At 34.6% G+C, this 280,000-nt stretch overlaps 9 protein-coding genes across 11 annotated transcripts; 7 read left to right on the top strand and 2 right to left on the bottom strand.

Annotated features, from left to right (window-relative positions):
- Nucleotides 1-24,165: 24,165 nt before the first annotated feature.
- LOC144438764 (PAN2-PAN3 deadenylation complex subunit pan3-like) lies at nucleotides 24,166-43,347 on the bottom strand. The gene is made up of 15 exons (XM_078127924.1): nucleotides 43,119-43,347; nucleotides 36,505-36,617; nucleotides 35,833-35,872; nucleotides 35,290-35,363; nucleotides 34,623-34,806; nucleotides 33,863-34,125; nucleotides 32,750-32,912; nucleotides 30,719-30,877; nucleotides 29,808-29,924; nucleotides 29,050-29,163; nucleotides 28,517-28,761; nucleotides 27,956-28,095; nucleotides 27,036-27,230; nucleotides 26,458-26,596; nucleotides 24,166-25,258 (listed from the first exon to the last, which is right to left on the bottom strand). The coding sequence occupies exons 1-15, from the start codon at nucleotides 43,303-43,305 to the stop codon at nucleotides 25,076-25,078; spliced, it is 2,316 nt and encodes a 771-aa protein (XP_077984050.1). The 5' UTR covers nucleotides 43,306-43,347; the 3' UTR covers nucleotides 24,166-25,075.
- A 418-nt stretch (nucleotides 43,348-43,765) lies between these two features.
- On the top strand, nucleotides 43,766-53,982 carry LOC144439202 (uncharacterized). Its single transcript, XM_078128473.1, has 10 exons — nucleotides 43,766-43,894; nucleotides 45,677-46,224; nucleotides 46,650-46,729; nucleotides 47,261-47,339; nucleotides 48,804-48,853; nucleotides 49,838-50,058; nucleotides 50,458-50,593; nucleotides 51,292-51,388; nucleotides 52,265-52,372; nucleotides 53,733-53,982. Exons 1-10 carry the CDS (start codon nucleotides 43,814-43,816, stop codon nucleotides 53,980-53,982), a joined length of 1,650 nt encoding a protein of 549 aa, XP_077984599.1. The 5' UTR covers nucleotides 43,766-43,813.
- Nucleotides 53,983-58,820: 4,838 nt separating this feature from the next.
- LOC144439201 (uncharacterized) lies at nucleotides 58,821-90,643 on the top strand. The gene is made up of 14 exons (XM_078128472.1): nucleotides 58,821-59,057; nucleotides 65,332-65,451; nucleotides 67,150-67,254; nucleotides 68,077-68,223; nucleotides 70,976-71,079; nucleotides 72,120-72,429; nucleotides 74,085-74,149; nucleotides 74,569-74,738; nucleotides 75,688-75,766; nucleotides 76,744-76,860; nucleotides 77,964-78,107; nucleotides 79,166-81,756; nucleotides 84,687-84,776; nucleotides 87,869-90,643. Exons 1-14 carry the CDS (start codon nucleotides 58,893-58,895, stop codon nucleotides 87,922-87,924), a joined length of 4,263 nt encoding a protein of 1,420 aa, XP_077984598.1. The 5' UTR covers nucleotides 58,821-58,892; the 3' UTR covers nucleotides 87,925-90,643.
- A 1,700-nt stretch (nucleotides 90,644-92,343) lies between these two features.
- Nucleotides 92,344-156,828, top strand: LOC144439491 (putative phospholipid-transporting ATPase IA). Of its 3 annotated transcripts, XM_078128787.1 has the most exons (37): nucleotides 92,344-92,526; nucleotides 103,738-103,867; nucleotides 105,950-106,049; nucleotides 113,173-113,271; nucleotides 114,836-114,881; nucleotides 115,200-115,240; nucleotides 115,779-115,852; nucleotides 116,568-116,771; nucleotides 117,217-117,328; nucleotides 117,779-117,835; nucleotides 119,083-119,185; nucleotides 120,461-120,588; nucleotides 121,028-121,194; nucleotides 121,910-121,976; nucleotides 122,441-122,555; nucleotides 123,436-123,518; nucleotides 123,627-123,676; nucleotides 124,071-124,140; nucleotides 124,368-124,452; nucleotides 124,730-124,782; nucleotides 125,325-125,459; nucleotides 125,802-125,892; nucleotides 127,303-127,457; nucleotides 128,633-128,715; nucleotides 129,629-129,734; nucleotides 130,013-130,201; nucleotides 131,940-132,014; nucleotides 134,873-134,995; nucleotides 136,802-136,942; nucleotides 139,915-139,971; nucleotides 141,615-141,722; nucleotides 143,212-143,300; nucleotides 145,144-145,245; nucleotides 148,874-148,959; nucleotides 149,874-149,900; nucleotides 152,141-152,184; nucleotides 152,765-156,828. In XM_078128787.1, the coding sequence occupies exons 1-37, from the start codon at nucleotides 92,472-92,474 to the stop codon at nucleotides 152,816-152,818; spliced, it is 3,504 nt and encodes a 1,167-aa protein (XP_077984913.1). In that variant the 5' UTR covers nucleotides 92,344-92,471; the 3' UTR covers nucleotides 152,819-156,828. The 3 variants fall into 3 exon arrangements, 1 of the variants encoding a protein (XP_077984913.1); XR_013481105.1 differs by lacking the exons at nucleotides 149,874-149,900; nucleotides 152,765-156,828 and adding an exon at nucleotides 146,191-146,307; XR_013481104.1 differs by lacking the exons at nucleotides 149,874-149,900; nucleotides 152,765-156,828 and adding an exon at nucleotides 146,191-146,327 and having other exon boundaries at nucleotides 152,141-152,165.
- Nucleotides 156,829-161,373: 4,545 nt separating this feature from the next.
- On the top strand, nucleotides 161,374-167,929 carry LOC144438466 (uncharacterized). The gene is made up of 4 exons (XM_078127496.1): nucleotides 161,374-161,613; nucleotides 162,609-163,159; nucleotides 164,696-164,927; nucleotides 165,250-167,929. The coding sequence occupies exons 2-4, from the start codon at nucleotides 162,820-162,822 to the stop codon at nucleotides 166,796-166,798; spliced, it is 2,121 nt and encodes a 706-aa protein (XP_077983622.1). The 5' UTR covers nucleotides 161,374-161,613; nucleotides 162,609-162,819; the 3' UTR covers nucleotides 166,799-167,929.
- A 132-nt stretch (nucleotides 167,930-168,061) lies between these two features.
- Nucleotides 168,062-172,122, bottom strand: LOC144438467 (uncharacterized). The gene is made up of 4 exons (XM_078127497.1): nucleotides 171,984-172,122; nucleotides 169,883-171,143; nucleotides 169,355-169,601; nucleotides 168,062-168,902 (listed from the first exon to the last, which is right to left on the bottom strand). The coding sequence occupies exons 2-4, from the start codon at nucleotides 171,131-171,133 to the stop codon at nucleotides 168,523-168,525; spliced, it is 1,878 nt and encodes a 625-aa protein (XP_077983623.1). The 5' UTR covers nucleotides 171,134-171,143; nucleotides 171,984-172,122; the 3' UTR covers nucleotides 168,062-168,522.
- A 262-nt stretch (nucleotides 172,123-172,384) lies between these two features.
- LOC144438465 (cGMP-dependent 3',5'-cyclic phosphodiesterase-like) lies at nucleotides 172,385-238,826 on the top strand. The gene is given in 31 exon segments (XM_078127495.1): nucleotides 172,385-172,481; nucleotides 192,177-192,304; nucleotides 194,543-194,646; nucleotides 198,316-198,425; nucleotides 198,739-198,794; nucleotides 200,923-200,982; nucleotides 201,990-202,124; nucleotides 202,749-202,823; nucleotides 207,514-207,552; nucleotides 209,109-209,174; nucleotides 211,301-211,431; nucleotides 213,789-213,900; nucleotides 214,513-214,552; nucleotides 216,768-216,831; nucleotides 217,765-217,840; nucleotides 218,962-219,022; nucleotides 219,733-219,849; nucleotides 221,877-221,918; nucleotides 222,958-223,031; nucleotides 223,457-223,534; nucleotides 225,677-225,799; nucleotides 227,482-227,675; nucleotides 228,209-228,296; nucleotides 229,078-229,125; nucleotides 231,197-231,271; nucleotides 234,890-234,989; nucleotides 236,466-236,578; nucleotides 237,642-237,653; nucleotides 237,655-237,680; nucleotides 237,985-238,091; nucleotides 238,690-238,826. Coding segments are annotated over 30 exon segments (2,478 nt in total). The 3' UTR covers nucleotides 238,019-238,091; nucleotides 238,690-238,826.
- Nucleotides 238,827-247,998: 9,172 nt separating this feature from the next.
- On the top strand, nucleotides 247,999-253,733 carry LOC144439124 (G2/mitotic-specific cyclin-A-like). The gene is made up of 8 exons (XM_078128390.1): nucleotides 247,999-248,238; nucleotides 248,353-248,623; nucleotides 249,303-249,448; nucleotides 250,313-250,536; nucleotides 251,438-251,642; nucleotides 252,258-252,371; nucleotides 252,927-253,060; nucleotides 253,682-253,733. Exons 1-8 carry the CDS (start codon nucleotides 248,056-248,058, stop codon nucleotides 253,731-253,733), a joined length of 1,329 nt encoding a protein of 442 aa, XP_077984516.1. The 5' UTR covers nucleotides 247,999-248,055.
- A 4,533-nt stretch (nucleotides 253,734-258,266) lies between these two features.
- LOC144438849 (polypeptide N-acetylgalactosaminyltransferase 10-like) lies at nucleotides 258,267-276,263 on the top strand. The gene is made up of 13 exons (XM_078128038.1): nucleotides 258,267-258,397; nucleotides 262,951-263,127; nucleotides 264,403-264,553; nucleotides 267,169-267,313; nucleotides 267,816-267,982; nucleotides 268,561-268,746; nucleotides 269,635-269,824; nucleotides 270,951-271,068; nucleotides 271,767-271,877; nucleotides 273,307-273,528; nucleotides 274,152-274,265; nucleotides 274,990-275,133; nucleotides 276,090-276,263. Exons 2-13 carry the CDS (start codon nucleotides 263,002-263,004, stop codon nucleotides 276,261-276,263), a joined length of 1,848 nt encoding a protein of 615 aa, XP_077984164.1. The 5' UTR covers nucleotides 258,267-258,397; nucleotides 262,951-263,001.
- Nucleotides 276,264-280,000: the final 3,737 nt, after the last annotated feature.

Genomic DNA, 280,000 nt, shown 5'->3' with positions numbered 1-280,000 from the left:
TAGGTAAAGTGTCCTCGAATCAAACTTTTAGTGTAGGCGTCTTCGAGGTGCAATAATATGTCACAAAGGGATCGTTGTTTGAGGGCAAATAAACCTAAATTCCTTGCTGAAACCTGCAAAATATATCAATTGTGTCTCTTTAAACAGCGCAGATTTACTGAAGAAAGAAATTATCCCCATGGGGTTAACACAGTGATCATGAACTGCTAGTCGAAGAATGCATGAGTTACATTTACAGAGAGTGTGGAGAATTCCCTAATACCTCGTAAGAATAGTACATGCCACCTGCTAAATGACCAATTTATAGAATACGTTACTCTGTCTTGCAGTGCTTTGCCAGACGAAAACAGAACGTTGCACCCTGTGTCTAAGTCTGTGATGTGAATATCATTAAAGGGACCCACTCTGTAACTTTATTGTGTGTTTTAATGGTTACATTTTATTCCACATTGTAATATGCCTTTAATATAAATATGGCATGATGACAAATATTTTGGTTACCAAAGAAAGTTCGAAACTGTCATAGTCTTGATTACTGGGCGTCTTTGTCATATTTAGCCAACCCATTATGCTGTCGTTGCTCGGATTTGCTTGTAAGTGAGTTTAGTTTGTATTACATGTATGACCATTCTGTAAATTTGCATTTGAATTATTCGGAGTTAGGACCTCAGTACAGTTGCATAACTTGCATACTATGTCACTTTAATGACAGGTACACTGCGTTTTTTTAAAGTCCAAAGTAAACCCGACACAGCACGTTACAGGTTACTGTTCACTGCCCATGTTTGATACAACCACGCAGAAACCAATAAGAAAATGTGCATGCTACACTTTAAGTTTGCTAGCAACATTTAGTCTGAATGAAATATATCATTTAAACGTACTGCTACTATATGCAGACAGGCAGGCGCCAATGTTTTGTTGTTGTCTTCATGGTGACATGTTAGTTCCTCTAGTCTACATTCATTTTGACAAAATGTAGCAAGAAATTGTATTTATTCTGTCTTGCTATCTTAATGTGTAGCATTTGCAGTCCCTTATTGCATTTCTGCATGGCTATGTCAAACATAAAGAGGGAACAGCAACCTGCATTCCATTATAATGCATTCAGCTAATAAACCTATATCTTCTGTAAACCACACAAATCTAAAAAGTACACATGACATATACTTTTAATTATATATTTTCTACATATCAAAAATTATACGTTTAATATCAGACTACTTCACAGAAAGCCGACGTCAGTATCTTGTACCTTTATCTGAAATGATTATCTAAAACGTGTTATACTTGGCATGGTGGTTCATTAAAAACTAACTAGCAGTTTCTATTTTTTAATAATCGGTAAGCTTATCGTTACTACATGTTATTGAATTGCATCGTATTTTGTAGTATCAGACACTGTGTTTATTAAGGTTTAGTTCATAATGGATTGTGCACATGTTAAAATTGGGGAACATTCTCGATCTAGTATTAGTTTTATTAACTTTAATCGATCAGTAATATGTCGATAAGTACCATGCTACATATTATTATGATGAGTGTGGTGTAGTGTGGTGTGGTGTGGTGTGAGGTGTGGTGCGGTATGGTATGGTGCGGGGTAGGATGGGGTGGGATGGAGTGGTGTGATGTGATGTGATGGGATGGGATGTGATGTGATGTGGTGTGGTGTGGTGTGGTGTGGTGTGGTGTGGTGTGGTGTGGTGTGGTGTGACGCGGTGTGGTGTAATGGGAGGGGATGGGATGGGGTGGAATATGATGCATGTTGGTGATGTGAGGTGAAATGAAATATGTATGGCGTGATGTGGTGCGATGTGATGTAGTGTGGTGTGAAGTGATGTGATGGGGTGTGATGTGATGTGATGGGTTGGATTGGGATGGGATTAGACGAGGTGTGAGGATGTGAAATGAAGTATGAGTGGCATGGTGCGGTGTGATGTAGTGTGGTGTGAAGTGATGTGATATGATGTGATATGATGGGGTGGGAGGAAGGGTGGGCTGGGTTGGGTTGGGTTGGGATGGGATGGGATGGGATGTGGGAATGTGAGGTGAAATGACATAATATGGCGAAGTGCGATGCGATGTGGTGTGGTGTGGTGTGGTGTAGTGCAGTGTAGTGTGGTGTGATGCGAGGGATGTGTGAGGTGAGGTTAAATGAAGTACGGTAATGGCGTTGTGGGTGGGATGCGATGCTATGTAATGTGAAGTGGTGCGCTGTAATGTGATGTGATATGATGTGATGCAATGAATATAATGTGATGTGATGCAATGCGATGTGATACGTATTAGTCTTTGCAACAATTTAAACATGGCCGCTGGTGGTTGCAGAATGGCCATAACATATAAGAAAAAACCACAGTCATCCCAACAAATTAAATATTTATCTCTACACATTGTTGTTTGTGTTTGAAATCAAGAATACATTTGATATTATTGAATGCATGTATGATGTACAGATAAGGTTTATAGATTGATATTGCGAGATCATTATCAGTCAAAATGGACAGCTATTCCATTAGTAGCAAGTCATGACGGCTGGTGTTTGCTTACATCGTATATGCTGATTCTATGATAAAATACAGTTTGTTGAAAGATAAAATTATTCATCTCATCTGTTTCCCCAAATATTTGTGTGCTCTCTACATTAAGAGGATAAGTGACTACTCCATATACTATTAGTCAATGTTCAAGTGTTATATTAGGCATATTGTTTAGAAGGCTATAAAAGTACGCATGCGTATAATTGATTAATTGCTACATTCCATAGTTGATACAGAAATGTGACCGACTGCTCTCAAATTATGATTCATTATACCTATATCCCTCCCACCGTACAACATAAAATTCCAAAGTTACTCGAACTCAAAAGGAAAGCAAGTATGAAAGTGGCCATATGGAGGAGAATTGGTATTTATTTTGGATTTTTTAATTTATAAAACAATGTTATCATGGCTTCCTACTTGAAAAATCAATGTGAAACAACTTTGACCAAGTATGTGTTTACGTAACACTATACATTGCAAAGAGCTATATTAAAAGAAATATGTGTAAAAAATTTGTTATTGTACGTACAATAACAAACATTTTACACATACAAGGACTTGGTATACGCCGTTTCACATTGATTTCTCAAGTAGGAAACCACGTTAAACTTATTTTATAAATTAAAATTCCAAAATAAAATTCCAATCCTCATCCACTTTAAGAGAAACATTTACTATATTGGACCCGCGAAAAAAAAGTGGGTTTGCTTGAATGAAGTGAGCCAGGCAGGCAAGATTTCGCAAACAAAAAAGACAAACTTTATTAGATAAAAACAACAATAGTATACAAAAACACACCAGTCAGTGGGTGTCTTTGATGTAGGTTCACTGAATGCCTTTATCAGTTTGTCTATATCTGTGGAAGTTATAATGTAACAGTAACAATCATAATCAATGTTATAACGTGCAGTGCGTTCTATCAACAAATAGAATCGTGGGATCCAATCTCATGTGGCGTTTATGCTATAGATTAGTTACTTGCACTTGTATGGCGCTTGAATCTTGTCTCTTTCCTGCTTACCACAAGCAAACAAGCAAACGGCAGACGTGTGGGTTTTTTTCGCGGGTTGTATATTCTGATTTTTTTCTAAATTAAATCAAACCTCAGACCACCAAACAACCAATCAATCAATCAATCAATCAATCAAGTCCGCAGTCGCCTGATCTACTGTACCCCTTTGTCAGAAAGAAAAAGCATAACAACTCGTACACAAATAGAAAAAAAAAGTTGCTAAAAATCAGGCTTGCTGTTTACCATACATGTAACGGAGACAAACACTCGTGAACGACCTTCGACAGTATATTATTATACCGTCTCAGACATACAACACTCCAATAGTTATCATGATCAAACAAAGTATTTCTGCACTTTCTATCCTTTTCATTGCAGCCAGAGGTCGATTAAGCGTAAATGAAATCACGGCGAACATTTATCTACACCCTAATTGAAGTTTGGGGACCATTATACACGTTATTAACTCAATCAGTGCCAGACATCATAATGGATAAATGCAAATTAGTCAGATCGTCATTGATATATGCAATTAAAGTTGTTACAAGATACATTTAACCAAATTATGGAGAAGTTAAGTTATCATGTTCAACAGAATATATTACATATTAGTAGTCTGTGGGTTAAACAGTCCTAATACTTGGCAACACAAGCTATTTTCTAATTATTTCTTGGTGACTGTTTACCATATATGGTACGCGTATGTTGTCATATATGGTACGCGTATGTTGTCATGGTATTTGTTAAATCCATCCATGCATGCATGCTACATACATACATACATACATACATACATACATACATACATACATACATACATACATACATACATACATACATACATACATACATTTACAGTTTTGTTCTGTATTGTTCAGGTTGATGTGGACACTATCGGTGGACAGGGTTAGTGGATGGATGAGTACACATAAAGATAGAGATGCACTGGATTGATTGATTGATTGATTGATTGATTGATTGATTGATTGATTGATTGATTGATTGATTGATAATATTATGATATAACGGAATTATGAATACATTGTAGAGACAGTCGGTTGGAGTGGCATGTACAGACAGACAGCCAGACAGTCAGCTGGCGGGCGGGCAAGTGCGCAGCCATCCATCCATCCATCCATCCATCCATACACGCACGCACGCATGCATGCCGGCAGGCGGGCGGGCAGACAGACAGACAGACAGACAGACAGACAAAACACATATGTTTACATGTATATGGCAATAGGTAATCGAGGAATGCACTTAATGAATTAGTTGATCGATTACTCCCATAAATCAATGCTACTCGTCTATTTATCTATCCATTTATCAATTGCTACATTTAATTCAATGTTTTTTGTTCCGTTTCCTCCTAAGTAATGTGATAAAACGTACACATTGTATTCGTCTGACAGCCAATGCAAATATACCGGTCTTCAAATAGTTAATAGTTCCAAGTTGATAGTTTGTCTCATGCATTACAACTATAAATTATATTTAAATTAGTATGTGCCACGGAAATAAAAATCTGAAGCTTTTACTTTTACTTTTTTCAAGAATACTCAAACCAATTCACAGCTAAAATCAAGAGAAATAGATCGGTGGCCACTGACAGGTACGAATAGTTGAAATCGAGGTCAAAATGATGTCAGAACTGGGTCACATGACCTCCGAATACTGTATTAACTTTTTGGCAAAAGGAAAGACTATTAATTTACTTACAAACATGGCGGTCAAATTTATTTTATTTTTTAATTCAAAATGACCAGAAACAAGCTTTCATATTTGAAACTTTAGATAGAACTTTGTCAGAGAAATTTGTAAGACCTGACAAAAACAATTGTGTAGTTCAGATTGCGCTCAATTTTAGAATAGGTGGGGTAGGTAGATTTTTTATTTCATTTATATATATATATATATATATATATATATATATATATATATATATATATATATATATATATATATATATATATATATATATATATATATATATATATTTATATGTGAGTGTCTAGTTCGGGTAGTTATGTTTTAAGTTGTTTTCCATATCAAATTCATATGGTATGTGTTATTGGTTTCTTCTCATCAGATGTACAACCACTGCAGATTGGAACAGTGTTTTATGTTGTCTTTTTAAGTTGATGTCCGTTTCCGCATTCACTATTTCTTGCGAGACTAGACAATTTTCTCGATTTTATTATTTTTTCTCAAATACGTAAATATTTACTACGTGAATAGTTTAGAGTCAGCGTGAAAAACTAGGTTGGGTCGGGTAACCGGAACCATACAACTTTTTTTATTAGGCCTAATGCTATGTATTTCATAGCTATGTTCGAAGTTTTTCCAATGAATATTCAGTACAGATTACAGACAGATCTAACTAAAATTTCCTATGCATTAATGCAACTCAGTCTAGTAAAGGATATTGTATAGGTCTACAGTTCTGGATTTGGGATAACCCGGTGATTTCAAAATATCTTTTATGCCGTTGCTTCTATCTTTCCAGGTCTTCGTTTTTATGATGTGATTGATAAAACGACAGCTGATTCCTCAAAACTATAATTTGCCTGCAATATCTGTCGCTGGCTGTTAAAGACAACATTGATATTTGATAAGGTGTTATATATATCTATTCTTAGGAAAGTCATATATATTTTACTGCCTGAGTCGTAATAATAAAATATTGATATGTATTCATCCGGTGAAGGAGTCAAGCTACTATGTAAGATGAAACGACTGAATGAATTATGGACACATCTGAAGGGTTTGACTTTTCTATCAGTCTTGTTACATTACTTCTTTTCAAAATGTCAAAAGACGAAGAAAAACGTTTTGACATACTTTTGTGAAGATTTCATTCATGGTAGGTATATGATATTGTCATGTGTTTCCATGGAAACGAGTTTTTTCTCAAAAAAAACCTGCCTCATTATGAATAGACACGTTTGTCATATTTTGTTGATTTTTGAAATTTAGTTTAATTTAATTTAATTTAATTCAATTTAATTTAATTTAATTTAATTATTTTTTTATTGTAGCGGGAAATGTGTCGCGGATAGAATCTGTTAAAATGTTTACTGTTCCTTTGTTCAAGAAAATCTCCAGCCAATTATCAGTTAAACTCAAGTTTCCACAAGGGTAACACTTTTAGAGTTTTCTCCTATACACATTACTTGTGGAATTCAAAACTCAAAATTAATTGGATCTTTACCGAAATATCATGTCCATAGACAGATGGACGGACAGACAAACATACAGACAGACAGACAATCCAATATGGACGCCGAATATTGTGTGAATTCTGTGAGAAAATAAACGATTGACAATGCCTTGAAAACAAGCCAGTGAACACCCCAAGTTTCTTCAATTATTTGAAAAGGACCAAGAAAAGTCACCCATAGGAGAGATTGCAGGAACTTTGATTTTCAATCATTCCCCGAGGTGCAATCTACCTTCATTTGAAAACTAATTCGATATGTATATATATATATAAGTTGAAAAGAAACAATTGCATAGAATATGTATCCGAGTGGTAAATTGCTACCAGACTGGTTTCCACAATATGATACATTTGATGAATGGATATTATTACGTGGGAATCGTGCTCTTTGTATAAGGATTGGGATTGGATTGATCAAACTAACAATATGTCGTCATTGAGTATAATATTAATTTATCAGTCTCAATTCCATCCACGTTAAATTGACAGGTAATTTGTATCTAGATATATTACCACACGATGAAGAATATTTGTAAAAAACTGAAATTTTCAACAACAACAAAATCCTTAAGAATTGTAAGCTTTATTATTCAGTTTAATTGATATTACAGGACCATATTTTACTTCCATATTCCTTTCTCACAATGTTCAATGAAGTTTTCATCATGGAATACAAACCTCCTTGATGTGTTTAGATGAAAAACGTGCACGATCTTTTCTCTCCTATTTTGGATATTTCGCCACTTCAGGTTTTATGTTATGTTCCTATCTGCTACTTTCACACTACAAATCGTCGTAGACAAGCGCTTACTAACATTGCTACATGTTATTGTCTGGTTAAGCTAAAACAAATCGTCGTCTGCCTCTACAAACTCAGACTAACATTGCTACATGTTATTGTCTGGTTCGACAAGTATCCTACTAGCAATTTTACAAGTGATCATCTGCCCAGACAAAAATCTTATCAACATTGCTACATCTTATCATTTGGAATGACAAAATTTTAAGTACAATTGTTACATTTTAGTCCATTAACATGTCTGAAAGGGTATACATTGTTACAATTTATATGATTTGGCGACGATATACTAAGGTAATGGTATATCATGCAAAACAAATGTAGCAATGTTGGTGAGATTTTTGTCACTCCAGACAATGAAAAGAAGTAGTGCTAGATTTTTTATCGAGTCAGACGATAAAATGTAATAATGTTAGTAAGATTTTTGTTTAGCCAGACAATGTTTTCTTTCAAGGTAACTGGATTCTATTGTAAGCATAAGAAGTTGGAAGGTCGCCATCAATAACCATTCCAGAAATCGACAAATGTACATACCCGAATCCAATTTGACAGGAAACTTCTACATTTATCATTGTTTGTTTCTAATAAAACGATACATTTGCACGTCTCGCTTCAAATTCCCATTAAAAGTGGCATACGCTTGGTTGATACATTTTTGGGGTTAATTTTCACTGCATAATGAAGGACTCGCAGTATTCTACTTACTGAAGCACACGTCACCATACTTTGTAGAACACAAAGCTGGCATTTAGGTTTAATACATAGACAATTCGATGACGTCACTGAATCTGTATATATATATACTAATGTGTTGAGAGAAAACCCCTGTCATACCATGAACTATACAAACAACGTCAGAGGCATCGAAAGCACATACCGATTGTGTTAACTATGTGGGGGGAAATAACAAATTGTCAATTTTCTGAACACGAACTGCGAGAAATTCTTTCATTATTTCAAAAAGGATTAGGAAAAATTTCCATATGACTAAGTATTGAGTTTGGTTTATAGGGAAATTGGCGATTCGAGGCATACTCTTGGTCATGTGGTTGCTGTAGATGTTTGACTTTGCGTTGTAAATTGTGTACACAATGACTCTGGGCATACATGTGTTCGATTCAATAATGTTACAAAGCTAAACCCTCGTCACGCAAGAACTAAATTTTGTCACATGTAGAAATTAATGTATTACTTTACTCTGTATCAACAATTCAATAAAATGATATATAGTTCATTGACTACAATAAATTTCATATAATTTGTTTACTTACAAACTGATCGCTTCAATTTTAAAATTGAAGATTTTTATTTTATTTTATTTATTTTTTTCATGTGTAAGTGTCTAGTTCAGGTTTTCCATTGTTTTCCAAATGTCTCTGTGTTGTTTATTTCTTCCTATCAGATGTACAGTCATTACAGATTGGAAAAAAGAGTTTTATATTGTCTTCTTAAGTTGATGTCAGTTTCCGCACCCATTATTTCTTGCGAGACTTCACGATTTTCGCGATTTTATTACTATTTTTCTCGAATACGTAAAGAAAAAAGTTTAGGGTCGGCGTGAAAAACTAGGTGGGGTCGGGTAACCGGAACCAAACAACTTGTTTTCATTTGGCCTTATCTTACTCTATCTGGCATAATAACATAATTCTCTCAACTCTCAAAATACTACTGTCGATTGGCGACTCTCCGCTAAATTACCACACGATATATTTTCACCTGAACACGACCGTAGTGCTGATTAGCTGTGAGAATGTTTCGGTTTGTGAGAATCGATATTAACGAATAGATTCACTACACGTCATTATCGACGTATTCGATTCTTGAATAGTCTAATATCGGATAATAAAGTAAAACCAATGTGTTGAGTAGTGTAAACGTGTGTTTTATCAAGAGAAGTGTACAATTGGCAGCAAATGGAATGTTTATTTAACGATAACAAATGTCTACCTTCAATAAGTACCCATACAGCTGGAGGCTTATTTGAAGAACGTGGAATATGAACAGAAAATGCTCTTTCGTATACATGCACGAAACGGTTTCATTTTGAATTGCGATGTGTGCATGCATATATGCAGATGTTCACGTAAGCAGAAGACATTATCTTTCGTTCCTACACGCACAAAACTCGACAAGAAACAGACTACACTGCATGGGTATGCCAGTAATCTTTACTGCTAATGGAAAGTCATTTGGAATCGAAACGTTGCACACATGTACAGTCTCACTTGTATGTTTTTTTATCAACACTTTATGGGAAGGAGTAAACTTAAAACTATTACATGCTACCATAGCAGGAAGCATAGTTATGTAGCTATATAGTTCAATAGATCATGTAGTGAGCAGAAATGCAAGTATCTTCATAAATTGAAAATTTAGTGGTATAACTTTGAACACAGACGACTAGAAGAACTTCCGGTTGGGACGTATCTTTGGCCCAAATATCACATTACTTTATCGTTGCTAGTCTGTTCTTCTTAGTGGTCTGAGGTTTGAAGCACAGGTTTGTCCAATTAACATGATTTTCTGAGTTTAAAAAGTAGGGATTTATCATTTCAATTTGCAACAGCTGGTTAAACGGAAAGCAAACTTTCAGCACGGACCCGGACTCTTGAAACCGGTTGCTCCTGTGACGAAATTGCTCAAAGCTAACAGTAACAGTATTGGATTTCATTTGCCAATGTGACAAATATTAGCACATCAACCCATGTCGTGCTCTCAATAGTTATAGTGTTTGTTGATGGAGAGATGTTGATATAAATCAAAATTACGACCAATTCCTGTGAGTATAAATCTCTGGATGAGTATGAAATGAAACGTATTCGTAGTTCGTGACCTCTTTTGGGGTCATGGCCTCATTCCCAATATAAGATGGCTGTCGTCAAAATATGTGGAAGTCTTTGATATTTTATTACACTGTGAAATTAACCTCTGTCCTAGTTCAAGTACTTCCATTAATGATCACTAATCTGAAAGAATTAAAGTGAATGTATTCGAAAAGGTTATCACACACACAAAAAATGAAATTACAAGTCAGTCTTTTCATGGGAAAACTTTTATTTTATTTCGTAACTCTGCGTATTACGGCTAAAGAGGTAAGTTGCGACGTAGGTGGCGCTAATCTCAAATACAAATAATAGTGATAACGATAATGATCCAGGGCTTATAATATGTGATGCTACATAATGATTTTTTTTAAAGTCTGTTTCAAACTCCAACTAAAGATACATGAAGGGATTGAATTCCAAATTTTAGTACCTGTCCAGTAATCTTGTGCAGAAATGACCAAAACTATTTTTGTATTTTGGAGAGATACAGCATATTTTGCCGCATCGTGTAATAATTTTGGGGAAATTTTTTTATGAAGAGTTGCGGAATTCTATTATGTATCATTGTGTACAAAAAATTCTTATTTGGTAATCACGCTGTTTGTAAATATCAAAAAATACGAAGGCGGTAAAATAAGGGATCGAAATGGATGTTATCGGCTACTGAATGTAAGGCTGGAACATCGAAGTCATGCTCGATGGAGAGGATTGTTATGGTATATTCCTCAGGCTGTAGACTTTGTTTCAAGTGGCCATATTGATGAGGATTATGGTATTTATTTTTTATTTTGGATTATATAAAACAATTTTGATTGAAAACTCGATGTGAAACAATATTGACTGAGTCCTGTGTTAACTTTGTAACTCAATAAATTGCAACAGATTGTGTTTACAAACGTGTGAAATCTCTTTACACAGTTTTAAGCTTTTTGCAACATTGAATTACAAACACAGACTTGGACTACGTTGTTTCACATTGATTTTTCAAGTAGGAAGCCATGATAAAATTGTTTTGTGAATCCAAAATCCAAAATTAATACCCAATCCTCATCAATATGGCCACTTTAATATACAAATTGTTCATTGAATTTCGTATATTTACAATTTACGACCGATCGTACTTTCAACTTTTATATCACTAATAACTATGCCATGGTTACATATTATTAATATTCAATATGTAATCTTTATTTAAATCATATTGAAAATTTCTGAAGGGTGAGAGGGTTAATATAGTTATAAAATTAACAAATCCAGTTTAGGTACTCAAGATTTACAATACTAATAACATGAAATCAGAATTAGTCTGGTGTGTGAACAATCTATCTCTCTCTTCGCCTCGTGTAATACAACTCTTATAGCTAAAATGATGTAGAGCTTCACCCATGTGACATTACGTTTTTAACACAAAGCTAGACATATTTCAACTCTAGACTAACAATAACAGAGATGCAATAAACACAGCAGGATCCTTTACCCAATCACATTGAACAGCGATAAGCATTGCTATATTCTTTAACAATACAGTAAAAACAAACTTCTGATATTGCACATGGACTTGATGATTTTACGTAATGGCTGCAATTGTTTATTTTCTAACTGATGACCAACATTTCAACTTGACTACTTCTACATCCATCCCACTGTGTACGGCACCTATGTACCTATTTATTAATTGTTTCTTTTGCATTAGAAGTTGTCTAAGGGTGTGTAATAAAAATCACATTGTGCATGAGTAAAACACCAAGTCTACATCATTTAGCTGTTACAGTAGATAATTGCCCTTTTAAATATTTGTTGTCCTGGTAACGCAACTGTCACAGTACTTTGAACAGGTTTAAAATCAGTTTGTTTAGGAAATGTCAGCTTGGGAGAGTTCGCGTTGGGAAAGTTAAGGCCATTTTAGGAAAGGTCACGGTTGGAAAGGTTAGTAAACGTTCTCCTACCGACAACAAAGTATTTTGCAAAAAAAACTACCAAAACAGTTAAACTGCAATTTCGATAAATTGTAAATATATAACAGTCGTCAAAATGTTACAGATGTCTCAAATGATCTCAGCAAAAATTATATGCAGACATGAATTCAAATTTATATTTATGTCGCTGGAAGTATTGCGTTGTATTTATAGACCAATAAAAACTTTTGAAATATTTACAACCGTGTATAGTATGTTGTGAGGGCCGTTTCCGTCGTCGTGCGCGTAACGATGTGAAATATTGAAGAGATGTGGTTTTAATGTAGGAAAAAACCTTGACAAATGCCTACCTACCTACCTCAATACAAATTGATGTAAATGAATGATTAAATTGTCCATGATGTGTGCCAATATAATTCTATATGGTATCGTTCTAGAATATTCACTTCTAATAAATTTAAAGTGTAGCTTAAAATTACCAAAGCGTGTCTTGTTTGTAAACCATGAATGTTTAAGTTTGTTTGGTTATTGCGAACGTACACATTTGTAATTTACCACGTGCTCCAGAGAATAATGAGCTGTCGCAGTTGTTTTTTACCCATCATGCTCTGCGCCCCTTCCCGCCTCCTCTGGCACTGTGACTGTCACGTGCCACTGAATCGTGAATATATGCGTGGTGTGTTGTTAAAACTACACAAGCTGTAATGGGAGTATTATTTTTTCGAACAATCAACCAAAAATAAAGTCGATGAAATTGTTAAATATTCATAATTAGCCATTGAACAGGTTGATTAGAGGTCGATTTTATCGGTTTAGTTGTACAGAAACATATTGCAATTGTGATCGTGTTGGGGGCGCTGATTTTGGGTGCGGACCCAAAAACCAATTTGATTGGATCTGTATGTTGTATCATATTATGTGTAGAGATACGTACGTTTACCCTCAAGTGATTCAATACTGTTCAGGGTGTACGATGTTACAACTAAGTCATAATATCCAATATCAAAACAGGTTAACGTTGTTGTTTTTAAATTCTAACTTTAAACTATCATCGTCAAACTGATAGGATCTGAACACTCTGTTGTCACGACTGCACGAAGCGCAGGGGCGTGTAATATTTTATAGATTGTTGTTTTCCAGGTCTACAGGTTAAATATAACAACCTTTTTGACTATATATTCCTACCTGTAAGGGGACTTATATTTCTTCGTAGTATAGAGATTGATACATTTGTAGCTGCAGGATTGGTACGACATTTTCCTAAGAAAACGGCATTCTAAGCAATAACACGTACCCCTGTGGCACGAAGAAAATCCTCGGTATATTTGTGTACGAATTAACGTATTTTGTTATAAGCTATTAATTAAGCCAACTTACCCAGCTAACACGGAGAGTGCATTCTCGCAAACCAGAGCTGTTATTTCTTCCGTGACACTGCGAAACAACAACCGTGACGTAGACGGTGCCGTAAAAGAGAGCGTAATTTACGGCGTTGGGTGAGTGGTTTTTGTCTCTCGTGAAAGCAAAATGGCGACAAACCTACGGATGTGATTCAGCTAAATTAAGAATAGTTTTCCAAGCCAGACATGGAAACCACACTGCTTTTTCGACTATAATCGGTGTTGCACACGTTTTCGAAATTTAAAATCCGTTATGTTAACGTAAAGATTAATATTAAGTGCCTGCTGGTGGTGTAACGAAGTATCATTCACATTCCACGACTGCCCTTCAGTAGACAGATACATGTAACATGTTCGGTTGCTATTTGAATTTTTTCCAACTACATGTATGTTGTTAATTGCCAAATGGTCACATATTGTTTTATTACCCTCAGCCTGGACAGTCATAATTGATTACATATGTTACAATATAGGTCCACTAACCAGAAACGGAAAGTCGACAACAATCCTAATATAACTCCATCAATTGCATTGTTTAACCCGACAAAAAGAATCACCAAAAATGGCTAAGTTTCTTCGCGTGACATACCTACATACTAGAAGCTGTGCTAGGTGTAACTTCACTCAGACAACCAACAATACGTACATACACTCAAAAATACTTAAATACCAATAATTAGATATTGTACATGTTAGTTAGAGATCAATTTTATCGACAGGTAAACACAGTAATAGGTTGAAATCGTGATAGCATTCGGGTGTTGCTTTTTTGGTGCAAACCCCCCAAAATGAATTTGATTGGATTTTTTGTAACATACTACACAACTACATGATTTAATACTGTTCAGGGTCATCACATCTAACAAAACAGTTTCAAAAATGTTCCTATTACAGTTAATGAAGCGTTAGTGTGATCCATGTCCTTTGGTATGTACATATTACTTGTAGCAATGTTTATTGTTAGTAAAATGAGTTTTATTAAGGCAGGCGATAAAATATAGCAATTTTGGTCGTAGTTTTAGCCAGACGATAAAATGTACAAGTGTTGCTAATACGTGTATTATACCTGACGATAAAATGTAGCAATTTTGGTCGTAATTTTATTAAGGCAGATGGTAAAATGTAACAATATTGCTAATAGTGTTATTATCATGCCAGACGATAAAATGTAGCAATGTTGGTAATAGTTTTATTAAGGCAGACGGTAAAATGTTACAATGTTGCTAATAGTTTTATTAAGGCAGACGATAAAATGTTACAATGTTGCTAATAGTTTCATTATCATGCCAGACGATAAAATTTAGCAATGTTGGTGATAGTTTATTAAAGCAGACGACAAAATATAGCAATGTTAGTAAGATTTGTATTGAGCCAGACGAAGTTATGCTACTGTAACGGGTGATGGCGATAGGGTGCCCAACAATGTACTTCTACATCGACGTGCTTTGCAGAGGTTATAGTTTGTGTATTGAACACCACATAACTACACATACCAACTCTAATAGTAAGGTTGACATAGTTTTTTTCAGTTTTTTGTTTATTTTTCGGAAACTTTCTATACAACGGTTCTCTTCTTGTATTCACAGCCGTCCAATTCCCCCCCCCCCCCCGTGTGAAAAAAAGTGGTCCCGTCTCAATAGCACATGCTGACCAAATCAAAATTTCAAAATAATCTTTTGTACTAATACTAATCTCACTTTCAGACGGTACAAATATTAAGTGTATTTTGTAAGGCAATATGATGGTATGTATTACATCAAAAATCAATCCCTACTTTATTCAGCCTATATCATAAAAGTAAACACACGTTTCGACATTTTGAAAACATGTACAGTGATTGATCGAAATAGTTATAGAAATCCCTGACAATGATGAGTGATTGTTTTGTACATGTTCACCAGTCAGCTTTTGTAGGATAGCAATGCCTGCGTTCATTTCAATATAATCGTTTGCTTTTAAACGTCACATGGCCATTTTTCATGATCAGTTTACACCTTGAAATTGACAATATGAAAATAATAACTTCTTTTTTTTTAAATTTCTTTGAAGCAGAGTACAATATTCATGGCTAGTTGATGTATTCACGCTATGAAGCATGAAGATATACATTACTTTGTCAGTCTGAATCTCTGCATCCCATCCGAAATCCGAAAAAATTGAATATTTGGATATTCTACTTGACATAAAACAAGAACAAGAAAACAACATTAAATTTGTTAAAATGCATTCTGCCAAAGAGATGCCGTCTAACAGACTGTGAACTTATTTCAACGGGATAAGAATCGAGCAATTGCTTTTTGGGGGCGCGTAAAATTAAATTGTGCAGAGACTGGAAATTGACCGCAATTCTTTTTTTTAAAGGAGATGTGATGTAGCATCATCCCGAAATCCATTTGACTGTCGGTGTCGAAGGTTTTATAATTCCAAGCACTTCTAAATTGATAGGGAAATGGGATCTTACACACGATTTACTCATCTCATTTTACCAAACAGATTACATCGTCTGCTGAATCACTGCACTTCGTGCAATCATTAATTTCTGTTTTTTTTCCTATCCTTTATTAATGCCTTTGGGATTTTCGAATTTCAGTTGAGATGCTTTCAGCAAAGAACACTCTTTTTAATACATCACACTAGCACACAATGATACTCAGCGAGCTTATCCAATACCGACTTGTCTGAGGAGTGAATCGACGAGTATTCTGCGAACCTCTCTGTAACATCTACTCATCCAGGGTACTCATAGTAACGCATATTTCTGACGTCACTGAGTGGTTACTAGTACAGCTGTCGCCATGAAATAGTGAGACACCAAGATAGACTCGGTCTCATTCGCACCGCTGAGGGCTCCATTTTTTCGAGCCTTCAGAGGTACGGACAGGAGTCGGGGGGGGGGGGGGTATACCCCTCTTTTAGATCACCATTCACCAGGAAGTAAAAGCTCTAATTCGCTATTCACCATTATCTCTAGATATCAATTCACGTTCTCCAAATATTATTCACCATTCACCAGTAAATCTTGTGTAAATTCACCAATATCAATCATACAATTTTGTAATAGTTTGACGAGCCTTAGAAAGATTACTTACAGTGTATGGGGTTTGGAATGTAGCCCAGAGACGTGTACACATGAGTAAGGGACTGGTCAGTTTCTCCGGCCTGGGGGGTTGGGGTGTTTTTGGATTTTTCTAATGGGCCAACAAGAAGTCACTGACCCCCCCACCCCTATTAAACCAAAAAGGGCTGACGCTTATTTGTAAACCATAATGGCACCCCCCCCCCCCCCCATATCATATTCACATGCCGGGTATTTCATTGTCACTCAGAGTGGATAGTCTAGAATTCTAAACTGGTACAGTGTATTACGTATTAAAGACTTCATTTACACTTCTCGAGTATTCAATACGTAATACACTGTACCAGTTTAGAATTCTAGACTAGCCCGTGTCTGTCTGCGTATTTAATGATGTTTCGTAGTTAGAGAATATCTTAAAACATAATGGCACCCCCCCCTATCATATTCACATGCCGGGTATTTCATTGTCACTCAGAGTGGATAGTCTAGAATTCTAAACGGGTACAGTGTATTACGTATTAAAAACTTCATTTACACTTCTCGAGTATTCAATACGTAATACACTGTACCAGTTTAGAATTCTAGACTAGCCCGTGTCTGTCTGCGTATTTAATGATGTTTCGTAATTAGAGAATATCTTAATGCATGCTTCAAATTTCATATGTCTTACTAGTGGTGCATTTATTGATGATCAAGTATTTATCACCATGAGTCGACAGACCAGAATTTTGTGTTTCAAACACCACCTGAATGCATAACATTGTGTATGGTGGGATCCTTGAAGAAGTTGGTATCTGAAAACAGTTGTCACCCAGATTGTCTGCTCTATAAATACAACCTTTGCAGCAGTTGTTTAGAAATACCTCTGATCAGAATGTTATTTTAGAACTGGTGGAAGATTAAAACTGGCTTTGAAGGTGCCGAAAAGTTTTCTCCTTATCAAATATTGACATACATTGATACAAAACAATAACAGCGGATCCCATGTTCTTATCAGTTTGTTTACGTCTGTGTAAGTTAGTCATATTGTTGTACACTTTGACTAACTTTCACAGACGTAAACAAACTGATAAAAGAATGTGCTATTGTTTTCTGTATCAATGTATGTCAGTTTGATAGTGTGATAATAAGAAGAAGACTTGTCGGCACCTTCAAAGCCAGTTTTAATTACCCACCACGGTAAAAACAATGTTCTAACGTTTCTCTACATAACTGCTGCAAGGGTTGTAAGTCCCATGCGTCCCATCTTCTATTCTTGACATACAAAAACAATCTACTGACACCACTCGTTATTTTACACACATATTTTATTAAAATATTGCAAAGGAGTACAATGTTTACAGAAAAAACTTGTATTCTGTACAAAATATCTTGATTTTACATGTATAGTAACTTTTCATGCTCACATATTTCCATTTTATAGTTTTTTCCCAATTTTTGGTAGAATTCACTGAACAACGAGACAAGGATGTAAATACTGTAAAAGTTTCGAACTAAAAAAAAATGTTTGTACTTATCATGAAACATGAAAAAAAAAATATTGTCATCCTCTTTCATGCTAATATGCTGCAAATTTGATAACCATGCAAGAAGAGACTAATTCCAAACTTTCAACAAAAAATTTGGCAAAATAAAGTGATGCTCTTTACGCTTACAAATTTTGAAAGTGTTTATGACTAATTCATACCTATGTTGGTTAAAAAGGAGGTATTCATGACGTCATCATTTCCAGACTTGCCCTAAAGAGGGAGCTGTTCTGGCCATACAAGGAATTATTTATGTTATGCATCACCTTAGCATGAAAGATATATAACGCATACTATTACATACAACATAACGCAAATTCATTGGCTGACAATGTGATTCAATAAAGCAGTTGCTAATAAAGTGTACAAAAATGTCTTTCCCAAATATACTAGCACATCATCATTTTTTTTCAAATGCCTTTCAAACCTTTAAAAAATAATAATATACATTTACAAGGAACTTAGCGTAGAACGATGGTAAAACAATAAAACTACATAAAAAATAAATAAAATAGACTGTTTCTTTCAGAGTAAAGCCTCTTCTATTTTCTCATCATAACTTCAAGGTCTTAGATTATATATTTCATTTGGCGTTTTGAGGGTTTTTTTTCTTTGACATCCACGCACTGTTGCTGCTCATCACATTAAAGTGACCCATTTGGGAACTTCATCCCACACAACTCTAAATCTCTCGATGAGTAATAGATGTTTGATTTCAGAACTGACTGGAAAATAATGAGCTAGTCTTGTTCACATAGCAATGAATGATCTATGGGGGCGGGGGCGCAGTAAGAGAGTGATGGCATGGCACTACAAAATGACAACGTTTTGTGTTACAGAAGTGGCAGTATGATCAGGTATTGAAAACTCTGCGTGTCTAATGCAGAGAAAGTCAAGTAACACAATTTTTTTTTTTTTTTACAAAATGCCATCTCTCTTACGAACTGCTTGACTTCCTGTTCACCGCACCCATCCCCATTGCTGAGAATTGTATCTGAATGATTTCACGAAGGAACATATATTCAACAAATTCATAGTTCTTCCCTTCATCGCTTTTTTTCTACTACAAAACTATAGACAGTTCACACTGAGATAGGCTTATCACAATCAGCTGCTGGCATGACTAATCCTCATCTGTTCACAGATATACTGTTCATATCATTCGATGTCATATGTGGACAATTGAAGCTTACTGATTGATTGAACAACCACCCTAACTCTTAATATACCAAGCACACGCCAAGATGTACCAACAGAAAATATGTCATTTACACCCTGGCCGTTCTACATCATGACAACTGTTACACTTTACATAGTTGGTACTGTGTTTCTCACAATATCAAAGATATTCAGAATTGCCATTATTTTCACTTTGTTTTTTAAAAGTAAGCTTGCACATATACAGATACATTATTCTCCAATAGTTCTCTTCATTCAGCCAGAAAATACTTGTGACCTAAAGGTTTTGTAACTATCCGTCTTTGACTTGTGGTGACAAGGCCCCTTATGTCACTTGTATTTTCCTTAGCTGAACAAAGAGAAATAGAGGTGGAATACCATTTACATTCTTTGGCTTCACTTTCAAAAAGGGTTAGGTTGACAAAATATGGCATTTGCAATGCTGTTATTTCATTCGTTTTGTTCTTTTTGATGAATGCAGGTGGTTGGTATTCACTAGTCGTCAGTTTTCCACATCATCCTGGAAAATGATGTCATTAACATTGAAACTTTCTCAAGTAACATACTACAGTTGCTTCAGTAGCTATATAACATCAGCTTTTGTAGGGTACCATCATGGTGAGTAAACCGTGAAGTTCTTAACCTTCATTTTGATCATGTGTCAAAACGAAATGGCACTTTTTGGTCACTTTTTTTTGTACTCTAATATGTGAGAGCCTGCTTACATTGCGGTTTGTGAATTTGCTTCACTGTCTCAGTAACTGCTTGTAATCAGCAAACAATTAATTTAGCCACGCCTCCAATGGCAGTTATCAGTATGTCCATATGTAGATATTTACATACTGTTGGCTATATGTAAATTCTGTTGATTTTGTGTTCATCTCAACAAGGGCACATTTCCATATGGAATCAATTTGAATAATTATAGGCTGACATATGTTATCACTCCCCATTGAGACCAATCAGTTTGAGTGTATTATTTTCAAAACACAGTAATTGTTTGTCATTGCTAGTAATTCAAGCGGTTTGTGAGACAGCCATGCACAATCGCAGATCACGATATAAAGAGGCTAAAATATGTGATAATGTTCTCTGATAGTGTAGGATACGTTGTAGGAGTTTACAATTCAGTTTTTACAAAAGTAAATACAAGATTTGGATCACAGCTTCAAAATAACTATAAGATTTGATAACATTACACCCACATATCCTACTCAAAAGTAGAGACAATCAGAGAAAACCCTTCAACTCAATTCTCTGTCGTCAATATGACAGTGGCAACTGAGGTTTCGGCTTACTTTAGGTAGACACAAACCAAAGCTACTCTTGCAACATTATGATATATGCTATTGGCGCTGGTTTAATCATACTCACAGTAGGGTGGCATTTCATTTTCTAATGACTCCCCTGGATCTTGCCGTGTACATTTTGGGGATTTCCAATGTTTACACTATCATATCGGCACAACAAAGGCACCGTTATCACCCACTTGTGTATTCTACCACATGAACGACACTTTCAGTTTGTGTCTATCATAGTAAGTTGAAACTTCAACTGCCGTTGTAGTAAAACAACTTTTTTTTAAAAGCAGAAATGGACAATTCTAAAAACATCACCGATGGCATTGTAGCGCCAACTGTACAGTTTATGTGATCATTTTTAAAAAAGTTTTAATCTACATGTCACATGTTTTTGACATTTGACATTTCACCATAGCCCTACTTTCAGTCATGCTAAAAAAATGGGAAGCCTTTCTATAATATGATATTGATGATGTTCTGGATACCATGGTTTAACATTGGGAGGATCTGAGTACTGCTTAAACGAGCCATCAAAATGGGGAAATTATAGTATATCTGTAGTGAGCTTAGTTTACAGGCTAACCGAGGCTTCAAATCATTTCTCACATCTAACCCAATGAGGTCCCGAGATGAAATTTCAAATTCGTACGAAGCCGCTCACAGTCATTAACATTGTGTGTTTCTTAAATCAATCACAGAATTCTGACCAATAATAAGTTAATGTTTAAAGTGAGCAGTTACATAATGTCCAAATATGGTATATTTGTCAGGATGATTTACATAATGTCCAAATATGGTATACTTGTCAGGATGATTTACATAATGTCCAAATATGGTATATTTGTCAGGATGATTTACATAATGTCCAAATATGGTATATTTGTCAGGATGATTTACATAATGTCCAAATATGATATACTTGTCAGAATGATTTACATAATGTCCAAATATGGTATATTTGTCAGCTCAGGATGCTACTTATACACTGTTTACATAATTCTAACTTGTTGGAGGTTTAATCACTTGTGTGAACAATTTTCGGTTTATCATTTCCTCATTGATCTAGATGGGGGGTTAAGACAGATTCTGAGATCTGCAGCCACGGTTAGTCTGTAGACTACAGTGAGCTAGTTAAAGATGGAACTGCTACTATCATAATACTTCGAGTCTCAGAATAACGAAAAGCTGGTGAATAAATATCTCCTCACCAGCTACACTTCGTAAGATGATAACTAGACAGCTTTGAAAATCTCATCCTTAAATTTCAGTATTTGGTAAATCTTGAAACAATTCTTGAAACTTTGCATCAATGAATACGCATGCTGATATGTATGGTTGCTATGGTGATATTCAAAACAGTTTTAAAAGCTAAAATAAACTTTCATACCCTGTCACATATTTTGAATAGCAGTTACGATAATTCAAAGTTGATATCAAAACCTTGGTTTGTTCTAAGTCTAGTCTGAATTCTATCAGCTACTCTGTATGTACCAGTTCATATTTCAGAATAATCATAAAATGCTTCAGTATTTCAATTTTTAATTTCTCATTTTTCCGCTAAAAAAGGATGAATTTTTTCCCCAAATGAGAAAGAACTGTAGTCGTTGAGTACAAAAGTGTAAGTAAAATGACAGGATGGACATTTTGTTGTCATAGAAACTTTAAATTTGGACGTTATTTTGTAAACTAAACTTTCAAACACTTGAGACTTTATGTCGGATTAAATAAAAGTTATTTACTTATTTTGAAACCTCGGTGACGAATGTGGTCAACCTTCAGTTTCTAGACAAGTAAAAGTAGCAGTTCCATCTAATAAAAAAACCTAATCGCTTTCATTCCAATTTTTTCTACTGGCATAAAATAAATTTTTTTTAAATACTTGATTTAATACTCGGTACTATTTTGCTGGCATAAAATAATTACGGTAGTAGTATGGGGTAGACTGGCACAGTCTGATGTGCTAAGTAGATAAAACCAAGGGGGCATTGAATTTGAATAAAACAATTTTTTCTGCCATTTCAGTGCATTTTAAACATATCTGATTCAAAATTATAATATTTCGATTTCAACTCATACACACAAATTAATGTTTCATTTATAACTCATGAAAAGGAAAAAATTACTCTCTAAACTTTGGCAGCAGGGAAGTACTCTTTCTAAACATTCATTTCCATGGCAACACCCACTCTAAATACTTTTGTTTTTTATCTCCTATAGTTTCTTCAAGTCATAAAAGGATCTGAGCTGAAGACGTGTTCTTCAAAAATTGTATCGATGAGAGTGTGATTGATAAAAATCCTCTCAATTTAGGTGGGTCTTTGAAATCAATAAACAAACTGGAAGATGTTCTCTGAAAATAGTCATTTACGGCACAGTTGTGGTGCACTGCGTCGTCACATCAGTAACCTTGTCACTTAACCTCTGACCTTATAACCCTTCACCTCTGACCTAACAATCCTTACGGTCAAGAAATCAAATGTGTACAAAACTGATGTCCAACGTGGCTGTTCATTTACATCATATATGCTGTCACCTCTATCGTTCCTACTCTGTGGACCCATCCCATTAAGGAATATATTCGGATCATACCAATATGGTATATACGACAGGGGTGTTTGCAAAAGTCTCCTGACAATCATGGCAAACACTATACTCTGTTTTAGCTCCTATGAAATACTCATGAAAAGTCCTTTACAAATATGGATTATATTTTTCGATTTTTCCTTCAAGAAGCATATCCCAACTTTTTACACAGTATACACAGAATATCTGGAAATATCGGAGAGAGAAAAAAAGTGAAGCCCTACCCTTTCGGAAATTCCATGCTTCTCTTTACATATATAAAAACCTCAAGACATCTGTAATTTTTATAAATGGTCAGCTGACGGGTGTGCACAGATATTATTCCTTCGTACATCATTTTTAGATATTCTGAATAAATCTGGAAGAAATATCACACTAGTCCTCTAGAATGTGCAAGTCTGTGTTCAAATATACAAAGATCATGTTGTCAGCTCACTCATCGGAGTGTTTCCTTTAGAAAATATACTTTTGAGAATGAAAAGGCTGGTAATACAATGTACATCAATTATTTTAGCACTTGTAACAACGTGGTATATTCAAAAAAGAGTTCATTGAAAATGTAGAAGTGCCAATTGCGGCTGATTGAATCTATCTATTACTTTCCCCACTGATGTCAAAATTATCTGTAAAAATTACTTTTTGTTGTAAAATTTCTAAAGTCGCTGCAGTTTTAACACCGTAGAAATGACAACTGCAAACAGTTTTTGAATAATGTGGAATCCCAGTGTGTGTGTGTGTGTGTGTATGTGTATGTGTGTGTGTGTGTGTGTGTGTGTGTGCATGCGCACGTGCATGCATGTGTGTGTGTGTGCGCCCAGGGTATGTGCATGTTGTTTTGTGTGCATGTGTACAAGTAAACATGCATATTAGTATTGTGTGTGTGTGTATGTGTGTACGTCTATGTGTGTGCATAAGTCTTGTGATCTGTATGTGTGCATGTGTGCAAGTACACATGCACACATGCATATTAGTATTGTGTGTATGTGTGTGCACATGCACATGCATGTGTATGCACATGCCTGAATGTCTACATCTGTACACACATGCACGTGTGCGTAGATGCACATTTGTGTGCACGTGTGAAAGCATAGAATTGTACAGGTGGGGATAAAAGTCAGACCCAAGTTAACACTGGAAAACTGGAAAATGTGTGTCATGATAACTACAGTGGGTAGGTATAACTGCTGATGGACCGGTGGTCATGTTTAAGGCTAAGGTCCAAACTTCAAATATCCACGGGCAATATTCAAGAAAAAAAATAGCAATGGAGTTTCATATCTCTGTATCCTACTTCCTTGGTCTGTACATGCAATATACAAAAATTGAGAATTCTTAGACAATGTATATAAAAACGAGCCAGTAAAAACCTCATAAGCGGTATCAGATTCACTTCGGCTGGCAGTTTTAGGTGCTACTTTAACATTACAATAGACATCAATATTCCAACTTAAATCTAAAAATAGTATGATTTAAATAACTTTTTTCAAAAAACTTGGGGAGTCTTAAGTCTCTTTTTTTTCTCTCTGAATGAATGAATGAATGAATGAATGAATGAATGAAAGAATAAAATTTATATAACATTAAAGTGATATCATCATTAACGGTAGCATCTCCAAAAAAAGGGGCCGAGTACAATGGAACTGTAAATTGCTGATACAGGATTCTAACATTGGAAGCATTCTGATCATAATGTTACGTTGGTGGCGGTGGTAGGACCTGATGATGGTGGTGTTGGTGGTGGGCAGTTGTCTCACTAGATTGTATTTCAGCAAACGTTGCGTCAAAGCACATTTTCAAATCAGCGTATGAAACAACAAGGATGTTCTGTTCATCTCGTGACATCAAACAGACTTTTTCTGGAATGCCAGCATCAAGCTGTTGAGATTTGAAAAAAAAAAAGAGTTAAACTTGGTGATCCAATTTTCACACTTCTTATAGGTAAACTGACATCAACATTACACAGTGCGTATGTCAACCCATACAGTTCTGGTGTTGTGTATGTATGAAAAAAAAGAAGAAGTTAAACTTGGTGATCCAATTTTCACACTTCTTATATGTAAACTGACATCAACATTACACAGTGCGTATATCAACCCATACAGTTCTGGTATTGTATATTGCAGTCCTGATATGAATGTTTGCACCTGTGGATCGAGATTCACCCTACGTGAGTGAGGAGGGCAGACATCCACCCTACCCTATCTAAAGGTGAAAACGTCCATATTGAGACTGTAATATCTTCAGTATATACCGAGTGCATGTGTGTCTGTAAGATATAACATGTAGTGCCCTATGCCTATCAGCCAGCACACATTATGGTGAACACTGATTAGGGCTGAACAACACGATGCATCTTGCAGTCTGAGTACGAGAATGTCTGTATAGTGGGAAATATTTATAGATTTGTCTATCGTATGTTTTTAACGCTGTTACAAAGGATCGCACAATGTTGCACAAGCTCAATATATGAACTTCATTTGAACTTTGTTCATTTAGGACAAAACCCCCTCCCTCCTCCCACTAAAAGAACATTCATAAATGCGACATCAACACGTTAATACATGATTTAAACTATGATCAAACTTGTAGTGGTCATACCACTACGATTGATGCAATATAAAAACATTATAGTAAATAATTATATTAAAATACTACTGGAAACCCAGCACTGTTTATCACATTAATTAGTAGTAACTTATCAGCATCTCAGTAGTAAATACAGAACCTGTTATCATTGAAGGCGTGAAAGTTTTCAAAATTTGGTTAAAAGTATGAAAGTGAAGTTCAGCAATTGCATTGACACTAGACCCCCTCCACTAAACGAATAAATTTCATTTATTGAGCTTGTAAGACATCGTGCAATCGTCCCGCAGACTATCAGAAGTTGAGCGCATCTTGTAAAGTTTGTATGTAATTCTGACAAGGTGCTACTTTTTTTCCCCATTAATACTGACAGTGGGCAATATGTGTCACCCACCCTGCAAGTATACCAACTGTTCTTATCTGAAACAATTGCAAGAATGTATATATGTGTGTATTGAGGCATTGTAATACCAGTTACTTGTTACTCTTACCTTATTCAAACACTGGACAATGTGAGCCATGTCAACCCATGCAGCACCAGTATCAGTAACTTGGTGGAAGACGTAGTCACGAAATAACTTCAATAAATAACGATCACCAGTTTCTGCCCACGCTGGATCCATTGCAAATCTGAAAACATACATTAATTCACATATTCAACATTTTAAAGTTACATCTTAAATCTTATCAAAACTAACAGAGCACTAAATCTAGGAAAAACTGTTGTCAGGGTAAAAGCTATAAAAAAAAATTTGGTCAAGAACAAAGGAATGACCCTATGCAATTCTTATGACTTCACTGATAAGATAACACTAACGCAATGAACCTAAGATTGAAACTCTGCCCTTTAAATTTTCACCCAAGTTCAGATTTGGATTAAATTTCAGATGAGAAAAACAGTTGTATGGCTGAGCTGTGGACAAAGTTGGTCCAGAACAAAAGAATGATCCTATGTAATCCTGATGGCCCTCACTGATAAGATAACGCTAATGTGAGAACCTGGGACTGAAACCTTGGCCATTAAATAGTTAAACTGCATGCAGTTCCTAGGTATTGAAAATAGACTTACTCTGGTCTTTCACATATTGTATTTAACTTAGCAAGCAGCCTGAAAAGGCGACCATTCTGAACTTCTTTGGCAAGTTCTTCTTCAATGATGTCACTTCTCATTTGAGCTCCGTCCAATTGGGAATAAAAGCGGGCGCCAATCATTGGCATTATGTCGTTCACATTTCGTAAGCGATTCTGATTTGTCAATAAATACCTACACACATAATGACAGTGAGAGAGAGAAAAAAGACAACATAGTTCAGTATTCATACGCAAGTTCTCTTCTTCCACTTTTGATTTTGACAGGTCCTTCTTCAACGATGTCAGAAGTGGAAGAAACTGTACGATTGAATCATAGTGTTTTCATGATGAAATAATTAGTGTGATAATTCAGTATCTGACCAACAATTGCATTTTTAAATGATACATTTATTTGTTGGCAACCATTCATATAAACAAACATTCCTATCCTCATCTCCTTAAATCATCATTGTCCTAGTTTCACTTACAGTGGTGTAGACTCTGAATTTTAATATAATGTGTCACCTCACTGCTATGTATTTCTTGTTTTACTCCAGAAATGAAGACTCAGATTTGAAATTATATTTGAAATACACTTGAATTTAACATGTTACATTGAGGGTATGGTTGACTTAAATAACAGACAATCTTGTGAGAGACATGTTCATAAATTACTACATTACTTTCACCTTTCAACCTTATGAGGGCGCTGTTCATAAAAAAAACATCCACCTTGTGAGGGTGCTGTTCATAAAAGGACCTTGAAAATGCACTAAAATCATCCTAACATAGTACAGGAATGGAACAGAATACCAGTACCCTCACATGAGTAGCAGATTTGTTAGAACTGGCTTTTGTGGAGTTAAGTACAGAGCCCTCAACATTGATGTAAGGTAACATGATGACGTGACTACTTACAGAATAAGATTCTTCAAATCTTCAGAATAGTTCATAGCCACCAACTCCATTGAGGCTTGGATATTCTCCCTCTGTATTCCCAACACAGAATGACAGGCTAGAGCCAATACCACTTTCCCCAAAGAAACTAAATCTTCTTGCTGTAAAGTCACGGAAAAAATTATAGATACAATTAAAGTTGTTATATTGTTCTGAATGGCAGTTCGTATTTTTTAACTTACATTTAGCTACACTCAAAAGTATTTTATTCTACTGACTGAAATAGTGTCACTCACGAATGAAAGGAGCTTGACATTGAAAATAACAAATTCCCCTTAAACTCAAAATTCATTTTGTTATCACAACGTACCAATAACAATCAAAGTAATGTAAATATACTATTTGGGTGTTTAGCAACATGAGGAAAACACTATGTCTTTGAGCTAAGCTTCAAAAAGAACAAATGATACTAAACGTAACAGCCAAAAAGAAATTGCCACGTGTACACTACATCGGATTTTAATCAGATTGGACTAGACACTGAAACCAGCTGGATATAGAAATGAGGTATTGCAAGCTTACCTGATAGTGTGGCATCATGGCTAATGGATTGGATTGTTGATTATCAAAAGTTAAAACATCAAAGATACCGACACAATTGACACGTAAACGTGATTTACTACTTAGTAATATCTTGGTAGGGTCCATAACTCGACAGGCCAACCCTGCAGCATGGATGGCCCTCAGGGCTGAACTAAGCTGGACTATGTAGGTCCAGATCACACTCTCAGGAAGCAGTCCGCCATGCTGTCTGAGGCTCTTCATACCTGGAAAATGATGGGACCACAACATATATAAATTCCATATATCAAGTCACTAGGTAATGAAAAATTTGACGAGAAACATGTTGTAAAGTACTAGTAGTAGGCAAGATACAAAGTGTCATGATGATCTCAGTATGACCATGGCATGCTAACCTCAATTGACTCGTAGTGACAAGGCTTCAGAGGTCATTCGTATTTTCCCTGGCTTCAGAATGAAAAGTTTTTGAGAATACATTATCTAGTCATTCTGGATAAAAAGAATGTAAAGGAAAGGATCGACTTTACACGTACCTTGTTTATATTTTCCCTTGATATGGTGATCTTTGCCCATCATGTTGGCATTACTGAAATGCTTTGCCATCAGGGTTTCTGACCCTGCATGAAAATCATGGGCAAACACTAACGCTGTAAGAACAAAGGAAAACAACACATATCACACATGGCCTACAGAGGGCACTGTTCACTCAGGGAATTTGTTTTTTTCTGAAAGCACCCAGCTTGATGTTATCTGTGCAATAATTTGCAGTGGTACATTTCAATCCAGAAAAAAAGCTATCAGCTGTAACACGGCATCTGAAAATTCATGACATCCCACAAGGTACCCACTGAAACTTACCATTTTCAAACAAATAAGTCAGAGGTTATGCTTTGAGCTTGATTGACCACCATATGTTTTTAAATCTAGTTCTTGCAACTTTGAGTGCATATCTATATTAGCTTATCACAAGTTGATGAAATCTCCTAATTGCTGTCTTAGAAATTAATCAAAACATTTACCAAGACTTTACAATTTGGAGGTGTAAATTTCAGAGATGAAGTAAAGACAAAGAATCAGAAGTATGGAAATATATTATAGAATCTATAGGACGGTAAAATATAGTTACTTTAGAACGATAAGTTAGAAATGAATGTGACATTTCAAACAGTCTAAGACCTTGATCACGCAATGATTTCATTATTCAGTGTTAACGTCTTCAAAAATCAGAAGTATGCAAGTATATCTACACTCAAAAGACACAAGAAAGACTAACAAAATTAATTATACTCACAGAGATCTCCAAATGCTTTGGTTGTGAAAACCTCTCGTAATGATACAATGTTGGAATGTTGCAGTTTCTTCCACATATCAACCAATGCCATACAGCTTGTGTTGACAAGACGGAAACCTGCACAGAATAGAAATCAGGTGACCTGTGTGACCCCATCTCTGTGACCTGTCTGACCCCAACTTTGTGACCCCCTTATCTGCAAACCTTACGACCCCTATTTTCTGTCATCAAATTGAAAACATAAAGCACTAATTGTCTCTAATTCATTCAGCAAATTTGAAAGGCTAACCTGTGACATCATAGTCACGGATAACTGACTTGGGGCATTCATTTGTCGTTTTTTTTCCCTTCATTTGCAAATACAGATAACATTTGCTAAGTTAAATAAGGATACAATATATACAGTAAATATTCACACGTGTACAAGAAAAACATTTTTATATTCATACAAACTGAAAGCATATTCTTTGAATATGATCTGGTTCTATGTATCAATACTGTTCATTAGCTATTCTATTGAAGTTATATAAGTCCTATCATTTAATGGCGTGTAAAAACCCTCATCATCTAAGACAACTTGCAATGTATATTTTACAAGGCATTCAGATTGCGAGACATCTTTTCAACTCCATAAGATATGTGTTTATTTATTTATTCGTGGTACGTTTTCCTTCCTTGTACGTATGCAACCATTATGCTTTTTGTCATGCTTTTTTTTGCTTGTACATGTATTCTAGGCTGATGGCCTCTGAATGCAAACTAAAACTCTTCAACTTCAACTACTATTACAGTTATCACTTTCATGCATTTGGACATAACACTATGCTGGCAAACCACACATACTCTTTTAGCACACTCTACTACCATATTACTGTTACTGAAATAAGCCATACACATTAAATTTAACCTACCATGTATTCTTCTGAGACAGTACATCTTGGCATCTTTACTGTTGATAGCTTTGTAACACGACGTCACATAGCCAAAGGTACTGGATTTTTCTAGTGGACTGACTGGGATCTGTTCTAATGGACACAGGCTGTGATAATTATCAACGTCGGATGGCAAATCTGGAATATGGAAAAACAGAATATATGTAACATATGTACCTGTGAGTATTTGCACTGGTGTGTGTGCATACTAGCACGCAGTATTTGCACTACACTGCTATACCAGGAACATTATTTGCATACCTGTAGTCAAATTCGGTGAAAATGAATGTGTATTTGTTCCCTGTACACAAAACACTTATGGAAAATTACTGCTTCTGATAATATGTAATAATATAGGAGAACGCCATTCCATATTAGTGCCAGTGCCAGTGTCAGGGATATATACACTCATGCTTAGTGTTTTCTGCTTCACTTTTACTTGCTATATATACTGCAGAGAACACTGCAAGCCCTCATGCAAATATGCTACACCTGCACTCAAAACATCTATATAATACAATGGTTTTCAGGGGCAGTGAGTAGGTAAAATCTACCATCGATCCCCTAGGTAGTTTACAAAGGTTTATAGGAACTTGCCCACCAAAATTATTGTACAATGTATTGAAACCTATGTATAATACTATGTGTGTTCATCATGGAAGCACTAAGACTCATACACAAGTTCTCTTCTTCCACTTTTGATTGAGAAACAGACAGGGAATAAAACATGGATAAAAGAAGACTATTGAAGGCCATGTACATCAAAGTCAACAATCCATCACTTAATGCCAATGTAGGAAAATATGACATTTCACCAATCTACAGTGACATCATCACAGAAGGTGGACAGTTAGATGTACATAAACTGACAAGTACTTTCACACCTAAATTTGCATATATTGAAGCTAACATTTTCACACCTCTCTGGTTACTCAACACCTCCAGTAAATTTGGATCATTCTGTCAGATCCAGTTAGACAGTCAAGAAGGACAAGTGATTTGATTGAAACATGTCTGTTTCTCAATCAAAAGTGGAAGAAGAGAAATTGTGTATGAAACCTATGTATGTTTTATCAGATTTCCTCCCTCTGTTACAATGTTAGGTCAATATCTAGCAGTCACTCAATCTATGTCACAACAATTTTATTCCATTTCTTGGACATCATTGATCGATCATTTTCACCATAGAAGAAACACAGCTGTTTATTCAAAGACTGAACGCCATCAATGACAGAGGGTGAATCAAGGGTACAGTCAAGTGACAACCATCCCTTGTGCAAAGCCCTCATGGTACATGTATTTATTGTATGGAACTGACAACAGGTCTATTGAGACTCAATAATGTTATAAAATAACAAAGGAAATGGTCACACATCACTAACACTACAAATGAACATCACCTACTGACAAATATCAAAAATAGCTTTGTGTTCAACATAATTGTGTAAGCAGTGTAATTACTAAGGGCAGTACAGAAGGTCAAATCTACCAGTGTTCCCCTTTCATTCCCCACCAGTGTTTTTGTTGGGGCAGTATTTAAAGCAGGTATAATCTACATGAGTTTTCTTGCCATTTTACCAGGGTTCCCTTTTGATAAGGGTGGTAAGCAGGTAAATCTACCTGAGTTTCCCTGTCATTTTACCAGGGTTCCCTTTTGTTAAGGGTGCTAAGCAGGTAAAATCTACCTGAGTTTCCGTCATTTTACCAGGGTTTTCTACCAGTGTTTATGTTTTAGGATGGTATTAAGCAAGTGAAATCTACAGCACTGGCATTCCCCTGTCATTGTAATGGAGTTCCCCTCTCCCTCAAAATTTTGCTACAGTGTATTGAAAAATATGCCAGTATATACCATATTTTCCCTTTTCTGTTACCATGGTTCCCCAACCTTAGCAAAAACACTAGAAAAACATGTCACGTTGGATCATATCATCTGTTATTGGTAAATTGTACTGAGAAGCAAAGCATAAATTGAATGATGAATATTGAAAAAAAAAAACAAGTTTGTCATACCTGGAGACTGAGCTGGATCCACTTGTGCCATGGCTTGTAAATGACGTTGAATGAGATCTAACCTCAATTCGTCACTTAGAAAGAATGACGGAGCGTTAGCTTTCGGAGTCATGTAGCTGATGGCTGCTGGTTCTCCTGGGTACATATGGAAGGCTGGATATGCCTGTCATACAAGAATAATGATAAATAATAAATACTATATAGGAGAAACACAGGACCTATGAAAGCCAGGGTGGCATACTCTAGTTGCAATGTTCTCTGTAGCTGTACTTGAAATGAAAACACCCTAACATGAATATCAATACCGGAGTACCACTCTAGCATTCATGCATCATGAGGTTATTTTAATATTATATATTTTTTACCCCAAACAACATGTTGTGTAGAAATACAACTGTATGTTCAAGTGATTGATTTTTGCTCTGGCATCATGACAATATGTTACATAAATATAGTGCGATGCGATGGATCATTTCCATAGAGCTGATTGTATCTCCTTGTTTATATATAGAATGTAGTTGTCTACTTTATTCTTGAAAACAATAACATAAACTTTAGTCATTTATTCAATTCAAATAAGACATATATTACACAAACACAAGACATTTATTTTTCACAACTTTCAAAACCTAAATAACGTGAAATGTGCCTTGGAAATAAAACTGTTTAAAATTTTCCTGTTATTTTGGTCAAGAAAAGTCCAACTCGTTCTCAGTTGATTTCAAGAAAACAAAACAGGGGTCGCAAAACAAATATTTGAAATTGAGGTCAAAATTTTATCAAAATTAAAAATTTTTAGAATTCAATATGGCTGCAGAATACAGTGGTACCTCTATGGGAAATAACACATAGTCGAATTTATTGAAAACAAGATGGCGGACCCCAAATTTCTTTTATTATTTCAAAAGGACCAGAAGCAAGCTACCATATGGCAAAGTTTGGATGGGTTTTATGAACTCTGAATAAAGTTTGTCCATGACCCACATCCTACCTTAATACATTTATGATATATCATTCACACTAAAATCTCCCTTACAAATGTTGTACATATTTAGTTTATAGAGAAACTATTTTGCTAAATTTGTAGAAATAAATACATCAAATATGACTTACGCCAGTGGATTGGGCAGCTTGCATTTGCTCTTGTGTATAGAAGTAAGTAGTTCCACCTATGTTCTCCTGTATGTGGCTTGGACCTGGCATTTGTTGAGTTGGGTCAACTTGTTCTGGGTTGTCCTGTGATGGCAAGCTGGCTGGGTTGATATCTAAGGCTGGCGGTAGCGGTGAACGAGTTCTGTGACGGAGTATTGGTGACCCCGTCGGTGTGATCTTTGGCGAATGGAGCGGGGAGTGACCAGATGAGAGGGAGTTGGACCCTACTATTAAAGTAAAACATGACAATGGCAAAAATCAACTATCAGCAAGCTAACACAGACACAAACTACTACTATTTAGTGTGACATTTGATATAAGGTAGCAATGGACATTGATGTAATTACACTTAGAGGATGGTGGCATCTCTGATAGCCAATTTTCTCAACGAGTCAACCCCATTCAGTGTTTACACCATTTTGATTACAGGGGGATTATATCCACACGACTAAGGCATCGCTATCACCTACTAGTATTTGTTAGAAGTTGCAAAGCAAGGCCGATACGTCACTTCCACCTCAGTTCAGACTGATGCCAAACTCCATAATGGTAAATGAAAGTGATTGAAACCAATGTATTTTATCTCATTTAACATCCAAGTTTTTATCAAACATTGTGAATTCACAATGTATTCATTCCCTTTAAACTGTAACTCAATTTGTATTTATAGACTATGAGTGGACATTGTAGGTGGGTACAACAATGAGAGAGAAGCACTTACCGGCAGTGAGATGATTTGAAGACAGTGGCGAGAACAGAGAATTGTTGTTACTGCCTGTAAAACTATTACCACTAGGTATCTTGGATCTTGGAATAAATTCACTTACACCTGGTATAAACTCCCCACTTCCACCAACATTTTTGGCACCTGGTACAAACTCTACTGCTCCTGGATTGGGTGCCTGCTGTGGAAAAGAAAACAGTAAATTTCAAAAGGTATCCTACATAACTTTGGGGTTTAAATCAACCACCAATTGACAACCCACAATTTTGTGACGGTTTGGGAACCATAGGAACAACAGGTGGGTGGGTGTTTGGGTGGGGTGTCTGGTAATTTATGAATGTCCATACCTTACAACACTATAATTTGATTCCAGTAAAAAACTAAGGAAATCAGAATACTGGGAAAATGATTGTTGACTTTCTTGAAAACAAGATGGTGAATACTAAATTTCTCTTTATTACTTCAAAAGGTTCATGAACAAGGTTTCTAATGACAAGAGTCTGGAGAGATTGAAGAACTTTGATATTTCACGGAAGGTGATCCCTGAGGTACATCCTACCTGAACACTGTGACTTGAGATCTGTAAGTACAGCATGTGTGTGTGTGCAACAGGGTAATACAGCAGTTTAATTGCTAAGATATAATACAATAAACATATACTTACCCTTTTATCATTCATACCAGACAATGCTAACGTAGACATGTCATCTGCTAACAGAGCATCAGAATGGGAGTTACCTTCAGACACAGAGAACAAAACTAATGATAAACCTATGAACATACTTTACAGCATCAATGTCAAAAGTCACACAACCATCTGTCAAGAATTCTCATTACATACATTTTATACACACTAACTGTTTGTGTACTTTCAAACTTACAGCATTACCTACCAGTCAATCTAGTCCCGAACATTAGGTGACATCGTTTTTAATCAAGGAACAATTTGATGGCATCTACAACTAATTCAAATTATATCACCACCTTTCATAACTCATATATTGGCAACACTATTTCAATACATAAGGAAAATAAGATTTATAAAGAAATAAAATAAAAATAAAATACAATGATAACTTTATAAATCACTATTGGGTTTAGTAATTTAAAACTATCTGCATAATGCTGAATACATAGTCCAACCATATTTGTAAATTATGCAAGTTTTGAAATGACCTTTGACCTCTATCTTTATCAAATAACATACCTTGAAGTGGAGGAAACGCATTGACATCTTTCCCAATGGGCTGTATGAAAATAGAAAAAAAAAATTATTAGAACAGCCAGATATTGTGTCATGGACACATTTGGTGTCCATGTTGGAGAGTGCAGTGTGTCCTGGAATCTAAAAAGAAGGAGTACCGGGTAGTTGGACCACACTTTTTTTTTTTTTACAGAATTAGTTGATTTCACCACACAACAGACAATATTGTACACGGAAATACATTTATTTCAGATAAGCGTTTCACTTGAGATCAGCATTTCACTTGAAAACAGTGCTTCACTTGAAAACAGTGTTGCAAAAGCTACACAAAAGAGGGGCATTGTTAAAAGACACACAGCCATTATCCAAAGTACAGAGTACAAAGTATATTGTGACAGTTATTCCTTTTGATCATCTTATCTTGTTGTATCACAGATTCAAAGCTTGTTGTTATTTTGAGTTAGTGCTCACAACTTTCACCTGGAATAATGCTTTCAATATCTTATGCTAAAGAAGCATTAACCAAAAGACTGGTGCAAATTCTTACTGTTTTTTTTTTTAAATCTACAACAAATGTACCAGCTGTGACAGGTGACATCAATAGCATCATCACGAAACAAATCATATACATACTGTGAAAACACTACAAATGAAATATGCTATTATAGGACATACCATATTCCCAAGCAGGTCTTGTTGAAATGGAAAGTTAATATTATGTTCTCCAACACCAACATGATTGAACGGAGACGGGAAGAACTGGTCCGACATTCTCCCGTGATTACTTACTGTTGGAAGAAGAAAAAAAAAACACTCACATTTTAATCTAAGATTCATCAGAAATAGAACTCAAGTGAAAAAAGACAAAAAACATTAGCAAAGAAAGACAAGATATCTCCTAAAATTCTCACATTCTAAATGGTTCATTTGCATCGTAACATTTCTTATAATGCTATATTTTCCCTTCAATTGACTTAACAGTAACCCTTATGATGTGATGGTTTTGGATAGGATAGTATATTGGAAATGGAAGTTAACAACTGACACTGTATCTGGTACATGGCTACAGGTACATGTATCGAGGTCAAACTGAGATCAACACAAAAAAACAAAGCGTGGATTGCTTTCTTTCCAGCATATAATGTACATGTATATCATGTATCCATACCATGGTAACATACAGGATGAAATTTGGTAAAGCTTGTAGTTTCCAATTATCAAAAGTTCACTATTTTGATGGATACCACTGACAAGGTGACTACATGTAGAAGCCTAGAATTCATGCGTGCTGGGATATTTCTCTTGCTTTTCTTGCTTTAATGATGCTACATGTATGACCAGAAAACGAGTACAAATTCTTATTGGATTTCAAAGTCTCCCAACTGTGAAATGACATCGATAGCATCACCATTTGATCAGAACCAATGCAGAAGGCTGCGCTGTATGATGTAAACGTAATAATTACCATATTCAACGTTGCTGCAGGGAATCTTACTCTAATTTAAGGTTTGACCATATGACCATTACAGCAAAATGCCAGGCATGGCAGGGGAAAAGCGAGAGAAAAATACCCACATAACTTGGCCAAATCTGGGGTGTCCTCTAGCAATCCTTATATGTGAAATGATAGGAACTTTGGTAACTGGAATATGGCGTATATTGGATTTTATTTTTACTATAGACATTCCAGTTGTTTGTGACAAGTGCAATCAACTATTCTTTCATTTTACATTACTCCTCCAATAAAGTTAAGCCATCATAAATTATTTGTAATAAACATACAAGGTGACCAATTCAGATGTAAAGTTAGATTTAAAAGTAGATTTATGGAATCGTTTTTCTTTCTTGGCAAGTAATAATATTCTTATTAACACAGTGATCTACAAAACATAGGTATCTCTAAATCACCTAATGGTAACTTTAGCTAAGATCAAGACATTTGGTTATATAGGCATCAATCTCTTTCACATAAATTTATGACTCTTGTGTTTAGTTTTTCCCACTTTGGGAGGGTGAGGCCTAAATCTTCAATATTTCTCACTCAAGATTTGACTTTGATTTTAGTATTTTAGTATTGTAAATTTCACTTTGGTCTGACAAGTTTAACTGGAATGACCTAAAAAAACAAAAATAAATGTTTGACTGTGTGCTTCATGGATTTACTAGTGGATCAGAATTTAGCTGTTCTGTTCTATTATATTATGTGCAAGCTACTTCACTGTAAACGTGTACAGAAAACGCTTGAATCTTCTCATGCATGTTACAACACTTCACATACAACAGTTTGTTTACAAACTCTTGGCCACTATTCAATTTCTATGAAATGGACAGGTCATGTGACTAAAACTGCTGACCTTCTGTTATCAGCTGGTTGTTGACCTCAGCATGACAACAACAGATTACTTCTTATGTATGTATTTTCTGTACCTGGGAACAAGGTTCACATCTTTTGTTTACTACTGACTACAGTAGTCAGCCATTGAGGTTTACATGTAACAGCTTTGTAAAAACAAAAATATAACAGAGACATATGGAAATGACAAATTGTTTGGTTGGTTGGGAATCCTCAAATGGGAGGTTGGGGGAAAACAACAGATTGCTTGGACTTTGAACTCTAACATTGAAGGTTGGAGAAAACTGATTGCTTGGATTTTGAATCCAGAATTGGGAGTTAGGGAAAACAACTGATTACTTGGACTTTGAATCCAGAATTTGGAGTTCAGGAAAACAACTGATTGCTTGGACTTTGAACTCCGGAATTGGGAGTTCGGGAAAACAACTGATTGCTTGGATTTTGAACTCTGGAATTGGGAGTAAGGGAAACAACTGATTGCTGGGACTTTGAACTCTGGAATTGGGAGTAAGGGAAACAACTGATTGCTGGGACTTTGAACTCCAGAATTGGGAGTTAGGGAAAACAACTGATTGCTGGGACTTTGAACTCTGGAATTGGGAGTAAGGGAAAAAACTGATTGCTGGGACTTTGAACTCTGGAATTGGGAGTAAGGGAAAAAACTGATTGCTGGGACTTTGAACTCTGGAATTGGGAGTTAAGGAAAACAACTGATTGCTTGGATTTTGAACTCCAGAATTGGGGGTTTGGGAAACATTATTTAACATACATGTACCGGTAGTACAAAGCATAAGATACATTGTATATACCATGTATGCTATGATTGGTAGAGTAGAAGCCAAAACTTTTAGCTACCAAAATCCTGTTTTTCCCAAATTGTATTTTTTGTGTACAAACAAATATCCACTGATGGATTGACTAGAACTGGGAAAACACATCATCACTCAACACTACGATACTTTTTAGTATTAATTCTGTTGTCTGAAAAATAAACCATAACAAGAATTACAAACCAGCACTTCAAATTTGTATACTGAACAACCTAAATGAGACAGAATTTATCTTTGTGTGTTATAGCAATAATAATAATAATATACATTATCATATATATATATATAATATATAACTTTATTGCCATTTGCATAAATGTATTGGAAATTGCCTTTCCACATGCACTCATAAAATGAGGTGACTAAAATTGAAAACTACAGAATGTTACACATTGTAATTCTCCACATTTTATTTATTAAAACCAAACTGTTGGAACATTTTTTGGTAACAAAATCCCATACATCTTACATCTTACATATAATAAATAAAACACATGATAATGATGATGATGAATCGATGATTAATTTGAATTTGATATTCAAGCAAAGAGTAGTAAATTTGACATGAAACACTGATGAGGCTTCTAAACTGTGACTGTCACCTCAAGTGACAACTTACAAGTACTAAATGCCCTTTATATAAATAATGCTACAAGGACTCAAGTCACCTAGAGTAAATGATGGACATTCTGATTACAACTGAAAACCAAGTCATGCATAAAGGCATCAGGATTTTTTTTGCCAAGGTCTCTGAGAATAGAGATAGGTTAATCTGATAAAAAAACCTGAATAGTGCCATATATTATACTATACTCTTATTTTAGGTGGCTGCCAAACTAAATGCTGGGGAATTCATGTAGATGTTACAGAACATACACAAGTCATTAACGTCGAATGACATGCATTTGGTGTATATACATGTATTAGTCTAGAATGGTGGCTAGAACAAGATAAAACATTTCACAAGTACATTCTTCATTCTCAAGAGCCAGAGTGTATATTTCCAAACTAACAGAGTGAAAATCATTTTATAAAAAAAAATACCATTTTGAGGGAGCATACATGTACACATACATGTACACAGCATTGCCATCAAAATGACAATTAGTTTACAATGATTGATTCCGTCACAGGAATCCTGTTTGTTTGATAAATTTTAATTTCTATTCAACATAGTGTAATTTTCTCTCTACCACTACTGTACATGTACCAGGGCAAGGGGGTAGAAAACTATATGTTGAACAAAACAGGTTTAATACCTGTTACTGTATTAGAACAAGATAGAATCTATGAACGATAGACTTTATTATAATTTGCATCCTCACATTTTGAACTCAGACAATATCACAATAGACAATGCCAATTTTTTGAGTCATCTAAATAGCTATGTCACTTACTCATTTAGAAATACTTGAACACAATGACATGTATATTAGTATTCAATTTTTATGACATATTTTACCTTCTATCAAACACACTCGGAATTATTGATCCATGAAATAAGAGAATTATCTCACACTGCCATGTAGTAATTCCAACCTGTTGAATATACTCATTTTTAATCAGATTTGAAATTCACCTTATATGAGTAGATAATACCCATTGTCGTGATTCAATACATTTCCGGTCACGAAATCCCTTTTTTCAATATCACTTATTCAACTTTTTGAATTAAAATATTGCATTATTGTAATCTGTATTCTTGCAATGTGATGTTACATGTCTCTGGTATTATTATGAATGAATTAATGAATGAAATTTAGTTCAGTTCACCGGATAACAAAAATAAGCTAAATATACAGCTGTTATCTGATGTGGACGATGCAACTACAATGTAGTTCAGCAGAACAGAGTCTTGTCAATGACCTGCACCACATTATCATGGACAAATGCATAACACAAAACTGTCATGACGTAAAACAGCGATATAAATCCATTTTTTTTGGTTCAGCAGTCACATGTTCAACTTGGCTTACATGTGGTATAACAGTGTACAAGTTCACTGGTACTATGCAATATACATGTAACTGTCAAGGTCAAATTAAGTGACACATGGAAGATATTCATGGCAAACCACACTATGATGGGTGACAAGTAATGAGAGTACATTTTAACTGGACAAGTGACTAATTGCCAAACGATTAGCAAGTCAGTCTGTGTGCATGTGAAGATGGACAGAGGTTACAAGAGAACCAGTCATGGTGAACTTAGAGGTTATTGTTTATTAATCTAAAGACTTCCTAAAAATCTGCATCCATTCAACATAGACCGTCCACGTCGAGGGTCTATGACCACATTATGTGACCTAGACATCAACAGTGTGAGGACTCTTACATGTAGCTCTGCGAAGGGTGATTCCTGAAACATCACCTTTTCACATTGTTACTTCTTCGGATCAAAGATATTGCTTTACTACACATTTACAGATTCCCAAATTATTGATATGTTCAAAATAAAGGAAGAAACCATCCCTGGCCGATGGTCCGTGAGCGTCAAGCTGTCATATAGATGTAGCTATCAACAAGGAGTGTTCACCAGAAGACTGTACATAACATATATATTTAACATGACTGACTGACTGTTTGAGCGGTTGAGATTGTTGTTTTACTCACTGGATAAGAGCACTTTAAGTTTTATTGCTGAACACAGACTGATTATGATTGAAGAGAGAGTTTTGTTTACGTTCATTCATGTTTTTAGATTCTGCTCAATAGCAATCACTCTGTGTTCAGCTGTAAAAGTGTTGTTGTTATCTATTACAACAAACTACACATCAACTCTATGTACATGTTACATATAGTCAAATGCTGCCTGTAATTCTGAATACGTTCTACGTGTACTGAGTAAACACTGTGAACATCCAGCATTTCTCTTGATTAAGTGAATGACTGGCAACATAGTAGACATTTCACTGCAATAATTCTTCAATGTCATTTAGTGTATTTATAAAAGGCATGTCATAATTTGCCAGTGAGATGCGTCCGAGTGATAATTTACAAACGGAATTCATCAGGAAGCACAATGGAGCAATTTGTCACAGAAAATCAGAAATGCTAGATTTTCTATGAAGCACAGGAGAGTGTTAGTGTTACAAGGCTAACCACTTTATGTGTATGTGTATGTGCATGTAACAAATGAAGCATACAAATGTATTTGCCACATGTGACAAATTACTTCATCCATTTATCACTCCATTGTATGTACATGTGTAACCATGTCTATTTGGAGCAACACATCTCTCTTTTAGCGATACATATTGTATTTTGAAAACAAAATTTCACTTCCCCTTCAATACAGTTACACCTTCCATATTTACAGTCGAGTCAATATTTTGTGGACACATCAGACATATTTGCGATTCATTTTAATTGAAGCCATAAAATTTCAGATGATCAAAAAATGTTCAGTAAGGATGATTATGTATGAAAAGATTAATATCAACAGAAAGGATTTCTATTAAAATGTTGATAACAAGGCTCATGATATGGGTCAGTAGGTTCCATGTTAATATATAGGTCACCCCTGGCTGACTGACAAGGTCAACCACAGTATGGAGTGAATTCTGAGTTACAGGTCACATTAAATTACGAACTGAATAGTCAATCGTTAAGAAAACAAAATTTAAATCATAATGATCACGATATAATTATAAAATGTTTAAAAATACATGCGTGTCAGTCCCTAAAACGCTTCGCCAGACAACCCGTTTGACGACGCACATCATGACCAGTGTATATACTCGTATTTTGGAAGATCTCAAACCCAAGCATTTTCAGTCACATCCAAAAATGATTTTAAATAGATGGATCATATTAGTCAATCAAATAATTTGATTCATTCGAATCACTAATCATATAAATTGTTTATTGTCTGTTTTGTCGAAGGTTAGTTCTTGGATTACTTGGTGATGGCGGTGTTTTTAAATCTTATCTTCATGTACGTCTCGTTATAGTAAGTCTTTTCCCCAACAGGCTGTTCGCGTAGCCTGCGTGAGATTCAAAAACAAACTACATTTTGACAACCGACATCCGGTCTTGATCTAGGCACCTAATCTTATAAAATAATTTTACATTATTAATAATTCATTCCACAGTTCGAATACTTACAATTCCTTGGCGACCTGTCGGGAATCCCTCCTTTCATGGGATTTTTACCAGGTGGAATGGCAGTGGACAGATTAGGTACACGATCGCTGTGAAGAAACTGACACTCATCACCGTAAAAACACGTCCGATTGTTAGCCCAATAGCGACATATGGCTAGCTTTTTCGGCCCGCCGACATTACTATTCATGGCTAAAGCTTTTGGAGATGTTCAAATTGCGTTGCTTTTAGCATGAAGTTGTTGGTTTTGGCGTAAAAATTCATGAAGACATCAAACTCAAGACGGTAACATTTTCTAAAACTGAGCTGTTTTTATTGTGAATTCTGAGGTATGCGTGCGCATAGGTTTGTCCTCGTTCAAAATTGTTAAAGTATTGAAAAATCGCATCCCTAAAAATAACTCCGGTTAGTAATAAACACCCTTAAAATACAATTCAGTTGTAAATATCTGTGACAGAGATGACAATATGAAGGTTTTAAAAGTATATAGAAGGTTTTTCCCAGATTAACAATTTCAAAACCGTACACCACAAGCAAGGACTTGCATATATTAAGTAACTTAAAGCGCTTTAAAGTGTAGAATGTTGAGCAAGCTAGAGAATCTTTTTCTTTTGGAAATCGGAAAATGAGGGAAATTTGAATTCGTGACGAATACAGCCGAAGCGAAGTGGGGTTAAAGTTTCAATAACGCACTTGCAATGTCTGACGTCGAAGACTTATTTCAACGCGTAGGCAGAAAGCTAAAATGGTTCGACGAGTCATCTGGCTCGCTGAATATCGTAAGTGTTCATGATACATGTAGTGATATACATTCGATGATTTCCACAGTGAACACAAAACCATAGTCCCTCTGTCATATCACGGATGTATTATATAGCATTGAGCCGAGAGGGACTGTGACAAAACAAAGCCGGTGTTATATTTTAGTGTTACAGCATTCTACCATATCACCTATATATTAAACCTATTAGGTTATGTCAAAAGTCATCCACTTACATGATATGCTACCATTCATTTCCAAATATATGAGAGAGAGAGAGAGAGAGAGAGAGAGAGAGAGAGAGAGAGAGAGAGAGAGCTAGAGAGAGAGAGAGAGAGAGAGAGAGAGAGAGAGAGAGAGAGAGCGAGAGCGAGAGAGAGAGATAAAAATTATAATATAAATACATACAGATTTGATAATTACCTTCACTAGTGTATGTGTAAACAGTGTACATGTGTTTGATATTTAAAAACTGAAATATGCAAATGTATGGTTTCAAATTTGCATAGTTTAGAAAAGTATCCACACAAAAGGAATGCCTGTAAATGCTACACTACAACTTTTTTGTAGTATTTTTTTCTCTTTTGAGTTTGTTGTTCTGCCAGAAATAAGACAAGTATAGCTAGAATTGGTATGAACATGAAAAATTAATGCAAGCAATGGACTGAAGGATTTGTTATTGTGGGCAAGCTCCGTGTCATAATCAGTCATAGCTGCAATTATATTGTAGCATTTGTTTGATATTTTGGGGGATTTTTCTTCGCCTTTTGATCTTTTTTCTGTTGTTTGTTTCCGGTTAAACAACAGATGAAAAAAGAAGAAAAGCTGAAGGGGAAAAACCCTCAAAATCAAACAACGCTACAATTATATATTGCAGCTATATAACTCAATGCTACAAAAAAATGAAGTGATGAATTTCTAGTTTCTATGCAAGAGAGTTACTTAATTAATGGCTGGCTATTCAGGAATGCTGAGAAATCGTAGACTGTTATCATCAGAGATATATGCAAATGGTAAGACTAATAATGGCAATTCGAACCATCAGACTCATCAACTGTGACCAAAATGTACAGATATGATAGAAGTGAAACCTCTAGAATTCTACTAAGCATGACCACACAGAGAGACACTATTATAATTTCTTTATTACAACTGTTATACTAGCTATCCATGGCTTTGAATCTGAAGACCTCCTTCACCAAATCATGGAGGTATAAGGAGAGAGTCTCCCCCTTTACCCCCATGACCACATCTAGTGAAATGAATGTATCAAAAATCTAGCTAGACCACATGCTACCAAAGTTAACAATCCATCACACATTGACAGGCTCTTGTAATTAACACTTCATGCACATACAAAATGTAGTTGCTTGTTAATCATGTTGATATTCAATCATAGACTCTCCACCAACTTTATGTTTGACATACAAATAATGTCTACTACAACCTCCACCTTCAGTCTGTAAGTCCTTAAGTTTATATTAACGCTCTAATTAGATTAATACAGTTGTTGGTGGAAATTAACATTTTAGAATGCTGGAATGTGGTTCTAGATACATCCATTCCACTAGACATGGAAGGAGAATCTAAGCCACAGATAGCCTCTAGACTACTGCAATACAATCAATCAACAAACTCTAAGAAAGCCATTGCATTGACACTCTCCTAGTTACAATATAATTTATTACATTGTAAACAACCTCTTTAAAGTTTAGACTGTATTTATTTACATACTTGCTTATTTGTTTACGTTTATTCATTTGTTTTGGGTTTGTTTGTTTGGTTATTTATTTATTTACAGTCAATTGATGAGAAATGGAAGAAGGCAAGAGATGCCATTGCTTTGACATCAGATTCAGACACTGAAGATGGAGTCAGTTACCATAGTAACAAATCACCATCAGTTACCAAGGAATACAACAGTAACAGTGATTCAGATAAAGAAAATTTGAGACTGTCAACCAATGACACGAACTATGTCACAAAAGACCCAACTCTTCTCAGAACTTCTTCTCCACAAATTCACACTAGTTCAAAGATGAAACCACCAACTTTTCAAACAGTTGCTTCATATTTATCAAAAGAATCAGACATAATCGTTATAAGCAGTGATGAAGCTGATGATGAACATTCAGCAGACTCTGATGACAATGATGACGATGTGTTTCTACTACCTCTAAAAGAAAGACTGTTAAGAACTTGTCCGGCTAAAAGTCAGAGATCACGGATATTTGATGGAGAATCTCAGGATTTCAGTACTCCTAGTATAAGACCACCGTGTAAACACTTGGATGACAACACTAACTTTGAAAAACACAGCCACACTGAATCTAAGAAGGGAAGCATCAGGTAATTAGCTTTGCATATCTTACCAGTATAATATTTTTTGTCAGTATTAGTAATTATGGCATTCTCGTATTAAAGCTCTGACCAATAAAAGAAATTGTTAGTAGGCACAGTTGCAAGTCAGAGCCCATTTTTCCAGACATAACAAAATGAAGGTTGTCTTGAACAGTGCTGTAAAGGTGCCTGTGATTTACAACGATGTAATTCTAGTAGGTGAAATCCAATCTGATTAGAATCTGATGTGGTGAAAGTGACTAGATGACATGTCTTTATTTACCTCTATTTCCATTACTTTGTGTGATTTGTTTTGTTCTGGTTGATCACCGTCTTGGATCACACAGAACAAAACAAATGACATAAAGCAATGGAAATAGAGGTAAATGACTACAGATCTGTTTTAATGTTTCAATATTATGACTTTATTTTAGGAAACACCACCCTCAAAGGCCATCATTCTTAGTTAGCAGTGAAGATGATGATGATGACGATGATGATGATTTTGAAGAGTGTAAGTAAACTACTAACTACTGTAGCTGCAATACATGTACATTGATGAATTCACAGTACACATGTCCCTTTAAAGCTTGTTGATGTAGCTCTTAGTTTTAAAGTGAAATGTGCCTTGGAAATAAACTGTTCAGACTTTTTCTGATACTTTGTTCAAGAAAAGTCCATCCCATTCATAGTTAAAAAGAATCAGGGGTTACCACACAAATGTTTGAAATAGAGGTCAAAATGAAGCCATTTTACTATCCAATATGGCCACTGAATACTAAATACTATGGGAAGAAAGCTTGTGAATTTGCTTGAAAAAAACATTGGACTCCAAATTTGTTTTGATTATTTCACAAGGCCCAGAAGCACACTTCTATATGACAAAGTTTGGAGAGATTTTAAGAACTTTAAATTTTCAGTGAAATTTGTCCCCTGGGGGAGCATGTTATTATAATAAGTAATTTGCATAATTAACAATAGCTAGCACCTTGCACCAGTATGAAAGCTATTGTATGATGATAGTTATTTGTTCTCTATTTTCTAGTTCTAGCTAGACTGAAAACACCAAAGAAAACCATCCAATTTAAGGGTTCTAAAACAAAAACAGTAACCAGTAATACCAAGTAAGTATGTCATAAAACAATGAACAGAAGAAAAACAAGCATTAGTAAGTTTCTTACATGAAATATGCCTTGTAAATAAACTCTTTTGCTGTTACTTTGTTCAAGAAAACTCCAACCTATAAAAAAAACAGGGACCATCGTACAATTTTTCGAAACCGAGGTCAAAAAGATGTCAAAATTGAGTTATTTTAGAATCCAATATGGCTGCCAAATACAATGTTAAATTTATTACAGATCGTTGATTCTCCTGAAAATAAGACAGTGAACATTCAAATTTATTTTATTATTTCAAAACCAGCAGTTAGAAGATTTCACATGGCAAAGTGTAGAGAGAAAGGAAGAACTCTGATTTTCAGTAAAATTCGTCCCTGACGTGCATTCTACTTTAATGAACTCAATTACAAGCTGTCAAATGTTTGTTAAATCTACACTACTTACAGAGCTCCAACTGTATCTGTAAAATACAGTCTAAGCTATACACGGAACAGATCTGTCTAATATAGTCATCGGAGGTGCTCCTATAGTCTACATTACTTCCAGAGCTCCAACTGTATCTGTAAAATACAGTCTAAGTGATACATGGAGCAGATCTGTCTAATATAGTCATCGGAGGAGCTCCTATAATCTACATTACTTCCAGAGCTCCAACTGTATCTGTAAAATACAGTCTAAGCGATACATGGAGCAGATCTGTCTAATATAGTCATCGGAGGAACCCCTATAGTCTACATTACTTCCAGAGCTCCAACTGTATCTGTAAAATACAGTCTAAGTGATACATGGAGCAGATCTGTCTAATATAGTCATCGGAGGAGCTCCTATAATCTACACTACTTCCAGAGCTCCAACTGTATCTGTAAAATACCGTCTAAGCTACACATGGAGCAGATCTGTCTAATATAGTCATCGGAGGAACGCCTATAGTCTACATTACTTCCAGAGCTCCAACTGTATCTGTAAAATACAGTCTAAGCGATACATGGAGCAGATCTGTCTAATATAGTCATCGGAGGAACCCCTATAGTCTACATTACTTCCAGAGCTCCAACTGTATCTGTAAAATACAGTCTAAGTGATACATGGAGCAGATCTGTCTAATATAGTCATCGGAGGAGCTCCTATAGTCTACACTACTTACAGAGCTCCAACTGCATCTGTAAGCTACAGTCTAAGTTATACATGAAGCTCTGACAGTCTACACATGTACACTACTAACAGAGCTCCAACAGACTATGCTGCTCATAGCATTTCAATAGTTTATGCTACAGAGCCCCCAATAGTCTAATCACAGCACACCATCGATGATTGTATTTTACAGGCCATATCTAGTAGCACCAAATATTTTCTTAAACAATTTGTTGTGGAACTCTTAACGGTGAGGATTGAAACTTACTAAAAGCAAACAAGAACTATAATGAATACTCTCTGTAACTTATTTCTTTAAACTTTGTTGTTGTTTTTCAGAAAACCCAAGGAGACTGAGATGAAAACAAAGCCCAGACACATAGCACAAGGTAAGGGACAGTTGCACATTGTTGCACAAGCTCAAGAAATGAACTTTTTTCAGTTCGGGGGAGTAAGTCTGGCATCAAAGCAATTGCTGAACTTTATTTTTGCACTTTTAACTAAATTTTGAAAACTTTCACGCTTTCATTGATAACAGGTTGTGTATTTACTACTGAGATGTTGATTAAAATTTACTTCTGATGTGAGATATGGTGCTGAGTTTCCAGTTAGCATTTTAATGTGTCATGTTTGTACATTGCATCAATCATAGTGGTGTGACTGCTACAATTTTCATCATGGTTTACATAAACATGTGATGTTGCACTTGTGAACGTTCCTTTAGGGGGAGGGAGTCAGTCCTAAACAAATGAAGTATGTTTGTTGAGCTTGTGAAACTTTGCGTGATCGTCCCCAAGATCTCAGGATTTGTCCCGATCATTCCTGCTAGAATTGTATCACTGTGATGTTTCTTTGCACCAATATATAGTGTAATGTGATGGATTAGTCATTACACTCAGATAGAAAAGATTTCTCTTTTTGAATTTGAACATCAAGTGGTAATATCATATACTGTTACTTTAACTTTAAATTAGTGATTCGTAACAATTAACACAACTCTGATTGGCTCTCAATGCATCACATGACATTGTTTGAAGTAATAGAGGCATATAAGTGATTGGCTCTTAATGTATCACATGACTTATTAAATTTATATTAATCCAAAGCTTTGATTGACTAACAATGCACCACATGACATATACATAGTAGAGCTATTGAACCAAAGCACTGATTGGCTACATATGTATCACATGACCTATTTATTGAAGTGGTATCATTCAAAGCTTTGATTGGATAGGAATGCCTCACATGATCTTTGAATTGAAGAGGTACCAATGTGAAGCTCTAATTGGCTATAAGGCATCACATGATATGCTAGACAAAGTAACAGTGCTATTTTCATAATGTCTAAAAATCTATCCTGTTTTTCACAGATAAATCCAACAACCAATCCAACATCACACAGAAGCATACCACCAGTACCACTACTACTAAACATAACAAAGATGGAGAGTTTCTTGCATCGCTGTCTGCAGCTGGTCAGACTAAAAATGCTTTCTTATACTCACACTACGTGAAAGATTTTAAGAAGAACAGAGAGGAACTCACACAAAAATTATTCAATCTTTATAATCAAACTGTCTTTGAAAACAAGGTAGGTGTAGCATCCACATGAACAGGGGAAGAGAATTGCATACTTCTTTCTAAACAAATGATGTTTCAGGGAAACCTTTACAGTTGGTTCACCACAAAATTGCAAAATGATATGCCTGTGTGTACAAAACTATTGAAAGTGTTGCCACTTCAAGTTGCAGGATATTATTCTATTTGCTTGCCGCCACATTGCTCACCACCCCCCATCCCTTCCTTCTCTACCATCCATTCCACACATACTGGCCCACATAAAGTCTGTCGTCTTTATTTCCAAGGTCGTAATGAATTATCTGCCATAATTACATCAAGAAAACAAGGGTAAATATATACTTGCAGATGTGTCATCATTTTTTACCATATCATTATGTGACAGTTTCTATATTTTGACTTATGTTGTCAGTTGCCAAGTGACATGAAGATTACGTGGAATTGCAAAATGAGAAAGACAGCTGGGTTTTGTTACTATGGTAGAAAGAGTCTTACAATGGAGAGAACAGTTAGAATCGAACTAGCTGATAAAGTATGTGATTCTGCAGGTAAGGCATAGCTAGCTATCACTGCTCTTTTTCAAGGTACCTGGTAGAATGTGAATAGGAACCAGTTTCCCTGAAATCAGCATTCTTACTGTCGATCCACTAGACTTTGAATGATCACCTCCATGTGAATATTGCACAAGTCAAAGAACTCATCATTGCACAGATATGTAAAACTTCATATGTTGATAAGAATAATTTTGCAGTTGCACTAACTTTTTTCAAGAGAAATCGACAATCATTTACATGAGGGCTAAAATTACATGGCAGTACATGAAGTCATCAACAAACAAGTATGTCGTTTAAAACTAAGGTTATGTAGCAGGAATGCTAATTTTGTCTGGTCGAGAAAATTATGAATATTTTTGAAAGAAATCTATCATGGTAATCAACCATCATGGCATGGCCCTCACTTCTAGTCCATCCAAAGGCCACTTCCAAACAAATTCCAAGTGGCCAAACTATAAAATCTTTTGTCTTTCTTGATAACTGGAATATGGTGTTACTAATGAAAATTTCTTCTCAAAGAATAAAAAAAAATTCTCGGAAGCGAATCACAAATTTTCACCAACATCTCATCAGCATTGTCAGGGATGTACTACAATGGCCTATTGTTACTCATGTCACATGGGCTATTAGAATATGTCATATTTGGAATAATCTTAATTATGAGTAAATAACTTTATTGTGTCATCCTACAGAGAGAGTACGAGACACTTTAATTCATGAACTGTGTCATGCTGCAGCGTGGTATGTTTATGGTGCACAGGATGGACATGGTCGCTACTGGAAATTTTGGTAAATAACTGTACTTCTATTTTAATAGATGAATCTTCAGTGAGAGATATCAGTTTTGTATTAACTTTTTATATACCATGAAAATTACAAATTTAAATAATGCATACAACATACATACAACATACAAGCTGAGAGGTTTCAAATACAAACTGTTGGCAATGTTCACTTTATGAAAGATGGCGCTATTCATTATGGTCACAATCATGGAGAATGCTTCTATCGATCTCAGGAGTATATTGTAAACCTGGATATTTTGGCCAAAGACTTGTTTACGCTCATTTCACTAGAAAACAAAAAAACCCCACAAAACTAAGTAGCAACTGAAATGCTTTGTACATGAAAACAATGTACCAGTCTGGTAATTAGTAAAAAATAGTCTTTTGAGAACTAGCTGAACACTGTCAAATTGCACAAATTTTTGAGCGGCAAAAATATCTAGGTCAACAATATACCATCATTCATCTCTATTCATATTGGGGCAACTCTTGATGTAAATAACCAATTATACGTGTAGCAGTTTGTCACACTATCAATAACTTTGATATCATCCAAATGGATTTCATGGCATGGTTTACTGATGGATTGAGATACAACTGACATGTTCGAACTACACAAGCTGCAACTGTAACGATTTTTTGAAACTGTTTTGTGCAATACAATGACTTACTCATAATATTATACACCCTAAATTGTATTCAATCACCTGTAGGTATACACATATTTGTGTAGCAGTACACATAGTATCATACAATGTAACCAATCAAATTGATATTTGGGGGGGGGGGGGGGGGGGGGTTCACACCCAAAGATCTGTGAAGTATTTTGGTTCTAGATCCTTTCTTTGGATGTTGATAGTTCTCCTTGTTCTTTTCCTAGGACCAGGAAAGCTAATCTTGTTCATCGTGAGTTACCAATAATCAGTCGCTGTCACACATACCAAATCAACACTAAGTATAACTACCAGTGTATGAGATGTGGAACCAGGTATGCAAATCGAAATTTCACTCAAAATTTACTGAATTTTTTAAAATTATTTTCTCTTCTGTCATCCATGTATATATTGACTGCCAAATTTGTATTCTGTAAATGCAATCTCAGCAATTTGTCATCATACCCTTTAATATTGTAGCTATACCATGGCAACTGCTCAAACATACGTTTTTTTGTGATATGATTTGATACACAGATGTTGAGCAATCCTGTTTTACTATAATCCATATTAGTGGTTGTTATGTTGAGGTTGCTATAGGAAGGATTTAATTCTATGTGTTTATAGCGACTACAATGGATTGTATGCTGTCCAGGGAGTTGAGAAAAATCTGTATGGCTGTTGTGCCATTATAGATCTGGTCCAGCGGTAATAAAATCATAGTATGATCATGACATTCATTGTGGAAAACACTATGAAAGTTGTACTGTCATCAGGAGATGCAGCTGTATTTTAAAAGTAGCCAGTCAAAAATGTGAAAAGTAGGCAGTAATATCTATGAACGAGACCAATGAACCTGCCCACCGATTGAAGTATACTGGTTGGAACAAAGACATTTTAAACAAATTCCTGAAAAAGTAGCCGGAACTATTTGGTGCTGTAGCCAGTTATTTTTGTTGGCTACTGGTCCTTATCTGCATCTCTGGTTTATTGATATTGTTCATATTATTATTATAGTTTTGATCATGCACTGATGTTACAAAGGATACTGATTGGAATATATGAAATTTCCTCCACCAATCAACATCTCTGTGATAGTAGGTTGGATGTAATCATGCACTGATGTACAGAGGACACTGATTGGAACATATGAAATCTCCTCCACCAATCAACATCTCTGTGATAGTAGGTTGGATGTGATCATGCACTGATGTACAGAGGACACTGATTGGAACATATGAAATCTCCTCCACCAATCAACATCTCTGTGATAGTAGGTTGGATGTGATCATGCACTGATGTACAGAGGACACTGATTGGAACATATGAAATCTCCTCCACCAATCAACATCTCTGTGATAGTAGGTTGGATGTGATCATGCACTGATGTACAGAGGACACTGATTGGAACATATGAAATCTCCTCCACCAATCAACATCTCTGTGATAGTAGGTTGGATGTGATCATGCACTGATGTACAGAGGACACTGATTGGAACATATGAAATCTCCTCCACCAATCAACATCTCTGTGATAGTAGGTTGGATGTGATCATGCACTGATGTACAGAGGACACTGATTGGAACATATGAAATCTCCTCCACCAATCAACATCTCTGTGATAGTTGGATTTGATCATGTTTTCACACTTTACATATAAATCCTGATAAATCATTAATTTCATTGCATTACAGAATTGGTCGGCATTCCAAATCATTGGATCTCAAGAAATTCTGCTGTGGTGTCTGTGGAGGTCAGTTTCACCTACTGCCAACACTGCGTAAAGACGGCACACCAGCTAAGACTCGTACACCCAATAAGTTTGCCTTGTATGTCAAAGAAAACTACTCCACTGTCAAATCCAAACGTAAATCTATGAAACACGCTGATGTCATGAGATTACTAAGTGCAGAATTTTCCACAAAAGCTAGTATTACAAATTGATTAGAGATTTATACTATTTTGTATTTTTTTTATAGATTTTATTGTCATTTTTGTTGTATGTATTGTTTGAAAGGAAAAATGTGAATAAATAGGCAAGTAATCATGTGAGTGACTTCAATTACATGCCTCAATATGTTGTTTTTGCTATTGTTGTAGATAAGAACATTTTGGATACTTGCTTGGTAGGTGACACTTATATTACTCACAGGCAACATACCCAAAAAAATTAGTACCTTGTCAGAATTCTCAGTACCCACAATAGCTTTCTACCTCGTGCTATTGGGTCAAAATGGAACAAGAAGGTCAATTTATTTTCGTGTGGATCCATAGAAATGCATATGTGTGAAGCTGCAGCATGTGCAGAGAAAGTAGTGGTGTCCACCAAGAAATCAAATGTTCGTTATTTTTATGATGTGCCGAGGTAGTAATATTCTATTTCCTGTACTGAGAATTGTGATTTTTGTAAGATACTCAGATGTTTGACAATCTAACTGGATAAAAATCATCTAGCCCACAGACATGTATTAAAGCTGAGTTTATAAACTTTTTACTCAAGTAAAAATACTTGCATAAAACCTCAATTTAACTATTCTAGTATGATATTAATGTCTAGGCACGCTATGACATTACACTGTGTCTTCTGACATTGTTAGGACTAATTAGTATTTCCATGACAGTTTTTATATTATCATAAATTGTGTCATCCAATCTTTTATGTAATTTAAAAGTAATCTTCATACCAGGTTTGAGTTCAGTAAATTGCAAGTAATAGTAAATATGCTTCTGTGAATAGAATACTTCGAGTACAGGTACCCTTTTAACATTTTAAAGACTGACATCCTATATCTAGGGTGTAATTACATCGACTTACTAGAAACCAAATATGCAGTAAAAATGATTCCCCCAAAATGATTAAACTCAGCTTGTGTCCCTGATGTTGTTAAAAAGACAAATCATGTTTAGATTAAAGTAGCCTCTGAAAGTGATGACAAGTCTCTGAGTTGTACCCAATTTTATCCACCATGGTTTACAGGTAGCTAGTGAGTGTCATTCTAACTTGACAAGGAATGTGTTAGCAGAAATATCACGTTATCGTTTTGTGATTATTTTTTTTTAAATTATAACCGTTGCGCCAACAATTTTACACTATTTTTTTTCTTCTTTAATCTAAACATATACGTTGAAGTAAGTAGGACAGGAAACTGCCCCAAAACATCAAAAGCAGGCAATTCTTTACTTGAGCGATGTGAGTTGGAATTTATAACTGTTACTGTTCACGCCGTGACACTGGAAAGGACGGAAATGTCAGAGCTAGACTTGACATCCCCATGCAATGCCGCGATCGGTGTTGAAATTGTGTAACAAGTTTTACAAATAGTTTTTTCTTATGACAAAGTACAAAAGTATGAAAGTAATTAGCCTTCAACATTGTTGCACATGTATGCATACTGTATTACTTATTACGGTATGTACCGACGTTTGAAATTTAGATTACTGCTACTTTTATAATTACTCCTGGAGTCGCATTTTATCAGAGATTTTTTAAAAACTTTTACTCGACTTAGTAACCCTTTCATATGGGAAATGGTGACATTTGTCGGCGAACTGCCTACTCCAACCCGTACAGTAAACGCCTCCAACGTCTATGATCTTAGAGATATCCCCGAAATGTATGAGTGAACAAATGGATAATTATTGTACAGTCGAGTATACATTGTAGTCATTCGTCACCGTTTTTTTTTACATGTTTTAAATATGGTAACGGTTTTCGTATATGTTTAGTTAACGTTTACTGCCTCAATGTTGCAACGACAGAAATGTTCAGTTAACATTGTGATTGGATTGTCACACTATGTATGAAGCTTGAAGTTATGTCTATGAGAGATTACATCTTGGAGGTATGTCTTTATGCGTTGTGATGATGGGGTGGGGGTTAAGAAATGGCAGGTGTACTACAGAAGTACAGGCGCTAATCGCTCATTGGGCTACGAAAGCCGTAAGGGACTTCTGGTAATGGGCCGAAACGAGCAGAAGTTTGGATAAAACAAAAGTAAAGTACTTCTGAACGTATGAGGCGCACTGAGGGTAATTTACATAATAGTATGTCAAATTGTTTACGTCATGATTTAGGACGATGAATATACTGTGAAGACCATTTATATATATTTAGAGCTGGAAAAGGGAGAAATGACGGGGACAACACTCAGACTCCCAAGTAAGGCGGCGAACAAGCACGCAGCAAAAAATAAACGAAAACGAAAACAATTTTTTTTTGTCGTAGGTGGCGCCGCAGTAATAATTAAGATAGACGTTTCAAGGAATAATAAGATTTATTATTTGCTAAGTATACGATTGTTCATGGCCGTCTTCTCCTCTTGAAGCACTTTGATATAAATTAATTCCATACATGCATCTGTTCAAGACTTGACTAGTCTATATTCAAGAGTTTCACTTGCTTCAACTTTTCTTCTCTAAGTTTGTGATATGGTCATAGAGGGTGGGCAATGGATATTGTGGTACTTCGTAATCGGGCCATTTTACTTTTCGTACATTGTAAAAACGTTGGATGGAATAAGGCCCATAAAATCGTATAACTGAATGGTCGGTGTAATGATTGAACCTGAAGCACAAAGCGCTGAATGTCCAATAAGATATTTTACTATTCGCTCAGTATGTCATCACGGTCTATTCAGTAAGCGCCTGAGTGAAATTTGTTACTAATCGAAAAAGTAACTTTCAACGTGCACATGCACTTGCCTTTTTTAAAATTTTGATTTACGTAATTAAATCTACTTTTGAAAAACTGTATATATCATGAAGCGTTCTCAACTTGATTAGGAAACCGAAGACATATTAACTCTCGAATTTTTGTGCGCCCTTTTTCACCCCCAAGTCGATCTGTACTGTGTATTACGTTTCTGAATCGATTAGATCTTCAAATTCTATACGCAAAGGATTTCATATCCCACTTTGTTTACTGTATTTAATGATTGACAATGCATGCACGGACATGTTTTGGGGACAAGTATATATGATTAATTACATGAACATGTATAAACTAAGGGTTTTTCAAAGAAATTGAGAACAATACATTGTTTAGGCTCAGCTTGTAGTGGTCTGACTTTTGTTTGGGTTGGCTACAGTCCCGGGGGCTACACAGTACATTCCTTGCAGAAGATTTAGTTCTTTGTTATTAGACTCCTTCCATATGACTCGGAAAATGTCGTGTCAACTAAGACAGTACAACTATTGCGTCAACGTTTATGTTCAACAGTTCATCGGTGTGTTACGTGCCGGGGGAGGGGTTATATGTCACGTACACTGGTCACCTAGGCGATGATAGTGACGTAAACACCCCCTTTCATGGCAACGTTTCATTATATTAGCATATATCTAAACAACGAAGTCTTCTGAGAGTTATTTTAGAACTAGCAATAATTTTACTGGCAAGATAAATTTTGAAATATATTTGATACTAAGCAATGACCTATAGTATATAAGCGTTGATTTTACTAATAGTACCGAAGTCACAATCTACTGGCCCCCAATATGGTCTACTATGGGGTCGTTTATATCAAATATTTCGGTCAAATACATAATTTATTTTCTTCCAAAATGTCGCTGATGATGAAAGTCGCTGTTATTTCACTCACAAGCCAAGTCTTAGGGAACAAGGGGAGGGGAGAGGGGCTACTGTAAGTGTAAGGCAAGCTTACGGATCTGCTTAGATTATCATGGCTATAGGGCGACCGAATATTTCTTCATACTGGCGATTAAAAAAAAAACAATTTACGCCCCAGCTGTACGGTAGGATTAGAAAAATCACTACAGTCGTGCACAACAGCACTAATATTGTCAGATGGCAACAGCACGACCGCGTATCTGAGCGCAAGTTACCATTTATTGCTCATAATTCGGGAAATTTGAAGAGGCTATTAAAATGGTTCAGGCTCCTTCTGACTTGTAATTTTTGTCACTTAGACCGTTACAGTTAACGTTGCGGATTATGAATTGAAAGTATCATCAACATGGACTTGTACACTTACTTATTTTAAACTTAAAAAAAAAATAACTGACCGACGAGTCCCAAGACCCATCATGATCATTCTTTATGAGAAACAAACCGCGAGCGCCGTTCGGGCTACCTGGCTGGACTATGTTCAAATTGTATTCTCTCACGTATATGTTTCGATGCTTCGATTTAGGGTTACATGTATTGTTCTTATGTTGTCTGTAAACCGGCCGGGTAAATTCTCAGAGTGTATTGGGTAGATATGGGTGCAACATGTAACACCCTGCATCCCCACACGTACGTGCATGCATACCCAGTTGCCACGGTGATGATGAAGTCGATCGTGAAGTTGTAGTTGGTGTGTTGGCAAAGATCGCGTACCAAGTTGACGATCAAGGTCTATGCATGGGATTGTGGCGTACAAGTAGCGTATATGAAAGAGATCATGCACTACAACCGGGAAGTGTCGACTTGATCCTCTCCAACGAACGTTTACGATCAGTGGTGATCATGTGTATGATGATGATGTGTTCATGCATGGTGTCGACTGCTTCGTGAGATGTGACCGTATATCGTATGTACATGGTGTCAAACATCGCAATCCTGATCCTACCTCACGTGAAGTGATTCGTTTTTTGATGTTTTGGTTCTCTTTCTTGCTATGTTTTTTTTAATGATGAAACTTCAATGATCATATCTCGTTACTGAATCGTAAATTCTACCTGTCAATCACTTCTACATTCCAAACTGCACGGAAGCCAGCTATTTCCGTAGTCACGACAACGCATGCGCCAATATGGGCAGTGAGGTCAAGATGGCGGCTGTTTTTACTGCTACACGACTGTATGGAATACTACGTTAAAACCTCGAAATCGGGACGACGTGCTGAAAAACAGCTATGGCTGAACCACGGAGAATTATCCCAATTTCTGCACCAACAGCGGACCAGAAAGAAAAGACGAAGAAAGGCGAGCCAACCATTCGTTTTTCACTAACTTTGACGGAGTCGACCGAACGAACCTGTCCTGAGTTCTCATATGGCGAGTTGGTGAAAAACGCCCTGGTAAGACCTTGACGGCGAAATTTCATTTAAATACACAATGGAAAAAATGTGATTTTTCACCAAGTTTTAGGCCGATAATCAGTCAATCTCCCCTATGATTTTGGGCCTTGTTGTTGGCTTGGATACTATAGCAAGTATGTATGGTTTGAGTGTACCTATCTAGTGAGTAAAAATACGTTAAAATTACTGTCTATTCCTTTGCGAAAACTAGGTTATTTTCAGCGCGATATAATGGCACCTAAATCCGTGTATTGTTCATGGCGGCTTCGTGTGCAAATGTACTTTATAATCAGTCAGAAACTGTGGCGGCCATGTTGAATTTATTCGCGCAATTCTGAAGCGCACAACTTTTCAGTGGAATTATGAAGTTTTGTGAGTAAGAGCGTCTTTGAATGGGAAATAATTAAAAGAAAGTGAAATTGAAAGTGATGAATAAGTGATGATATTTGGGACAGATTTATCGATTCTTCCGTTTGTGCGTAGAATTTAATGGGCGGTGCTAGTGTAATGCTCGTGATTCTAACAATGCATCAATTTTACCAGTGGCGCGAAAGTAGGGGAAATGACAAGACAGCCTGGGATAACGTGAAAAGCGCAATTATGAGTGAGCGCGTGCGTTTTCAAGCACAATAATGTTAAGTTTCGCACCTAAAAATTTACGACTGCCAACATTTCGGCGTTTATATTTTTACGCGAAACGTGCTGAAAACATCACAAGGACTGGGGGGTCACCAATGTGTACTGTCAAAAATATAAAGATTGGTCATGATGTGGTTGCTACAGCAACCGGCCTTTGTGTATTTTTTTATTGTATATTTTTCATTCAATGAGATAAAAGATCATCAACATCGTGATACTTAACTTTTCACTCGGTGTCAGCATAAACATGTTTTGCTGAATTTCAAAAATTGTAAAGCGTTCATAAGATCTTTGGAAGCAAGCAATGTTTGTTTTCTTATTTAAATTTTATTTTTCAATTGATTTTTTTTTCTCATGAAATTTTTTCTCCGTTTTATTTTTTGCTTGTTTATATTATTATTATTTATCAGTTAGTTTTGTTTCCCATTATGATTTTTTTGTTTGTTTTTGTTTTTGATTTAATTTTTTATAACTCTATGGGAAACCATGAATGGGAATGAGCCGACTTTTGTAAGCAAATCTCATTTTTTAATTGCAAGATATATGGCCTTTATTTATATTTAAAATAAAGTAGACATTTGAAAACAAAGACACATTCATGAAAAGTAGTGTATAAATTCAGCCAACACACACAGAGCAAAATTTAACAAGCTGAGAACTTTCTACAGCAAACAGTCAGTGTTTCACTTTACCAATAGTAAATGAATACAAAACAGCTTGAATTGTCAAATTTAGTTTCACACCTCAGCAGGCTTTTTTTTTTGAGAAGTTTGTTTTGAATAGCCATTTTTTTCAGAAAATAAAAATCATGCAGCAATTTAAATGTCCTTTGTTTGAAATATTCAAATTCTGAAGTCATCTCATTAAATATATTAAAAAATTGAATATTCATGAACTAAAAGTCATAAATTAAGAAGAAAAAACAATGAACAGGAGAAATTGATAACTGAAAATAGTTACGAAAAAAATTATATAAAATGAAAATTGTTTTCAGAGCCAATAAACTTTTGAATTTTGGAAACAGAAATTAAGTAAAAATGTGGAGTTGTTTGAATTTGCATTTTTTAGACATCCATTAAATTTGTGTAAATAAAGAGTTTTTGTATGACATAAATTATGTTTTACATAATATTATGTCGAAAATGATATAATACACCTATTTTGTGACAACAAGAAAGCTGTAGTAGGACAATGGATTGTTATCAGCAAGAGACAAGAAAGTGTCTGTCAGCGATTTAAATTTCGGTTGTAAGAGTGAAGATGTGCATATAAATGAATTTGTTGTATGTTTGTGATGGTTTGTTGTTGCTGTGAAGAAGGCCATGTAATGTCAATAATGAGTTTCCAAAGTGTTTATACATCAGTAAAAAGTAATTACATTTGCTGACATAAATCATAAAACGTAAAAAAAAAATGATGGAGAATGACTCTCAGTTGTTGTTACCTGAAATAGAATGAGACTCCCTAGGTAGACGACAGAAATAAACAATTATTAGATTGCAAGGTTGACCTTGTTACTTCCACTCTACTCTCCACACATGCACCATACTCAATCTTTATTAGACTACACACACTACCGAGACCAGACAGTATGGTATGCATATGGTACAAATTTAAAAAAAAAAAAAAAATGAAATATAATGGGTTCACAATTGATAAAAGATATACAATTAACTTGCTGCATGGTGCTACTGGAGAGTCAGCATATATTAGTGTTTTTTTTAAATATAAAGCAAGATCAAGGTTATTGTGTTTCATTATCATTTTTAGATTTTTTCTGTTTGTGAGATAGTGATACTAACTATATAAAGGTGTTAAATGAGAATTATTCGACCTTCTTGTTCTAGTTTGACCTTCTAGTATGAAGTGAAATGCTGTTACAGGTACCCAGAATTGCCTACATGTAATATACTTATATGGAATCTAATTTAGATAAAAAAAAATATTGCTAAATACATGTAGTTCTCTATGTGTATTGCTAGATAGTATGACAAATTTGTCAGACTTAATCTTTACCGTACAAGGACCTACTGATTTAGGAATATTACCGACTATAATTCTGAGTTATTGCAAGTCGTGTTAATCTATACTCAAGGTGTCCAGACATGATAAAGAAACAGTCATGTATTGATTCAGATTTATCACACTTTAGTCCTTTGTACCAGGGCGATATTTCTTCGTACTCAAAAAAAACACCTACAAGTTAGAGGAAAAAACGGGATTAAAACTATGTAAGACTTAGATAGACGAAATGTCAGGGAAGTCATATATATATTTTTATGTCGGCATTCAGTGAATAAATGATGAGCAGATCTCATATTACATTCTTGATGTTATGTCTAAATAATATGTACGGAAAAGATTAGCCAAGAAGTGGTGCCAAAAAACGGTTACATATTTACATGTGTAGTCATGTTTAATAGTTATCAAGTATGCCAATATGAGAGACAATGCAGCAGACCCTGGCTACTAAATAGGATGAAACATCAGCTACATAATCTGCACAAACAACATCATTTTTAGATGAAAATCTGTAATCGTAAGGTTTCTTTTTGTAACTGTTCATTTTTCCTCGACGGCAAATATTGCATTATCATGATGTGTCAATGCCTTCAGAAAATGTAACTACCACTTTACTGTATTGACTGGTATATATAACAGATATAGGGTAATTCTTACATGTTAAGTATTTTAGCTGTAGGTGATAGGTTTTTGAGCCCAGGTAACAAAAGGAGACATCTGATGAATTTGCATGTTTTTTAATGGGGAACCCAGGTAACAGACAGAGATTCAGAAATCTGATATTACAAATTTGCATGGTTTTAGTGGGAACCCAGGTAACAGACAGAGAACTCTAATAAATTTGCAGAGATCCCCACATCTATACCACAGTTTTTATTTATTTATTTATGTATTTATCTTTGTTGTTGTTGTTGTTGTTGTTGTTGTTTTGTGTTGTTGTTGTTGTTTTTTTTGGTTGGGGGGGCTCCATTTGAACCTTGCAAGTTGGGTTTACCATCTCAAAACCTGTAACGATAACATCACTAGTATATATGTATCTGCAAAGTTTGATAGAGAAAACCTAGTTAAGTTTGTTTGCACGTTTGACATATTTCCTTCCTTATTCAGTTTTTCTGTGTGTGAGAAGACAGTCAAGGTTCATTTGTGTGAATTCATACACTTTGCATAGCATGGGTTATCAGTCAGTGTTTTGATACATGCACAGTGCTGTACTTGTTGACACCTTGCAGCATACAACATATGACTCCACTCTAGTGTGACCCTTTACTAATAGCCACATTTTGTTGTTGTGAGTCAAAATGAGAAAAACTGGGATTTCTTGTGAGTCACCACATAAGTAAAAGAGATAGGGGAACACCAATTTTTGATACGTCACTAGAAATTGTGTGTGTCAGTGGTGCATCAAATTAACTTGGAGGGCACACTGGTCTGCTCATTGATTAACCAACTACATGTTGTATGACAGATTTATCACTAGTGTGAACTTGGAACAAGAATAAACAGACTTGCCAAGGTTACAACAAATGATAATTACCAGTGAATACGTGCACAGTTACACATGCATACTAGTGGTATTTGCACTGCTGTGAATATCAAAAACATTATTGCAGACATGTACCTGTATGTAAAGTATATGCAAATGAGGTTGTGATCTTTCCCTGTACATATTATGATCACAGCAGAACAGCAAATGTGACACACAGTATGATTATCACAGAAACTTGCTGTTTTGGATAAATATATGTAATAACATGTTATAGGGTTCCTCAGTATAATATACCATATACCATATAGATGATGTACCACCAGTCTGCTGATAATGTCACAACAATATTGTGATCTGAGTTAGATGTGAGAAAAATGTCCATGGACTCTCTCTCGGTTTATGGTTACAAATAACCAATTTGTAGTCTTGTCAAAAAATGTGGAAATTACTTCCTAAAAAATTATTTTGAACTCTTGAGTAGAAATTTGTCTTGCAATTCACAGACTGTGTTGATGGGAAGAGAGGAGTGTTGTAAAATTATAAATGCTGGTATTTGGAAGTTACCTTGCAAGGTGTTCATGTTGTTGTTTAATTCACTGTGTGTGTATGACTGAATGTACCAGTATCAATGACCTTGGGTTGACCTTGTGCTGTCTAACCTATGAGTTAGATAACTTAGAAGGTACATGTACTAAACTACACAGACATACAAAATGTAGAAATTTGTAGAATTTGCTAGGTTTGAAATTAAAATACACATGTATTGTGTAGTAAATGATTGACTTCAGTTAGTACATTGTAAGTGGTCCATGTGAACAGGTGGTTTTACATTTTGGTAGTATGCCACTAAATGTTGGTGGTCAATAATTTTTAGTCACTGATATCGATCAAAATTAGATTCATTGATCTGTCATATTTGTCTTCATGTGGTTATTTACTGCAGGTACATGTAGCTTTCTGTGCAGTGTAGAATGTAATATATACATGTATGTAGGGTTTTTGCTAAGGTCTGGCAACGCAGGTGCAACAGAAGGGAAATTTACCATAATTTTGGTGGTGAACTCCAGTAAAATGCCTCGGAAACTCAGGTAGATTTTACCTGCTTACCGCCACAAACACTGATGTATACATCATACATGTACATGTGCATTTACACCAAAGTAAAGCATTTTCTGTATGTACCACAATCGTTTATAGCATCCATATCAAGTGTAAAAGTATATTTTTTCCTTTGCTTATTGACTACATTAGAAAGGCCACATGCTAGGCCTGTAAATAAACTTGAAACAGTATGTTTTACACTTGATATGAATGCTATAAACGAGAGTAGCACATAAAGAATGTGCTTGACTTCAGTGTTACTCATTGTATTATGATCACGAACCAACAATACTTCATACTTTTTCACACTTATCATATCATGCGTTTGTGAATAAATAGACAAGTGTAAAGTCAATTTGGTGGTCTAAAACCAAAATTCAGTGGTTATTGGACACAAGACTACTGCTAAATTCAAAGAGTAATTTGAATATAATCTGAAGACTGCTTTGATTTGAGATCAAGCTACAAAAATGTAGATGCAGTTTAAAAAGATAATAGTGCTTTCAGTACTAGCACTCGCAAATTGGCTGTCACTAATTTGTGCGTGTCGCCTTATACATAGCGTAATGCCATCACTACATCAGTACCAGCTGTCTTTATAAATGGTATCCTATACACTGAATTAAACTGTCTACAGTGAATGGAAGTCTGCAGTTCAAAATAAATGACACATGTACAGTGTACAAAAGCAAAATATAAGAGAACCACACCCCCCTTGAAAGGAAGTGTCTGGTATCGGTCTACTAATACCTTTTGAGATTTGGGTGAAGCAGATTGAAAATGTTACAGTGTGAAAAATGGCAATAATTGCTGTGAAGATTGAAATGACCTGTTCACCCCGTCACAAAGTAATGTGGTCTGCTATGAATATTAATTAGATTGAAATGGGGTTTGAGACACAAGGTTAAAAAAAAAAGAAGTGTAAATCTTTTAACTTAAGATGGATAGTTGATTACTGACTAGACTGTGTATGTGGGTGAACTTTGATATTTACCAGAATATCTATCTATTTCTTGTATTTTCTAGGGTGAGAAAGTTGAGATCAAAAATACTACCATATTAAACTCTGCCAACCCTTTCAATGATGCAGATGAAGAAGACCTACAAAGCCTGCAAGCCATCGCTAAAAGATTTGAACAGAAATACGTAAGTAATATTACATGGATGGAAATCTGTAGAATTGTGTGATGTGTCTTTGTTTGTATTCCTTGGTATTAAAAGATTGCTGGGAGCAATTCCAGCATGAAGAATATCCAAATTGAAGATGGAAACAATCCAGTGTTGCCGTCGTCATGATAAAAGTGGGTAGTTGCTATGGTACTTACTACATTTGGTATGGTGATGTTTAAGTTAATGGTTGCAAATTGTATGTACCTGGAGCTCGCAGGCACTGTATCTTAAACTTTCTGGTCAAATTGTTGTTCGTGCACAGACAGCAAAGTGGATTGCGTATATTAGTATTATTCCAGGGTTATATAACCCCTGCAAAAATTGTTAGTTAATACTTTAACTGTAAAATTGTTTTTTGTTACACCTTTTGTTTTGCAGTATAAGGTGTTATACATCTATACATCAACATCTCCGATTTTTCCCAATTGAAATTCATTTATTTATATAAGTTAACAAAATTATTTAAAATGTAAAACAGGACTTTCCAAAATTTGCCATGGTGGCGCTCTACTTCCTGTCTGTATGTACCTTGGGGGTATACATGGTATAGGTTACTCGGTTAATCATAGAGCACCGCTGCTTTCCTCGATGTCTGAACAATACGAAAAACGTCCCTGATTTACACTTCTACAGAATACCACGAGACAAAGCTCATAAGAATCGGCACTATAAGGTGATGATACCCCCAATTTGAATGAGGGGGCTCTACTCCCAATTTCCTGTTTGCATTTTGGAATAGCCTAATGAGACGTGGTTTAGATAAATTTGTCAGAATTTTGTCATAACCTGTAATGTGCTAGTCATACCAATGCCTGCTTCAAAGTATAAAAATAGCGACTGACTTGATCCGTGGCTTTTTGCAGAGATATTGAAGTATGAGCCTATCGTGGGTTTCTTCACAGCCAGAACAAAGATATTGTGAAGGATAGAAAATATTGAAATATTATATCTTGAGGTGTTGAGCATGAAGACCATAGGTTTATTTCATATGAATATTTAAGTATGAACTGATATGTTCATGTCAAAATGCTGTCTTATGAAAGATTAATACAAAAATACTCTTCAAAGTTTTTCCGCGATAAAATCAAATGTCATTGTAGGTGTATTTTTTAGTAGTACTCGAGTACAGAATGACTGGAACCTTCGACTAGTTTCACACCTCTGGAGGCTTTTTTCTAGTGTAGGTGTACAGTATTGAACTTTTGTTGATGATTCTGGATTCATATTTAACCTTGAGACATTTGATATGATCAACTTGAAGAGAAGAGAATGAGTCAAAGACATTTATCCATTTCGATTGTTATCTCTCTATCTCCTTATTTGAACTGTGGGGGTCAAAGGTCATATTGAATATTCATATCTTACCAGTCTTGCTGCAGGTACAAATGTCTGAATAACAAGCATCCACATTATAATCAGACCTATACTTCTGGGGCCCTAAACATGAATTCCTTTCATTTACCATGCTTTTAGGGACATTTAAACCTCATTTGCTTTCAATTGTCATGGTTTTAGGGCATTAAACATGAATTGTTTTCATATTTCATACACATTTAGGGTCCTAAACATGACTTGCTTTTATTTTCCAATTTTTAGGGCCTTAATATGAATTGCTTTCATTTGTCATAATTTCAAGGACCTAAACCCGAATTGTTTTCATTTTCATACTTTTAGGGACCTAAACCCGGCAAGAAGAGGAAAAGAGACCGAATCGAAGACCTTATTGATGCAACATGGGGTTATGATGAAACAGACCCATTTGTAGACGATACACAAGCTGTAAGTAACTTGGCTAAAACTTGTCAAAGTTTGCTCTATAATCACATAACCTGGGCAATAGGGAACTGGCAAACCCGCCATGTTGAATGGTGCATCATGGGAAATGTGATAATAAATACTAATGAATTGGTATTGTAAAAAATACTGTTACTGCAACCACGAATGATCAATTCATAGTTACCCTGACAATTGTGGGAGGTTTATTTCATCGGTAGCTCCAGATAAGTTATTACGATAACCACAGATAATCGCATAGTCCTTTGCGTCTGAGCATGCTCAGTCTGGATTGCAAAATATACACTGCAAGATCATGGAAGTCATCAGAAATGTCACCTTACTGCGAAGACAATTAAACCAATGCGCATTCAATAGCTTATATCAATTCATTGCAACAGTAGTTTTAGTTTGTGTCTATCTTAGTAAACCGAGACCTCGCTTGAAAGAGCAGTATGTGTTTAGGACTGTATAATTTTGTTGTAGCTTGGAACCCATGCTGTACTCACTGGACAGTCTGGGAGTCAGTATGCTCAAGCTCTACCCACACTTCCTACTTTACAATGATTATTTGTACCCATGTAGTAATGAATATAGTCTAGAGGCTATCCTTGGCTTTGAATCTAGATGGATTCAAAGCTGCAGATAGCCTCTAGCCATATAATGAATAGAGATATACAACATGATGTTGTAACATTGCAACTAATAACTATGTAGCTATTGATAATCGCAGTGACCGTTCTCACGCATGCAGTGCTTCGTTCAGAACTGACCACCCAAGTGTTGTTATTTTTGTAATGAGAGTTCAAATTTTCTTGTTTTTAACAGTATGATGAACTAGTGCCTGCAGAATTAACCACCCAATTTGGTGGTTTTTACATCAACTCAGGTGGTCTAGAATTTCGACCAATATCTAGCTCAGATGACAGCGATAATGACTTCCAGGATCCAAACAAGAAAAAGAAAAGTTTAAAAGTAAGTTTCTTGTCCTGTATATTTAGATTAGCTATGGTATGATTCTGTTACAGCACTGTCCTATATATTTAGATTAGCTATGGTATGATTTATGTTACAACACTGTCCTATATATTTAGATTAGCTATGGTATGATTCTGTTACAGCACTGTCCTGTATATTTAGATTAGCTATGGTATGATTCTGTTACAACACTGTCCTGTATATTTAGATTAGCTATGGTATGATTCTGTTACAGCACTGTCATGTATATTTAGATTAGCTATGGTATGATTCTGTTACAACACTGTCCTGTATTACAGTGTATATTTAGATTAGCTATGGTATGATTCTGTTACAGCACTGTCCTGTATATTTAGATTAGCTATGGTATGATTCTGTTACAGCACTGTCCTGTATATTTAGATTAGCTATGGTATGATTCTGTTACAGCACTGTCCTGTATATTTAGATTAGCTATGGTATGATTCTGTTACAGCACTGTCCTGTATTACAGTGTATATTTAGATTAGCTATGGTATGATTCTGTTACAACACTGTCCTGTATATTTAGATTAGCTATGGTATGATTGTTACAGTACTATCATGTATATTTAGATTAGCTATGGTATGATTGTTACAGCACTGTCCTGTATATTTAGATTAGCTATGGTATAATTCTGTTACAGCACTGTCCTGTATATTTAGATTAGCTATGGTATGGTTCTGTTACAGCACTGTCCTGTATTACAGTGTATATTTAGATTAGCTATGGTATGATTCTGTTACAGCACTGTCCTGTATATTTAGATTAGCTATGGTATGATTCTGTTACAGCAGTCCTGTATTACAGTGTATATTTAGATTAGCTATGGTATGATTCTGTTACAGCACTGTCCTGTATATTTAGATTAGCTATGGTATGATTCTGTTACAGCACTGTCCTGTATATTTAGATTAGCTATGGTATGATTCTGTTACAGCACTGTCCTGTATATTTAGATTAGCTATGGTATGATTCTGTTACAGCACTGTCCTGTATATTTAGATTAGCTATGGTATGATTCTGTTACAGCACTGTCCTGTATATTTAGATTAGCTATGGTATGATTCTGTTACAGCACTGTCCTGTATGATTTGTACACTTATAATTAAAAGTTTTGCCAAGTAGTGACAGACATTTCATTACAGTCTTTTGTTTGAATATGTTGTAATGTCTATTCTTGCCCCATTGTTAGCCACCCAAAGTAGATATTTAGCCAATAGAATTGCTGTGTCTATTGTGAATTTGTTACTGTCTCTACTCTAGCCCCATCTTCACCCACCTAAAACATAGACTGACATTTCACTGTTATCTCGTTTCAAGGGCATTAAATGTGGCTGTTGTAAATGGGTTGACCATCCTCCAGCCACCTACAGTGACTGACATTTCACTGTTATCTCTTTTCAAGGGCATTACATGTAATGTGTCTATTGTAAATGAATTAAAGTCTATTCTAGCCCCATCCTCAGCCACCTAAAGTAGTGATTGACATTTCACCGTTATCTCTTTTCAAGGGCATTACATGTAATGTGTCTATTGTAAATGAATTAAAGTCTATTCTAGCCCCATCCTCAGCCACCTAAAGTAGTGATTGACATTTCACCGTTATCTCTTTTCAAGGGCATAATACATGTAATGTGTCTATTGTAAATGAATTAAAGTCTATTCTAGCCCCATCCTCAGCCACCTAAAGTAGTGATTGACATTTCACCATTATCTCTTTTCAAGGGCATTAATGTGTCTATTGTGAATGAGATGAAGTATAGTCTAGCTCCATCCTTTAGCCACGGACAGTGCCTGACATTTCACTGTTATCTCTTGTCAAATAGCAGTGCCATGTGTCTACTGTGAATGTATATCACCTAACAAAAGAATTTTATAGTGAGCGGGATCAGTACCTAACAAAGGGATTATGTCATGCTGTATGAGATAAAGACATAATGTATTCCACCATCTGTTCACTGCTCTTTTAGATGTCACCAACCAAACATTAGCAAACTCTTTGATGTCGTCTACATAATAATTTATACCTGTGACTTTCCTAAGTACCAGTTCACCCAATATCAAGTATTACATATGAATATTGAATGTATCACTTAACAGGCAAACAATAACAACTTGACATTCTAACATATGTAAATTTTATGAATGTATTCTGTTCATATCAACATGAATATGAAAACATTAACATTCTTGCATATAGTGTCATTTCTATGTGAAATGATATAACATTTATCAGTCTGACTGCATCCTAGGGACTGATTTGTATATGAAAAGATTTCAAATCAGTCAGAAACTTAGTTGCAGGCATTTATGTAAGGTCATTCCAATTTTTCCATTTTTGATTTTTGTGTGTTTGCCACATGATATGTTTACCTCGGAGACAGTTGGTTATTTGCATGCATGCATGCATCCATACATGCATATGTATGTCCATCCATCCATCCATCCATCCATCCATCCATCCATCCATCCATACATACATAAACATACACATACACACACACACACATACATACATACATACATACATACATACATACATACATACATACATACATACATACATACATACATACATACATACATATAAAACACAGACATGCAAAAACAGAGACATGCAAAAATACAGACACACACACATTTGTTGTAACTATTAGTAAAGAGATTACTAAGAACAAAAGGATACCTATAAACCTGATATGTAACTCTTGTTTATCTCTCCTGCAGAAAAAGAGGAAATCCATAGACGGTGTTGAAAAGGAAAAGAAAAAGAAATCTAAAGATTCCTCCAGTCCATTCAAGAAGCCAAGAAAACAGTCACTTAAAAATGGGTAGGTAATGTAATATAACCCGCTGCAGATGACATTTTGTTGAATGTCGTCAATTCTATAATCCCTTCAGTTCTATACTCAGTTATACTAGGAAAATAGGACAGCCTGGAAATCACATACACTTACTCTCAGTCTACAGGCTTTGCAGATTTTGCATGTGACCATATTGCTGTACAGGGCTTGAAATTAATTTTTTTCTTTTGTAGTCCTAGTGGGCTACCAATTTCAGAGATTGGTAGCCCAAGGATTGTGACCTGTAGTCCCATATTCCTGAACTGAAAACAGATTTCCTCTATTGGAAATAAGTATGTTATTAAAATACTTTTATGTCCATAAATCTTCCATCCTCATCACATAATCAGTGGTAGCCTGAGTGGGCTACCATCAGCAAATTATGGTAGCCCCATGACAAGAATTGGTAGTCTGTGGGCATGGGCGTACTGTTGATTTCAAGCCCTGCTGTATTGCTAAGCATATTATGTCCCTGTAGTCCATTTTTGATTATATTATCTACTCACAGTGACACAGACCTGGTGATGTCACAGTGACTAGAATAGTATGCACCCAGCCTCAGGAAATAGTTGCTGCATATTAGAGGGTACTTGACATCTACTAGTGCCCTCATTACCAGGCAATAAGTGTTTTATAACATATCATTTTCTCAGGCACATATTTCTTTCCATAGTCAAAGCAAATCACTGTAGACTTGCGTGCTAAATGACTATTGCCCTAGGGAGAGTAGAGCATGACAAGTGTCTTGCTGTATGCAAATTGAGGTCACTAGTCCATACCATGTGACATGATCTAAGCCAATCATTGAAGGTTGTATGAAAACGATGTATTATAATTTATCTTATGTGATCATCATGAGTTCATTACATAAGTCCCTGCTAGCTGTTCAGGTTTGAGCTGTCAGTGTGCAGAACTCTGTCACCGATGGCTACCATAGACACATGTCCGTACATTGCAATTTTGTGGCCAAACCAAGCAATGGCTGTACTTTACATGAATTCCTCACGAAAAACCTCTTTCTATTTCAGAACAAAATCAAAGAAATCAACACCAACTGTTGCCGAGTTATTACAAAGACAGAGCAAACCCACATCAAGTGTGAGAAAGCCGGTTATAAGTGACGATGAAAAAGATGACGACGATATGAGTAAGAATATTCTGGACAGCATCAATGCCGTTGTACAAGAAGCATTTGCTGTGGCCAACACCTCAGAACCTAATACCACAGGGGGTAGTGACAGTGACGGGAACACCAATAGTGAAGTGTCTGATGCTGTTCCCAAACTACCCAACAATCTCCCCAGTGACCTGGAGGGTAATATCGATAAAATGAAAGCAGTAAGTGATCATGTAGTGCAGTATATTTCATTGTTTATGTTTTGTTAACTGATAGAGTCTTATTATCAAGGGAGATTTCTACATATCATGTACAGTTTATTACTCTAAGAAGCCTGCCTGTAGTTGGTTGGATGGTCAACCTTGCAGGAGTTCTCTCTACACGCACAGCCTGCAAACTCTGTAATTAAAATTTAGTATTTTTGGCCAGACCTCATCAAAATCAGCATGTAATTAGCATATCATGTGTTGACTTTTGGGGTTATTTGTACAAAGGTTGCATGTCCGTATACGGCCAACTTGGTCACATCCAGATAACTTGACACAATCAACATAATATAGACATCATGTGACTTATTCAACCAATCAGCTTCTATGCATGGTATCCATGAAAATACTAAGCTTTAATTGCCAAGTTTACAGGCTGTGTGGAGAGATTACTTCAACGTTGCCAGTTCAGTCATCAAATCTACAACAGAGACTATTTTCTAACGGATACAAAAATGAAAATCTGCATTTTTTGAAAACAATTAAGCCATTTTAAAGCACATAAATATTGCTTTGAAGAAGTGTTCAATGTAATCATGTTGTTGTTTTTTACGAAAATTATATATTCAGTCTTGTATCAATCAGAAATTTTCAAATATTCGTTTGAAGAGAGTTATCAATCCATCATGTACTATGCAGAGATAGAATAGGAGTACCCTGAGAGTGAGACTATCAAATTCCATTCCCTTGCAATAAACTACCTGTATTGTGATCTTGCTGGTGAGGTGTGTTCTGTTACTTGAGGCAGTCAACCGTCTTGACATCAAATGACATATCCCATGGTCTGATCTCAGAGGGTCTGACATTTTGTGTTTGAAAATGATATAGTTACTCTCACCTTGTATGGAGTGCATTCATTTGTAACCCTTTGCTACTACTACCACCACTACCAGTAAATCAAGTCTCAGGAAGTTCTGATTACTTCAAGCTGTCATGTTTTTTGTTTGGCAACAATTTTCTGATACCATTCAATGTGATAAGTTGATGAATTATTGTATGCTGTGTCAACAGGTCTCACTTTCAGGGTCAAAGGTCAGATCCATAAAATACAGGCTAAAGATTGAGGTCATCAGCCTCACTTGCATTCCACATTCTGCTTAGTGTGTTGATAGTGTATAGTGCCTATAGACGTGTTGTCTGTTCCAAGGTGCATCGTGTGTTGCCCCATACAAAGGGGGGGGGGGGATGTGCTACTAGGGGGGTGGTTGTCACCTGACCATACCCAGTATTTTACCCAGTAAAATTCTTCTCTTGTCATTGAAGACGTCAGCATGTTATGCCAAAATGTTATTTCAAATGTAATAAAGCCAAAACAAGCCTACATCATCATGTAGCAACAGAAAGGACGTCACCTCGCGCAATGCATCTTGGAACCAGAAAATTTTTGTAACCACTAATCAGGTCATCAGTATCGCTTTCAGTCTTCCTGTTAAAAGTAGTGTATGTAGAATGTCATGACCCTGGACGACCTCCTTCAAGACTATCTGTTGCCAGTATGTAGAGATTTACCAGGGATTAGAAATATGATGGGTTAACCTTTCAATAATGCACAAATATTCCATCGTTAATTTTTAATCAGCTTGTTCTCTTTTCTCTTCTTGCCCACCTAGGCTGCCTCATCAGCTGATGGGAAATGCAAATTTTTCACTGCTGATATCAACAAAACATTATTACAGTAAGTAAAAACCAGTTATCATTTTAATTTCATATAAAGTAAAAAAAAAATGTTCATTTTGTCAGAAGTAATCCACTGCGAGTCCAAGGCAGTGATTTGAAATGCTGTTTGGAGTTGGACTCACTATTCATAGTATCTCAGTGGCCTTTGTTCACAAAGTGGTATAACAGTCAGTGAGTTGAGGGATCCATATTGTGAAAAAACATGAGTGAGTTGAGGGGTCCACATCAAGAAAAAAGATGCCATTTCCAGAATTTAGCATGTGTTGTATCTAAAAATGTGACATGCATGATGTTCTAATATACTGTAAGTTCATTTAATGTTTGTCATTTCATTGAAATACAAAGAGTTTTTTTATGTCACTATTTTCAGTATCATATTTGTGGTGTTCATTGTTCAGTATCATGTTCTCTTGATAGAATTGAAAGACAAAGCCGTGAACTTTCCTGTGGGGCTAGATCTTCCATCTACGGTTATCTGGGATCTCATTTACCATGTTCTAAAGAAACTTTGTTGAAAAGAGCCAAGAAATTACGTCTGAATGAACAAGATAGTCGTCTCAAAGAACCTTTACAGAAGCTCAGAGAAGGTAGAGTGGACTTCGTTGTTTTTGTACATTTTTTTTTTTTGAATTTATATCTTGATATACTGTAAACCTGAAAATTTTCACTAAAGACTTTTTTTTCACTTATTTCACTGGAAAGCAAAAACTCAAAAATAAGTAGTGATTAAAATGTCTTCTTGCACATGAACCCAATGTACCAGTCTGGTAATTAATGAAAATTTGTCTTTGAGACCTTGTTGAAGACTGTAAAATCGTTGTAGTAGTGAAATTATCTAGGTTTACAGTGGTTTTGGTAGCATCATCTCAAATGCAAATGGTTTTCATGATAACTATCGTGAGACATTGTGTCCAGGTAAATCTATCATATACATAAATGTAGGCCTTACAATGCTAAAAAGTACACATTTATTGCAAAATAAATAGTGAGAAATTACATAATTACATTGTGCTACTAGCAGCAATAAATAACAATAAGGATTCATTAGGCCAAGGGAAAAAAAAGAATTGTTTCTGGTCAGGACAGTTTGTCTAAAATGGTGTGATGACTCGTTTTTGTTGTTGTTGTTGTTGTTGTTGTTGTTGTTTTTGTTTTTAATTCGCAACAAACCTGTCACTCAGTCTACTATTTATGGCAGTTACTGTTTGTTTTATTTAGTACTTTACAGCAAGTGTATATGTGGGGCAGATGTCATTTGTTTGTTCATGATTGGCTCTGCAGTTGTCTTCACTGAAGTAGGGAGGGTTATTTTTGTGTTTTCCCATGGATCTGCAGACTGCATGGGCTGGACAAACATGAAAAAAGAAGACCGACGCGGGGGTACTTAAGTGATGTGCCAGAAACAATAATTTTTTTTGTTGTTGCCATAAATGAGTCAATTTAATGGCTGATTGCACAAGATGTAAATTATGTTTTTAAGATTACCCTTAAAAGTTTTTTAGGATATAAAGTTGGTAATACTGTTTTGTTTTTCAGCTGTTGGTCGTGTAATGCCTCTACAGTTAGATCGATATCAAGAAGAATGTCAACAAGCTGCTCAAAATAAGTATGACAGGTACTATATCCAACAACATCATGTTATGTAGTAGTTCCAAACTCAAGAGCATAGATTGTTTACCCAGTATATCTCAGCTGTATCACTTAGCCATCTTCAGCTGTTGTTATTAAAGTGGAAACATCTCGCCAGGAAATAGATGTATTTTCATAAACATCGGGTTCTCGAGTGTCATCTCATGATTTCACATCACATTAATTTTGCTCCTCGGTTATTAGATGAACAGTGCATATTCATGTCTATGTATCTGAATGTAATAAGCACTTAGGAGTTATGAATATTCAGTGTCATCTAATACATATTCATGTCTGCTAAGTCCCATGAGGCAAGAGTTCTACAGAAAGAGGTGAAAAATTGTTTCTATTTGGTTTTTTGTTGGCAATCTTGGCGAAATTTATGAGATGTGAAATTATAAATTGGCACTCCAGAACCCAAAGTTTATGAAAATACCTTTTATTTCCTGGAATGGTGTTCCCCTTTTAAACATATAAATAACAAGCAAAATGGAATGTAACACAACGTATAGGGTTTATATTACAGTTACACCAGAGTTAGACATTTAGATAATATTCCCCTTATGTCATTTTTCTTTGTTCAGCCAAGGAAAATATGAGTGACCTAAGGGGGCTTGTCATTTCTAATCTATCGACTTCTATTGACAAACCCTTAGGTCATGAGTATTTTCCGGCTGAATGCAAAGTAATATTGGAGAGTAACAATTATACCAGCGCCAGTGATATCAAAGAAAAACGGGGGAAAGTAACAATTTTAATCGCTTTGACTCGTATTTCGAACACAGGAGAACCAGTGACGTAGACACGCTTTGTCTTCATGTAGAAAGACCAGGGTATAAATTCCATATATTTTGTTTGTGCGTGGTATAATGTTCATTCAATTTTTTTCTCTATTTATTACTTATTATACATTTGTGAGATAGATTCATTTGAATATGTCTCTGTGTTGGATTGTTATACCAGGATGATGGATGACAAGATAAAAGATGGAGAAAAGATGACCAGTGATGATGAAGAGGATGAGAAATCTAAGCGTAACCAAGCACCCAGGAAGAAATTCCAATGGACTGAAGAAATTAGGTATGTTGTTCTCAAAAAGTCTGCCATTGCGCTGTTGTTGTTGTTGTTGTTTACCCCATCCTTCCAATCATTAAGTTTGTCATATGCAGGTCTGTGAAATTGTTTCTAGATATGATGAATCAGTTTTCCAAAAATCTGTTCGTTTGTTCCAAAGCCACGCCTCTCCACTCCACATTCAAAGCTATTCCAGGAAGGATAGCATTATACTGGTGCTGCTAATTAATATTACACAAACATAGATGTTTGGTTCACTCAATATTATGCAGGAAACTGTAGTGTGATGTTATGATTGTAGATTCGTTAACTCTATGTGTTTCACTCAATGTCATGCAGGAAATCATTGTGATGTTATGATTGTAGATTTGTTAGTCCCTGCCGGACGAAGTCCGGGACGGAGACTTATGGATTGGGATCCGTCCATCCAGAGCCGTTTCTCGGAGATGCCTGGACCGATTTTTTTTCAAACTTGGTACAGGGGCAACATACGATGGCATACATATGCACGTCAGTCTGTTTCATGATACGCTCCAATATGGCAGCCTAGCAGCCATTTTGTTGGCAAATTTTCCCTGTCTAAAGCCATAACTCAGACATGCTTGAACAGATCTCATTCAAAGTTGGTATTAGGACAGTGTTCTATGACATACATGTGCGTATCCATTTTCTTTGTGACACAATCCGATATGGCTGCCTGGCAGCGATTTTGTTGGCGCAGATTTCATGTCCAAAGCCATAACTCAGACATGCTTGAACAGGTCGTCACACCCCCCCCCCCCCCCCCAATACCCAAGCCATCCTTTATTGTTGAATGGTTTATTCCATCACGTCATCTTGAAGAGTAGGCATGTCCCATGTCCAACGAGCAGACACAACATATCTAAGTCTGTTTGATTTAGGTTCACAAGTGTTGTTGCGTGATCAGAGTAATGATATCAAGAAAATGACAACATAAACTGCCAGTTCCTTAAAACCCAATCATAGTGGGGACTATGTCATTCTCAATGACTTGTTAACTATGTGTTTCAGTCAGTGTTATGCAGGAAACTTGTGATGCTATGGCTATAGATGTGTTAACTGTACATGTTTTACTCAATGTTATGCAGGAAACTGTTGTGTGATGTTGTTGCAATCAAAGTGAAGACATATGAGATGTCTAAGACAAGATCACAGTCAGCTGAGGATTATCTCAAACAGTTCCTGGATGCTGAAATCAAACAACTATGGCCTCAAGGATGGATGCAGACAAGGTGACAAACCTGACTTTATTTTGATGCATAATGAAAGCCGACTAATTGTGTGTGTGTGTGTGTGTGTGTGTGTGTGTGTGTGTGTGTGTGTGTGTGTGTGTGTGTGTGCATGTATGTGTGTGCATGTATGTGTGTGTGTGCGTGCATGCACGCGCGTGTGTGTGTGCGTGCATGCATGCGCGCGCATGTGTGTGTGTGTGTGTGTGTGTGTGTGTGTGTGTGTGTGTGTGTGTGTGCATGTGCGTGTGTGCATGCAAGCAAGATGTGTGCATGTACATGTATAAATATGTGTACCAATGAAAGTACATGTATGAGGCAATTATATTACAGTACACACAGTAAACATCCCGCCTCGCCACCATATGTTGGTAACAGGTAGGGTTAGATCCTGCTCTAGTCCAGTGTTAATATTAGGCTAATACTAGGCTAGTATCTGTGACTTCAAATCCCTGATCACATCTAGCACAGTGAGCCCACAGTACATGTTTTTAGTTATGAATCACATAATTGTATTGTATAATTAGTTGTTGTTTTTGTTTGTTTGTTTGTTTGTTTGTTTTTCTATAGTATTTTTTTTTTTTTTATGGCTGTATGGGACTTTTTTAATGGCCTGAAATAAAGAATATAATAATTATAATAATAATTCTGCCCAATGATAAGGGGGCAGTTATATGATGTCCAAATATGGTATATTTGTCATATCAGAACTATTACACTACTTATACACTGTGTACACTATTCTAACAGTAAGGGGTTTACTCACTTACATGAACTTTTGGTTCATGATTTCTTGCTGAGCTAGATGGAGATCTTGAGATTTGAAGCCATAGACAGCCTCTAGACTACTAGGCTAGTAAATTGAACTAGGATTGTACTGTACAGCTGTATTGAATTCCAACTTGGTTGGAACAGATGCCAGATATATATTGTCATGTTTATCCACTATGTTCAGATAAAGTTTACATCTCTCCTTCTACTTGTCTTTTGTCATAATTCTGACTATGTGTATACTGTCAGTTGTAGTGTTTCTAAAGCTTTTGATGATTTTCAAATTCCAGAATGCTTTTCAAGGAAAGTCGCTCTGTTCATGGACACCTAACCCTGGCACCCAACAAGCAAAAGAAGTTCATGAGCATAGTTACTAAAAAACCTACAAATAAAAAGCCGAGCAACGAAACCACAGGTGACAACAGTAACATTTCTGCAGCTGAAACCAACACACCCACGTTACTGGATTATGCCGACAAAACGCCTTCTACGTGCACTACAGAAGATTCACAGGGTAGTGATGAACTGTTCCAAATCAAAAGAGAGAGAGAGAAAGAGAGGAATCAACTCTCTACAAACCAGTCGGCATCTTCTGCTATTTCTATGATTATTAAAAGTGAACTTGTAAGGAAAGAAAAAAGTGCTGCTTCTGTTTCAACAAGTCCATCATCGTCAAGTGTTACTGCTGCACTCAAAAAGGAACTGTTGAAACGAGAGAAAGCTGCAGCAGCAGCAGCAACAACATCCACAACAGCAAACGCTGTGACCAACAGTGCAGCAACAAGTAATGCATCAAATGCTACTCCAGCCATGCCAAATGCATCGTATGTACCATCACTTGATATGTGGAAAAACGCTAGCATGAATGAAAGCTTGAGACTCACTAATGCCAGTCCAAAATCAATGACATTAGACAAAAGTATGAGTCCCTTTGTTAGAGTGTCACCTATACCTAACACAACATTGCAAAGTACCACCACACCGTCTGTGTATACCAGTAAAACCAGTGCAACCACACCGACAGCTTATACTAGTAAGTCGAGTGCAACCACACCGATAGTGTATTCAAGCAAACCCAGTGCTACGACATCGCCAGCATACACTAACAAATCGAGTGCCGCGACATCATCCGCATATACTAGCAAATCGAGTGCCACGACATCACCAGCATACACTAGCAAATTGAGTGCCACGACATCGCCAGCATACACGAGCAAATCAATTGCCACAACATCACCAGCGTATACTAATAAATCCAGTGCAACCACATCGCCAGCGTATACGAGTAAGGCGAGTGCAACCACACTGACAATGTATTCGAGCAAACCCAGTGCCACAACATCACCAGCATACACTAGCAAATCGAGTGCCACATTATCGCCAGCGTATACTAATAAATCCAGTGCAACCACATCGCCAGCATATACTAGTAAGGTGAGTGCGACCACATCGATAGTGTATTCGAGCAAACCCAGTGCCACATCGCCAGCATACACTAGCAAATCGAGTGCCACATCGCCAGCATACACTAGCAAATCGAGTGTCACAACATCACCAGCATATACTAGTAAGGCGAGTGCAACCACACCAATAGTGTATTCGAGCAAACCCAGTACCACGACATCGCCAGCATACACTAGCAAACCCAGTGCCACGACATCACCAGTGTACACTAATAAAACCAGTGCCTCTGTGTATGAGGCTAAAGATCTTAGCATGAATGTTAGGAAGGTTGCCTCTGCATCATCATTGGATGGTAAAATACAAACAACAACAACAGCTGTACAAAATAAATCTATTCAAGAGCCAATAGTTCAAAAATTGAAACAGATGACATCTCCTATGAATATTCCAGCAATGGGAGCGTCAACTTCCTCACTATCACTCAAGAAATCACCCTCAGCTGTCGGGGTTCAAGCCCCATCAGCGTCACCGCTATCTCTCAAGAAATCGCCCTCTAGTGTTCCTGTAGGGACTCAAAGTACTGGAAATGATCAAAGCAATGTCAAAATTCATGTACCTTCAACATTGACACTTCCTTCGAGTTCAGGGAACAGAACTGTATTTACAACGACTTCTACCAGACTTGTTGCCACGTCATCAACTGCAATTGCATCAACCAATCATAGTAATGTAATAACTACCAATCACAGTCAGAGTGGTGCACGTATGTCTGTCAAGAAAGAGGAGAGTATGAGCACGACTGCTGCTGCCTCGCTACTACTAGCTTCATTTGGCCACAATGTCAGCAGAGCAGCTTTGAGCAAGAAAGACACTGACGTCATTCCTGCATCCTTACGAACAATGCCACCATCTCAGGACATTAGCAGAAATGTGTACAAAACAGGGAAATCAAACAGCAGTAGTAAAGCTGCTGGGTATCCAACATACGTTACAAAGGGGGTAACAAAAAACACAAACGTGACCACTGCAATGTACAGTGGGTCACCCATGAACACTGCAACCACAGTGTATTCGAGCAATCCAAAGAAAAGTACAGTGACTGGTAGCATGTCACAAATGTCGGGACTGTTATCGTCACAGCTGTCACCTCAGCTACCGGCGTCATCAACTGGATACGGTGACTCACTGATCAGCAGGAATGTGTCACCCAGGTTGTTACAGACGTCGTCTGTTGTATCTCAGGGTCCAGTCGCAGCAACAACAACAACATCACCACAGGCACTACACACGGTTGCCAACAGTAGTGGACTGCTGGGTGGTGCTAGCAATGTAGCTGCTACAGCAGGGAACATGGCAGGTTATCAAAGTATCACCTTGGTAGACTTGACAAGGGACTCCCCACTACCTAAACAACACCCACTATCAAGAGATGCTATCATCACAGGGCCTGCCCCGGGTACATACATACATGGACAAGGTAACTACATTTCTGTCGTAAATCTCAATAAAATTGCTTAAGTACTGTCTGTAAAGTTCAATAGAGTTGTTTACGTAGATGAAAATATTTTAATTTTCATGACATTTGTATCGGCATGTTGAGCTTTTAACAGAAATGATAACCAATTTGATCATAGCCGGAAAGAATTCAGATGTTGAAGTACAGTAATCTTTTTATGTCCATCAATTTCTATCCTATATTATGAAGTCTAGGAAATAAGCATTCAACGAATCTTTGTTTTGTCGAAGTGAGAACGTATATGTCATGTCCTACAGTGTTTTTGCTAAGGGCGGTAAGTAGGTAAAATCTACCGGGGTTTCAATGTCATTTTACCTGTTTCCGAAACAAAATTACCATAGATTCTATTGGGAAACACTGCCATGTTTACCCCTTTCTGTTACCGGGGTTCCCCCCAACCTTAGCAAAAAACACTGTCGTACATAATGTAACATGTTTGTAGGATTACCCCCAATACTTCTTCAGAATGAAAGCAGAAAAACAGAAACTCAAAAGATGAGAGTTGTGATAAGAAACCATTAATGGCAAGCTTACCTCCCTGGTTTGTCTGTATTATAATCAATTTCTAGATCCCTAATTTCCACCCCAAAAGATATTGTTTGCAAAAGTTCAAACAAAAGTCTATTAAATCCAGTTGCTTACTCCTCATGTCATATTATGCAAGGTTTAAACATGAATGGGCCGTATTTGCAATATGTTATTTTCACAATTTTCTCTTGGGATACCGCTACAGGAAATAAAGACATTTTCATAAACTTTGGGTTCTGGACAATTCATGATTTCATCTTACAAGTTACGTACATCATATGTGATTGCTCTGGAACACTGAGTTGAAACTTGTTCATCATTCATTGTCCAGTGGAAGTCCTTGCCATGGACAGCATTGCCTCATGGGAATCAGCAGGCTTCATATGTAAATTGTAATAGCAGAACATAAATATTCATAGTCATGCATGCTAAGTGTTTATTACCTCCAGATAAAAGTTATAAATATTTTTGAATTGAATGGATTCTGCCCAGAACCAAAAGTTTGTAAAAATGTCTACATCTTCCTTACGTGGCATGGCATTCCCATTAATCCAATACAAGTGCTTGTAACTAATAAATAGTAGCAGGGCTCAAAATTAACAGTAGTCCTGTGTCCACAGACTACCAATTCATGTCATAGGGGTACCATAATTTGCAGCTGGTAGCCCACTTAGGCTACCATTGATTATGCAGTGATTTAAAGGATGGAAGATTTACAGACATAAAATATTTTTTATAACAGTCTAACAGACATATTTTTCATAGAGGAACTCTGGTTTCAGTTCGGGAATATAGGACTGTTGGTCACCATACTTGGGCTACCATTTTCTGAAATTGGTAGCCCACTAGGACTACCAAAGAAAAAAGTTAATTTTGAGCCCTGCAGTAGTTATGTGTGTTAGGAACGTTCAATTCTTATTAACATTTGCCAGGGCATATATGACTGCGTAGCTGATCTGCTGTTGTATAAATCTCAGTCAATCATTTCTGGATTTTAAAGGCCTGCTTTGAACTAGGTTTAAAATTTGGGTCAGGAAAACAGTCTTTCAGAGCAGGGGGAAAATTTGGTCCTAATAAATGACTAATACAATATAATCTTTATAGCTAGCTCCTTTGGTAAGATAACACGAATGCGATGACTTCCTGGTATTGAATTATGGGCCTTTAAATATTTGATCAACATGCTTGTGTAGCCTTACAGGCATTTTTTTTAGATAGATAACTTAAGTAGAAACTTGATAAAGATACAGTACTTCTTAGAAAAGTGCTGTGTCTGATTCTTGGAAGTTCTCAAGATATATTACTCTTAGATAGTATGTACCAAGAATATTGCATTGTCTGATTCTTAGAAGCTCTTAAAATAGATTACTCTAGTATGCACCATTAAGAATATTACATTTTTCATAACGCTTAAGATGTTGTAAGCTCATATTGAAATGTAAGGAAAATGTCCTAAAGGCATGTATATGTTGTATGAAATGGGATCTCTCTCATGCGATATGTATGTATATCCTTTCACATTTCTACCATTGTGTGTTAGGTAGATGTTCAAAATAATATTATTATAGTGTAGTTATCAATCGTAACTTACATGACAAATAAGAGTAATGCTAATAATGTGAGCTAACATATTGAATTTGTCAATATTGTATTTAGCATGACCCCAGAGTATGAAAGTTGTGTTTGAAACATGACAAGACCAGCAATGGCACATTTTAGTTTACTAGATTGATTCAATTTGCTGTATATTTTGTTGAAATGGAAATCAGAAGATCGTGACAACGGATCAACTACATTGTATGCCAAGCAGTCAGGATACCGGAGTGATTCCATTTGATAAAAGTTGCTATATTATTTTTGAAGTGCAGATGGGGGAGGGGGAGGGGGAGGAAGATCTGAAAATCATGGCAACAGATCAGTTTAATATACCAGGCAGTCAGTATGCTGAAGTGATTCCATTTGATAAAAGTTTACGGAGTAGGGGGAATGAAGATCTGAAAACCACGGCAACAGATCAGCTATGCCAAGCAGTCAATGTGCTGGAGTGGTTAATACCATATTATAAAATTGCTAAATATTTCCAGGGGTTTGGTGATGGGTGGTGGGTTCTGAAAATGCTATATGGTATACTGAAGTATATTTTCAGGGGGTTTCTTTGTCATGGCAACAGACCAATCAGCTATGACAGGTAGTTGGTATTCTGGTTAATTGCTTCCATTTAGTAAAATTTCTGTATGTTTTTTGTGTCGGGGGGGGGGGGGGGGGGGCACAACAGATCAGCTATGCCACAACCTCAGTATTGATGCCAATATTGATAAAGTTGCTACTAGTATCTATATATATTTATATATATGTATTTACAGGTGCTTTGTACACTTCTATGCATAGCAGTCCTCCACATCATCAACTACCTCCTCCTTCTCTGCAATCATTCCAACACCAGTCTTATACAGGTAATTCCACAACTACACATCACCTTAATTAGCTTGCCATCATTGCTTTTAACTAAAAATATCACAAACTAATTGCATGCTCAGGCTAATTGTATCTATAGAAATATCAGCTTTGAATGAAATACATTTTGGTAGCCCTTAAATCTTCATAATAAGCTTTGACAAAAGTGTATAATGGTACTTCTATATTACTGTAAATGCTAAATTATGTATGTTAATTGCAATATGCATACTAATGATATGATTTGCATAATGGTATTAATGCTAAAATATGCATAATGAGATTGAAATTTGCATAATGCATAATGCTCAAATTGGCGTCATTATACTAATAATTTGCATCAAAACAAAGCTAAATACTAGAATATGCATATTTTAATTTGCATAAATGCAACAGCTAAAATTTGCAAAGCAAAACTGAAATTTTCATATCAGCAGCAGTGAATAAATGGAAGTGGGGAGTTTTACCGAACAGTACAGTGTTAGGATTTGCATAATTGTAATAAATTAAAATGAACACAAATGTAACCATGCATTAATTAAGCTATTTGAAATCAACAACACTAAAACTCCTATAAATGGCTTCATTCATTCATTCAATCAAATGAATTGCATACTGATGGTAGTCATTTCATATCTGGAAATCTGAATGGATCATTTTTCCATTGAAGCAACATTCAAAATAAGATATATCAAAACTTATGACAATTCAACAGATGACATAAGGTAAAATTGTGATCTGTTGAGCTTAAAATTATAGCACTTGAAAATAATACCAACACGACTGTAGACTCCATGACAAACTCTTTTGACAGGAAAATAGGCCAACTGATAAAATCCTGGTTGGGCACAGTAACCTGTGGATGTTTGCACATTTTTTTGCAACCAACTCTGAAATATCACAGTAACCTGTGGATGTTTGCACATTTTTTTGCAACCATTGTGTGCAACTCTGAAATATCACAGTAACCTGTGGATGTTTGCACATTTTTTTGCAACCATTGTGTGCAACTCTGAAATATCACAGTAACCTGTGGATGTTTGCACATTTTTTGAAACTATTATGTGCAGCTGTGAAATATCACAGTAACCTGTGGATGTTTGTACATTTTTTGCAACTATTATATGCAACTATGAAATATCACAGTAACCTGTGGATGTTTGCACATTTTTTGCAACCATTATATGCAATTATGAAATATCACAGTAACCTGTGGATGTTTGCACATTATTTGCAACCATTATATGCAACTATGAAATATCACAGTAACCTGTGGATGTTAGCACATTTTTTGCAACTATTATATGCAACTATGAAACATCACAGTAACCTGTGGATGTTTGCACATTATTTGCAACCATTATATGCAACTATGAAATATCACAGTAACCTGTGGATGTTAGCACATTTTTTGCAACCATTATATGCAATTATGAAATATCACAGTAACCTGTGGATGTTTGCACATTATTTGCAACCATTATATGCAACTATGAAATATCACAGTAACCTGTGGATGTTTGCACATTTTTTTGCAACTATTATATGCAACTATGAAATATCACAGTAACCTGTGGATATTTGCACATTTTTTTGCAACTATTATATGCAACTATGAAACATCACAGTAACCTGTGGATGTTTGTACATTATTTGCAACCATCAGATACTTTCTAAATAAACAGATCACAGTAGCCTGTGAATGTTCACAATTTTATATCTCAACCATCAGCTACAGCAATACAACACAGTCTCAGAGCATAGTAGAACTAATACTATAATACACACACTAACAATGCCGCGTCTCTCTATGTGGAGGTCTTGTAATGCAATGTTTGTTGTGGTTTGTATTACGTGCTATTATTGAGTTCTATGTAATGTGTGGGTATTGTGTCCTGCTACCTGTAGAAATAGAATCTCCCATCATGTTTAACTATGACAGTAAAAAGTTATATAGACATGTCACTTTGCATGAATTGGTGGAGGGTATTATACACTTTGCTGTGTAACGATTGACGTGATTGTGTTTCCATTGTGTTGTGTTGTGTTGTGTTGTGTTGTGTTCTGCCATGCCGTGCCGCGCCATGCTGTGTTGTGTTACGTTTGCATTGCTCTCTTTCTCAAAACAGTTTCCAATATTTTTAGTTGAATGATATGATTGGTCTTTTTCTTGCCATAGAGGGCAGGCTAAGTAGTTATTTTTAGCTTTATGGGATCATCAGTTTGCATACATTTGAAATAGTCAGCAGTGTCCCCCTCATGATAGCGCAGAGACTTGTCATTGGTTTTTCTAAAAGCTTGTGAACCTACATCAGTGGCCACAGCTCAATGTATTTCTAACCGAAACTGCTTCTGAATTTGAAATTACAACCGAGAGCTGTCGTAAATCTAGCTAGTTGGAGTGTCAATACAATCAGATGAGGTTATGTGTCAAAACGTAAATTACGTTTACTTCTACTGTAAAGGAGTTAGGTCGTAAACAGAACTATTTGAATGAAGTAGCCAGTTAGGAGAGTTTGTCACTGTGTAATGGATCACCACTGACATGCCCTGTTGTTTAATGTGATTCATCCATTTCCAAGGCAACCAACTTAACATGTAGAACCAATTCTTGGTACCTGAAATAGCATATTACTGCCTAGGCGCATCATAAAAATAACGAACATTCGATTTCTTGGTCAACACCATAATTTCCACTCCACGCACTTCACATGCATTACTATAGGAGTGTGTGACAATAAGTCAACCTTCTTGTTCTATTTTGACCTTCCAGCGTGAGGTAAAATGCTATAACAGATATCTGGAATTTCGAAGCTACATCAGAATGGACGGGTGTTGAAGTAGAAATGCTCTATTACAAAAGCCAATGACAAGTGTCTGTGCTAACCTCATGACAAAACAGGAGCGAATCAACTTGAAGGAGATGATGGAAAAGTGACCTCTGGCATAGAAATGGCCTATTAATCATGCAAACTGGTCTATTAAATATATAATTCTCTCTCCATATCTGACATTCAGCTTTATGAATATCTGATAAGCTTGATATTTTTCATGTCATGTTTATTTCATTCCTTGTTTAATTTCTCAACAGATTCATCGTACAACAGGGAAGGAACACCAAAATTGCCTCGTAAATATCAACAGTAACAACCACACAGATAACATCAACAACAACAACAACACCCACTGCCTTCATCTCAGTAGCACTTTTTTGATTAAAAAAATTGAAAAAATGGACAATTAACTCCAAGATGTAATTAATTATTCCACGGCGACTAGAACTAAAGGACTGAATGTGTTTGATTTTTTTTTTCCAGTGTTGTAGTCCGTTTAGAAGTGTTGGGAGAGAAGGAAGCAAGCGTTTACATACACAATACATCCTCCAAGGCTATTAGAAGTGTTATTTTCGTTGTAAATAGTCACTATGCAAAGTGGAACATTACTTCTAATGCCTTATCCAGGAATAAACTAAGTGTGGTATTTGTAGACAATCAGCCAGAACAGTTTCCAATGAACAGAGTATGTTACATCACCTCAACGATGTATATTTATATTTTGTGTTGTGATGTGATGTGATGTGAAAAAAATTTGAAGATTTCATAAGCCTACTGAAGATCTACGAAATAGAAATTAAACCTAAGAATAACACCCCAAGTTAAAATATAACGTTTATTTCATCAGAAATGGATATCAATATGGATACTAGATAACATGTTCATATCTTCACAAAAGACAAGAGGCTAGAGCGCCCTCTATCATCATCCATGCAAAGTAAAAACTACACATGTTCAGTATAGCTGTCGACATCCTTCAACAAAATGGCCCCCCAAACTTTATGTAAATTAGTAGTTGAAGTGTTGTTGTTTCAGATGTAATCCTCCATATTTTGTCACTCCTCATATTTTGTAAACTTGATTAACCTGTCTGATGTATCCAGTAAACAGGCAAAAAACCCTAATATAAGTGTCTGGGTTCAAATAGGATATTAATATTGACATTCAATAAGGTATCCAAAATGCGATTTCTTCTTCTTCTTAACATTCCATTTTATATAATTATAACTTTCTCATAGCCAAATTTTAAAAAAGTAACAACCGAGTTATAATTCCATATGTCCAAGTGTGTAAACCCAATATTTTTCATACAGCTGTGCCACAATTTAGGTTTATAATAGCAGTTATTATCAATGATGTCTTCCCATCAACTTTGAACACCGACAAACATTCAGTAGCCGTACTGAACAGCATAATACTGCAAACCGATTTATTCTTTACATGGGATTTATTATCGTTGAATATTTTTTCCACGTAAATAACTTTCATCATATGCACATACGTCGTACATTATCTCTTTTATGATAAGTATAGATCTAAATCACAGACGTAAGCACATCGTAACGAAGCAAGGTCTTTGCTGTCATAAACTGAAATCACAGATACCCATTCATGAAATAGCTACCCATGGGAAACCTTTGATGAGTATTATTTTTTTTGGGGGGGAGCAAAAATTCAGTAGTAATCATTTGTACAAAGGTGATGTATTTCCATATTCTGCTTGTTAACGATGTCAACAACAGTTACACTGATTATGCATGGAAAGCTGAGTGATAATTGACAAGTAGCGTCTAATTTCCACTTGCACTGTTTGCCAAAATAAAGTGTATCTGAAATGTCCTGGAATGCCATTCTGCCAAACATTTCATGTGCTGAAATACATACATACATTCATAGTATGTCAATTGCAGTATTGCACCATATAAGCACTCTTGGATAAAAGATACAATAGTAGAAAGGGCAAACCGTTTCAGCATATATTTTAGTCTCAGTTACCCAGAATCCCACTGCTGGGGGATGTACTACTAGACCACCCAGACAAGAGTCTGGGGAAACGTAATCCAAAGTCGCGTCTGCCTCGGAAGTCACACACTACATTTCTTCCAAGTAATGAAAAATGGCCTGTTTGTTGTAATTAAGATATGTCAGTCATTTGAGATGTGATGACCTGTTGTGAAGGTACCTTGATTGTTGTTCAGCCTGCAATGTTGGATGTGAAGTAGTCCCCAGCATGCACTGCTGTGAGAAAGAGATTCAGTGTGGTGTGATTATGATTACATTTTCCCAGACTCTCGTCTCAGTGGTCTTGTAGTAGAGCCCCCAGCAGTGGGAGCCTGGGTAACTGAGACTAGTGATATTTTGAAGATTTCATCCTCTTGTTTGCTTGTGATTGTCAATGAAAGATGCAAGTCATCCCAGTAGAGTACATGCATGTAATGAGAACTTTGATGACATCTTGAACTTGACAGAATAGTCTCTCGTGTGATAGAGGGACTGTACAACTTGCACAATATGTTGGTCAACTAATGCAAACCTGAAGCATAGACGTCTCTCTCTCTCTCCAACGTCTATACCTAAAAGAAAAAATCAACACAATCTGTCTATTTCATTGACTCGGGAGATTTCTTGACAACTATTTGAATAACATTAGGTTATCAAGTTTTCGATTTATAGCAGATTTTGATATCTCATAGTTTCTTACCACATCAGAAAGTTTCATTTACATTACAAAATTATTAAACTAACTGCATCTCTGGGAAATGAATATCTCACATAAGGGGCTTTGATGTCCTGCTTGTGAATAGTGTTTTCAGTGGACAGAATACAAACTACAGCTGATTGCAACTATGTCTGAAAATGATGCTTTCAAGTGTGGGATATCAACGACCCCGGTGTATATGTTAAATCTTTCCAAAGATCTTGAAAATTGAGTGGTTTTTTTTTCAAGATTTTATCGTCCATAAGGAAACTGTTCTAGTTGATTGTGTAGAAAGATGAATTTTTTGTGCGATTGAAAGAATTACTTTAGTAATAAAGGTGTATTGTGTTTTCATAATAATCTTGTTGTGTGGTATTCACTTTTGGTATCTTTATATTACCTGGGTACTTCTAAAAAAAACAACTGTTGCTCGTTATTCTTTTAAAACTCTTTTTGCTATCATACAACATTACACATGGTTGTGACAGGTAGAGTAAGAGTTGAGAGGGAAAAAATGAGATTTGAGCAGTAGAGAAAACAAAGGAGTTAGGAAAGGTGAGAGAAAACAAGGGAGTGGGAGGAAGAGGTGATAGAAAGTGAGAATTGAGAAAACAAGGAAGTTCGGAAAAGTGAGGTGAGAGAAAACGGGAGTGAGAGGAAGAGGTGAGAGGAAAAGTGAGTTGAAAAATAGAGAAAACGAGCTAGGAAAAGTGAGAGGTGAGAAAAAGCAAGGGAGTGAGAGGAGGTGATAGAAAGATGAACAAAAACAAGGGAGTGAGAGGAAGAGGTAAAAGAAAGCGAGAGTTGAGAGAAAAAGTGAGTTGAGAAATAGGAAAACAAGTAAGTTAGGAAAAGTGAGAGATGAGAAAAAGCAAATGAGTGAAAGGAAGAGGTGAGAGGATGAACCCTTCAGTTATTCAGTTATATAACACTACATGGTTGGGAGAGGTAGAGCAAGATTTGACTATGCAGAAAGATGGGAGAAGGAAAGTGAGAGTTCCCTAAAGAGCAATTGAGTGTGCGTGTGCGTGTGTGTGTGTGTGTGTGTGTGAGAGAGAGAGAGAGAGAGAGAGAGAGAGAGAGAGAGAGAGAGAGAGAGAGAGAGAGAGAGAGAGAGAGAGAGAGAGAGAGAGAGAGAGAGAGAGAGCAAGCATGGGAGAGGGTGAGGGAAAGCAAGAGTACAAGACTGAGAGTTGAGAAAGAGAGCAACAAGTTGGGGAGAGCTAGACAGAGTGCAAGAGAGTTGAGCGACAGCGTTAATTCTTAATTTCTTCCCCAGCAGTATTCCCTAGTCGTCTTCCGTAATTTCCTAAATGATACAAATTTATAAGTAATGTACACAATGTAAATTTACTTTACACAAAATATGACTGTAACGATGTACAAATAAACCTGAGAAGATAGCTAAATAACCATTATCCCATATGGAATTATTACATTTGATTAGCAGTATTGCAAATAAATGCAAAAATGAAATATGAAACGTCACTGAATATCATTAGAACATCAATACCGAAACTTGTTACTAAAAAACTCAACATTTTTGTCATACCGAGTTTGCATATTCGTAGCTCATTCTCAATAATCACAATATACAAATTAGACAATTTGATGGCCAATAAGATTAGTGGATGAAATATTCCAGGGAGAAGATACCATTCACATACTGTGACAAGTGTAACGATAATACTTGCGGGATAAAACAGTTTAAGTTCTTCTCTAAGCTTATATCACTTTCATGACTTCAATCCAAGATGTGAATCCTGAGAGAGAAAAAGGAGAGATAATTATAATTTATATCGTGAAAGTTTTTTTTTCTCAGTCAAATCAGTTTGAAAGGTTTCATTATTTTACTTATTGAAACAAAGTCCAACAAGTGAAGCACGGTAAATCAAAAGTAATCGTCAGTCAGCGGGAACCGACGTCGTGGTGAATGTCTCATTCAATTGCATTGTGTCTAGCGCCCTCACCGATGATATGATTGAATATTTGCTCAATATAATTAAAATATTTATGAGTCAAAATGGCAGTCGGCGGACGACAGACAGCTACAGAATCTCTGGTGAATTTTTAACCAGGAATAATTTAAATGTTACCGCGAATGATGGTGTGATGGTTATCTGAGGAATACTTCGTACCGAGTGTGTATAAAGTAGAACAAAATGGCTAGTGGACGTGGAACAACAGAATTCGATAGACTATCTGCCCTCGGCCCAGGTGAGCGGTATTTTATTATACGAAGGCTATATAGGCGTCATCGCATACAATATACACATGACACGGGCGTTGAGTGAGGCCGTCTCCAAGGTTTTCGCTTTGTTACGGCGGATTTTATGAAAAGATTTGTCTTTTCAATTATTTGAAATTAGTTGGTTAATCAGCATTATTTTGAATAGCCCAGAAGACGAAAGAATATGCAAAATGTTGAATATATTGCCCCCAATAAATAAATAAAATACTCCGTTTTCGTTGGGCACTGAGTGTTGCCCTTCAACCTTCATATATAACACAGTACGGTTATAAGAAACCTCAGAAGGCATGTTGTGAAAGTGAAAGTTGTGAAATCATTTTAGCCATAATAACACTGTACTATCGTAATAACACTGTACTATATAAGAAATAAGATATTTGGCATACAAGGTCGAGGGCAACACAAAACATGATATATATGTATGTCACCACTCGACAACCAGTCTTTAGCCATTATGTGTACCCAGGAATAATAGTTTCATGAATACATCAATTCTATGATTCGGGTATGGGATTTCAATCCTGTCAGCTTTGAAAAAGGAACATACTTATTTTAAACATGAGGAAAGATAAAAAAATGTTATACAATTGCAATATGTTTTCATCAGTTTTTACAGGTGTCTCTACTTCTAACAATAATTTGCCTGAATATCTTTTCATTAACATTAATGTATTTGCTTAATTATTTTAAGGTATAAAATTTAAAATGACAGGTGTTAAAAAATAGCATTGCTTCCACTAAATAATAAATAACCAACACGTAATTGTCCTAGATTCACACTATATTGATATGTGAAAGATAAAATGTATTAAATCTAAATCATAAATTATTATTAAGAAATTTAATGTTATGATAATTATATAGACATTTAGTATCGCATTTAATAATGTTTTAATATTTCCGTTTGAAGCTGAAAGGTAAGAGTATAGCTGTTGCATTAGTTCAATGCAGTCATAATGATTTTGTTAAGATAACACACAAATATAGTAAATATGAAACTTTAATTAAACGAGGAACATAAATGTCACAAAGTGTAAAATATTGACTTTACAAACTGACAGATTTTATATAACCTAAATTCAATGGAAAATCAAATTCAAAAACAGAGAATTACACTTTGATCATTAGAAGAATTTCATCTATGCATAACACAAAATAGAGAAGTTCATAGCTGACTATAGTAATGTACTTCAAAAACAACGTAAAGAAATGGTAATTTCAGTACAGAGAGATGTAGACAATGACTGATCCTTTTTCAGCTTTGATGTTATCTCCCATGGGTGAGTGTAATATTTTGAGATATATATGTCCAAAAAATGGGGGAAAAAAATCCTGATTGAACACTGATACAGCATGATTCTCATACCATTAAAATGAAATAAAATTGGCTTTCATAAAATTCTTAATAGGAGGACCAAACATAATGAAAAGTAAGATGGTAAAACTAAGTGTTTAAAACTGGTCAGAATTAAGTAATATATTTTGTTTTTAAAATATTCCTCCCGAGTCATAAAGCAGAAATGTGATATGACCGACCATCATTTTTTCCCCTGTTTAAAATGTAATCATAAATAATTCATGATGTAAGAAAATCAGATGTGCATGTACATTATACACAAAAGTCATTACATAGTTTCAGGCCATAGTTCTGATATTAAAGTCAGAGTGCATTCATTAGTTAGTCGTAGTATATTCTACCAATAAAGTTTCAAAAATATAATTATTTTGAAAGATACTGGCAGAATAGTTATTTTCATTTCAAGTGACCTCACATGGCAGTTTGTAACAAACATTCATAAGTATAAATGTCGTCACCAGTGTGTCATCTCATAAAAGACAGTTTTTACCAGGGCCAAAGTAATAATGACAAGGTTTTCTTGTGTTTCCACAATAGATTATAGAAGAACATCAAATTTTGATGCTTCATTATAGAATACTTCTCTATAGTTAGCTACAATAATTGTTGTGATTTTGAGGGTATTTTCTTCTGTTTTGTGTTTTTTTTTTCATTCTGATGTTTAACTGGAAGCAAATGCTACAATTCCTGTAGCAGCATTTTGAAACGGGTAGTATGCTAATATCTTGCTTACGTTTTCAGCATTATCTTGTCTATTTATGTTAACATTACAGGAATTGTAGCGTTTGCTTCCAGTTAAACATCAGAACAAAAAAAAAGCACAAAACAGAAGAAAAAACCCTCAAAATCACAACAAGTGCTACAATTATTGCAGCTACTATACTGCATGGGAAATTATTCATGTTGTATTAAAATATGCAAAGTTGTTAGCATGTTTTATGGCTACTTAGCCTTGCCAAGACATTTTGATGACAAATAGCTAAATGTGTCAGACACCACATTAGTTGAAGTATTAAAGATGTATGCAGGAAGATCAGGTGAGTGCACTGAGCACACTCTAAAGCTTACAGGTGTCTTGAAACATAAGTTGAAATTGACAGTATTGTCATTACATAATCAATTTAAAACATTCTTTTCAGGCTTTCAATGGTGACAATAATGGTGTCAGTTATACCTCCATGTAACAATGTAAGCCATTGTGTAAAATGTCCCGATTACCATTTGACCAATACAGTAGTAATTCTATGACAGGGAAATGTCATATATACATGAATAACAATTATAATATGTTCAAAATTTTAAATATGTGAATAGAGAATACAAACCAGGAAGTCAGGCCTGACTCATAGATCTGAAAATTAACATCCTAAACACACATGCTGTCTAAAAATAGGAAGTGTCCTTTTCTGTGCAGATGTACGGTCATTAAATATTTATGTTTCCTAAATGTCTCGTTATACATTTTCTTTTCAAGTGCCATTCAGAAATCCCCTGTAAACATAGCAAGTATTAAGCAACTCTTCACACAGTAAACTAGTCTTGATGTCAACGTGGTTTCTAACTAAACCACTGTGAGTGGAGGTGTAAATGGTAACTGATACTGTATAGGAACTAGACTATGTGAGTGGAGGTGTAAATGGTAACTGATACTGTATAGGAACTAGACTATGTGAGTTGAAGTATAAATGGTAACTGATACTGTATAGGAACTAGATTAACAGTAAACATGTCTATTGAATCTAGTTATCAGCTGTCACTCATTGACATCATGACAGTCTATCAGTCCACCATTAACGGTGTAACTATTTTTTTCATCAGTTTTATTTGAAATAATACATTAGTTTAAGAAGTATATGACTCGATAGCATCCTAGATTAAGATGGTATCTAATAACATATTGAACATTTATTACTAAGAGATATTTTACCATGAAATCTAATCACCTAGTAGGCTGACGGTATACAAATGACAAATTTCTACTATCATATTTCAAGGCTCAAAGTAGCAGAAGACCAATAGACTACTTAATAACATGTCTAGACTACAGAATTTATAAGGTGGTAATCTGTTAAACCCATAGAAATCAACTGGAAATTGCAGCTCAAAATAATTAATAGTACAGGACACATAGATAACTAAACATTGTATCAAAAACTACCAAATTTATGGCGTCTGTTAACCAAATGAAAAAGTGCAGGCTAAATCTGACCACCATTGAAGCCCTGTATGTGTATTACAATTTCCAATAGAATTTTTAGGTAAAACAGTGCACTTGACAAAATTTGACTACCATCGAAGCCCTGTATGTGTATTATAAATTCCAATAGAATTTTTAGGTAAAACAGTGCACTTGACAAAATTTGACTACCATTGAAGCCCTGTATGTGTATTACAAATTCCAATAGAATTTTTAGGTAAAACAGTGCACTTGACAAAATTTGACTACTAGTATTATTCAAGCCTTGTATTACAAATTCCAGCTCTGTATAAATTGAACCAAGCGTTCATAGAAGGGGAAGTATGCCTTATTTGAGGATTTTGAGTGTCAACAAGAGATACAATTAGTTTGCTTATGCTGTTGAGAGGATTCAGCATGTTTGCTAGGTGATGCTTAGTAATCACCTGATCTTTGACACTGTAGATAAGTACAGCTCTTCACACAGTAAAGTGTCATTCACCCAGACTACTGAAACTAGTTATCTGATGATAAAACATTAACAGACTCAGTTACACTGTGTACATGTCAAATGTCGTTGTTCATCAAAGTCATAAATAATCTAAATGAACAGAGTATGTATGAAACAGTCTTTTTAAAAAATATTTTTGTTTTTTTCATTTCTGCTGACCAGCTGATGCTATGTGAACAGTGCAATTGCATGTTTAATAAGCTCATTAGCATATATCTAGATAGTAGAAACCATATGCATGTTGAGATTTGTAGAAATCGAGTTTTCCTTTTTCTGTGTTGAAGTAAAAATTTAGCAAGTAAGATTTGAGATGTCATGTCGCCCTATTTGAAGACAGGGTTAATTGGGGTGAACAAGGTGGTATATCTTACACTACAGCCTACAGTCAAAAAAACCTGTGCAGTGTTAAGTCTTTGTAACACCATATTCAATTTAAATTGGTGTATATATTTCATGAGATTCAAGACTTCTTTCAACGCTCTGGTGTAATGAGTAGTAGTACTTTACATGAAATTTTAACTCTTTAGACACACCATTAAACTTTAAAGAGATTCATTTGAATTCTTTGATAGGTAGTAAATATTGACTTATCCTCAAGGTAATAATGGTAAGTGCATATTATTAAGTTACAAATCAATACAATGTTGGCTTCTGTTTGGGATTGATAAAGTCATTAGTAGTAACATTTAGTCTATCTGGTGAAAAGTGAATGAATTTTACAAAAATGTATTTGAATCAATGGCTATAAAGGTTGGGAAATTAATAAAATTGAAACTAGTATGTATCACTTCAAAATTGATTAAAACTTGGAGTGGGAATATGACTCCATTCATTTACTTACATCAGTTTTCTTTGTGTATTGTTGTTTGTTTTTAATTTTGTCCTTCTGAGAGTGATCACCTTCCTACTGTCAGAAAAACAAGGTAAAAACAGTTGACAGAAAAGAAGGAAATAAATGTAAATAAAGGAAATGAGGCGTATTTGATTATTCTCTACATCAGAGTTTAATAATCAGATTTGTATTATATTTACCAGAGCACACAAATAGCATTTAGCCTCTCTTGTAAAAAATTGAAGGCATTTAAATAGAAAATTAATTGTAGAAACTATATACAATAATATTGTGTTCTAGTATTACAATAATACTAGAACACATGTAGTTAAGTAATGAAAGAAAATTGAATCATTTAATTAAAAAATTAATAAGCATAATGTGTTAAAATCTATCTCTGATGCATGCTAAGGCCTCAGAATTGTAGCAGCATTGGTAATCTGCTGCAATATAATTCTTTCGTCTATATTTATCATCCAAGAAGAACCATAGGAAATCCACGTAAATTTTACCTTCAGTTTAATTATGACCCTAATCAAGTTTACTAAATCTATGGTCCTCTAGATATTTAGAGATTGCTGCATATCGTGCGTGATTGATGCGATTGATCTTTAAGATAAACAGGTCACTGTGTTCACACAGTGTTCGGGGCTACATCCTGACTGGTTGACGTTGAGGCCACTGAAAGTGTCACTTGTTGGACAATATCAGCCACCTGATGCAAGACTAATGAATACCCCTACTGTGAACTGACAGCTGTCAATTTTCCACATTTAAAATTTGAAGTATAGCATTAGAGATAGCATTGTAATGAAGGGCATCTACGGGCAGTGCCATCATGTGGAACTGCAGATATTTGTGTACCCTCTCAGTTGGTCTCAAACTGTGGGTAATACAGTAGTGTATCAATTGTATTTTGTGATGGTAATAGGTTCATGGTAAGGTTAAAGGTCAATCCAAGGTTCTCATATGATATTACTTGTGTTACAGTATCTTTACAATGCAGTGGAGCTACAAGGATTGTATATCATGGTCAGTCTTTTTGTTCAGGCAACTTTTTCTAAACATGTAGCTCTACCAGACAACTGTTTTTCATACTGAAAGACCTACTTTGAAAAAGGATAAAACATTTGGTGTGAAAAACAGTTGTTTGACAACTCTATTTGTATGTAATCCTCATTGCTCCACTGACAAGATAACATCTAATGCCAGAACCTAGGATTGAAGCATAGTCCTTTAAGTTTAATTATAACAACAGTGTCAATGCTGTCTCCCCAGCTTGCTCAAAATGATACCATTTATATAACGTATATATAGCCATCAATTCATAAATATTCATATTAGTCATTCAAATTATGATTATAGTAATGATATATAGACATGCAATTTGTGCTAATCAACTTAACCAGCTGTTGTCATAATCAACATCCAAAAATTAACCTTATTGTTATAATGTGGTACATATTTACAATTACGATATTGACATTCATGAATCTGCATTTTGCACATTTCCTTCATGTATTAATGTAGAGAAGTCATTTTGAACAGAGAAATAATTTATTTAATAAGTTAAAATTATTAAATAGTAATAAACATATATGTAGTATGGTGCATATTTATAATATACTCATAAATTTTCATAATAGAGATAAATTTGAACACAGAAATTATTTAAATAACTTTTTATTTTGAAAATAAATAAAAGTCCATTTGTTTGGTTTCATTCATTTACTGTATTTGACATTAAGTTTATGATTCTTTTGATATAATATGTGTTATCTCTTCTAAATTATAATGATAAGAAAATGTAGATTATTCTTAGTATAATTGAGTTATTTGTCATCAGGTATTTTTATAGACACAAGATAGAGAAATTGCTATAAAATGTAATATAGGTAGCATTTTATTGTAAGTGTATAAATGTCATTCTTTGTTTTGATTTACTGCAATGAGCCTGTAAAGTAAGAAATAGTAGAATATGTACTATAAAATGCTAAGGTCCAGTGATAGCAAAGCAGGTTTATGAATTATATATACATGTATTGCTATACAGTAGTATTTGTTGACTTTTAATGTATTCTGTGACTTGCACCAAATTGCAGTGTAAGGGGAACACCACTCCTGGAAATAAAGCTATTTCCATAAACGTTGGGTTCTGTAGAGTTATTTCATGATTTCACAACACATAAATTTCACATGATTAACAAGAAACACCAACTTGAACTGTGTCTAACCTCTTGTTCTTCATGTTCTTGCAGTGCACCACTGTTGCATCATGGGATTTATACATGTCTATGTATTAGATGGGCAATGAATGTGCATGACTCTTACATGCTAATTACCTTAAACAAATGTACATCATAGTTTATTGAATCCTAACAGTTATACATATGTAAAATATGAAGTGGAATGTGGCATGAAAAATTCATGTCCAAAACAGTTGAAAGTTGTTTAGGCGTAAAAAAAAAATTGTGTGGTTCTGATTACATTCAATTTTAAAATAGGTGGGGTAGGTAGAATTTTTACTTTATTATATTTTTTTTTTCATGTGTCAGTGTCTAGTTCAGGTTTTCCATTGTTTTTCCAAATGGTCTCTGTGTTGTTTTTTTCTTCCTATCAGATGTACAGTCATTACAGATTGGAAGAATAGTTTTATGTTGTCTTTTTAAGTTGATGTCCGTTTCTGCACCCACTACATGTATGTCTTGCGAGACTTCACGATTTTTGCAATTTTATTATTATTGTTCTCTACTACGTAAAAAAAAAGTTTAGGGTCAGTTCCGGTTACCCGACCCCCACCTTTATTGTGCTGACAATATGGCCACCCTTTATACATGTACATGCACATTTTAACATTAAAAATCCATTTCATTTCTAAAAGTGCTTCTTCTATTTTTTTCAAAATATTCAAAATCACTGTACAAATAAGATAAACAAAATAACAGCAGCATGCAAATCAAATTTATGAGTAAAATTTGCAGTTTAAAACAGTTTCTAAAAAGAGCTTATGAAATAAAAATGATAACCACAATGGGAAATTCATATAATCAATTTATTGATAAAATGAGTGAAATGAATTATCATGTGAAAATACTCCAAAAATTGACTGTATAGACGTAGTAAATTAATTAACCTTTCACCTTTACCAGAATTAAATGAATTAGTCTGGCTTACTAATTACATGTAATAACATCATCAGTGTTTACTTATATATTACTATAGGTACCAACCATTGACTATAATACTATGATATCAGTGCTTTGATCTGTTTATTGCAATTTCTTAATTAATATGCATGGAAATGTTTTTTGCAATTTCTTAATTAATATGCATGGAAATATTATAACTTAATAATTATTTGTGTAGAATCTTTTCAATAGACTATGAACAAGAATAAGTAATTATACATTCAAAATTCATAAAATATTTTTTGTATGATTTTGTATGACTATTGTCCCATGTGTATTCACTTCTATTCAAAATTCACATAATAGTTCTATTGTGATGAGAAATAAAATATCTTATCATTGTCTTGATTACATTGGCATCAAATTCCCGCTAAATATTTTGTTGTTACTGTAGAACAAGTTATAGCTTCTAATATGTTTACAACAAATGAAACAAAAACAAAGGCTGCAGAAATAAATAAATTGATAATCAAATTTGCAAAATTAGCAGTATGGTACAAAATATTAATGAATGGATCCTTTATGATCAGTGTTTTTGAAAATTTTTCCATAATTTGTATTTTCTATTAAACCATAGATTAATTCCCACATTTACGGCTGATACAGTGATAGATTGTATTTGCTTAGGTTGGGGAACCCCAGTAACAGAAAGTGGTCACCATGCTTCCCATAAACTCTTTTGTAATTTTGTTTGAGAACCCTGGTAAAATGGGATTGGAATCCTGGTAGATTAAACTACTTACCACCCTTTTAGCAAAAATACTGTGATTGTGTGTTTTTGCATACAGAGGTCATTTAAGAAAAAATATATCATTAGAACATAAAATAGATATTTTTAGTAATGATCAACCTGTACTGTACAGATATACATACAAGGACACTTTTGTAGATAAAGCCAGATGTATAAATAAACAATGTTGTTGTATAGACCTTCAGAAACAACAGGAATACCAATCCAAGGGCACATCACTTGAACAGCCATATTTAAAATTGATGGTAGAACAAAACAACAAGTGATTGTGATTTGTCACAAATACCTGTGAATGCAGATAGATTTACCTATTATTATTAAATCACAAAATCACCAGTAGGGAACCCTGGTAGAATGACTGAGGCCTCAAATTGTAACCTACTTACAGACTTACTGATGCAAATCACAGTTGGATCGAAGAGATACAGTACTTATCTGTATACATCTGCTGTAAGTTTTAAAAATGGCTTTAACTGTCCCATATTTGGTCATCAATTGTGATGTTTTAGCTATCTTGATGACTGTTCCTGATGCGACCATTTGATGCGGTTGGATGTTTATAGTTGTTTTTACACTGTTCAATATTGCAGCAGATGTTTGATTCATTGTATTTATACTGGTACATGACACACAGATTTAGGTGATGATAGAAGGAGTGGTTGAAATAAAAGTGAAAGTGAGATACACAGTAGTTTGCATAGCTGGCAAGATGGTCGACCTGGCAAACATTCTCACTACATAGCCTGTGAATTTGGTGTTTAAAACTCAGAATTTTTAATCCAGGCTTTATTATTCCTTTAACTTAGAAAAAAACCCACATTTTGATGTTATTTGTACAGAGGTCACATTATGGCCAACTAGGTCATGTATGACTAATGTAATTTAGCCCATCAACATACATTTTGTAATATAGACATCATGTGACTTATTCAACCAATCGGATTTTATGCATGGTGTCCATGAAAAATACTAAGTTTGAATCACTGAGTTCACAGGCTGTGTAGCATGAACTCTTGCCAGGTCTACCATCTAGTCTTATGCAGAAGCTAGATGCTTGAATATGTACACAAGTACAATATTTGAATAAAAGTCCAACATGTGTTCATACACTGACAGAAACAAATAGATGAGCTAGAGCAAGCATTTGTTTCCATGGAAAACATGAAGTTTGTTCAGACATTTTGGCAAACATGTATATGTATTGATGATGTTATGTCTGATAATAATATCTATTTGATTAAAATCTCATCAAGGAGAAGGCTTAATTTGCTTTACAGGGCTTAAAATTAAGTTTTTTATAATTAAATAATTAAAATGCTTTCATGTCCATAAATCTTCTATTCTTATCACATAATCAGTGGTAGCCTGAGTGCTCTACCATCAGCAAATTATGGTAGTCCCATGACAAGAATTGGTAGTTTGTGGGCATGGGACTGCTGTTAATTTTGAGCTCTGCTTTATTTATTCAATTATTGTATTTCTTGTCTACTGTGCTTGTACTTTGCAATTTATAAGCAAAAGAACGAAACAAGTACAACAGATTGAAATATGGTAAATAAATCAAATTAAGCGTCCTCCTTGATCAGGTTTTAATCAGATTGCTTGAATTAATATGGAGTGTACAGTGTACATACATGTATATATGAAGGATTGTCCTTGACATTTTGAGGCGAGATGTCTCAGACATTTTGCTCTGTCAACACTGCTCCTGGTCACAATATATATACCATTTAAATGTCTGTATAATACATACAGTAATGCATAATGTGGATGATATGTGTATCTTTACTAATTTTAAGTGTATAAAACATGCCATTATTAGGTGTAATACTTGTTATTTTCAGTAATTTCAGAGAAAAAGTTTTCATATACATAGTATTTTTCAAATACTTTTCCAATTTCTAGCTGTTTCTGTTCAATTTGATGCTATTTTAAAATCTTTTATATCACTCATCGTTATAAATCACAGCCTCTGTTATGGCAACGACCAAGACACACCTCACATCAAGGGGTTAGACATTTCACAGTGTTGCGTAAGAAATGGCAGCTCTGGTTTATGAGAATTATATTATCACTGAATACAGAAACAAATATTGAATAAGTAGATAGATAGATACATGGAATGAAATGTCATTGAACAGTGATAAAGAAATCAAACTGAAAAATGAAATGCACTACAGACAAATATTTATTTGACTTCTTTGATTTGACGTCAGCTGTACTGAAGATACGTGTACATCATACTACATGTAAATGAGAATGAATTGCCTGCTATCAAAACATGCTCACTCCCTAGCATAGACAGACTGTCACTTTATTTCACAGCTGAGTGGATTACAATTTACTTGTCATTATTTCACAGCAGGTCAGCATCAACCACATCAAGATGAAACAGGTTCAGGAGCTACTGAGCAGGCTGAAGTAGCAGAAGTCAGGTCCATATATCTTAATTATCGCCCACAGTCTGTCAAATATGTGTCAAATTCGGTCAGGTGAGTGGAGCTACAATGCATATCTAAACTTGGCAGAAATTAGATTAGTATGCAAATTTAGATGATTTTGTATGCAAATTCAGATAATATTGCATGCAAATTTAGAGATAGTTCTGTATGCAAATTTTTATAGTTTTGTATGCAAAATAGATACTCTTGTATGCAAATTTAAATAGTATTGTATGCATTGAGCATAATTTTAGAACTCAAGCAAATGGGACATATGATAAAGGTATTGACATCTTAATCAGTATTTTCTCTTGTTTTAAATAAATTTACTATAGCCTAAAGGGTAAATGTCACTGCAGGAAGGCATTTTTGTAAATTAGTTTTTGTTCGGGAGATTTCTTTCATGATTTTTAATACATCAATGATTCCCCAGGAACACGTAACTGAAACTTGTTCCTTATTCCTTGTTCAGTGGAAGTCCTTGCCATGGACTTGCTTACTAGTATGTAATAGCTGAACATAAATATTCATGACTCATACAAAACAATCACGCATTCAGAATTTTTCTTTTAATTGTGACACACCACAAAGATGTCATGATCTTGACAGTTATTGTCCCAAGCTTTAATCATCAGTAGACCCTACACGAAGGTCTATGCTTTAATTTACTACTCCAGGAAATAAAGAAATTTTTGTAAACTTTGGGTTCTGGAGAGTCAATAAATGATTTCACACGTATCACATAAATATCTTGTGATTGCCAAGAAACACCAAATTGGTTCTAGTTTCACATTCATGTTGCCCTAGCAGTGGTCCAGTGTTGCCTCATGGAAATCAGCAGACAATGCACAAAACACTTGTATTAACACTACTCTGTTGTGTACAGGAGATTACTTGCACTGGTGTGTTTACATACTAGTGGTATTTGCACTGCAGTGCAGAATGAAAACATTTTGCTTACCTGTATGTAAATGACATGCAAACGAGTATGCAGTAATTCATTGTACACAAAAGTGTGTGATCACACAGTCTCGTTTTTTTACAGAAATTTGCTATTTCATATAAACATGATTAATATGTAATAACAATAATATAACTACATTCTGCATGATTTCCTGTGTGGGTACTCAGGAATTTGCATGTATTCTTGCAGTGTTTTCTGCTGCACTTTCACTTGCTACAGTCTAGAAAGTACAGTCACAGAGAACACTGCAAGCACTCATGCAAATATCTCAAGTACGCCACACTAGCATGTCATGTCATGTCATGTCATGGGGTTCTGTCAGTATTGAGTGTAACCATCATAATAGCCAATCATGTAGACATATTCAAGTTTTGCATGTACTTATATTTTATCATTCTGTGTTTTGTACAAACGTAGACAATATGAGGACAAAGAACAACCAGGTCTTTCAAAATTCTATGTGCTTTCCATTATCTATAAATCTATTCACATTGTATAAAATTCAATTGAAAACCTTTTTTTTTTCCAGTGTTGAGATTTATAATGTCACTTTAATACTTTGTGTATATTACAATTCAATTGAAACACTTTTTTCCCAGTGATAAAATTTATCAATCTGTTCATCATGTCACTTGATGTATAGCCTAGTTCCTGACGACCGTATTCCGATTTTACACTACATTATCTTCATACATACATTACGAAGATAATGTAGTGTAAAAATCAGAATACGGTCGTCAGGAACTAGACTACTTAAACTTCATTTACATTGTATACAATTCCATTGAAAATCTATTTTTTCGAACACAAGTCACCACATGAGTTGGACTAACTTTTGTACATAAAAGCCAGATTTGTGTCAAAACATCATTATATTATATATATTTGTCAAATTGTTGTAAATTTGTATAATGTGCGCATTATCATTTTAACTTTGTATTACTTTACATGTAATTAACTTAGCTAACTAGTAGATGCAGTATTGTTAGGATAGTAAAATCTCTTGTGTAACACTATATCCTCACTGCTATCAGTATATTGGTAGGTGTATTCACTAAAATGGCAATTATAGAATGATTTACAAGTGCCAATTTGATTACTAGCCTAAACTTTACTTTACAGTTTCCCCAATTAATACTTACGCCATGTTTTTTTCTTTCTATCCTCAGCACTGCCAAGTACAACCTCCTGACATTCTTCCCTAAGTTTCTATTTGAACAGTTCAGAAAATATTCCAATCTGTTTTTCCTGTGTATAACACTGACTCAGGTAAGAACTGTCAAATACCTCGGCAGCAGTGAACATACAATTTCAAATCTCACAACATCGTATAATTTGGGTGAGATACACTTCAGAAAAAATCTGTTTTTCCTGTGTATAACACTAACTCAGGTAAGAATAGTCAAATACCATGTACCTCGACAGTGGTGAACCATATGATCTCAAAAAAAAAATAATTGAGTGAGGTACACTTCAGAATTAAACAATCTGTTTTTCCTGTGTTTAACACTATAAACTCAGGTAAGAACAGTCAAATACCTCAGCAGTGGTGACCCAGATAATCTCAAAAAATCATATATTTGGGTGAGGTACACTTCAGAAAATACTCCAATCTGTTTTGCCTGTGTATATCTCCTGTGTATGACTCAAGTAAGCAATAGCAAATAAAGGTGAACCACAGACATACAAGAAATGATCTCATATTGGCATAATTTACTTGATTGTTAAAACCACTGTTAAAAGTAAATAAAGAACTACAGGAAGTGTCTTACATGTAACACTGCCGACAGATTATTTTCAGACAAACTAATCGAGAACTTATTTTTAGTAATAGTAAAAGGCATAAGATTTTAGTGAGATTTTTGTAGAAAAAAATGGATAGCTCGTATCTTGTAATAGAGTTTCCACAAATATGACATTTGATGTTTCGGAATTTTGAATGTGGTGTCATGGTGGGACTACTCTGACCTGGTTTGAGTGAGAATGTGGGTGTATATGTGAAAATAGGATGTGAGGATGGAGTGGTCTAATAGATATCACCTAGTCATCACCCACAAAGGGAGCTATGGTATTACTCATTGCATTTCCTGCTTGTCAGTGTTTTACACACATAAAAAATCTGTATGTTGACCCCCAGATATTTTATTTTGTGATAGTGATTAATATACACTTGAAAAAAAAAGGAAGAAAAGATACGAATAAAAGCAGATATTGCATTAATGATACATCTAATACATCTAATGATGTCAGAATACATCTAATCACCAGTTAGATTTATTTGTAAACGATGAATGTGTTACCAACTGCGATATACGAGATTAGATGTGTTGCCATGGCAACAAAGAAAAAGGGATTATAAATTTACATTTTTGACAGTTTTCAGGTACATCGAAAAACGTCATCATTCTATTAAATTGATAGCCATATATGAGTGACTGATTTCAGTAAATTATGTATGCTGTATGTATTATTTTACAGTGGATAATTTGTTTTTCGTAGATCGCAGGTGTAATATCCCTGGGATATCATTGTAGAAACAGTATGATATACACTCTGAGTCTAATAACAATAAAACCATACAAATTAAAAGACCAGTGATGTGAATATTTGCCGACATTTGCACTAATTTTAAATCTATATTTTGAAAAAATAGAAAACAATTTTAAGGATCAACGTGTGAAGTGGAGAATATAATAATTTGTCAATTTATTTATTTTTAATACTAATAATAGGTCAATATAAAATTTTAAATTTTATATATATGTATGTCAAGAGTTACATGTATTTACAATAAATAATGGTAGCCCCTTGGTGAAGGACTCAGTACAAACTTTCACACAACATATTTAGACTATAAATTTGTTTTTGAAAATCTAGCTGTGGTGCATCCTTCGTTATGTCCAATGGACAACTCGGTACTACCATAGTCTAGAGGCTATCTATCACTTTGGAGATCTCTTTTCGTAGCCATGGATAACGTCTAGACTGATTCAATACAAGATTTTATGTACCATATATTGATACAAATTTATTCTTGGAAAGCTTTCCCTCGGGTGAATTCATTTCTTTGTGGAATTAGTTGTTGAAATGAACATAGCTGCATTAAATTTTCAATGTGTGTTATTGGCTCACCATCTGAGAATGTGATGAGCATCATTCGATACATATAATCATTAGATGTTATTCCCCAATATTTGTCTTCATTCAGACAAGGAAACTACGAGTGACCTAAGGAGTCTTTGTCACTACCAGTCGCTAGATGAGTAGTGACAACCCTTTAAGGTCACGAGTATTTTCCAGCTGAATGAAGAAAAATATGGAGAATAACATAATCATACCAGTGCCAGTAATATCAAAGAAAAATCGTGGAAAGTAACGACAATTTTGAATGTTTTGACTCATATATCGAACACAGCAGATCTAGTGACATAGACATACATGCATTGTTATGACATAGACATGCGTTGTCATGACGTATGAATGACCAGAGTATATATTCCATATTTTTTGCTCAACTTGGCTCATGCATGACGGTATTAGTATGGTTGTGATGCTATAAATCACATAAATCAGTCAGCTATTCATTAGCTGAAAACACTTTTTACATACTAACTAGGTTACAAAGACCCAGTGGCACATTAAGCTTATAAAAGCAATCAAAACAGTATTTATAATCATCCATAAACTTAATTCTGCCACAGCCATATTCATCAAGTCAGTAATACATACTAATTAGTTCTTGTATTGAAGATCAAAGGTTCTTCGCTTGTTCAGGTCAACAGGCTTTGTCGAATTACCAAACTTTCTGGTGTTACTGCTAGTATACTATTGATATGGACACTATGAGCAAGTCTGGTGTATACTACAGTGGAAATGCTATACTTTGGTGTTATGGGTTGTTGTGTAATATGATTATATGAACACATTATCAATCAATTCAGGTAATGATGATTGTCTTCCTGATACAACTTGTTGTAATGCTGACCAAGATGTGTGTTTACTGAGCATTTTAACATCACAAACATGATGTAAGCATCCACATCTATTTATCATTACAATTAATGGTATTTTTGGTACAGTAAATGTATGTACAGCTGACATGAAGACTTGGCAGAGACATAAAGATCTCACAACAGCTGACTATGTCCCTAATGAATTAGAATTCTGAAAGTGGAAAACGGGTGATCCGTGTGTTGGGATGATGAATCACCTAGTATGATGTATGCTGACTTGACTAATGAATATTGAAATGTAGTTAAAATCTGACACAATACATGTGATTATTCAGACTAGACCTTGTTATGAATTAATGTCAAATTTTTTATGTAAAGGGAAAGGAAAATATGTTATCATGTATTGTAATGTACATGTACTTTGTCACAAGCTTTGGAAAAAAAATGTGTTACCAATCTGTATATATATTATTAGAATGAAGGGAATATTTATTAAAATACGCTTTTTAATTATTATGGACATAATTTGATTAGTCATTTAAAATTATACACATTTCTGAATTCAATTGTAAATTTTATCGATCTATCATTAGATGTTATTCCCAATATTTTTCTTCATTCAGCCAAGGAAAGTATGAGTGACCTAAGGAGTCTTTGTAACTATAAGTCGCTAGACAAGTAGTGACAACCCTTAGGTCATGAGTATTTTCTGGCTGAATGAAGACAAATATTGGAGAATAACATAGTTATACCAGTGACGGTAATTTTTACACTTTGACTCATATTTCAAACACAGCAGAACCAGTGGCGTAGACACACGCTGTGATGACATATGATGACCAGAGTATATATTCCATATTTTTTTCATTCAACTGAGGCTCTTGCATGGCATAAGTATAAATATATGCATCTAGTTAGCAGCGTGCTCTCCAGAAAGCCAATATGACATGCCACTGACAAAGCAGTGTCTTATGACAAACCAGAACTTGGTGTTTCCCTATTTCATTTACTACATATAATGACAAGAAAATCCAGTGTTTTATCATTTTGATGGGCAATGAAAACATTGTTTTTAATTGAGGGAACATTGTTGTAGTTTGAATATACTGAATACGTGGAGCCTATCAGCAAAAGCAAAGAGTACACATTACATACATAGTACAGGGTCCGATATATAAATATCATATCATGAACACATACAAAACATGTAAACATATTGACAATAGGGTTACAGACTCGAGTATAGGAACAGGCTAATATTAATAACATGAGTGTCAGCTAATGCCAGACGAGTACCCTCAATTACAAGAATTCTTGTGATAGAAAATCTTGGCCCTAAGTCCTTCAGATGTCAGTATTGCTATTATCAACAAAACTAGAAGATGGAGAGTGTTCAAATCCAGGGGTTATTAATTATATAAGGTGTTCTGCATCACTTACCATGTTGTCAAGACGATATGTAAATTTGTCAAGTGTGCATGTAGAGTCGATTACACATCACAAACACAGCAGTATTACATTGTCATAAATTCCATCTTTGTCTACTCCCCAAGTCACTGCAAAACATACCCCTACCTGGCCCTCAACACTAAATTTGTTGAAATTCAGTCTATTCTCCCAATTCACTACAAACATTCATTCTGCCCCACTTCCTACCCCCCCCCCCCTCCCCCTTCCCTCAATACCACATTTGTATACTACATTCATTGAAATTCAGAGTGTTACAGCCTCTGTATAAATATATTACCTGAGAACCTTACAAAATCAGGAGTGCTCCTAGCAACTATCCTGTGTGAATGTCATTCTGTACATTCCATATATCCTGTGCTGTGTCCAGGTTGGGCCATACAATCTAATACCTTTCATACTAGTACATGTTTTGTATGCACCTCAGAATTTAAAAATCAAAGTTTCACTGTTACTTATTGGTTCAGGAAAACTCAAACCCATTCTCTGTTGAAATCAAAAAAAAAAAAATCAGGGGTCACCATACAAATTTTTGAACTAGAGGGCAAAGTGTTATCAAAATGAAGCCATTTTAGAATCCAATATGGCCACCGAATACTATGGGAAATAAAAAATACTATGTATTGTCAGTTTCCTAGAAAACAAGATGGTGAACTCCAAAGTTTATTTCATTTCAAAATAACCATGCATTAAGCTTTAATCAGATGGCCCCCATCATTTGAAATAGTATACTAGCAGTAATGCCAGCTTGAATGATAACCACCCCACCCCGAAAAAAAAATGTCAGCGATATCCTGAGAACCACTACATAAAGTCAGCCTATACATACTGGTATATGTACATGTATACCAGCAAAATACCGTAAAAAGGGATATGGGATGTACTGTTCGCTTTTGCATCATAAAACCTTTTCTGTATTTGTAATTGTTATGGGGTGAATTATGAGGGTAATCAATTACTGGCTTTATAGAAATGCAGTGTACTAAACTACCAGCATCATGAATTTGGTATTTGTTAAATGTAAACAATGACATCAGTGTTGTCTTTGAAAGTGAGAGCAGACAAGTTTGTTTGTATATGATGATGTATCCTGTTGATTGTCAAACATTGAAAAGTCAGATTAACTTTAAGAATGTACTCCACAGGGCTTACAGCTAAAATGACTACTTAACTGACTGTTGGTTTGGTGTTTGGTGTTGTTTTGACGTAGTGTAAAATTGGAACACGGTCGTCAGGAACTAGACTAGTGTTTAACTCACGTAACATGGCATTTTTTACACACACTCAGACAACTTCTAATGCAAAAAAACCCCACCCAACAATTAGGTGCTGTGTACACTGGGGATGTAGAAGTAGTCAAGTTGATATGTTGATTATCAGTTAGAAATTAGTAATTGAAGCCATTAATCATCAAGTCCATGTGTAATGTTTTCAATAGAAGCCTGTTAATTGTTACTGCACTGTGAAAGAATTGCAATGTTTGTCACTATTAAATGTGAAGGGGGGGGGGGGCAAAGTCTCCTGCTGTGTGTGTTGTGTCTCTGTTATTGTTAGCATAGAGTTGAAATTTGTGTATCTTTGTGTAAAAAAACCTAATGTCCCATGAATGAAACACCAAACCAACATCATTTTAGCTGTAAAAAGTGTAAGGTATGTCATGTCGTGTCATGTTCTGGTTGCCAGCCGGATGGGTGAGGGTGTTCAGACACATATTTTATGGACTACCCCATGCAGTGATTTTCATAAAACACTGATACAACTAGTCTTGTACAATGTAGTAAGACCTCAGAACTGTGTTTGGAAGGTTCCTGCACAAAAGCTGACAATATCTCTGGTGCAAAGCCCTCAACAACACTTTTGGCACAATGCAACCTGTGGTCCCTAGAGCTGTCCAAGCACCTAGCAGCCAGCCATATCATGTAGCACTTACAGTCTATTTCATTGAGTCCTGTTCATATTTAGTTTCCATGCAACATGCGTCCAAGAATTTTAATCTTTTATTATACCCAAAGAATGAATACTGTTAAGGAATTATTTGTATAAACTATTAAAATGTGAGCTAATATTCTAAAATTTGTTTGGTTTATCAATAATTTCTCATATTAGCCATTTTTGGTGTGATTTTATAGATCCATAAATCGTCTATAGATTTGTGTAATGTCATGCTTGATTATCAACAAATTCTTAAATTCAAGTTGGCGGTATTTTTGTTCACACTATGTTTGATTGGAGATCCCTAAATTGCATTTGTGCAATGTCATGTTTGATTATCAATTATGTCTTTATTAAAATTGGCAATAATTTTGTGTGAACTATATTTGATACTTAAACTGTCCAATACAATTTAGTGCATTTTGTGGTTTGATTATTAATAACAGAATGATTATTAATAAAGTCATATTTGACATATTGGATTTGATTAGAAATTCAGTAATGAAAATGAATGTCGTTACTGATTGAATGTATGGAGATTACATTTCCACTAGAAGGACAACAGAATTACAACTGCTGACATCAGACCATGGACAGATGGAACCTGTTACAGACAGGGAAAGTAAACTGAATTGGATTAATCACACTTGACATAACAGGTTAGAACAGCAGAGACTTATATTACATTGCATGGTTTGATAAGAACAGTTTTATGGCCTCTTTATGTGTACATGAAATGCTAAGGGAATTGGAAATTTGTCTGTGAATGTGAACTATTATGTAAAGTGGTCATAAAAATGTTCTTATCAAATGATGGAATGTAATACTTGACTTGTCTCTCATGCTGTATCTTGTGTTATTAATCCAATTCATTTGTTTACTTTCCCTGTTTGTAACAGGTTTCATTCGGCCATGGTCTGATGTCGGCAGTTATAATTTCACAGGAAACACATTGTTTGAAATCTCAATAAAACTTATATTACTGTTTTAATAGATTTCACTGTCATCCATAATAATTTTCTATTTTATTCATCTTGCAGCAAATTCCCCGTGTTTCTCCTACTGGTAGATATACAACTTTAGTACCACTACTATTTATATTATTGGTGTCAGCTTTCAAAGAAATTATTGAAGACTTTGTAAGTACATTAAATATTACATGTGTACCAGAGATTATGTTCACCGGTATATGCATATAGTAGTGGTATTTGCACTACAGTGCAATACCGAAAAACAAAATTGCACCATGTATGCAAATGATATGCAAATGGTTATGTAATCATTTGTTCAGGTCAATTTGTTGTTTCAGATAAAACATTATGTAATAATAACAGAACCCCATGCCCACTGGAGTTCCAGTGTGGGTACTCAGAGGTATATTGTATTTGCACCTATGCTTGCAGTGTTTTCTGCTGTACTTTCACTCACTATGCTCATAAAAGTACTGCAACAGTGAACACTGCAAGCACTCATGCAAATACCTCAGGTATGCCGCACTTGCACATCATGCGTGGGGTTCACAGGCTGTCGTATTATTCATTATTACAGTTGTGATGTGGCCAGTGTGCCCTCTAAGCCAATTTAATGCACCACTGACGCACACAATTTCTTGTGACGCACCAAAATTTAGTGTTCCCCTATCTCTTACTATGTGGTGACTCACAAGAAATGCCAATTTTTCTCATTTTGACTTGCAACAACAACAAAATTTGGCTATCATTAGAGGGCACACTGGATGTGGCATGTATAATATTTGCAGTTCTAATGCAAATCATGTGACTGGATAGTACCAGGTTAATTTTGTGGATTGGAAGTAATAAATTTTAATTTAACTCATTCAGTCAAATATGAGGGTAACATATGAGGTAATACAATATGTGAATACGGTATTTGAATATTATTATTTAACTTGTTATGAAGGCAAAGCTTATAATAAAGATGGGAATGAGTAATGTAATATTTTTATAACTTGCTCCATCATATTATATATGAGGGTAGAACTATCCTTACAGAATTTGTCAGATCTCTCTGTGGTTTAAGAGACCACGTTGGCATCCAAGCTAAGTCATATTAGGGTAAACTAGTTAGATTTCAATCAGCCAACTGCACAGTGTATGTGTACTGAATATTGACCAATGCTCGTAACATGTCACTACTTTTTCCTTAATTTATTGACCCTTGTAAAATACATGCAACCTTTCAAGGAAATGATGCAGTGCTTCTGCATGTAATTACACGACTGCTCTCTTGCAGTTACATGTATTACTATGACAAATTTGTAACATCAAATATTAGTCATACATGCATTTATTTTTACTTTTCTTGCAGTCGAAAAGTTTGTTAACTTTTAGAATTCAAGGAAATTGAACTGCTCATGTTATTGACAACACATAGTGAGAATACTTCCATTCTATGATTCATAGTCAGAAGGTTTTGACATGACCTTCTTAGCATATGCAATACTTGCCACAAGAGGGCGCTGTTTTAAAAACCTTGCCATCGACTTGATACACCAAGAGTGTGGGGTCCAGGGTCCATGTTTAGGGAATAGCTTTAGTACTTGTCAAAGTCTTTAGGAGTGTTAGCTATGTTTTGCACTTGTTATCACCATAGACTGGAGAATATGTGAAATGAGGAACTTGTGTATCAACTTTGTTTATCTATTCATGTATTAAATTACTTCTTGTTTCTTTTTCCAAACAGAAACGTCATTTAGCAGATGATGAAACAAACAAGAGAAAAATATCAGGTATGAGATGTGAGATAGCAGTTCTCCAAACTGTCTTTGTGGAATGCAAACATTAGTTCACAATTCATGAAATAAAACACACACACATAGTTCATTGTTTGGCTATGAAATTCTGCAAATTCATCATTTTAAAACAATAGAAAATAATATGATTTCAAAGTTACCTATCGTCACATTTTCAGAAATACCTTCTTTTAAATTATCTTTACTGAATATAAAAAATGATCGTACCAGTTAATTTACTCAAAAATTCAGCATACCAACTGATATAGTAGTCTAACCTTTGTGGTTTTTTTTTTTTTTTTTACATTTGTACAGTTTTACGTGGAGGTAGATGGGTTACACTAAAATGGAGAGAGGTAAGACCCATTTACATGTCTCTTTTTGATTTACACCAAACAAATAGTTCTGAAAGTGTGTAAACAAATATGAAAACCATGTGTTGTACAGAAATGTAAGACTATTTATTTACAGTCCCCCATGACATGTGAGTGTAGTGTAATATACTGTGGGTATTTGCATGTGTACTTGTGTTCTCTGCAACTGTACTTATATGATTGAAGCACTGAAGTAACATAATGCAGTAGAAAACATTGCAAGCATGAGTGAAAATACCCCTAAGTTAGTAAGTACCCACATCAGCACTCGCATGACATGTGGTTCTTTAAGTATTTACATTAATATACAAGCAGCAAATTTCACACAAAAAAAGTACAAGATTTTGTGTACATAACAATTTGATGTTATTGTAAATATTGACCAAACAAAATAGACACTAACTGTTTCCATTGTTAAAATAGTTAATACTTAAAACCAAAACTGATCAATATATTGCCATGAAAGATATGATGTATATTTTCAATGTATATTTGCACTTCTATGATGATAATTTTACAGGTGCAAGTAGGAGACATTGTGAAAGTTGTGAATGATCAGGAGTTTCCTGCTGACTTAGTTCTACTGTCATCAAGGTAAGCTATTAAATTGGCCATATGGATCAGGATTGGGTATTTATTTTGGATTTTGGATTTTGGATTTATAAAACAATTTCATCTAGTAGTAGATAGCATATTTGCCATGGGAAGTATTCTGTTAAAGTTCTTTGAAGCATCAGGGTAGAGTTGTATTCGGTCGAAGTTCAGATAAGAAAGTCAGAAATATGCAAATTGCAGAGATGATTTCTGAGACAGAAGATAATATCAGCAAAAACTTAAGATCACTTAGACATTCCAGAAGTGATAATGTACAATTAGTTTTATGTAGGCAAAGTCAATAAATGAAGTTTATAATTTTAACACCATTGATTACAGTATTCCTATGAATCATAATACCATATCATTGTTTAGTATCTAGTACTGTATTCAAGCCTTGCTACCTGACAGTTCAGTTTCTAAATAGCGAATTTGCCTGGGCAAGATTTGAACCATGAATGTGCCCCACTCAACCCAGCCGTATAATTGGGGACCTTGTAGGATAGAGGTTGCAATGTGAAAAATCATATGGATTTCTAGGACAACAGGGATTGTGCCCTCCCAAGGTAGTGAGGATTTTATATGGAAAGGGTTGTTGTGCTACTATAGGTCCATGCCAGTGTTAGTCTTTCTAAAACACTTTGAGCGCAGTGTGAAAAGGATCTATAAAAACTTACAATTTTTCGTTATTATTTAATTTTCATTTTGTTCTCAGTGAACCCCAAGGGATGTGTTACTTAGAGACTTCCAATCTGGATGGTGAAACTAACCTGAAACTACGTCAGGGTTTACCACAGACAGCAGGTCTTCTTTCACATGAAGACGTAGCAGCTATGGAGGGCCGTATTGAGTGTGAAGGGCCTAATAGACATCTCTATGAGTTTGTTGGTAATATAAGACTACGTGGCAGTTCTAAAATGTAAGTTGTGTCTCTAACACTTGTCATTTTAGCAAAATTTGTGTCTTATTGTACTTACCAAAATGCAATGGTTCATTGATTCATTGTGTGCCATATATTAACAATATGCAACAAATTGATTTTATTTCTTTGGAAAGTTGTAATAAATATTCCAAAAAACAAACCAAACAAACAACAACAACAACAACAACAACATGCAACAACTTAATAAACAAATACATGCTATGGATAAAATAAAGTGATTTGAACACATTCCAAAGTCTACCAAGGGGTATTTGTTTATACACAAAAACCAACAAGTTGAGCAAAACAGGATTAAAATGCATAATTTATAAATACTACAATATCATAAATTACTGAATTGCTGAATTTCAGTAGCACATTGCATGAACTTTACATTGCTACATTTGCACACTGATGTATTTGACATTCTCTTTTTTCAAAGGGCTAATCCTCTAGGACCAGATCAGATTTTACTCCGTGGAGCTCAGTTGAAGAACACACAGTGGGTGTTTGGAGCTGTCATCTACACAGGACATGAAACTAAACTTATGATGGTAAGCCAAACATTGGTCTTGGATGTCATGGTGTGTAGGCAGTGCATGACTCCTTCTTTAGAAAATCTATTCTGGAGTACTCACTGGTTTCACCACCATCTCATAAACACTGCCTGACTCTCTGTATCTGTATCTGTATCTGTATCTGTATCTGTATCTGTATCTGTATCTGTATCTGTATCTGTATCTGCATATATCTCTCTCTGCATCTCTTTATCTTTCTGTTTCTCCAGTGTGTGTGTCTGTTTCTGTCTGTCTGTCTGTCTGTCTGTCTGTCTGTCTGTCTGTCTGTCTGTTTCTGTCTGTCTGTCTGTCTCTGTCTGTCTGTCTGTCTGTCTGTCTGTCTGTCTGCCTGTCCTGCTTTCTCTCGTTCTCTCTCTATCTCAGTTTTTAAGGTGAAAGTGACGGGTACTCATATGTTACATATAATCCTCTATTTTACTTGCATAGAACTCCACATCAGCACCTCTGAAGCGGTCCACTATGGAAGTAATGACTAACAAACAGGTAAGAAACTGGTTGTCTGGAGTTTAAAGGCACAGCGTAGCAGTAGAAGTAGTAGCAGCAATAGTAGTAGCAGCTAGGAATAGTAATAGTAGCAGTAGTAGTAGCAGTAGCTGTAGTAGAGTGAATATGAGAACTGAAAATGTCATGTTTAGATGTTTTCTTTGTAGGAGATATAGATGGATGTCACAATATACCATAGAGGATGTCTGGTGAATTGAAAAATGAGTGTGATTGATATAACATGCCAAGTTTGAAAACTAAAACCACACACATTAAACACGCCCTAGTAATTGCAAGGAAGCATCAGTTGATACATTAATCACATTTACCCCCTACGAATCCAGTCATTAAATATTTATCAATATAGAGCTCCAAGTGATCAAGCACAGGGGGACTTTACAATTATTGGAACAGCTATGCACACCAGCTGTACTGTCAAGCAGGCACAAAATACAAACACAGGGACTGTCTGGGCTATGTTGTAATGTACAAATAAGGACTGTTGTCATTTTTGGTCCCTGCGTACAATTCATATGTATGCAGGTAACTAGTAGTCACATCTAGTGGTCTCATTAGCTGAGATGACTGACGACCAAAATACCATAAAGGATGTTGCCATGGTAATCAATATAATGGCATATCCAAGATGGCGATTGCTAGTTACTTGTGGTCTCACATGAACTGATAGGTCACACAGAGACCAGTGAATTGTATTGTACAGAGCATGATATACATCTATGCATTACTATAGTAAGTAGAGCCTCAGTCTGTGGGCACCCAATGAGCACATTCCTCAACCTAAGTTGAGGGCGCACTCAGTGGTTGCAATTCAATGACTGATGCTATAGTCATGCTATGGCTTCACCAGATCATCACTACAATCAAGATATGGAATTAAATCACCACCACAGTGATATATGTATTTTTACAGATTTTATACATGTTGATGTTATTGTAGACTGACAGGTCAACCGTTGTGGGCGCAGTCTAATCTCCCTTTCCTCAAATCAGGGGAGGCTGATGGACCGATGACATCACTACAGTCTTATATTATTGATGTCATGATAGTTGATGTGTATATGTGGTTATTTCTACAGATTTTATACATGGTCATATTATTGTTGTTATGATAGTTGATTAGTTGATGTGTGTATATGTTGTTATTTGTACAGATTTTATACAATCACATGTTGATCTTATTGTTGTCATGATATTTGATGTTTGTGTATGTTCATTATTTCTTACAGATTTTATACATGTTGATATTATTGATGTCATTGTCACTACTTAGTACTATTGCATCAGAAATATGGGATGGTAATCATACAGGGTCACATTGGTACTTGCCAGGTGAGTAGTTGATACTAAACTTGAAGTGAAATACCAAAATATGGAAATTATTGAATAGTTCATACATTCGACAGAGTACTGTATAAATTGGCAGGAAAGATCAGTAAGACATGTATAGATAAGAATGACACATGGTGACACTTGAAGTAAGATCAGATATTATCAATATTATTACTTATGTACCAGAGATTACTTACACTGGTGCACACACATGCTAGTGGTATTTGCACTGCAGTGCAATACTGAACACATTATTGCATACCTGCATGCAAATGAGGATACGATCGTATGCTAGACACGAAATCACATGTATGATTTTTATGATTTGTATGGAAATTTGCCATTTCAGATAAACATATGTAGTGAAAACAACCCCATGCTACATGTGAGTGCCAGTGTGGGTACTCGGGGGATGGGGGGGGGGGGGGTATTTGCACTCATGCTTACAGTTTTCTCTGCTACGCTCGTGAAAGTGCAGGAGCAGAGAACACTACAAGCATTTGTGCAAATACTCCGAGTACACCACACTAGCACTCATGTGTCATGGGGTTCTGTCATATTATTGTTATTAAATTACAAAATTTGGTATGATTTTGTCGTAAAAAATATGATTATAATTTTGACTGTAAAACATAATGATTTCATTTAGAAGTGCAGACTACCTATATGTTTATAGCCATTCTCTTTGTATCCCATATGGTGCATCTGTCAAGTATTCTGTGCCTTCTGTTAAACATGCAAACCAAACAAAAAATTCACTCACATTCAGTTGCAATAATTGTTACTCTTTTCTCGGTCAACTGGGTAACATACAAGTAGTGCATGCATCAATTTAGTATTTGTGAGAATCAGTCCTCCAAATTTGAAGTATTAACATCATTCACCAATCAAAAAAATATTTATACAAGGATATCTCACAAAATAAGCAAAAGGTATGGTGTGACAGAGATTTACTTTGACTAGGCGTATTATGGAACTCACTGTACATGCATGAAGCCCATAGAGATAATATTTAAACGGAAGTGGGAAAAAGGGTGGAATTGTACTTACGGCTAACATTATTTCTGCGTGTGAACAGTGAGATTTGCAAAGTGGTGTCTTATGACTTGCTTTTACCCAACTCACAATATATCAGAGTTCGGGGGTCATTCCATGTCATGTCAAGTCAGGTCAGGTCACACAGAGGTCATCTCTTGTCAAGTCATGTCACTTGTGTCATGATGTCATTTCACATTTCATTTCTCTAATTGTTATTTTCCCCATTTTACTTTACAGACAACAAAAGTGGTAATTTTTTCATGACTTTCCTGACATTTATTATCCTGTACAATAACCTAATTCCAATCAGTTTGCCAGTGACGATAGAAGTAGTCAAGTTTATACAGGCTTTCTTTATCGGCTGGGTAAGTTACAAATTCAGTTTTAACAACCCTTCATGAAAGTTTTTTATAGCGAAAAGACATTAAAATGGCACAAGCTGAGTTTATCAACTTTTTACTCAAGTGAAAATACTTACATAATAACCTTAATTAAACTATTCTTCTAGTATAATGTTGATATCAATGCAAACCAAGTTCTACAGAGAACATTACAATTGTCTTCATGCATTGTTAAAACAGTTGACTACATAGCAAGTATTTCCTGGAAAATTTTGTATATACAGTATGTATGTATAAAAAAGTACTTCATCAGATCATATAGAAGTTATACCTTAGTTACATGACTCAGTCAATTGCAAATGATGGTTAAGCATGCTTTAAATTTAGGTAGAATGCTGCAAGAATTACACCCCCAAAACAAATTAACTTTATACAGAAACTGTTCCATTTGTTTTACCTGTAGGATATTGATATGTACCATGCAGATAGTAACACACCAGCCGTGGCTAGAACCTCCAATCTCAATGAAGAACTAGGACAAATCAAGTACATTTTTTCAGACAAAACTGGCACTTTGACCAGAAATGTCATGGAGTTCAAGAAATGTACTGTGGCTGGGATAGTGTACGGGTAAGTTGAGATTACTTGGAACATAGCATGTTAATGCAATTACTGCAGTACTTGTAACAATATTGTTACAGTATGTCTTCTTACTAGGCTCTAGTGAGTACTGCATTGTGCTAGATTTGTACTAGATCTTCCAACACTATTATTCACTGTAGTTGATGGTTCAAACCCATCAATATTGTGGATGAACTAGAGATCATGTAACATTATTTTACCAAGTTTCAACAGAAACGAAACTTTTTTCTCACATGTACCTACTACATGTATAATAATAATGCATGTATGGTGCATGGAGTGTATCTAGAAGTCATTGTGTTAACCAAGAAATTACATGATTGCAATTTCTATGACCTGCCTTGGGAGCAAAGTTCTATTTCAGTTAACGAGTTAAGAGTTTGTTGCATTTGTTATGTCATGCTATAATGTTCACTTCATGTCACATCATACATCATGTTATGTTGTGTCCCATCATACTGTCAGTTTTCAAAATACTTACAGTTGAACTCTCAATATTCTGCACTAATTAGCTGGCAACTTCGGTAAGTTGCTGTCCAGGGACATTACTGCAATGCCTGTAAATGTAAACTGACATCCAATTACATATGTATGAAATGTTGGCATCATTCATCTCAAAGGAAAATGCTATTTTCATGATATATACAATTTTATGGACAGAGAAATCAATATTTTCATCTGACTTTTTCTTTGCTATGTACAGAAATAATGGTGAAAGCGAAGAGACATTCAGTGATCCTCGACTCATAGAAAATCTACACCAAAATCATGTAAGTTAAAGTCTGAAATCGTTGTACATAGTATGGCTATGATAGTAATCTTTACGGCCTGGATAAAGATTATGTTTTTTGCAGACCGAGGTTGTACAGTGGAGGCCGTATTACTGAGGTCTGCAAAACTCATAAAGATTTTATCGCATACCCTATGTAGTGATATGGAAATGTCATTTGAATGACATAGTCACATATTAAATTGATAGTTCAACATTATTTTATATGCAAAAATGTCATTTAAAAGATTTTTTTTTAAAAAATGAATCACTATAAAGCAAACAGATCTTGAGAAACATGTCACTTACCATATTTGGGTAAAGTGTGCCAGGGACAGATACTGAAAATTATTATTAAAATTATTACATGGGTTCGGTGCGTACTTGCTCGCCATTGAATTACATACTAGGAAGAGATACTGGGTATATGATAATATTAGTAACACTGATATTGTCCATTTACAGGAGACTGCCCAGGAGATACGTGCATTTCTAACTATGCTGGCTGTATGTCATACAGTTGTACCAGAGAAAGATAGAACAGATCCTAGTATTGTAAATTACCAAGCTGCTTCACCTGGTAAGTTACATGAAAATTATTACCTGTGTAGAAAGGGTCCTCTACTCCCCCAATGATTTTCTTTGTGAGAAGGCTTATGAGCTTCAGTCACCTTCAGTGGGTATAGATGCTTTATACTCTCATGAAGATGAAGCTGTTGACATTGAAAGTTAAAATGGTCATTCGATCAATCAATCAATCAATCAATCAATCAATCAATCAATCAATCAACCAACCAACCAACTAACCAACCAATCAATCAACCAACCAACCATCCAACCAACCAATCAACCAACCAACCAATCAACCAACCAACCAACCAATCAATCCAAAAGAATTTCTGTAGTGCCAGACTCCAAAACCACACATCTGTTCAATGGTGCCAAAACGGTCAATTCTAGACTGTAAGAGACGTCGTGTCACTCCACCCTCACCAGCCTCCTCTCTCTATGAGAGGCGTTAACCGATGTGTGAGGGCGCCCAATCACGGCATACCTTACAGACTAGGTCAATCCATACTGAATGCTTATTTGAACAGATGTGTCTTCAATTTGTTCTAGGAAGTGTTTAGTTTTGATGCTTGCCTTTTAATTATCCCTAGTTGTATAATATTCCTAAGTTTATATGGGAGTATAGTTTGAAAATGCACTCAGCCACCAAGTGTCTTGTTCTTGACTTCTGTTTATGACCCCCAGATATTGATTGACTATTGAGACGTTAGTTCAACTTATATAGAGATTTTATTACCATATAAAAGAAAATTTTACAGTTCATACAATAAAGTAGACAGAGGTTGTTTATTAGGTAATGGGAGAAAAATAGCTGACCCCACAGATATTGGAATGTTGCAAGGTTACTATTAAAGCAAGGTATCTTGTTGTATCCTAATTACTATTTACAGATGAAGCTGCTTTGGTGAGAGCTGCTAAGAAGCTGGGTTTTGTTTTCAGTGTCCGAACACCAGAATACCTGCTGATTGAAGCAGTAAGTTATAATTTTTTTTCTTCTGTGCTGAGGTTTCTATGAATTGATATTTTTTGATATCTTCTAAAAGTTTTTGTTAATCATCTATGTATTCTTGCTCCATTGTAGATGGGACAGGAAGAGAAATATGAAGTATTAAATGTCTTAGAGTTTAACAGGTAATGTCTCTAATTTAGCTATCATTCTCTGTGTGTGTAAAGATATAAGTTAGAAGTACAAAACAGTACTCCTAAAGTTTATCATAATCAAGTGTAAGGTGTCAAAATGTCAAAAATTTGGGATAAATTGGAGAGAGAGAGAGAGAGAGAGAGAGAGAGAGAGAGAGAGAGAGAGTGAGAGAGTGAGTGAGTGAGTGAGTGAGTGAGTGAGTGAGTGAGTGAGTGAGTGAGTGAGTGAGTGAGTGAGTGAGTGAGTGAGTGAGTGAGTGAGTGAGTGAGCGAGCGAGCGAGCATATATGATGAAAGTTTTTGTAAAAAAAAAGTGTTTAAAGATAACAAAAAATTACGCTTTCAACAATACCAACATACTGAACTTTAACTTTTACCTATGCAGCTACCGTAAAAGAATGTCTGTTATAGTGAGAACTCCAGAAGGCAAGATTGTACTGTTCTGTAAAGGAGCTGTAAGTATCTCTTTTTGTTTTACTTTATATCAGAGTTTAATGAAGGAAGTAGAAATGGAGATGCAGCACTTTGTTTTTCATATCTACTAACCAATTATCATAGTTAGACACAGACTTTTTATCAACTTTCAGCATTGTTACTACACTCTGTAAAGAAAGTATTTAGGTAGTCTTGGTTTGAGTTATTTAGAAATGATGATTTTATGTTTTTTTCTTTGTTATTTTAGGATACAGTTATATATGAACGTTTGGCTGATCAAGAACCACACAGAGATGTCACTCTTCAACATTTATCTGATCTTGCTAAAGAAGGTGAGTTGTCTCGTAAATTTAATGGTAAATGGTAAACATGGTAAATCTATATGGGATAGGAATGTGTAGTGACCTAAGTGATGAGGTTTATGCTTTTCAAAAATAAATGCCACCATCTAGTGTTGTGTTAGTTCACATCACATCTGTTATTGTGTATAAAACTTAACATTCAAATTTTAAGTAGTCCATTTTGTGTTGTGAGTACATGTGTTCATGAATAAGGACAATGATAGAGGGCGCTGTTTATAATGGTCTCTGTATTTACACCTTCCCACAGGTCTGAGAACACTTTGTTTTGCTGTTAGAGATATCAGTAAACAAGAGTACGAGGTAGGTTGATTTATATGTATCTAACATCAAACTACATTTGGGTATTGTGTTATACTAGTTGTATGAATTCAGTGCTTTGCAGTGAAGCAACTTTTCACTACAGAAGCAATTTGTTACTAAAGGCCCGTACAGTACCACGTTCTCGCATAAGTGCTATCTTATCAGAGGAGTATTGTAAAAATTAGATCGGATAATATGTATTAGATGAACACTGAATATTCATGACTTATGCATGCTTATTATCGCCAGATAAATAGTCATGAATATTTAGTGTGCATTGAATATAAAGATTGATATTTGCTAAACTGCATGATGGTGTTTCACTCAAAGAGCAATACAAGTGAAAAGGAGTTTCAATTTGATCTTTCTTAGCAACTTGGCAAATTATGTGATGTGAAATCATGAAATGACTCTCCTGAACCCATGTTTGTAGAAAAAAATAAATTTATTTCTTGGAGTGGCGTTCTCCTGTGAGGGAATAGAGTGTTCAGAGTATTGCAAAGTCAGATTTGAAATGACGTGTTGTTGTTTTCTTTCCCTAGGAATGGAGTGAGACTTATTACAAAGCTAGCACATCATTACAGAATAGAGATACTAAACTAGATGAGGCTGCTGAATTGATTGAGAAAAATCTACACCTGTTAGGTGCTACAGCTATTGAAGACAAACTGCAGTGGGTGGGTATAACAGAAGTGTTGTTTTAATCCTTGCTTCACAAAAGTGTAGAATAATTTGTGTCGATTGAAAGGGAAAATGTATGTTCAGGACATGGCCATTGTCATATACACTAGTTGTATTGGAGCAGTACAGTATGCTGTGATTGGTAGATCACCCACACAGACAGGTTTGAGGTCTGTCGTTGAGGGCGCTATAGTACTGTATTGTGAAATGTGATTGAACATGTGTAACAATGCAGTGTATCTCATCTCAAACCAGTCCAAAGAGATGTGTGTTTTCAGTTGACTGAATGATAATTAGATGACCTTGTCATTTTCAATGTTTTTGTTTGTTTTACCCAGGGTGTTCCAGAGACTATTGAAACACTCGCCAAAGCAGATATCAAAATATGGGTTCTTACAGGAGACAAGCAAGAGACGGCTATTAACATTGGTAAATAAGGCATACCTTTTCTGTTCTCAATCCTATACATATGTGTTTTGAGGTACATAGTTCTACATCCCACCCCCACAATGCCAATCCCATCCGATGAATCACGGAAGGTCAAGTTTGTGTGCTGTATTAAACCACTGTTACACATTCAATGATTCATGTACATGCCCAATATGCCTGCATATACGAAAATTAAAACACAAAGTTTCATTACTTGACTTAAACGGAACTGTCTTGTTTTACTTTTGAAATGATAATAACAACTTTGCACATTTAATAATTACACTAATTATACCAAATAAACATTCCATGTGTACAATAATAGCTGTTCAAGATACCTTTAGTCTAAGTGTAATTTTATTCTACCATGCACAAGCCAAGTTATTTCTTTGAACTGAAAATATGGGTTATATACTCTGGTCATTCTACATCATGACAACCTGTGTCTATGTCACTGGTTCTGCGGTGCTCAAAAGATGAATCGAAACGTTCCAAATCACCATTATTTTTTATAAATTTACATAAATTTTACTTGAAGAGGTATACTCATGTTATATCCAAAATATTTTCTTCATTCAGTGGAAAATTACTCTTGACCTAAGTGTTTGTCCCTATTCATCTAGCAACTCGTAGTGACAAGGCCCCTTAGGTTACTGTATTTTTTGGCTGAATGAAGAAAAATAGTTGGGAATACATTTTTTTTTAAAATTACATTGCAGTTACTTTTTATGAATATTAGATGGATTCATACAGTAGCTATGATAGAAAAGATTTGAAAAGATTTTTAACAGACTCAGATTCTTTTCTCTTCTATTTGTAGTTTGTGCAATACAGCTACCATGGGAAAGAAACAAAAAGAAAGATTTGTGTGTGTGTGTGTGTGTGTGTGTGTGTGTGTGTGTGTGTGTGTGTGTGTGTGTGTGTGTGATTAATATGGTGTAGCTACCATGGAAAAGATTTGGGGGAAAAACACGACAACAGTTTCCTTTCTCTTCAGTTTGTAAATTCAATGCATATAACTAAAAACATATAATGGGAAGGAAAGAAAACAGACACAGGTCTATTTCTCTGAAATTTACAATTACTATATAAATTATGTAAACTAACAAGGAAAAGATTAGAAACATTGAATTATCTTTCTCCAGTGTTGATAATGATAATGTTTTCAGTACATCATTATACATTGATTACTCATTGTCCTCAAAATGTTACATCCATCAAAACACGGACTGGAAATGTTACATCCGCCAACACTGATTCGAAATGTTACATCCATCAGCACTGATTGGAAATGTTACATCCATCACACATTAACGGTAATGAACATTCAAACGATTATAAATTAAAGTGTATGTAATTTCCCCGTGGAACAACACTAATCATCCTGTATTCATCACTTAATGTTTGTAGGTTTCTCATGTCGGCTATTAAAAGAATCTATGCCATTGATTATAATTAATGAAGAGAACCACGATGATACTCGAGAGACGTTACTACGACACATTACCACATTTGGTGATCAGCTCGGCAAAGAAAATGAAGTCGGTCTTATTATTGATGGACTGGTATGCAATCATTTGCTTTCAAATTATTCATAATAATGATTTTTATGTATTAATAATAGTAATATACATTCTGTATCTTTATATATTATTTATGGGTAAATGTACAAACAAATCTGAACTCATTTTTTTTTTTGACATTTGATATTTGCAATTTTCCTTTGTCAATTTGAAAACTTCAACGTATTATAACGTTTGAACAAATATTTTTATATTTTAAAGGGGCATAAGCTGAGTTCATATATTTTGGTGGAGGGATAATTTTTGCTAAACTTGTGGCTTAACTTTAATACAACAATATTTGACCAACTGTACCTCATAGCCTGTTTCAAGCTGTGCTAAAACTACCTACTAGCAGCTAGTTTCTCTATTGATCACAGTATAATCTTTCACTCCCTGATGTTTAATTAGTGTATATTTCACCAGTGGAGTTTGAAGTAGATCTTCAGGATATCAACACTGTGGGCTATCTAATCTGGTATAATAAACAAAGTTGCAATGTTGTATTGTGTTCTAGTTGCTAATTTAACATCAAATTTTGGAGTTGTTTGTTTCCCATCTGAGTAAATGTATGTGTGTCATATTATCTGTGTAGTGACTAGCCAGTCTTGGTCTTATCAACAACCTGTTTACAATTAAACATCAGGGAGTGAAAGATTACACTGTGATCAATAGAGATTACTTGCTGTTAGTAGGTAGTTTTAGGATAGCTTGAGACAGACTAAGAGATACAGTTGATTGAACTTTGTTGTAATTTGTGTTTAGGTGTACATGTAACTTAATAAATGATTCATTAAATTCAATATAATTTACAGCTAAAAACAGGAAGTGTTCCCCTGAAGACCGTGAATAACACAAACATTCATAATTTAGTTGGGTATTACCCTAATATTCACATTTCATGGTATAAAAAAATGGTATAATGCCAAGAGAACAGATCATTAAAGCAATTTAGAATCATTCTTTGACAAAATTCATTTTAAAAAAATAAAATTGTTCCATGTGTACTAAAATTTTACCCAGTACATACAACATAATTTGACAAGCTGATAGCTTCGACTGCAATCTGTCAGTCTTATTCATGCTATGATAGATTGCATTGTGTATTAAAGTTGTTCCTTATTTTCATTTCGTAAATCATTCCAACTAACATAGATGTTTTTTTTTGTTTATTGCAGTCTCTTAAGTACGCTTTATCCTACGAACTAAGAAAGGACTTTCTAAATCTCGCCATATCATGTAAAGCTGTTATATGTTGCAGGTGAGTACAGTACTTATTGAATTCATCGTTTTGTCAATTCACAGGTGTTGAGAAATATGACAAAATGAATCTAAACAGCCAAGCAGTAATTTCAAATTAACTGTCTACAATGTGACATACAAAACAGTGAATAGATGCTTTTAACTACTCAATTTTAAAGTAAAAGCAAGAGAGTATTGTATTTTCAGGTTTATTAGTTCAACTGTATGACCTCATCATACATTGAAAGATACCTGGAAGTATATGGTAAACATCAGTAGTTTCCCATGTATTCCTGGACTGTAGCCACCACAGCATCATAGCCAGTGATGTCCAAGAACACAACACAGGGTGAACGTCTATACAGTATAGGATACTCAAGGGATTAAAGATACCTCAGAGAGTCCAATACAGCAGTTTACAAACTGTTCCATATCTTCACTAACCCTTTAAAAGTTTACACCCTATTTTTAAGGTGTAAATACATAAAGTTGCCAGAAACCAAGACCTTAAAAGGTTAAAGTTTTCCCTACTCACTGGTACTGTTGTGGTGTTGTCATCAACTCAAATGGCCTGGTCCATTGAGGCTGTCAATTCACTAATTCTACAGTATGATATGTATATAGAAACAGGCACTAGAGAAAGTGTGAGTCTGAATGTTCATGGGTCGGACTCTGGGTTCATGCTTAGTAATGAAAATTTCTACTCACAGAGTCAAAATTTACTTCCAAGTTTGACTGTGTGAGTTGAAATTTCATTACTAACGAGAGAGAAAGTGTTTTCTTTTTCTCCTAGATGGAATAATTGATCATTGTGTACACTCCTTTCATCATTTGTGTTTAGCAAAAGATTATGAGTGCCAAAGAGACAAATCTTTCTAAATCTGTTTCCATTGGACATGTAATGTACGTTATCTCTTATTATACACAAACAGGGTATCTCCACTTCAAAAGGCTGAAATAGTTGAAATGGTGAAGAAGAATTGTCAAGCTATAACGTTAGCTATAGGTGATGGAGCCAATGATGTCGGTATGATACAGGTAAATAAGGACTGTTGTCTTAGAAAGTTTACATTGTTCGTTTATTGATACAATCTACTATTGCTGGTGATAGTCTAAGAATATTCAGTATGGTGATTTCATACTAGAGAACTGTAGACTGCTTTTGAATGTGCTTTTCATGGAGTGTGTGTGTGTGTGTGTGTGTGTGTGTGTGTCAGTACTTTTACATTTCAAAATTATTTAATTGTGACATAATTACCTATAGAATGATTTTCTTCACAACTGTGTGACATTTCTTGATCTATACCAATTTACAGGCAGCCCATGTTGGTATAGGAATCAGTGGCCATGAAGGTTTACAGGCAGCTTGTGCATCAGATTATTCCATTGCACAGTTTAGGTTCCTTATTAAGCTACTGTTAGTACATGGTGTATGGAGCTACAACAGACTTAGTAAAGTTATTCTTTATTCATTCTATAAGAATGTAACTCTCTACATAATAGAGGTAAACATCTCTTTATTTTTCATTTAGTAATGCATGCAATCATTTCCTTACTATCACAGTTTTCTGACATTCATCCCATTTCTTTATCACCATAATTTATTTTCTATACAAGTTGTGGTAAATATCCGTAGTCCTCAAAAGTTTGTGAATGTCTATGTTGATACAGTAATCTGATGAGCTTGCATCTATATGTCTAAAATTGATTTGAAACATTTCACTTTTCTCAATACATGCATGTGTTTATGTTTTTGCCTGGTGAGCAACAATTTTGTTGCAATTACTGTTATTAAACTCAAAGAGACCGGTAGCATTGTTTGGAATCAATCATCGTAAATTCAAACAGAAATAGACTGATGCTATTGTGGAAAATGTTTTTGTACAGAATGTTAGAAGCCAAAACTCATTACCAGATTGGAGTATATTTTGAATTCTAGCACTTATTTCAAAGTTGTTAATCTCTCTACATGATAAAAAATAAACAGCTTTATAGATTTTTTTTGCGACAAAAGATAAATACTTCATAGAATTATAGTACTTCAAGAAAAATTCATTTCTGAAGATTCAGCGTGTACATAGATGATATGATAAATTGCATGACAGTAGTATGATGAAATAAACAAAGAATTGGCATGACTTGACTCAGTTTTGATTCTGAACAAAAAGTAAAATGATGGCCCAGAACAAGATCGATGCAATTCCTATGTTAAACGATATGACATCCCTCTAGTTCTGGGCCATTGAAAATACTTGGAATTTATGAATATGAAAATTTTTTAAATTGTGCAATTTATGAAAGACATGATCATTTAAAATCAACTAGTCAAAGTAATCTATAATCCATCATTATTTTTTTGCATGATTTTGATAATAGACATGATTTTAACAAATATTGAATGTATGGAAGGATTTGCATGATCTCACTCTATGTCAAATTGGCGTTCTTATAAACCAGAGAGTTTCAGTTAAAGTTGAAAATATTAAGTCGCAGAATTTCAACCGTTTGAAATAAATATGACAAAAAATAGTTGTATGAAATAAAATTTATTACAAACTGTGAAGTTGAACACTTGCAAATGAAGGCAATATGTTTGGTTAGTTTTTTAAAGTGCTACTATGTTTGGTGTGTCAACGACAGAAGGCATTCGTATTTGTCATCGGCGTCACTCTGCAGAGTTAGTATACGCCATATTCTTGTTATCAGAAAAACAAAAAAATTGTATAGTTTGGCCACTAGGAGTGCTGTTCAGAAGCACCATTTTGGACCAGAAGTGAGGGTCATCATAGTTGAGTACTTATAGCCTCCTTTGAAAAAGAATTATAATTTCCCAGGTCATGGTAAAGTTTGTGACATTTGCAACCCGTCAAAACATTGTACTAACTTCTAGATCACATTTGAGAACTCGCAGGGTGTTATAGCCATATTTTTGTTGACTGCTACATTTGCCGTGCCATGATTTTAGCCCTCAATTCTCCTCATATGGATCACCCTCTTGTGACACTTCTTTTGGAAATAATTATGAGATGAGTAACTAGATTATGGCATATTTCACAACCTGACAGAAAACATTGAAAATAATCCAATTCTGTCGATGTTGAGATCAGAAATCTTTCCACACTACAATCACTGTCTCATCCTTCCAGTTAAAATTTCCATAATTATAATTGTCATAGAAAATCTCTGTATAGTTAACCTTTAAAGCATGACATCCATTATTAACTCACTACACATTTCATTCAGTTCTGGTTCATCTGGGTAAATGGTTTGTCAGCTCAGATCCTCTTTGATCGCTGGTGTATAGGTTTCTATAATGTGGTAAGTTTTAGATTTGGTGTAGTTGTAGTGATGGTTATTAACGTTGTATTTGCATGAATGTGTCTTCTAACAGCTGTTAGTCAGCTTAAACTTGCAGTGTGTTGTTACCATATACATGTGCAATCAAAGTATGGACGTATATGTCTTCAATGAAGACTTGTTTTTGATTTTGTTTCTACAATCTTCAAATTTGATAGATTTCTTCTCCAACACACTGTAACTTTAAACTGTACTGGTGTTAGTTGTATGATATATTATGTATTTATATTGTTGTGTATCTCATGTTTATTTCTATATTATTTGTTATTGTTGTTTTTTCTTACCTCAGCTGTGGTTTCAGATTATATGTGCCTTTTCTGGGGAAGCATTGTTTGATTCTTGGTGTATTGCATTTTACAATGTGGTAAGCTTCCCCATTCAACACCCCCCCCCCCCCCCTTCCCCCAACCTACCATATCTCAGCCTCACAAATAACATTGTCTGAGCTCCATCTTTTGAAATATTCAATGCAGAAGTGAATCCACAGTCTCTACCCTTACTAGTGCTGCCCACAATGGCATGTACAACCACAACTTGATGCAATACTTATTAGTATTACCGAGTTAATGGACACAGAAACAGAAATATCAAGTCAAAATAGGAGTGATATGTGTACAGATACACAGATGTAATTTTCAAATAGTTACTGTTATATGAATGAAATTGCCTTATCATATGAATCATAGAAGTTAGAATGAATGTCCATGAACTTTGCATTCATAGTTACAAATAAAAATTCCTACTCACAGACTGAGAAAATGTTTTTGAAAGTTAGGCCCAAATTTTCAGTACTTTAATACTAGTTCTATGTTAATCCTAATTAGATAATGGTTAATTTACAATGGTGGAAATTTTTCCTATTTCTAACTTAAGATATAAGGCTTATGTGTCCAAAGTCATTGTGAAAATTGGACAATAAAATTATTTTACTTCTTGTGACTAATTTATTTGTTAGATTTATGATGTAGGTACCAGTAATAATAGACTGATGATGTGAACCAAATTACATTAAATATATGTTCAATGAGTGTGCTATGTTCATGATTCTAGTATAGCTAAAACAGGAAGTGTTCACCAGAAGACAATGTGTAACATTTGATGATAAAAGCTGATTATTCAGCAAATAGAGGTTGTTGGTACTGGTTTACATAGCAGGGTTGTAATGGCTGAAGAGATCTCTAGTTTTGTTTACATTCAGTCAATTTGGAAAATATATGACTTATTGACTCAATCCCGCCCTCTCCCCACCCTTGCCAGGCCCTCTCCCCTTTATTGATTCATTTCTAAGACCATGACCTTTATATACATGTACACATAATGCAAGTCGTATTGAACACAATCAAGTAGTTTGCCAATATTTTTCTTTGTTCTGCTATGGAAAATATGAGAGAGATTGGCTTTGCCACAATAAGCCAATAACAGGAAGTGATGAACAAGTATTTTAGGGCTAAATAATGACAAATATGGGAATGATAAAATTATACCTACGTAAGCATATAAAGGTATCAAATATTGGGAAAAAACAGTGGTATTGGACATTTTGACATATACTTGAAAATACAAAACCAATGGCATAGACATGTGTTGTCATGACATAGAACAACCAGGGTATCAATCCCAAATTTTTTTTTGAAAGTGTTCAACTTGGCTTTTGTGACATATAATTAATAGACAGTATATTTGTAACGCTATTCCTGTCAAAGTTGACTTTATTTCATAGTTTTTATTCTTGTTTTAATTCTCCATAAATGTTTGTGTTGTGTTTAGGTTTGATATCATTATACATTTAGTTCATTAGATTTTAAAGGGAACACCACTCCACAAAATAAAGGCATTTTCATGAACTTTTAGATTCTGGAATGTCAGTTCATTGTTTCACATCACCTTCATTATGTGCACTTTGAATTGAAGTAACTGTTGTCCCTGACCCCTTATTTGGAGATCTTTGCTGTAAGCTGCATTGCATCGTGGGAGTCAACAGAAATGTTTATGCAATGGTTGAAAAATGAATATCCATGACATTTGTCCCTGAAGTAAATAGGCACTGTTAGTGTTCATTGGCTCTGTTTGATTCAACCACACAGAAACCAGTAAGAAACTACCCATGCTACACTATTAAAGATGGCAATGGTGATAGAATAGTTCCTTCCAGAAACAAAAGTTCATGAAAATGCCTTTCTTTCCAGGGTGTTCCCCTGTAAGTTTCATCCTTATATATTATTGTATATAGTTGTATTATGATATTGAGTCACTTTATATTCAGTGTTCCCTCTAAACGAAAGACAATTTTTTGTTGCACGAGAAAGTGATAAAACTTTGGTTTTCTTGTGAGTTGATCACCACACAGTCAGCGATAGGAGAATGCCAAATTTTGGTGGGTCTGGATCGAAGGTGCATAAAATTGGTTTAGTGGGTGCACTGATCATGCCTTAGAAAAATGAATAGCTTTGCCATCAAATAACCATTTCAACACATACAAAGATAAAAGTAACATCATTTTCACCCATTCTTGTAAAGATAAAAAATGTCAAACTATAATGACTGTTCCTTGAATGTTATCTTGGGTATTTCATGTTAGTATTACATATTTCCATTATGAGTAGAATAATAATTAATATAATAAAGTGTCATTCATACAAGTAATATAAAAAACAATATTATTATGTATATTCCACTAGATTCTATTTCTTTCTGATCCTGTAAGGCAATGTGACTTACTTGATTACATAAATGTATATAAACAGAATAGTATGTGCCCAATGAACTCCATACTATGTACTTTATAATTTATGCTCATGACCTCTGACCTTTCCTTTCAGTTTTTCACTGCCCTGCCACCTTTTGCCATTGGGTTATTCGATAGGACATGTACTGAAGCCAGTCTTGTACAATTCCCTGAACTGTACAAACCATCTCAAAATTCAGAACTCTTTAACACCAAGGTGAGTGAAAACATCCCCAAAAAATAACAAACCCCCCCCCCCCCCAGAATTTAGTGTGTATATCTCACACCATGCCTGATAGATTACCTTTATACCAAGTTTGAATGAATGTTTACAATTTTCACCTTGTTAGCAGTATAACCACCAGCAGAACCTGTTACAAATCTGACCCATTTTATAGCCTTTACAGGACTAACATACAAATATGAAGTAGTCAGGATTCACCCGCTATGTTGAGAAATTGACATAAATGATGTTAGTTGCTATGGCAACTGCTATGGCAACAGGTGTTGGAGGTTTTATAGATAAGCAGTCCCAATGGAAACAGCATCCTTGCATTGTGATTTCCATGGTTATTTGTGCTCTATGTTGCAAAAACGGCATCAATGAGAGAAATTTTCTATACAGCTATCTACTATTCTACAACAATTTATGCGTTCATTAACACCCCCACCCCCACCCCCAACACAAAACCCGAGCTTAAAATGGCATACACCAACACAGGGATTTTCTCTTCAAGTACATGTATCTACTATGATGTAACCAGAAACCTCCCATAGAGCTGAAAATAGCACTGTGACAGAAATTTTCTCTATAATTGTCTGCTGTGAAACAACAGTGTACATGTAATCAACCTCCCTTAGACCTGAAAATAAAATGCATCAATTTGTAGATCTTTTCTGGATTACAACTGCCAACATCAGACCATTGAGAAACGGAACCTGTTACAAACAGGGAAAGTAAATGATTGAATTGGATTAGTAACACTTGTCACAACATGTTGGAAGTACAGAGACTTGTATTACATTCCATAATGTGGAACAGTTTTATGGCCATTTTTACATAATAGTTCACTATTCACAAACAAATTTCCAGTTCTCCTGGCACTTCATGTACACATAAAGAGGCCATAAAACTGTTCTTATCAAACCATGGTGTGTAATAATAGATTGAAGTCTCTGCTGTTCAAACATTTTGAGTCAAGTGTTATTAGCCATTCATTTGTTTACTTTCCCTGTTTGTAACAAGGATCATTCGTCCATGGTCTGATGTCGGCAGTTGTATGAAATGTTGGCATCATTCATCTCAAAGAATAGCTCACATCAACTCAATTTTCTATCACTTAAAACTAACCTTTGGAGTCTTTCTTTGTTGGCCTGATTTGAGATGACAACAAAACTTCATATTTTGCTTGTCAGTGCAAAAATATGTATACCAACCATACCAATTAAGAATTGTAAAATTCAGAAAGAGTAAAAATCTACTTATTACAGACCACATTTCTCTTGAGTGAAATTTCATGAAATTTAACACTTAAAAAGTTTACTGTTTTTGAAATTTAAAACTTTCTTATTACAAATAGTATTCCTCTTCAGGAAGAGTAAAACTTTACAACGCTTGACTTTAAAACACATTTTGGTAAAGAGTATTTGACACCATGAGTTTAGCCTTCTGTGTTTTGATGTCGATGACTTTGCAGCTCTATAGACGCAGACATTAGCACAATGCTCAGTAGAGCAGACAATGAAGACCTAATACCTGTGTAAGTGGACACGCTGACAACCAAAGTTTTAAGGCTATGCATGAGTACTAGGGTCGTAGTCATCCATGCATAGCAGGTACGATGTCGTCCTTAGAGCATTTGGGGGGGCAGTCATATCCAAAGGAATGAAGTGATCCGATAAATCCTATTCAGAAAGTCAACAAGCAGAAAACTGATCCGAACAATAGAACATAACAGGCCTTCTTTAAGACTGTCTGCAGTGAATATTATATTTTGTGGTGTTTTTTTTTGTCTTTTGGCAGGTCTTTTGGCAGTGGACAGCTAATGCGTTTTATCATTCTGCACTGTTGTTTTGGATACCGCTGGGTGCCCTGGTAACAGATGTTGCATGGTCCAGTGGACATATCGGTGATCATTACTTCTTTGGCAATATGGTCTACACTGTGAGTGATTATTACATTTTTGATTAATAGTCAGTGTGTCGTTTGTGTCAGAGGTCACACTTTCATGGAATCAAGCCCTGACTGGCTGTGTTCCAACTTGTGCTAGCACCATTCATAGAATAGAACCATAAAAATACACTGAGTTCCTAATTTTAGTCTTTCTGTTTAAAATTAGAAAAGAAATGATATATGTCTTTAATCAAAGTAGAAGTAGAAAAAAAAACCCCTAAGTTTGAAGTTTATATAGACTGAAATGATTTGTTATGGCAGTATAGAGTTATATGAAGGGATCAACTGATTGGAAAGCTATATGTCTTTATTGTACCAGACACTTTTTTGATGTTATTTCTGTTCTTGGTTTCTAACCAATCAAAAGTAAACTTTTTTCAAGACTTTGCGGTATTTATTTCAATCAATGTTTCTTATTATAACACCTTTAAAAATGACGAGTTCAGTCCGTCCATTACAAAAAAAATGACAAAAAAAGTGTAAGTTTGTGTACATGATGGTGATGCTTCCAACTCATAATTTATACTTTTAACTGTCTGGATAGCTAACAATTGACAATTGAAGCCAGAAGGAAACCATGAGACATTTGATTTGTGAATGAAAAGTCCCCAATTTCAGCAATAAGTTATCATTTTTGTCCAGCTAGATGCACACTTTGAATTTTGCCATCTTATCAGTCACATGATTTTTTCCCGATCTGGCAATAGAGGGCATGATTTCAATTCTTTTTTGTCCAATTCTCTAAATCTTAGATCATCTGGTTTATGAGAAACAGACATAAATGTGACTACCCTTTTAACCATTTGTTGTGCTAGTATAGTGCCCTCTCTTGACAACTTTAAGAGAGGTCTTGTACATTTAATGAAATGTCTTCTATATATTCAGTAAGCCATACGACTGCAGGCTACTTTGTAAAATTTGAAAGGTTACTAAACCAATTTTACATTTAATGAGATTTTGATATAAATGTAAGGAAATGGAAGCCTTGCTTTAAACGTTTTACAATGAGAGCACAAGATTAGTATGTGGAGAAAACTAATGTTGAAAGTTACATCTTTAATACGTCCATTTCCTGATCGTTTATCGACTGTAAATGGATTGGTACATGGAACTTTATAGCAAAGACACTGATTTATGAATTTTGGCAAAGTTGGTCAAATCATTTATGATATACCTAGACACTAATATCCTCTGTATTACCATGGAGTAATTGTCGGCGCTCTATCCATTCAATATCATGATCCAACACACTTTACCCAAATAAGGTCATTGTACGCATCAATCCACTTTGTGATACGGCCTTGGCTTCTTCTTTTTTATGGCAATTTTAACCCACATAGCCATTAATTTCCAATACCATAACCAACATTGTCACCAAATATGTTGTTATTGTTTATAAAAGTGGCCATATGGATGAGGATTTGGTATTTATTTTGGATTTTTAATTTATAAGACAATTTTATCATGATGATGGCTTCCCTCTACTTGAAAACACAGTGTGAAACAATAATGACCAAGTCTGTGTTTTGTAACTCAATACAGTGCAAAAAGCTAAAAAAAAATATGTCAAATGTTTGTTATTGTACATACAATGACAATGATTTCACACATTTCACACATTTAGTAATTATTTACTATGTATTGAGTTACAAACAAGGACTTCGCATAGGTTGTTTCATATTGATTTTTCAAGTAGGAAGCCATGATAAAATGTGTTTATATGGTAACTTAAAAATCCAAAATAAATACCTATTCTTCATTCATATGGCTACTTTAAAATGTACTTTAAGTAATTTATGAGGTATATGATAAAACCCAACAATTATATTTATAATCTCTGTCTACATCTGGATTAGGTTTTGTAGACCTTAATAGTATGACTGCCATACCCAGAACAACCCATTGTATGTAAAACCTATATCCAGGCTACAATTCCCCCCCCCACCCCCCCCCCCCCCCCACCCCATACAACCATTGTATGTAAAACCTATATCCAGGCTACAATTCCCACCCCCCCCCCCCACCCCATACAACCCTTGTATGTAAAACCTATATCCAGGCTACAACTCCCATCCCCCCATACAACCCTTGTATGAAAGCTACAACTTCCATCCCCCCATACAACCCTTGTATGAAAGCTACAACTTCCATCCCCCATACAACCCTTGTATGAAAGCTACAACTTCCATCCCCCCTACAACTCTTGTATGTAAAACCTATATCCAGGCTACAACTTCCACCCCCCCCCCCCCCATACAACCCTTGTATGTAAAACCTATATCCAGGCTACAATTCCCACCCCCCACCCCCCCCCCACCCCATACAACCCTTGTATGTAAAACCTATATCCAGGCTACAACTCCCATCCCCCCATACAACCCTTGTATGAAAGCTACAACTTCCATCCCCCCATACAACCCTTGTATGAAAGCTACAACTTCCATCCCCCTACAACTCTTGTATGTAAAACCTATATCCAGGCTACAACTTCCACCCCCCCCCCCCCCCCATACAACCCTTGTATGTAAAACCTATATCCAGTCTATGACTGCCATCCCCTACAAACCCCTTGTATGGATCTAGCATACAACTCCCATCCCAGTTTATTTTCTAATAGACTATTTCATTATCAAATAGATGTCAAATTTATTTTCTAATAGACAACTATAGAAAACTATTTCATTATCAAATAGATTTCTAATTTATTTTCTAATAGATAGCTATTTCATTATCAAATAGATTTCTAATTTGTATAGTCAACTATTTCATCATCATATTGTCTCTCTAATCATCCTATGAATTGTTTAAATTAGACAGACATTCAATTGGTTGATTTTAAGACACTCCGATTATCACAGCAATAAAGCTCTTTACTGATATTACACTCATGCCATCATCTTACGTCATGGTTGTCATGGTAACATTATCCAAAGCTAATGATACATTGTGTCGTTTATTTTCAGTATTGCGTTATTATTGTGTGTTTAAAATCAGGACTAGAGACCGATGCTTGGACATGGGTAAGTCAAGTTCAAATGCTGTCCAGAATTTCTAGAGTTCAGAAATTTATATATTGCCAGGCTTCCATCAAATTATTTAACATGTCTGAAATGAAAAGTTCGCTATCTATATAATGAGATTGTAATTATCGCCATCACCGTTTTCCAATGTGATTAATAGTTTCATTGGAAAATGTACAACTATGGACATGCAAACTGTAACAAATGGAACTTGTGACAAACAGGGAAAGTTAACAGATGAATGGGATTAATAAAACTTGGTACAGCAAGTTGGAAGTACAGAGGCTTGTGTTACATTTTGTTTTTGATAAGGGCAGTGTTCTGGCCTCTTCATTGTACATGAAATGCCAGGGGAACTTCAAATTTGTTTGTGAATGTGAGTACGAATACAAGTCTTACAGCATGGTGTGCCAAGTGTTATTAATCCAATTCATTTGTTTACTTTCCCTGTTTGTAACAAGTCTCACTTATTGCCACTTGCATGTCCACAGTTGTACATACCCAATGTAGATTGAACAAAATGAATCCATATCCTGCAAGTGATAATGCTGCATAATCAATTACTACTGGAAGTTGAGGCTAGTAAAGATATATAATGATATTGTTTTACTACAAAAGAAATTACCACTGGAAGTTAAAACTTGTGATGCTTGTAAAAAGATGTAATGTGATTTTGCTTTTACTACAAAAGGAATTTTTTGATATGAAATATTAATAAGATGTCTATCAATTCAAAATGATTTCTCATGAGATAGCCTAGGGGTCTCTACATATAGTTCACTGTGTATCCATGGAAGATTACTAGTAACGTGTTACATTGAATTCCTTCAAGTATTCCATGATAACATAATGTATAACCCACTACAACCTACTCCAGTTTTAAATCCCTGTATTACGATATGATGAATAAACTACTTCTAACATTATATGGTTGTCATATAACATATCTATATCATGTTAGATTAACCCTTCCACCACCAATTCCTGCTATTGCGGGAATGTGTGAGTGTTAATATATTGGTTTGGTCTTTTAATGTTATATTGTCACAGTGGTAGTATACAAATTATGTGGTGCGCAGTGTGGTTTACAAATTTACACATCAGTTTTAGATTTACATATGAGTCAAAAAATTTACATATGGCACAATTTTACAGATGGGTTACAAATTACCATGTGAATTACAAATTTACATATCGTTACAAATTTTACATCTGGGTACAAATTTATGTAAGGGTTACAAATTACCATGTGAGTTACTAATTTACATATTGTTATAAATCTACATATGAGTTACAAATTTACATATAACTTTAATAAAAACACGTTTGGTTACAAATTTATATATGAGTCATTGAGATACAAATTTACGTATGTCTGGCAAATTTTAAAATTTACTCATCAAAATATTTGCAAATTTACATATTGGTCAAGCTTACAACTTATATGTATATGGCTTAATACACAGATACGTACTAAGGGATGTGTAAATTGATTTTGGAATTACCTTAAATGTACAAATTAATTTCTATATTATTACAAACTGATGTACCATGATGGTTTACAAAGTAAATGTGATACAACACAGTGTGTATGATATGTTTACAGACATGTTTGCTAATAACTTCTAATCATTTATTTTCAGTGTTCTCACTTTGCTATTTGGGGGAGTATTCTCTTCTGGATTGTATTCTTTGGTTTCTATTCCCTAACATGGCCAGTTATACCAATATCTCCTGAGATGTCAGGCCAGGTAAGGTCAAAGGTCAAGAACTCGTGATTTTTATAATCATTCCCTAACATGGCCAGTTATACTAATATCTCCTGAAATGTCAGGTCAAGTAAGGTTAAAGATCATGAACTCTTGATTTTGATATCGTTTCACATAAGGTACGATTCTTCCCTTTGCTTTGCTTTGGACAAGACAAAAATTACCTTAACAATACCCAAAGTGTACCTTGTCATGTTTATCTCCCATCTAATGAGATTTGCAAATAAAACGAGATGATGAATGTAGGAACTACCTTTCCATCCATCTTTGAAATCCTTGTTTTTTTTATACATTTTTCAAGATTAATTTGGCAATTAAGTACAGAAAATCAGAAAATCAAAAGTTATCCAATAAACTCAAAAAAAGATGAAAAGGAAATGAGACTGAATTATTTGCTGATGGAAATTGTCATGGCAATGAAGCCAGACGAGTATGTGAAGTGATTTATTTCTACATGTACAGTATAGCCTTGATTGATAAAGTAGCTATAAGTAAAATGAATGCCAATTATATGTCTGTAGATATAGCGATAATTTGTAGAATTATTACGTAGAAGATGGTATAATCCAGGGAAAAAAATGGATGCATTAAAAAATGAATTCATGAGGACTTTGGTATCAAACAGAATCCTTCAATAAAAATATTAACAAAAGTCATTTTTAATATCAACATGTTTACAGAACCACAATTTGTTTTATGTTTTATTGATTTTCATGGAATCCAATAAAGATATCAGTAAAAAAAACTTAATGTAATAAAAATGTGAAAGCTCATGGTATAAATTGTTATGATCAAAATTGCTTTCCCAGAAAAGGATGTAAAAATAAATCGGTCTCAGATTTTGTATATAAAGAATGTATGCTATAAAGCACAGCTGAACTTTTGATAACGGAAGCCCTGTAATATTAGTACTACTGAAATGTTATTAAAACCATATGGAAATCAACTGTAACTGCTTCTACTTCAGCTTGATGGCATTTATTACTTTTTATATGTAATAGTGTTGAAATGAGCTTTGATCGATTGTTACTGATGATGGTTGATATGCATTAGGTCGTAATGAAAATCTGAAAAATAAGGACGCAGTAATGTTTTCATTCCTTTTTATTATGTCTGTCTGTGTCTGTGTCTTTGTCTGTGTACATCTGTGTCTCCATCTCTGTCTGTGTCTTTGCCTGCTTGTGTGCATGCATGTTTATGAATGTGTTTGAATTCTTATTGTACTTGGCGTCATCTGTCTGTCTCTCTGTCTCTCTTCTGTCTGTGTATCTGTCTGTCTATGTGTGTGCACTTGTATGTTTGTACATGTGTCTGCATGTGCGTATGTATATCTGTGAATGTGTGTTTGGGAGGATAAGCCTGTCTGTCTGCATTTGTCACTGTCACGTCTCTGTGCAAGTTACAATGTACATGTATGAAATTTTGCTTTCTCATAGAGGTTTTATAAAATATACATATTTTGATTTTGCAGGCTCATGCAGTCTTTTCATGTGGAATTTTCTGGATGTTATTAATTCTGATGCCTGTCTTAGTGCTAATGAGAGATATTGTCTGGAAAGTGTAAGTATTGTCTCCACTCAATATGTCCCCCGACACAACGTAATCAGAAAGAGTGCTATCATGATTGAATAATTATGTTTGAATTCATAGCATTATCCATTTCTCCAAAGGTTGCCAACCAATTATCTACATCTAGGGATTGATCAATTCTAGATGATAAAAAGATGCCCACCGTCATTATTAACTAGTTAACCGCCTGAACAAGCCAAAATATTTCAACTGTGATAATTTACATTTCAATTATGCATCTTCATTTTATCCATGCAGTTGCCATTCAGATTTTAAGTGGAGAGCACAATCTACCAAACGAAATCATTTGTTAATTAGAGTGAGGTATCTTTCTACGTGTTTTTGCTCCAAATTGTCATTTACATTGACTAGACAGTAGATTGCAGTCTCATGTTCTAAACGGTGTAGTGAAAAAAATTGGAAAATATGCCAGTGTTTGGGAATTCTGAGCCAACGTAAAAATATTGATGATAAGTAAGTAATATTGAATAAACAGCTCATTGATTATTATCCTGGTATCAGCGATGTTTGAAATTATTATTTGATAATATATGCGAAAAAATTGTAAAATAATACTGACGTTAAAAATTTTGCAGCTGGTCCAACATTTTGTGATGAAAACATAGATGATATAAGTTGTGTATAATTTATTGTGGTATTCAGTGGTGTTTGAAATCATTTATTTGATAATATATGTGAAAAAATTGTAAAAATAATGCCAACGCTAAAAATTTAGCACCAACATTTTTAGTTGAAAACAAAGGTGACATATAAGAATGAATTAATTTGCTTCCAAATTTGTTTTTGACTCTGTGGGTAGAAATTAAATAGAATTGACAGCTGTCATTTATTATCTGCAGTGCTTGAAATTATATTCACTAATAAGAGTTGATAGCGGAAATTGAAGAGGTTTTTATAGATAGGTGTAAACCCGGGAGGTATTGTTGTAATATATCGCTTCAAAAACAAGTGTTCTGACTGTCATTGGAGGGAAAGGCATTATTTTGAATATGATTTATCCATCTTATTCATTTATTTTTTCTATGAGTCACATTTTCAAAAGCTACTCTGAGTCAATAAAAATGAATTTTGTCAAATTGCCAAATAATTCAATTCAATTCAATTCAATTCAATTCAATAGAACTTTATTCATCCCAGACATGGGCAATTAAAGGTGTGGCTCAAATACAATACATCAATATATCAAAAAATACAAACAAATATACAAAACAATATATACAGAGACACAGAACGATACTAAGACAATCATCATCACTCAAAAAGTTTACGAATCATTCATAAGCCGCACAGTGATGGGAATGAATGACAACTTGCACCGGTGTGACCTGCAAGCCGGGCATCTATCATTAGGGTAATAGATTTTATTTTTTATTTATAAAACAATTTTATAAATGGTTGCCTACTTGAAAAATTGATGTGAAACAGCATAATGTCAAATCCTTGTTTGTAACTCAATAATTTGCAAAGGACTTAAAAATGTGTAATTTTTATTGCATGTACGATAACAAACATTTTACACATTTTTTGTTACCTTTTTGCAATGTATTGGGTTACAAACACAGACCTGGTCTATGTTGTTTTATATTGATTTTTCAAGTACCGGTAGGAAGTCATGATAAAATTGTTTTATAAATAAATTATCCAAAATAAATACCCAATACTAATTAAATAGCTCACCCAAGGTTTTTGCCAGGTATCCAAAACTGGTTAGTCTGAATGGTTACAGAGAATGCTTTCATCATTTAGTGTTTATAACAAATCTTAGGAAATACCTTGGTCCTGACCATTTCCCTTCCTTGTTTTTATATTTTAGTATCCGACGTACGATGTACAAATCTTTGGCTGAACAGGTACAAGAGGCTGAATTACGACATGAAGACCCCACCACTGTTATTGAACAAGCAACACGTAAAACGTAAGTCGAAGCATTGCAGTTTCATAGTACATGTGTGATTACAAACATGAATACAAGTGTTATGATAATACAAATTTGTGTTAGAGTGATGAAAATCTAACATGGTCCTTGTGTTTCTATTAAAAAAAAGATATAACATATACAGTGATTTCAGTTTTTTTCATGTCAGTGAATTTCTTCCGCACATAATATGTTGCTTTGTTTTATGTTAACCTCTCTCAGTCATCTATTTGAAAAATCTTTTATCAAGCAATCCGCCTGGGTAAATTTATAATTTGTATATTTATTGAAAGTTGTATCTGAATCCTGTCCAATTAAAATATTCAAATATATGTAAATATACGTAAATGAAATGTTCAACTAAATGCAAATATATGCAAATGACCTATTTATCTGTCTCATGTAAGCAAATTACATGTAGATTTTTGTGCATACTGAAAGTTATCTACAACATGAAGGTTTTAGTTTACCTTAATTGTGGGTCAAATTTAATCCAATTTATTTGCAGAGTTTAAATCTGTATTCAAATTTAAAGTTGTATATGTGTAAATATCTGTAAATGAAATGTTCAACTAAATGCAAATATATGCAAATGACCTATTTATCTTTCTCATGTAAGCAAATTACATGTAGATTTTTGTGCATACTGAAAGTTATCTACAACATGACGGTTTTACCTTAATTGTGGGTCAAATTTAATCCGATTTATTTGCAGAGTTTAAATCCGTATTCAATTTTAAATTTAAAGTTGTATGCAAATTTGACAACCTTCTACTTTTATCATTACTGACAGATTTGTGCCAGCTAATGAAATTATTGAGGGCTATGAAGCAAACCAATGTTTGTTAAATTATAGTCTATATTTGATGTTTTAAAATGGCTCGCTAATTTTTAAAAAGCAAATTTTGGGATAATTTATCAGTTTGCCCTACCATGTATAATCAGTTTACAGCAAATAAATGAAACGACACCGTTGCTAATGAGATCGATGCCCATGGAAATTATCTATCTTTAGCCCTACGCAAAACGAAATCAGGTCAACAATGAGAGGTTACACCCAAGGTAAATTGAACAGATTGGAGGTATGTTTGGACCAAGGCTTGCCTTTGCAGTAGCGCCACTAATCTGTACAACATAGAAATGCTTTTATCAGGGACTTTTGAGAACTTGTCGCTCGTTTATCTAAGTCTTGATGCTTTCCATAAAGTAATTTGAATACAGTACAAGAATCAAAGCTTTTATATTTCTCTATGCACTTACCCTGTAAATAAATTTTATTTCAGTCATGATTGGGACACAACTTTCTAATTGTAACACTTCAACATGATGTCTTGCAAAAGGAAAATCTGCGTCTTTCTTTGCATCTTGTAACAAAAAACACCAAAATTAGTTATCAGAAATTATTATTTTTAGTTGCACTAAAAAACTTCTCTGTCTTTAGTTTCCCGAACCTTCGCTGTCCTCTGTACATGATGCTATCTTGCACTTAAAACCTCCCCCTCCCTCCATAAGTTCTCAAAAACCCTTGATGAATTAGTAGAAATGCATGCAGAGTGGACAATCTTTGCTAAAGGTGTTGCTTAACCTGAAGGTCATAGGTCAAACATGCTGGTACTTCTGATCCATTTATCTGCATATAGCTTTACCATCATTTCCTCCACTTCATGATCATTTGACTAATATCCTTGCTTTTTATGGTGTATTCTGCCGATTGAGTAGCTTATTCTTCATAAAGTGCATTCAAGGTCACCTGTTCTCTACCAAAACAAGTAATTGGATGTCACCGTATAATACCATACATGTGTGTAAGCACCATGATAGTAGCTGAAATAATAATAACAGAAAAAATAGATTTATCTGAGTTTTCAAAGTTGCAAACATACCTGTAGATATAGTCATTTATAAATATTAATAATTCTCTTTCATTCTTATAAACAACATAGCACTATAACTCTCAGTATCAAACACATTTTGATTAAACTCACTCGCACTGAATTATATAATGTTAGAAGGTAATTAACCCCAATGGGTAATGCCCGGAGGGGGCTATTACATTGGCTCTGTCCATCAGTCTGTCCATCTGTGCATTCTCATTTCACTTTATCTGAAACATATGCACATCACTTATTTTTGTGACCTGAGCCGTATTTGAAACAATCTATTTTTACCCCATACATCAAAAAGTTTGATACATACATACAGACACCATTCAAGTGTCTATCCCAAATTATCAATGTTAAGATTTCTAATGAGGCCTTTAACCTTGACCAACATTTTCAAGGTCAAATAGCCCAAATTTGTCTTCCTACCAAAATCTCAAGAAGTTGAATACACAGAGACACGATTCAAGTGTCTACACCCAAATAATCAGAAGTATTGTAAGCTTCCCTTTTTATACCTTACCCTTTGACCTTGACCACCATCTTCAAGGTTTTGCTCGACGAAAGTTATTCGATATTCGTGCATTCTTTTCCTTAGAAACGTTTGGTTCCCCACCCTCTAGACTGCAATTACGCCACAAAACCCACTCGGTTATCTTGACATTGTCCTTCATCTTAAAGGTCAAATAATAAATTATTCAATAACTTTAGACGTTTTATACCAAGAGACAACATTTAAGTGTGGTACACCATCATTTTTATCAGACAGTGACTTTTGACCTTGAGCTTCATCTTCAAGGTTCAAATTTAAATTTGCCCAGTAACTTTGCGATGTACTTAGCCATAGCCAATTAGTAATGTGGCCATAGTTGGCCCACTCTTCCAAAAGTAATGGCTTATACTATACATTGTAGGGCAGCACAACATATCGTAGCTGACAAACTAACTTGTAAAGCTAGTCATTGTTTACACAGAAAAAGGTATTGACTGATTAGATTCTCAACAGAACAAATGTTTATCCATGCTTTCTCCATTGCTGCCATACAAAACAAATTGTTTTTATAGTGCTGTCTCCACCAGTGGTCATATTTGAATGTTTCACCATAGACATTGGAGGTCTCACTCAATCATCTATGGTTTCACAAAGTTGGTATTAGCATGTATCCTTTGCAACATGACTTATGTTGGCATTAGAATGTGTAGCACCCAAAAAAGTACATGTAATTGCACAATGTGCCTCACTTGTTTATAGGGTTCATATCAAGTGTAAAATAACACTGTTTCATTTGCTTTATTAAAGTGTGTGGCCCTTCTGATGTGCTAATTTTTAAACAGTGTTGCCCACTGACATACACTTAATGTGAATTCTGTACATGTTTGTGATATACGTTGGAATTGCTTTACTTGGGTGTTTTACGTGTTGTAGATGTGGAAGTAGCTGTATGTGTCGAATAATTTGTGAATATATCATTTATGAATTACTTTTCATATCATTCTCATATTTGTTATGCATATCAGAACTCTACTGTTTTATGAGTATTTTAAGGAAAATCAAACATGATGGCAACTGGTGGTTACAGTGTTATAGGTCAAAACATCACTGCTAGTGTCTTGTTTTGATGGAAAATCAAATATGGCCACTGGTGCATGGTTGCAGTGTTTTAGTGTCAATTTGAAAACATCACTGCTGATGAACACTGCATAGGAGATGAAATAAATATCTTGTTCTACTTTACTGTGTGTTACAGCTTGACTGAAACATCAAGGTTGCTGAAAAATCTGTTTACAAGGAGAACAAGTCGTCCAGTTGCTGATCCGTATGAAATGACACAACGTAAGTACATGTATATTTCTTTTCGAATTACAATTCTTCTTTTTTCGTAAATCACAATGTCATGCATGTAGCCATCATCATAACAAAAATAAGCATGTTTATTCTGTTGGCATGTCTTCATGAGGTTCACAAAAGTGCCATATATTTGATTCAGTTTTGATAAAACGTTATGCAATATTCATTTTAATTTGATGTCAGTAACTAGAAGCAATTCCATCAATTGCAAATTCATAGAAAAAGATAGAAATGGCAAATTTTTGTTCTGATTGATGTATGTGTATTTTGTGTTGCTTACTGAATCATGTAATAATGGTTTAATGTATGACAAAGCAGGAAAGTCGCAAATTTAAGTTTTGGTGTAAAGAAACATGAATTCGAATCTCTTGTACAAAAACATTGATTCAGTGAATTTTGGGAGCTCTTAGACAGAAAAATCCATGATTGTGTAAACTCCTTTTAACTACTCGTTAATAAAGTTTATCTACTGGTTAACAGGAGTACCAGCAACAACGAAGCTCTGTCATTCAATAAGTCGTTATTTTGTTCTCAGTAAATTAGCAACTAAGTTTGCATAAAAAAAATTGATAAATTGAAAATGGTGATCATTCATTTGTTAAGAATAACTGGTGGATGTCAGTCATACTGTTAATTTATGAGCAAAAAACTGAAACAGCCTTGGTAGAATTAAATGTGTTTAACCTTTGCCATTTCTCAATAATATTAATGAATGGATTGTTGTCATGGCACCTTGTTAAGAGATTGATAGAATTGTATTATATAACACAAAATCATAGTTTCCTTCACAATAATTCATATTAAAGAATACGGCATTGGGAATTGGATCTGGTGATGGATTAGCATTATTTTTTTTTCCAAAATTAATTTGAACTTATTTTCTTTACTTCAATGGGTAGACCCAAGGAGAGTGTACGTTACACATGGTAACTAATTTCAAACTAGTAATTTACTTTAAGAGGGCTCAATATTTAGCAATCTAGTCTGCATCACAAAGTGCACGAACCTTCAGATTAAGTTGCATTTATCAATATAAGATAGTATAAGTATCATACACTGCACAACTGCTATGATATAACCTATTCAAATCTTTCAGATTTTCATTGAGAAAGTCTTGGCATGCATTACATGATATGCATGTATTGTATACTATAGTTTGCTAGATGCCACAGTATGTCTGACAATCTCATTACCTTTGATTCTGTAAGAATGTTGATATTAGTAAATTCATATTAGTTACATTGAACAGTATATGCAAATTAGGTTGTAAATATACACAAGTTACATTGTAAATATATGCAAATTACATTGCAAATATGCACAAATTACATTGTAAATATACACAAGTTATATTGTAAATATATGCAAATTACATGTATTCAAATGACCTCATGAATATACCGTAATGTATATTGCATTGCCAATGTAAATTACATTGTAAAATATATTAATATCAACTAGATTTTCTATACTTTGATATCCATTTATCTAAATATTGTATATTATCTAATATTTTATGCATTGTTTGCGTAATAAGTTAAAACACCCCTGCTGTATGCTGTTTAAAGATACAATGGTGTAAACAAAAGTTACATAGTACAGCCCAGGTCTAAAAATTAATCGTCCTATGAATAATGTACTCTGTATTTTATTACAGTGCTTAAATTGCATGGCATACTTAATTGTCATGTTTCATTCAGTCAGTCAAACAGAAACTTTTAGACACAAAATAGAAATATGTAGTGACACACGAACATTTAGATGCAAAATAGAAAAATCTAGAGGAAAAACAGAAACTTTTAGAGGCAAAACAGAAACATTTAGAGAACTACAAGTTGTACAACATGTAGAATAAAAGAGTGTCATAGAAATAAATTAAGAATTAATTTATTTCATAGAAAAGCAAATCACAAGTACTAAAATATAATATGACCTCTGTCTACAGCATGATTCATAATAATGATAATAATAATAATAATGTTGGTTTTTATATAGCTCTCCCATTTTGTGCTCAAAGCACTTTACAATTAAGAATCAAGTGAGAAATTATTTGGTACCAATTATATATCTCACAAAAACAGATCGTGCGAAATTGTTGTTGGGTGTTGTTGTTTATTTTTTATTCTTGTTAATTTTTTTGCGATGGGGGGGGGGAGAGATGTGGAGTCCTCATTACATCTCCAATTTTTGTACTATTTGTCAAAATTTCTGATGTTCACACCATTTTCACAATATTTGTACTAAATGAAATAATTAAAGGTGGGCAGGGCAAAAAAACAAGGAGGGCTGGCAGTTTTGAGAATATCATTTTTTTTAGCACATTTAGCTTTCTTTAGCACATTTAGTGTTACCAGCATAGTTTTAATATAGTCTGAATTTGACCCTAACAGTAGTTTACTTTGGATAAGAACTATTTACTTATGCCGATTTCTTGTCAATTTTCACATTTTTTGCACAAACCCATCACTGAGGAGGACAGTTATGTATTCTATCTCTTGCTGCAATATGCATGTACAATACCTGTGTACGTGTTCAATTTTGGTTGCATATCATTTTCTCTAACTCTATGTATGAGTTTTGTACCTGGCTTTACTAAAACACAAAAGCATGTTAATGTGTCACTTGTGTGTTAAGTTTCTCCTGAATTTTTTCCATATGCATCAATTTAACATCATACCCCCATTGTGGTATTTCCTTTGTAACTAAGTTCATTGGAAAGAGAAACCAATAACAATGTTTCTTGTCATGCCCTCATTGTAACACTAGATTTAAGCAAGACAAAAACATGGCCTAATGTGAAACAAAGCGATTGTGAACGTAATCATTTGAAATTTAATGTTAGAGTAAAATGAAATTCACATATTTACAATTTGACCATTGCATTTAGACGGTAATGACAGTAAAAATGTAAAAAAAAATAAAAAAATACATTAATGAGGAGAGAAAGTATTAGTAATACTGACTTACCATATTTACCATAATGAATACAAAATGTCATTATATTTCAGTTTGTCATAGCCTTTGACTGCTACATCATTCAATGAGTTTAATATAACAATATTATCTCTAGAAGATAGAAAGCTTAGTGTTGTGCAAAGTGCAATCCTAAGTCCTATGTGTCTTTTGATATCTGATTTTGTATGTTTGGATTTCAATCTTTTTGCAGATGGGTATGCATTTTCTCAAGAAGAACATGGTGTTATTCCACAGGTAGGAAAGTTAACTATGGCCTAAAAAAAATAATTGTTTGGTTCCGGTTACCCAACCCCACCTAGCTTTTCACTGCCGACCCTAAACTTTTTATTACGTATTTGAGAAAAAAATTAATAAAGTCGCAAAAATTGCGAAGTCTGTTTAGAAATAGTGGATGTGGAAACTGACATCAATTTAAAAAGACAATATAAAACCTCTTCCAATCTGTAATGGTTGTACATCTGATAGGAAGAAATAAATAACATGGAGACCATTTGGAAAACTCACATAGAAAAAAAAATATAATAAAATAAAAAAAAAAAATCTACCTTCCCCACCTATTCTAAAATTGAATGTAATTGGAACCACACAATTATTTTTATTAGGCTTAAGTTAAATTTGTTGTTTTACTTGAGATAACTGTGAAGCCACATTATATAATGACATATATATACCAAGTACAATTTAGAAATAAGAAAGAATAGCAAATTAACATCACCCAGTCCATTATGGTTTGTAAATGAAATTTTGTTATTTTGTTAGAGACCAATTTTTTTCCTTTCATATGAATTTTAATTGTTCACTTGAACCATTCCAGGCCCAACTGATCCGAGCTTACGACACGACCAAGACCAAACCAGAAGGGCTGTAAACGAAGCACCACCGCCAAGTGAACAAGTTGAAGACCACGACCAAGACCAAGACCTGACCATACTTAGTTAGATAGTATATGTATTATGATGATGACCCTCGTACTGTATTTATTCTAGTGTACAAATTGAAAGTAGAACGTTTCTAGGAATGAAGTCTTTGTTTGTTATTGGTGTATAGACATCAAATAAGGTCCACAAATACCGGTACTGTGCAATGTTTTTTAAAGATTTTTATATTTTAGCAAGTTATGTTGTTGTTGTTTTTTTTTGTACACCGAAGTTGCTTTCAGCATGTTTTACCGAAAGTGAATTAATATAAACTGTATAATCAGTGCAAAAAAAAATAGATGCATTTGCTGTGAAACTTGCCTTATTCTTATAAACTGGTTACCTGAACTTCGTCTAAATTTCCACCACACAGGTGGACAAGTCTGAATGTGGAAAATCGAGGGAACCAGTTGCATAATTTTGCCAGATTTCTGTATAAAATTGGTTTATTGATTGCATGTTTGCTGCAAATAGATGCTGCCATTAGTAAGTGTAGAATACCAGGTGTTCATATCAATATTATGTAAATTATGTTCGTAAATTTGTAATATGTGTACCAATAAGCATTGGGATTGTTGCATGCTTTCATTTTGTGCATACTATGCTTGCCACCACGAAGTTAAACATAAAATGAATGCTTATATTTATAATATTTTCAATATTTGGTGGAAATATTTTAAAATATTTCTGAGCTAACCTTATACGTGCCTTTTCCAGTAATGTACGTTGCACGTGACTCACACTTCCAATACTTTGTTGAGATTCATAAGTATCATAACTGATATTTCGTACAATCCTTGTCGTTTGCAAAATAATATTATATATATTACTTACATGAGATATGTTACATTTATTTGGTAGTTCTGTATTTTAAAAAGTGATAGCTAAGTCCTTGTGGCATTAGATACTAGGTGTTTACATGAAAACAGGTGTTATAATGTATACAATCCAGTTATTGTAATGTGAAGTTTTTTTTTGAGTGGCCAGATGTTGTAACGTTGTTTCAAGGTTTACTACTGATTGATGTTATACAGTATTTTTATGTGCTGTGTTACAAATGTTTAAATTATCAAAAGACAGTAGAGTACTTAGTAGCCACATTTTCATCATTTCTCACAAATTTCTTCAATGTATCAACACTGAAATGATCTCTGCTTGATCACAAACATTTCATATCGCTATAAGAGCAACTGTTTCCATGGAGATTCTTCAAGAATTCATTTATTGATTGAAAATCTCTCTTTATAATTTTACCATTCTTTTGTTTACAAACCCATACATTGCCTTAGAATAACGAAATTAATTAAGAGAGTTTGTTCATATAAACTTTATAGCATTTAAGCAGCAAATATGTCAGAAGAGGCTTAAAGAAGATAACGAGGAGGCTGAATTTTACTTCTTCAAAATTTGCCATATCAAGTAATGTAATATACCCCATTTTGCATAGTATATGCTGATTACAAAATTTGGTACATCCTGTTGTCTGATACACCCCTATTTACATAATGTATGCTAATGTATGTCAAGTCATGTGATATATCCTGATTTGCAAAATATGAATTTGCTACATCAAGTCATGTGCTAGGCTCAATTAGCATAATATATGCTATCAGAAAATTAGTACATCAAAGCATGAGGTATACTCCCAATTTGCATGATAATGTACGCTCATTTTTAATAACATTTTTTTCATAATCATGTCAAGCCCATTTTGCCACTGGGTCTTAACACATTAGTTTTTCCAATGAAGGAGTGAAGTTTGCATGCTATTTTTACATATTTATGAAGTGGAGGTACACATAATTGATTACTTCATTTTATAAAGGTAGTCCATTATGCATAAAACTTAATCTGAATTCTTTCATTTACTTATAAGCATTAAGAGGCTTTAATTCATACCTGCATGTGTGAAATAGACTGTCGACAGTCGCTCGCGCCTTTTTTCCCCCTACGTTTTATCTAAACTTAAGTCGTTGCGGCGCTCCGATCTGGCGCAATACTACTACTGATATCGAGGGCTGAAGGTATCGGTATGTGATTATAGTAGTGTTGCGCTGGATCGGAGACCGGCGACGACTTAAGTTTAGATAAAACGTAGGGAAAAAAAGGCGCGAGCGACTTTCGATAGTCTATGTGTGAAAGTACATTTCTATATATTCAAGGAGCAAACTGTGTACATGTATTTATTGCTTGACAATTCTTTCAGTATTGTAGCAAAAAGGGGAATTAAAGTGCAATTCTTGCAAATCAAATGATTTGATTTCAGTCACAAAATATAACCTACTTTCAGTAGTCAAACTGATGTCAGCTTGCAAACATAACATAGTCAATAGAATTAACAAAATGTGATTTCAAATCTTACTTTCCACTGCCTTGATGATTTGCAATCATTCAAAACATTGAATCATTCAAAACATGATATCGTACACCAGTCGTGAGATAATATATCATTTATTCATATGAAATGTTTCGATTTCATGATTGGTATAATGTCAACGAATCAAATCATAAATTTGTATTTCAAATCCCCGGACATTATGTCACGCATTTAAAATCAAGATTTTGATTTGAATAAACTTGAATTATATATCAACTCAAAGTACCTGCAGTAGCATTTTACCTCATGCTAAAGGGTCAAAATTAATAGAACATTACGGTCAAGTTATTCGCCCATGCATAGTAACGCATGTGAAACATGTGCAACAGAAGCCATAGTGTCGACAAGAATTTGAAAGTTATTTTTACGGTGTACCCTGGCGGTAAAATTCTATTTCAGGTACCGAGAATTGAAATTAGATATCTTTACATCAAATCTTTTTGATTATCGTAAATCAGGGGATTTGATATGCTTATTAACCAATATCCATAATTTGTTAAATTATTCAGTGAAATTGATATCATTTGCAGGATAGACTGTTTGTTTTTTTTGGAATTGGTGCCGTTTTCCACTTTCAGCAGGTGAACCACGTTATCATCTGTTGATTCATATATTCACCTTGTACTGGACCAATCAGAGTACTTTGATTAGCATAATGATGACATCAATTTGAATTAACTGTTAAGAATTACTATTTGAACCTAAATCTTCATTTTACAAAAGTTCTGGTAGAAGTAGTAATGAACAGCACTGCATAGAACTTTGATGACAGAGTATGTATTGTGTTAGGTGGCATATATACCATGGCACCAGTAGATAGTGTGGTAGAGATCCATTGCAAATATAACATTGTAAACTCTGTGGAAACCTGTGTAAGTTTCTTTTTCAAATTGGTTGCTCTATCCACACTTTTCAGTAAGATTTCCATAACCACCATTCTATCCAAGGATATAATACATAAATTCAAGCAGGCAAAATACAGAAGATATGTAAATCAAGTAATTTACATACTGACGATATGGAGATAGTGTGTGGGATCTGATGATTGAATTGTTATATTGGTTGGCTCACACTCTGCAAATTACTAAATCTATAATATAGGATAACATTAGGCCTTATAATTATGCATCGTTTCGTGCATGGATGGTATTATATTTAATAAACAACGTATCATACATATTGCAGACTGACAGCCATCCACAAACACATGATACAGTCTCAGTATTCATATTTAGTTCGCGGTTTTCTGCCATCTTTGGTTCATTGTGTGCCATATATACCAGGGAGACTAATTTGCTCCTTCCCACCTTTGTTATGAGTATTTTTAGTATGCATCCCACGTTTAGATACATGTACAACGGAGCGTAATATCTCAGGTGCTCCATTGAAGGAATGCATAATTTTTTCGCTCTCATTTGCATATCAATGTCATGAGTTCATCTTATTTGCATATCAACACCATCATACCTCCAGAAAGGACCGCGTTTTCACTAGCTGTGAAGTGTGAAGGTTTTTGTTGTTATTATTATTATGTAGTGTATGTAGATAGTCGTAAATGCAACATGATCATAATAAAGCATATGACCTGCAACATATTGTGTGCCCGTTACTTGTCAAGACGGCCATTCGTTCGATTGATTGATGGATTTGAAGGAAAGATATTGTTGTGTGGTTGTTGACCGAAATGAGAGAGATCGCTAGCACTTTTACAGCCTATGTAAGTACCGGTAATAGGTTTTGGCCATCAGCCTTTGAACGGTACTGAAATCGTAGATTCTGTTAATTTAGCTATGAAAGTTTATAGTAATTGTTATTTATGGTTTAAACACAGTAGCAGACTTTTATATCTTTTAGTCCACGTGTTGTAGTCGTATATAAAATAAGGCCTAACAAAAAAAATGTGTGGTTCCGATTTCCCTCAATTTTAGAATAGGTGCAGGTGGAGTAGGTAGATCTTTAATTTTATTTTTAATTTTATGCGAGTGTCTAGCTAGTTCATGGAGTTATGTTTTTCGTTGCTTTCCATGTGGTCTCTTTATGTGTTATTGGGTTCTTCTCATCACATGTTCAGATTGGAAGAACAGTGTAAGTTTTCACAGCCACTATTTCTTGCGAGACTTCACGATTTTCGCGATGATTTTTTAAATAGTTTTGCTCGAATACGTAAATAAAAGTGGGGTCGGGTAACCGGAACTAACTTTTTTAGGCCGAATGTGCATGTAGACCATGGCACAACAACGGTGCCTTATTACTTTAACGGTTTACTAACATTGTATATGGGGGAACATTCACATATCGAACAGGTGGCATAACTTGTAAGTGTTTGTACAAGTCAAATCCTGTATATTACGTGTGAAGAAACTTAACTTAACTAAGACAGGGCAACTGACATGCACTTTACCAAGCACGCAATAATCAGTTTTCGTATATGGTCTTATGGTTAGCCTACCTGAAGACTTCAAGGACTATGTACTATTCCGCTATCCAATAACTGACATTTTGAATTACGCTTGGAGCAATAATGGAGTATTAAATTCAGTACCATAGCAACTATCTAGAGATTGTGCCAGTAATATTTTTTTTTTAAATAGAATAAAATAAAACTAAACAAAAAAATATATCCCGTAACAGACGTCGAATACATGATAGTATAAACGTGTAAATCATCCGGTTGAATTGTACTGAGCAGGTGTAAACAAGAGCATTTGGTAGTGAAATGAATATCGGGTGGATTACTTTACAAATGTTAGAATCATTGGCTCTCAGGAGGAAGGTATCGATTCTGTTTTCATCACTCAATGTAAGTCGTGATAATTGTTCTCAAGTTGTTAGTTTTTCGACTTTTTTGTGGGGATGAACCAATTACCCCAAATCCGTTAATTACTTTGCCATTGTTGTCATACAACTCAGGCTACTTGTGTATGTTGACGTCACGCAGACAATTAAGTTGGTAACTTTCCAATGTTCAAGTTTGAACCTGATAATATTGAAAGATAGAAAAACAGAAATTTGCCACCTGAAGCTAAACATAAAAGAGGTGCATATCAGGGGTTCTGTGACAACAACTGCCCCTAATTTTTTTTTTCGTTTGAGGAAGGATTACTCGTCTTTACAGGGGGTATCTTACTTTCGTAACAGTCTTACAATGTGGAAGTTTATTCACATCTCCATTCGTTGTGATCTCTCCAGTTGGTGAAAATAGCGTACATTTTTTGATGATAAACTGGTGTCCATGCACTATTTAAGTATGACACGTATAAATATTACTAGTACATAGTTTATGATGCATATATTGCACGTATTTGTAGGTAGGGGAGGAGGGGTGTTATACAGGGTCACTTGTGGAATTTACATTCCAATATCGTCTATAGTTGGTAGGTCCTTCAATAGTACGTGTAATACCTGTACGCAGTCGTCTGTTTTCATTATAGTCATTGGTCATTTTGGTAATTTTGAAGGACTGCTGGCCATGGTGTACAAAATTTGACCCATACAATTATATCATATATGCATAATTTACAGCATGACGTCGATACATGTGCATGTAAACCGAAACAGCTGATCATGATCTTCTACAATTGCACTTAGACTTCGATTCATTGGAACAGCTCCGGAAAATTGTTAAATATCATCTTTTTTTGTATAAAAGTGGTACAATTTCCGACATGCAGTCTTGATGTATAGTAATGCCACTTTACGTACACATGTTCATTCATTTGGAATTCAATGTCAATATTGGTGAACTTCCACGGTCTTTAAAACTAAGCTTTTTTCCGTCGTATTGATATGCGACCGACCTAAAAGGTCAGCTCCGTCTAATCGCCAGGGAACACCTGCCTAATAAGGAACTATTACTCACACATATATCATTACACTATATGTTTCTCGTTACAGTTGTCATGGTGATACTTGTATCCATACGGTATTTCCGTCGCAGTTACAGACTCCGACAGTTCTATTTTCCCTTTCTGGCCATCGATAACATTTTAAAGAATCGGATTAAAGCGTTTACACGGGTTTCAAGCACAATATACATTTTGTAACCTAGCTTAGTGTGTTCTATTATGTGGGTTTTTTTTCAATGGTTTACCTTTCTGTTCGCAGAGATGTCGAGTAGGAATCATCGTCATGATCATGGTTAATACGCTTACAATGTAAAACTAAAGTCAGTGCGCAGATCCTGGAATTTACTCTCTCATCCTCTTTTTTAATGATTTTCTGGATTACATATATTGTACAAACAACCCTCCCTTTGTCCCATTTTGTAAAGCATGACCCTCCCCATGACAATTGCATATACTGAACATTAATCAATATTCCCATTACATGTATATTAGTACATACAAATTAAATGATTTTGACTCTGTATTAGGAAGTAATATTTGAACAGATAAAGTGACAAACAGTAAAAGATGGCTAGTTAGTTACCTTTCTCATAATCATACATAATCTATTTAGTATCTAAAACGTACTTTCCATATGTTGTGCATACTCTGCAGCTGCCTGAGCTGGTCACTTGTAAAAGTTCCCTGATATCATTGTCATCATCATCACGTTCACCTTCAGTATTGCAAATATCAGTGTCACTCTTATCTGACTCACTGTCACTACTTGAGCCAGTACATGTACTAGTATCACTGTCCGTGCTCTCTACTACATTCAAAACTAAATCATCATCATCATCATCATCATCATCATCATCATCATCATCATCATCATCATCATCATCATCATCATCATCACCACCACCACCACCACCACCACCACCACCACCACCATCACCATCATCATCATCATCATCATCATCATCACCATCATCATCATCATCATCATCATCATCATCATCATCATCATCACCACCACCACCACCACCACCACCACCACCACCACCACCACCACTATCATCATCATCAGCAGCAGCAGCAGAAGAAGAATCCTCTCCCCTTTCTCTTGGCTGTCACCTACTTCCAATATTGGATGTATATTTGGAGCCTCTATAATGTCTGCTGACCAAGGATGTGTGCCACATGAGCCTCCTCTAGTTCAACTTTATTCCTTTTGAGGAAATCTTCAATTTGGTCACAAAACTACGGATTGTAAAATGTGACCCTCCCCCAAACATTATAATGCAAAATATGACCCTCTCCAAGAACAGGTTTGTAAAATGTGACCCCCCCCCCCATTCCTCCCCCTCTCCCTAAGGGGCATGTTTTATATTCTGACAGCGTAAATGTTTCGTTTGCATACAAACCAACCATGAGGGAGGGAATATGTAAAATGAAGCTACTAAAATGGAGTAAGAAAAGAAATAAGCATGTCCAGCTGCATGTCTTTGGAAAAAAAACTAAAAGTTTTGCACATAGCATCACTTTGCATATCAAATATCAGAGATACGTGCATGGAATAGTCTAATAAGCTTATAATACCCACATGTCGTCGCTTGTGAGTTATATCTATTTCCAATGCAGACACCAGTGACGGTATGTTTTGAATGTTTGTAAATACCTAATAACGACATTATTTTGTATCATGACTATCCTCCAATATATTAGCTCCTTGAATCGAGTATTAGCTCACAAGTGACTGTGCTAATAGCTCGATAGCCCTACGTCTTATACCGTAAACGTAAAGTCTACATTCCCTGTGTATAAATGCAATGTCGGTTACTAAAAGCTGAAAACGTTTCCTTTGTTACTTATTAGAGATCGTAATGGTTTGTTATTATGTATGGATGAATAGTAATGCCATAGAGTTTGTTCGTTCGTATGCGACGACTGACAGTGGCATTATATTAACTTTCAAAGGCGCAACTCATGCAATTAGCGTTGAAAGAATCGCGGCCTCGTCATGGAATGAGCAATCGGGAGAAGACTATATGTCGGCACAGCAACACACAAATTAAAAATTAACACGATCCCATTAGCACTAGCGCTAGCCTTAGAGCAGGTCAACATAGTATCACAACATGGCGACAATGCAAAAGACCTGATCGTGTCTGCGGATCCTCCAAAATGTAATTTTGATTCATTCGTACATTTTTCCGACTTTTTATAGGCAACATTTGTGTTTCGCCATCTTGAACGCCGCGTGGGGTTGTGGGATTGCTCTCGCAATGCGCACCGGGAAGACTGAGGGGGAGTAATCAGTCGAAAGCCATCTTTACTATCGACAACACCATACGAATAGCGCACATTGATTACCGAATTGTTTTGAGTTTCCGTGAGAGTTTGAAGAGATAACCATTCCATAAGCTTTTTTTTATCGTTTTTGATGTACCAAGATTTTTTTTTTCACCGAACGTTGTCATTTCAAGACTTTTTTTACGATCGGCGATTTGGACGTGTTGAATGTTGTGATCGACTGTCAGGGGTAAGTGAATGCTGTTTACATCATTTTATGACGCGTTTTCGACTTACAATCAGTATTCTGATGTCGTGTTGCTCTCTATTTATACGTTATTATAGAACATGAAAGTATAACTGTTGAAATTTCAATCGCTCTGTTGTCTTCTCATTGTGCATTTTAGTTCAGAATTGAAACATCGAATTCATTGTTTGATTGCAACTTTCACAGCTTGGGTACATATTGTAAAGATGTGTTCACACCTTCCTTTCATTCCAAAAATCAGTTCTAAAAACATGACTGTTGCTTAATGTATCAAACAACTGTTGGGCACATTTACATAATAATAACACTTTCACAATTGCTGCTAAACTGTCCATTGGTGCTCACTTCCAAATACTATTGAAAGGGGGCGTGGCATATTTCCGGGTATGGGGCTGGTCAGATCTGAGGATAGTTATCATGTCATGAAAATGAATGTTTAGATTTTTAATGACATATTATACCAAATTTTCAGTAATAAGTAATGGCTGAGCCATGGAAGTGGTTCTGCTATCTGTCTTTTTAGTTTAAATCGATTCTATCCCAAATCTTAGTGCAGTATTGGGAAGGGGGTGTGTCACTTTTTGTAATTGATGGTACTATTTCCATAGCACATTGCTAGTTAATTTACAGTCTAAGAAAACTCAAACATTTACAATGAATGATATTACTTCTAATTACATGTACCATGAGGCTAAGAAATAGACAATATCAGCTTTGCATATCTTGATCATACATATTTTACAGTAATTTTCAAATTGTCTCAGAGAAAAATTAAATTCATGTCTTTGCCAACCTTCTGCTATGTAGAATCTGAGTGAATGTGCAAAACTGATACCAACAATATACAGCATCAAAGAAGTAGTAAGATTTTATACCAAATAGATTTCCCTAGTATAGTACTTTTCATATATGACAAGGTCTGAATTTTCTTTCTACTGTTTTGAATAACAAATTACATTTTTCCATCTCTCATACAGGTTCGTCACAAGTTAAGTATTCTATAGTAATTCATTGGGAAGTACTCCATAAGTTAAGTGTTATAATAATTTGCCAGTCATTGATTTTTTTTCTGTAACCACTAATTTATAAAATTGTATATATTTCATTTAGATATATTGTTTTCTGGTAACCCGTCATATTTTCACATTATATTTCAATACAGTACTAATCTTTCAGTCGAACATCTCAATGGATAGTTCAGACATAATTACGGTTGACCATTTCAGGGAATATACAGTAAAGGATTTGAAGAGATATTTGGGGCAGAGGAGAATTAGAGCAGACGGAAGACAGGGAGAACTGGCAGTATTGGCATTTTGGGCTTGGAAGTTAAAAGTACCAGTGAATCCATCACAGCAAGAGACAGAAGAGCAGAGTAAGAAGAGGCTTCAAGAAATTCTAAGTGGAGAGAAGGGGGAGACATTACCGGACCCAGATGGCATTGCAGAAAGAGAGTGGATAACAGATGTGAAGGAGACTCCACCGTTGACATATGCAGACATATATCACTATTTGATAAACACACCAGGTATGTAACAGAAATAGCCACTCTATAATTTTGGATGTAATTTTATGTAAAGGCCCATTTTGAAGTCACTGTCTGAAAAGCGTGTAGATAAAGTTTGTCTTGAACAACAGTATAATCACAGTGTCATCCCCAAAGCCCAACTGATAACACTAAATTGACAACCTGAAATTAAAATTCTGGCCTTTCAATTTGTTAATGTACGTGTACTCCAGTATAATTTTTAGCCTGCCAATGTTTACTTTTTGGAATAGGAGACAAGTACATGATCACCTGAGTTTCCCTGTCTATTTCCCATATGTTGACTATTTTGAAAATTTTATAACTTTTATTTAATATATAGGGATATTTCTTGTGTTGTTTTTTAGTATTCAAAAATTGTGATTCATTCCCTGTACATTTTAAACCCACATATTGTACTCTGCATGTTGCAATTCTTCTTCGTGAAAACAATATATTTTGTCATGTTTTAATTTTCAATATTCCTTTCAGCCAAATTGCTTATCTAAATATTAGGTGACGGATCAACTTGTCCCATTTCAACTCGTCCCAACTCTTTACAATATAATTTACCTGTGCATATATGAAATCGAACCTAGTAGTTGTTATGTTATATTGTTATGTTTATTTATTAAAGTGTCATGTGTGGACTTACCCATAGCCACACCCAGCCCCTAGGGCTTACAAGACACTAAAGTAATACAAATCTTTAACTTATGAATAAGTAAGCGTATATATTTAAACACTGTACATAAATTCCTTTCTCTTACAAAAAGCATCACTGACAAAATTTGCTAGGTCAAAAGGCATGGTTGTCATGAAAAATTCTAGGTTTTCGACAACGTCTCTTGTGTCTGTGGTATCTCGTATTCCACTAATCATGGAAGTAGAACCCTATGGGTTCTACTTCCATGCACTATTAATGACGTAGTACTGTAGTACTGTAAACACATACTACAATTACGTTAACTACGGTTAGGGAGAGGAGAAAAGTTTCCAAAACCCGTACCCGTCAGTCACTAATATTCTCCCTGGTTATTATCATTATTATTTCTTATTTGGGTTGTAAACATTAAGTCCTAATGTGAAAAATGATATTCCATGACTGAGGAAAGTTGTTGTGCTAGTATAAGTTCTAGATCTAACAAACACTTAGCCAAAACCCACACCACTTTTTGCTACGAAATGTTACATTTGCTGCGCTTCAACTGGCCACGCACGTAGGTAAAATCATGTAAATTTTTCAGTACCCGTAATTCGAGTCTATGTATCTTTTAGATTTATAAACATTTACTAGTGTTGTTGGGGCGAGTTAAAAATGGGGCGAGTTGAAATTGGGACAAAGTGAATCACAATCAAATATTACTGTGGTAATTTCAAAATGATAATTGATTTAATAGGTAAGTAGAAATGACCCTTTTGAGGGTCATTCAGGTTCCTTGTTAAATATTTAATAAGACATGGTTATTGTTTGACTCTTAGCGGTTCTTGTTGTTGAGTGATACATCTTGATTGGTTTCATTTTTTTTTCTGCTATAGGATTCTACACCCAGGATAGTTTAAAGTCATACAGGGCATTGGATGCATATCAATTTGTCACCAGTGGGTTCGTTCACCTTCTTCATGTTTATAAAATCCCAGACAGTCCGTGTGTATTTATCAAGACAACAGTTCGTAGATCTCAGGCCAACACTGACCCTTATGCTGTGTGGGTCTGTGTTAATAATGAAGACTTGACCATCAAAGGAGCTCGTTGTCAGTGTATGGCTGGGTAAGTGTCTTAGATTACTAGTATGTCATATTGTATCACAATATTAAATTACATTCAAACCTGTAAAATATCAATAATGTGTGGGAAAACTCTTCTCAACTTTTCATAAGTCTGATTGTTTGTGTACAATTTATTCATCTTTGAGTCCATCTAATTGAGGCATGATTGACATTTACTATAATCTGGAATGACCTGGATGACTCTCAGTTTGCAAGGAAGTTAAACCTGTGAAAGATAAATAAACATGTTAAATAAGAATCAGTTGAATACATGTACTACATACTGACAGGTTATTTTTTTATTATTTATTTCCAAACTATAGGTTAGGTGAAGTATGCACTCATGTCGCTGCATTACTCTTTAAAATAGTAAGTGCTACAGATGCAGGATTAAACAAACCAGCCACATGTACAGAAGTTCCATGTATTTGGAGTGATCACTACAATGACAAAACAAAGCCAGCTGAAATTGATGATATAGATTTTCATCATGCCAAGTACGGTAAAAAGAGAAAAGTTAAATCAAGACCAGTAATCCCAGTCTGCAGCAGTGACCCAGATGATGACTTGTGGGATATTGTGTGTGGAACGTCTGCCAACTGTGTTTTTCTTCAAATGATTGAACCAAGTACCAGTAAGAGATCAGGTGGCGATGATACTATCGTGTTCCAAGAACCAGCTGAAGATATTGAAGTCGTTACCAGTCAAATTATGTCTACCTCAAAACCACCAACCGCATCACTACCAAAACCAATAATTGAAATTGCAACTGAACAAATTCAAGAAAACCCAACAATATCAGAAGATGAACTGTACCAGAAAATAAAACTAAGCGTCAATACTGAACAGGCAAATTTACTGGATGCAGCTACCAAAGAACAGAGCAATGAAAACCAATGGCATAAACACAGACAGTATAGGGTGACAGCGACAAAGGCCCATGCAGTACACAGATTCATGGAAAGAAAAGGACAGCAACCCAGCAAAACTACTATGTCATCAATCAAGGGAAAATCAACAATTAGCATAGCAAATCCACCATTAGCCATTAGATGGGGCAGAGAGAAAGAAGACGTTGCTGTAAAACGATATGTAGAGGTTATGTCCCAATACCACCAAAATCTTAAAGTTGAGAAGTCCGGTTTGACCATTAGTCCAGGAGAAGCACACAAGGGAGCATCAACAGACAGAAAAGTTCACTGCGACTGCTGTAGGAGGAAAGTTTTAGAGTGTAAATGTCCATACAGTGCAAGAGACAAGAAACCACAAGAGGCCATAGGAAAAGAAATATCATACATTAGGGAAGACAGTGAAGGAGTTTATAGTTTGGATCCAAGTCACCAATATTACACTCAGGTACAAACACAGATGGCTTTGACAGAAACCAGTCTCTGTGATTTCATTGTTTATACGGACCATGGACTTTTGATAATTCCAGTACAATTTGACCAGTCATTCTGGGACAAAGTTACAAGAAATATTGATCTGTTTTATTTGAAATATATTGTTCCAGAAATAATGCAAGATGTAAAGGCACAGCTCAGCACAGATCGGCCAACTACAAATCAACCAATTACCATGCCACTACATTCTAGTACGTCCTCATCGCGCCATCGCCAGCAAAGCCAACAACATACTTCAGATCAACCGAGTACTAGTACACCATTAATCAATATCAATACAACTTCACAACGTATCAACTCAAAACGCCGTAAGGGTCTCTATCCATGTGGCACCTGTAACCGTCCAGTCACCACAAATGCTGTTGCATGTGATAGATGTGATATATGGTCCCACTTTAAATGTGTGGGACTAACAGGAGAGGAGAATGTACTCTGTAAGGACTGGTTTTGTAGCAGCTGTACAAAATAAACAAGGACTATAGAAAGAACATGAACTGTAGAAAGATTGTGCAATGAACTATAGTGAGACAATATTTATACATGTATATATTATATAAATTTATTTTTTATTATATTTGACAAGTAATAGAAGCCATCCAATGAACTGTAGAAAGAATGTGCAATGAACTTCAGTGAGACAATATTTATACATGTTATATAAATTTATTTTTTTAGTATATTTGACAAGTATAGAAGCCATGCAATGAACTGTAGAAAGATTGTGCAATGAACAATAGTGAGACAATATTGATACATGTATATATTATATAAATTTATTTTTTAGTATATTTGACAAGTGTAGAAGCCATGCAATGAACTTCAGTAAGACAATATTTAAATTTACAACCTCATTTACCACTTTGTATCTTGATGTATGAAACATTTACAATTGTCCAGTAAATTTGTACCTAAAAGTGGCAATCATGTAAAGTGCACTTTATTGTGCATATTTTACTCCATTGTGCATTTTTTTTTGAGTAGTATTTTTTGCATTTTCAGTTGACATGTACGTTTTAAATGGGCACATAAACTCAAAGTGACATGTTGGTCTGAGAATCATATTGTAGTAATTCAAAACCAAGTGCAATTTTGCAGTTTGCTAACATACACAGCATTTTCTTAACATTTTACATTTTCTTTGTCTGACTCTAACTGAAATATTGAGATTCTCAGATTTCCATGGCTTCACCTTGATCGTAAGAGCCCCATTTTCATTTGCATTTATTGAGATGTAATTTCATAATTATAATTATTCATATTTCGGTTGTACTTTTCTGAGCCCCTTTTTATTCACATTCATTGCGATGTAATTTCATCATTACTATAATTTTTCTTATTTCGGTTGTACTTCTCTTTTCATTTTATACCTATGTTACATATTTGAATATCTGCACAATGTAAAGTATGAGTCATGGCTTAGTTGAAAAGGATTTAGAATTGATGTAAAACATATATTTATAAATTTGTTACAAAGTGGCACTTTTCATATTTCAATATTTACCAGCTGTTACAATTGTATGGTGTACTAATCTAATTTTGTCATTATCGGCACGTCATTGTTATCGTTGTAAATAAATATCTTATTTGGCCTATTGAATAATTATGTCATCGAAAGTTTGTGGAGATAGAAGATGTGTATGACTAGTGTGAAGATAGCCACCCATTTGAAGATACTCATATATACACACGCAAACACAAATACTTATTTCTCAATTGATAATAATGATGTTTTATTTATTTAGCACTCCAGACCTGTGTCCTACATTATAACCATAAAAGGCAATCCGTCAAAGATACAGATGTATATAGTATACAGAATTAAGTTGTAGGGTGAAGCTCACTACGTTCAATAAATGCATAGAATAAGAATTTGCTTGCTATATATTACAGTAATATCGCTGCTGATATTGTTAAACTGCTTTCAATTTTGTAGTGTTACAATGGAGAGAAATGCTACATCTAATGACCCCATGCTGATAACATACCAGGAACCAAAAACAATAACTGGATCATTCAACTAAATCTATTTAATCTTAACAGGTAAATCAAAATGATGATGCATTGTCTGGTAAACTTATTACCAGTAGTTTAGTTACAATTACATTATATACCGACAGGGATTAAAGACTGTCCTCAGGACTTATATTACATGCAAACAAAAGTTGAAACAATGCTTTCCCAATTTAACTCCCATCAATTGTCCACTACAGCTAAACCTGACAATTCTTCTACACCTACAGGCTTTGGAGGATCAACTACTAGAGGAGGTTGTAGATTGGTAAGAGCTGCAGAAACAGTTAGTATGTCATTGAGCAGGCAGAGTCTTTTTATGGGAAACACTCCTTGAAGAATACGGAATCTTTTGATACGTTCAATGGCACGTTCAACATGGATTCGTAGGGTTGCAATCTGACGACCTTGTTCTACTTCCCTTTGACTCAGTTGTGTTTTGCCTCTGGTGAATGGTGGAATAACTAGAGTGCATGACTTCCTGGCAAGAATATTGCTAATGTCGAATCCTCTGTCAGCCATGACTTGATCACCTACATCCAGTTTGTCAAGAAACTCTGGCTCTGGAATAAAAATATAAGCACAGTGCATTAGTGTAATTGATATTCTACAATATATTACTTGCCCAATTTGTATTAATCCTTACTAGTCAAAATTAGCAGAACAGTTCATTCTGTTGAAATAAAATAAAATTTCTGCACATAAAGATAGCAGTGTTCCCAACAGACGTTGATAAATTAATTGTCAATATGTAAGTAACTGATCAATGTAAAACATGTGTTTATGGTTGGCCATACATGGATATCCTTGAAGAAAGTGGAGAATATATTTTCTATAATGTATGAGTAAAAACACTTTTAAGTAAGAAAAAATATTTGTAATATTGTGTTGTTTTTACTCGCAGAGACAAAAAATATTTCTTTGACATTCACATTTCAGGTAAACGTTATTATACACTGGAATTTGAACAGACCATAGCTTTGGCTCCAAGTAATAAACATCCAACATTACTTACTTGAATTCTCGACAATATGCTTATCGGACGCTCTTCCACCCCAGGCTTTAGATAATGTACAGATACCACCAGTTGGAGTTATTCCTACCAAGAACTTCGCAGTATTATGGTGCTTGTAGTTTGAGTATGTTTGTTGTCTGGCCAAAATATTGCTTGGTCTCTCTATGAAGATCTCTGCGCAATCTATTATCACCCTGGTGTTGGCATATAACTTCTTCTTAAATTGAGCAGGTAAATGTGTCCTAATCTGTAATGAAGAGAATAGGTCCAAGCATACATTACTATCACATCTAACACGGAATGTGATATCAGAGAAATGATAGCACATGTCTAAACACTTACAGTGCTATTCCCCTATCTCAAATGTTTATGTCCCCAACTTTAAAACATGAAGGTATACATTCTCATTGCATGTATAACGCCATTTTTTAAATATCAACAATTGTTCAATGTACCGACGAGTATATGCACTTGGGGTCATTGTATATACCCATAAACATGAATTATTTGAATAAATAATGTACTTACCAAATCCCTTGAAGGCCATACAATGAGCTTCTTCAAACATCTTGACAGTACAGGTAACCACCTGTTTACCAATAAACTGACTGAAGCCGGGCTTACACCAAATCTGTCTGCCAGATCTTCATCCAATGATCCAAGCCTTATCTTCATCAGTACAAGAAGAAACTCATTTTCTAGAGTCAACTTACGTTGACCACCAGTTTTTCTCCCTCTCTTGTACCATGGGCTTTTTGTCTTCCAGAATCTTGTATTCATTGCTAATTTGCTCGCGCTTTTCTTCACCAGTTTCTCAAAGATAACATGGAAAGCTTTATATGATGGCAGTCCAGTGTAGAAATGCACTTTTTTGTCACTGTGCGAAATATCATTGATGGAAAATTTTGGCCTTGTTTTGTTTGCTAGCTGAAGATTACGAACTTGGTTTTTCAACATGCTGATATCACGTGCCATCTTCTTTATTATTGCTGGCAAAGTACCATTTGATTTTGGAATGCCAGGTGGCATAACATTGTTACTGTCAAACTGAGCATTACTTGAGTGCAAAGGTGAATTAGTGTCATCACAGGACAAGTCTTGATTAGCTGACTCTTCCTGTATGGAAATGTCACCTGCAATGTATGTGTGATCATGAACTTGTATGGCTTCCTTTTGTTGATTCTCTTCAGTCTGGTGTCTCTCATTTTCCAGACTGAGCTCTCCTGTGTGATCTATCTGACCAACAGTGACCGAGAGTGTTTCCTTGATTGGAGTATATTCTGGGTTTACTTCTGAGTGGTCTGTTGGTGACACATGACTCACAGGCGCTGGGACAACTGACACATCTTGAATGACATCTGAATGCATGTGTATGCCAGTACTGTTGTTTACATCTGTAGGATCTTGAATACTAGTACCTTCACCAGTGACATTCTCCACAAGTGGCTGTTTTACAACTTTCCTTTTCTTGGCTGTGACTGGGACATCTTTCCTGATAACTTCCCGACGGGGTTTTTTAATGTCAATTGTGTAACCCATATTAATTACTGGTAGTGGGTTCAAAAGTGTCGGCTCTTTATCAACAAAATGCAGGTCACAAACTCTTGTGTTACCAGTTACTGCAAAGGGTGGGGCTCGCTTAATAAGACGGATCCATTTATGTCGTAACTCAGCCTTTGTCTTTGCTGCAGGAATACGAAAAAATCTACGCTTTGGGATGGAGTACGAACTATTACTATTGCAACCAACAACACAGCAGTGGTGACCTCCTTTTGGCATGGTGACTAAACTGTTAAAATGAAAAAGAAAGCAACCATAAAAATATATCAAAGCATTGTAATGAACAATTTTCAGTGCATGATTGAAATTATTACTACAGAACCATATGATATTAAATTTCCCAAAATAACTTAGATGTTGATACATATCCAGTTTGAAATATATTAGACACTGAGAACACACCCATCCACTTCAAGACAATGGGATAACATTTAAACTACAATGTGATTTTTAATATGTCATAATTGTCACAACCTAGTAACTTTATTATATACAGTTACACCTTCAGTGGTTATAGTTTATCATGTTAAAAACAGTAGTATGATTAGCAGATTACTAACTAAAACAAATTCACCATGATAGCAGTTACGAACTTTGCTCAGCAAATCTTGAATCAAATTTTGGCGGGACGAATAACAAAGAGCAGCATTTTCTTGAATCTATGAAAGTCTAAAGCTAACTCCTCATACATTAACGAACAATAGAAGATGCCACCATTCCCTTTCAAATGAAAGTGAAGCTGTCATCTGGACGCCATCATGCATATTTAATGCTAGCATAAAGTGAATTGGAATTTCTCTCCAGACAGGCCACTCATGTTTTCATGCGTGGTCGTTTGCCTCGGTATTTTTTGTCAAAATATAGCAGTGAAATGTTGAAATAATGACATAGAAAAAGAAATATTACCGAAATTGTGCTTAACTTACCAGAAGTAATAACGGAACACACGATACGGCGATGCTACAAATAGCGTTTACAGCGTACATGTGTTGATTAATTCCTTAGTTGTATGACGACGTACAGTGAAAAAACACTTCTTAGTACATTCAAGACAATGAAATTGACCTACCGGAGTGGCTGTCGCTTCAGACTATGACGGAATTTCAAAATAATTCGGTAATCAATCGTATGCTGTTGTCTATGGTTAAGATGGCTTTCGACTGATTACTCCCCCTCAGTCTTCCCGGTGCGCATTGCGAGAGCAATCCCACAACCCCACGCGGCGTTCAAGATGGCGAAACACAAATGTTGCCTATAGATTCGAGAGTTGTTCAGGGAGACTGATGGGAGAGTAATTTGCCCGCTAGAGGGCGAGTCTATCTAAGCAGCCAATGAAATCACAGCAAACTATCAACATCGATAGCTACACATTACTACAACCGTAGACGCTATGCGGACTTACAAATCGCACAAATCTTCGTCAAAATTACTCTGATTATCACTTTGAGTGAGAAATTTTGATTGCAGACGATGTCTTTGATCCTCAATCATGCATTAGCATCAGCATTTTTGTATTTTAGGGATCGCAGGAAAATTGTGAGGAGATCTTCGGAAGGCGGCTGCGGAAGTGGTCGGGGAACAGATAGCTATGAGGTCGCGGTAAGTGAAACCAAAATATTTCGTGAAGCATGAGGCAGGTCCCGGGATTCAGGTACTTAATGAAGATCCTGTAGTTAGAAAGGAAATTCCTCAATTATAATGATGGAATTCCAGCAGTGTGTGTAAATTCTTTTAGGGTCGTCAGTCACATTCTCGCTGTTAATTTGATTATGTTCGCTGATTTTCTTAGTCAACACGTTTGAGTTTCGTGTTTTCGACAGTGATACTTCATGCGCGAAGAAATTTGACAGACATCCCTTTGCACCAGAAACGTTAACGCACATTTCCAGATGTAGCATTTTGGCCGAACCTTGTCATTCAGGGAGCCTGCTTTTGCAATTTATAGAGCGTTTGTCATCCGATCAATACGATGTAGATGTTTACCTCCGTGAAATATCGACTTTACACTGTACAAAGAACATACAACACCCAGATACTACTGGGGTAAGACCGATGTTGCACCAAGAAGTGATAATAGAAAAAATCTGCATAACAACACAGGACAACGAGGCATCCTTTGTTAGGTCTTCTTCATAGTCAATTATGTCATAAAAGAAAACAAGAAGACGACCTTATTTTGTAAACATACATCTGTTAATCTGTGCAGTTATGACTGTAGTGGTATGTTACTATGGCAACCGAATACAATCAGAAAGTGCCCGAATTCGAGTAAAACAAACATACTATGCAAATAGTTACCACTTTAAAGGTAGAGGAAACAAAAACTTCTGATAGGTTGTAGGCAAAAGTTTGCATTTCTCTTGGAGTTGTTGGATGCAGCTGCATATGAACTCATGATATAAAATTATAATAACAAGTAACTGGTTTTCAGCAAAGACTTTACTTGCAAACACTTTACAACAGAGAGAGCGAGAGAGGGGGGGGGGGGAAGCAAAACATGAACCGTGGTTGACCTATTTCTAGTCTAGCTCTTATACAGTATCATTACGATTTACACCTCCACTCAATGTACAGTCAAAGTCGTTACTCTAGAAGTCATGAGATGTAATTCAAAATTCATCCATGACCACCCACACAGTCATCATCTTGTCTTTGTTAATCAATCACAAAATTCTAACCAATAGCACAGTCCCTCATATTAAAGTTGGTGTTTATTGGACAGTTATGGCATATGCAAATATGGTATATTTATCAGCTCAGGCTACTTATACACTGTAGCAGTTGGGGTTCACTGATTGGATGGACAACTTTTTGTGCTGATTGAGGGACTTTGACCAGACGTGGTTTGGCATCCCGACTAACCTAGTTCTGACTTCAAAGTAAAATCCTCGCGTGTACCTTATAAGCACACTGTTCAAATCATGTGTATGCACTTTATTTTCCACCAGCAAAATCAATATTGTTTTTACCAAACTATAAATGTGTCCTGGTATCAATATTTTCAAGGCCAGACATTATAGTTGATGGTATTCCAAAGCAAAGTGATTTCTCATCATCATTATTATCATCATCCCCAAAATAATGTGTTTTGACAGGACTTGTCCTTTATCATGTAAATTTTGATAGAAAATTGTTCAACAGTAATACAATTTTTTTTGTAGGCTATTATCTTGTAAATTTTATCTATTTACACCAAAATAATGAACTGAATGTGCACATCAATGAAACAAATTTCCATTGTGGCAAGAAACACGTATATTGAAGCTGTATGTATCAAGCTTTTGTGTAGACTCGGTTACTGCATAACATATACTATATAGCCAACAATACTATTATTAACACCATAGGGAAATTAATAAATGTACATATATTTTATATCAAATATAGACACGACATCATCGCTATCACATGTCATGTTTCAAACACTGACACCTCAGACAAAGTAATTGTCGCAACCTTTATTATAAAAAGATGGAAAACATTAAGTTTATGTGTTTGTAATTTGGTAGAATATCTTAGCTTCAATATTGCACCTGTTTTTAGCAATAGCACATTCTTTTCAACTGAGTGTACCCAGAAATACTTCATACAAAGTTAAATACAGGGAGTGGATGTTATCATTACTCTGTAGATAACAGAGCTGAAATCACAGATGTTTTACTGCTTCAAGCTATATATGCATTCACCATTCTCCATATTCTATAGAAAGTGTCTGTCCTGTCACAAGCTTTGAAGTATATGGTATGTGACCTTGAGTTTTCAGATATGATAACTCAGGTTTTGTACTTTGTAGAACATGTCTTTGATAAACCTCAAAGTCTTTCCATTTGTTTAAATAGTAATATCCAGGCTATTTAGTAGTCGTGTGAGACTTCTTTTGAGCTGTGAGGCTTCTTTGAGCTGTTTGCTAGATATGAATGGGCAGTTTCTGCACTATGTGTGCTTCACTAGACTATTCCTCTTGTATACAGGGACATCTAATTGCTAGCTTATGATGCTATGAATTTCCTTCTTCTCCTTCTGGCAGTAATTTTACCTTATTTTCATGGCATTTTTGGGAGGCTTTTATGAAATATACATGTCTGTGAGGTTACTATGGCTATTTACCGATTGTGGATTTACCTCTAGTGATATCCTTCATTTAATTTTAAGATCTCTCTTGAGATTAAAGATTAGAAATTAGAGACTATTTGGGTTAAAGACGATTTGATACCACATTGGCATCCAGATGTTGTATTGACTGTAATTTCCTCAAATAAAAAAAGAAGGAAAATAGCATAATTTGATTATGCACACAAACTAGTATTACATATATGTAAAAGTTTACAGAAAAGTTAAAGAGTGTACAGTATAGTAGTCATTATACACGAGCCAGGTTGAACAAAAATATGGAATATATACTCAGTTCGTTCTACGTCATGACAACACGCGTCTATGTCAGTCACAACAATGTGTGTCTACATCATGGGTTCTGCTGTGTTCAAATATGAGTCAAAACGTTCAAAATTGCCATTACTTTCCCTGATTTTTCTTTGATATTACTGGCGCTGGTATAATTATGTTATTCTCCGATATTTTTCTTCATTCAGCGGAAAAATACTTGTGACCAAAGGGTTGACAAAAAAACAAACCCTTAGGTCACTCATATTTTCCCTGGCTGATTGATAAAAAATATCGAGATAACATCTAAATATCATTATTTACATTAACTTATACATGTAGATGGCATATTTTCTGTTGTTCTATATTTTGTTGGATGTCAATGAAAACATTATGAAAACTGGAAGTTGACCTGATATACTTCTGTTTGCCAAGTAGCAGCAGAAGAATTGTGGAAATCTATTCAAACTCATTTGCTTAAAACAGTAATTCTGTCTACGTTAATTGAACGAAAAGAGTTGAATCGTACACTAGCAAAATGTTTGTGCCATTTACATAAATTTTCAGACAGTCTGATAAATCTTGACAAGTGGAAATTTCACATAAAGTGATTTATTAATGGTATTCGCATGATCTTTCAAGTTCAAAGTCCAAAGTCCAATGACCCCAAATCAAGATTTGCAGAATCAGACTACAAATTTGTCTTCATTTTATTCTGTTCAACTGTAATAACCAGGCTGTATATATGGGTTTGTATTGTAGGTTGACAAGTGTTTGTTGATAAATACAACCAAGATAGTATATATGGATTGTGCCAGCAGTAAAACAATATATTTGATAAGACATCAGCTGTATGATTAGGGGTGTAATTCTACTTGTCAACTGATAATCTGAGAGATTCTAGACTATGAAACTAAAATAGGACATGAACCGTTGAACGACTAAGGGTAATTGACATTCAAATTTCATGATTTTATATCTGAAACAAATACGTTTAGACATCTGTTCGGTTTATTTACTATACTATATACGACTATACATGAAGGGATTACATATATTGAATAATGTTACATGTTCTTATTTTAAGTAAAATAAACTACATGTAACATACTAGTAGGTCGGTACTAATGAATTCTTCAGCTTGTACTGAAAATAAGATACAATATCTAAATTCAAACACGTGTGCTAAGCTCTACTTTACTTGTGGTTGAAATATTAAACCTACAACCTAATGCATATACATATGTATATTCAAGATTGAATTTCTAAAAGGCATCCAGAAAATGATATATATTACTATAATGACATGCCTCAAAATTAGCAGTTACTGGTCCACAATGCATAGACTACTAAATATTGCATTGTGACTACCAAATTTATTAGGTAGTACTAGTAGTCTGTTAGATCAAAAGAAGCTGAGACAGTGTGTTTCTAAAATATTGGCCAGATCTGGCATGGATCTGACTGTGAGGAAATTCAATACCTGCAAGATGTTATAGAGAAAAGGACACAATGCAGTGTGTTCTTGTATGCATGTTGTAGAGAAAAAGAATTTCGAATAGGAACAAGTCAAGTGTACTTATTCGAACTCCATGACAATGCAGTGTACGCATACATGTTGTACAGAAAAAGAATTTTGATAGGAACAAGCTACATGTATGTGTACTTCTTGAACTCCACGACAATACAGTGTATATACATGACCTATATTATTAAGCATATACCAGTATTCCAAACTCTAAAGCTGAAGTAGTTGAATTTTGCATTCATTCTTTTGTGATTAGCATTATCAATACTAACTCCCCCACAAATTACATTATAAGAATTTATCAATGCTTGTGTTTCATAGCTCCTTCATATATCTTGTTGCCATGTTGCAATATCTAGGACCTGGTGACGTCAATCTAGTTCAGGCTGCTCCCTTACTTTTGTTTACACTGAAGATTTGTTTTCAATTGCAAGCCAGATCGTGGTGATTTGGTATTCAAGGGTACACTTTGAAGTGTGGATTTCATGTGGAATTTAACCTTGAATATATGACGTCATTTTTGTAGAGTTAAATGTAATTAAAGTATAAATAACCAGTAGATATTATTTTTAGACTAATTATGGACATGAATTTGTTATTAATTCGAATGATAACTTAATGTTCTACTTGTATTTCATGTTGTATCTCTGCATAGTCTGGATGCCGAAGTGGTATCAAATCGTCTAACCTGTAGAGAGATCTTTAAGATTCAATGAAGGATAGTGCTGTAGACTACTATCGTCAGTTCTCTTTGGCAGCCCCTACAGTCAGTGAAATTTCACACTTACACACGATGTAGTGGTTGCATGATTCAATCTAAAATGTCATTATAAGAATACATAATGTATAGCTGGTAGTTGATTTGTTTGACTTAGAGATACATGTAAGAAAATGATCAAGTACTATATACCATTTTAAAGCTTATCCTTTGAGCTTTTGAGTTGTTTAATAGTTAAAAGGTACATGGGCCAACTTATGACACTATTGTATCTACATGTAGTCAATAAATACTTACATAAACCTCATCAAGTATAATTTGTAGTAATGTGACTTGTTGATATGTGTATTGAAATGAGTATAACAACACCATATGGCGTTGGTAGGTTTAACTTAAATGGATTATGCATGTGCATTTCTCTGAGCATCCCGGTGTCAATGCAGCAATTTTTGGGTGCACCCAAAAATAGTAGCTTGTTTAACGTTCATTTGGTTTACCTAACTGTTATGCAACAGATGTCGTGGTTACGAGTTAGTGATAATTTAAACATGTTTCGGTTAGTAAAATGACATGTGATTCGTTAGATGAAACAAAAATAAAAGAAACAAATGTTGAAATCAGGCCTATAATCTTAAATGACATGGGCATCATGCACGACTATCACAGTAGTATTGTTGATTCCTATCAGTATCGCAAGCAGTTGGGAGCAATATTTGAAAAGCGGGGATCTTTATACACATGTAGGTCATGAGAATTAATGGAATTGGGTTAATATTGGTGACCTTGTTTGTCTGATAGTTGAGGGGAGCAGGGGAAGTTTACCTGTAGAGCTCCCTCAGCCTGTGATTATGATAGTAGTCTGTGATCTAAATTGAAAGCATTAGCACTGATAACAGTGTCTAGCTGTACCATTGGAGAATTGAATTCACCAATAATGAAATGACCCAAAATAACAACTAGATGACATTTGGAAACCTTGATATAAACGATCCATGCAAATGATTTGGAGGCAAAAACACATTCTTGAAATATTGAAGGTAATATGAACCAGAACTGTAATATTGATGTACATGTCACTGAATAGAACAAAGTCTAGAATTTTAAAAGAAACAGTTCCTCAAGGAAGTCTAGAGGCAGTACACTGAAAGTTATCAGTACATTTCAAATTTGTACAGATGGTCTCAAAAATTAACTGAGTTGTGTACAGCTCCTAGAGATTGCTAAAATACTGTCATGTCCATTATCCTCACTTTTTATTATTAGAATCTAGGCATTGAAATACAGTACATGTATGTTGTATTATTTAATTAATGAAATCATGAAAAACTCTGACTTTAGGAATGGATTAGAACAGAATGCAGCTGTGTATACTATATGATAGATATACATGTAAATGTTGAACATACATGTAGCTCTCAGGATAATTCTGGGATATTTCCAGGATAATTTAATTTTGTTGTTGTGAAGTTAGTCAAGCCATTTCACCTAATTATTCATTGTACTTTATTTGGTAGAATTATATACCAGAACTCAGGAGAAATATTATTTTAAAAATATGATTATATGTAGCATCAATATTTATTTGTAGAAGATATTAGATATGTTTGTTTGACTCATACACATATCTTAATTCTTATCTGTATTTAACAGGGTTTTGAAGTACATTGTACTTAGGAAAATATGAGCCTTAGGCTCAGTTTCATTTTAATTAGTTTGCATATCATACATTGTCAAGTAAAAGTATCTGTAATTTTTTTTTCTTCACTTGATTGACTTTCTAAATGTCAACATTGAATACACAACATTGTACACATGGAAACTGAAACATCATATGTCAGTTATGTGCATGAATGGACTGAGTTATCTGTTTTGAAGATGGTAAAATTTCAAAACTGACAAAGGTAGAGTTCACTGAAACCATGTCATTTGTTTTGAATATTACAACCATATGTAATGGTTTTTTACAGCCATTCAGTAAAGCCGAACTGCAATAAAAGCACTTGTGTTTTTGAAAAGAAAAGTGACAATAACATAAACAGCTTATACAATGTCATTTGATTTATCTGATCATCATTTGAGAAAATGTCACAGATGTTTCAACATTTCAACAAACTGTATAGTTATAGTTCCTGTAGACAAACTAGGTACATAAGGCAATATGGCAGTTATGACTGAGCTGTATATGATTGATCAGGCTCCACCTGAATCGGTATAGTACTGTAATAGCCAAGGAAAATTTGGACCATTGTCCTCCAGAACAGGCCTTTATCATTCGGTGAGAATATGGTAAGAACAGCCCATACTACCTTTCATATACATGTAGATGAGGGTTTTTCACTCTTTGATACTGCATTGTGTGTATGTCACTCCAGTTTGAAATTGAGACCTTTGCATTGTGCCAGTTCTACCATTGAAGTCAACAAAACTTTGGAGGTCATCTGTAGTGAAAGCTTTATCTGTATGAGACTAGTACATTTTTTACAATGATTTAGGGAAATTAAAGTGTTATCGAGTCTTTTTTTACATGGATACTGACAGAGTGATGTTTGTAGCATTCTTTACACATACTATAGTTGTGTTTAAATTACATTTGATGCAGATGTCTCTCTTTTCATTCCTTGTAATACATATAGGGTACGTGTTAGTCAGCTGAAAAGCAGACCTGGGAGAACCAGATATTCTCTTTTAGATTAGTAATTACCCTGTTCACCCACATATTTCTTGCTTTAATAGTAAGAGTAGATAGTGACCCTGACATTCAAGGTTACATTCAAGTATCATTTTCATATCTTTTATAGTACATGTATACCGTATGAAGGAGTTTTAGTGATAGTCTTAATTTTATTTTGAGGTCTTGGCTTTATTTCCTACCAATTTTGTACTATATTAACCATAATATTTTTGAATGTCAAACTTGTACAACAAATACTTGATGTTGATATTAGACTTGCTCAAGTGTCTGGGCTTTTAATATTCATTTAAATGTTCAGTTACATGAGGCAACTTGATGAGCAACGCACTAAGCAATTTGTCGCATGCAACGAATTGCCTCATGTATGAACATAATCGCAGGGCCTTGCGAAGTCATTAGGTGCGTCACAAGAAATCTGACATGTCTGGTTTACTGAAACTTGTCGCAAGTTGCATCTCGAGTTGCTTTATGAATTACCCCATGTAACCACCTCGTTGCAATCACAAGCAGTAACCTTTGACATACATGTGTACCCATGTGTCAAATGACGTTCAATATTATGGCTGCCATATTTTTAGTATAAGTTTTCTATTAGGCAAGTATTTTTTTTTATATAATTTGGATTTTATCACCACAATTACCACTTATCACTGGTAAACAATGTTTATTTCTAACTCAAATATAAGCAGCGACATTGGAAAAATCAGTATCGCCGTAAACAAGCTTTGAATTGATTATAGTTTTACTATTGATACCTCTACAAGTTTTCAGTCATTTTCTTTCGAAATATATAAACAAGTTTAGGACAACATTTTCCTTCAAAAACCTAAAATAAAAAAATAACTCAAAATATCTGAAAATAATGAGGCTTGGTTTTTTTTTTCAATTTCTCAAGGCACTGGTGCCAGTTGATTATAAAGTACGACATGCCCTTCAGGTACATGTAGCTGTCATGAATTATAACAAGATTGTGAATTCTGTTTGTAAATGGATACAAAATAGAATGCTGTAATTGCATTTTGAAATGAACTTTTATTGTTTTTCTAAAGACTTCACCAGATTGTGATATTTCCAAATGTAAGGCAAAAAAAAGTTGTTTCTGGTCAGTGCGCGCATCACTTACATACCCTCTTGTCAGTCCTTTTTTTTTCGTGTTTGTCCAGCCCATGCAGTGTGCAGATCACAAAAGTAACCCTACTTTAGTGAACACAACTGCAGAGTCAATCGTGAATGAGCAAATGACATTCTGCCCCACATACACACTTGTTCTAAAGTACTAAATAAAAAGAACAGTAACTGCCATCAATATTAGATTCGATGACAGGTTTCCTGAGAATATTATAAAAAAAAAATTGGCATCCTTACACCACTTTAGACAAAATGTCCTGACCAGAAACAATTGTTTTGTTTTTTTTGGCCTAACACACCAGAACAGCACATACAACAGAAAACAAAGAAAACATCGTAGTAACAAGTAAGTCCACAACTTACAAACCAGTAGATGTCACCTACTTGCCTACTTTATTTAAGAGGTAGAAAAACTCTTCAGATAACATTGAGAAGGATCGTATGTGTGCATTCAAGTAGTGCTGAATGCTTGTTTGAAAAGAATCGACTCCAACAAGGGCGAGCTTGGTTCTTTATCACTTTTTCTATGTGCTAAGTGTAAGGTTGAGGGCTCACTGCATTCTTAAGGCATCTTTTTTTTTGTTCTCAGACTGATTGCTCTAATAGTTCACAAGCAGGTGATGTGTTTGCCACAAGAGATGATATGTTGGTTACACAGACTTGATAAGATTTATATAAATCACTGGTTATAGTTCAGACCTCAAAGTAGCAACTTCTTTCTTTCAGGAAACCCTTTGTGGCTCATTAAGCATCCTTCTTTGTTATAGTGCAATGGGCTGTGCATTGAAAGACCATGTATTTCAAAACGAGGGTGACATTTGGGTGAACCCATAGTACAATGCCATGCAGCCAGGGAACTGTAGAGTAGGTTTTATAGTATCGATTCAGGATTTCTAGAAAACGAAAGTTGACATTAACATAATGCATTCTTTTGTAAATTTGCCTTGTTGAGCTTGAATTTAACTTCTACACTTGGTAGTCAGATTTAGCCAAGTGAATTATTTAAACTACAATTTGCAGGATATTATGTTGGTCAAACAGACTACCACCTCATAATTTGGTACTCTAAATACAATGTTTTATTTAATAGTAAAACTTAAAAGTGTATATGCCCTTGACTACCGCTAATTTTGAACCCTTTCATGTGTTCTTGAGAGAACCACAGATGTTGGAGAACATGTTAGTACTGCGCCTGTGATTGCAAATAGCTGTTTTATGATGGCAGATTTGCTATTGATTAGTTTTGTATCCATCTTACCATAACTTTGTTGGTGCATCCATATGTTTAAGCTTAACCATTCCAGGAGAGTCATTACATGATTTTACATAATCTCCAATACAATTTCTGCTGTAGGCTATTGCATCATGGGCATCAGCAGAAATAATATATTCATAGTTGCACAATGAATATTCATGAGTCTTGAGTGTCCATTCCCTTTAGTGTAAACATCCCTCATGAATATTCATTGTGCAACCATAAATAAATTATTTCTGCTGACGCCTATCATGCAGTACATGTAGCCCACAGGACAGATACCCTATAAAGGCACAAGATCAACTTGATTATTCTCAGAAATCGCAAGTAACCGTAGGTGATATAAAATCATTAAATGACTCTCCAGAACCCATACTTTATGAAAATAACTTCATTTCCAGGAGTGGTGTTCCCCTTCAATGACTAGAAACTTAGAAAATACAGTAATATTAAAAAAATGGAAAAAAAAACCCCATTTCTTTCAAAGGAACTTAGAATTGCACTCAAATACCATTGTTATAAGTTCCCACCCAAGCACTGGAACACATAGCATGTATCATTCACTACATTTTGAAGTACATATTATAATCAATTCCATCAGACATGGCTGAAACTGTATGTATCACCATAGACCCTGGAATTCACTCCAGGGTTGATAGTATCACACACATATTTTTATCTTTGATACCATACTATATTGTAGGTAGATAAGGGCAACACCTCCGACATGCCAACACATTACACATGAAAACAAAATATGAGAAATGAAACTCATTGTTTATACCAATGTACATGTACATGTATTATTTAAGTCTTTGAAGCCTAGCTCAAACATAGTTCATTTATTTTCACCCAGACTTCAATGACTCCAGCGGTAACAAAGTGTTGTATTAATCACAAAGCATGTACATCCAGCGACAGGCAAGCATTAACAAGCACAACTTGTTACAAACATTAATTTAAAGGTAAATAAATGAATTGGATTAATAATACTTGGCACAGCATTTGGAAATACAGAGAGTTGTATTACATTTCATCATTTGATAAGAACAGTTTTGTGGCCTCTTGACATAATAAATAGTTCATATTCACAAATGAATTTCAAGTTCCCCTGGCATTTCATGTACATGTAAAGAGGCCACAAAACTGTTCTTATCAAACCGTGACATGTAATACAAGTCGCTGTACATGTAATGCCAGTATGCTGTGGCGAGTGTTATTAATTCAATTTATTTTTTAACTTTCCGTGTTTGTAACAAGTTCTGGTTGTTAATGCTTGTCTGTCACTGGTTGTATTTTATATCCAGTTGCAATGTCATGTCCTCTTATTATCTCTATATTGCAATTGTATCAAATACTGTAACCTGGAAATTTTCAATATAAATTAAAAGACATATTTTCCCTTATTTCACTGGAAAACAAGAATGTGAAAATAAATTGTGACTAAAATGTCTTACAAGAATACAATGTACCAGTCTGGTAATTAGTTAAGAATAAGTCTTTGAGAAGTATTTGAAGACTGTAAAAATTGCAAAATTTTCTTTTGGCAAAAATATTTAGGTTATGTGTGCTTATACAAATATTTATTTATTTATTTATTTAACGTGATAACAAGGTATTTTACACTAGGTAGCATAATTGCCATTCAAACTTACACATCACGATTAGGGTTTACATGTATATGCATAATTCTATTAAAATAATTTAGCAGCATATCATATATGATATATAATTAATATGACAGTATACATCAACTCCCCGACCTGCTTTTGTATGCATAACTTGTCAAATTCAATTTTCATGATGCATCATTATAACTGAACACATACCAGTCATTTGATATTTTTTTATTTCAATATAGGATTAAGTTGTCTTTTATATACCTGGGGGTATATCTACAATTTTCCTAATTTATACCTTAGCCGTACATTTTAAATAAACCATCACAGACAAGGCTCCTTCTGACAGTCGTATGTCCTTGAAGTGACTGACCAGAAATGGAAATGGTAGACCATTAATCGAAGTCTAGTATACATTTTAGGTTTAAAATCTTTATCATTTAATGCCATTGGGTATTTCCACATAGAGGAGCTGGTGGATAATTTCATAAAAAGAAAAATATGCCAGTATAGATGTTTAATTAGTACTGCTCACAAAAACATACTGCTGTGGTTACCAATATATAGAACAGGACTCTAGAAGTCCAGAGGTTGTGGGTTTGAGTGACGGTAATATATTATTCTACCCAGTACCTATTGCAGTAAAACATGCTAAATCACTAGAATGAACTGGCAGAGCTCATGACCCCCACATTTAATTGCAGTATATAGATGACTAAATACCACAATTTCTCATACTTAGAAGAGAAACACTAGCTCGTCATGAGTAGAACTGTGTATGTGTTGTGATGGGAGTGTATACTGAACCTTGGAATATGGAAACGCTGAGGTCATCAATCACTGAATTGGGTTAGCAAAACACTGCATGAAATAAATAAGTTTTATTTAGGCAATATCAACATTGTTACACAGATAAGCAAACACAATCTTTGGTACCTAGGTGAGCATCATAAAAATGGTGACTGATGTTGTGGCAGCTGATCATGATTTTAATGTCCAGATCATGTTAAAAGTTGTAAAAGTGTGTGATGATAGTACTTTATATTTTATAATAAATTAATAATAAAGGGCCCCTTCAATCAAGTCATTTGTTGTCAACATTAACACAATGTTTGATGAGTTTTGTTGATATTTATTGTATTTTGATTTTAAACCTGTATTAGCTGTGACTGAGACATTATTGTTTTTGCTTAGACAGCCAACAATATACATGGTACTCCCTGCAAATTGTTAAAATAATAATAATAAGACATTGTATAGGTCAATTAGAGGTCTATTTCAACTATAATAAGTAGTTTAAGTTGAAATGAAACCTAAGTTGAAATCATGACTATTCATTGTTGGTGCTGATTTTAAGGTACGGTGAAGACCCAGGAATCAATATGATTGGATTGTATATTACACCATACTTATGTACACTGTTACACAAATATGTTTATCCACATGTAATTCAGTACTGTTCAGAGTGTAAAGTATCAACTCAGTCATTATATCTAAAGGCCCGGTTACACGATGCAACTCGACTAGCAATGCACCATGCAATTCGTTGCATGCGTCGAATTGCATCGTGTACTCGCCCCGTCGCAGGGTCTTGAGACGTCGCAAGGTGCGACATGTCGGTTTCCTTGCGACTCGTCGCAAGTTGCTTCTCGAGTTGCTTCGTGAGTTGCACCGTATAACCACTTCGTCGCGTCGCAAGTAATAACCTTTGACATATACCTACGTGTCAAATGACATTCAATGTATGTTTTTTGTATAAATATTCTATTTCAGCAAGTATTTTTTATATAATTTCGATTTATCACCACGATTAACACTTAGTATACAATGTCTATGAATGCTTGATCTCCGCTGAAAATCATTTTATTTCCAACTTCAATGCAAGTAGTGACATCGGAAAGATCAACATTGCCCTAAACGAACTTCGAATTGAATATGAGTTTTACTATCGATACCTCAACAAGTTTTCAGTCATTTTATTCGTAAATATTAGCAATTTCATAGCATTTTTGCCAAATTCCTGCTGCTAGAAGACTTGACCTCGATGACCTGTAACTTTTATATATCTATGCATGTGCAACAGTTAGCTCTTGCGACTCACCATGCAACTAGTTGCATCCTGTATGCGTGCCGTTGTAGTTGCAAGCCACGTCGCATGTGACGAATTGCTTCATGAGTTGCATCGTGTAACTGGGCCTTAACAAAACAGTTTGCAGTTAGTGCAAAAGAAAAAAAAATTCAGTTTGGAATACAATGAGGCATTCGTTGATGATTAAAATCAATTATGTGCAATGCATGTACATGTAATTCATCATATTATGAGAAAAGTTAGCTACAACTTGTACAAGTCTAAAGAAAATGCCTGCAATATTTGTGGTTACTTCTATTTCAATCAAAGTATGTTGTGAGTCCCTGTGAAACTTTATATCATACAAAACCGTTTGAAGTATTTTAGACTTGCCAGATAGTTGTTTCATCAAACACATTTGTAAGTAGGCCATGTTGAAAAATATGGAAAATATTTTTACTACATGTATCTGTTTCTAACAAGTGGAAAAAAAGAGCTATACTACTTCATGTACAACTGCATGTACACTCTTGAGAGGGATTCAAACTCATCTTCAAACCCTACCATGTGCACAAATGCTGACTTGCAGTGTTGCACCTGTGTGCATGCAATACTAGTGGTAAATTTGCACTGCAATGCAATACCAAAAACATTATTGCATACCTTTATGCCAGTGATATGCAAATGATGGCACGGTCGTTCCTTGTACATGAAAGTGTGTGGCTGTACAGTGTGATTTTTATGGAAATTTGCTGTTGTGGATAACATATTTAATATTAATAACAGAATGACACATAAGTATAAGTGTTGTTGACTCATGGTATTTGCATTCCAGCTTGCAGGTTGTTTTGCTGCAGTTTCATTCGGTAGTCTACCCTCATGAAAGTACAGCTGCAGAGAACACCGCAAAAACTCCTGCAAATATCCCGAGTGTGCCATACTTGCATTCACATGCCATGGGGGTTCTGTCATAGTATTAGTAGAGAGGTTTAGATGCACGTATTTACATGTGTTCTATGTGCGTAGCATCATAGTCACGTGATTCAAAGCAACCCATGCGTTCTGTATCAGACGATGGTATGTCAAAATGGTGGTCTACATGTAACTGTAAATATGTTTTAAATTTTTGTCATTTTTCTCCTATTAAATGTCGTATAGTTTGGAAGCATAACTGTAAACTAATTGTTTGGTTTTTTGTTTGGGTATTTGTGGGGAAAATGGCAAAAATACCGACAGGTTTAGAAAACAAAGTCATGTGTGTGGCCTTTTGGACAGAAGATGTCAATGCACGCATGCACGTCCCACTGTCTTTTACGTTTGTGTTCTGAACGCGTAACTACATTTGTAAACACAACTTTGTGCGCGTCATTACGTGTGCGCCTGCACGATAATGCTCCCGTACACGTAGGCGTTCTAATATTTAAACCTCTCTATTATGTTATTACATTGTATACAGTACTGCTAGTCTGTGTTTGTAATGGTGTCAACAAGTATATAGTCAAAGTGATTTATCAACAATAATTGTGTACAAAAATGACTTGAATGTCAATTCTTTAGTCATTGTTCTGTTGTGTACACACTGATCATGAAGAATGACATACAGTTGTGCATGTATCATTCATATTGATATATACAACAGTTGTAAGTAGTAATGTACAGAGTTTGTGCTTGAACCATCTGGCTTGCTACCGTAACTATGCATCTGTCATTGTAATAAATGGAGAATCCAATAACAGCTTATGGAGATACATGTACAATGTACCATGACAAGATAACTTTTCAGTCTTACAAATATAGATGTACCAAATATGGCTTTATTGTGTAAGAACGGATTTATTAGTGTTCGAAAAATGACAACTTGTACTAGTTTGCAGCTTTGGCATACTTGGCATAATCAATGAGTATTATCCAAATTTACTGTTCTATAATGATGCTTAAAAAATTAATACCGTTAAAAAATTGCATTTGTCAGCTGAACTAGTATAGTACATGTAAGTTCATTTTTTTAATGAAAGGACAACATCTTTTCAAATACAATGTGTAGTACTTATCCCCATCCTAGTGTATTTGTTGCATTTCTTTTCCAGGTGTGTCTCATTTGTTTTGATGGTACCATGTACATGTACATTCAGGTTTATGTAATTATGCAAAGCAGTCTGAGCAAATCAATACATGTTGAGTTGATTGGATATCCACATCTTGTTATATTTGATAACATTTTGAGATACCAATTTCTGTAGAATTTGAATGTCTGAAAATTGGAAGTAGCCAAATTTGCTAGTTGCAGATAACTTTAAATTACATTACATTTTTGTTTAGAGCAAGAAATGAATATGTTTAATAACATACAAAAATTGAAGTGGATTAATATTGATTTCCAAGTAAAATTGAAGTAATGTGCACAGCTTCTAGTGTTTGTACATTTTATTGGTTCTCATCTGGAGTTTATATTTCTCTGCAGTGTCTTGGAATTTCTTGAATATTGTGACTTTTTTCTTATGCTGTTCATTTACTAGAATTTAATGAAATCTCACAAAATTATGTCTACGTGTATGAGACCTATTTTGTCATGATGTGTTTGTCACCATGTAATGTAGCCAATACTTAGTTTACACAGTAAAAGTATGCTATGTACAGTGTACACAGAGTAGAACCCTGGGTCTTTAAAATTCAGTCAGTGCCTGGGAAATCTAGCCGTGACACATGAATCTAGTCTAACTAGGCAAAGTATGAAAACCTGGAGTATCACCTAATTGAAGTAATACCATTATACCATACTGTTATGTGTGCTTTCGACACCTACTAATGGAATTTAGCACATAAGTATGTTCAAGGAGTGTTCTGAAGTAATGAACTAAATTAATGATTTTTATTAAAATATATGGGATAGACAGTTCAATGGATTACAGTTCAATTGCATATCTGTTAATTCAACTAAAGACTTGTCAGATTGGAATGATTGAATTTGACATACTGTCGGCTCGGCTGTATTTTTTTCCAATATTTCACCTTGATGAATATAACTGTCTAGTCAGTTGAATCCAGGAAATTGGCAATTAATTTGAATAATTTTGTTAATTAATTATAAATGAATGTACTAATCATTCAATTCCCCCATCATGTACTGGCAGATAAACAGGGTCACATTTGAATTTTGTAAAAATAATGATCACATTCGATTGTAAAATATTCAATAATCAGGAAATAAAGGTCTCCATAGTACAGAATTCCATTGCAACATGATCACATTAAATTTGCCAAATATTAGAATATTGGAGATGGTCACTGTTTAAAAAAATATCCTTTAGCACAGAACTCTATATTGTGAAAAGAGAAGTTGAGATCAACCATCAAGAAAAAGGGGTAATTTTCTCAAATTTATAACTTGAGCGGTTCTCTGAATACAAATTGTATTCTGTGTGACTTGTAAGCAGAGATCTTGTATACAAATGTAAATTAGAGTCAGTCATGTGATATGTTTATGAAAAGTCTATATTACTGAAAAAAACCCAGTGTAATCCTAGATATTTTCTGTACTTGTTATTTTACAGTCAGTCTTCAGCTAGCTCTCAAAGACTACAATGTAGTTTTAATTAATTACCAGACTGGTACATCGTGTTCATGTACAAGAAGGCATTTTAGTCACTACTTATTTTTACTAATTACCAGACTGGTACATTGTGTTCATGTACAAGAAGGCAATTTAGTCACTACTTATTTTTACTAATTATCAGACAGGTACATTGTGTTCATGTACAAGAAGGCATTTTAGTCACTACTTAATTTTTACATTTTTGTTACCCAGCAAAATAAGCAAAATCAGTCTTTTCAATTTATAGCAAAACTATCCAGGTTTATATTATATTGAATCATGTCTTTTTTTTGATGAAACAAACTTGATAAAAAGTCATTATATGCAATTGCAATTGCAATTGCAAAAAAAAAAAAAAAAATTGAATTAATACATATCGTTACATTAATCATGGTAGATAAACATTTGATCTTTCCCAAAGTTTGATAAAGAGAACTTTAAGCTTAACTACTTGACTGTAAGATTTTATCTGCGTGATATATGATCCTTTGTCTTAGATATTGTTTTCAAAAGAGCTACTTTATCAGCAGTATCTGTCACTGTGTATCCCTTATATTATTAGAGTGATTTCAACTAAACAGCTCACTGCACTTCTATCTAGGGCAGAATAAAATCATGTGTGGATACGTATCTCACATGATTTGTTTCCTTTCTTGGAACATAAAGTATTTAGTATTTATACCAGAATTTTGTTTTAAAGGAAATATACACTTTGCTCAATAAATCTGTGGCTATTACATGCATATTTGCAAATCTTTTTTGAACATTGATGTACAGTTCCTAACAATTATGTACACGTAGGCAGGAAAGACAGACACTTCCTACTTATATGTATGCATGTCTGAATTGCAGTAATCGATTTGACGAAATCTGAATTTTTTGTATGCGTTTCTTTCAATTTACATGTATGCACCCAAACGTTGCATTGCCACAGACTCGATTTTTCTGCATTGCAGTCTTTTTTGCAATATCCTATCCTGAGAAAGATTTTGCTAATTTTCGATAGCGTTTAATCAGATTATGTTGTGTAGCATGTCATATTAAACACTGCACTGGTGCAAAGTTGAGCATGATCCATTGGGAGATTTAGTTGCTTAGCAACAACAACATGCAAAACCTGTGAAAAATGACATGTCAGAGTTCCTTTGAAAGTAAGATTCAAAGTGTTCATAATTACATATACATGATCAAGCTGGAATGAGGCACCAATGACTACAGTACTTTATGGACTTGTCAAATTTTGAAATGATTCAGTTCTTTTTAAACATGTACCATAGGGACTCAAATCTTTAGAAATTTGGGGAAAAGAAGCATTCATTGACTATAAATGGCTCGCTGATTGAATTATTTTACTCACGTTGTCCCCATGCTAATTTTTGAATTATATCTGCATTTGTATATGTCTTGATTGTGCACATTATATTTCTCAGTTTCGAAATTTTTTATTGGCATGCCAAGAAACCAATCAAATACTTGGTTAATAAGTTTACGTATGAAGGAATTTTATAGCGATGTGAGATTGCGCAGTTTAATCAATCAGTTCTGTGAAAGTATTATAATTGTCGCCTTTTTTCAATAGATAGTGAAATGTTTTGATGTGCAAAGATTTTTGCAAAGTGCATCATAGAAGTTTTATACTCCAAAGAACTAATTGACTCATACCAGTCTATGTCTACCTTGTTATTGAATTACCTGAAATGCTGTTGAAGCCTCTTTCAAAATCAAGCATAAAAGGAGAGTTTGGAGTTAGCATAGTCAAGCATTTATCGATGTGCACAGTAAGATATGAAAAGATAATAAGGATGAGGTTTAAGGCACCGTAGACTGATTGATGATTTTCCTTTTGCAAGTTACTACTGATGCATGAAGAATTGATATTGCGAGGAGGGGAAGAGTATTTAATATTTATATGGATCAGTTCAAATTTCATGTTGGATCTCGACATCTCATGACAGAGAGATACATGATTAAAGAGACATGAACAGGAGAGAAAACATTATAATAATACAAGCAAACACACAACTACTGGAGTAGTTTACATTTGTGATCTACTTGCCAGGGGACAGTGTACTCCAATTGAACTGCCTGTCCTTATGTTCTGGACTTGCTAACATAAATCTGCATGCATAAAATTCTGCTATTATGTAAGAAGGCCAGGGGAAGGAGGGAAGAATTTCGACTGCACTTGTGAATGTTTGTAGGCTGAATTTCCTGAGTAGTTGCCATTTTAATAGGTGTACTAGACTCAGTTCATTTATTAGCGCAAGAGTGAATGGAAAGAGCCTGCAGTAACAACATGTCTGATGGTTCATCTTCTCAGGAATCCTTGTTGAAATTATGTGCAGTACTAGACTGGAATTCCCTCAGTGAAACCATCAGGGAGCTGACACAAGACTGCCTGCCAAATGTGGTAAGTATGTTAACTCAGTTATTTCTTATTCGTAGCCCACTAAATTTCCCATATAGCTGTTGGAAATACAATGAGAGTATTGAACTTTTGACTGCATTATAGTTGTGCTATTTCCCTTTGACGTAATACCTACGCACGTACATATGTAGTGATGCCTTTTCTACTATACATTCTGTATTACTCTTAATGATTTTTGGATATATGTATTCGGTTACTGAGGGAAATACAGCTACTGATCAAAATATGAGATTGCAAAGGTGGTATGGCATTTTGATCGAAAAGGTGTACACCTTTGACCAGTGTGTTTAAAGAGTAAACATTTCAGAATGACTGTCCAAATACATACATACATACATTTGTTTTGTGTACAGCTGACCCATCACTCATAATTCAACATATAATAGCATCCATCTGTCAACTTTATCATAACCTCAATTTCTACAACTTCATCATTTATACAACCCAAACATAATAATAATAATGATGATACACAAAATTATATTTGAATAGCATTATCTGATCAAACTTGCTGTGTGATGATATATCAGAACTGTAATGTCCAGTCAGAAATTGAATGGACTGCAGTGAATTTTATGTGTTGGAATGTCTATCTTGTCTCTAGACTTAAAAGGCAGGCCAAGGTCATATTAACTGTCCTGATTACAGGCAGTCTGGAAAGGTCACCTAGTGGCAGTGTGGTTAAATAAAATGTTAGCTGTCATCCTGCATTCTGCCCATAAAATTGACTGTAATGAAAATATATGAGTTTATTAATGAACAATGTAGTCTTAAATATGTTTTTTATGATAACACAAAGAAATTGTATCTGTATTGTTCAATAATATCCAAACTGATTTTACTAGTAATATTTCATGTGATACTGTTGTTGATCATCATGGCGTCATGGAAAAATATGAAAAAAGATTACTAAATTGAGAATTAAGGGGATGTGATTAAGCAAAGTTATAATGAATATACATAAACATATACATGTACATGTATATGACATATTTATGTGGTATTAGAAGATTTAATTTCATGTAGCCTGAAAATAGGCTTATTTTGTTAATCTCTGTAGCATACTAAAACACTCTGCGTACCCATACTTCAATATTTATGAGAAGACCTGTACTCCAGTGCAATATTTATGTTGAATGAAATATTACTTTGAAAACAGATAAATATTGATTGAAGTTTTACATTTTTATTTTGAACTGTAGTATGCTGTTACTTCTGTGATGGTATTATACTGCGGTGTAAATAGGCCACCTATCATATTGGAGATAAATTCTTCTTATATGATAGTTGATTCTTCTTGACCTTTGAAATGATATTCTATTGTTACAGTGTAATATGCATAAAATACAACCCATAACACCAAAGTAAAGCATTTTCTGTATGTACCACAGTTGTTTATAGCATCCATATCAAGTGTAAAAGTATATTGTTTCATTTGCTAATTGACCACATTAGAAAGGCCACGTGCTAGGCTTGTAAATAAACCAATTGAAACAGTATACTTTTATACTTGATATGAATGCTATAAACGAGAGTAGCACATAGAGAAAGTGCTTTACTGCAATGTTACTGGTTGTAAATAGATGTGTTGCTGGAAACAAATTTTTTCCTCGCTTGTATAATTTGAATTTTTGTTATTTTATTTTGGAGCAGTTTTAAGAGAGAAAATGTACGCTTGTATTCATGTGATAGATTATTGTAATGATAATTAATATCTTTCTATTAATCTATGTTATATTAAGATTAACCGTAATAATTTAATAAGTATAATTGTTTTTTATACATGTATGTAATTTAATCAGTGACAAAGCATATGATACTCATTATGCCATGCATGAGCCAGGTTCAACAAAAAATATGGAATATATACTCTAGTCATTCTGTGTCACAACAACGCACGTCTATGTCACGACAACATGTGTCCACATCATTGGTTCGGCTGTGTTCAAAATATGAGTCAAAATGCTCAAAATTGCCATTAATTTCCCCGATTTTTTTAAAAATATTACTGCCGATGGTATAATCATATTATTCCCAACATTTTTTTTTCATTCAGCCAGAAAATACTCATGATCTAATGGTTGTCACTATGAGTCGCTAGGCGAGTAGTGACAAAGCCCCATCAGTCACTCGTGTTTGCCTTGGTTGAACAAAGAAAAATATTGGTTGAATAATATCTACAATGTATTTATCGTTATCCATATATATATATTTTTTCAGACAGATACAGTGGTTTATATCCTAGATAACAAGAGTGGCAATCTACTAAGCAAAGACAGGGTATCACATATCGTGTATGAATTACCAAAAACTGGTCTATCCAGGTAGGTTTTATGGACAATTAAAAATATGGACAATTATCAAATATGTCATACTGATGTTATCATGAAAAGTAATAAATACTCTGCAGACTGTTTACTTCATTTTGTAAATTTGTCAAAATGTCATGATTTGAGTGTAAATTCATTATCACATATCGTGTATGAATTACCAAAAACTGGTCTATCCAGGTACAGGTAGGTTGTATAAAAAAAAATATTATGGCCAATTATCAAATGTGATCATAGTTGTTTTGTAACATGTATCATGCCATGAAAAGTGATGGAATATTTCTTTATGCTATCCCTATACCTTGCTTTGCTAATTTTTCAACATCTCATCAAGATTTAAAGAGAAGTTGAACCCGCAGGCCCCTTTAATGATAACAGTCGACAAATTAATTATTGAAAAATGTCAAATGCTGATTTTCACATACATATATAAAATATATATAATACCCGCTTGCATTTCAGTGAATGTGTCTGGTGTTTATACTCTATATCCTCCCAACATTTCAAAGTTGTGTTGTTGTTTCTGAAATGGCATTTTTAATAAAATTATTTCATAATTTTATGAATAATGAATTTCTGATTTATAACTGAAAAATTTAATTTTCAATCAACTTCACTGTCATTGTAAAACACAGTAAAAATCACAAAGAAAGGTTCATATAATCATATATAAAAATAATTACCACTATAAAAAGATTTATGCATATAAGTTTTCGTATGTAGTTGCTGGCAAGAATCACTAATGAATTCTTAAATCAAATTTATAAGCACCTACATCAGTTAAGAGTGTAGATAGCTTTTAACGAAATTGTAAATTGGCTTTTCATTTTGGCAAAGTACTTGAAAAAGTACAGTTGTAATGATTCAGCTCCAATCGTCTAACAACCTACAAGAGCAATTTATAGAAACCAAAGATGTAGCCGTAATAAGCAATCGTCAGTTTTTGCCCCAAGGGTTTCATACACACACTTTAACAATATTACATCAGTGTATATCATTTAATAGTGTGGCCTTTTTCGTTTAATGGAGGAGTGCATAATTTAACAAATGGTGGTAACCCAGTGGATTGTATGTAAGGTTATTGCTGTGAAATGATTTACCTGCGAGGACGGTTTCAATCATTTCTAAAATACATAAATGTTGCCCTTGTCCAGGGTGCTGGTTCAAATCTCCCCAGGTAATATGAGTCACTACAACAGGAGTTGTTAGTAATACTGTATAAGTGATGATCATGTGGTATCTATGTTTCCATGGAATTTTGAACAAGTGATCTTGTTAAACGGATATTATTACATTTAATAACGCAGTCAAGCTCAAATTATTGAAATGTGAAAAACAACAGCAATTATATGTAGAGATGAATTTCCTTGTTACATTAAAATATTGAAATGTGAAAAACAACAGCAATTATATGTAGAGATGAATTTCCTTGTTACATTAAAATATTGAAAAGTAAAAACCACAACATCTATATTTAGAGATGAATTTCCCTTGTTACATTAAAATATTGAAATGTGAAAAACAACAGCAATTATACTTAGAGATGAATTTCCTTGTTACATTAAAATATTGAAATGTGAAAAACAACAGCAATTATATTTAGAGATGAATTTCCTTGTTACATTAAAATATTGAAATGTGAAAAACAACAGCAATTATATTTAGAGATGAATTTCCTTGTTACATTAAAATATTGAAAAGTAAAAACCACAACACCTATATTTAGATATGAATTTCCTTGTTACATTAAAATATTGAAATGTAAAAACAACACCTATATTTTGATATGAATTTCCTTGTTACATTAAAATATTGAAATGTAAAAACAACACCTATATTTAGATATGAATGTCTTTGTTACATTAAAATATTGAAATATAAGAACAACAACACCTATATTTAGATATGAATTTCTTTGTTACAATAACATATATTGAATTAAAACCACCTAAGTATGAGTCTCCTTCTTACTTAATTAAGGACATACAGTAAATTTTGCAAAATACTAAATTATCTTTAAAATGTCAAGGCAAATCCAATCTGATTAAAATATGATGTTGAAATTCACCTCTTCCTCGGAAGAGGCAATCTACTCTAAAAAACATAGCTTAAGGAAATAAACTTACAACAATCTAGCAATATTCCTACATATTAAGATTTTAATCAGATTGAAGGCAAATCGAAAACATAATTAGTAGTAAACTTGATGATGGCCTTTAGTATCACTTGCAATTCACTACTAGCACAAAACGTTTAATTTTTGAAGTAAGATGTTTACATTTTATCGTAGGTTTTTTTTCCTTATTAATGAGACAGTCGATGCATCTGTGGGAATGTACCAGACCAAAGTAACATTGATTTATGATGTAACACTCAACTCCTTAGAAAACAGATAATTGGAGTATATTTATTGAATATGCAATATTTGAGACGTTTTAGAGTGTTGCGCTAAGTGATTGCTTTCGAGAGTGTATTTCTCCAAATTCCATGATGTAATTTACTCAATGAAGGCCTTTGCAATCATCCACAGAATGAATTCACAGTGAGAAAGTATTCTGGAATATCTCCTTGATCACACAGTCTCTTAATATATGTTGATATTGATGTAAACTCATCTGTGAATTAACTGTATCAACGTTGCAACATTTCAACAATGTATTTCAATATTTGAATTTTTCAGTGTTGTTAATTGTTGATATTTGAATACATCAGTACCATTTTTTGAGGAATATTTATATGACAAAAGAATATTTTTATTTTTTTTATTTTTTTTATTTTTTTTTATTTATGTTTTTGATACTTCTCAGCTCAATACAAGTATTATATTTTATAAAATAAATGTCACATTTGATAACTAAAAAAAAGGTCCACAGTGTGATGTTAAAATGTTGGACTTCAGCCAAAAGTACAGAAGCGATTTAAATCTTCTGCTACTTTCAGATCTCAACGGACTTTTTTAAGAAGAAACAAATCAATTATTCATTGCCTGTGTAAATATTACTGAAGAAATGGTACAATATATTCAAAGGGGCTGTTAGACATATTGACTTTTCTTTTCTAACAAAATTATATGCATGTAGTAGAGTTAGTTTGACGCCTCAGCAGGTTTTCTCAAGAATTATCAAAACAGATATTCTTGCCATATAACTTCTTTTTTTCTTTTTTTTTAAAAAGAAAGGTACATTTTATCATAGACATTGAAGAGACCAATTTGTCTATGAATTATAATCTAATGGGACATCAGACATATTGACATTCCTGACAAAATTTGTACATGCACAGATGAAGCAATAGGGTTTACTGTAATGCACACTCCCAGTATAAACCAATTGTGACTAAATTGTTAGACCCTTGTAGATTTGTTTGAAGACAGATAAAAAGCTTTTTCTGTCTGCAAAGAAAATCCTCTCATGTTATTAGGCTTCTTGACATATATCGTACATGTGCAATCCCAAGACAAAAGTCTGCCAGTTTGAAGAGCTGCATGTAGGTGATTCCTTTTTATTTCCGTCCAGCTGTGTTTTCAATAAAGGCTCACAGTGAAATGATGTTTATATGTTAGCGTATAACTTTGAACTGTCATGTTTAACTGGCATGGTTTCATTTTGCCGATACGCCATTAGATCAGCTGTATTATAATGATCAGTCTGGCTGTCTTTACAGGTCTGTTTTTGAAAGGAAAAGGCAGGTTGTGTGCAATGGTTTATCATCTGGAGACCCCTTGAGTGGTATATTACCAAGTGGAGTAGACACATCATCTCCCAGCAGAACAGGTATCTATTCACCAAGTACTCCTTAATTGAAAAAAAACGAAACGTATTTGTAGTTCTTTTCCTTTAAATATGTAAGTGAACTATAATCGGTATAATTAAACTAAAAGCCGTCCTTGTACCTAATGTGTCAATGTGAAGAGTAACGGCTTTAAATCCTGATAATTGCTTCACCTGGTTGAAGTAAAGATGCTCCTTAATAATACATAATCTTTACTGAAAAGCAACTTTTGAGAAGTCAACAGTCAGTTAAAGAGCCGTCAGAAAATGCACATTTTCACGATAATATAATGTGTAATTTTATTTTTTTTCATAGTTTTTCTAACACCCATCCTCCATCCGCAAAGTGATCGAATAGTTTGTGTTCTTGGGGTAAGTGTGATTAATTATGTTCACTCGATATTATAATAGACAGAGACACAAGATTACAGAATAGATACAAGCCAGTACTCAAATCAAAGCTTACACATACACCTGGAGACTGATCATTTAGGAAAACACTCAGCAGTTGTGTGACCTTTAAAACAAGGGTCAAGCATTGCCCTGGCCTTTACTCCCGCACACACAGTGCAGGAATGCACAAACAAAGACTACTTATTACTGTTTTATCCAGTCACGTAGAGCACAACCCCCCTGAACAATTGATGCCAATATACTGACTGGATATCTGTAATGAGATCATTGTAAAATAATGAAAACTTCCCCTGGTGATGCAGTCCCCTAATTTGTCTTGCTATGAATACACCATGGATTTGAAAGCAGGGCAGGTCCCTATAGGCACTTACTGTGTTATATATCTTAAGTTTGTTTTCTGTGATAATCCAGGCTGCTGTACTGGTTTGTACTGTACAGGTAGTAAAATGTAATGTTGGATAGGTCATTTGCGTTTTTATGTCTGTACAAGTCAATTGAGGGTTGGGTTAATAATAGAATACTAGGTGTGTGCATTCAAAAACACCTTATGGTCTGTTAAACACTTGAATGATACATCTGCAATAGTCTGTGGCCATAAAATTGTCGTGCCATAGAATTTCACCCTCATCCAAAATTTTTTCAAAAGTAATAGGTGTATACCTGACAACAACATCATTAATTACAGGCTAGACAGGTTATCCTGTTTGTTTAGAATCTTGAGACTGTGATGAACTTTTCACAACAAATATAAGACTTTGCAAACATGACTTGTCAGATAGCAATATATAGCATGCTAGTGAAGTTATTGGCCTTATCATATACCTGTAATGATATACCTGTGGTAACATCCAATGTATTGCCAAAGAGAAATTGTAAGCTCTACCCATGCAATTATTTTCAGTGTCACGATCCGGCACACTTCGCCCACGTAAGGTCATTGTTTTTACCACAACTGAACCGAGAGGTTCAATAGTGCATCAAGACATGTCTGTGTGTATGTATATGTGGATGTATGTTTCTGTGGATGTGAGTTTAATACTTTAAGTTAAAGTAAAAAAACACGAGATTGATTGTCTTGATATTTGGTAGAGACTTTACTTAGGGTGTGTAGATGGAAAATTGTTCAAATGAAAGTGATCAGATCAGTGAAATGCAAATTATGCCTAAAAGAGTGATATTTAATTTGATCAATTTTCTTTTCAGTGTAATTTCTCAGTTATGATATATAATCACTGTCTAAGTCCATTGTCACTCCCAGTTCCCTGTATACAACCTTGGACAAAAAAGTCATATTTGGCTCATTTACATTATTTTGTGCAATAAATGATATGTTAGAAATTATATGCTGAAAAACTTTCCATTCTTAGACATGTACATGTACTCTAGCTAAAAAAAATGTGAATGAGCTGCCATCACAGATACGCTGTAGAAAGCAAAATGAATGTACTAATATTTAAAGGGAAACAAGCTGAGTCTATACATGGAGATGGCTGGGTGGGGGGTGGGGGTGGGGGGGGTGGGTTCATATTGAAAGGTAGCTGTCGTGATGTATTCTACCTACTGGCACATACTAAACCATCACTTGCTATTGACAGAATTCACCCCTGGTATATAGGCATAATATTTATATAATTCAATGATGTATATAATTTCATAACATGTATGCTAATGTGTGGAGGAAACCACTATATGCCATCACTGTAGTAACAACACCAGGAGTTACATTATACATATTTCATGTAAATGTGAAACTAGTACAGTGGCAATTGAGGTTTTTTGCTCACTAAAGATAAATTAGACACAAACTGAAACTATTGTTGTTCGATGTGGTAGATTACACAAGTGGGGGAGGGAGAGATAGCGGTGCCTATGTTATGAGGATATCATCACCCTGTAATCAAGATAGTATGTGGAAAAAAATAGCTTTCAAAAATGCCACTGTACTGAGGATATAATTAAACCATTGAAAATCTTACATCATCATGTCACAAAAACAATAATAAGTCAAAATCTAGATTGCTGCTGTTGTACCAGATATTATTCTACTCCTGGGTACATTTATTTCTACTGATCTACTTATATACAGGCTGTATGTGATGAATTATCTGAAGATCATCAGCAAACTCTGAGGCTACTCGAAAAACATGTGAGTACATGTAGGAAACTATCTTCATTTTGTATAAGTGTACATTGCAGACTAAGGTTGCTAACAGTAGAAGTCTGCTATATTGTGTTGTATTTTGATTTCACTGAGTTTAAGAAATTATACACTGAAAAAGTCACTGAGTTTATATCGGAAGGTGAGAAAGTGAATAAGTTAAAATAGCTAAAATAGATTTGAAGAACAAAAATGGATTATTTTACAAATAAATGACAAATAAGTGATCAGGTGGTAGGTACCAAGTAATATTAGATATTATTCCGCAATATCTTTCTTTGTTCTAATAGCTGAGGAAAATACAAGTGACCTTAGGGGGCCTTGTCACTATGAGTTGCTGGATGAGTACTGACAAACCCTTTAGGTCACTAGTATTTTCCAGCTGAATGAGGACAAATATTGAGGAATGATATACGTATACCTCCTTAGTCAAGTATAATTTATGAAAAATCAGGAAAAATAATGGCGTATTGACTCGTATTTTGAGCCCACAAAACCAGTGATGTAGACACGGTTATATGATCCATATTTTCTGTTTAAGACAACTTGGCTTGAGTATGATATAATATTGTTTGATTATCATTGTTCTCAGACTTTGTTTGCTCTGTAACTGAAGATGAAACTAATGGTATTTAGTGTGAAAATAATTAAATAACTGTATAGATAGATAGATAGATTGAAATTGCAGAAGGAAGCATTAGACAGTTAGTTAACAAGTCGACTCAACAAAGAAAAAATTTAATTTTGAGAAGATAAGAGTCTTGCTTTTTGCTAATTTGTGAAATGTACCTGCATAATGTCTACTTATTGGTATTTTAACAATTTTCAGTTAATATATTGTGGTTGTCTGATAAAAAAAACCCAATGTCATAGTTACAGCGAGTGCAGGTTTTAAGGAAAATAGGCTGATACTTTCAGTTTTCCTACTCCATCCATTGCCTGTTTCTTCTCACCACTTGCTCTGTGTTGAATTTGCTTTGTGTTGCCTTCTTCAGGTTGCAGTGTGTATTCAGCGTTTACTAAGAACATGTCAACAACAGTCACCATCACAATCAGAAGGTATATTGAAACTATGTGAGGATCTTCATGAAAGGGATTCTGTAACTTTACAAAAAAAAGTCATAAAATATGTAAGTATATTCCTCACTATTTAGTAATTAGGATGCTGAGGGTAATAGTTTGGGTAGTGTGAGATTAGAATTGTAGGATAGTATGTTGAAGTAATCAGAGTGTAAGGATGGTCATAACGTGTGATCTTGTTTTACACAATAAACGTTATCAATTTGGCTATGTGCTCAGACATCTCTTTAATTTAATGTGACAGTCTCCTTTTTGTAAACACATGTTGACTGATCGTGCTCATGCAACATTATACGTCAGTTTCTCTTGGGCGTGTGGGTCACCCCAACACAAGACTGTGTCCCTTGGGCTTTGCCCTTGGGGGAACCAGTCTCTATTGGGGTGACCCACAGTCCCTCGAGGAAACAGATGTATGATGTTGCCCTCACGATCAGTCAACATTCTTACAATATGACAGCCTCCATTTTGCTTCAGTACAAGAAACAAGTTTGGGTAAAATAATGTGTGTTCTACAGCCGTGACAATATGCTGAGTCATCAAATTTTCCATTTTCGAAACAATTGAAAATATCGGGGATGGTTAATTCATTTCACTAGATTTGCTGTATATTATTAATATTTTTCATGGAGTTTGAAGGAAAACATTTCTCATTTCTTATTTTCTATAATTTGCAGCTTGAAGAACAAACTGAATCAGAATACTGCGTAATATTATTTGTATGTGAAGAAACTGGACAACTCTTTTTTCAGGTATGGTATTCAAACTTCTAGAAGTAATACAGTGACAATAAATCAAGAAATCCATGTGTTTATTATTTTTTGTGTCCCTTGTGGAACAGGGGCTCAACTAAAGGATGATAGTTCAATGAATGGACAAAAATTGGAAAGTTAATATTCACATACATGTTTGCTTTTAAATTAGCTATCCATATGGAAAATAGAGATATATAGAACTTTCAGTAGTAAAATGCTATGTTAGGGTTTGTTGCAAGAAATATGTAGTCTGGATGCCAACATGCCAACTGATGGAGGTGTAAATCGTAACGATACTGTATAGGAACTAGACTAAGAAATATAATGTATTAGAAGACTTAGATACACAGTGATGCAATAACAACTAATGGACATTGGAGATGTTACAAAATGATGCCTATCTTGAAGTGTGTACATGAGCAAACCATGGCTTATACTATGTAGAAGACAGGAAAGAATATATAGGGAAATCAAGAGGTTTAGTGTGAAATCTACTATTCTATGCTACATTACATAGAAAGACGTTAATTGCAGTGAAATGGACATGGTTTTCCATTTTATGACTAATGATACACAAGTGACAGCAAAATTGTATTGGATGTGTAGTCTTAGTCTTCATCCTGTTCTTTCTTATCCAGTAAGCTAAATTTCAATGAAAAAAAAACTTACTAAAAGGAAACATTTTTTGTGAAAATATTCTAGTTTATTGTGTCACATACAAATGTAGTCTGTAGCAGTATTAGATATAACTCGTCATGCTACCTTATCAGCCAGTGCTCATTTACAATTTACAGTGACTCTAAAGAGAGGTCCGATTAGGGCTGAACATGTCGTGCAGTCTATGTGGTACACTGCCCAAAAGATGATTGTTGATAATATTTCAAGTTACAGGTGAAGAGACAAACTCTTCCTGAGATTTCATGTATTTTTTTATGTAGGTTTATTTCATCACAATGAAGCTTAAGACCACATCATGTGAGGTTACAATTATGGTTCATTAAAAAAAGAGAAAATTGGAAATACAAGAAAATTTGTGAATGTTAAACATATTGAATTCATAGTATTTTCTATGGCCTTGAAAGCATTACCTCATTCACTTCACCGTTAGATTATACTGAGTCATCTAGTCTGAAGGAACTTACTCTGTGGAAATGAGCACACAGATTAGTTACTAGGCTATGGAAGCATGAAAAGGAAATTATCCAAAATTCCTGCTAGCTTTTCTGCAGATCACATAAATTTTTTTGCCCTGAAAAGATTTCCAGTGAGACGAACAATAACTCATGCAAACCGTTTTGATGAAGTATACAAGAGTGTCCATTTGAAAAAAAAAAAAATCTTCTATGTTTTGGTACAAATTTTCATGAATAATCCCAACAAAGTGCATACTAAGTAGATGAAGGCTCAAACCGTTTTTGTAGTCATTTAGTTCTAATATATAAAAATGGTGCACGTTTTAAGGATAACATGGTACGAATTAGCCAGTGATTGACTACAGATTCAATCTATACCCAGCCCAAAGATTAATTACCATGACCTTGAGATTGTAATTGAACCTTTGGCCCTGAGTCTTAAAGACACGGTGTATAAATTGATCTATTTCCATCCTTGTGACAGCAATTATACAATAATGAAACCACTTACATTTTAACATCATCCTATATCTACTGTAAATGCAGTATTTTAATCAAGATGTGGAATCTATTAGAGATATACTACAGAAACACTTTCTGAGGTCTCATAGCATAATTTTCACACAATCAGGTCATTTTTATCGAAATCTTGTGCAACTCAACTGCCAAAAAAATACTTAATTGATAATTTAGTGAGAAGTGGACCTTGAATGAAGATGAATGGTTGATTAGAATCAAAGTGATATTTCTGTCGCCATCTTTATCATTTTAATCATGTTATCTATCAATTTTCAATCTTCGGAAGCAGTCAAGCCAGTATGCATGCATTATGTGTAAGGTGCCTGTTAGAAATTACCATCGACACAAATTAGCAAATCTCAGAATGGAATCTGAACCATGGCAACTACTTGTATTGAGCATTTCACTTTTACACTATCAAACTTTATGATGATGATAATGATGGAATCCCATGGCAACTACTTGTATTGAAAATGTCACTTTTACACTATTAAACATGATGATGATGATGATGATGTGTATGAGAGAGTGAACATTTCAGGTGCAGTCGATGAAGCTGTTCTTGCAAAAAACTGTTCTTTAATACACAATTTTTCAGTGGGCGGGCAATTCTTTATCAGTCGGTAGCAGAAGGGGAGCACACAAGGGAGGCTTTGCGATGGGAAAGTCCTGATTTTGATACAGTGAGAGGGTAAAGCATGGAATTGGGGGGAGGGGGTGCACATTATGTACGTCAAAATGAATTGCTATAGTGGAAAACACAAACATTTTCCTGGTGAGGGGTGGGTAAATTCATTCACAATATTGGGTGGGCAGTGGGCTGGCGGGAAAGTTGAAAGTGAAAGGGGGAGGGAAGACACCCTTCCCCACCAGTGGGAGGGCACATAAGAACAGCTAAACACTCTCCCCACATTTTTTTTTTGGGGGGGGGGGGGGGCGATCCTTTTAGAAACGCCGTTATTGGTCTGAAACAACATACAATTAATGAAAACCACAAATCTGCCTCTTGGCTGCACCTGACATTTCACTTGCTTTTCCTTCTCTACTGCTTGGGGGTTATATCTGCAACTGTTACAATTATGTGTCATTTAATCAGAAAATAAATTGCTTGTAAAACAGCACTGTTCCCCAGGAACAGATTATTATACCTTACCATAGGAAAGGCTTCCAAACTACACAACAGAGGGGCTTGAAGTTGTCAGGTTAGCAAAAAGAGACAGGTTTATGGTGTTTGTTATCTGCCCCAGGTCAAGGGTACTTCAAATAAGTCATAGTCAACAATGTTTCAGTTTTAGTTTGATGTATGTCATTTGTGCCCCATATATACTGTAAACCTGGAAATGTTTTAAGACTTATTTTCACTTGTTTTGCTTGAACACAAAAACATAAATATAAGTAGTGACTAACCTACCTTCTTGTACATGATCGCAATAATGTACTAGTCTGGCAATTAGTAAAATTTACTCTTTGAGAACTAGCTTGAGGCCGTAAAATTGCAAAAAAATTCTAGTAGCAAAAATATCAAGGTTTACACTAATTGCAGTAATTCAACAATATGTTCTAACTCAGTTTTTACTATACTGTCTCTATTAAGGCAATATAGTGTTATTTATTTAGTGTGCTGTGTGCAGTTTAATTTGTCTTTTTGTGAGATATTGATATGTGGTCCTGGATATCATACATTGGAGAATTGACTATCTGAAAAATAAATAGCATAGGTCCTTGGCTGGTTGATTTTTTTTTAAAGCTCAGCCTGACAACTTTTTCACAGCTAAACTATAATCCTAAGCCAAACTGAACCTTTCAATGACATGCAGTGAAATTCTATATCATGTTTGTTCTTTGAGAGTAATGTGATCTTATCCAAGCACAAGCTGAAATGGAGAATAAAACACATCAGTGGCATGATCCATGAGGGCTAACATTGAATTCAAGGATGGTTCTAATACAAAACATTCAAGTCATTTATAATAGATATTTATGAATATTCACAAGGCATTGTCAGTGGTCAATATCAAGTTTCATATCGTGCTAGCGACCGGTGATGATGCTTTGTGAATGTTTGTAAATGTCATAATAAACATATACAGGACCATCCTTGAATTGAAGCGTAGTAGCCCTCACACAAACACACAGAATTAAGATATAAAAAACATGTTCATTTCTCTCTCATCATTCTTTTCATAACTGTGTACATTTCACAACATTAATATTGTATATAAATACTAGCTTGATGTGTGTTGTTTATTGGGGGATGTAAATGTGCACTGAGTACTACAATGTCAAAATGGGGAATTCGTAATATAGTGTATAATGTATGTAAGATTAGTCTGTTTTCCTTTACTGAAATGATTTAACAAAGAATGGTATATATCTTTATGTATTGTATTTTAATCTTTGGCTTTCTTTGTTAAAATACATCATGTAATAACAAAAAGATTTGAAAAGCATCACAAGTTGTCTATTACTATGTTTCGTGACAGTATGTGCGTTATTTCTTTTGCTGTGATTTCCTTTATTGAAATAGACCTGATAATAACAAATAGTTGTGAAAAATAGAATTGTATAATTATTAATGTATTTTATTGTAATCCTTGAGTTCCTTTTTAAAATATGCCTTTTTAATAACAAAATAATTTGAAAAGCAAGGAAAGTTGTGTATGTATATGTTTTGTGATTAAATTTTTTGCTGTGATATTCTTCATTGAAAAATACTTGACAGTAACAAAGAGGTAGGAAAATAGATTTTAGCATCAAGAATGGTATATTTCTTAACATATTTTATTGCAATCTTTGATTATTTTGTTTAAATATACCTGGTTATAAGAAAAAGATTTGAAAAGCAAGGAGAGTTGTATATGTATATTTCATAATATAATGTATTTTATTTTCATGTCGATTTCCTTCAATGCCGAATTTAATGATTTAAAAACACACCGATTTGAAAGGCATCAAGAGTTGTATATGTTATTTTTTGATTTACTTTAATATCAAGCAGTATTTATGATTCACCCACTGTGTTGTTTCTTATCCAGGTGATTGGTAACAGGGTGCTGGACTGTGAAGTAGGTCTTGTAAGTATCAACTGTCACTACTACTTTTAATACACCGTCATAAATCATTCAAACATTTTTAAAAATTTATCCAAAACGATGTTGTTGAAGTTCTGTGTCATTTATTCAGGCACCACGATCTCTTGTAAATGTCATGGTTGATATAAAGATGTACAGTGTGTAATATCTAGAACGCAGGAGTAACTCTTAGATAATGCAGTATTTTTTTTTAGTGATACTGATCTCATCATAACCACATGGTGTGAATATTTCAATGTGTCTGCTGAATAGCATGAAATGTTAGGTCAGTGTCATTTCCGTTGAAAGGTTAGCGAAAACATCAAAGATCTGCTCTATATTTACCATTTTACAACGTCATAAATATTTCAGTGACTTTAATTGAAACCTCAGCTGTATTAATTCGGATCTTCATCTTGCAAACAACAGATGGTTATCTTTTTTTGGTCATACATGAATAACTCCTACACTAAAGTATAGACACCAGATGTGATTTTTATTTTAAAAGCTCGGTAGTCGTGTAAGATACATGTATGTCCATGTTTGCTTTCTATATTGCAATTTTTTTTGTATGTGTATATCCTTACCCACACAGAATTAATTACCCAGTGATCAATCTTGGCCTAGTTAGCTAATTGATGCTATTCTGTTTTATTTGATTAATATATGAATTTACAGTCAGTTATAATGAATACCCCAGACAAGGGTAAAATTGTCTGTGAGTACTAAGCAAAGCTGGGGGGTGGGGTGGGGTGAAGGTAGTGTATGATTATTTTTGCTGAAATATTTCAGTATGTAGTAATAATGCATTCTTGTATGACGACCAAGGGTTCTTAATACTTATGAGTAACATTTCGCCTGTTCAGATTGACAGGCTTTAATGACCTAATGAACCTGTATAAGGATATTTCAGTATGTGTTAACATTACTGACAGAAAATAGCATTTCAGCAGGGGTGAACATTCTATGTAAAACAATTGTTTGATCTTTCTCTTGCCAAAAAAAATGAAAATAAATACTTGTAGTTTGAGCTACTATTGCTGAAAATGTGTGTGTACATGTTGCAAAGATTTGACTGAGAGAGAATAGAGAGGTTTAGATGCACGTATTTACGTGTGTTCTGTAACATCATAGTCACTTGATTCAAAGCAACCTATGTGTTCTGTATCATGCGATGCTATATCAAATGGGTGGTCTATAAGTAACTGTAATTACATAAGTTTTTGTCATTTTTCTTTTCTATTAAATTTATATCAAAGTTCGGAAACATAACTGTACACTACTTATGCAGTTTTTCGTTTGGGTAGTTGCGGGGAAAAAATGGCAAAAGTACCGACATGTTTGGAAAACATAGTCATGTTATAGGGCTTCTGGACAGTAAATGTAAATACGTATGTGCACATTCCACTATCTTTCAAGTTTGTGTTCAGACTGCGTAATTAAACACAACTTTGTCATTACGTCATCGTACGTGTGCCTGCACGATAATGCTCCCGTACGTGTACGCATTCTAACGTGTACAGTATCTAAACCTCTCTCATCGTACATTGACATTACAGATACCTCAGAGCAGCATATACAAAGTAATCAGTTCACGGAAATCAGCCACACTTGATGACCTCGGGGTAAGTAGCAAACAGATACTCTCTCTAGATCTTCCGATGACAACTTTCTTGATTTTGTAGTCATTGATAACATGATGACATGGAAGGTAACACTGTTTCTTATCACTTAAATGGATTGATAACAGCAGTATTTCCCCTATTTTAAAAGGGTTGACTATAATATGTACATACTATACAATCTGGTGATGTATATAGTATTTCAAAGGTGGAGAGATCAGTACGGTGTCAGTTCTTAGGTTTACCAATAAAAAGGAGAAAAAGAGACAATAGGTTAAATGGTTGTCAGATTAACTAGTTGAACAGTAGTCCTTGAAAAGTGTATGATTATGGTGTCGTAGAGTACTAAACAATACATTGACTGAAAAGTGTTAAAACACCAATAATTAGAGGCACTGTACATGTCAAGTTACACTTCATTATATAAAAGGGAAAGGATATCCTGTGATTTTACGATTTTTAATAAAACTATGAATGTAAACATGAGAAAATGTAGTGTTATTAAGCGTGCATCTTGATTCATTGGGGTGCTGATTTTTGGGTGTGGACCTAAATCTGAATTTGATTGGATCTGTTGCACCAAACTATGTGTACTAGCTGCTACACAAGTATGTTTACTCACAGGTGATTTAAAACTGTTCAGGGTGTACAATATTATTATGATTATGTCATTATATCTCTAACAAAATAGTTTTAAAAAATATTTCAGTTGTAGCTAGTGCAGCTTTATTATTGATGAAGATTTTTGGGGTTTCTTCCCCTTCTGTGTGTGCTGTATTTTCTTTCCTCATTCATTTACTTTTGCAGTTTTTAAGTTCAGTCTGTAAAATGCACAGAGACGCACGAGTAGCGTGTTTTTACAATAAATAAATAAATAATAATAATAATGATGATAAAGTTTCACTTTCAGTATCTAGGTTTATGAATGAAAAAAATGAGAGAGTAGATGAAAAGTATACAGATCAAACAGACACACATTACATGATTGTGATGCTGTATAAGAAAGTGGACCCTTGATAAGATGCTGGTCTCAGGGGTCCATCAACGCAACCTACGTGACTTAGCGAGATGCTCATTACATATTCAAAATCACACATTCACGACAGTGGAAATGAATCCAAACAGAAACGTGAGGTCATAACAAATATACATTCTTTACATCAATAAAAAAAAATGAGAGCAGATGAAAAGTACATAGATCTAAACAGGTGTAGGAAAAATTAATTTGGTGCTGTATAATACTATCAAGTTTTGAAATGCTGGTACAGTTTCACTTTCTAGGTTGAAGAATGAAAAGGAAGAAATAGATGACAAGTACTCATTATAGACAGGCACATAAAAAAATTATTGTGATTTATAGTACGACTACTACCAATTCAAAGGCCATGAGACCACTAGAAAGAAGTGTACATTTACAAATATTGATGATGTTTAGAAAGAGATGTTTATTGTGTAAATACCAAAGTTCTAAAAATGTAAAGAAGTATTTGGATCGCCAAGCTAAGTTAGTTTAATCGTATTGTGTTTTTTGAAAATTTCATAGAAAAAAATTATATGTGTAATATAAAACTGAGGATGAGTGTAATACGTTTTGGTAAGCAAATACTGACAAGCATGAGCCGTTGTTATACATGTAAAGATGATTTAAATGCTGGATCCAAAAGAAAGAATGTGTAAGACTGAAGTAAAGCACTTTCTTTACACTCGTTTATAGCATTCATATCAAGTGCAAACTATTTCAATTGGTTTATTTACAAGCCTATCATGTTGGCTTTCTAATGTGGTCAATTAACAAGTGAAACAGTATACTTTTACACTTGATATGGATGCTATAAATGATTGTGGTACATACAGAAAATGCTTTACTTTCATGTTATGGGTTGTACTATGTTTTGTATACATCTGCAATGAATGAGTACAAGTAAATGTCCAAGATGTTGATGGTGTTAAATGTTGAAGCATGCCTGTTTCATTACATCAGGCTTATATAGTCTTTTTATCCACACAGTGTTTAGTCATACAAAGTTAATAAAAAGTTATTCTAAAAGCACTTACTGGAATCATTCATCATTTCATTAATTACTTTGATGGGTGCCATTTTACTCAAAGCTATTATCTGTATCCTGTAGGACTCCAGAGCAGAGCTAAGTGCCAAGTTAGGTTTTGATGTCAGGACTATGCTATGTGTTCCTGTGGTGAAAAAACACACAAAAGAAGTGGCAGCCGTGGTGTTAGTTTTTAACAAGAAAGATGCCAAAAGGTAGGAAAAACATTTCCACATCATTAAGTGGAGAGCTAGAGTCTGTCATTCAGGGGGGTGTTCACCAGCCAATTAGTTTTACAGCTCTGTGTTGATGTACAAATTGGCTACTGCTATTGCTATGAATCGTTATGATAAATGAAGTAATGTTTTCACCTAAGTGACCCGTCCAGGGGTTAATTGTGAAAGGGCAATTTGTTTTTCTGTAGAGATGATACACTCCACTGATCTGGTTGTGTCGTAAGTAATATTGTAAATGTGAGCAGCAATCTAATACATGTACCTTTAGCCTACTGTGAAATTACCTGCAGCTTGTTTTTTAGCCTGCTTAACTAAGCTGTAATTGTACCTTCTAGTTCTACTCTAACTAAGGGGCGAGATCAATAGTTCAACTAAGTTCTTTTAATTAGGCCACAGACCCCCCCATCCCCCATCCCCCATCCCCCATTACCAAATTGGCCAAAATAGAAAATGTTTCGGACAGCACAATCAATTTCAAATCAATATGTAGTATTATGTAGTGCTATGAATACAAAGCCAGTATGTATGTAAGTTCTTTTAGTTAGGCCACAGACCCCCCCCATCCCCCATTACCAAATTGGCCAAAATGGAAAATGTTTCGGACAGCACAATCAATTTCAAATCAATATGTAGTATTATGTAGTGCTATGAATACAAAGCCAGTATGTAGTTAAAGTTTTTTGACACTTCACTTTATTTTAGTGCATGCATTTACTATAGCGAAAATTCTTCTGTTTCTCAATTTGATGACATTTTTTTTAGAAATATTTGCATTTGGGTACAAACAGATCCATTAAAAGTATAAAAGTAAAATCGATTTTGTAGGATGAGAATTAAATGGCTCAAACCCCTACCCCCACCCGCAAAGTAAAAGAATTTAATTTGTTATCCTACATTGAACTATTGATGTCGCCCCTAAATACCTTTGGACAAACAGGATCTGGCTCAAAATTCATAACTTTGTTATTGAACTTTTTTGACAACCACAAAGTTACACCTCTATTGGCATTGTTTAGATTACAATTCTACAGTATGCCACATTCAAGCCAAGTTGAACACATTTTGAACAAAAAATGTGGCACTGTATATCATTTATTCTGCAGGTCTCAATATCATGAGGCAAAATGTTCACATTCACCATAATTGCTCTTCCTGGCTTTTCATAAATTGACTTCCATAAATTGTACTTAATACAGTTGTAATTAATTGTATTATCCCCCAATATTTTTCATCATTCAGCTGAAAAGTATTCATGACTTTTAATAAGGGGTTTTGTCATTTCTAGTACTTGTATTTGACTCAAAGTGACAAGGCCCCTTAGGTCACTTACGTTTTCCTTGCCTGAATGAAGAAAAGTATTGGGGAATAATGTCAGATCAAAATATTGATCAAACTTGTCAGACATTTCACTTTCAATTTACCAAAATTTTTCCAAAAAATAAATGTTCTCTTCCAAAAGATGCGTTTATGTATTATGATTTACAGTGTGTGTGTGTGTGTGTGTGTGTGTGTGTGTGTGTGTGTGTGTGTGTGTGTGTGTGTGTGAGTGAACTAGAAAATAATCTGACAGAAAAAATGAATTTTTTGAAGATATGTAACTGTCATAAGCTCTGAATATATGTACTTCAATCAATCAATCAATGAAAAGAATTTGTACAGTGCCAACGTAATGTTCTATGGCACTGAATAGGAACAATAGTTTATCAATGTAAAACAGTTAGAGAAAGCTCTTGCAAACAGATGTGTCTTGGTGTCCTTCTTGGATTTATCGACAGTTGGCTTACAACTAATGCACTCACAAAGTCTGTGAATCATACTATTTTTCAAAAATAATTGATTAAAACTAATGATCTTAAAATGAATTTAACAATTCTTAAATACCATAAACTTCATAGCAATTTATCAAACCATTAATTTATCAAGTATGAACATTAAAAAAAGCTTATTATTAATATTAATGTGTGTGTGTGTGTGTGTGTTTGTGTGTGCGTGTGCGTGTGTGTGTGTGTGTGTGTGTGTGTTTTTGTCTGTGTCTGTGTGTGAGTCAGACAGCTACAAATCCTAATAATGTGGTGTTACCTATATGGGGTTGTCAGTGGCTGAGTTGTTAGCCCTTACTTTTTTCCACTGTAGTCTGGGTATGCACCCGCCAAAGTCGACTGGGTATGTATATAAGAAGGCTGATGCTCAGTTTGACCTACCAAACAGCCTTCTAGGTTTTCGATGGTACTCTGGCTTCCTCCTGCTTTTGACGTGAGCACTGTAAAAGTTTCAATTTCCAAATTTAATTTGGATTAATAAAGTTTTTATATTAATTATTATTATTTATTCTATAGCTACACCCTTGAAGATGAAGAGAAGATACATTACTGTTTCAAATACACACTACCGTTGCTGGCCAATAGTTTAGCTTTCAAGAAGGAAAATCAACTCAAGATAGACACACAGGTTAGTTGTTGTTATTTACATTGGATAAATATGTGAAATTCTTGTACTTGTTTGAAACTTATAATAAATATGAGAGAGGAGGGAGGATATTGACCACAAATTACCTGTTGTGAATAGACATTGTAGGTACATTACCGATAGCCATTAACCACTTTCCCCAAACATGTTTTAATGTATTAAATTTTGTATATGACTTTGTTAAAGGCACATGGTGAGATTTCAAGTTCTCACATTAATCTTATCAGTGGAACCATTAGGATTAGATAAAATCAGAGTTTTTTCTTTTTACCCAGGACCAACTTTTTCTATAGCTCAGGTAGACAAGTATTTTTCTGACCCAGATTTTAAAACCAATCTAAGTTCAGATGAAGATTGAAATGTAGATGTGAAAAACATTTTTCTAGCAGAGCTATAGACTTAGAGATCTAGAACAAAAGAATGATCCTATGTCGTCCTTTTGGCTCCACTGATAAGATAATGGTAATGTTGAAAACTAGGGATTGAATATGTGGCCTTTAACGTTAATATGCCACAGTGGTACGAAATTTAATGTAAAATTCATGTAGTTAGATTTTTTAACTTATTTATTGCAAATTGTTTTTATCTCATCAGGCATTGTTACAAGTTGCTAAGAATCTATTCACACATCTTGGTGAGTACTCTTTATCTTGCATTGAAGACATAAACATAACATTGGTAGAAGATCAGGGCACGTTTGGAAGGAATAGAAACAGCACAGATAACAAAGAGAGTAGGGGGAAAACACAGAAAGCTGAGACTAGATCTAGATCAGCCATACAATGGCTTATCAATAAGTTCTCTAAGCATCAAGAGGTAAACGATGAAACGAGTAGTAGTAGTAGTCAGGCTGAAGCAGATAGCAGCAGGGTAGAAACAAATACACAGCAAGAAGAATGCAGTTCTTCTGATACCTCTAGAGAAGAGTTTGAAGATGCACTAACAGAATCAGAGTCAGATAGTCAGGTTACTAAATCCAAAGATTCGTTGAAAGGAAAAGTCAGTTTCAGTACAGAAGATTCAGATAAGAAGCAGGATCCTAAGCTAGCTGCAGTTTCAAGCGCCTTCTTAGCTAGACAGGGATATGTCGTGCGATGTGATAGTGAGCAAGGGCAGGCAGCACTAAGTAGCAGACACAGTTCTTTACAGTTGGATTGGACCCCAGGCACACTTAGTGTGTATTGTATACCACAGATACCAACAGTAGCTAGTCAGCCAGGGCCAGATGATCACAAACAGTACAGTAGGTAGCTTCTTTATTTTGTGACATTCTATGAAACTTTAGACTACTTAAACTTTATGAAGTTTTTAGGGACATTGCAGATTAGAACTTTACAAAGGTTAGCATCCAGATTTCACTGAGATTTAGGTACCACACTTTCATGTTTATAAGAGTTGAGTTTTATTATCAGTAAGATCTTGAAACTAAAGTTAATAGTTTTAGGAACATAAAATTTGTTTTTAGACGTCAGAGATGAGGATTCAGATCTCACATAAATTTAGGTTATGTAGAGTTCAGTTTTATGTTCAGACATTATGTCTAAGATCTTAAGATTCTATGAAATTAAAGTTTAGTGTTTTAGGGAGATAAAATTCAGATTCAGACATAGAAGATGAGGATTCGGATGCTATTTTCATCTTTATTAGAGTTCAGTTTTATGTTCAGACATTATGTCTTGAGATTCTATGAAACTGGAGTGTATAAAGTTTTTGGGGCATAAAGAGCTTATGACTTACAGATAAATAGACATGAATATTCATCGTTCATCTAATACATATGTATGTCTGCTAAGTCCCATGAGGGAACAGTGAATCACTGCACTATGAGAACAAGGAAGGTGAACTAGAGTTTCAATTTGGTGTTTCTTGGTAATTGCATGAAATATATATGTGATGTGAAATCATGAAATGACTCGCTAGAACCTACGTTTATTCCTGGAGTTGTGTTCCCTATAATATTCAGTTTTATAGGAACATAAAAGTCAGATTTTTGACTTCAGCGGTTTAGGATCCAGCTTTCACTTAGATCTAGGTGCTACTTTTGTATTTGTTAGAGTTCAGTTTTATGTTCAGACATTATGTTTAAGATCTTGAAAATCCTGTATGCTGTCAACATTCAGATTTAAACTATTGAAACACTACATACCATTGAAATGTTTGCAAAAGAGAGGAAAATGATGCTTTCGTCCACCATGTGATATTTTGGGGTCGTTATCGTACATGGTTAGTATTCTGTCATAAAAAGTAAACTTTTCTTTCAGTGCAGAGTACGGAATAAATGATTTATGTCTGTTCTTCACCAGGAAAACAGAATTCCGATTCGTCTGTATGTAGATATGTGGAGGTTATATTCAGATGTTAAACCATACTTTAGTCACTAACACTTCACGAAATAGAAAACGGATTTATATGCAGACATAAACCTTAAATTGAAATGCATAGATCTAGTTACTGACAGTTTTTGAAATAAAATGAAATTAAGATCCTATTGATTGTTTACTGTAGAGTATGGTTGACAGCCTTTGTGAGGAATACGTTAACTTTGTTGTGGAAATTCACAGAGTGCAGACGTGGGTTAAGACCTGCATGTCAATTTCTATATTACCCATGATGAAAAATATTCAAATTGAGATTGAAGACTGTCTACAACTTCCCTCTTTTGAAATTGAAATGACACTTCAATAGATTTGAAATGTCACATCTTAAACAGGGTTCACTCTTTCTGACAGGTTTATCAAAAGACTGATTTTCAAAGTGGCGGATGGGAATTGAAATGGGCTACTTTTTCATAAATTGTTTCAACTGTATTAAACTTTTCACTAATTTGTAATTGATTTTCCTTTCACTAGATGACGTTTCTGCGTTGCTACAAGAGATTATGCAGGAAGCCAGAAATATGACACATGCAGAAAGGTAAGTTGGGAATTATATATTGGATTTCAGTCTGCTTTCTTGAAGCTCTGTATTAAAAGTAGTATTTGAAATCCCCCCCTCAAAAAAAAAAATTAAATAGATAAATAAAAAATGAAAATGAACATGAAATGAAATGAAACGAACATGGAATGAAAATGAACATGAAATGAAAATGAACATGAAATGGAATGAACATGAAACGAACATGACATGAAATGAAGTGAACATGAAATGAAATGAAATGAACATGAAATAAAGTGAATGAAATGAAATGAACATGGAATTGAAATCAAATCAAACCAAATCAAATCAAATCAAATCAAATCAAATCAAACGGAGTGGAGTGGAATGGAATGGAATGGAATGATGAAATGAAATGAAATGAAACGAAGTGGAATGAAATGAAATGAAATAAAAGAAATAGATAAAATTAAAAAAAAAATTAAACTAAAGTTCTCTAAATGCAGCTTGACAGATGAATCCATTAGTCTACATTATATGAAGTCACTCTAAGGCCAGTGAACATATGGTTTATTTTTCATCAACGAGCTACTATTACACCATCACTCATCGAGAAAATACTTTATGTAGATGAAAAACATCAAACCGTCATTTTTCGTGTTTACTTTCTGGATGAAATATTGTTGTCATGTAGAATATAGAATTACCACAGAACGGAAGAAACTAGAGACACACTGTAGTAATTGAATTGACATAATAGGAGATGTGATTCTTTGATATATGTATACCTGAAACCATGGCTGAAACTAAGTAAATTGTAATATTTACACAACATTGTCTACCTTTTCAAACTTAAAGGTGGTTATATACATAGAATCTTTGTCTGGCAGAATAAGTAGTCTAAAAATTAACTATTTTAATAAGTATATATACTTGGCAGAAATTTGTATATCTGCATTTATATTGTTTCAGATGTTCACTGTTTCTCGTTGAGAGAAAGGAACTTGTTGCCAAAGTATTTGATGGTAATGTCACAGAAAATGGAGAGGTGAGTATTAATAACCAGGTATTGTGTTGAGGTTTAGAGCAATTACCGGTTGAGGTCATTAGACGGAGTTGGTACATATTGTGGAGAGAGTTAGAATAATTGTTGGTTTAAGAGGTCATTAGATAGTCCGAGGAGGCTCTGACTTGAGTACAGAGTCATATTTGGTCATTATGACTCCGTTCTCAGTCAGACTCAGAGATCCAAGTGGTCTCAAACTTGCGATCAAACACCAATTACGAAACTTTTGAATGCGGCACCGATTTTCACCATGTAAAATATGTAGATCATCAAACTTCTCGTCCAACCTTCAAAAGCAATTTGTCAAATGATTTCCAGTCAATTTTGTGAGCTGTACAGCTTAAGAAGGATGACTTTTCTCTCCAAAAGTTGTCTTCCAGGTTGTGAATGATAATGAGATGTTGTGTCCTCGTTCACTTAAATTATTGTGTGTAATTAGAACAGTATGCATCTATTATACACGTACATGACCCAGTTGTATTGGTCTGTGGGTGTGTCAGTAAACGAGGGCCCACTATCTCATTATTTATTCAAATGCATTGTTCGCAAGTTTGAGAGCACTTGGATCTCTGACTGAGAACGGAGTCTTACCGACCAAATATATCAGCAGAGCCTCCTCGAACTAGTCATTAGTGAAATACTGGACTATTTACAAGAAGGTACTGACCTCCATGTTGGTTTACACATACCACCATATGTTTTGACAAGACTTTGAGCTTTGAAATATATGTCCTATATTATATACTGAAAGTGACCCATCAACAGACTAAATTACATTATCTTTTTGATTCCGTTACAACAAATAAGATCCATCCACTGTATCAGTACATATACCGGAAGGTGATTGGACAACATACTGTATCAATTATCATACATCATGTTATCAAAAACAATAACTAGTATGTATGTTATCTTTTCAATAAACAGGGGAAAGTGTTTGAATTTGCAAATGATTATTTGCAGTGAAGAAGATTGTTTTAAGCTGTTAGGGGGAAAATGGCAAACTCAGTTTTGATTCAAGTATTGAAGCTGATAGAAATTCCTTGTTCTGTATTCAGTTTCTGTAGGATATTGTAACTTAGATATATATTGTGTGATTACAGGTGCTAGGTGAAGTGAGGATCCCTATTGAGCAAGGCATTGCTGGTCATGTAGCTACAACAGGTTAGTGTTACTAAACATACTCACTCCCCCCCCCCCCCCTCTCTCTCTCTCTCTCTCTCTCTCTCTCTCTCTCTCTCTCCTCTCTCTCTCTCTCTCTCTCTCTCTCTCTCTCTCTCTCTCTCTCTCTCCCTCCCTCCCCCTCTTCCCCTCCCTACCTCCCCTCCCCCTCTTCCCCTCCCTCCCTCCCTCCCTCCCTCCCCCTCTCTCCTTGATTGATCGATCAAGTATTATATAGCAGGAAAAAACCACAAAATTTTAAAATCTTCATGATACCTACTCGAAGATTTAGCAAGCATCGCAAGCGAGCACTTCTTGTCCCTGATTTCACTGAAGGATTTGTTTTCTATAAATTCCAAGTAAGCACTTCTTGTCTGTGTGTTCATTGAAGGATATGTTTTCTATAAATGCCAAGTGAGCACTTCTTGTCCCTGATTTCATTGAAAGATTGTCTTCTATAAATTCCAAGTAAGCACTTCTTGTCCCTTATTTCACTGAAGGATTTGTTTTCTATAAAATTCCAAGTAAGCACACTTCTTGTCCCTGATGTGGTACTTGATGTAGTAACCTGTACATGTATGATAAGCTACAGTAACATCAGTTTCACTGCATGAATACATTACAATCCATATGACTCCAGCTAATAGTAGTCAGAGTGGTTCTTATCTGATGTGTTCTCATGGTTTATTTCTATGTATCACTATCCTTAACAGGTGAAATTCTCAACATAAAAGATGCATATTCACATCCGTTGTTCTACAGAGGGGTGGATGAAACAACAGGATTTAGAACAAGAAATATATTGTGCTTCCCAATCAAAGATGAATCAAGTAAGTTTACATAATTATCTATCAGTGATTACTATGCACCAATGCATGTACATTCTAGTGGTATTTGCATTGCAGTGCAATACCAAAAACATTATTGCATACCTGCATGCAAATCATTTGCAAATAAGGGTGTGATCGTTTGTTGTACATGAATGTGCATGATTGTGTAGTATCGTTTTTATAAAATTGACTGTTTCCAATAAATAATGATGTAATAATATCAGAAGCCCACGTGTGAGTTCCAGTGTGCATACTCAAGGGAAATTTGTACTCGGCACGCTTGCAGTGTTTTCTGCTGCACTTTCATTAAGTACGCTTGTGAACGTATGGCCATAGAGAATACTACAAGCATTTGTGTGAGTACCCTGAAAATGCTCTTGTGTGTCATGGGTTTCTGTCACATTATGACACAGTACCAGTTTTGACTGATATGTGAGTATGAAAAATATCATGATAATTCTTTGTACCTGCAATAGCATTTCATCTCAACACGTGACTAGAAGCCCAATATAGAACAAGACAGTCAACTTATTCTCACGTGTGTGCCTATATAGTAATACGTGTGTAGCATGTTAAGTGGCAGGCATGCTGTCAATCTAGAAATCAAGTGATTGTGACATGCCTAGGTGGTAAAAGTTTATTTCAGGTAACGAGAATAGATATTGTAAGGTCACTTCATTCCATACTCTAAGGCCATCAGCCCATCACACAAATAAAATATTACAAGATAAAAGGACAATACAAAACAACAGAACACACATAAGCAGATGGAATAAATAAATATTACAAATCATTAGGAAATAGATATTACTTACTTCCTACAAATTTAGTAAGTTTGTCAAAGGATGATATCTTTGATCTAAGACTTGAAGAAAAGTGTATGTTTTGGTCACAATTTTACATCCCCTAATATGACAGGTTGTGAGTTTAAAAACATTCTATCTTCCTCTGTGATATCAAGCTATTTTGGTAAATACTAATTCTCGATAATGTAACAGCTCTTCAACCGAAAGATTTTGTGTAATTATTACATGTTTCACCACTAAATTCAATCACTGGAAATCCTTCTACAAGACTAAATGTATTCCTAGTCACGGATGAGTTAAGAATGTCATATACAGTATTCTGTTATCACTCAGTTTGAGTGTAGTTTGAAGTAGTGTCACTGAAAAATTGACTTCAAGATTACTTTCGCAGTGCAGGAAATATCCTGTTCTTCAATTTTTCTGCTAAAATGTTTTATATGTAAACTATTATTTTGCATTTCTGATGACAAACAGTAACAAAAATATGTATTTGTACTACCAAACCAGAGTGAGTATAAAGTTTCAATTTAAGCATCACAATTTATTTACGTCTCAAACATTTTTGTTACAAATTACATAAAACTAAATACAAACACTGATAACGCTAGCATATACCATGATACATTTGATCTCATTACGAAAACAAATCAACATCATTTTTGGACTAAAAAGGACGATTCAAACACAAAAGTGTTTTTTAGTGTTCACAGTGAGATAAAATATAAATATTTCATATGTGTGCTTGCAACCAGTGCCTGCATTTTGTTTGTGAAATTTGTGACAAAAAATGTTGTGTAGATGTAAAACACATTGCTGCCTAATTGAAATGTTATAGTCACTCTGGTTTTGTAGTAACATGATAGAATTCAAGATTTAGTTGTAAATATTATATTTCGTGTAACTTTACTGCTTCTCACTTTATACAGATTATTATTATTCCTATTCCAAATTTATGTTCTCAATGGTAACTTGGTGTTTTTGGACACAATTTGACAAAACAACCCATCATTCATGACGACATACATGATTATTACCACTAATAACCAAAAGGAAACTTGATGGCCTGAACAAAACTCAACTAAATAAAGTTTTCTTTAATACAACTATTACTAATATTTTAAAATCTTGATTGAATTTTTTTTTAAAAGAAGAAGCTTTTGACAAATATTTTGTGACTTGCATATCAATGACTATAAATATGGTTATTTTTCCTTTTTTCAGAAAAAGTCATCGGAATAGCTGAACTATGCAATAAAATTAATGGTAAGGGATTGCTACATTTTTTTTTACATTTTAAAAGTTGAATAAGCTGAGTTGATAAGCTTCTTTACTAAAATGCTTCACAAAAAAATATTAAATAGAAAACATGAAAGTAAACTTCTTCTCATATAGTTTTATGTCAATGCATGCCTTCAAGAGTATTAAAGATCATCATCTGATATTATTAGCACATTTGATAACATAGTAGGGGTTTCTTCCACATTTTACAACCCTTGCATCAGTTGTCTAGAAATGTGAACACTTAAAATTGCATGACTTTCAATGTGCCAAAAAGTTTTCTCCTTATCAAACTGATATACATTGATACAAAAACAATAGCGGGTACCTCAGGTTGTAGATGCATGTGATGCTTTTTATCAGTTTGTTTATGTCTGAAAGTTAGATATATGTTATATATAGCAATATGACTGACTTTCACAGACATAAACAAACTGATAAGAAAATGGTGTGAACTTACATCAGTGACACCCAATGATGTCCTGATCAATATTTCTAGATAACTGATGCAAGGGTTGTAGTATACAAATATGTCATCAAATCATGGTATCATATGAATACAAGGTGTGAGTTCTGCCAATAGCAAAGTGATAGTTATCAGTATGCTTCAGTAAGTAGAATACCACAAGTACTTCAGATATGCAGCAAAAATTTCCCTCAAAGAATATATCAACTCAGCTTTAGAAATTTTATTAAAACTCAGCTTTAAAATGGAAGGACACAAGACTTGTGAAAACTTCTGAAAAAAACATGAAATCATTTCACAGTATTCATGATTGGATATAATATAGTGTGTGTGTGTGTGTGTCTGTCTGTCTGTCTGTCTGTCTGTCTGTCTGTCTGTCTGTTTGTCTGTGTGTATGTGTATGTCTGTAGCTTTGTGTGTGTGTGTGTGTGTGTGTGTGTGTATACATGTGTGTCTATGTCTGTCTGTGTATGCGCTGTGTTTTGATGATATCGATTCAAAGAATATTCCATTTTAAAATGCAACTACTCAGTCTCTAAATGTTATTGTTGTATTTAGGTTCACACTTCACAAAACATGATGAAGAGGTTGCCACTGCATTTGCTGTATACTGTGGAATCAGTATTGTACATGTAAGTCATCACTAGACAATGATATATATTATAAACTTTGAACAGTTACACCAAACTTTAGTAATGGTAATATTTACAGAATTGATGACAATAACATGGTCTGTTTTATTAATTGAATATGTTTGGGGGGAGGGAGGGGGATATTAAAGTGGCTGCATGGATGAGGATTGGTTATTTAGTTTGGATGTTTAATTTATAAAACAAATTTGTCATGACTTCTGACCACTTTAACATGTAATTAAAGCATAATTTCTGTTTATCCCATTTATAGAAACTGGGATAAATTTACGCAGAACTTTGTAAAATAAATATAAAAGTTTAGAATTAAGTAGCATAAAGTTACACTACGTGTGAGTTTACTAATAAACATCTTTTTATGAGGATCTTTATGGTTATGTTCTTTTCTGTTTCTTTCATCTTTGCAGGGGTTGTTGTACAAGAAGGTGAAAGATGCCCAGTATCGCAGCAAGCTTTCAAATGAACTTATGATGTATCACATGCAGGTAATTTAGTCACTATGTATTGTACATTACTGCCTCAATATGGGTGTTGTGTAGTCTAGATCTATGTGTGGTATTGACTTGTCTCTGCACCCCGTCTAGATCAATGAGAAATCATGAGCCAAAGTTTTGATGCAAATGTGTAAACCCCAACTGTTAGAATGGCATGATGTAAAACCATGTGTAAGTAGCATCGTGAGCTGACAAATGTACCATATTTAGACATTATGTAACTGCCCACAATAAACACTAACTTATCATTGGGCAGAATTCTGTGATTGATTAATAAAGACATGATGTTAATGACTGCGTCGGTGGCTTCAGTTAAATTTAAAATTTCCTCTCAGATTCTCATTGAACTGGACATAGAGAGAGATGTTGAGATTCAATGTCACTGATAGCAACTAGACTAGTGTTTGTGCATCTGCCCAATCTGAGGAAGATGGTAGGATAAGAATCTGATCCCAACGTATCAAATGTATATATTTGGGGCAGTAATATATTTTTATTAAATGTTGAATGAATATTTTTATGGTTGGAAATGTCACATTGAATTGATGTGCCTAGTTAGGATTTTTATCCCGTTAGGTTCAAAGTTTTAGAACATCTCTTAATATAAAAAAAGTCATAATTTATATAATATACTACTTTTTGTCTGATATTCATTGCCCATGGGCAATTTGAGAGATTCACCTGCCCAAAATTATTCCTATCTGACTGAGATAATGTCACAATTTGTAAGACATTTGTGTATATTGGCTCTGAGGCATGTAATAATGTATACGCTGTACGGCTATTATACATGTTGGATTGACATGCCATATATCCCCTTCCGATAAATAACCCTACAGCAATCTTAGAAAAGACGATTTGTCAGAAGTATTAGATGAAAAAGTCATACTGAAAATGATACATGACGTAAGTCATCAAAAATAAGATATCTTATGAATACCTAAACCATGCCACCCTTTGTGTTTTGTACCATACTTTTAACTCATTTCGACACTCAACATGAAATTTGAGAACTCATTACAAGCCATTGATAGATCTCATTTTCTCATCACCATGACTAAATCTTCGCGAAGTCCAGCAATGAATAAGGTCTTTAAAACTGCAGAGTCGTGATTTGAAATTGTACTGATTCGTATTGTTTCTTGACAAAGAGTGAATCGTGAATGATGTGTTCTGTTTGCATGTGAATAGATAGCATCTCTATTGTAGCGATTTTTAATATCATGTAAATTTGATCCACAGATATATCTCATGGGATACATTTAGTTTCAAATGATGCATCCAAAATGTAGGGCTAATACCATAAGTTTCTTTGGCTTCTAGAAGTTGCCACCTGACATGTTCAGAATATATAATTTGATCACAGTCCCTCTATAGAGACTGCAGGTAATGCATGGCACATGATAAGTTGATCACAAGCAATAATTGTCCAAACTGTAGAGCTAATACAACAATGTTTCCAGGATGTTACCATCTCAAAATATAATATGTAATAATACGTTGCCCCTGACAACTGATCAATGTGACCTGGTTTCAGTGTTAATGCAATTGCGTAATGTGAAAATAAGAGATGGGAGATGCAGTTGTATAATGAATATCATCAAGTCATCACCACAAAAGGGAACCATAGTGTTAGTAGGATATACAATTCTGTACAAATGCACCTCCATGTATTTACCTTAAATTACATGATATCTTCTATCAATTTGCCTTAAACCACTGTTCTCTTTATGGCAATGTTACCTCACATACACTCCCTTGTTAAAAAATTCTTAAAAAGCATGGTCAACACCTTGCAAAGTCTTCTCAAACTGAACATCATTTGCCATGCATTATTCTTGCAGGCCGGAGCTTATTTTTCAGTTGATGCAAAGTAAAAATATTTAGGGATCTGGTAAACATTTTAGTGAGTATGAAAGCGATCATCTAATACTAGTAATAGCACTGAGAATATAGCCAAATAGAGTCTTTTTGTTTGTCTGCTCACAATTAAACTTTAAACATGTGCTCAGCAACATATCTCTCATGCTGGGTATTGGTTGATTGGGTATTCATGAGACTTTTCAATATTTGAACCCTCCCACAGGTATAGCTTATGAATTCGTAATCAAATATGGTTGTATCCCATTACAGATTAATGTTGCTGAATGGGAGAGGTTAACAAATGCAGCCATTCCCACTCCTTCCACATTCCAGAGAGATATGCATAAATTTAGCTCTGTTCCGAGGGCTATCCCAGAGGCAGACACCCCATTGGTAAGTGTGTGGCCTATTCCGTAACTCATTTTAAGATTTAATGCGAAATGGGAGAAGCCAGTTTGCTCCAATTAAATTCGCACTCTGTCATCTCCATTTCCATCTTTCCACACCATTGTTCAGTTTTCTATCAATTTGTTATTAGCAGGCTGAGAATAAATAGCTTTTCAAAAAAAAATGAATCACCTGCTACTGTCAGTTCATAGCACGTACGTAGTGTGTACATGTGCGATGTGAAGAGTTCTCATGCCAAGCTCTCTTATAATCTTATGAATCCACAGGGTATTCTTTACTTCAACGAATCTCAAGAACAGTATATATTGACAGATAAGCCATGTATATATATAGTTAAGGGCAGCTAGTTTTATTATATCTATGTTTCTTATGATAAGATTAACCCTATATTACTTCAATGCAACAAAATAATGTTAAAATTGATGCCCTCTGTGGCTGGGTCTGTAAAAAAATCGCAACGTCACTGATTGTAAGATGGCGACACTGTAAACAATTTGGCAAAAGTTGTCATTTATTGCTTAAATGGGGAACTTTTAAAAAACACATGGTTCATAGTTCCCTTCTGTCTTTAATTGTCATTTCTAACTTCTAAGTTGTTCAGACTGATAAAAGTATGGTTATGAATTCTCGGTACCTGCAATAGATTCTTTACTGCATAGGCGCATCATAAAAAATACAAATTTCTTGGTCGACATTATAACTTCCGCTTCATGTGCTTCACATGCATTACTATAGTATAAGCGTGTGCGAGAATAAGTTGACCTTCTTGTTCTATTATGATCCTTTAGCGTGATGTACAAAGCTATTGCAGGTACAGAGAATTAACCACATCACCAATTTATGTATTCTTACTTACTATATTTTCAATTTCTGTAACCAACCGAGTGACCTATCACTTTGAAGATGTTACATTGACAATCATAAAACTAAATAGAGTTACCCTAATACAAATTACATACTACTTTGGAGTGAAATTGAAACAAGACATTAATAAATTAAAATATCTTTGAAACTGGTAATTTTAAATTGACATTATAAATCATTTCTACTGATAAATCCAATTTGAATATTTACTGTAATTATAGGATTAATAATTCAAAGCATTTTTCATAACTAATAATTGCATTAATTTGTCATCCCATTGGCATGATATTCCTAAGGAGTTAATGCCAAATTATTTATCCAGATCAAGATACAGATTATATTGATTGTTTACATTATGAAACCTGAAACAAAACATAATTTGACTTGACAAAAATGTAGCAAACACTTTTACTAACAGTGCTACATTTTATCATCTTACTCAACAAGTATCTCTGATGTTGGTAAGAATTTTGTTGTGGCAGATGCCATTTTTTTAAAGGTAGCCTGTTTCATTATTTTACTGTCAACAGTTTCAGTTCATGTACACACCCAACCCTATGTATTACACCCACACAAACCCACCCATACACCCATCCATGAGTTTTTGGTCAATGTTTACCATTTGTTGATATGTTCGTATAGGCATGTGTCAGTATATAGACATAGAATTCAGTTCACCATGCAGGACACCCAACCCCATGCACACACACATCTACCCACCCACCCACCCACCCACCCACCCACCCACCCAAACCCATCAGTTTTTGGTCAATGCTTACCATTAGTTAATATCATTCATATAGGCATGTGTCAGTATGTTTGAAGACATGGGATTTATTAGGAGGTGGAGGATAGATCAAGCAACATTGGCTAGGTTCTGTCTAATGGTGAAGAGAGGATACAGAGACCCTCCCTATCATAACTGGTATCATGCATTCTCAGTGGGACATTTCTGTTATCTTTTGTATAAGAATCTCGACAACTTGGATGTACTCAAGTAAGTTATGTGTACAATCATGCATGAAGATAAAGACAGTTCTGTTTGATTTATTTTTCACCACATTGTGCATCAGGTTTAGATGTAAGCCCTTACGTGTGTGTGTTTGTGTTTGTTTGTTTGTGTGTGTGTGTGTCTGTGTGTGTCTGTGTGTGTCTGTCTGTGTCTGTGTCTGTCTGTCTGTCTGTCTGTGTCTGTCTGTGTCTGTGTCTGTCTGTGTCTGTGTGTGCATGTGTCTCTATGTGCATGCATGTGCATGTTTGTGTATATTACACACACAGTGACACGCACGTTCAATGAATTGATATGTGCAATGAAATATGACAAGTTAATGTGTTTTACCTTCATAAGAGCAGACAGAATAAATAAGGTACCAACTGTATAACTACTTTGGAAATGGCATGAATTTAACTACAGTTAAAAGACCAATGATCACATCCTATTCAGGAGAAGTTTTGGTAATGACTTAGACATACAAAATTCTACAAAAGTTGAACTGACACTGTATATATATAATCTATTTTTGCCTGCAGTGAAATTGAAGTATTTGCCCTGTTTGTTGCCTGTTTGTGTCATGACATGGACCACAGAGGAACTAATAATAATTTCCAAGTCCAATCAGTAAGTATTGAAAAAAATAGATGTGCCAGTATGATTGCTTTGACTTTGTGGGTTATCCAAGTAATTTGTACCAGTTTTTATTTGCATATCTGTACTGTTGATCTTGTTGTTTTACTGAAATAAACTAAACTAAATACTATTTACCAGAAAGAAGTCATGTCTTCATTTAAACCTAAGAAATGCTATATATATATATAAATATATGTAAATATATCTTCAAAATTTGAAATTCATCTGTAATGGTAAACAATAGTATTCAATTTAACTTTTGTTCCAAAAACAACTTGAAAATTTTACCTGAAATTTTCAACTGCACACTTCAGTCTTTGTCAACAGATTGACCACTATTCAGTACATGTGACCTTGTGGACACATGAATGTAATAAGGGGTCATATATGTGCCTGGAAGTTTGTATCACCCTCCGTCTCTGTTCAATGATGGTTTAAGAGCCAGGATGTAAATAGCTTCCTTCACTCCCCATTCAAAATGTCTAGTTTCAGTGTCTAGGATATTTACGTTGTTTATATATTTATACCGATATATATATAAATATATATAAATTTTTATCTCACAAAGTTTTTGTTTGTAAACTGGGGCATTTTGTCTTTCCAAGTTTTTGTAAGCTGTAAAATGATTTATGATGCATATACTTTTGTAAACCCAGGGCTCAGATAGATAGAGAAAAGAATGAAAAGGGGCTTTATTTAGCAGCAGAGTCGTTTACTTAATATTGTATTTATGTCAAATTCCAGTGTTAACTTTGGATATATTTTCTTTCAGCAATCAGTATTAGCTGCACTCTATAGTTCAGAAGGTTCCGTGTTGGAGGTAGGTGCCTGTAAAGTTGAACGTACTGCCCCCTTAGATTATAGAAAAAAATTACATGTATAGCGTTATATAATGATTCTATGTATATATTATATATAATTTATTATATGTGCAATGTTATGTAAAGAATATGTGTGAAAACAGGGAACTGATTTACCTCAGGCCAAATAAAAAAAACTGTGTGTGTCTGATATTAAAACCGACTGATCCTAGTTTAAGCTGCCGACATTTCGTACATGCAAAATGGTAAAATCATGTCAGTATACTTCTATTTCTCTTTAGACTTTCTTACCAAAGTATCTTTAGTTAGTTTTTAAAAAAATCACATTCCAGAAAGAAACGGTATCATTTCAGCCTATAACAACACAGTCTGCATATTGTGTTTGTCTACTTCTGAATCACATAATTGTCTTCATTTATTTCTTTTACACCTCATTAACTGTTACAGAAGTATTGTGACTAACGACTATCGTGTTTTTGGGTCGACATAATTAAAAAAATAAAACGTAACATAAAATAAAATCCCAACCTACGTACCCTAGTTTCTGAATTCATGTTATTGGAAAAAAAAAACATTTTTTTTTTTTTAAATTTTTGCCTCATCACACCAACTAAAGGACTCATTGTTTAGCTATCAGTATCACACTTAGGATGGTTCTTTCTGTTTCATTTCTTGTATGTTCATCATGTTGGTTGCCAGTGAAAAGTCTTAGCTACCTCTCTAATGATATTGATTTCATGAAATATGTAACTTACAATTCTTATTTTGAACATTTATTTGGTGATGTCGTATTTGACTTAATTGCAATAATAATATCTATTTCAGTTCTAATTATGTGACTATGACGTCAGTAACACTTGTCAATGAGATAAATAGAGTATACTTATCTGTCACAAACGGTTTCACACTTTCAATCCTAATTTTGTACAAGGATTCTCTCCTGTGGTTTGTACTGCAGACACACTTTATTAGGCATGACAATTATGTGTTGTTGATATAATGGTAATATGAATACTAATAGGAGGAAAGGTGTGTGTGTGTGTGTGTGTGTGTGTGTGTGTGTGTGTGTGAATGTTTGAATGTGTGTATATGTATGTATGTACATGTATGTATATATATATGTATGTATGTATGCATGCATGTATGTATGTATGTATGTATGTATGTATGTATGTACATGTATGTATGTATGTATGTATGTATGTATGTATGTATGTATGTATGCATGTATGTATGTATGTATGTATGTATGTATGTATGTATGTATGTATAAAGTATGTATGTATGTATGTATGTATGTATGTATGTATGTATGTATGTATGTATGTATGTATGTATGTATGTATGTATGTATGAATGTATGTATGTAATATATGTAATAAATGCCGTCCAGGTCAATACAAGCCGACTGTAGGAGGCGTGTATTGCCTTGATGGCATTTGCTTTGTACCCCAGCTATTTAGTTTATGGGTGTAATATTCTTCCCAGGAGGAAATTCATACACTCGACATCTATGTTTTGATTTTCTTATCCGACATGCGTCAACAGAGTCAATGTCACAAGAAGACCGACTCCTAATGCAACAAAGTATATAAAAGTGGATACATGCCTGTGTCAACATTCAATGTCACACACGTATATCGTTACCTTGTGATGAAAATAGCAATTATATCACAATGAAAAGTGTATTTCGTACAACTACACTTGATATGTCATAGTCTGTCATCAACACCACAAGACAATACAGTCCTCAATTATTGTGACGTTTTTTGTTTTGTACATATTATTCAGACACACATTGGTCGTCTGCATGCATGTATGTATGTAATTTATGTATGTATAAATGTATGTATGTATGTGTGTATGTATGTATGTATGTGTGTGTGTGTGTGTGTATGTGTGTATGTGTGTGTGTGGTTTTTGCATGTGTATGAGATTTGTGTATGTGTATGTGACTGCTTTCAAAACAGTACAGGACTATATGGAAGAGATACTAGTAATGACAGTAATATTGACACCGGCCCGCATAAAACAATATCTTCAACATTATACACATACTTTTATTTACAGAGGCATCACTTTTCACAAGCACTATGTATTTTGAATACTGAAGGCTGTAATATATTTGAAAACCTGACAACTCCTGTAAGTAGCTTTACTTTATCAATTAGTCATAAATAACCTCTACCAATGTAGTGTTCCCAAAACGAAATGTATCTTAATAAAAGGTTATTTCTTCAAATCACTTCTGACATAAAGGGTATATTCATAATAGTGAGTACTGTAGTCATTTGTTTCTTGGCACTCCAGGTTTATTTTAACTGAATATACACAAATGGTTTTTCCACAGTTACACTGAACGTGGCTAGCCAAGAATATGGTTATTTACAAGGAGTGTCTGTACATTCCCTGACACTGTCCACCAAATTAAAGTCTGCCTGACATACCCCTAAATTGCCATTGTACCAAATTTTTCATGCACCAAAATAATTACAGTACTATCATTTTTTGAATATTTATTTTCAGTGATAGTTATTTTCGTATTTGTAATAATTAAGTTGTAATCATCTATCCAAGTTCAAGAAAAATTTATTATTCTGGTAATACTAATAGACACAGACTAAAACTATTGTTGCAACATGTTGATACAACTGTGATAAGCTATTGAATGGATGTTGGTTTAATTGTAGTCTCAGTAGGGAGGTATTGCAGAGTTTTATTGACAAGGGTTTCATGAACTTGCTGTGTACTGTTTTTGGACTTCCAATGTTTGCACTATCGTGATCACATGGTGATTAAAATCACACAACAGAGGAACCACTATCACTGATTTGTGTAATCTACCACATTGAAGAACAATAGATTTAGTTTGCACCTATTTTAGTAAACCAAACGCTCATTTCTTATTCTTGGGACAACACAAAAATTAGTTTGTTTAATTAAGGTGAAATGCACCTTGGAAATAAACCTGTTGAAACTTTTGTTGTTACTTTGTTCAAGAAAACTCTAACCCGTTCTCAGTTAAAATCAAGAAAAAAAATTGGCAGTCACCATATAAATTTTTACTTGAATTGGAGGACAAATTATTATCAAAATGAAACCATTTTAGTATCCAACATGGCCACCAAACACTGTGTTGACTCTATGGGAAAATGAAAGATTAATGATTTCCCTGAAAAAAATATGGCATACCCCAAATTTATTTTTAATGGACCAGAATGAAGCTTACAAACAGCAACAATTTTAACAACTTTTATTTTCATTGAAATTTGTCCCTGAGGCGCATTCTAATTTAAGCTCCAGCATTCTACTCTATAGGGATTATATTAAGAAACTTGGGAAAAATATCAGTCAGTCTAAACAATACATATAGAGATGTGTGTCTCTAATAAAATCCTTCCTCTAGGCCTATCTATTAATAGGGATGGCAAACAAAACAATTTCCTCTTTTCGGCCTAAACTAAAGTCATGACTTTTTTGAAAAAGGAATAATGTCATAATTGCAAATTTCTACTCATTACATGAAAACATTTATGAAAAAGAGTCTCAAATTTTTGCTGCTGTCTTCTCAATATCATCAGGGGTATGCTATAATGGGCTGTTTTCATGTGCCATGTTTAAAACACATGAAATGAATTTGAATGATGAAGCTTGGATCTTGACATCCCCACTGTAATTTAAACTGTTTGACAGATATTTGTATTAATAACAATGAACCCAAAGTCCATGAACAGTGATGCTTGGTAAATATCTTTCATTGCCATCTGTTCTACACCATATCTTTTGAGACATGTGACAATAGCCCATTATTGTAAACCCCTGATAATGCTCACAAGATGTCAGCAAAAATTTGGCGACTCTGTGAGTAGAAATTTTCATTGCTAAGTATAAACCCAGAGTACGTGAACATTCATTCTCGCTCTATATTTGGTGTTTTTAGAGAGAGAAAAAAATTAAGGGTTTTTTTTTATTAACTACAAAGATAAGTTCTCAGAGTCAGTACCAGAAGTCTGTAAGATGAAATATTAACTGAGAGAACTTGTCAGAGCATTTATTCAAAAGAGAAAGAAAATATTTCCTCTAGAGAAAAAAAACAAACAAAACAAGATGAAACACTATTGATGGGTTTATCGCTGACTTGTGTAAATCTTTAAGCCAAACAGAAAAATTGATAGAAATATGAGACATGACAATGAGTTGATGTATGTATGATAGGGATACAACACAGAGAACTGTAATATCAGGGGAATATTTCTACAAAGGAATACGTAGCCAAAGCAGTAATCATGATATACCCCAGAGGGAGAGATAGACAGGCTTTGTTGTTATTGAACTAAGTACAGGGAATATTACATATGCAACATGAGTTCTGAATAATTTGTAGTGCCTCAGAGTAGAAGTAGAATAGATGGGTTTTGAAGGAGACTGGCTTCATATCCTGTTAATCTTAGCGTAAACATTGTTATGAATAGCACACCTTAGAATAAAAAAACCTTTCAAAGTGTGATCTTTAATAATATATCAATATCCACATAATAAACCAGCACTCCCACAAGGTCCATCTAAACGCCCACCACCACTCTCGTCAGAACCTTCCAGTTATCGTCCCCTGGTGGACCAATTTTGGAAGTGAAGACTACAAGGTACAAGGTACATGGTGTATTCGCTGAGATGTTGATGGAGTTAAAATTTAGGCTGTTATCTAAGGGTGTAAATTCTTTTAAAAGCACACTACATTGTGTACTAGTGATTTGTAGAAGAGAAAAGTGTAGATACATGGTTAAAATGAAAGAAAAGTAAAAAAAAAGAATAACAGCAATATGAATGAGTGTTTTCCATATGAATTTAGAACGTTACCCAGTACATGTACTAAGATAAACAAATTAGAACAATATGGTAAATTTGACTAATTATACAATGTATACCATATTTTGTGTTTTGTGCACATACTATTTTCAGTTTTTATTGAGCTGTACGACCAGTATGCCCACTAAGCCAATTTGACGTGCCACTGACACACACAATTTCTAGTGACGCACCAAACTTTCGTGTTCCCCTGTTTTTTTCAACTATGTGGTAACTCATAAGAAATGCCAGTTGTTAACATTTTGACCCATAGCAACAAAATTTGACTATCATAAGAGAGGGCACACTGTATATGACTATTTTTCTCCAAGATAAATTGTAAGAGGATTAAAATGATAACTAATAATGGTAATATAAATAATAAATATGAAAAAATAATAATGAGTGATACTGAGTTTATTGAACCACATTTTCTAAGTGTGTTATGGTTTTGTAAAAAATGCTTCAGGACCTGTGGTAACCTATATGTACTGACAGCCCTGAAGAAAGAAGAATTCTCTGAAAACACACTATAAAAGCACGTCCTTCGTGAGATTAAGAACATTGACAATATAGTGAAATAATACGACACTGGTAATATCAAGCCTTCGGTTTTCTAAGATAGATGCAAATTAAATCTGTTTTATTTTTCAATATGGTAGATTACACAAGTGGGGGATTGCAGTTCCTCTGTAATTACCCTGTGATCAAGATAGTGTAAACATTGGAAGTCCCAAAACAGTACACTGCAAGTTCATTGAACTCTGTCAATAAAACTCTGCTGATGCCTCCCTTAGTTTATCACAGGTGTACCAACATGTTGCGACAATAGTTTTAGTCTGTGTCTATCTTAGAAAATCAAGGCTCAATTACCAGTCTGAGAGTAATGTTTACAAGCCCATGCGTATCTCTTTGTAGGAATATGAAGAAGTGTTAGACCTTATGCAGGAAATAATACTAGCAACGGATTTGGCACATCACTTCCGCATTATGAATGATTTACAGACAATGGCCAGAGGTAAGAAACCATTTTTATTATGATAATCATCCTCTAATAGTTTAAGAATAGTGAAATAACGAAAGAAATGAAATTTGAAGAATTTTGAATTGTCCAAGATATTTTACATACTGTAGACTTTGAAATTTTACTTATTTTTACTCATTTCACTGGCCAACAAATATGCTAAAATAAGCAGTTACTAAAATGCCTTATTGTATATGAAAGCAATGTACCAGTCTGGTAATTTAGTAGAAATTTGTCTTTGAGAACTAGCTGTTACTAGCTGTAAAAAGACTGTAAAATCACAAAATTCTCTCGTAGTGAAAATGTGTAGATTTACAGTAGTATCATGGATTTATTGATGAGATTTATTGTCATACTGTGTACAAGCGTTATATGTATGTATGCATATTTCACCAAAATTTTGTGCAGGTGAATAGTCAAGGTAGAATTTATCTTCTCAATGAAATATGAATGAATGATTCAAATGTCATGACCTCATAACCCCAAGAAATATATGTCTCCAGGGAAGAAAGAATAAATGAAATTTAAGTATTGATAATGATATGATAGTTTTACGGTGAGTGTTTTCAGGCCCGAGTAATGATTTTGAATGCATATCAGGTAAACCATAGATCCTAGAGTTTCTTGATTTATGAACAACTGCTACCATATTGTCTTATATGTATATGTACATTAAAGTGGCCTTAGGGATGATGATTTTGAATTTTCGGATTTTAAATTTATAGAACAATGTTATCACGGTTTCCCACTTAAAAAATCAGCATAGACAAAGTCCTTGTTTGTAAGTTAATAAATTGCAAAAGATTAATAACTGTGTAAAATGTTTGTTATGGTACGTACAATAACAAAGTTATACATATTTTGACCTTTTTGCAATGTATTGAGTTACAAACAGAGACTTGGTCTATGTTGTTTCTCATTGATTTCTCAAGTAGGAAGCCATGATAACATTGTTGTATAAATTAGAAATCCAAAATAAATTCCAAATCTTCATCCATATGGCCATTTTAAATTGCAGCGTTTTTTAAATTTAAAAACAGTCTTCAAACAACAGGGAAGTGGGTTGCAGTGTTAGCTCAAACTTGAGTGACATCTTGATTTTGAAATTTAGTACTATGTATATTTAGTACTCAAGTTGTGTTTCAATTTTATCTTTTAACACAAAATGATGCTATGTTGCATTTTGTTCTTATTTCAAACAACCATCTTTAGAGAGTGAGAAAAAACAGGGGAGCTAAGTTTGCCTAAAATGTTGTGGTCTATATTTTTTATATGCTGTTACAAACTTGTTGGCTTAATTATACAAAAAAAAAGTGTAGCCTATGATGGGGCCACTAATTACATTATTATTCAGTTCACTCATGAGTCTGTGGGTAAATTTACTTGATATCTGTGTCAGTTAGTTTGGTAAAACAGAAGAAAAGACGCCAAAGATAGAAATTAATAGGTGAAATTGCATTTTGATTTCAGAGGGATACGACAAAAGTGACCCAAAATGTCACAAATTGTTATTGTGTTTACTGATGACGTCATGTGATTTGTCTGACCAAACCAAGAACTGGGCAACCATCAAGAAGATAGCAGTAAGTCATTTATAGAATTACAAATATGAGTAACCTAAGGGGCCTTGTCACTTTGAGTCGAAGACGAGAAGTGATAAAAAAAACCCTTAGGTTACAAGTATTTTCAGGCTGAATGAAAAAAAATATTGGAGATCGATGCGCAATATAGTTATACCTGCACAAGCATAGTTCATGAAAAGTCTACAAGAGTAATATTAACTTTGAATGGTTTTAAATCACTACAGACACACATGGTTGTGATTTAGAGCAACCAGTGTATAAATCCCATATTATTTTGTTTGCACACATTCAACTTACCTAGTGTGTGTGGCATAATAGGGATCTTCGATGAAAATTTCCTTGCATGATGTTCGAGCATGTTGTTTTCGTGAATATTTTTGATGATGATTTAAAAATAGCCATGAGATATATTAGACTTTCGAGAGTGCTTTGTCTCAGGTTGGTGTAATCTTTACATTTGTAACACTTGATAAGAGAATAAAGTAGTTATCATTAAACCCTATTGTGTTCAATTGATCACAACCAGGAAAGGAAATTAGCAGACACATTGAATCAATATAATAGAGGCTGTAAAGCATTTTTAAAGAGCGCCCTCATAAGGTCATAAACTAGAATCCCACCATCGGGTTGGATAGAAGCTTGAGTAGTCATTGATGAACAAGACTTATTGGAGTCGTACCAAGATACAGATGAAAAGTTAGATTGAATGTTATGAGATAGTTACATGTACTACAAGAGTCACATTATTTCTATTTTAGCACGTAAATTGATATGAACTGAAGTTGTATTTGAACCTAAAACTAAGATGACATACCATAATCTGTTGAAAGTATATTCACATTATCTATCATGTAGCCAGCAGGATTTTGTTTTAATCTAGATTATAATATTTCTCTCTCTCTCTCTCTCTCTCTCTCTCTCTCTCTCTCTCTCTCTCTCTCTCTCTCTCTCTCTCTCTCTCTCTCTCTCTCTCTCTCTCTCTCTCTCTCTCTCTCTCTCTCTCTCTCTCTCTCTCTCTCTCTCTCTCTCTCTCTCTCTCTCTCTCTCTCTCTCATATTCACAGGAACTCATTTATAAAGAATTCTTCAGACAAGGAGATTTGGTAAGTGTAATTCGTCTTGCTTATTATATAAGAATAATAATATAATAATATTTTCATATTGTCCTTTAAAAGTAATTGTATCGTTTGGAAATGGAACAACCCTCAAAATATAAATAATGAAATATATAAATGAAAATTATGATTGCATGCACCAGTAAAAATAAACAGTTTATGTGATTTCTCATTCTCTGCTACTTAACTTTAGCAAAGATACTCAGATACTATTATATAGATTCTTTGTTGTTAAATCTTTATAACCATCAGCTGAATGAGGGTATTATTTCACTTTTAATGTACTTTGTAGGAGAAGGCAATGGGAAGTCATCCTTTGGAAATGATGGATAGAGAAAAAGCATGTATTCCAGAATTACAGATCAATTTCCTAAATCAAATTGCTGCTCCGGTATTTGAGTAAGTATGCGTTACAAGTGATTGTTTATCCATTACTCTGAACACACTTAGTTGTTTCCTGTACATTTAAATAGAACTGGCCTTTTAATTCATTTTAGGGTTACACGGTTGAACTTAGGTTCAGTGGTGTTATAGGCATATAGAATGTGTGTGTCTGCACATGTGCTCGCGTGTGTGCACATGACTTAACATTTGACAGATAGCCATGATTTATGGTGTCAATATTAACTATAATAGAGTATCTAGTTAAGAAATTGTTCCAATCAAAATGAATACATCGTATGATTTTGGTCAAAAACTGAATTTTGGTAAAAAAAAAAAAAAAAGTACTCAAAAAGCACTGGATAGATTGGTGTGAAATTTGAAGAGGCGGTTCCATGAGATGTTTTTAAATAGTCGTTGGTGATGGTCTGCTTTGGTGGCGATGTAATGGCGGTAGTTAAATAGTGGAACAGCCTGGTTGGGGGAAGTAGAATGATCAGTAAGCAGCAAAAGTAATGCATAAAATTAGATCTTAACATTATTTTAAAAAAATAAACAGAAATGTTGTAAACACTTAATGGATGTTAACTAATTAATGTACGGTTTATCATCACAGACTTCTAGCACAACTATTTCCGAAAGCTGGTGCTCTGGAGGATAGTGTAAAAGCCAACAAAGCCATGTGGAAGAAAGTAAAGACAGAGACTCAGAGGAGAAAACTGAGCAGTGCTAACTCACTGGATTTCTTCCGACTCAAGTTAGAAACTGTGGAAAAGGGAATCGAGGAAATCAACGGTCAACAACAGCAGGATGACAGTGGTAATGTATTCTGTGACAATTAAAAGAAGAGTCTTCACTGATTTATAAATCAGACGAACACAAGAGTGACAGACACTTATGTTGACTATTTAAAGAGTCTGAATGAATTATTTGAGTCTGAATGGATAGAGAGATATCTTGTCAGTTATGGGCTGAACACATCTATTGTGTTAGTTGACAAGCGTATGAGTGATGGGAAACTGATGACACCTGCTGACAATCGGTATGGTGATACAAGTAGATTCTTAACAGTGAAGACTGTTCCTCATTATAGATATTTCAAATTATATATTGTAAAATTGCTATATTTATGCCTAAATAGACATATTTTAGCATATTTCCAGACAATTCTATGTGGTAAACAGGATAGCATTACCATTACTTTTTTCTACGAAATCCCACTTTTTCCAAATTCAATGGCTATATAAACTTTTTCCAGTTGTATGTTGAATTGCAAGATAATTTGATATCTTTATCCCCGTTACAATTTTGTTACTTGATGGTCAGACTACAGTCATGGCAAATGAGACTGTAATTTTAAAAAGAAACTCTAATGAGGGATAAGTAAAATGATAGTAAATTATCATTAGGAACGGAAAGAAATATCTAAGTCATTTACCAAAATGAACAGATAAAACATTTTTCTCTGACGTACATGCAAACTTGATCCCATGAAATTATTAGTAAACCATGGACAATGATCAATGGTTTGATGAATTTGCAATATGCCAGGCTATATTTTTACGGTAATCTTTGGAGTGTCAATGGGATTAAATCCTGTAGTTACTTCCAATAGATAACTAAATGAATTGATAATCGTATTCTTAGTTCTGATATTTGTAAAAAAGAAAGAAAGAAAAAAAGAATTTTTTTTTCTTCATAAATTCCCAAATGATATTGTTCTGTACCAAAGAGCATACAAGTTTAGCCAAAATTATTCATTGCCAAGAAATAGAGTTAATGAAATCCAGGGAGAACTCAGTTTTTTGGAAAGTTATTTTTCATCATATTTAATGAGTTTACTTTTAAAGATGCTGATATCACTTATGTTGTTTAAGAACAGAACAAAATTACAGTCAAACATAGTGGAATTATTAAAGTGACCATATGGATGAGGATTTGGAATTTGGATTTTTTAATTTATAAAACAATTTTTTATCATGGCTTCCTACTTGAAAAATCAAAGTGCGACAACATTGACAAAGTCTGTGTTTATAACTCAATGCATTGCAAAAAGCTAAAAAAAAACGTGTTAAAAGTTTGATAGTGTATGTACAATAACAAACTTTTTATGCATTTATCAGTCTTTTGTGATGTATTGAGTTACAAACACAGACTTAGTCTATGTTGTTTCACATTGGATTTTCAAATAGGAAGCCATGATAAAAATTGATGTATAAATTAAAAAAATCCAAAATAAATTTCAAATCCTCATCCATATGGCCATTTTAATCGCAAAAAAAAAATAAGAATCATACGAATCACAGAAGTACAGTTCCTACCTCCTAATATGGACAGTATTTTATAAACGTTATCGTTTCTCATGTATTTAATCTCCATGTATTTTCAATTTGTCATGGAATGTACATTATCATTTTTTGGAGAACTTGCATGTTGCTGCTGTATCCACGGATGTGTTACAGAGACATCCATGGTGTATTCATTCATGTATAATGTGGTTGATTTTTATCCTTCTGTAAAAACCATTAATACCTGGACTGTTTCTGTGTTAGTAGTCATTTTTGATACTTCTGAAAAGAATATTGTAAATATGTTAATAAAAACTGAACAAGGCACTTGATAATATCACATTATGTGATTTTTTTTATTTTTTTTTGCTTTTGTTCGTTGTAATTACTGATAACCTAGAGGTGCTAGGTGTACAATGTTTTACTCGTATCATGTGTATGTGTTATTTTCCTATAAATTGTAATTGTATATCAGTCATGTATAAAATGTAAGTCCCAGTTGTACTATTTTATGATTTGGAAGCTACAATCATCAAGAATAAGTATTGTTAAAACGTCTTGTACTATTATGACATTGGTAATCAAGCCTTCAGTTTACTTAACTAAGATGGACGCAAACTAAATCTATCGTTCTTCAGTATGGTAGATTACACAAGTGGGTGATTGCGGTTCCTCTCTTGTTTGATTCTAATTACCCTGTGATCAAGAGAGTGTAAACATTGGAAGTCCCAAAACAGCACTTCAAGTTTATGGAACTCTGAATGAATTTTTTTTTCAGCGATGCCTCTCTACTGAGACTATAATAAAACCAATGTCCATCAATAGATTGTCACTGTTGTATCAATCAACACATTGCGACAATAGTTTTAGTTTGTGTCTATCTTAATAAACCGAACCCTCAATTACCAGATTAATATGTAGTTCATGTACATATGTAAACCCAGAGCATTGATTTATTTACCTCGTATATTTCATCCAAGTCACTCAGACTTCATCGGCTGTTATTGTACACAGTTCAGTGACTCCATAGTTATTGTTGTGGATGTCATGTTTATCTGACAACGTAGATATTTTTTTAGTTTAGAACAGCAAGAATCAAATTTAAGTATATTGCCAAATGTAAACAGAAATGAATTAAGAATTAAAGCTAGGGGAGATATTTTACATGTGTTGATGGATCCTGACCATGTCATCTTTTGCTAGCAGTTTGTAGCATCCACAGTACCTGTATTGTGTAATGGCAGGACTGTACTTCATGGTGAATAGAAGGACTGTACTGTAGACCCCAAAGTAAATGCCTACTATTAGTCATAATAGATGCAGTTTTGGAAAACAGGAGGATACACCCATAGGCAGGAGATCTTCATACTCCACAAGATCCGTGATACCATCAGGGATGTGGCTAATTTTAGAAGCAGCAGATAAAATTTAAAAAAAGTGGGTAAAACCTACGAAGGAGACCCATGAATTTGCCCAACAAATACAAATTCCTGAAAAGTAGCCAACAGGAAATCAGAAAGTACTAGTAACTGGTTGTAAACACAGTGATGGTCCTTACCAACATCCACTTACCATCCTATAAATAGTACGAAACTGAGTAAATTTAAAAAACAACCCATTCATTTGTACTCATGTTTAAGTGAAGAGAAGAAAAAATGTACCATCTAGAAACCATACAACAGTCCAAAAATGCAGATTTACAATCAGTTCATTCCTGTACAGAAAACAATGTTGGGTGATTAAAATACTATTACACCTTGTTTTAACATATGCAGTGTTGGAAGACATCAAACTTGGAGTCATTTGAGGTTCTATTTTTAGCAACAATAGATCAGTAGTGAAACAGATGTTCAGTCCTTTAGAAGTGATTGTCTTGTACTGTTGTTCTTGGTTTTGCAAAGTATTTACCAAAATCATTTTATTCTTCAGAGAAACTGTATTTTTGCAAGTGACATAATGTCGTAACTGATACTTTGCTAAAGTCCATCCACTAACCCTAAATGTCTCCATCTCAAAGTCTCCCACATGTATAAAAACACATGCTGTAATTTTTTTCAATATTGGATGAGTGTGCTTACATAATAAGTATGTAGCCATATATTACTTCAGCATGGGCACCAAACAAGTTACGTCATGTTATACCATAAATTAGTAATTTCCTTGAAACTAAATCGGTGAACTACTAAATTACTGTGATTGTTTTAAATAGGAACATTCAGTTATACTTCCATGGAAACAGGAACAAGTGTGGCAAACTTTTTTGGGATTTGAGCGAATTTGATTTTTATTCAAATTAGTCCCCATAGCAAGGTGTATGTTTCCTTAAAAACTGTCATTCAACATTACATCTGCTGTAGTATAGTAGTAAGTTCACAAGTTGAACAGAATCAACACTGCATCATGACATTACGATCACACTCAAGTATTTCATTGCTTATGCAGAGTCAAACATCAAGACTCCCATCGACAGCTTGGTTCTTCAATACATTCTCTTTAAACAAAGGAATGCACCATGAATAGTTATACAGCAACTTTTACTCTTTCATCTGAGACGACTTGCAAATCATCACTGTCTGTTAGTATTGTACAGAAATTTATTCTTTCTGTCATTTTCATTGTAGACTGTTGAATTCCCCACAGAGTACATAACACCCATTGTAATTATGCTGTCAGACTTCTGTAATAAAGCTAGCATAAAAAAAATGATTAGCATGTTCCATAGCCAGACTTTGTATATTGCAAAAAAATAATCAAACCAGAGTTATAAATCAAAAAGTTTATCCTTATGTTAGCAAAGTATAGTTTCCAATTCTCTATATTATGTAAGTATTTTTCTCATCTTGTTTATAACGTGTACTGTGTAAGTATTTTTTCATTATGTTTATGAAGTGTGTATAAAGCAGCAATACGTACATAACTAGTTCAAATTTTTAAAGGGAAAACAACAAAGAAAAAAGAAGCAAAAATAACTAGATGCATAAAATCTCAATTTGTACAGATTAATTTTCATTTGTTCAAATTCTTACATTAAATCCAGAATTGTAAATATTTTCACATAGTTCTCTTCAACATTGTATGTTATTCTTGACCAAAAAAATGAACTTTAAACATGGCAATACACACATACTGTAAATTTCAAAGTATAGACCAGGTCACTTATATTATATAGCAGCTCTTAACTTTCCAAAAAAAACCAATGAACTTGCACAGAAGTGTACAATATATGTAAGTTTCTAAATGTATGTTGCGTTACACATGTTGGGTTTCAAATGTCTATGGGGGTAATTAATGTACACGTCCTCAGACCACCAAACTGAGACATGCCCAAGTATAACCCCCAGAAAAACGGAGTAAATGAAATATTTAGAATATTAGGGTATTATGCATGTATGTTAGTTTCATTGCAAGTGTTCTGATTTCAATGTATTGTTGTATCTCAGGTATGTTATTACTGTTATTTTTGTCAATGTGCAGTAGGTGCCTCGTTACTACAGGGTTTCAATTTTATAGTCTTGATCATTATGGCACTACATTTTTTAATATAATATTCAGTTTTATTGACCTTTTATGGTTTAGAGGGAATTCATTGGAAGGTTAACTCAACTTTCTTACAACCTTTGTATGAAATGTACACTATTATTTCTGGCAGGCCCATGACTCGTAGTTATTTAAGTAATAATTAATCACCATCAATTTCTAGAGTTTTTGTACCTCCAAAGAGATAAGAAACAGTCTTTCAATATCTATGAAATGTACCCACTTACCTTTACTTTCAATTACAGCTGACTATGCACTGAACCCCATTAATTTTCAAGTTTCGATGTTGAATCAGCCAATGAAAAGCAATGAATTCCCTTCTAAATCCCATGTTATAAATATATATTTAAAAAAATCTGCATTCTGATGTTTTCAACTGTTTCAATATAAATGCAGACAAAATTATCACAATTTAAACTATTCAATTGTTATTCTTACAAACCTGTGTCAAAAGTTGTTTGAATTATGTACTTGATAGTTTCATGTTTACAATTTTACCAGTTATTTCAAATGAGAAGTAAACCTTGATATTTTTAAATAGCAAAGAATGCCAACAATTCTCATTGATGTTGAATAAATATTTTTAAAAAATATAGATTTTACACCAATTATTGCCTATGCTGTATGTATGTATGTATGTATGTATGTACATGTATGTATGTATGTATGTATGTATGTATGTATGTATGTATGAATGTATGCATGCATGCATGTATGTATGTATGCATGTATGTATGTATGCATGTATGCATGTATGTATGTATGTATGTATGTATGTATATATGTATATGTATGTGTCTGTGTCTGTGTCTGTGTGTCTTTTGAAATGCATTTGTTGAACCTTACCCACGGTCATTTTTTGAAAAAATTATTTCTATCTTGTGATTTCCAAAAACATTGCTCACACTCCCATATAGTAGAGAATTGTCAGGTAGCCTAATGATTCTGTATTTCTGTATTTCCTTCCTATATTGTCATCTGCTTCTGAGTTTGTTGTTCTAGGAGCGATCGCCTCCCTCCAATCACTCCCGGAACACCAAACTCAAAAAGTAGGAAATACAGAAATCTATATGTATGCAGGTAAATGAAGAAATAGAGTCATATTACTGCATCAGGTTTTAATCAGATTGAGTGAATACATTACATGCCATTCTATCAGAGGCAAGAGATTCTATTCAAAGATGTGTTGATTCAGGACATTATAACAGAAACCCTATCCTACATGTCTTCGAATCTATAGCAATCCTCTGTAGCAATCGTTATGTCGTGCATAAACGATTTAGGAGACCATGTCTGCTGGGTAATCAATAACGGCTAAAGGTTTTTACCATGCTCTAAACTCTAGATGAACCCTACAATAGTGAAAGTACATGTGTGAAGTATGCAAAATGTATGTTGAACTGTAAATTTTCAGATCTTTTATATTCAGAATAAGTGAGTATATTACATTACATTCTACCAGAGTCAAAACTGGATGCAAGACTTCTAGATAAAATCATAACCTGGCTTGAACCTCTGGATGAACCCTACAAAAGTGAAAATACCTGTAAGAATATGTGTGTGTGGAGTCTGCAAGAACGTGGTAACTATTACAAATATTTGAATAACAAATTTTCTGTAGATGATTTTGACAAACTTTCCTTGAATGATGAAAAACACTGAATATTAGGTATATTTCAGGTGGGTGAGAAATGGATTTCAGATTCTTTAAAATTATCACCATGACTACCAATCAATCAATCAATCAATCAATCAATCAATCAAAACTGTGTTTTCTAGCAGTTTATAAGATGTCTTGAAAATTCCGAATGGTAAAAGAGCTTATCTCAGGTAGAGATCGGAATCAAAGAAATTATGTGCATGATACGGACCAGAGTGTTAATATAATTGCTAATTGATAATATCAATCATATCAATCAATCGGTGAATTTATAAAGCGCTAGTTTCCATTACGATGTAGAGCTCAGAGGTGCTGTACAGTTAGAATGCTCTGGAGAACAGATAACAGAGCTGCCATGTGCTAGAGGGACACGTATTACACAGTATTTAATAAGTCGATAACTTCATACAGTTTTAGTTTCTTGTCTTCTTTAGTTGTTATTACATTTTTGTAAACATGTATGCAAATCTTGAGATAAAATGTACTAATAAACAAGTATCACCTATAATTGATGAATATTGGAAGCTTTTAAGATGTGCGAATGTGGTGAGTTCGATTTTTAAACCTCCTAGTCCTGGACAAGTTATGAATAATATTAAATACCGACCTTCTATTTTCTAAGAATTCACCAACTAATGATTCTTTCCGTAGACCTTTTTTGCATTGTGATTCCTCGTAGAGAATCTATGTAACTGAGCAGCCTGGGCTTCCAGTCTCTCTTTCAAATACCCACATTACACAGCCGCATATACACAAATATGTCGTTTAGCACTTTTTAGTTGTGAATTGAAATGCGCAGAACCAAAGCGGGTCGTTAGTGCAAGACTGAAAGGAAAGTGTTAAAGACTGCCTTTGTATGAACTGACAAGACATCGGGTTTATGAACTCAATTTGATTACAGACAAGGCAGTACAGGTATCAATTCAATTTAAAACATTAGTACGACCACCAGGCGTACAGGTCACCGGGTTTTCTGAACGGGGAATATGTAAAAAAAAAAAAAAAAAAAAAAGTTTCTTGTTTATTATTACTTATTCATTCTTTATTTGCCTTCAATCGTTGTTTTGTATAATTGAAATGTAACGATATCTGAGAACGAAACTTTTGCTGTGGTCTTGTATTAAAGTTTTAACGAAACTGTTCGTCATTGATTTTCTCAATGATGTCGAATGTGAGTGCGTATCTAAGACTAAGTTGATCACGTGGTCTATGATAGATAGATAGATAGATAGATAGATAGATAGATAGATAGATAGATAGATAGATAGATAGATACTATACTATACATACATACATACATACATACATACATACATACATACATACATACATAACTGGATACAGCTAGTACACATATAAGCAAAATAGCATATAGGCATGTACGTACATTATAATGTGGCGTGGATATTTTCTTCATTTCATTTATTAATTAAAAGTAGCACAATTCCGGAATAACCCTCAAGACAACCATTTGTCTAAGACTAAACAAATATAAAAAATACTGCAAGTCGTAAGACTAAGAATACTCTCTTTGTTATCCACAATCAATAAACAGACTTGTGACATTAATTTGCATTTGACTTCGAGTCGAGTGCGTCTTTGTTATGATTTCTGAGTAATCTCTCTGAGCTGACGGCAAAGAGTGAAGCACAAGAAATCCACAAACCTTAATAAATAAATAAATAAATAAATAAATAAATAAATAAATAAATAAATAAATATTCACAAACAAATATGCTTGAGTGAAAATACCACTCTTAATCTAACGTGTAAACATGTATTACGTGCCTGTATACTATTAAAATGGTGTACTATGTTTCAGTATACTCAATACCATAATACCAGTACATACATGTATCTATTCCCATACAATAAATTATCTGTTATTTTTTGGTGGCGCCAGTAATCAAATTTTGAAATTGACATCAGGTTCGTGTCATTGAACTGGGAATGTGTGAATCACTATTCTCGGCATATCTCGTTTGGCTCGTTGCGAGAGCTTGTAAACTAAAGGAGTAATCGCACATTCTGAACATCTGTGTTCAGGAATATTTAAATTTTGAAATAATTTCCTATCTCAATATTTGAGTCACGACATGCTGTATGAATTTTAAAGTGTTTTTTTCCCGTAGTGCTATATCGCATCGTCCGCCAATCCGTACACCCCCATCTGCCAAATAGTCACCCTCAATACCACGTGACAACTTCGAGCGCTGTGATTGGCTATGTGCACTTGCAGCGGGGAAATTGAATGATTCCAATATTTCGTTACACATTTCAGTGCTATCTTCTACGACCAAGCTTTGTAATGTACTGAATTTGCTCCTGCTTCAACATCTTAGAGCGGAGCTTTACCAGAATTTGTATTCCACTCCTTGGGATAAGTGACACAAACTTGTGTGAATTTGGAATAATTCGTTAGCCGATATCTCAGAGTATTTGCAGTTGTACGAGGGAATTATTGATCACGAGCCGTTACAACAAGTCTTGGTGCAACATGTCGATTTTCAGTGGTACCACCAACACTTCTACCACCTCCTTTGAAAACCAGGCTCCGGCTTTAAGGAAAACCAAAAGAGACGATGGAACAAGTAGAAGTAATGCACAGGCAAGCAAAAGAGCGGCATTGGGAACATTAACGGGAAATTCGACGAGAGTTCAACCATTCCGCGCGGCAAAGGTCAGTGTCCAGTTCCATTATCCAAACAAAGTAAATGTACTATCTGGTGCGAATTCATTATTGGTATTTCAAAATGGGTGAAACAAAACTAATTTTGTATACTTCTATTCACAGGCTACAACTTCTGAAAACTGTTTCAGTACTTTTCAAAGCGAAAATGCAACATCCAGGGCGGGAAAGGGTGGCTTTGTCATTCCAAGTACAGCTGTTGCCCAGCAAGGGTTTTCAATACACTTCGACAGCGAACCGTCAACATCTTCAAGAACTGTAACGGACCAAATAGACGGCGAACTTGAATTGCAACTTAACCCAGCAGTCACAAATCTTATATCAAGAGAACCTTTATCAGTCAGGCAAAATCTATTTGAACTAGATGAGTCGTCAGGTAGGTTTTCTATTTTCCGCTTTTGTTTCATTTAAATCTTGTTATTGGCATTGTGCAACCTTATAAAATAGTACTGCGGTTTCCATTTTAAAAAGCCGAGAGAACACAAAGAGAAAAAACGTACGTAAGATTTTGACAGTGAAACGGTAATGCTAGTCGTCTTGTGGTATTTTATAATTCACTGGATTGATAATGATTTTAATCCCGTGATTCTACCTTCTTGATTTTAATGAATGCACCACACCTGTATATTCTGAATAATTACATAACTCGAGTCTCAACTCGGGATATGCGGGCCCATTATTTGTCCTAAACATGTTGAGAACTTGTCGGGGTGTCCCATGCGTTCTTTAAAATAAATGCTATTGGGGAAAAAAAAACATACATATTATTAGATTGGTGAAATACATCGCAAGAGCCGAAAACTCGACAAAGAAACCAAGGTTCGTTTTTTCCCAGTACACAAGCCACGAGAGAACGTAGATGTAAATAATGGAACACCGCGCGTTTTCACAGACTGTGTTTTTGTACGTTGTGTGTGACGAATCACTTCGAATAGAAATTGATACAATGTTGACATTGACGCGGAAGTATGCCGGAACTTTGCGAGCGCTTTACTGTAAAGTTTTTGCTTGCTTGTCTATAAATACTTTTTTTTTTTTTTTTTTTTAAATCTTAGGCGAATCTCCCATGGTTTTAGACACATCACTAGATCAACAAATATGTGAATCTTCGAGGCCACTCGATATTGATAACACAGAAGAAGGTGAACTCTTTATCCCAGAATATGCTAAAGATATTTTTACATACCTAAAAGAAGCAGAGGTAAGGTGGTTTTTTTGGTCATTTTGTAAGAATTTATGATCTTCATGATGGAACCGAATAGGAAAAGGCAGCTTCTACATCAATGCAAATATATTTTCATTATTAAGTATCAAAAAATGGACAAACTGTAGACATTTTAGTTGTTTTGAATTTGGATCTCTCTCTCTCTCTCTCTCTCTCTCTCTCTCTCTCTCTCTCTCTCTCTCTCTCTCTCTCTCTCTCTCTCTCTCTCTCATATAAATAGATAAATAAATAAACAAAAAAATCTTCTTTGTAAGATGTTATTGTAGTAAAGTCCAAAATGTTGAATAACAGTATTCTGTTCAGGTCCATTTAATTCTCTTTCTCCCAGGGGCATTTGTTTGTACATAGCCAAGTACAAGTTGACAGAAAGATAATTAATCAGACACAACATGTTTCAATTATTGGAAAACCAAAAAAAAACTAATTTACATAAAGTATTCCATTCATATATATAAACTAACATGCTTCATTACCGGGTAAAATGATGAAGCTATAGGATGAGGATTAGGTATTTATTTTGCAATTTTATCGTGGTTTCCTCGTTTGTAATTCCATAAATTGCAAAAAGATTAATAGTGAACTGTTTCTTATTGTAATAACAGTAACACATTTTTGACACAATTTTTCCAGTTTTTATAAATTAAAAAATGCAAAATAAGTACCCAATCCTCCTCCATGTGCCTTTTATGGTCACTTGGGGGAGCACACAACATGATTTGTATGGTTTGCTATAAATGTTCAATTTATTTAACTTTTCACATAAAATCAACATTTTCTGTGATCATGAATCTTTTTCATATTCTCGATATGCATGCTGACAATTTATTTTGGTGTTAACAGACGAGAAATAGGCCCAAAGCAAGTTATATGAAGAAGCAACCCGACATCACATCAAGTATGCGGTGTATACTCGTTGACTGGCTGGTAGAGGTGGCCGAGGAGTACAAACTACACAACGAGACACTCTATTTATCTGTCAATTACATCGATAGGTTTCTCTCAGCTATGAGTGTGCTTAGAAGTAAACTGCAGTTGGTCGGTGCTGCCAGTATGTTCCTTGCAGCGTAAGTTACAATTCCATGTTGTGCTGTTCATATCGGTTAGATCTGCTGGTATGGCTACAAGAGGAGAGTCAACCACAAGGTGTCCGTTACAACTAAGTTGGTTATCTGGTTTATTATCTTGTGTGAATTGAAGTGTTCAATTCGTCGTCATGGTAACATGCCTTTTGTTTCCAACTAATGCGTTGGCAGACAGCTCGTACCTGTGTAATGCTGTTTTGATTGTTGATGAAATTTCTGCAAATGAAGACTACCATTGTAAGATACTGCAAAACTAGATATTTTCGCTACTAGTAAATTTGGCAATTTTACACTTTTCAACTAGTTTTCAAAGACCAATTTTTAATAATTACCAGACTGGTACATTGTTTTCATATACAAGAAGGCATTTTAGTCACTACTTGTTTTTGTTTTCCAGCGAAAATAGATCTTTAGTGAAAATATCCAGGTTTACAGTAATTTGCTTGTAGTTTGTACTACCACAACACATTCCTAGGACAGATGTAAAGTAGATGAAAAGATTCTTAAAGATTCCGTCATCGTAAACCACAGCCTCTTTTACGACACCATCTAAGACCGTCCACGTCATAATCTCTCAAATTATCCTAACTAGGTCATGCAACCAATGTTGGCAGTTTAGAGTTAATTAATCAGGATTGGTGTGTGTGGGTTTTGTACTGTACCATATTTAATATTTTTGTTCCATGTCTGGCATGGCTTAAAAAATCTGGAAAGTTGAATTTCTAGAATTACTTTGTAATATTGATAAATACTGCATAATGGGAAAACACATGAAAAATATGGTACGATGCATTTCTTATTGTTATTATGTCTTCAAAATATTTGTTTGTGAGATTGGACAATAAGAGACTAACTTGTCAATATTTTCTCTTGGTTCATTTAGGAAATTTGAAGAAATTTACCCTCCAGAAGTCGGCGAGTTTGTGTACATCACAGACGACACATATACCAAGAAGCAGGTTTTACGAATGGAGCACCTTATATTGAAAGTTTTATCGTTTGACTTGGCCGTACCAACAATCAATGTGTTCTTGAACCGGTACTTGAGAGCAGCACAGGCTGATGGCAAAACTGAACAACTAGCAAGGGTAAGGATTTCTGATGTTATAAAAAATAACGACTGCTTTACCTTGGATGGAGAATAATAGGTATTGTTGGGGGGAAAAGGTGTATTTTACCAGAAAATAATATATTCAAGAGTCCCAAATGCCTATACCCTAACAGTGTAAAACAGCTCTCATGAATATTCAGTGTTCAAACATTGAATACATTATTTCTGCTGACTCCCATGATGCAATAGCCGAAAGCAAAGATGCCCTATAAATGTATGAGATCAACTTGATGCTCCTCTTTAAATTGCAAGTAATTATAGGTGATACAAATCATGAAATGACTCCAGAATCCATAGTTTATGAATTGAATGAATTCATTTCCTGAAGTGTAGTTTCCCTTTAATTGGATATATTGTAACCTATCATGTGTAGAGCCACACACAAGTTTACCTATAGCTGATTCAATATTGTACATCTCATTTGACGTGCACAACATTACAAGCAAGTCACTGTAGCTACAAAATAATTTAAAAAATGTTCTGGTTGCAGCTAGTCCAGCTTTACATTATTTTTAAGTTGTCAATCCGGTCTTTACAAATTTTGTGCCTTGATTTATAAAAGAATTCTCCTTTTCTTGACTTTTGTTTTTAGTTTTTGGCTGAACTGACATTACAAGAATATGAACCATACATTCGTTATACACCATCCATAATAGCTGTTGCAGCTGTTTGTCTAGCCAATCATACACTAGGACAACAGCCTTGGGTAAGTTACTGATGGAAACTTGATCACAATAAGTCTTAGAAGTCATTTAGTTGACTTCTGTTTCAGTCACTCGGTTTCAGATTTGATGAGTTTTATTTCACACAGCAGTGATATTTTTGATTTCGAAAGACGGACTTTTTTCAGACAAGAAAATGTGGCAGATTTGAATTATTGATGCTAACATAATACTAGTAATAACCTATGATTTAACTCCATTACGTTAGTACTACCAAAACAGAGACGATAGAGTTTCAATTGGATGACACAATTTTGTAATGTCTCGCACAAAGTTTTTTGTTACAAATTGCATAAACAAAATACACTGATAGTGCAGAAGTATATACATATTTGATCTCACTGAAAACAAATCAAATATTAAAGATTCAAACACAAAACTTAATGGGTGTGTTCACAGCAAGATAAAAACAACATATTTCGCCAAATTGAAACTGTATACTCTCTCTTGTTTGGTAGTAGTTTCATACATTTACAAAGATATAACTTTTATCTTGGGTTGTGAATAACCAGAAGTTTACTCTCATTGTTTCTTTTCAGACTTCTGCTTTAGAACACTACAGTAATTACAGTTATTCTGAAATCCACCAGTGTGTCTGTGATCTCCATCAATCTCATATCAACTCTGTCAATCAACCACAACAAGCAGTCAGAGAAAAATACAAAAGTCCAAAGTAAGTTTTGTTGGAGTTTTTATTTTATTTTAGGGGGCGTGTAGAGACTGTGATTTACCAGATGTTGGAGATGTCTGGTTTTACTGTGTGTGTGCAACAAAGTACTTAACTCTTGATAAATATCTCCATGGATTATAATTTGCTGGCAAATGAGGTATAGATCATTACTGTTGATAGAAGTTGCCTGTCAACTTCCAATCACTCTACATATTCATAGAAGTTGAATCAGGTTTGAATAAACACTTGTTGAACAGTTATTTATGGAAAGATTGTCACATTTTAAATTAAAAAAACCAAACTGTTCAACAGATATGGGGTAAGAGTTTTGTTTACATTGATTCAGCTTGAAAATTTCTCAATTATACATGCAGCTGTGTAAAAGTAGTTTTCAAGTAAAATAATTACTTCAACTTACCAGGTGATCACCTTACATCATAAATGTTTTATGTTACATAATTTTCTGGTTCTGAGAATTGTCTGTATCTGAGAAGAACTCATACTTGATTTTCAAACCAAAATATTTATATAAACTGACAAGAGTGGAGTTTTCATTGTAACGTAGACATACAAACCACACCTTGCATTCAATTTTAACAACTTTATTCTCTGTTCTGTTTACAGGTTGCATCAAGTAGCTCTCATTCCAGCATCACAAACCCTCCCAGCATTATAAATACATTCCACTGAAATTTTTTGAAGATAAATTCTCTGAGAGAAGAACACACAAAAAAAAAACGTGACAATTCAACCCGTTGCTGCGATTTTCCCTTTTTTTAAAAATGGGACCAAAGACAATGCAACCAGAATAACTTTGTATTGTGATTGAGTTTAGTTAGTTAGTTTGCCGTTTGTAAATTTAAAAAAAATTGTACACAATCATGTCACCTGTTCTAAAATCTTGTACAGCGATAGCAAGCCTACAATTATGAAATCCTCTTATTAATTAATTGTATGTAGAATTCTGAGAAGATGAGTCGTAGTTTGTAGTTTTTCAATCACACCGCAAAGTTTTTCTGCGTTTTAGTTTTATATGTATATAAATATCTATGTTTTGTTTGTTTTTACTTTGTCCATTGGTGCAATGTATACGTCAAACTTTTCTTCATCTTTTAAACTGTAAAATATGCATGTTTGATTTTTTCCCCTTTTTATTGCAATCCTATTTCCTATCAGTACAAAAACAGACAGATTAATTTGAGACGAGTGACCAAAGTTTATCCCAACAAACCTGTGCCACAAAGCAATTGTTTTTAACTTGAGTTTTTAATTCTATATAAGTTGATCTTTTAAACAATGTATGTTCAGGTTGTGTAATGATTTAGTTTTTTTTGTGTATATGTCCTCGTTAGAGCTACTCATTAAAAATATTTTTACATCAATAATTCTGTCTGAATGAATGTTATATTTATGTATGGATGCATTCTCAAGTTAAAGTATATATTTTTTGACCAGTATGCCCTCTAAGCCAATCTCACGTGCCACTGATGCACAATTTCTAGTGACGCATCAAAATTAGCTGTTCCCCTAGCTCTTTACTATGTGGTAACTCACAAGAAATGCCAGTTTTTCTCATTTTGACTCGCAACAAAATTTGGCTGCCATTAGAGTTCACACTGTTTCTAACTGAAGCAACAAAATACAGTTGTTGGGGTTTTTTTTTTTGGGGGGGGGGGGGGGGTGTCAAGAGTTGCCATATTAGGCCAGTGGTTGTACAACAATGTTATGGATATGTTGTCTAGTGAAATGTCAATTTGCAGATATAGTTTGAGTCTTGGAAATAACTAGTCTATCAACTAGCCCTCGGATGTTCTTCCGATAAAATACGACACACAGCCGAACAACGCTATCGAGGATGGAACATCGGGCAGGCCCTCACATGCGAACTTCGTTCGCTTATAGTTATAGCATCGAAAAAAAGCCCGAACGTCTAGCAGCAAGACTAGGAAATAACATCTCAAACTGCATTATGCATGTTCAAGAAAACTCCATTAGAATATTAGAATCCAATCTGGCCACCAATTACTGTGTTAATTACAGGGCAAATAAAAGATAAACTCCAAATATCTCATTTTATCAAACTGCACACAAATTTGTACAGATTTTAAGAATTTCAATTTCCATGGACTTGAACCCCTGTGACACATACTTGTATGCAAATGTTAGATTGAACTTTTGTTGGGGAAAAAATGATCTTGAATGATTTTATCTATGATCATGCATTGTGAGAACATTGAATTCATATATTAGGGCATCGTTGCAAACCACGACCTGTTTTACGGTATCATTCTTAACAAGCCTCCCAATGTAGTGGTAGAAATAATAACTGGTTTGCGAAAATGATATAAGAGTTTAAAGGCTGGTGGTAGATTAGGGTTAACATTTGCTTGCATGAGAGAAATTGGTTTCACAGAGCTATTGAAAAAATATTATAAAAAATATATAAAACAAACAAATAAATAAAAACTTCCAAAGATATATTATTTATAGTATTAAACAGTATTTGTTCATTTGTATTTATTTATTTTTAATGAACTTTTTTTTTTTTTTTACATAAAATAAACCTATTTTAGATTCTATCCATAGCATTGAATCTCAAGATCTCACTCCAATGAACAAGAAGGGCGTAAGAGAAATCTCGAGATTCCCTTGGTTAGAATCTAGACTATGTAATCAAACAAGCATTGCATGAATACCATCCATTCACAACTGATGTCTCTTTGTTTAACTCTCTGGTTTCATTAAATACATTTCCATCAGTGACAGGTTGAAAATAAATTTTAAACGAGTTATTGGCTTAATTAGGGAGTGTACATTTTTAATTTCCAGGGGGAGGCCGGAGGATTTCTAATGAAGCAAGGGATTTTTATTGGTGGCCCCCCCTACAAAAACTGGTATAAATTATCTGGCCCCCCCCCTAAGACTTCTTGTTTTTATTTCATGGCCCCCCCCTGAAACCACTAACAAAAATACGCACAGATGAAACACAGATACAGCAACACATAGATTTGCCAGCAGTTGCTACATGTATTAACTTATTCCATATTTATACTTACTTCAGAATTGAACCAGTGCACAAAGTTGTTGAATCATGGACACTCATAAAATCACAAATAAAGACTATTATTAGTTAAATTGGCTGACAGGATGTCTACTTACAACTGAGGGGTGACAATAGACTACTGGTCTGGCTACACTTTTTCTTGGATTTTTAGCCCATCACTGACATAAATAAATTAGCAAATAAATGAACAAGTATATATATATATATTACTTATTTATCACAGGTTTGGAAAAAATAGTGCAAAATTGCACCATGAGGAAACTTTTTTCCATGTGAACATATTCAAATTTTAGGATTAATTTGCAGTGGTTGGTCACACAATCATTTATTATTAATTTAAACACTTCATAAATTATACATTTTAGAAACATTTTTAATTGCAGTGCAAATGGAAAACATGTTATTTAAGATTGAAATACATATTAAGACCCTTCCTATATTATAGTATTCATATTATCTCTACGCAAAATATAAAACACTTCTGGACTATATTTCAAGAGACTTTAGTAAACTGATGCGCTGAGGGGGGCAGTACATGTATCACTTCAAAGGGTTGAATAATATTTTTATGAATGCATGGCTTGTTATGAATACATTCCTCACCCAGCACCTGTGAATAATTTTGTGTTTAATTCAAACTCACAAAAGCTATCATATAATACTTGAACCCTACCATGGTGATAGAATGAAAATTTATTGAAACCCATTACAATATTGGTGAGCTCTATATGGAATTTATTAGGGATTCATGTATACAAAATGGCTCAAAGTGCAGTTACTGTTCCACTACAGATTGGGTATCGCCATCTATGAACAGAATACCACATCCTATGCCAGATATGCACAACCCAGGTCATTATATGGATGTGTTTGAAACACCAAACACAAATCGAACTGTTGATGACTACCACAACCAGGTGCTAACTTAAAAAAGCTCTATGTTTCAAAACAATTAAATGATGAAGTTGCTATTTCTCGTTTTGCTGAGAAATATATTGTCAGTGTGAACAGTGTTAAAAACTACATTGAACTTTTGAGAAATTTGGGAGGTGATGAAAAACATTAGATCCAGACATCGGTTAGAGGTACAGAAGAAAAGAGAAAACAAGAATTATAATGACTATGACTGGTTGCAGTTATTCATAAGTGGAACTCTAGAAAAACTGAACGTAAAAGAGCTAGATAAATATCTAGACAAGCATAAATTGCCAAAATATAGAAAATTAAAAGGAGAAAAAGTAGACATAATATCAACGCACATACTTAGAACACCTGAATTTAGGTCAAGAAAAGTGACTGCAAATGAACTTCAAACTACAACTACAGACATCAGTGATACTAATAGTAGTGACTCTGAAAGTGAAAATGCTATAATAGGTGTAATAGACAGTGATGATTGTTTTACTGATAACTCTGAAACTTCAAGCACGGCTGATATCTCAGACAGTGATTGTGATGAAACAAGTCCTACACAATTTCATGGGAAAGTTACCTTGAGAAGTGGCAGAGTCGCCGGTCAATTTTTGTTTCACTGAATACAAATATTGTGATTTAATAGGTTTGTGCACTGTTTTATCATCAATCCATGTTAAATGCTACTTCTGTAGGACATTGTGCACAGTCAAGTGTTGGGTTTTGCCTATATTTTATTTTATATACATATCTGGCACTTGTCCATCCTGACATTCAGGTTTAGGTTGTTTTTTTTTGTGGCCCCCCCTAACAAATAGTGAAATTTTTGTTTAGCCCCCCCTAATTTTTCTTGAGAAAAATTGGTGGCCCCCCCTGAAAATCCTCCGCCCCCCCCCTGGAAGTTAAAACTGTACACTCCCTTAATTTATCTACGGATAGTATTACAACTTTTGCACTGAGACTCTGTATATGATATGACATTACAGTTCCAAAAAATAGCTACACAGTGAAGCTGAACGTGGCAATAACAGCCCAATTTTTCGAAATTTCAATAAGCTTCATTCTATCTTTTAATACTAGTATTTCCAAAATCGTGTTTATATATTACACCTCCCGTGTCCTCAGCAGCAGCAGGGCCTTGCTCATGTTTACAGTAACCATGTGCCTGGCAACACCACGTGACCACACCTGACATGACCTGTTTGGGTCGAAGGTCATGCATAAACCAAGAAATATAAACGAGCGGGGTCGATCGTGGATCGTGCAGGTAGACAGACATATCACCCGATATTTCACCCCTTTCCCTCCTAAAGATTGACTCCTCGACACAATCCACATATGTATTAGTACTGGTCAACGATATGGTAAGTATTGTTGTGCGTGAGATAATTCTTCGTTTTCGTTGGTTGCCGATGTAATCGAGTGCAGTGTGGGTGTCCGGCGACGGTTTGAAATTCCATTGAATCAGTCAGTGGACGAGTATAATATTTCAAAATATTGAATTGCATTTTACAGTTTTACTATGGGTGCAATTAAAAAGACATAACGGGTATAGTGAAAAGAAATACAAATGTGTAACTCGAGAATACGCAATATATTCAGCGCTGTTACATGTAGATATGTTTTTACAAATGTATTACGTTTCTGGGGCGCAGGAGACAGTGCAGTGTGGACTTCTCAACAACCACCGAATTACTGAAGGCTCAGTACACAGTTTACATCGTACACGTTTACATATAACTCCAAATATTTGTCAACGTCACCATCTCGTAAATCATCAAATTTGACTCAAATAACTCGTCTGTCATAAAGCCAGGTTTAGATAATCGTATCGTAGTGTTCAAGCACGCTGCACCATCACTCACCACCTTCACTAACCCACCCACCCCCCTACCTTAGCTACACTAACGTTTACACGAGCAGCACTGGTGGTGAAATTAAATATATACATGACTGAAATTAGAGAAAATATGGCTAGTAAATCAGGCACAAAAACAAAAACACAGCATAACTTGGGGAGCTGAAATAAAAACAACACTTGAAATTTCTGTAGGCAAAAGATATAATCTTATCTATCTATCTATCTATCTATCTATCTATCTATCTATCTATCTATCTATCTATCTATCTATCTATCTATCTATCTATCTATCTATCTATCTATCTATCTATATATATATATCTATCTATCTATCTATCTATCTATCTATCTATCTATCTGTCTATATATATATATATATCTGTCTATATATCTGTCTATCTAGCTATCTTAGTATCTATCTGTCTATCTATCAATCTATCTGTCTATCTAGCTATCTTAGTATCTGTCTATCTATGTATCTATCTATCTATCTAATCTATCTATCTCTCTCTCTCTCTCTTTCTACTGTGGGATAAATTTTACTTGACTCGAAGTGAAGGAATGTTTAGACTTTTAATATCTCTACCATACATAGTGTAGTAATGTGAGCCGTGTACATGACTAAAATGTTGTAAGGGCATGTCAAGATCAGCATGTGACATTGTTAATATGAGTATAGAATATGTCAAATTGAATAAAAAATAAGCTAGCTCATATAGCCATCCAATAGAACAGGGCAGCATAGATTCCAGGCTAACAAAACCAATACATAATCATTGCACCCAGGAAAAGTGGATTTGATAAGAACAGTTTTATGGCCTCTTTATTGTGTGCATAAAATGCCAGGGGAACTTCTAATTTGTTTGTGAACATGAACTATTATGTAAAGAGGCCATAAAACTGTTATCTTATCAAAAGATGAAATATAATATAAGTCTCTGTACTTTCAACATACTGTGCATTCAGTTGCTTACTTTCCCTGTTTGTAACCGGTTTCATTCGTCCATGGTCTGATGTCGGTAGTCAAAATGTGCCCAATTACATGCTCTAACTAAGTCTATAACAAGGAGCTTTTCTTGTGTTTAGTATACTGTATAGATCAGAAATGCTATACCATTCATGAAGAATACACATATTTGACAATTTTGCACATTTTTGTTGACTGGGAAAATTGAATGAATATACCATATGTACAATGTATGTATATATATTGATCATTTTCATTGCATAGCTGTAAATGTATTAGCATGGTGGTCACCAACTTCTCTCAGTATTATCTATAGAAACGACTATTGTGTCATGAAATATATATGGCCACTAGACTATAGGCATGTGTTTCCCCTAGCTCTAGATGTATACGCTACAAGGTTCGATATGTCTTCAATCTCCACTATGGTTCCTCCCTATCTCTAGCATGGATTTTGGGAATAAAAAGTTTGAATTTAGTAATTTAAAATTTATTTGTGTATTTTATATAGTCATTAGCAAGGGTATGGGTGGGTTTTATTCCCAAAATCCGTGCAGATGAAATCTGTTTGCAGTCTTGTTGTTAGAGATAGGGAGAAATGTTAACCATAGCGGAGGGGAGAAGACATGTGGAAACCCCATAGCATTTATATATCCAGAGATAGTGTTCCCCAAACTATAAATGCATACAGTATATGGTCTCTGTAATAATCTAGAGCAGTTGAAGAGATCATCATTAAATGTCTAATTTTCATCAAATGTGTTCATCACCATGGACACACACTAATTACATGTATGTTTTATGAATGTCTATACATGTATCACGTCGTCACTGTAATTTACATATTCATGACCTCAAACACAATCAACTTGATTAACCCAATTGTGGTACTCTGATAAATGAGTGTTAGTCATATACATGTAGAAATATTAATTATTCATATCCATATTTGATATTAAATTTTGCAAGTCCAGAATTTGTCAACTTGAAACGCTCATATCTTGTCTAAATGTGATGGTATTAGAACTTCTATGATGTGTAGAAGCCTTACCGATATTTCAACTGTTATTATATAGTGTGTGAATTTACCTGGTGAATTTACGGTGAAATTGACATGAGGTAGGAAACATACAAGGCCTTGTAAAGACTCATTGCTGGTCTGAACAGCTTATTAATACATGTTGATGTACAGAGTAGCATGCTCATGAATTCTTTAGTATGTGTTTTTAGAGTAGTATGAACAATTTATTAGTTATTTTGTCACAGCTTATAGTTCTGTATATTGTTTGTGACCTCAAAGATAACTTTTTTTTTTATAAATAGATTGAACACCAGACAACATCCTACCAGCACTTTTAAGATACATGGGCTAGATGTGAAATTTTTTTTGTGTATTATGATTTAAATTCATTTGACATGAAAAATTCAATATGTTATTGATCTTACTGTTCAAAACATGTTTCAATTATCACTAGTAAGGCAAAATTAAAAAAAAAATTTGTGTGTTTCTGATAACCCGACTGACCCTATACATTTTTAAAATATTTAAAACAAAAATTAAGAAATTTGTTTGTTTTCTTGACCTTCATGCATGTATCATTGTGTGTTTTCATTCCACAGCGATGTCTGTACATATTTCATCAAAACTATCACAGAAGGGGTATTCTGACTGACATTTTGTTTGTTTTTGGGGGCAAAGCAATATTTCTCAAACATAAAAAAAAAAAATTAACTAAAATAAAATCCTGACCTACCTACCCTATCCTGTGTTGTCATGTTATTGGAAACAAACAATTATTTTTTTTCCAGTCCAAATGTCAGGCACAGCAATTATGTAAACAATAAAATGATTCACTGGCGTACTTGCTGTTGGCATCAGAATCACATAGAAAATTTACACAATATACCAGCCTGTCAACATAATGCAGAGTTATATTCATTTCAGGATATTAATCTACATTTAAAAAAATATGATAGTGTAAGAATTTTATGGAAGTATTTGACATAAAATGTCCACCTACCCACCCTCATTTTAGAAGTTATGTTATCAGAAACAAACCGTTTAAAATAAAATATTTTTGCTGGAGAAAGCCTCTCAAGTTGGCCCATGTACCCATGAAAAAGTATGTTGACAATGGCGTGTTTTAGACTGGCATACAATGCATACAATACAAGTGTTCAGATGTGTTATCAGATTTAGCCTCGCCCAAATATGTCTCTATTGTAGTCAGTCATACTACCGCAGTGTTTGCTTTAGTCTAGTGTTCATGTACTGTAGGCAACCAACTGGGAGCATACAGGCGTTGGTAATGCCAACCTCTGTATTTAACCACAGATTAAAGTATTCACACAGCAACCTGTATCCTACCAGATCCTAATTATACAATTATTTGGTAAAACAGTCTTTAAAAAAAAACCTGAGGAGAACACTGAGTTTGACTGCCCAGAAGACAACCTTGGTTCAAATCTTACCCAAGGATTTTAGCCATTCAGAAAAAAATGACAATGATGAAACTAGAACTTGCAATCTGTAGATTCCTAGCTGGCCACCCTATTAAGCATTGGACCAACATGTTTCCGCAAGTACTAACACTACCAACTGTAAATGATTACTTGTACCTACAATATGCATTGAACACTTTGGAGCTATTTTGGAGGACGTTTTGTTCATGTCCAGGTCAGGATGGGGTGGGGGTGGGGGGGGGGGGACAATAACGCCATTACAAGGTACCCATTGATGTGAAAGAGTAGAGTATTTGAAACCATACTTTTCTAATTAAACTGCACCAGAGCTGCCACTGGACCATTCTTTTAAACTCTTTTCTTTGATATGTAAATAATATATTTCTCAATATTGTTAAAAAATACCAATCTAACAAACCAAGCATTTGTTTGAAAAAATATCCATGAGAAGAACGTTAAACATGGTATTTATTGTGGATGGCCATATCCATGGGAGGAACAGTAAACAAAGCGTTAATTATGAATGGCCATACTAGATTCTTTTCCATCATGGTTGACGTATTTTCTCAGGTCAAATTCAAATGTTGAATATTTCATCATCTTTCTGTCTTTTTTTTCATCACCAGGTGATCAGCTACCATTTTGTAAACACGAAATCATATCTTTAGCAGACGACAATGAAAAGATCTCGCAGAGCTCTCCTAAAATACATCGTATTTGTGATAGTATTGTTAATGCTTGTTCCACTATTCCTACAGTGGTCTTTCCCTGATTCGTACCTGTCGCAAACAAACCTCGGTCGTGTAAGTATTAATTCATTCATGTTTTGAAATTATTAAAAAGTTTAGTTAAGGTCAAAGGTTAAAGGTTAGTTAAGGTCAAAGATTAATGAAGCGAGTTAGTTCCTTGTGTAGTGTTCCTCTTTTTTTTATTAGTGATGACAACATCAGATGTTATGATATCTCATTGAACATTCTTTACCTATCATTTGCAAAATAATCATTTTAGAGACCCAAATTTGTTTGAAAATATTGTGAATTGTTTTTGCTGGTTACCGTCCCCTCTCTACATCCTAAGTCAATAGAATCCATTGTCTATTTTGAAGTGATCTGCAGACTCAATTCTAAATAGAAAGTTTGTAACTGTTATCACTTTTAATCCAAAATCCCTTCATGACTGAACTTAAATGTTATCTCTCTCTCTCTCTCTCTCTCTCTCTCTCTCTCTCTCTCTCTCTCTCTCTCTCTCTCTCTCTCTCTCTCTCTCTCTCTCTCTCTCTCTCTCTTTCTCTCTCTCTCTCTCTCTCTCTCTCTTTCTCTCTCTCTCTCTCTCTCTCTCTCTCTCTCTCTCTCTCTCTCTCTCTCTCTCTCTCTCTCTCTCTCTCTTTCTCTCTCTCTCTCTCTCTCTCTCTCTCTCTCTCTCTCTCTCTCTCTCTCTCTCTCTCTCTCTCTCTCTCTCTCTCTCTCTCTCTCTCTCTCTCTCTTCAGTCAAAAATTTGTTGGCATGTACTAAAAATTTTCAGAAAAGCACTCATTCATATTGTTCACATAATTTCTGTGGGAAACTGGTTGTACCTTGAATATCAATTTTAAAGTTTTTGTACAAAAAATTAGAAACCTACAAATTTATTTTTTGGTACTCTGGTTAGCTATCATGTTTAATTTGTTATCATGGCAAATCTATAATGGTACTGTAAACTCGAAAATTTTCGCTAAAAAAGAATTATTTTTGCTTATTTCACTGGAAAACAAAAGTGCGAAAATAAATACTACGACTAAAATGCCTTCTTGAACGTGACTACAATGTACTGATCTGGTAATTTGTCAAAATTATAGTCTTTGAGTTTGAGAACTAGCTGAAGACTAAAAATGCAAACTTTTGTATTGGCAAAAATATCTAGGTTACAGCACTATTATTAAATTTGCCATAAGTAATTTCTAAAACATGGTGCATTTGTGTGCACTACTGTATCATAGAATGAGCCAACAAAACTATTTTTTTTTCAAATATTATTTTTGAGACATGTATCAGGATGTGTACATAATATACTGAATAGAATTGTATGTTTTCATTTCCAGAACAATAGGAATCAATTAAAATCCCTCGCAGCAGTAGCACCTGTCAACCCAGATGTCATCCTGGGAGATAATCATCGAACAGATTATAGCAAATATCCAAAACGTGACTGGCATGATTATCAACGAATTGAAGCTGACGCCAAACGAGAAGGTATTCTAATTAAGTGAGATGTAGATTTCTTCAATGATATGTAGGACGGAACCCATTTCATAGACATTTTAGATTTTCAAATGATAAAGATGAAGTGTACGATATCAGTTGATTTCCTGAACTTGTCAAATTTATATCTCAAAATATTCAGTAAGTCAGAGACTCTAACCCACAGCTACCCTTCTGTAATAACCGATGCCTTTTTATCAGTTGAATGGCAATTTTTGCTAACTTAGGTAGGCCTCGGACCACTAAAAATAGTAAGTGGTCTCATGAGTTTTTGAATACCCATTTTCATTGGTTCAAGAAGGAGATAGCAATTTTATAAATTTTTCAACAGACTTTCTTGAAAGGCATGCAGAACATTTCCAAGGGAACAAAGGAACATTTTTGCACCTGTTATCACTTCACCAAAGATATTGATTTCTCTGAATAGGTATAACAAAAGAAATTTACATGTTAAAACTCTCTATACAGACTGACTACCCAAGTTTGTGATTAGTTGATGTTGGAAAGTATATTATTCACAGCACGTGTTTCATTTTGTTTTTGGTACATTTTTATTCAAAATTTGCAACTGTGTTTTTAATCTCAATCATACTTTTGCTACAAATTATTCAAATGTAATTGTTATGTTTTAAATGTTAAGAAATATTGCTTCTCTTTGAAGTTATAAAATAAGGAACATCCGTGCATACAAATCAGAGAGAGTTGTGGGTAAAATACTGTACAGTGCCAGCCAACATTATTTACAGTGTAAGTTATGCACTGAGCTGTTTAGTTCTAAAACATAACTTCAGCAGCCCTATTTTACTGAAATACATTTACTACATTCTCTGTTTAGATTAATTTATTGACTACTACAGTGTGTTGTCCCTTTTTTGTGTGTAAGTTAGTCATCCAATATTACTCATAGATATTAATACTCAATCATATGTTCTACTTTTATACATCATTAAAAAAAATGAAATATGATGTGCTAAATTATTTAGTAAGAGGATAACTATAAATGATTAAGGGCTGCTAATAGTGTTTCTGTTACTTAGCTGATGTACTTATAATACCACCCAATCAGTTCTGAATTTTGACAATTCTGGAGTTATCGTGATGATCCAATAGTTTCTAGAGTGGCTGGCTTGGAATCTGCAGATTGTAGGTTGTGCCTCACCACTGCTATGAGTATTCTTTTCTGAATGGCTGGAAATCTTTGGACAAGATTTGAACCTCAGTCAACCCAGCACATTGTATAATTGGGGACCTGGTAGGATAAAGGTTGCAATGTGAATGCTTTAATCCATACAAAGGCTGCAATGGATTGTATGCTATTAAACCAAGGAGCTGAAGAAGTAGAAGGGCTGTTTTGCCACTATAGGTCCATGTCGGGGGGGGGGGGGGGGGGAGTAATAATACAAGAAACTAACATTATCCTTCTTACGTGTACAAATAAACTTATAAAGGGTTGTCGGTGGCCGAGTGGTTAAACCACTTACTTCTTACCACTGCGGTCAGGGTTCGAACCCCATTCAGGGTTCGATTAAATTTACCATGCTGTAAGTAAGAAGAGTGTCATTCAGTTTGTTTCTACTGAACAACGCAGGTTTTCCCCGGGTACTCCGGTTTCCTCCTGACACTGAACCCATGAGGGATGGCCCTCACTAGACTTCTTGGGAGACAAGTGTTTAAATGCTTAAAGAACTATCCAGTATAAATAAAGATTATTATTATTATTATTAATGATGGCCAGGATAGCTAACTGCATTGTAATAAGATTAGATAATTATTTTAGGACACTATTCTACTATTCTATCATCATCTGTATAATTTAGAATGTAACAGCTGTTCATATTTCAATGTGTATTGTGTAATTGTAAGGCTGTTTTGTATTATCCCAGTATTCATGAAAACACAGTGTTTATACTAGTTCACAAAAGTTTGCTTTCTGTTAGATTATTTACTTAGTAAGTAATTAATCTAACACATAAATACTAACTAGCTCCCCTACACAACATACTATATCAAACAGTAGCACTTTATCATCATAATCGATGGATATATAAAATTATATGAAATTTGAAACTTACTTAGTAATTGACAGGACTATACAGGACTATATCAGAGACCCCAGACTTATCTAATTACTGAAAAATACCAGTGACTCATTAAAACTAAAATCTACATCAATAAGCTTTTTAGGGCATGTGTACTTTGTTATGGTTGATATATGTACCATGTTATGTGGAATTTTATAACGTACATATATAGCCTAGCCATTACCCTAAAGAATGTGTGTCCCAAAAATTTTGTTTGAATTGTGCTAGCCAAGACACACATACACAGACAGACATCACTAAAAACATAACCTGTTATGGAAAGTAAAAATCTTATTATTAAAGATGTAATGCCAGTTTGAAAGAAAATTGTGAAAGAATTGAAGACGTACATGTATACCTGATAAAATATTTCCACTTTCTGTTTTCCATTTCTTGCATTGCTTGATTATCCACCCAACCCCACCCCCACCTCTGCCCAGGCTGTAACTTCCTGTCCCTTTTTGCTTTGGACCTGTAACTTCTAAGCCAAACTGAATAATATCATGCTTTCCATTTCAATCATAGGTCCTGGTGAACAAGGTAAACCATATATTTTAGATGCTGAGGAAAAGAAAAGGGAAAGCCAAGACTTTGCTAAGTATGGTTTCAATATACACATCAGTGATGTCATAGCCATTGACAGGGCCATACCAGATATCAGAGATCCTAGGTATGCTTCAACATCTCTCTATCAACCTACCAGTATTTTAAATTGACTTTATTTCGCAGATGGGTTTATCCAGACAATAAGCAAATAGGAAATAGATAGACAGAGGGAGGGACAAACAGATGAACATACATACGTACGTACGTACGTACATACGTACGTACGTACGTACGTACATACATACATACATACATACATTTTCTTTATACATACATACATACATACATACATACATACATACATACATACATACATACATACATACATACATACATACATACAGACAGAAAGACTGACAGACACAGAGACAGATGGCATTCGTAACACCAAGCTCAGGTAGAATTTGTCTGTGGTCGCCTGTGGAAGGAGTTTAGAGAGTTTTCTCTGCTCTCTTTTCCCATGAATAGAACTTAAACCCAATGTCTGTTCTCCTGTCCAGATGTACAAATTTACAATATTTCACCAATTTACCCAATTTCTGCTCTCTGTTTTTTTTCAATTTCAGATGTAAAACTTTGCAGTACTTCTCCAAACTGCCCAATGCCAGTATTGTCGTACCATTTCACAATGAAGGCCTATCAATCCTAAAACGTACAGTACACAGTATATTGAATAGATCACCACCAGAACTGGTACATGAAATATTACTTGTGGATGACTACAGTGATCACGGTAAGATAAAAGACTTTGAATGATCTATTGATAAATATTTGACCGTAATTTATGAGAAATGTACAAAATAATTAGTGAACTGTCAGGATACTATGGAAACAGGTAAACTGGTTGACTTGAAATAAAATGTCTTACTCAACAAATTGTTCAAAAATTGTTACATTTTATTTTCTGGCTCGAACGAATTCTTACTAATGCTTCTTTTTATCGTCTGGCTCAACAGAAATCTTACCAACATTGCTACATTTTTGTCGTCGGGCCTGACAGTAATCTCTATAACGCTGCCCTTTTTCTTCGTCGGGAGTGAAAAAGATCTTACCAACATTACAACATTGTATTTGCATGAGCTACTGTTAACAATGTGTGTGTGCACATGCATGCATGTGTGTGCATGTATGTGCATGTGTGTATATGTGTGTATATGTGTGTGTGTGCTAAAGGCGTGATGTCTGTCTGTTTGTCTGTCTGTCTAGATGACTTTACATGTGGTTAAACACTTTTGAAATATTAACCCACAAAACTGTACAGTTGTGCTACAATGTCATTGGCGCTATTTTTTTTCTTTATAAATCATACAGAGGAATGTAAGCAGCCATTAGAGGACTACATGGTCAACATTGACAAAGTCAGAATAATTCGTGCAGCAAAACGTGAAGGTTTGATACGAACAAGGTTACTTGGAGCCAATATGGCCACCGGACAAGTTTTAATATTTTTAGATTCTCACATTGAGTGTAACGTCAACTGGTTGCCTCCATTGCTTGGTGAGTTTCTTAAACTTCAAATAACTGAAGAAATTGTCAATTTTTTATCTTTTCAGTAATTTTAAAAATCATTTTTGTATCTGTCAACGTTTTATTTGGTGGGAGATGTAAAAGATTTTTAGACAGGTTTTCATTCAGCTAGAATATATTCATGACCTAACTAAGGGTTTTGATACTGCTTGTCTTTGAGTCATAGTGACAAGGCCCCTTAGGTCACTAGTATTTTTATCGGCTGAATGAACATAATGTTCATGGGAATACTGTCTAATTAAAGAATGTATACACATCACCAATTGTTGAAAATCCAAAATGAATCATTCTATATAAGCCATTTATTGTACATACATGGCCATCGGCCCAAAGTGTCATCTGAATATATCTTACGTACAATAGGTAAAATCCCATAGGTTCAAGCAATATTTTCTGCCTCTTCTCTTTATTTGTTTTGTAAAAAACTGGATATTTTTTATATTCATAGTCCTAGTGGTATTGATACTTGATTCGGACTTTGAAAGAATACAGTTTGCTATGTAGAAAAAGATTGTACTGTGATGTTACTGGATATTGTAGTTAGTCGTCATGACAACAGTGACAGTAAAAACAGTAAATCTGTAGAATTGTGTGATGCATGTTTGATTGTACATGTGTATACAAAAAAATCACAGGGAACAATTCCCACTGTAATTGTTTTAAATGATAGTAACACTCGAGCAAAGGGTCGAAACATGACATTCTGATTCTGGTCACATCTTAGACATAAAAATAAATATTTTCCTTATTTACAATAGGTTTCATGAGCTGCTCACAAAACGTACATGAATTTATTTTTATCAAAATATCAGTAAATATGCTCTGTAATAAACTTAATTTCTTTGTCTTCATTTGTAGAACGCATTGCATTGAATCATCGATGTATAGCGTGTCCAATGATCGATGTCATCGGTAATACTGACTATCACTATGAAACGCAAGCTGGGGATGCAATGAGGGGAGCGTTTGACTGGGAATTATACTACAAACGAATTCCAATAAATGGAGAAGAGGCACGAAGAAGAGGACATCCTTCAGATCCATTCTTGTAAGTATAATGTGATTCGGAAACCAATTTTTATGAAAATTACAGTTCTTAAAAACTTCGCAACATGAAAGCTTGTTGCTGGTACTTTTTTTTTTTTAAAAAGGAGAAAATTTTTGGTTTATTTTAAGAAAAGACTCCGAAAGTGTCAATCTTTTAGTGTTTCTCCGCTGTATTTGTGGCCATATTGGATTCTAAAAATGACATAATTTTTACCTATATTTCAAAAAAATTTGTGTGTTGACCCCCTGTTTTTTTTTCTTTATGGTTTTTTCTTGAATAAAGATACAGCAAAAAGTTCAGATTTTTATTTCAGAGGCAACTCATCTCTTTCACATGACCTGATTAAAAATTGTTCAACATTTTTTTTTTAAATTATAAAAAAAAATTGTCATTCTGTTTAAAAAGATGAGTTTTTGAGATTACAAATATAGACATTGTGGAACACTTTAGTTTTATTCATGCATGGTTCACATAACCATTGTAGAAAATTTGTTGCAAAGTAGAACTGACATGGTGATGTAAATGGGCACCGAGGTGATATTGTGTGATGACCTTACAGAGTACAGAATGATTAAACTACGTTTACTAAATTCCAGTATGAAATGACCATAAGAGTCAGTAATATCATTCTGCTAACAGCCATTCAGAGTGTTTTTATTCAATTTATTTTACCGTGTAAGGAATGAAAGAGCTGTGCAGCCTAAAGTTACACCAAAATTACATTCGTAATATAGGTCGAACAATGCAATCACAGCACAGGAAAGTGAGTCGGAATATCTCTGCCTATAGAAATCGTGAGCACTCAGGCAGTATACAAATTGATTTCTGCAGACTACTATCGTATCAGGCGGGAAAAAAATCAATAGCAACTGATATGTTGTTTAAAATCAACCATGCAGAAAATATTTGTGTATCAAATACAGACTTATACATCTGGAGACATTTGAAAGATTTTGTTTCCCGTTTTCTGTTGAATTTTCAGATTGAGAGTGAAAAATATCTTTTATATTATATACGTATGACATTTTTATTCTTTCAGTGTAATATTCACTTTTTTCATTGATTTTTTTTTTGGTATTAAATACACATTTTTTTCTTATTGATTTTTTTTATATACTAAAATCAGGTCACCAGTTATGGCTGGAGGGTTGTTTGCTGTTGATCGTTTGTACTTCATTGAGATCGGTGGATATGATGCCGGGTTGGAAATATGGGGAGGTGAACAGTATGATCTCTCTTTCAAGGTAGGAGTGTGCTGAGATACAACAGCTTATCACCCCTTTATGTGAATGGAATAAGCTTGGTTGATGTTGAAAATGGTTTGAGTGATACCACAAATTTGAAAGGAAGAGGGGGTTGTTTATCCCAAGAGCGATACAATAGCTTATCACCCCTTTATTTGAATGGAATAAACTTGGTCACAATTGAAAGTGGTTTGTGTGTGATGATAGAGAGTGAGTGTAATCATCTTTGAAAAGACATTAAACATACACTTGTAATTCAATTAAATACACCATTTTATCAAATTATAGGTAGTTCAGCTAGATTTTGCATTATTGGATCATGCTTTTTATAGTGTCAACAAGTACTATGGTAGTTTCATTCTATGAATACCTGACAGCATTTTGTGTACCTCGCAATACTTTATTTTCTAGTGATATGACTTTTTTAACAGAAACCAGGAGCAGTGTGCCCTCTAAGCCAATGTGATATGTCACTGACGCACACAATTTCTAGTGGCGCACCAAAATTTGTTGTTCCCCTTATCTCTTACTATGTGGTGACTCACAAGAAATGCCAGTTTTTATCATACTGACCCATGACAACAAAATTTGGCTATCATTAGAGGGCACACTGACCAGGAGATTGGCTATTTGCTCTGTATTTTATTTGACGTATTGTACATGTATGAATGAAGTCCATTTCACTTTTTTTTTTTCAGATTTGGATGTGTGGAGGTATCATGGAAGATGTGCCATGTTCCAGAGTTGGTCACATTTATAGAAAATTTTCACCGTACTCTTTTCCTGGAGGACCAGGATCTACTAATAAGGTTTGTTGTTTTATAATACAGCTAGAGTGAGGTATAGTTGTCCTGAAGGCAAATTAATTGTGTATCTGTCTGTGTCTGTGTTTATTTGTTTGTGTGTGTGTGTGTGTGTGTGTGTGTGTCTGTCAGTCCATCTGTATGTTGGTATGTATGTACATTTATGTATGTATGTATGTATGTATGTATGTATGTATGTATGTATGTATGTATGTATGTATGTATGTATGTATGTATGAATGTATGTATGTATGTATGTATGTATGCATGCATGCATGCATGCATATATGTATGTATGTATGTATGTATGTATGTATGTATATATCATGTATGTATGTATGTATGTATGTATGTATGTATGTATGTATGTATGTATGCATGCAGCATGCATGTATATATGTATGTATGTATGTATGTATGTATGTATGTATGTATGTATGTATGTATGTGTGTGTGTATTTATGTATGTTTATCTATGTAAACTATGTATGTAATCTGTTTTGTAGGTGTCTGTCTGTGTGCATACAACTCCCAATCTAAAGCCTCTGGCCATAAGTCTGTATAACCATAAATTCTTCATGTCTATATTATAACTAAGTTCCAGGCTAGGGTCAGTATTGAATAAGATTACGAGATAGCATATCATGATATTATCTTAGTTAAATCTGACATTTGAAAGTCAGAAATCTAGCCTACATGTTATCAGTAAGATATGTCATATGATGCTGCTCTATCAGTCAGCACTTAGTAATTCTGAAGAGAAGTCTGATTAGGTCTGAATGACGTAACGTACCTTACACAGTCTAGAGTCAACTTCATCTTAGGTACTTTGACATACATGTGTATATACTACTAATAGATTTAATATGACAAGCATAACAATACGCTAAGATCACCTTACATCATGACTTTTATCAAATTTTTCCATTACTCAATGATGTAGATTGTCAGAAGTACAGTCCGTGTCGTGTTACCATTCAGCACCATGGTTTGATAGAACCACGCCAAAAGCAATGAGAAGCTATACCGTAAGATAGCAAGAATGAACGGATACAGTTTCTTGTGACATTTTGTCTAAAGGAAATGAACTAACGTGCCACCAGGGATGCACACATCCAATGCAGACATCCAAAACATTGGCGCCCACATGTCTGCGTCTTGTTCTCAGAATGTCTAAAGGTTCAGTTCAATTCAGACAAAATGTAGCAAGAAATTTGCGATCTTGCTGTCTTAGTATGTAAAACGTACTCTTTCTTATCAGTTTCTGTGTGGTTGTATTGTATGAAACAGATCTTTGAAACAGACTGTAATATCGTACATTATTAAGATGTTCAGAAATTTCTCAATATAATTGACAGGCAGGATAATAACTGATGTCAACATTGTGTCGTTTCAAGCATGTTACGATATATATATTACTGATATTCGTTCGTAGAACTTAATGCGAGTTGTGGAGGTCTGGATGGACGAATACAAAGAGTTCTTTTATAAAAGACGACCCCATCTGAAAGGTCAAGATTTTGGTGACATAAGTGCTCAGCTTGAACTCAAAAAGAATTTGAATTGTAAAAGTTTCAAATGGTACCTCACGGAAGTTGCGCCAGATATTTTGAAATATTATCCAACAGAGGAGCCGGCACCTTATGCATCAGGACAGGTATGGATATCCACTAGGTTGTTGGTAGTTGACTTATTATTACAAAAAAAAATGCTCTCTTTTTTCTGAAGAATTAGAGATTATACATTCAGCTGAGAAAATGCAACTGACCTAAGGGGTCTTTTTATTTTCAGAGAAGTGACTCCCTAGGTGTGAAGTATTCCCCTTGTATGATTTGGTGAATGTAGTTGTAGCTCATACAAACTACAGATGACACCAAGATTTTTAGTAAGATTTTTGTCGAGCAAGACATAAAATGATGCAAAGTCTATCCAGATTTTTGTTGAGCCAGATGACATTTTCTGTCAAGACAACTCTCTCTCCAACTGTACTATCACTAACAAAAAGATCTGACTTTCGACAGAAAACATTTGAATTCCATCCTCAACTTGTTGGCCTTTGAATTAATCACAAAAAACTACAGCCCTCATATATGAAGACAAAAAAAATATTAGAAAACTTTTGACGATTTCATTCCAGTAAACCTAATTGCAAGTTTCTCATTCTGCATCATACATTGTGTATACCTTGACCTTTGACCCTATTGTTACATGTTCCCCAGTTCTTCCATACCAAATGGACAAGTGTTAAATAATATTATATGTTGGGTTTCCTCCGGACAGATTAGAAATGGTGTTGGCCAAGATCGTTGCCTTGATGCAAATGGTGGCAATGATGGAGGGCGAGTTAAATTACAGCCATGTAGGCCAAACAATGAGAAAACTATTAATGATCAGGTTTGTTTGTGCATTGATTGATTGATTGATTGATTGATTGATTGATTGATTGATTGATTGATTGATTGATTGATTGATTGATTGATCGCTGTAAGACTATGTTACAAATAATGTAACCTGTGTACTTGCTAAATCTGGGATACCACTGTGCTCATTCACTATTTCCAACTTTTCCTAGTAATGTGATTAACTAACAACTGGTGAATGGTCTGCCCAATAATGGCAAAATTTACATCCCCATAAACTTAAAATGGAATATGTACCAGTGATGCTGTTCTGCAGAAAAGTCTACAGTTCCAGTCAGCTCAGCTCTGACTTCAACAACTTTTTAAAAATACAGCTAAATTTGCTAAATGTTCTTGGTTGTGTTTCCTTTATTAAAGTAACACCTTGACTGTGTACATAACTTTTGTGCTAACCAGAGTCTTTTGAGTTTGTTTTTTGTTATGTTTCTTTTTGGCCATCTTTGGTGGACGTGTGTTCATTTGTACATTTTGCAACAGGTTCATTCAGATATCAATATTGTACAGTGAAAAGTACTCAATGAATAAAATGAAAAATATCCAGTTGGTGATCGCCCAAAATAAGGAGAAGCAATGTTGCGTCCGACACAGTTTTGATTATTAATGATTATCAATGACATTGTTAATTTTATCTCATTGATTTTGTTAACCAGTGAATATACAAATCTGTAATTTACTATTTCTTTTCCCGTTACATCCAGTACTTTGAAATGACATGGCATGTTGATTTACGACCTGGAAGAAGGAAAAATTGTCTAGATGTATCTGGAGGTGTCCAAGGAACACCCATTACATTTTATCCCTGTCATGGTCAGAAAGGTAACCAACACTGGGTCTATTTCCAGGTATGTATTAAAAGTAAACAGTATTGTTTAAAATCACAAAATTAAGACTAGAGACAATTGTCACATAAAATGTATTTTGGAAATTAAATCTTAAACTTTTTTTGTTATGTTGTTCAAGAAAAAATATTTGTGGTCTCTGTGCAACTGGTAATCTTTAAGGTACATCGTGATTGCGTGCCCTCTCACATCAGACAACCCGGTGAGGGTGGAACGATATGATGTATCTAACAGATACAACAGGTAACACTGAACTAAAATGTTTACATGTTTTGAAACAGTAGTTTATGGCATTCATATTAAGTGTAAAAGTATTCAATGGCTTTAATTGTCAGCCCAGTAAGTGATGTCTCTAGATGTAATCAATCTGTAAACAATGCTAGAGTGCAAAGGAAGTAAATAGTCAATGAATAGAGTACATACATAAATGCCACAAAACTAGTTTTTAGATCTCATTGAGAGCTAAATATAATTACAGTTGTGATGCTATCACTCACTGTAATCAGTCTGATGTTCATTAGCAGAAAACATGTTTACAAATTTACAACATTAGAAAGGCCACATACTAGGCTTGTAAATAAACCAATTGAAACTGTACTTTTACACTTGATATGAATGTTATAAATGAGTGCAGTGCGACGAATACAAAAAGTACTTTACATCAGTGTTAAGGATTGTACATATTTTGAAAATACATGTCTAAATGACATGAAAAATCAAACCATTGTAGAATCCAATATGACTGCCAAATACCGTGATTGCTGATTTCCGTGAAATTTCTTTCAATACGTCAAAGGACCAGGAACAATCTTTTATATGGCAACATCTGGAGAGATTTGAAAAACTTTGATTTTCATGGAAATTGGTCCCCAGGGCTCATTAAAAGATGTTTTAAAATAGGCTGTTAATGTAGTTGTACTGAAAAAGTGTTGAAAACAAATTTGTTGCTTTTTTAACAGGAAACTGGTCAGTTGTACCATCCAGTATCTGGGAAATGTATGGATTGTGACCAACACAGTGACCAGGTTTATATGTCGGTGTGTAACAAAGATCATGCAACTCAACACTGGAACTTCAATAAATACAATGTTACAATGCTGAAAAGTATACAAAAACCCTACCACATTAGTTGAGAGACATCACCATATATGAAAGAGACTTCAGATTATCTTGATTATTCGGGTTGGATTTTAACAATTTGCCAGTTTGGATTTGGAATGCATTCTTAGCTCTTTTAACTGGTAGCCTAAGAGGACTGAACCCTTTGGTCTGTCTGGAATTACAATATATATCATCCAGTCCTTTTATTGTTTCTCCCCTGTTAGGGCACTCAGCCCATGTGATTTGTATATAAATTACAGACCTGTTCAAATTGTGAGGTAGATCTTGACTATTGTCATGTGCAAGGAAATGCTGCTTGGTTACAGCCCCACTGGAAGAATACCCTAACTTGGTGAAATAATGTACTAGTAATATGCTATCCAGCATGCACAGCTGATTAGAATTTCAGTTCTAGGATTACTTGTGTGTTGGATGGAATTCATGCATTTTGCTAAAAACTAAAAGTATTGCATCTGCATATGTAGCTATGACGTCATGTCCTGAATTTGACAATTTAAATTTTAGACTTCCATCGTGCATCTTTATGGTGTATTTATCTCCTATGCAAGTCAGTTCTGTTTTAGCCTTTGTTCCATATGTCACTCATCTGTTCACATTGACACTTTCCTATTATAATTTAGACAACAGTGTGGGTTTTGTTCCACAGCAATATGATATCCTTTGTCTATTCAGAATTGAATATGAGTTATCATCTTTTTACCAGACATTGTTGCCAGGAATGCACACTTTTTGCTTACAGTTACAAAGTGAAATACCATGGTGGAAGTATTAAGCAATGTGGGTGTATATACTTCTGTGAAAATGCACCAAATAGTGGGTCTCAGCAGTTTATCACTTAGCTTATTAGTCTGTGAGCAGAATAGCCAACCAGATTGGTTCATGAAAACCAATAAATACTACACATGAGAAGGATATTACTCATTTTGACCATAAAGCCTAATCTCATAAGTCTTGTAAGAAGGCCTCAGATCTGCACTCGGAAGGTTGCCAAACAAAAGTTGAGAATGACAGTATCTCTGGTGTGCATAAAAACATACACAATGTTGTCACAGAGTGGTTCATTTTGGCCATATGGTATCACCAATATATAAATTACTCATTGATGTTATGTGATCCCATATATTCAGTCTGGACAGCTATGACAGTTTCAAAGCCCTACTTACCTTTTTAATACACTGTTTTTATTTATATGGACATGAGTTGTTGTGTGTTGTAATTGCATGTAATGAAATGTGCTTGAAAATCTAGTACAGCTAGGATTATTAAATCATTTAATAGCTTGCCATAGAATATTTTCCCTTACGTATTTATATATGCATGTGTATGATTCGCCAATTCATTGCCAGCAGAATACCCAAAAATATGCACAAAACCGCAAATGAAGATACACATGAATTGTGCATCTTATCTCATGTCTTGGTCTTTGATGAGCTTGATAAGCATTTAGCATTACTTTCGTGATGAATAACCTTTGACCCTTGAACTCCAACATTGCATCATGTGACCTGTTAAAATGTTTTGGAAATCAGCGTCATTTCCACCCTTTGTGTGAATCAATTTTTCGATTTGACATAAAATCCCCACCATGCCTAGAAATTGAAGTTCATATTGATTGTCTAATAAACTTTTTAATAAAAAACTACTAATTTCAACAATTTTTCTTCAACATTCACACCTCACATATACCTCATGCAGTTTGTCATCGTTTTAAAGTTTGTAAGTTTTACGAGAGTTTTACTGTTAATATCTTATTCTTTATGTGTATTGTTTTATTCAAAACTTTTTTAAAATGCTGTCTTTGCAAAAAAATTAATAACATTTATTTGTATATTAAGTCAATGAAAATATTCAAATATAAGAATGAAATCCTGTAAGTGTATGAGGCTTTTTATGCAAATTAGTATTTCTCTCTGTCTTTCAAAATGTCAATGAAATTCAATAAAATTCATGCAAAGATAACTCGTAATTTTCATCAACTGTGTACCAATAAAATTTCTAAACAATAATTTAAACACGTGAAGACTTCATCTGTGATTCTTTGTGGTTTTGTAAGGTGTGTAAGACAGTTGCTTGAGACGACTTAATGAAGAATGCATGGTTTTAAATAGATAATGTAAACAGTATGGGTGAAGGACTAGATGAATGAATGACTATTTTGCTGTTTTCCAAGGAGCATGTTTTATACTTTGTTGTTGGGACTTATGGCCAAAAGCAGCTATGTATGTGTGTGTGTGTGGAGGGGGGGGGGCATGTCTTCAGTGAAGCCCTGTTAAATGCCTGAAGAATCATATGCCAGATATCATTGAATTCATTATACCGTATCATGTGTACAGCTACATCGCATATGTTTACACACAGTTGATTCAGTACTGTTCAGGTTGTAAAATATTGTGATTAAATCTAACAGTTTCACAAAATGTTACAGTTGCAGCCAGTGCAACTTTAAAGGTAAGCTGAGCTGTTGGCAAATTTAGATGCATGCTATTTGTAACAACTCATATTATTAAAATAACGTTTTGATGCAACAGCTGAGAAATGCCAAAAACATGAACACTTCACACATAGAGTAAGTTTTTTCTCCATTTTTAATAAAAGTCAAGGTGTATAGGTACAGATGTATAAAAGGAATAGAGAACAGTTAATTACAATTTGATGCGTAGAATACCATCCTGTCATGACATCATACATATGATTTGTTTACTTTACTTTATATCAATTGAGATAAAATTATTCGTTTCAAGAAATGTTACATTAATTTAAAAAGTCATTGCAAACCCCCTAAACTTATAGAGGTGATATTTATAGAGCAATTTATGTTACATCATAGTTATGTTGCAGAAAATACGTAGTAGGCTCTTCTTTGTCGTTTGGGTTCTACGTCATTTTTCATAAAACACACTGATTAGTTAGAGTTCTCCAACAAATCTTTGGAAAATACGTCTCTCTGAACACTGATTTACGACAAATCTAAATAACAAGTTGTTTACCTGCTCCCACCACATTTAACTGCTTGTGGTATGAATTTCAATTATCGACATGGCCGCAAACAGCCATGGTGTCAAAACGCTCCATTCCTTGAAAATACCAGGCAGGCTGAACAGTGTAAACAAGCAGGAATTGTTGATTTTGAATGGAATACTTTAGAATTGAGAATCTCTGGTTTGTAAATCAGAACTGTATTATTTTGAGTACGATGATGGATTTTCAAAGGGACTGGAAACAAATTACAGGCGGGGGGGGGGGCAGTGTTTTGGTGGATCGGTCATTATTTGTCATGTATATCTGGGGGAGGATCATTAGTGTTTTAGCAATGATATTTTGATCACATACATGCCAACAACAGAGTAGGCGGAGGGTCAGCACAAAGTCTTGGGGAGGGTCAATCCTTTTCATATGCATTGAACTTCCGAAAAACACTGGCCTCTCCCCCTGTAATCTGTGTCCAGTCCCTCAATGGCGCCTCTTCGAAATCACCATTAGGACTCCAATGATTCATAAATAGTGTCCAAGGGGAAAAACAGAATACAAGTAGTGTAGTGCCCGCCTTATAAATTGGGTTAATAGTCCATATCACGTGGCACGATCTAAGACAATCACTGAAGGTTGTACAAGAGGTAATTCAGCTCAGCAGAAGAATTGAACTGTTAACGTTTACAATGTTCAAAAGTTTCGTGTGGGTTTTTTTTAAATGCAAACTTAACGAAAAAATAAGGAAGAGTTACAACTATTGGGCTTTTATATAGATTGC

The sequence above is a fragment of the Glandiceps talaboti genome, chromosome 8, assembly GCF_964340395.1.
Source record: "Glandiceps talaboti chromosome 8, keGlaTala1.1, whole genome shotgun sequence".
Taxonomy (NCBI): domain Eukaryota; kingdom Metazoa; phylum Hemichordata; class Enteropneusta; family Spengelidae; genus Glandiceps; species Glandiceps talaboti.
Note: the sequence above shows the minus strand (reverse complement) of the source record. Positions and strands in the feature narration are given on the sequence as shown.

Coding starts and splice junctions, on each gene's coding strand:
- LOC144439124 (XM_078128390.1), top strand. CDS start 248,056: ATGTCGATTTTCAGTGGTACCACCAACACTTCTACCACCTCCTTTGAA. Junction 248,624..249,302: donor TGAACTAGATGAGTCGTCAG/GTAGGTTTTCTA, acceptor TTTAAATCTTAG/GCGAATCTCCCATGGTTTTA. Junction 251,643..252,257: donor AAACTGAACAACTAGCAAGG/GTAAGGATTTCT, acceptor TTTTGTTTTTAG/TTTTTGGCTGAACTGACATT.
- LOC144439491 (XM_078128787.1), top strand. CDS start 92,472: ATGGCTAGTGGACGTGGAACAACAGAATTCGATAGACTATCTGCCCTC. Junction 122,556..123,435: donor TTACCAAGCTGCTTCACCTG/GTAAGTTACATG, acceptor TACTATTTACAG/ATGAAGCTGCTTTGGTGAGA. Junction 141,723..143,211: donor CTCCTGAGATGTCAGGCCAG/GTAAGGTCAAAG, acceptor TTGATTTTGCAG/GCTCATGCAGTCTTTTCATG.
- LOC144439201 (XM_078128472.1), top strand. CDS start 58,893: ATGGCTGAACCACGGAGAATTATCCCAATTTCTGCACCAACAGCGGAC. Junction 78,108..79,165: donor CAAGGATGGATGCAGACAAG/GTGACAAACCTG, acceptor TTCAAATTCCAG/AATGCTTTTCAAGGAAAGTC. Junction 81,757..84,686: donor TACATACATACATGGACAAG/GTAACTACATTT, acceptor ATGTATTTACAG/GTGCTTTGTACACTTCTATG.
- LOC144438849 (XM_078128038.1), top strand. CDS start 263,002: ATGAAAAGATCTCGCAGAGCTCTCCTAAAATACATCGTATTTGTGATA. Junction 263,128..264,402: donor CGCAAACAAACCTCGGTCGT/GTAAGTATTAAT, acceptor TTTCATTTCCAG/AACAATAGGAATCAATTAAA. Junction 274,266..274,989: donor AGAAAACTATTAATGATCAG/GTTTGTTTGTGC, acceptor CGTTACATCCAG/TACTTTGAAATGACATGGCA.
- LOC144438764 (XM_078127924.1), bottom strand. CDS start 43,305: ATGAATAGTAATGTCGGCGGGCCGAAAAAGCTAGCCATATGTCGCTAT. Junction 32,913..33,862: donor AAGCTGCCCAATCCACTGGC/GTAAGTCATATT, acceptor CTTGTATGACAG/GCATATCCAGCCTTCCATAT. Junction 25,259..26,457: donor TTGTCCAGTGTTTGAATAAG/GTAAGAGTAACA, acceptor AAATCTCAACAG/CTTGATGCTGGCATTCCAGA.
- LOC144438466 (XM_078127496.1), top strand. CDS start 162,820: ATGGATAGTTCAGACATAATTACGGTTGACCATTTCAGGGAATATACA. Junction 163,160..164,695: donor CTATTTGATAAACACACCAG/GTATGTAACAGA, acceptor TTTCTGCTATAG/GATTCTACACCCAGGATAGT. Junction 164,928..165,249: donor CGTTGTCAGTGTATGGCTGG/GTAAGTGTCTTA, acceptor TCCAAACTATAG/GTTAGGTGAAGTATGCACTC.
- LOC144438467 (XM_078127497.1), bottom strand. CDS start 171,133: ATGCCAAAAGGAGGTCACCACTGCTGTGTTGTTGGTTGCAATAGTAAT. Junction 169,602..169,882: donor TATGGCCTTCAAGGGATTTG/GTAAGTACATTA, acceptor TCTTCATTACAG/ATTAGGACACATTTACCTGC. Junction 168,903..169,354: donor GCATATTGTCGAGAATTCAA/GTAAGTAATGTT, acceptor TTTTTATTCCAG/AGCCAGAGTTTCTTGACAAA.
- LOC144439202 (XM_078128473.1), top strand. CDS start 43,814: ATGTCTGACGTCGAAGACTTATTTCAACGCGTAGGCAGAAAGCTAAAA. Junction 46,225..46,649: donor TCTAAGAAGGGAAGCATCAG/GTAATTAGCTTT, acceptor ACTTTATTTTAG/GAAACACCACCCTCAAAGGC. Junction 52,373..53,732: donor TGTATGAGATGTGGAACCAG/GTATGCAAATCG, acceptor ATTGCATTACAG/AATTGGTCGGCATTCCAAAT.